General features: G+C 40.7%; 6 protein-coding genes across 10 annotated transcripts in view; 1 reads left to right on the forward strand and 5 right to left on the reverse strand.

Moving 5' to 3' along the window:
• foxd2 (forkhead box D2) overlaps positions 1-19,461 on the reverse strand; it is a 21,795-nt gene extending 2,334 nt beyond the window's left edge. The window contains exon 1 of one of the 2 annotated variants that reach the window (XR_005007685.1): positions 17,776-19,461. Coding sequence is in view for 1 of the 2 variants with exons in the window: in XM_036579543.1 (XP_036435436.1) it covers positions 17,855-19,015 (1,161 nt within the window). In the remaining variant the exon portion in view is untranslated. Of the gene's footprint in view, positions 1-15,959 lie in introns of those variants that run through there. The other variant, XM_036579543.1, reaches the window with a different exon arrangement.
• Positions 19,462-29,508: 10,047 nt separating this feature from the next.
• On the reverse strand, positions 29,509-30,741 carry foxe3 (forkhead box E3). Its single transcript, XM_036578087.1, has one exon. The coding sequence runs from the start codon at positions 30,739-30,741 to the stop codon at positions 29,509-29,511; it is 1,233 nt and encodes a 410-aa protein (XP_036433980.1).
• Positions 30,742-57,975: 27,234 nt separating this feature from the next.
• Positions 57,976-63,370, forward strand: fam78bb (family with sequence similarity 78 member Bb). Its single transcript, XM_036579544.1, has 2 exons — positions 57,976-58,266; positions 62,682-63,370. Exons 1-2 carry the CDS (start codon positions 58,004-58,006, stop codon positions 63,202-63,204), a joined length of 786 nt encoding a protein of 261 aa, XP_036435437.1. The 5' UTR covers positions 57,976-58,003; the 3' UTR covers positions 63,205-63,370.
• A 9,556-nt stretch (positions 63,371-72,926) lies between these two features.
• On the reverse strand, positions 72,927-94,052 carry slc35a3a (solute carrier family 35 member A3a). Of its 3 annotated transcripts, none has more exons than XM_036579545.1 (8): positions 93,629-94,052; positions 83,797-83,999; positions 83,358-83,512; positions 82,743-82,865; positions 82,195-82,369; positions 77,830-77,948; positions 76,837-76,970; positions 72,927-73,758 (listed from the first exon to the last, which is right to left on the reverse strand). In XM_036579545.1, the coding sequence occupies exons 2-8, from the start codon at positions 83,984-83,986 to the stop codon at positions 73,668-73,670; spliced, it is 987 nt and encodes a 328-aa protein (XP_036435438.1). In that variant the 5' UTR covers positions 83,987-83,999; positions 93,629-94,052; the 3' UTR covers positions 72,927-73,667. The 3 variants fall into 3 exon arrangements, with proteins under 3 accessions (XP_036435438.1, XP_036435440.1, XP_036435439.1); XM_036579547.1 differs by lacking the exon at positions 93,629-94,052 and adding an exon at positions 92,251-92,415; XM_036579546.1 differs by lacking the exon at positions 93,629-94,052 and adding an exon at positions 92,044-92,244.
• A 2,851-nt stretch (positions 94,053-96,903) lies between these two features.
• Positions 96,904-199,889, reverse strand: notch2 (notch receptor 2). The gene is made up of 34 exons (XM_036579548.1): positions 199,517-199,889; positions 172,705-172,786; positions 141,398-141,654; positions 140,445-140,786; positions 136,091-136,213; positions 132,894-133,127; positions 131,348-131,503; positions 129,499-129,684; positions 128,264-128,377; positions 127,455-127,568; positions 125,241-125,474; positions 123,407-123,517; positions 122,428-122,620; positions 122,093-122,238; positions 121,657-121,770; positions 121,064-121,183; positions 120,106-120,258; positions 118,975-119,203; positions 117,897-118,098; positions 117,607-117,760; positions 115,596-115,780; positions 115,075-115,207; positions 114,115-114,357; positions 112,104-112,216; positions 109,835-110,379; positions 108,146-108,496; positions 107,803-107,945; positions 106,655-106,859; positions 106,428-106,518; positions 105,266-105,419; positions 104,318-104,640; positions 103,194-103,341; positions 101,709-101,806; positions 96,904-101,404 (listed from the first exon to the last, which is right to left on the reverse strand). Exons 1-34 carry the CDS (start codon positions 199,587-199,589, stop codon positions 99,917-99,919), a joined length of 7,557 nt encoding a protein of 2,518 aa, XP_036435441.1. The 5' UTR covers positions 199,590-199,889; the 3' UTR covers positions 96,904-99,916.
• A 33,704-nt stretch (positions 199,890-233,593) lies between these two features.
• sec22bb (SEC22 homolog B, vesicle trafficking protein b) lies at positions 233,594-243,533 on the reverse strand. Of its 2 annotated transcripts, XM_036579550.1 has the most exons (6): positions 243,317-243,533; positions 240,308-240,319; positions 240,065-240,174; positions 238,328-238,488; positions 238,031-238,177; positions 233,594-234,640 (listed from the first exon to the last, which is right to left on the reverse strand). In XM_036579550.1, exons 1-6 carry the CDS (start codon positions 243,389-243,391, stop codon positions 234,486-234,488), a joined length of 660 nt encoding a protein of 219 aa, XP_036435443.1. In that variant the 5' UTR covers positions 243,392-243,533; the 3' UTR covers positions 233,594-234,485. The 2 variants fall into 2 exon arrangements, with proteins under 2 accessions (XP_036435443.1, XP_036435444.1); XM_036579551.1 differs by lacking the exon at positions 240,308-240,319 and having other exon boundaries at positions 243,317-243,531.
• Between the last annotated feature and the right edge of the window lie 1,467 nt (positions 243,534-245,000).

The following is a 245,000-nucleotide window of genomic DNA, read 5'->3' on the forward strand; positions in this document are numbered from 1 at the left end:
TCTATATTGTTCCATTGTACCATATACAACTCATTCTCCATCAGTCTGAGGAACTATTTCACCATGCAAAGAACACTAAGCACACAAATAGTTCCAAGAGTGTTCGTGGTTCTATGTAGAACCATTGGCTTTGCTAAAGAACGCTTGAAGAACCACCCTTTTAAGAGTGCAGCAAAAATCGTTCCTATATAGTTACAAGCCAAACAACTCTTTTTGGTACCATCTACGACATATTTACTATCAATCTGAAGAACCCTTTCACCATGCGAAGAACACTAAGCATGCAAAGGGTTCTTTGAGTAGAAGAACCCTTTCCAGTGCTACAGAGAACCATGTTCTACTAAATAGAACCATATACAATGCATTTGCTATCAGTCTGAAGAAGCATTTCACTGCTCAAAGAACACTCAGCATGCAAATGGTTCCTTGAGTGTACATGGTTCTATGTAGAACCATTGGCTTTGCTAAAGAACCCTTAAAGAACCATGTTGGGGGTTAAAAAAACAAGAATTACGTGTGTGAAACGTTAAAAAAGTGTGAAATATATATTTGTTTAGCTTTTTTTATTCTTATTCAGAAGTTCCCCCAGGGTGGGGGTGGTGTTGTGGGGTTGTCGGGGGTCCGGACAAGCAGCAGATCTGCTAAAGACATCGAGCTCGAGCCTGGCGGACAGACAGCGCGCTTCTCTAAATAAACATTAGTCTTAAAAAGTTTGGCCTCGCGACCTCCATCCCGCTCGCGTTTCACTCACCGGACGGTAAACGCCTCGTGTTTCTTCTGCTTCTGCTCTTCTCTATGGCGGGACTTTCCCCCTCATTCCTCTCCGAAAACAAACCGCGCTTTTATGAAGATATGAACCTCCTCCGCTCGGACCGAGTTTCCCTACCTGGCTCCGGGATAGACGCGCCTTTAACGGCTCACTGCTGCACTTTTTGCATCCCTTTTTTCTGTGGAAAGCAGGATCGTTAAACCTGACACGGGAATTACGTTTTAATTTGGAGATGAAAAGCGACTGTGGCTTCAACCAGACGCCCATAAGACGGTCATATTTTTGTTTAGACAGAGCTCTGATGGCTTTACTGAGGAATTTTCTGCTCTTGCATTTGAGAAGCAGCTCAGCACATCAGATACCTTCTCTGTAAACTCCTCACAGCTCTGTAATACCAAAATCACCACCTCTGTGCCACTCTGGTCGTTAAAATGTCTGACCTCTAGATTAGAAAATTACACTCCAGTGTGTTCAGAGCTGCTCTGTTTAAACACGTCTGTGTTAGATGTAAGTGACACGTTTGGAGGCCTGGCCTGGTTTATGATGGAGACATTTACATAATCATTGTGATTTTGTTGTCTAAGCCAAAACATATCCACTTTATTATGGTTCAAATGGAATTCCAGCATTAAAAAATGTGCGTAGTTCAATCTTTAGAGTGTAAACAGACTTTCTAGGGAAGCTCACCGAGCTACACTCTTCGCAAAAAGGACCCTGTATACAGTACAACCTTAAAAAAGAAGGTTCTCCGAGGGTTCTTTGCCATGAATGGATTCAAAAAGTACATTTAAAAACTATTGTGAAACAATATCTCAGGCAGCATATCGCCACCATCGGAACAAAACCTTGTATCTCCATTTCTGTCGTTTTTCAGTGTTTGACGTAATTTGAAAATGCCTGTTTCCCTTTACACTGTGTGTAAAGTTCATGGCGAATGGACCAACAGAAATGACCCAAAATGATCTGGAAAAAAATCTGGTTCCATTGACTTACATTAAAAGTAAAGTATGTTTTTTGCTTCTCCTGTAAAGTTACCATTATGGAGATACGAGGTTTTGTTCCGACAACAGTGACATGCACAACTGTTTCATCCAAGATCTTTCTGTGAGGGAGTTTTTAGAGGCTTACCTTATCAGACGTCTGGTTCCATTCACCACCACTGTGAACAGCAATTCTACACTCTTATAAAAGGTGGTTCTTCAAGGGTTCTTTAGTCAAGACAAGTTCTTTGAGTCATGAACACAGATTAAATGTTTCTTTGCATTGTGAAATGGTTCTTCAGATTGATGAAGAATGCGTTGTATATGGTTCTATGAAGAAGCTTTTTGAAAAGGGTTCTATATAGCACCAAAAAGGGTTCCACTATTGTTACAAGCCCTTTTTTTGGTACTATATAGAGCCTTTTTTGCTAAGAATATACCAAAAAGGGGTTCTTTGGCTTGTAACAACAGTGGAACCATTTTTAGTGCTACATAGAGCCATAAACAACAAATTCTCCATCAATCTGAAGAACGATTTTACAATTCAAAGAACACTTTAATCATGCAAAGGTTTCTTTGAGTGTTCATGGTTCTATATAGAACTATTTTTTTTTAATAAAGAATGCTTAAAAACCTTAAAATCTCTTAAAACAATCATTTTTAAGAGTGTAGAATTGTTGTTCACAGTGGTGGTGAACCAGACATCAGAAGAGTCTCATGCCTCTAAATGTTCCCTCACAGAAAGATCTCGGATGAAACAGTTGTGCATGTCACTGTTGTCGGAACAAAACCTCGTATCTCCATAATGGTAACTTTACAGGAGAAGCAAAAAACATACTTTACTTTTAATGTAAGTCAGTGGAACCAGAATTTTTTCCAGATCATTTTGGGCCATTTATTTTGGTCCATTTGTCATGAAATTTACACACAACGTAAAGGGAAACAGGTATTTTCAAATTATGTCAAACACTGAAAAACGACAAAAATGGAGATACAAGGTTTTGTTCCGATGATGGCGATATGCTGCCTGAGATATTGTTTTACAATTGTTTTTAAATGTACTTTTTGAATCCATTCATGGCAAAGAACCCTCGGAGAACCATCTTTTTTAAGATTGTACTGTATACAGGGTCCTTTTTCCTAAGAGTGTAGCTCAGAGCTTCCCTAGAAAAAAAGTCATTCCCTCACAGAAGGTTCTTGTATGAAAGTTATAAATATGCTGCTTAATGACTGAGATATTGTTTTACAGTTGTTTTTAGATCATGCGTTTGCCGAAAATGTGCTTTTTCAAATCTATTCATGGTTGAGAGGTACACAAATGGGAGGACATTTTAAGGCAAAATATGGCATGATTTACCACTACCTTGCCATTATAACCATCATATATAAAAGTCAGAAGAATGTGGCAAATTTTCAGCATTATTATTAAATTATTTAGATTGGTTTGATGTGAAATGCTCCATCAAAATTGTTCACAGTTAACAGTTAATGCCTCTAACAGCTCCCTGACAGAAATGTATTACATAAATCAGTTATAAGTAGAGGTCTGAGACAATGCTTTGATATAGCTATAAAATAATGTATTGGCCTAAAATGTACTTTTTAAAGTCCAGGTTGTTTGAGACAAAATAGTCCCCAAAGAAAACTCTTTTTACAGATTTATGACGATTATACCATGAATAACATTACATATAAAACCTCTGAAGACACGTGTAGGTTCACTGGGCATTCTGGACAGCAAATAAAATTGTGTTGTAGACACCATAACGCCTGGTTCCTATCACCACCACTTTTAAAAAATTGTCTTTACAATGAACCATTTCATATCAAACCACTGTGAATGAATCTACTCACATAGCCATTGAATTACACCAAATTTTAAAAATTGGTTGAGTTCCCCTTTAAATGTGATAAATAGGCGTACACCACCAAACGATGGTGTTGCGCATGCGCAGTGCAGTGTTTCTGGGGCCATGTGACTGATATCCTGCTAGTATAAAGCAAACTGTGTTTGTGGGCGAGCAGCAGCTGCCCCTCTCTGTCATGCCGCCGGTGTGAGGGTCACCAGTTAAAGCCCCTGGGCCTCTAATAAAACTCACCCTGAAGGGTCCCTGTAGGGTTCAGTTCAGCTGCAGACCGGGCGACACGCCGGAGGAGAGTTTGCACAGTGGTTGTGTGGGCAAAACCGAGGGCAGCTTACACTAACGAACCGTTTATCCCTTCAGAGGAGGAGGGGCCGCTTCTGCCAGGTCACCTAGCAAGCCCACCAAAAACAGCCACCACCCCAAAATGACTAGTGAGGGTCCATCTGTGTTTAATGCAAATGAGTAGAAAGCTAAATAGATCACATTCTGTATAAACTAGCTAATCTGTTCTCCGTGACTCCTTCTGTGTTGTCTTTTTTTTCAAATAGAGGAGTTTGAAGCAATTTGTAAACACTGTTAAAGTTTCAAACGGAACCATTCACCCCCCCCCCAGTCCAATTATGGCAACCAAGCTGCAAAAACATCCTGTTCTGAAGTGATTGTTTCTGTGATGTCACAAAAATAAGATATTTAAATATATATCCACCTATTCAGCCTACAGCAGTTCACACCGAAGTTCTAAGGAGGGTTTCAGCTTTGAATGCATTCTGAATGAGGCAATACAAGACTGCCAATCAGAACAGAGCTCATTTACATATCGCGGCTGTTGGAACAAAACCTCATATCTCCAATTTTTTCGCTTTTCAGTTTTTGACATAATTTGAAAATGCCTGTTGTCCTTTACATTGTGTGTAAATTTCACTTTCAAATTCAATTTCAAATTCTGGTTCCATTGACTTACATTAAAAGTATAGTACGTTTTTCCTTCTCCTGTAAAGTTACTATTTTGGAGATACAAGGTTTTGTATCAACAGCAGCAATATATCAGTCTGAAAAGCACACTAATGAAATAGTCTGTTTAATTCTAAGAGGTTTGAAAGGGTTGTGTAAAAATAATTGATGACTGTTTTTGAGGCGTAAAATAACAAAAATGTTATAAGTGGACCTCAAGAAAAGAACATAAAATACAATACAATATAGGATAAAGGGCTCTTTAACACAATGATGTTGCATGAAGTCAACCTGAAATCAAATCGGACCCTTTTTACCTTGTTAGTTTGTGCCCCTTTAAACCTGATTCTGTTTGTGGCCTTAGAAACAGAAAGAAAGAAAGAAAGAAAGAAAGAAAGAAAGAAGAGAAGAAAGAAGAAAGAAGAAGAAAGAAAGAAAGAAAGAAAGAAAGAAAGAAAGAAAGAAAGAAAGAAAAAAGAAAGAAGAAAGAAAGACAGAAAGAAAGAAAGAAAGACAAAAGAAAGAAAAAAGAAAGACAGAAAGAAAGACAAAAGAAAGAAAAAAGAAAGAAAGACAAAAGAAAGAAAGAAAGAAAGAAAGAAAGAAAGAAAAAAGACAGAAAGACAGAAAGAAAGAAAAAGACAGAAAGACAGAAAGAAAGAAAGAAAGAAAAAAGACAGAAAGACAGAAAGAAAGAAAGAAAGAAGAAAGAAAGAAAGAAAGAAAGAAAGAAAGAAAGAAAGAAAGAAAGAAAGAAAAAAGAAAGACAGAAAGAAAGAAAGAAAAAAGACAGAAAGTAAGAAAGACAGAAAGAAAGAAAAAAGACAGAAACACAGAAAGAAAGAAAGAAAGAAAGAAAGAAAGAAAGAAAGAAAGAAAGAAAGAAAAAGAAAAGGAAGAAAGAAAGAAAGAAAAGGAAGAAAGAAAAGCAAGAAAGAAGAAAGAAAGACAAAAAGAAAGAAAAGCAAGCAAGAAAGAAAGACAAAAAGAAATAAATAAAGAAAGAAAGAAGACAGAAAGAAAGAAAAAAGACAGAAAGAAAAAAGAAAGAAAAAAGGAAAGAAAGAAAGAAAGAAAAGAAAGACAGAAAGAAAGAAAGAAAGAAAGAAAGAAAGAAAGAAAAGCAAGCAAGAAAGAAAGAAAGACAAAAAGAAAGAAAAAAGAAAGAAAAAAAAGACAGAAAGTAAGAAAGAAATGACAAAAAGAAAGAAAGAAAGAAAGAAAGAAAGAAAGAAAGAAAGAAAGAAAGAAGAAAGACAGAAAGTAAGAAAGACAGAAAGAAAGAAAGAATGAAACGCATTGTTATATTAGACGTTGATTCGCTGAAGCAGACAGTTTTAGAGAACTGACTCACATCAACATAAGTGAATAACTGAATGAATAACCTGACTCAGTGACTCACTCGACTCAGTAACTGACTCAACTCAGTGGCTGACTGACGATTTTCTCTGGATGCCGTTGGACCCTTCCATCAACACTCTCCTGTAAATCACAGTTTAGATTCTGAACAGTAAGACATTCAAACATCCCTGAGCCGAAATGTAAGATTTGTGTATTTAACGAATCAGTGATATTTTCTGTGTGGTGCACTTCGTGTGTTACTAGAAATATACATTTTTGGTTAGTTTCCTAAAGTTTAAATCTGTCTGAGGTAGAATTCATTGGTTAGTTTACTCAGAAACAAAGTGCGGCAATTAGCCTCCCATCTTTACTTCAATGTGAATCCCACTGTTTTTTCTAAATCTCTGTGTAATTATGTTGTTCAGATGTAAATAAAGTCCTTCAGAGCGGTTTGGTGTGAAACGTTCCATTCTAGAGGAAATTACAGAGTCAGAATTGTTCACAGTGGTGGTGATAGGAACCAGACGTCCACCTCCAGAAGCTCTGTGAGGTAGGTTTGTGTTTCATGAATACGCTGCGTGACGCCCGGAACACTGTTTACAAAAGTTTTGAGGTTTTAGGTTTTGGCCTAAAACTTATTTCTCTAAATCCATTTCTGGCAGAGAGGTACCTCCAGAGCGCAGTTCAGCAAAATACACACTTACAAAGTTGGTTCTTCAAAGGTTCTTTATTTAAAAAAAAGGTTTTATTTAGAACCATGAGTTAGAATCATGTCATGCTTTCAGGGTTCTTCGCATGGTGAAATGGTTCTTCACATTGATGGAGAATGTGTTGCATGTGGTTCTATGTAGCACCAAAAAGAGTTCTATTGTTTTCAAGCTTGTAACAACAGGAGAATAGTATATATATAATATATTACTAGAACCAAGTTCCTTTTGTGTGTCAACACACTTGGCCATTACATTCTGGTTCTGATTCTAATACAACACATTCTCCATCAATCTGAAGAACCCTTTCATTATACAAAGAACCTTTTAAGCATGAAATGTTTCTAACTTTTGGTTCTAGATGGTTCTATGTAGCACCAATAAGCATTCTTTCATTGTTATAATGTCAAGCTTGTAACAATAGTTGAGCATTTTTTGTGAGAACCATTTTCCAAAAGCTTCTATATAGAACCACATATAACACATTCTCCATCAGTCTGATGAACCACTTTGCTATGCAAAGAACCATTTATGGTTATAGTGTTCATGATTTTATATAGAACCATTCCCTCATCTAAAGAACCCTTGCAGAACCATCTTTTTTAGTGTGTAGTACCCCCAAAAATCTTTTTTTGCTTTCACTACTATCAACATTACACATAAAAACTCAAAAGTCACGTTTGTGTTCACCGGTCATTTTCATGGTAAATAAAATGGCTCTGTTTGTAGAAATTGCCCCTCCTGGTTCCTATCAGCACCACTGTGGATGAATCTGAGTCAGTGAGTTTCTCTGCAAAGCATCAATTCACCTCAAGCCACTGGATTTGTTTACATCGCAGTGGCTGAATTATGCAGAAATTTTGAAAAGACGGTGGAGTTCCCCTTTAATTAAACCCAACGTTTACATTTCACAGTGTAATCATACATATTAAATGCTATTACCGGGTCACTGTCTGACCAAACCTCGCTGAGAGGCCTTTTTAGAAAGGCCTGCACTGCTGGACTCCTGAGTGGCCGTGTTTCTCAAAACACAGTGAAATATGAATATCTTAGCATTTCTGAAGCACGGAAAATCTGTAAAAACATGTTACTACAAAACAGTGAGCAGCTTTTGTGACTCCCTAGAAAACAACTGAGGCAAAGTTATGTCAGCACGGAGCCTGTATAAACACTAAAAATGCTCATGGAAAGGCCTTTTTTGCAGCGAGCTACATTTGTGGGTTAGTAAGCCAACCTTGCAGAAAATGAAGTTAGAGAAGGGCAATAGGTGCCGTTAAGCTACTTACATGGATGAACCACATCCAAGAATGAAGGTTTTGAGCCAGCAAGCTTAGTGCATAGGCACGTTTACAGCTCGCTGTGCGACCAGTAGGTCAGCTTGCAGGCTTTTTAAGCGGAAGTTCCACCGATTTGTCAAAATTTCTGGATAATTAAATAACTAAGATGTAAAGTCATTCACTGGCAACCTGTCCAGGGTGTATCCTGCCTTCCGCCTAATGATAGCTGGGATAGGCTCCAGCACCCCACCGTGACCCAGAGGGATAAGCGGTTTAGATGATGTGTATGTGTGTGTGTGTGTAAACTCATTCAGAGTGGTTTGGTATGAAATGCCCAGCTCTAGAGAAACTTACCCGGTCAGAATTGTTCACAGTGGTGGTGATAGGAACCAGACGTCCACCTCTAAAAGCTTTTTATGTTTTATGAAAAGATTTTCACTTAAAATGTATTTTAATCCATTTATTTTCATCCATTCATGGTGGAGGGATACATGCAGGGTGTTGTGAGGCAAAAACGTCCCCAAAGAAAACTTATTTTTTTAGATTTACCACTATTTTACCATAATCATGTCAGAATTGTTCACAGTGGTGGTGATAGGAACCAGACGTCATTCAATGCATCCCAGAGTTTTGAGATAAAGTTTTGAATTTAAACATACTTTAAGAATATTATTTTTTCCAGTTCACCACAATTGTACAATTATCAGCACTGCAACTCAGACGACACGTGTACACTCTTTAAAAAAAGGTTCTTCAAGGGTTCTCAGTAAAGACAACGGTTCTATATAGCATCATGAGCATGCAAAGGACCATTTGCATGATTAAATGGCTCTGTAAATCATGAAATCGTTCTTCAGATTGATGGGAAATGTGTTGTATATGGTTCTACGGTTCTATATAGACTCTTTTTGAAAAAGGTGCTATACAGCACCAAAAAGGGTTCTGCTGTAGTTACAATGTCAAGGTTGTAACAATGGAAGAACCATTTTTGGTGCTATATTGAACCATATACAACACATTCCACGTCCATATGAAGAACAATTTCACCATCCAAAGAACTATTTAAGCATGCAAATGGTTCTTTGAATGTTCACGGTTCTAGAGCCATTGTCTTTACTAAAGAACCTTTGAAGATGGTTCTTTAGTAAGCATTTTTGGCTTAAAACATACTTTAAAAAAAAACTTTTTTTTCAGATTCACCACTATTGCATCATTATCAGCACTACAACTCAGATGACACAAGTACCATTAAAAAAGGTTCTTCATGGGTTCTTAGCAAAGACAATAAATATATAGAATCATGCGCACCGAAAGAATAATTTGCATGCTTAAATGGTTCTGTGCATCATGAAATCGTTCTTCAGATTAATGGGGAATGTGTTGTATATGGTTCCATGGTTCTATATAGACCTTTTATGAAAAGGGATCTATACAGCACCAAAAAGGGTTCTGCTGTAGTTATGATGAAAAGATTGTAACAATAGAAGTACACTTTTTGGTGCTACATTTTCACCCATCATCAATAAGCTACACTCTTAAAAAGATGGTTCTTCAATGGTTCTTTAGTAAAGAACCCTTGAAAACACTCAAAGAGCCCTTGAATAAAGGGTTTTTTGCATTGTGAAAGGGTTCTTCAGATTGATGGAGAATGTGCTGTAGCTGGTCCTATATAGAACCCTTTTTGAAACAGGTTTTCTATAACACCAAAAAGGGTTCCACTATTGTTACAAGCCAAAGACCCCTTCTGGTACATTCTTAGCAAAAAGGGTTCTATATAGTACCAAAAAGCTTCAAACGTTATTCAGATTGGCTACAAAAGCTTCTATATAGAACCACATACAACAAATTCTCCATCCATATGAAGAACCATTTCACCATTCAAAGGACCCTTGACAGTACAGCCGGAGAACCCTTTTTGGTGCTACAGAGAACCACATACAACAAATTCTCCATCGGTCAGAAGAACCATTTCACCATGCAAAGAACCCTTTAAGCATGCAGATGGTTCTTTGAGTGTACATGGTTCTAGAGCCATTGTCTTCACTAAAGAACCCTTGAAGAGAACCATCTTTAATAGTGTAGGTTTACTGGTCGTTTTCGGAAAATGTAAATAAAAAGTCTATATCTGCGTTGTAGACGTCTGGTTCCTATCGCCACCACTGTAAAGAAATCCGAATGAGCATGTTTCTCAACAATGAACGTTGCAAACGTTTCAAACGTTTCACGTCAAACCGCCTTGACTGACATTGTTGACGTTTCAACTGAATTAAGAAGGAATTTTGAAAAACGGGTGGAGTTCCCCTTTAAGGGAGCACAGCTCTGCGAAGGCGCTTTACCCGCAGACGGCGCGTAGCTCGCTGTGTGTGTGGGATGGGAGCGCAGCAGCAGCAGGTGCCCTCGGCGCGCCTGAGCGTGTCGGAGTAGATGAGGCGAACACGTCCAAAGTTAATATTTTGTTTCCAGAGAAGAGGGGAGTCCTGTATCTGCGCTTTATTTACACACGCTAAATTAATTAAGCGGAGGATTCCTCAGCGCGCTGGAAAAACACGCAGGGAGGGCCTCATTTATTGTGGCCGTACATCTCCGCTCTCAGTGTCCGGCGTGTCAGGGGACCGCATTCCAGCACAATGAGCGCGAGAGCTCCACTCATCTGTTTATTTCACCACGGCGAGTGTGCGTGTAACGAAGAGAGAGAGAGAGAGAGAACGGGAGGGGGGGGGGCAATCACAGAGGGGTCCTATGCATATATAAGACATTATGCTTATATGCGGTTGTATGCAAAAGTTTGGGCACCCTGTTAATTTTCTAAGTGACAATAATAAGGCAAATAAAGTTGCACACTTTCTACTCATTTGCTGGGTTTAACATATTGGAAAACAATAAAACCTCAATTATAATATATATAATGCAAGACTGTAGCTCTGCATTGTCCCTGCGCGCGCAGCTTTTAACGCCTTCTGAGATACTGTGAGGAGGTTCGACCCATGAGCATCAAAACACAGGCAAATCTGTGGCTCCTACTGAGATGACCCCGTCCTCATCATCACACACCGACAGGCAGATTGGACATCAGGTGCGGTGGTGACGTCCGCGTTACCGACAGTCTAACTTTCTAAATACCTACCTTTAAAAAGAGTTTAAAAAAAATAGCGATGACCTTATGATAAGACCTTAAAGGGACGTTCCACCGATTTCTCAAAATGTCTGCGTGATTAAGTGGTTAAGATGTAAACAGAGTGATTCAGAGTGGTTTGGGGTGAAACGCTCTGTTCTAGAGAAACTTACCGAGTCTGAGGTGTTTACAGTGGTGGTGATAGGAACCAGACGTCTGAAGAGTTTAACGGCTTCATAGATATTCAAAACTAGTGGTTTAGGATAGTGAATAAAACGTTTATTTGCTTTGTGACCTCTGGTTCCCATCATCACCACTGTAAAGAAATCAGCCAGTACGTTTCACATCAAACCACTCTGAATGACTTTGTTTACATCTTTGTTTACAATTGGTGTAATTCTCCTTTAACTAGTATTACTAGAAAGGGTAATTACTATTAAGTGTAAGTATTATTATTATTATTATTATTATTATTATTATTATTGCTGATGTTGTTTGAAAACAACAGCAACAACACTACTCTTATTACTAGCAGTAATAATAATAATAATAATAATAATAATAATAATAACAGGAGGAGAATTATATAAAAATTATTCTGTAATAGAATTAATTACTCGCTGTTTAGCTTCACATTTGGGAAATAAACTGGATTAATAATCGATTTTAAACCGGTTCAAGTCCGGTTATAAATCTGTTATTTTCCTTTATGTACTTTAATACTGCCTGTTTAAAATCCTGTTAAAAATTGGTTTTGATTTTCTTATTAATTTTAGAAAGAAATATAATGCAACAATTGCTTCTAGTATTAATCCTAATAATAATAATAATGATGATGATGATGATGATGATGATGGTGGTGGTGGTGGTGGTGGTTAGGAAGAGCAAATAGAAAGAAGATGTGCGTAAGTAAATGTATAAATATTGTCCTATGGTCGGTGAACGTGGCGCTATTATTATTATTGTGATTATTATGAGGTTTGGGCCGGTCTGCCAGCATCACTTCCCAGATTTACATCTGTAATCCGGACGGATCCAGTGTGATAGATTAATCTCTCACCGCTCGTGCACTCACTAATTCAATATTTAATACGTTGTTTTGGGGTGAAACAACATTAGACTCGCCCACAGCGAGTGGCACTCCAAGACGGTCTCACTGAAACGGGGGGTTTCTGTCTCTCCTGAATCTACAGGAGTGTATCAGCTTCCCCAAATCTGAGCACGTGAAGCAGCTCGCGCTAATCTGCTAAAACTGTCTACAGCCATTATCCTAAAATTAGACGCTCCAAATAAACGCCTGTATGGAAAAAATACAAATAAGTAGGAGGCCAAACAGAGGCTGAAAGCACGCGCTCGGTGCAGCAGAGGTGAACAGAGAGGAAAGCACGCGGGAAAATATAAACGTGTGAGCAATTCAAGCAGAAGGAAGAGAAAACGCGACACTGCAGCGGGTTTAGGAGTCGCTCTTTAACATGCATTCGCTTTGAAACGACACAGCGCGAGAGCAGAAGTGGTGATGTGCCGTGGGCTACATGGGTGGTCCGGCACGGTGTAACCAACACACCACATGGGGCAGGAAAAAATGAAAGCTGAAAGCTGAGGGTAATTAGAGGGACTTAGGGCTGTTAGCCTTTGCCATGTAACCCATGATTTAACACTATCGATTCGATTAGAAGGCAGAGAGGAGGTTTCTCATGGAGAAGCAGACCCAGCGCCCCGGAGGAGAGAACCAGACTCCTCTTCTGCCGGAAAGCCGCCCAAACTAAAGCCAGCGGCGGCCTAACAGCAGAGAGGAGAGGCTGGAGGTGGTTCGAAGGCGTCGCTCAACCCTCACTCGACTTTTATCCCCAACCTGTAGCTCAGGTCCATCATCATATCATCATATAGACTGTATATGATATTTGATATATGATGTCAGTCTGAAATAACGGCTTTACCTTTTAGCTGCGTTTAAAGATCAAAATCACAGAGCGATTCTGCGTTGACCTCGCGCCACCTCCAGCCCGCACGAGCTTTCCTTTCACGCTTTCTGACTGACACACATGACCTCTGCTAAGAGGACTGGGGTCAAACTGAAACAACATTATAAAGACCACTTCATCCACAATAATAATAATAATAATAATAATAATAATAATAATATTCATAATAATAATAATAATAATAATAATAATAATAATAATAATAATAATAATTAGTAAGCATTGATAATATATACAACAATTAATTAAAGATCATTTTAACAGCTCCTAATATCTTAAGCAATTTTATACATTACAACTATGAGCAATATGGAACAAAATTAAACATGGCGACAACAACAACAGCAATAATAATAATAATAATAATAATAATAATAACACACTGTAAAAATAGCTCGTCAGATCAACCTAGAAAATTAATTATTGTGCTAAAAAAAGTAAATTAATTAGTTTTATTCAACCTAAATTAATACTTTGAATGAACGATTCTTTCAATAATTTCCAATTTTTTTTTTGTTGAATAAAATTAGTTTTAATTGCTTGTTACCATATTACATTTTTTTTAGGTTGATCTGACGAGCCGTTTTATACAGTGTAGTAATAATAATAATAATAATATCTGGTTTTCAACCTCGTTTCCCTTCTGCACGTATTGATGATGGTTTGTTAATAGAATAGAATAGAATAGAATAGAACAGAAAAATCTAATAAAAACATGAATAACAGTGCACAACACGTTATATACAGACATCCAGCTGGATACTGTAACTGATAAAAATAAGAAGAAGAAGATTTAAAAGAAAATTTGAAATGATCAATGATCTATAATCTAGATATTTTCAAAAATAAATAAATAATCGAACAATAAAAATCCGCTGCGAATCGTTCTAAATTCATAATAACATCCTGAAAGTTTTGTCCGCACATTTTTCCGAGTTATTTCCTTTTTCTGATGCTAATTCTGCCAATAAGCCTGTGAGCCAACAAACTCCATTAAGGTTCCCAACAAACCCGTGCGTGTTCGCTTCAGTGGCTCCGAGAGGGAGAGAAGGAGCTCGCGGGAGCGCGCGCAGCCCCCTCCTTTCACTCCTAATAATAAGCTGTCAAAAACACCCCGCCGAGCAAATTTAGCCGTTTAAGAAAGGCCTTCCACCCAACCGCGCGCTCGGGCGAGCCTCGAATGGACTCGCGCTTCTGCTGTTTTGCCTCTTTTTGCACATGTTCAGAAACACAACGCGCCGGAGAAGAAAGAGGAGCCGAGAGTCTTTTAAGAAGCATAGAAAGCGTGCATGTGTGTATACGTGCATGTGTGTGTGTGTGGCTCGCGCTCGCTGGGGGGGATCTGTCTGACTGTGCAGCTCATTCAGGCCCAAAGGGACAAAGTCTTCAGCAACAACATCAACAAACGGGCAGCCAGAAAAGAAAGCGGCGCATTATCGTGGATTAGATTCCAGATGAGAAAAAGAAAATAAAACTGCTACTACAAATTAGGATCCCCGAGAGATGGTGGGTAGCCATGTAGAAGCCTCACATTCAATTACAGGCTTTTCAGAAACCCCGATGTCCCCTTTCATTTGCGCTCTTTGTCATTTGCCAGAAACTACTCAATTATCGTGGCTCCCGATGCCACACAGGATCAGAGCCCGGCGAGGCTCGCGGCTCGCGAGAGCGCGGACAGGCCCGGTCTGCTGCTTATTTACTTCAGCACTGCTGTTTACATCCTAGCCTGAGCAACGACAGGCCTCCAGCAGACATCACTAAAATACGATTTTCTGTTCTGAAAAATAAGCAAACTGCGCTTTGATGTTGAACTCCGGCCGTGACCCATTAATCTGGTCTAAAACCTGATTGGGGAATCTAAGTTTAAAAAGGTCTATTTTATAGCGACGCTGATCGATACTCCCTCGGTTCTTCAAGGGTTCTTTGGTAATTTAAGGAAATCTTTAGAAAAGCAATATTTAACGATATTCTGTACCATTTAAATGCTTCTTTTCATGATTCATTGTGTACGGTTCTTCAGGGAACCTTTTAACAAATGGTTCCGCCTAGAACCCTTTTTGACACCACATAGAACCCTTTTGCTAAGAGATTAAGAATTAGAACACTTAGAAATACAGTATTATAATACAGAATAGTGTTAGTAGGAGTGTAAATCTCATATAGGATGAATTAATATTAATTGAATTAATCTTAATAAAATTTAATAGTAAGACCAATAGATGCAAAAAACGAGATGATTTGGGGATATATATATATATATAAATAAATACAAGTAAAGCATCGCAATTAGGCCTAACTGACTGTCCAAACTGTGAAGTCCAGTTTAGTTCACCGAAAGGCATTGTGGGGAAAGGACAGCCTTGGCTCCTTTGAGTCTCCATAGCTTGCTTTTTCTGTGTCTTCTGTGTTTATTGCCTCAGGTGTCATGGCTAAAACAGGTAAAGGCAGCTCGAGGCATAATTCACTTGAGTGTGTTTAGCTGTAAAAGGGGAATTTCGCCGAATTGTCAAAATTTATATAATCCAATAGACGTAAACAAACTCTATCTATAGAGTGGATCAGCTTCTCTACAATGCACTATTTCACATCAAAGCACCCTGAACGACTTTGTTTACAAAGACTGAATTAGGCTTAAATTTTGAAAAAAATTGGTGGAATTCCCCTTTAAGGGACAATGTTAACTTATATGAGTGCATTTAAAGTCAGTGCATTCAGAAATGAGGGAAATGACAGGATACGAGTCTGTTTATGGGGTCTCACATCAGTATTTAACGTGAAGCAAGTTCAGCACAGTGCACCTGAGACCCCCCCCGCCTCCACACCAGCATAGAAGCTCTGAAAACAGGTTGAGGTTAAAAAAAAGAGGCTGGATTGATGCAAAAAAAAACAAAAAAATCTGTAGATTAATATGCGGCCCTATTGTGTTCTATTTCATGTTCCTGGCGTAAAGAACGCACACCCCAAAAAAGAGTACCTTTAAAATTCACAAAACATTTATTTTCTTATCATTACAACAAAATGACCTATAGACATGACGAGCTTCATCCGTCTTTACACATAGAACAACATCCTCTTCACAGATTATTTTCATTGTAAATAATAATAATAATAATAAGACCTTATGCACAAGGGAAACAAAAACAAAAACAGAATGAGAGGTAATGCGATTTACACCAACGCCACATAATCGTCTACGGACGAAAATAATAATAATAAAATAAGATTTGAAAAATAACTCTAAGTTCACGACCACGACCACTTCGTTAGGGAGGGGAGTGGGAATTCAGCCTGTGTGATCTATTTACAACCCCACTGTCTCTCCAGCCATGTGCTTCTCCAAAGAAACGAGTTCGACCTGAGTTTTCGCTCTCGGTATTATTATTATTATTATTATTATTATTATTAACAGTGCTTTTCACAAATTCCCTCACCTACATACATACATACATACATACATACATATATATTTATAAACCATTAAAATAGCAAATGACAATCTTCATTGAAGCCCACGGACAGGGATTCGAGCACAACGAGCGAAATGAATGAACATTTTCATTTTCTACTCAAAAAGTAGATTTAGGAGGAAAAAAGGTGAAAAAGGGTGAAATCTCAACCTCTTAACCTCAAGCTGCTTTTTAAATGATCTTTCTGCCTTCACGATGCTTCTATTGTACATATTTACAGTTCATAAATAGAATTATTCCTGGGGTGGATTCAGATATAATACGGACATCAATTTTCAATCTCACATTGATTGCGAAATTCTTTCATTCAATTTCCCACAAAGAATCTGTTCAATTTACTGATAAAAATAACTGAATGCTGCTTTTTACAGGATTTCATTTGCTCGTGTAGATAAGTGTGAAGGTAACTCCACTTCCATTTTTTTTAATAGTTAAATAGTTCAGATGTAAACAGAGTCGTTCAGAGTGGTTTGGTGTGAAATGCTCTGTTCTAAAGAAACTTATCTGGAATGGTTCACAGCGGTGGTGATAGGAACCAGACGTCCACCTCTAGAAGATCCCTCACACAAAGTTGCTGTGTGAACTGATTTGTGACATGATTTTTTGGCCTGGAGTGTATTTTTAAAAAGGTGTAAGGATACATGCAGGGTGTTTTAAGGCAAAATAGTCCCCCTAAGAAAACCTTTCCCCCCTTTCACGACTATTTTACCATCATCAGTCTTCCATACAAACACTCAGAAGACACGTGCAGGTTCACTGGTGGGTTTGGATGGTAAATAAAATGGCTATATGACTTTGTGCTGTAGTCATGGTGACCCCTGCTTCCTATCACCACCACTGTAAAAGTCTGAGTCTGTAAGTTTCTCTATAATGAACCATTTCACATCAAAGCAGTCTGAATGAATGTTGGCATCTAATAATTGTACTGCGAGGAAATTTTGAAAAATGGGTGGAATTCCCCTGTGAAGTGTGTTTTTTTTTTCCCCTTTTTTTTTAAATCTCGAGTTTGCTGTAAAAATTCTTTTTACAATTAATTAGTTACAATTAGTTACAAATTATTTTTCGTTTGAAATGTAAATAAACCTAGCAGTGTTGATTCTATTAAAGTGACACGAACCCGGATTATACTGGATCCGATTTAAACTGAGGAATCTGAATGCATTTACCAAAAAGGGAAAAGTAAGAAAACAGAAATATTTTCACTGCATTATTTAATGTCCCATATTACCTGAATCCACCCTTACTGCGTGTCAAATTTACCCCCAAAAAACTTGAGTGAGACCTTTAGTTTCCCAAAATAAAAAGCACAAAATGTCAATCCTACCTTATGAAATGCGTTTTGCTTTTTTTCTAAAATAAAAAAACAAACAAACAAAAAACGGCTGGTTCAAGTTCAAGTCCAGTCAGAAGTGGCAGCCGTTCAGGTTCTTGCTGGAGAAAGTCTGAGCTCGCAGGGTTGACGGCGGCGGCGGAGGCGGCGGCGCGAGCGAGGGCGCGATCACGGCCAGCACGTGCGCCGCAGCGTTAGGGCTGTAGGCGGGCGCGGGCGCGGCGCCTATGATGTTGTCTATGGTGAAGGGTGAAGGGCGCCCGGGCGCGCTCCCGGTCCCGTTGGCGCTGGAGTTGGAGTTCATGTCCAGCTTGTGCGCTCGCGCCACCAGCCCCGTGTCCGGGTAGAAGGGCTTCCGCGGATCTGCCCCCAACAGGGACGACGAAGACGACGGAGGGGGCGGCGGCGGCGGCGGGAAAACGGAGGGCGGACTGGCGAGGGCGCACGGTGCGTTTTGGAACGGAAACGTTGCCCCAGTGTGGGCGGGATGGTACGGGTGGTGATGGTGATGGTGGTGGTGGTGGGGCACGTGCAGGGCTTGCAGCTGGAGGCCGTAGCCGTAGCCGTAGGGGGGGTAAAATCCCGGGAGGAAGCCTCCGGTGTCCCGCAGGATGTCGCCGCCCTGGTGGCGCTTGAAGCGCTTGCGCCGCCGCAGGAAGCTGCCGTTGTCGAACATGTCCGCGGACTCCGGGTCCAGCGTCCAGTAGTTGCCTTTGCCGGGGTTGCCCGGCTCGCGCGGGATCTTCACGAAGCAGTCGTTGAGGGAGAGGTTGTGGCGGATGGAGTTCTGCCACGCGGGGAACTTCTCGCGGTAGTACGGGAAGCGGCCGCTGATGAATTCGCAGATCTCGCTGAGCGTGAGCCGCTTCTTGGGGCTCTGCAGGATGGCCATGGTGATCAGCGCGATGTACGAGTACGGCGGCTTCACCAGCGCGTTCTTGGACGCCTTGTCGGTGGCGGCGGCGGCCACGGACTCGCCCGGACTTTCCGCGCCACCAACGACCACGACGCTCTCGCCGCTGCCGTCTTTGGCGGCCGCCGCGAGCCTGGACGCGTCGTCCGGGTCATCGTCGTCGTCGTCGTCGTCCACCTCCGAGTCCGTTCGGAAAGGCGCGAGGCGCGGCGCGTACCTCCCGTCCTGCGTCGTCGCCACGTCGCCGCCAACCACGTCGATGTCCTCCACGTCGTCCGCGGACGGCGCCGAGCCGTCGGACGCGTCCGTGCCCAGAGTCATCCTCGGACAGTCTCTTCTTCGCCCGCTCTCGCGCTCCGTGTCCAGCCTCTCTAGCGCGAGTGTAGGTTTTGGCCCCACTCCTTGCTACCCTCCCTCCCACCCCCCTACCCCAGCCACCCCCACCGCACTCACTCTCCCACTCGGCGACTTTCTTTCAACAGCTGCTGCTTTTCTCTCTCTGTAGTGCAAAACAAACAGACTAAAAACTAAATTTAAAACTTCATCCCAGAGACGCAGAGCTACGCAGCATTGCAGGAGAATGTAAATATAAACTTTTTAAAACTCGCACGCGACGTCCTCGTGCACCATAAACTCTTTATTTTGTTTTTTGGCCGGATTTTTACCTCGATTCAACCTTTGCTTTCATGTTTATTATCTTTTATTTATTTTATCTTGAGGATTTGTTAGCAGCGCGTGCAGCTGCCCCCAGACTATGTCCCCTCTATTTATCCTCACCGCCCCACGTCACATGACTGACCGCGTCAGTAACCAGTAATCGGGAGCGGCGGAAACTTTAGCAGGTTTTTGTTTTTTTCCCACCCGTTTTCCGGCTAAGCCCCGCCCTCCTGCACTCGGATTGGTTAATAGTTCGTACTCGCGGGCTTCCGCCATTCTGTAACGCACCACCGTATTATGAGCATGAGCTACTAGCCAATCCCAGTGTTGAGGGGCGGGGCTTTGGAGTTCTGTAACTGCGAACCTTGCTAGCCAATCCGAGCTCAGGAGGGCGGGGCTGACCCGAAAACGGGTCGTAAATAAATAACGCAGCGGCTGCGCTGATTTGTTTTCGTCTTCAAAAAGTTATTTTGAACATTTTAAACTTTTGATGGAAACTGATTCAACATTATTTTTACATGATTCCGATTTACATTACACCTGACATAATAATTCTAATAACGTTTTTTTATAACGTTATTAATATCACTCAATCTGTTTCATCAATACTGGTCCTTAAACATTTACTTGTTGGAAAACACTGAAAGACGCGTGCACTTCATCTCTTAAAGCTCATAATATTAAAGGCAAAGATAATCAGTTTGTTGATTTATTTGTTTGCGTGTTTATCTTAATTAATCACTAAAGGTGAATCACGATTTTAGACAGTATTGACTTTTAAAAATCAGTAATTAAAACGGTTCTTTCCGCTTTTGTAGAAGATTCCTCACTGCACATTTCAGGCAGAACGCACTAAAAAACGAAGCCCCTTAAAATAAAACCTTTCAGAGGAAGATGTCTGTTGACCCACATGTAAGACAAAACGTACAGCAAAGTAAATAATTATAAAATTGCTTAAAAAAAAAACAATCCTCCAGAAAACATGGGCTCTGGTCAAATTTCGTACATTGTTTGCGTTTTACAATCTACATTTTACTTTTTACGTTTTTTTGTTTTTTTTTACATTTGGAATATTTGATGTTTGTTTGTTTGTTAGATGCTCTCTGAATTAATATAAATAATACAAATATAAATACAATACAAATTTCAAAATATAGAAAAAAAACTAAGTATATATAAAATAGAATTTATAATGTAATTTAAAAATATATCAAATATACATAGAATATAGTTAGAGTTTAAAATGTATTTTGAATATGATTACACACACACACACACATATATATATATATATATATATATATATATATATATATATGTGTGTGTGTGTGTGTGTGTGTGTGTGTGTGTGTGTGTGTGTGTGTGTATACATGTGTGACTAGTCTAACAGATTATGTACAGGTTAATCATTCTGCTCCATAAGCTGCAGAAGCCACTGAGCTGTTAAACCTCCCTCACGGCGCCAAATCACTCTCACGGGTTTTACGTTTTATTTGACAAGAATTCAAAACACTCTCCATCTGCGTTATTCACATAGCTGACATACGTTCCCAACACACACACACACACATCTCACAACCTGCTCCAGTTCGTCACACACTGCCCGACTCAGAGCTCCTGAATGACTGAGAGGCTCCTGATCTTCTCCTTCACGTCTCTGACCCAGAACCAGAGCCGTGTTTATTTACATGGCTCGCCAGTCTGTATTACCTCCTCTTGTATGCAGCACGCTCAGCTTTATATACAGCACGCGCTCGTCCATTCAGTCCCTTTCACTGTCACTGTGAGCAGAGGTCAGGTCCAGTAAATTCAATCAACACTGGCCCTGTCTTTTTTAAAACACTCCCAGCAAAGGGAAAATAAATGAACACATCCTCTACAGGCAACAAATGGAAATACGGCATTTCTCTGCTGCTTTTGGTGCAAAATCAAACAATAAAGCACGTAATTGGACCAGAGGTGTCTGAATATTTGCATACGACCGTGTATATAATATTTATATCGGTAGGGAGTCTAAATAATATGTATTGATTTTATTGGTTCTGATTGTTTGACAGCTGTCTGCACAGTGCAGAACTCAGCACATCTAACATAGCTAAATAGATACACTCTTAAAAAAGATGGTTCTTCATGGGTTCCTTAGTAAAGACAACGGTCATATATAGGACCATCAACACACAAAGAATCATTTTCATCTTTAAATGGTTCCTTGCATGGTGGAGTGGATCTTCAGATTGATGGATAATGTGTTATAAATGGTTCTATATAAAACCCTTTTGAAAATGGTTCTATATAGCACCAAAAAGCCTTCTTATTTTATTGTTACAAGCTTGACATTGTAACAATAGAAGAACCCTTTGCAATATAGAACCATATACAACACATTCTCCATCAGAATGAAGAACCATTTCACCATGCACAGAACCATTTAAGTATGCAAATTCTTCTTTGAGTGTTCATGGTTCTACAGTGGTGCTTGAAAGTTTGTGAACCATTTAGAATTTTCTACATTTCTGCACAAATTTGACCTAAAACGTATGATTGCCATCCCATTAATTGAAACACCTGAGTCTCATTTAATCCTAAAGGGGTTCACATACTTTTGCCACTTACTGATATATAATATTGGACCATTTTCCTCAATAAATAAATCACCAAATCTAATATTTTTGGTCTCGTTTGTTTAATTTGGTTCTCTTTATCTACTTTTAGGACTGAAAATCTGATGAGGTTTTAGGTCAAATATATGCAGGATTTTTGAAAATTCTAAAGGGTTCACAAACTTTCAAGCACCACTGGATATACGACCCATATCTTTACTAAAGAACACTTGAAGAACCGTCTTTTAAAGAGTGTACAGTACGTCCAAGCAAGTCAGAGGTCAGAGCAGAAATGCTCAGAAAAGCGAGTTTCTTTTTCCTCAGTGTTTTTAACAGACTCCCATTTTTCCTCAGTATTGATGGGCTTTCACGGCTAAAAGACTAATTGAGTGAAAAACGGTCTTTTGAGGAGTCTTTGCAGGCGAGCAGCGCCACCCAGCGGCTTCTACTGTCCGCAAACATGGAGTTAATGGGCGTAAAATCATTAAGCATTAAGGCCCATTTCCTTAGAGATCCATCACCGGAGGAGCTGAACTCCAGTACAGACAGATGGAGGCAGTTCACTTCGACCACATGAAGCAAATCCTATCAAAAGTCTTATGATGTTATACAATGAGAAATATGCTCAGTTTATGTTTTTGTCCAAAAGACTCACCAGCAAGATCAAACATCTAGCAGTAGATCTTTTCTTTAGAGCTGAGATCTTGGTCTGCAAGATTAGAAGGAGCTTAAAGATTAAAATGAGTTTAAATTGAAGATTAGAAGGGGTTTAAAGATTGATTTGTAGTTTCATATGGAGAAATACATGTTTTTACGCAGAATAGGACTTATTTGCTTTGACCGCCATCTAGTGGACAGTAAACGATTTGCAGGCAGCAGATGTGGGGCTACACGAGGAACAACGTCACCATTGCTAACTTTTAAAACTCTTCATATATACTATATAAGGTGTAGTCGCACGCAAAAGTTTGAGCACTCCTGGTAGAATGACGGGTTGTTGATTTTCGCAGTGAAAATAAGTTATGAGCTTTGATTTTTGATGCATAATTACTGCTTATTTGCTGAACATAACACATGAAATGTGGACTGGCCAAACCTATGGCACATTTTATATTTTCTTTTTTATTTTTTCCACTATGGTGAACTTAGTAAATAAATAGAAACTGTGCAGAAAATGCCATATATCAGTTTGGGAGTGTTTAAACCTTTGCATATGACTGTAACACTAAACACATTTCAGACTTTAGACTAAAATCCCTTTGCTTTGAGTGACCACATAGCTTTTTTTTTTTTTCTATTAAATAAATGTTTGAACATTCCACTTGGTCACTACCAAAATAAGCAAATGCCAAATAAATATCATAAAATATATAATGAAAGTTGTCCCCAGGAGTCATGTCACTGGTGTTACTGTGTAACAAAAAATCTCTTATTTTGAAATAAAAATCAGACTGATGACATCACTTCACTTCCTTTTACCTATTACCTATAGAAGAGCACAAGGTGAATCCACTGTGTCTTTTCAGTTAATAGAGATTTTCTCATTTAGCTCATGATTTCATATGAGGCTTTTAGCTGAAGTCACTGGTGTGACCGACTTTATTCTTAGATAATTGTGGAAAAATAGAATACAAATGGGTTAAATTACATATTTTAGTGGATATTCCATGATTGACATGTAGTTTGATGTTCTGTAGCAGCCATTTTGTAAAATGCATTGTTCATTAAAAACGTCTCTGGTGTTCCTTTATTATGTGTAACACCAATGAGGATCGGTAACACCAGTGACTCCTATGGAGAGATAGAAAAGAATGACCCATATATATACATATATATATATATATATATATATACACACACACACACACACATGTATATATACGCCACCACTGGACTCTGGAGCAGTGGTGGCGTATTCTGTGGAGTGATGAATCAGCTTCTCTATCTGTCAGTCTGATGGACGAGTCTGTGTTTGGCGAGTGCCAGGAGAACGTTACCTACCTGACTGCACTGTGCCAACTGGCCAAGTTTGGTGGAGGAGGGATGATGATATGGGGTTGTTTTTCAGGGGTTGGTCTAGAACACTTAGGTCCAGTGACCAAGACACTTTGGACAATTGTACGCTTCCAACTTTGTGTGAACAGTTTGGGGAAGAACCTTTTCTGTTCCAGCATGACTGAACCCCAGTGCACAAAGCAGCTCCATAAAGGCTCGGCTGGGTCAGTTTGGTATGGAAGAACTTGACTGGCCCTCACAGTGAACACCTTTGGGATGAACTAGAACGGAGATTGTGAGCCAGGCCCTCTCGTCCAACATCAGTGTCTGACCTCACATATGCTCTTCTGAATGAATGGGCACAAATTCCGACGGACACATTCCAACATCTTGTAGAAAGCTTCCCAGAAGAGTGGACGCTGTTATAGCTACAAAGGGGGACCGACTCCATATTAATGCCTATGAATTTAGAACGGGATGTCAGGAAAGCTCCTGTGGGCGTAATGTGTATACATGCATATATTATGTATATATAATAGAGCATAATAATACACTGAGAACATTGTAATTGCTTAGTAGCCAATTCATTTCTTAAAATATTTGTATTAGACTGTAACAGTTCTGCAGTGCTTAAACTCCTTAGTACATTTCATGACTGCTATTTTTAAAGTGTCCACACGGTGTCGCACCGCCTTCAGTAAAATGATTATACTCACTTTAACTTTGGTAAAGTTTCCAAAAGCGGGTGCTTCTCTCCTTCACGCCTTCAGTGCTCTGTTATGATATAGAAAACAGGGGAGAGACAGAAACTGCAGTACTATACAGATCAATTCTCGATCTGCTGTTATTTTCAACCAAATCAGCGGAACAGAGTAACTGCATTGTTTAATAACTAAAGCTAAACGAAAACTTTAAATGAATATGTAGAATTTAGAGTGAAAAATACAGAAGTCTGGAGAGGCCATGAGCTGTTGCTATAATGTTCTGGATTGGTATCTTGAGACAACAAGATAAGTAACTTGTTATTTCAAGATAACAATTTTGTTACGTTGAGATAACAAGATAAATAACTCGTTATCTCAATATGACAACTTTTGTTATCTTGAGATAACAAGATAAGTAACTCATTTTTTCAAGATAACAATTTTGTTATCTTGAGATAACAAGATAAATAACTCATTTTTTCAGGATAACAATTTTGTTATGTTGAGATAACAAGACAAATAGCTTGTTATTTCAAGATAACAATTTTATGCTGAGATAACAAGATAAATAACTTATCTCAAGATGACAACTTTTATTATCTCAAGATAACAAGAGACTCATTATTTCAAGAAAACAATTTTGTTATGTTGAGATAACAAAATAACATTTAATAAGTATATTTCGATATAAAAATTTTGTTATCTTGAGATAACAGGACAAATAACTCGTTATCTTAAGATGACAACTTTTGTTATCTCGAGATAACAAGATCGCTATCTCAATATGACAACTTTTGTTATCTTGAGATAACAAGATAAGTAACTCATTTTTTCAAGATAACAATTTTGTTATCTTGAGATAACAAGATAAATAGCTCGTTATTATGTTATCTTGAGATAACAAGACAATTAATTCGGTATCTCAAACAATCCAGAAAATTATAACTACCTCATGGCCTCTCTGGACTTCCCTTAGCAAGGTCCGACAAAAATGGAAAAAGTCCCGTTTATTTTCTGGCGTCTTTTGGATTTTCATCATAACTGACGTCAACCTGTTACCAATCGATCCAGGCTGATTAGCATCCAGCTTGCCGTCACCACAAAACATAAACCAAAAAAATCTGGAATGTGGTGATAAATTAAGATTCATCACAATATTTATGAAAGCCTAACAGACACTGAGTGCACTGGCACATAAAACAATATCTGCAATTAAATTATTTAATTTAAGAAGAAGACGAAGAAGAAAACAAGGTTTTACACAAAACTGGTTTATTACTTTAAACATATTTACAGCTCAGGTTTAAGACTGAAAGATGGAAATGTATAGAAATGTATAGAAATGCATATAAACGCTACAGCACTGTTTCCTGACTACATTCAGAAACAAACCCAACAGGCCAGACTGGATAAATATATACAGCATCATCAGCACTGGCCAATCAGAGTTGCAGATATTTAACATATAAATTAACATGTGGAGAGAGGGATAACACTGTAGACCTCACTGTACATTTATACATTAATATTATGCCCATATACATGTGGACAGGATATTAATGCCACCACTGTAGTTATTGCTTATAGCTGCTGCTATAGTTCAGTAATTAAGGCAGTAATTAAGTTAAGACACTTCATATAAAATAAACTCCTGTACCGGCTGGAAGTGAAGGTTCTGTTTTAGACATGTTGAAATGTGAGTTTGAGCTGCTTCTGCTGAAGAAGGTCCAGTTCAGTCGGTACATTTACATTTATGACTGGAGGATCACTGTGTAAAGTATGTTACATCAATGATCTGCTGTCTTTTAGAAGGATCTATGTTGATGTAGCACATTTTATTCACGCAGAACAGACTGACACACTAAATTCATAGAGTAACTGCAGTACTTCAGCAACAAAATGCCAAATAAAACAGGAACAGAGAAAGAAAACGTTGCACATCATAAGATCTACAGTGTTAAATTAACATATCGCTGCTGTCTAAACAAAACCTCGTATCTCCAAAATGGTAACTTTACAGGAGAAGGAAAAAACCTACTTTCACTTTTAATGTAAGTCAATGGAACCAGACGTTTTTCCAAGTCATTTTGGGTCGTTTCTTTTCATCCATTCATTCTGAAATTTACATACAATGTAAAGAACATTAGGCATTTTCAAATTATGACAAAAACTGAAAAATGGAGATTCGAGGTTTTGTTCCGACAGCAGCGATATTTTTAATATTTCTCTATGTTGTAATGTGTAAGACTTTCAAAAAGATGCCACAATGGGTTCTTTGCATGATGTCATTAAAGAACCACTTTCGGTTCCCTAAAGAACCTTTTAAATGGATGGCTCTTTAGAGAACCACTTTCATAAATGAGATGTGCAAGTGAAGAACCTTTTAAAGTTTATACATTTTTTATATTATGTGAAATGTTCTTTAAACCTGTACAAGGTTGTTTATACTCACAAATCTCTTTTCAAACATGGTTCTTTAGGGAACCAAAAGTTGCTCTTCTATTGCATCACTCAAAGAACGCTCTCATGAATAAAGGGTTTTTTGAGGATTGCTATAGAAGAACCATTTTTGGTTCCTTAAAGAAACTATTAATGGATGGTTCTTTGGAGAACTGTTTTCGCAAATGAGTGTGAAGAACTGGATGTCTCTTTAGAGAACCACTTTTGCAAATGAGATGTGCAAGTGAAGAACCCTTTTAAAGTTTAAAGCAAATTGGTATAGAGCTTTTATATTATGTGAAATGTTCTTTAAACCTGTACAAGATTCCTCACTCACAACTGTCTTTCAAATATGGTTCTTTAAGGAACCAAAAGTTGCTCTTCTATCGCAACACTCAAAGAACGCTCTTAAAAATAAAGGGTTTTTTGAGCATTGCCATAGAAAAAACATTTTTGGTTCCCTAAAGAACCTCTTCATGGATGGTTCTTTGGGGAACTGTTTGTGCAAATGAGTCTGAAGAACCTTTTAAAAGTTTGAAGAATCGCCACAGAAAGTAAAGGTTCTAGAAAATCTGTGAATTTCATTACATCTTTAAAAGCTTCTCCACACTCAAAAATCTCTGGTTCTTTAGGGAATGAAAAGTGGTTCTGTGACATCACTCGAAGAACACTACTAAAATTAAAGGGGCCAGAAATGGTTATCTGAGTGATGTTATAGAAGAACCACTTTTGGTTCTCTAAATAACCTTTTCAATGAATGTTTTTTTTAGAACAATCTGTGTAAGAGTGTTAAACCTTTTTTTCACAGAACTTCCAAATAAAGCAAAGTTTCTAGGAAGAACTCAAATTAGTAAAGAACTGTTATACTCTCTCACAACTCATTTACAAAATAGGTTCCCTAAAGAAGCATCATTTGAAAGGTTCTTTAGGGAAACAAAATAGTTCTTCTATGAATTAAAGTAAAGAATCCTTTTGGCACCTTTATTTTTAAGAGTGTTTTTCGAGCGATGCCGTAGAACCACTTGCGGATCAACAAAGAACCACGTTTGAAAATGAGTAAAGAGATGTGTGAGGGTGTAGAACCTTCAAAGAACCTCCATGTGATGTAAAGGTTCAAGGAAGTCTGTGTCACTTCTTTAAATCTTCAAAAGGTTCTTCACCCTTACAAATCTCTTTTTCAGACATGGTTTTTCCACTGTTAGAAATAAAGGTTCTGTGCAGGTACATTTGTCCTTCATCACGGTACAAGTTGAGCTCCTATTGAGTACTTAAATATATGTTTTCCAGGGTAAAGATGCATATTTTAACTTTTTAGAACCCGAATGTTTTAAAACAGAACAATAAAATAAATTGGACTAAATAAAGAGTGCGTGGAGACTTGAAACTTAAAAAAAATATATGATTGCAAAGGATTATGGTTCAATTATGTTCCCTAAAGATACTAAAGACCTTTAGGAGGGGTACCACCCCAGTGACAGTTTAGTACCTTTCTCTGAGAGTCTAGAGAACCAAAAGTGGTTCTTCGGTGGCATCGCTCAAAGAACCCTAAGTGGTGACTTTTTTAAATAGTGAACCCAATGTGGCCTTTTAAAGAGTGAAGAAGTGAAAAGTGCTGCACTGAATTTACTCGATTCAAACCTGTACATACGGAGCCCTGCTGGTGACGCCCTGTATAAATAAAAGTAATGCGTGGCCACACCATATTAACATGTGGGAACAAGATCCTAATGCATGGCCATGACTTAGTAAAGCATGTGACCAAGATCTTGCCTTATTAAGCTGTGGTCAAAGCTTAATTAACCCATTTTCATGCTTTACTAAGTCGTGGCCAAACATCAGAATCTCATTCCCATGCCTTACTAAGTCATGGCCACAACTTAATAATCTCATTCCCAAACCAAAAGTCGTGCTCATCCATTATTTTTATTTATATGTAATGATCCCATATAAATAAAAATAATGTGTAGCCACGCCTTATTAATGCATGGGAACAAGATCCCAATGTGTGGCCATGACTTAGTAAGGTGTGGGAATGAGATCACAAGTCATGGCCACATGTTAAGATCTTGTTCCCATGCTTTACTAAGTCATGGCCACGCATTAAGATCTCATTCCTACGCCTTACTAAGTCGTGGCCACAACTTAGTAAGGCATGGGAATGAGATCATGCCTTACTAAATCATGGCCAAGCATTAAGATCTCGTTCCCACACCCTACTAAGTCATGACCACGACTTAATTATCTTGTTCCCATGTCTTACTAAGTCGTGGCCACGCATTATTTTTACTTAAACAGCGGGGCTCCGTATTAACATGATTTCCACCTTATTAAGACAGATTACATCATCACAGCTCTCACCCACAGTCAGTAAACAGCTGTTTGGTCCACAGTGACGCAGCTGGCAATGACTGCGTTAGTCTCACATGTACCGCTCGAGCCCGCTGCCGTAGTTCCCCTGCCGCGCGTACGCGCCTCCGTATGACGTCACGGCGGGCTCGGCGTGCTTGCCGCAGTAAAGCTGTGCCGCGGCGCCGCCTGCTGGTGGCGGAGAGAAGGCGGGCGGCTGCGGCGAGAGCTGCGACGCCGACACCGACACGGAGGAGACCACCGGCGCGCACGGGTACGAGAAACCGGGAGCGGAACTCCTGGCCAGCGGCGCGCTCGCGCTCGCGCTCACGCTCACCGCGTTCACGCTCTGAGGGGGCGGGAAGCTCGCGCTCTGCTGCTCAGCCGCGCTCGCGCTCAAGTCCCCGCCACCGAGTCCCAGGCCGAGGCAGTGCGAGTGCGTGTGATGCGCGTGCACGTTGATCTCCGGCATCTGCTGGCTGATGAGGTCGTCTATGCTGAACGTCCTGGGCTGATACTGGGTGTGAGGATGAGGATGGTGATGAAGCACCTGGGAGCCGTAGCTCGGGTACAGCGCGTGATGCGCGTGCACGGAATGATGATGATGGTGATGCGCGTGCACGGGGTGATGGTACGTGGCCGCGGCCGCGGCGGCTGCGGCGGCGGCGGCGGTGGCCGCGTACGACGCGCTCGCGTCCGCGCGCTTGAAGCGCTTGCGGCGCCGCAGGAAGCTGCCGTTGTCGAACATGTCCTCGGCCGCCGGGTCCAGCGTCCAGTAGTTCCCTTTGCCGGGCCTGCCGGGCTCGCGCGGGATCTTCACGAAGCAGTCGTTGAGCGTGAGGTTGTGGCGGATGGAGTTCTGCCACTTCTTGGAGTTCTCGCGGTAGAACGGGAACCTCTCGGTGATGAAGCGGTAGATGCCGCCCAGCGTGAGCCGGCGCTCGGGCGCGTGCGCGATGGCCATGGCGATCAGCGCGATATACGAGTACGGAGGTTTGCCGCGCTGCACGGGACGCTTGCGGCGGCGCCCCCCAGCGGTGGGCGCGAGAGAGACGCGGTCCTCCTCTGTGGTCTGCTGCTGGCCGTTCTGACCAGCCTGGCTCTCTCTCTGACCGTCCGGTTCTCCTTCCTCCGCGCCCGGGCTGACGGGCTTGACCCCCGGCTCCTCGTGCATGAGGATGAGGGAGGGCGGGGCTAGCGGAGAGCCCAATCCGGCGCTGGGACTCGCAGCCTCGGCCGGAGAGAGCTGCGCCTCCGCGGTCATGCTGCACGGTCCGGAGAAGAACGAGAAACTCGCCAGATTCATAAACAAAAGTGGATGTTTGAACTTTTATACGTACAAACGTTACGTATCAGCGAGACAGCACGTGAGCGAGGGAGATGGTGGATGCTCTTATGGATGTGTGTGTGTGTGTTGTGCATGTGTATGTGTGTGTTGTCTCGCCAGGTGTGTGTCTTTATAAGCTGGACAGAGTGACGACACGAGCTGTGACGATGGAGCTGGAGGGGTTATCTCCACTGATAACGTGAGTAGAGGAGGTGCCATGGAGGGGCGTTGCGGGGGGGCTAGAGTGGTAGAGAAGTGCAAAACTGCACTGAAGTAAAACTATGAAATAGTGCCACCAGTAGAACTGCAGTGCAACTCAACTTCTGTCTGCATCGAAAGTGAAGTTGAACTCTGTTCTTCTCTTTTTTTGGCATCAAATAAAGCCAAATCTCCAAAGTGAGAGGAGTGAGTAACAGCTAAGCTGAACAGGAGCTGAACCAACACAACAGAATGAAGTTAAACCCCAAAATATATGTAGGACTAGAACAGAACTGAGGGAAATGTAGATTATTTTACTCACAAGAAGTGAAACTAAACACAAATGTTTCCCTAGTTAAAGCCCCAGAAAGGGGAAGATCTATGTCCTATAAATGCAGTTCCATCATCTGTCATTAAGTAACATGAAAGTCATTTTATGTCATTAATAGTTGTTATTAATGACAGTTAATGGTCATTAATAATTACGCTGTAAAAAATGGTTCATTGATTCTCCCTAAAAAAAATTTACTTTAAGTACTAACAAGCAATTGAACTAGATTTATTCAACAATTTATTCAAAAATTACACTGATTGAAAGAATCGTTCATTCAAAATGTTTGTTTAGGTTGAATAAATCTAGTTAATTTACCTGTTACATGTAATTAATTTCACAAGTAATTGTTTTAGGTTGATCTGATGAGCCATTTTTTTACAGTGTACCAATATTTACGTTTGGTCAGTAACAAAATTTAGAAACAAAACTAGACAGTGTATTAATCTAGTATCAAATCTCAGACAGTCGTATACTATGATTTGAAGATTAGGCCTAGATTCAAGGCACAAATTTGCTTTTTACCAACACAATAATATAAATAACATTATCTAACATTAATCATTAGTATGAAGCAAGTTTTGTGTCCTTAATATTTGCTGATAATAAAGGCATTTTATCTATCATTATTAATCAGTGGTATAAATAAAATTCTGTTATCAATAGTTCTATGAATGAAGTTTTATCTGCCTTTAATGATTGTTATAATGATCATTAATAATCACCATTACTGAAATCTGGTCATTAACAACTGCTACAAATGACGTTTTTATCCGTCTTAAATATTAGTTGTTGATTGAATTTTCTCTATCTCTAATAATTGCTATTAATAAAGTTTGGTCATTAATAACTAGTATAAATGACATTTTGCCTGTTGTTAATAGTTAATATTAGGTTTGCTTTGCTTGTCCTCAAAAAGGACAAAAATGGTTGTACAATTGTAAAACTGTAATCAATGATTGTTATTAATGGTTTATCAGTGATTAATGACCACTAATGAAGTTTGGTCATTAATAACTAGTATAAATGACATTTTGTCAATCGTTAATAATTAGCATTAGCTGATTTTTGTTCGTCCTGAAAATTGTTCATGATTGTTATTAGTGGTTTATCAATGATTAATGATCACCACTAATAAAGTTTGGTCGATAATAACTATTCCAAATGACATTTTGTGTGTCAGTAATAATTAACATGAACTAAGTTTTATATGTCATCAATGATTAGAGTGAATAAAATTGTATCTTTTAGAATTTGTGTAATTGAAGGTATATGTGTTATTAATACTTCATATTCTAAATAAATACCTGTTTATTAGTAATTAGAATTCATTCTGCTCTGCTTGTCATTTGGGTCAACAGGCATCACTGATACTGATATAAACTTAATTAAGATCAGTTGATATTTTGTAATAAAGATGATCAGAGTTGTCAGCTGTGCATTAAACTTACAGACTTCACTGTGATTCTCTGCTTTTTGTGCAGAGCGAAGGTTTAAGCTTGTAGAATATACATCTTAAGTGAGATGTGAGCTTTAGATAAGCCTGAATGTCCAGAGCTCGGGGCCGTGAAGTCCACACCTCTGACCAAGAGTGGCCAAAATGGCAGGATTAAGAGGAGGAAGGGGACGGTGCTGCCGGCCAATCTACAGCACAAACTGGACAACATCTACAGAGACTGACTGAAAATGAACAGATAAGAAAACGAGTGCAGGTAAACAACCGTTAAAAGAAAATTTCGGCTTCAGAGAAGCAGATGGTGATTAAAGAAGGTGTGGAAGTGAAGAAACGGCAAACGTTCTCATAAACATACTCAGAAACAGCTTCCTTACGTTGTTGGTTATTCCGTCTTTCATCACGTTCCCTCTCTCCCCCTCTCGCCCTCTTGCTTTCTCTCGCAGTTTGCTCTGGCTGCAGCTGTGGATCTAGGCTAGAAACAACACCCAGAGAGGTTGTAACCGACTGTCAAACCCGACTTTCAATCCACCAATTGAAAAATAATAACAACCTTCTGAAAACAGCAATTGAGCTGTCAAAGCTTTACGAGCAGAAAAGTAAATAGTGCCAATTCATTCCTTTTTTTCCCTCTTTTTTTAGGGTGAAAGTTGGCAGAAGAGTTAGTGAGCAGGTCTACTACCATTTATCCTTTATATGTTCATTAACAGCATTAACAACAGTATTATACACTGTGTATAACATCTGGATTTGTGTTGTTAGGGTGTAATAAGTGTGTATAAGGCCAAAAAAAAAGAGAATATTGAATTAAATAAGTTTGCTGAGGTGAAAAAAACATCATTGCAACTTTTTGAAGTGTGAACAGTGACAGTAAACAAATATAGCCAGGCTGAGAGTTTTACAGTTGAATGCAAAAGTTTGGGCACCCCGATCTACGTGAAAATAAGGTAGCATCCTCTACAAAATACATCCACTTTCATGCATAGTTACTGTTCATTTTAGTGTAACATATTGGGGGAAAAAATAAAATATAAGAAGTGGCCTGTGCAAAAGTAATGGCACATTTTACATTCTATGTTTTATTTCTCTTTCAATACATTAATGCATTAAATGCTGTTTTTACTCATATTATTAAGTAAAACACAATGTGACAGGGTGTTCAAATGTTTGCATACATGCATAAGGAAATAAATATATTTTATGGGCAACTGTGAGCTGGCAGAAGAGATTGAGAAAGAGACAGAGAGACAGAGAGTGAGGGATGGGGGGGTGCAGACAGGCAGCGTTCAAAGCAAAGGTTAAACCAACAGGATTCAATGGCTTGCCTCTCTGACTGGCTGTTATGAAAGAAATGGTGCGATGAATCAAACTGAAGTCATAAACCATAACAGCCTCCACCCTCAGACCAGCCTGCCCTGCTCAAAGCCCCCCGGCGCCCCCCCCACTGCCCCCAGCCCAGACGCGTTAAATCCAGCTAGCCACTCACGGCGGCTGGCTAACAGTTTCAGACAGGCGTGGGATTGGGGGGGCATCCAAGCAGGATCTGCCCCGTGTGCTGCCAGGTCAGGCGGGACAAACAGAGGCTACAGCCAGGAAACAGCACCCCCCAAACCCCCCCCAGTCCACCAGCCCCAGGGCCTATGGACCCCTGGTAATCCCCGTAATATTACCCCCACCTCCCTCTAACACACACACACACACACACACACACACACACACGGATAAACTCTTGACTTCAGGACACTACAGTACACACCAGTGGCCAAAGTTTCAACAGGAACCTGTGTTATTGTCACAGTGGCTGCTGTATAGATGCCCACCTGTAGAGTTTATAGCTGTAACTGAAAAGTGTTTAAGATGAGTCTAAATTGTACCTGACAGGTTCTATTAAAAGAAAATATTTAAAAATTAAAGGGCACAGATTCTACATTTTATTTTTGCATTTGAAGGTCTGTGTATTACGTTTCTGTGGGTTTATATGCAAAAATGGTCACTATTCATTTTTGCATGGCCTTTTAGCCTTTACACTGTTGGAAATAAAGGTTCTGTTCAGGTACATTTTTTGTTCATCAAGGTACAAACAGTGTAAATGTTCCCTCAAAGGTACAACAGTGGTTTTAAGGTCTGATTGTGAACCTTAAATAAGTTTGTCCAGGTGAAAAGTTCGTATTTGTACCTTTTCATAACTGAATGATTTAAAACAGAACAGTAAAATAAAAGCCTGGAGGCGAGACGGGGTGTGTGGAGTCAGTACAGCTTAGAACATATCATTTCAGTGGATTATGGTTCAGTTATGTTCCCTGACTAAAGGTACTGAGATGAACCCTGAGGGTCCCACCCCAGGGACAAGAGGGGAACTGCCCCAGTGACGGTGTAGTACCTTTTTCTGAGAGTGTAGAATTAAACAGGTTGTCTTTGTGTTGATTGGCTGTACTGTACTCCTCTTCATTTGAAAAGCAGGCCTTGCTAAAACACTCCTTATAACTTGACTGGTCCAGTTTAACCTACTGTAGGCTCTATCAGTGGAGGTAATAATAAAATGCTTTTTATGTCATCACCAAAACAATACATTTAAATGGTTATTTTTGTAGCTTTGGACTGTATAGATTGACACTTTTTATGATCTGACAGTGTTTACATATGACATCAAACTGTATTATTTCAGAAAAGCCAGGAAAATCCAGTTTTCCATGATATAAGTACTTTAATCCTTAAAACGTCTTCATGTCAAACAACAATAAAATCCAAATTGACCTTGTTAATTCTAGTCCCTGGTCATATTAAGCAAAATTTTTCATATATCATTTAAAAAACAAAATTCTTTCATCAAAGTGTATGACTATTGCTCATGTGTAAAATGGCTTTTGATGTTTGATTACATCACTGTCATCCTACCTATCATCTACAGAAATGCTCAGCTAGCTCAGATACCCTCCCTGAAACTCTGTGTTTCCCATTGATGGTGACTTTAACCTATAGTTTGGCTTTAGAGCTTTTACAGCATAATGTATTGCTGATACTGGATGTTAAGTCTTATTAATGTCTCATTATTGTAAGATTGTAATATGATAATAACATTGTAATAACATTATAATAACAAGAGATTTTTTTTTAATCTGTGATATTGAAGCAATATTATTGACATTAATGAATCCACTCTTGGCCCTGACCCACCTTTTGAACAAATATGTTGCTGCTTTCTGAACAAAACCTTGTATGTGCCTTTTGTCTTTTTTCAGTGTTTGACATATTTTGAAAATACATGTTGTCCTTTACATTGTGTGTAAATTTTCGTGATGAATGGACCAAAAGAAATGAGCAAAAAGGACTTGGAAAAGAGTCTGGTTCCATTGACTTACATTAAAAGTAAAGTATGTTTTTTCCTTCTCCTGTGAAGTTATCAGTTTTGGTTCTGACAGCAGTGATATGGATAATAAAGCCATTAAAGCATGTTATATGATGCTGGGACAATACAGGGATCTTTCCAATCTTAGATTTTTTTTGTAAGTTTAATATAGGTAACTTAGCTGATGATGATTTTCAAATCCACAAAAAATGAATTTGCAATAAATGTCTTGTTATATTTGCAAAACATGGCCATTAAGGGAAAATTACACAAAATGTTTATATTCAAAATAATTGTAATTTAATTTCTAAGGTTAATTAAGGTCATTTTGGTTTTGTTCTTGTAAAACTAGTACTTCACAAATATGGATAACAAGAATTAAAGGGGTAACTTATTTTTATGTGTGAAGTATATACAGTCTGTAGAAAGTTTTAAAACCAATTGGATTGCAGATGAATATATACACATAAATGATTCTAATACTAATAACAATGTTAAACCTGCACAACTGCAACTCCACAAGTTTTCAAATAATTTGTAGGAAGAAAAAAAACAGTTGTGACCAGAATAATGGACAGAGCTGTAGATGATTCTAAAATGATGGAAAAACCTGCATGACATGAAGAATAAAGTTAAGTTATAATAAAATAAAAATACAAATAAATATCTAGAATTCTTCATACATTAAAAATAGTTATTCAGTTTTTTCTCATTGAATAACTTCTTGTTGAAAAAAATGAAAAAAAAATCTAAAATACTGTGTCTGTTTCAATATTTCAGTACATTGTTATACATTTCTATTTTTTATATAGAATAAAAAATAAAGAAATTTCAGTACTGTACATCAGCATTACAAACCAGCAGGATTTCCTTGTCCAGTTTTATGTCCTTTTCTATATTGGCCTTTCTCTATATCAGATATATGCAGATTGAAGAAAGAAAGAGAGAAAGAGGTGATGGTAAGGGCAAGAGAGAGAGAGAGTCACAGCAAGATAGAGAGAGAGAGAGAGAGAGAGAGAGAGAGAGTTGCTGAGCACACACTTGGTATCCACTCATTCGCACACTGGCTCCAGGCATGTTTTTTGGGGGGGTGCATGAGAAAAAGAGAGAGAGAATGAAAGAGTGAGAGAGAGAGTGAGAGAGGGCGAGCGAGATCGCTGCCCCTTTTCTTGCCCAAACTCATCAAGTACGGGCCAGGGACCCTGAAAACCGGGGGATTAGCGGCTAGTGGAGCTCAGATCAGCCCAGCGCTGTTCTGCCCCGCACGCTACACTGCCTCAATAAAGCAGCCCAACATGGTTCTCACACACACACACACACACACACACACACACAAAACCGTTTACCAGAACTCTCTTTCAAACACACTCACTCACACACACATTTACCAGAACCATTTCATAAGCAAACAAACTGCACCACAAAAGTCAGACACCACCCTTCATTTAAGCATGTTTCTGAGGACGTTAGATATTTTAAATTCAACGGTATGAGGAAGAATAAAGAAGCCTAAAACAGAAGTTTCTAAAACTGGAGTTCAAAAACTGATTAAAAGCTACAGAGAAAATGTGTCTCCTAACAACCACCTGGAAGACCTGATAGACACCAAAACTGCCCCCATCAGATAAACAGCACTGAAAGCTTTCATCTTTGAGAGAGAGGAGAAAATCAAGCTGCTTCAGATCTGAAAACATCCACAGGTGTTTCTGTCCATCCTTCCACTGTGAGAAGACGACTCAGCGCTGTGGGTCTGAAAGGATGTGTAGCTGTCAAGAAGAACCTCACTGAGAAAAGGAGACAGATACATCAAACAAAGAAGCTGAACAATGGACTGACCACCCCAGAGTCCAGACCTCAACACCACTGAATGTGTTTGATTACTTCAGAAAATGATCAACCAGCTTCTAAGACTGAACTTTGGAGGCGTGTCTGCAGATTCTTTGAGGAACTGAAAGTGAGTCTCCTGAAACAAATGGAAGCTGGAATAAAGGTAAAGAGTGACTCACTCAACACTCAAACATCTGAGATTATATTTAGTTGTTTAGGCTTCTGTGTAATTTTCTGATGTTATAATAAATGTATATTTATAAATACTAACAACATAATATATTCACTACTCATCATTTTAAAGCTTAATAAGTGGCCTAATATATCCACCCCATTTCTTTGTCAAGAATTATTTTGTAGTGAGAGTGTATCTCTAAGCTCCCAGTGATGGTCATGAGTAAATCAGCCTCGAGGCCTATGGTCACACACAATGACCCGACAACTGCAGACTACTCAAACATCAGCACTTTTCAGCCCTCTAGTCACCTTCTATTCTCTCAACAGTACCGTCCTTAACCCTCTGGGCTCTGAGGGCATTTTCTCGATTTGTGCATGTCTTCTTAGATTCTTCTTTAAAGGCTCTTCATATAACAATACCCACAATACCCACATGATTCATATCAAAATGCTCCGTTATCTTCATCACTACTTTTCCAAAACCGCTGCAGCAACTTCAGCAGCTGTGAACTCTCTGCATGCCATTTCACATGAGTCTCCGATGTGGACTGAATGAAGAATGCAGGGTTTCCAGCGTGATGGTCAGTCCTTAGTGATTTCCTGAGTGTCCATTGGTCAGTTTCACACAGAATATAGACAGACACATGAATCCACCAGTCTAACACAGTGAGAGGCAGATGATGTGTATCTCAGCCCCTCTTCATAGGCTCATAACTCCAGATGTGAGACACGTATGATCTTGTGATGAGATGGAATGGAAAGGGCGACTCTACAGATTCAGGAAACGTTTGTACTGCATTTCTGCACTGTAGTATCACAAATATATGAAAAATATAGGAACACCTAATTTGATGTGCAGGTGAGTTTGTCCACCCCATAGGCTCAATATCATAACAGTTACTACTATTATTACTGTTTTGACTATTCAACATACTTAGTCCGGGTTTCTAGATAACAATATATCATACCGTGTCAGAAACTACATAAGAAAGTCTATGAGAAACAACAGATTACTGAACAAGACATGGTTTGAGGCAAGTGTGTGACGATTCCATTACTTGTTAGCTACAATATCTTCACAGCTCCAGTACAAAACTAAAGAAGTGGATTTCAGGCACCAAACATATCTTGATCTACTTCATTTGGATTTAATAGGGAATTTGTGTAAATTTGATTATCAGTTGAATCATCACTTTAAGCATTATGAGTAGCAATGGCAGCTCTTATTTGAGCAGTGATTTTCAAATCTGCAGAGCTCATATTCTACACATAGTTGTCTCGTATCCAACCCAGAGAGTAAGTTGTCATTGTTACAATGTTGAACTGTGATCCAAAGGGTAGGTTCATGCTCAATGTTGAAACACCAACATTGCCAATATTGGTATTTTTTTTCAGCATTCAAAAGAGAAGTATCACTAAAGTTCAGGCTTTTCTCTCTCAGAGCGACACAAAGAAACTTGTTCATGCATTTGTTACAAGCAGAGTTGATCACTGTAATGATCTTCTTACTGGACTTCCTAAGAAAACAGTACATCCTTTACAACTCGTACAAAATGCAGCAGCACAGATCATAACAAAAACAACACAGAGATATCACATCATTTCCACTTTAAAAGAGCTGCACTGGCTGCCTGTATCATTCAGGATAGATGTTAAAGTTCTGCTACTAGTTTTTAAGGCTCTAAATAACCTTAAAGCTCTGCTTACATCACAGAGTGTCTGTCTGTTTATGATCTTAGATCTGCGGATAGTGACCTTCGGCAAAAACTGTAAAATACAGAAAACATGGAGAGACTATTTCGGTTATTCTGCTTCTAAACTGTGGAGCTCAGTTCACCTTTTATTAGACAGTCAAGCTCAGAACATCTAAAAACGCCTCTTTAACTTAGCATTTAGTTAAAACTCTACATCTCGTGGTTTTCATCTTTTAATTTGATCTGTAATTTTCTTATATGACTCAAAATTAATACCTATAATTTCTTGTATTACTGTTACAAGAAATTATGCTGTGAAGCACTTTGAGCTGCCACCAGCATGAAAAGTGCTATATAAATGAAAATTATTAGTAGTAGTAAAAGCGACCATTAAACATCACTGATTTAGTGTTGATATTTCAGAGTTGTTCAGTGTTGAAAAGATGTAGAATCAACATTGAAATCTAGCTAAAGGAAAATTAGAAACATATCGTTGCTGTTAGAACGAAACCTCATATCGTCAAAGTTGTACGCTCTCCACTCACTCTGTATATATGTGCACTATATTTATACTTGCATACCTACATTTTTTACCACTATAGCATCCTTCTGCACTTCTGCATGTAAATAATACTGTATTGTTCACTTGGCTCTGTACCTGAACTCTGCACATACAATAAAGTTGAATCTAATCTAAAAATCTAATCAAATTAACTTTACTGGGGAAGGAAAAAACATTTCCCAAAGTTATTTTAGACTATTTCTGTTGATACATTCATCATGAGATTTTAAGGCGAAACAAATGATAACTGGGAAAAAAAGTCAAAAATAGTGATGCAAAGTTTTAGGGGGTGGGGGGGGTGGGTGATGATATATATGAGATCAGACAGCTTACCAGCACAGTTTTGCAGGAGGGACAATACCTGTAACTGTTACTATACTTAAGTATTATTGTGTAAGATTTGTATTTCTATTAGGGTATTGTGGAACTTGAATACCTGTACTTTCACTCAATTACAGTTCTGAGAGAAAAAATACACTTTTTACTCCTTACTTTTTTCATTTAGACCTAGAAGTTCTTTACGTCTCTTGCAATCAGTTGAGTTCTTGAGAATTAGAATTTACTGTTGTTATTAAATTTACTGTTGTTATTAAATCTTATAATGAAACAAATATCTGTCATACTTTATTTAGATGGTCTCCTATAGATGCTCTACAGATACTTAAATCATTAACCAACTTTCTGGTGATATTCATGCAAAGGGTTCTTTAAGCGTCCATGATTCAACATAGGACTTTACTAAAGAACCCTTCAAGAACCATATTTTTTAAGAGTGTAGCTGTAAAGCATTCTGGGTATAAAAAGAGCTGGTGTCCGAGCTGCAGAGAGGGGTGTGAAGAGTGATCTTGATAATGAAAAATGCTTGTTAATGATTGTAAAAAACTGTAGGGGGGTATTTCTGGGCTGCGTTTCAGATCTCTACTGCACTGATGCTGTGGATGAATACATTAAAGGTGAGGCTTTTAGGTGTTCTAATCTCACTCATTTGGCATTTAGGAAGTGAGGGAGCAGGGGAGGAGTGCGGAGGAGCGTGTTCGTCCTCTAGGCTGTGGGACAGACCTGGACGTGTGCTTTGTTTGAGGAGATTCCTGCAGGGTTATGTGGCTCAGACGGCTGGCTGAGTAAGCGTGTGTGGCTGGACAGTATGTGCGGACAGTGAAGTGCTGGCCTAGAGGCTGTTAGAGGGCTAATAAAGCTCTTTAAGCAGGGCACTCAAATTTTAGGCCTGGGGGTGACCGTCTTCTCTGCTCTAGCACACTTGACTGATTGAGAAAGAGGTTTTCATTAGTTTCACAGCTCTAGTGCAACTAAAGAACTTCAGACACCAAACATTTGGGGTAGGGAGACGATTGTGTTCCTCTGAACTATCACTTCAAGCCAGGCTTAACCTGTTTCTGAGGGCATACTAGTGGCCATTTCACCAGCGGAATAGAAATCGACTTAAATGTTTTTAATTAATATAATCACATAAAATAATTTTCCCTGTAAATATATTATCAGACAAACTAGGACACTGTTGGCTTTCTTTGTGTGCAATGCTGTGACTCTGTGTTGAGCTGCTAGTGGGCAATGAGGGGGGAAGAGGGGGAGGTGAGAAGAACCATTCACACCTCTCTACAAAGATGGCCATGCCAAGATGATATGACAAAATGGACAGCACAACTGCAGCTTTCCTCATATCAAACAATCCTGTTATATCAAACATCTGACACAATAAAGACACTTTCATAAATGACCTGTGGTTGACTTGCTTGCTCACCTATAAACATGAAATTGCAATTCACTTGCAGTTTTGTTCATCAAATATATTTCCATTGAAATACATTCCTTTAACCATTCAACATTCCAGGCTTGTTAAATACTAAGGCTTATTATTCAGTAACTACAGGGACTTTAATGCAAATGGAGCTTTTCTTAGGTTTTAGAATGTGTAACAAAACTTTAGGCCTGCCATCGGGCCCATGACTTGGTAAGGGGCTAATGTTACTAAAGAAAAAGTATGTAGTGCAAAAACTGATGAACAAATTGCATTTTATGGCCACTGTGAAAATGGGTTAAACCAGAAAAGCATTTAATTCAAGTATTCAAAATTATGCAAGACCAGAAACCACAGAAATTTGCTTCCAAAAGTTGGAGCTCACGGTATGCATCCACTTACATTTTTTACTGCACTCCACTGTGTCGGATCTCTCTCTTTACAGCTTGTGGCCTTTTTTATGGAAATGAAGGAACCATATCAAACATACCTGGGGCAGTTTCTTGCTTGTTTTAATGTAACAGAAGTTTGAAAAGAGAATAAAATACAGATTTAAGCTTTTAACACTTCTACATATTTCAGAACGCCGCATCAGTCGTTAGTTAGAAAAAGTTGGCTCACTCAGGCTCACTAGCAAGCTTAGTAAGTGATCTCCATATGATTTACAGTTTTGTTCCCACTCAAACAATATAAATCGAATGTCCTCCCATCAAATCAGAAGCAGATATTTTCATTATCATATGAAATGGTCATATTTTATGTTATGTCATTACTAGGCTCTACCTAATAAGCAACATAAGTAGCTGCTAAGGGCCCCACAGGCCTCTTACTACATCTGGGTTATTACTATACCATCATGTTGACTACGATACTTGAGTGAAAGGAAAATAAGATCAAGCGAGGCGTCCAAGTGGTGCAGTAAGCCTCCAGGCCAAACGTCAGACTATACGAAACTGTCCACAATACACATTTAGTCAGTTAGAAATGTATATAATCCAGAGCTTGTGGTTGTCATTGTCATTAGTTTTTTAATTTTATTTTTTTTCTAATTTTACGGTGTGTCAACTAGCAAAATGGGGCCCTAACAAATCCTTCTTAGGGCCTCCAAAAGCCGACCCTGACCTTCGGAGAAAATTTTATGTTTTTGGTTTGCCATGTGCAGCTAAGACCTACTATGCTATTGCCTGATTTGCTCAACACATTGCAGCAGCCACACACATTTGCATAAAGTTCAAATTTGCTGAATCTTTTCATTGCAAGATTTCACCACATCACAACCCATCATACACCACGCAAAGTGGCAGAGCTCTCCGTTGAAATGAACAGGACATTGCAAGGTGAAATTGCAAGTGGACACATCCAATAAGGTCCACAAATATAGAGAGAAGTCTATATGACTCTAGTGCAGCGCTGCTCTCCTATCTGTCTCTGAAGCCCCCTCTTTTTCTTTCCTCTTAACTTTACCACCGATCAGATTTGTCCAGACCAAGCGAGGCGTCCGAGTGACGCAGGAAGCCTCCGGGTCAGACGTCAGAGTCTGGGCGGCTCAGAGAGGAGAGGAGCAAAAAACTGTGACCGTACACAAGGAGCTTCTTTCAGCTTTAGAGTTTGGCCTGTCAGCAGGTACTTCTGTCTGTCCGTTACTGTCATAAAACAGCTCCTCTGGTCTGCTTCCAACTCCATTAACAGGCTCTGTGATGAAGAGTCATTGGATCAAAAGGCTTTGATCAGTACAGTATAATGTATGTTTCATGCTTGACACAGTATCGCTGTGCATTCAAATCATTCCTTCCATATATTACATTTACAGAGTATCACACATCACACACAGCACATCACAAATGACTGTGAAAAGTGGAACTGGGAACAAGTTGGTTTTAAATGCCTTTAGGGTTTAAATTGATGTGATTTGTTCATTTAGCCCAGGGCTGCCCAAAGTGGCGTCCACGAGCTGCGGGACGTTTGATTCGGCCTAGCAGAATTTTTTTTAGCCTCTCAGCCAATGACAGAACATATTGTATACAACTTATATTTAAACTTTTTTATTCTTTTTTAAGTCCTGTTAATAACAAACATTGATAGTAAACCCTGATGGCATTTAGACAATTCTTTAGGATTTCTGTGAAATAAAAAAATACATGCTGGTAATGTTGAGTTCAATATTGTTTGATATAATCACAATGTTTGTTGTATTAAACTCTATTATGGTAATACTCATATGTCATTGTTAAGTGTTGGCTGAAAACAAAAGTGTTAAATTTTTGAAATGCTTAATAAATATTATTTAATCATGACTTTTTCTCTCTAGTATCTAGGTAGATGCAGCCAAGCTGGCTCTCCCACTGGTTAGGCCAGGGGTCGGCAAGCCAAATGCTGAGAATAGCCATTTTGTCCTTTCAACAATAATCAAACCACCTCAACAATAATCAAAGCCACAACATTTTATGTCCATTTTACCATCTTGGCTGTAAATGTCTCAGTATGTGCTGATGTACTAGAATAGGATAAAAATATAATACAAACAAAAACACAGACTTACTTTGCTCTGCTTTAAGCTTTAGCTCAGCTATAGCCCCTTTTCTCTGGGACTTTTCCTCAAAAATAGATCTGATCTTTTTCAGGCCTTAATTCACATTCTTTCTCATTGTGAACAATTAAGAAAATAAAAAATTTTCAAAATTTTTACTTTAGTTTTTCTGTGGGCCGCTATGCTTTACAGTTATAAACAGGTGGGTCTTGAGGTGGAAAAGGCTGAGAACGCCTGTGTTAGATTAACCAGCAACATAGGAGCTGAGAGTGGAATTGATCCAATTTTTTATTATTATTGTTATTTCACTATGATTATTACAATTATTGTATACTATAATTGTATAATTACTATTAACTCTTAAAAATATGTCCAGCTTTAAAGTTTATATGCTTTGGCAACACTGTACTTAAGATAGTCATGCCAATAAAGTTACTTTGAATTGAAAAAGTGGGTTGAGAGAGAGAGAGAGAAAGAGAGAGAGAGAGAGAGAGAGAGAGAGAGAGAATGGGGTAGAAGAGAAGAGAAGAGAAGAGAAGAGAAGAGAAGAGAAGAGAAGAGAAGAGAAGAAGATAGATTAACCAGCAACATAATTAGGAGCTGAAAGTGGAATCAATCACTCAAATTCACAGGGTGGGACTAGTTTTTTTTTTAGAAATAGCATCACTCTAGGCCTTTTGGAAGTTCTAGATACATCACTGACTGCAAGCACGAGCCAAAGCCTATTAAGGTGTCAGTCAGCTGTTGGAAGTGGAAAACAGCGGCAGCAGCTCTACACCGGAGCTCTTTACTGAAAGACTGAAAACAAAACGTACAAGTCAAAATACATGTTTATGTCTGTAACAACCTTCTAACAAAACATAGAATGTTTTTTAAAAGCTTAAAATGGCTCCATTTAATCTAGAACAGCCCCATAGTGGGCTTTGATAATGCACATTTCGCTAGCACCCCTATGGGATTGTAGTAGTATGTTCATGCTAAACTGTGTGTTCTAGATTAAATGCAGACATTTGAAGCTTTTAAAATACATTCCATATTTTATTAGAAGCTTGTTACAGACATTAACAAATATTTTGACTTGTATGTTTTATAGAGGTGACCGAGTTCAGACATGTATGGTCTGGTCTGGTCTGGTCTGAAGGCCTAGCTCTAAAAGTCACTGTTCACCACTGAAACAAATTTAGTGTATAAATAAAATAATAATTCACTGACTACAGCGCAAATGTTACCTAACATTTGAAAACAGCTGCTACAAGCTAATAGAGTATAACATCCAGTACCATAATGAATTTAGAGGAAAGACTGTGTTCCTTGTATGTAAGGAAACCACTGGCATATTTGAAGAACACAGTGTCTGTGTTTTTATTGTTGCCGTCAGAACAAAATCTTATATCTCCTTGTATCTGTATTGAATTTGCTTTGTTTGTTTCATGCAAAAGTATTTATGTGAGTTAAATAAAATGTAATTAAAAAAATAATAATATGTATTTATTAAACAAAGTGAGGTCAGGTAGAGTTCTAGTCAACAGGAGTCACAGAGTTTCAGCGCAGTTTAATGAGCCTGTAGACGCTGTAGCAGAGCATGTGATGTGTCTGATGTGGCCGAGCATTGCAGGGTGCTGAGAGACGCACAGACCATCATTCAGTTGTTTATTACAGAGAGAGAGACAGAGAGAGATAGAGAGAGGGAGGGAGGGAGGGAGAGAGAGACATAGAGAGAGAGTGAGAGAGAGATACAGAGAGATGTAGTGAGAGAGAGACAGAGAGAGATATACAAAGAGATAGAGGGAGAGAGATACAGAGAGAGGCATAGAGAGAGAGATATACAGAGAGGGAGAGAGACAAGGAGAGTGAGACAGAGAAAGAGAGAGACAGAGAGAGAGCAAGAGAGAGAAAGAGAGAGAGAGAGAGAGAGAGAGAGAGAGAGAGACAGAGAGAGAGAGAATGAGGAAAAAATCTTCACTGCGAAAAATTCTAAATTTCCCAAAAAATTCCCAAAATTTGAAATTCTAACACTGAAATCTGAAAAATGACCAGTTTTCCCTGGTGAAGGAAACACAGCATCTCCTGTCCCAAAATACATGACACAGCCTCAGTGACAGTGAGTAACAGGCTCCACCCCCACCACACTGACTCACTACCAAACACCTCACTGCATATAAGGAGTTAAAGATATACTGTCTATTATCATTATTATTATTCAGTACATGTTGTCTTATTTAATTTATTTACTTTGTGTATTTTTTTTATTATTGTTATTTCACTGTGATTATTAGCATTATTGCTATAATTCTATAATTGCTATTAATCCTCCAAAGTATGTGCAGCTTTAAAGTTTCTATGCATTGGCAACACTGTACTTAAGAAGAGAAGAGAAGAGAAGAGAAGAGAAGAGAAGAGAAGAGAAGAGAAAAATGAGAAAAGAAAAATGAGAAGAGAAGAGAAGAGAAGAGAAGAGAAGAGAAAAGAAGAGAAGAGAAGAGAAGAGAAAAATGAGAAAAGAAAAATGAGAAGAGAAGAGAAGAGAAGAGAAGAGAAGAGAAGAGAAGAGAAAAGAAGAGAAGAGAAAAATGAGAAGAGAGGAGGAGAGGAGAGTAGAGAAGAGAAGAGAAAAGAAGAGAAGAGAAGAGAAGAGAAGAGAAGAGAAGAGAAGAGAAGAGAAAAATGAGAAGAGAAGAGAAGAGAAGAGAAGAGAAGAGAAGAGAAGAGAAGAGAAGAGAAGAGAAGAGAAAATGGGAGACAGAATGTGAGAAAAGAGGACTCAAACAGAGTTTTTTTTTGTTCGCTCCAAAACTATAAAGCTTTCTTGGATTTATAAAAGGTGCTATTTGATTTAACTTTATATTATTATTATTATTATTATTATTATTACACAACACCTATCATATCTCACACACACACACAGAGCCCGGCTCCAGTTTTTATCTGGGTGAAATTTCATTAAAGCAGAAAAGGTCAGAGGGAACCGAGGTTGAGAAGAGCCACTCACACACTCCCTCCTCACCAACCACACACACCGTCCACACACTCCTGCTCACTTACACCAGCCGCTCGGCTACTTCACGTTAAGCCTCCGCTGCTTTGGAAACACCTAGAAAACAAACAGAGATTCCCACTGCTGTTACATCTCTGATCTTCTCCCAGCAGCTCTCAGCTCACTTTCCTGGAAAAAACAGATCACAACATCAGATCAGCTGCATCACGTAACAACAGGATCAGACCAACATGTGTGCTCTAGTCTTCTGTTACTGTCTCTTGTCAAATCCTTGAAAAATAAACATGTGGTATGTTAAAATATTCCACCAGGATTAATACACTTGACTTGTTTGTTACCAGTTTAAAGTGATAGTTCAGAGAAAAATCTAATTTAAGTCATTTTCCTTTTACCCAAAATGTAGCTGACCAGCCAATACATATTAGCCAGTAATGAAAGTAATAGAAGCTTTTACTTCACCAAACAGCATCCAACCAATTTCATCTGGCAGATACTCTTATCATAACGCAGTTTATACTTGAGTACCTGATTTGGCTTGATAATCATGCAACACCTGATTTGGTTAATCAATACTTCATTATGTTGAATCCGCTGTGCTGTTGATGGAATTTAACAAATCTATGAGGAGGCATTGAGGAGAAATCTGGAACCAAACTTTGTTCTTCAAACACGTTCACAAGATATCAACCTTTTCAAAATGCAAATTCATGTTACTTTTTACTGCATTTATGTTTATTTGCCTTTATTTGAATGATATTTAGTGTTTTTACTGGCAGAAACAGTCACTGCTGAGATAAATTGTATTCCAAATTAGTTGGCAACATGTGGCTCCAGAGCTGCATGCAGCTCTTTTACTGCCCTGTTGTGGCTCCACAGCAGAATCAGATTTGTAGGTAAAAATAAAATAATCCTCCTTTACAGTAAAATAAAGCTCTGCTGATCGTTCAACACAGTTTAACAATAAATGGTCTTAAACTCTGGAGTTAATGTAGAACTGCTAATTCACCCTTTAACTCTGAAGATCAGTGCAGACTGCTGGTCACCATAGCAACAAAGACAACAATCTCTAGCTAGTAGCTAACGAAACGGCAAAGAGAGAGATTTAAGATGGACATCGATAATTTGGAGACGAATGGACTTATTTGTGTTTATAATCACTCCAGCTGGTTTCCTGATTCATTTAATCTGCAACGACAAACTGACAAACGCTAAAAAGTCACGAAGCTGAAGTCAGTTTCTCATTCAAATTTTCCCGTTCTACCTTAAATGGTGCAGCAGTTACATTCTGGCACTTCAGGCACCATTTAAGGTGGAATGTGAAAGTTCGATTAAGAAGCTGTGAATGAGAAACGACTTCAGTCTTGTAAAAAATCAAACGTTGAGAGACATTTTATAAGAAACTGTTCCACTTTTGGAAAAGTTTCCTGCTGGAGACGCGAGAAAAGCGGCTATAGCTGAGCTAAAGCTTAAAGCAGAGCAAAGTAAGTCTAAGTTTTGTTTATATTATATTTTTAGCCTATACTAGGACATTAACACATACTGAGACATATTTACAGCCAAGATGATAAAATGGACATTAAATATTGTGGCTCCCAAGGTGGTTTGATTTTTGCTGAAAGGACAGAATGGCTCTTCTGAACATTTGGGTTGTGACCCCTGGGTTAGGACTTCAGGAGCTGAACTGAAGGCCTAACATGTCAGATTAGTCACTAACATAATCAGAAACTCACAGTACAATGCTGCAATGGCATTTTGATTTCCAGTGAGTGAGACAAGGTGAAAAACATCATTGATGTTCAAAGAAAAACATGCATCTTCATTTTTTCCAATTTTAACTTTTCTATTTTTATATTTTCAATTTTTCATTTCAGCATGACAGCTGTCCTTTATTTTGTGTGAAGATTTCATGATGAATGGACCACCAGAAAGGCTCCAAATTTGCTTAGAATAAAATCTCTTTATGTTAACTAAACTGCGAATAAATACAAGTTTTGCCCTCTCCCGTAAAGATACTTTTTTGTTTTTCCTCTGAATAGCAATTATTTGTTAATATCTATTACAAGCTTCAAATAAAACATGGAAAGTCTTTTCCAAGCTTCAAATGTTCAAGTTTAATAGCCACAAAAGGTTATTGTGACTTGTTGATAGCTTAGTGCTGAAATACTAGGATCAAATTAAGGTGCTAGAAGAAATTAGCATTATTGCTTTTCCTTGTCTCTTGATTTTAACACTGATCACCCAAACTGAAGGCCCAGCTCTAATAGTTACTCCACACTCTTACACATTTATATAGATCACCATCTCATACACGGTCACAGACCACATAAGCAAGCTGTTTGAACAGCTCAGCTCTCTACCAATGAGGGATCTCAGTGGATTAGCAGTTAGCATTACCTGTCCATTAGCAGGCAGACAGGCAGACTGCCTGAAAGAGCACTTACAACTCTCTCTCTCTCTCTCTCACCTGAAGATTCTTCACTCTAAGTCAAGCAATCAGAACACAGCAGCCGCACTAAGACCCAACCACCCCCACCCACCTCCACACCTCCCATTCTGTCTCTCTCACCATTGTTCTGATAAACCCTGTGTCCAGCGTGGACAGGTAGGATCAGCCGTCATTAAGTCTCCACAGGTTTTGACCACACAAATGGACAACAAGTTGTACGAGTTATGGTCAAAAGCCCACTAAACACACACACTAACTACAGCCCTGAGGACAAGCCAAACAGACTCTCTGCTCCTCCAGCACCTCACTGGTCAACACATAAAACGAAACACTTCCATGTCTTTTCTCTCTGAGAATGACTCCTAGATATTTACTAAACACCAGAGATTTTTACAGAGGTTGAGCCTAAATTCTCTCACATTGACTCACTCTGTTTTCATGTCCAACTTTAGTGCAGGTAAGACTGTGGACAAACTGCTCCCCCTGATGGCTTGGTGTGAAAAGTGCAGCCTTCAGAAATTAAAGGGCCCATGTCTTACATTTCACTTGTGCATTATTTTCAGAGGTGGGAACAAGTCACTAAGTTGCAAGTAACATGTAAGTCTCAAGTCTTGACACTCGCGTCCCGAGTCACGTCCCAAGTCAAGAGAGTCGAGTCTCAATTCAAGGCCCGAGTCAGTGAAGGTGAGTCTCAAGTCAGGCCCCAAATCAATAGTAATAATCAGTCGTCATTCTTCAGCTAATTTAATTCCATAACACTGAATAATGGTAACAGTACTGTAGCCTTTTAATGGCAGCACATTAGCAGTGTGTGGCTGTATATAAATTTTTTATTATTAATATTTATATATTTTTTTACTCTTCCAACTAAAACACAAAATCCATTATAGACAGATAACCACATTCTTAAAAAGGATGGTTCTTCAAGGGTTCTTTGCATCATGAAAGGACTCCTAAGAACGTGCTGTAGATGGTTCTATATAGAACTTTTTTGAAAATGGTTCTATATAGCACCAAAAAGAGTGTCATTTAAGGTGGAACAACAAATATAATACAAAGCTGGCAAACAATAAGTCAACTCGAGTCGGACTCGAGTCCAAGTGATATGACTCGAGTCCACACTTCTGGTTATTTTTTCCCTGTGAGGTAAACTGATTATTTAATATAAGTCATTTTTACATTACTGTCTTTATCTCTTTAATTAAACAGGCTGCTTTTGTTACTGTACCCATAAGACTGCTGTGTAACTGAGGTCTGTTCTGATGCAGGCATGTATTCAAAAAGCAGTCCAGGCTAGAACAACTGGAGCGAGGAGCGAGGCTGAACTGCTGTTGGATGAATAGGCAGATGATGTAATCCAAAAACAGTGGATTCAATACAGGCTGTTTTTGCTGTACTGTTTCCATACATGGGCTGTAAGGACTGAGGAGTGAACAGAATGTTCTGAAATATTCACAAGGTTTACACACTACATCAAAATGTTTTACTTAATAAAAAAAGGGAACTTTTTTAACATGATACGAGTCCTTTAATGTTAGGGACACATATTTAAGATAATAGAGCAGCAACATGCAGAGTTATTGATGACTAATAGTTATAGCTTTTTTTTGTTTGTTTGTTTGTTTTGCCAAATAGGTTTGCTTAGATCACAACAGGGTTTATTTTGTTTATTTATTTTGTTCATTTTAAGGATCCCCATTAGCTGTTATCACGATAGCTGCTATTCTTCCTGGGGTCCAGTAGGCATGCTGCACTTTACAAAATAGTGCAGTAACAATCAACGAAAGTCAAACAAACAAAAGAAAAACAAAAAAGAAAATGAGAGAAAACAAAAACACATGAAAAATGGAAAATAACATAGTAGAACAATTTAAAACATAAAATAAGAGTAGAAATATGGAAAACTGAACAATCAGACTGAAAGAAAAGGTCATTTGGTGTATCTCACAAAGACCTTAGCCGACTCTATTCTGGTAAGTATCTACATCCCTGGCCACCATGAAACTCCACCATAGTGTCGTTCCAACTGTCAATCTACCAAACAAGCAAGGGTTAATCCAGGCCAACTCACCCAGGGCACAACAAGCACTTCTATTTAATTCATTCAACACTGCACATTTTCAAAAGTGTGCTTTAAATAGTTCTTCCATTTTGTTTGATCAGCCCCAGTAGGTAATTAAATTCAGCCAAAATCTTAACTGGTTATTAATGCAACACTACGAATGTTTCATGTCACATGAAATACTTTCATATTAATAAATTCCTTCAGTGGGTGAATTTTAAAAAATGACAGATTTGAAAGATTTTATTTTAAAATTGAAACATTTCACCCTCTGATTATACTCTCTTTTTATTAAATTAGCCTGCTGGGGGAATTTGTGAACATGAAAGTAACTGATTTAAAATGAATTATGATTCATAATGTTGAATTTACAGTCATATGCAAAAGTTTAGGCACCCCTTGATACAGTACACATACAGACATCTGTACATTATAATAATTTAATGAATTAGGTGAAAAATAAAAATTAAATATCTACAAAAGTTATGGCAAATATAATATTCTATGTTTTTCTGCCATTATGTCAAACTTTAAGTAAATAAATAAAAAAATGTGCACAAAAAATTGCAGATAAATGCCATATGTAAACCTGTAAAGGATGAGTTGATTTATTTCCAAGTATAAATCAATAGTTCATGTGATTTACGCAAACTTTTACATACAACTGTACATCCAGTTAAATATTCAGTGAAGTCATTATCTAAGCAAATGAACTCAATATTTAAGATGTGATTGTTAAAATAACGATAAAAATAAGAACTAGAAAAACTATGTCAATTATTAAACTATTAAACTGTGCAGGTTTGCATGAATTTAGCTTGCATTTTGTCAAGCAAGCAAATCAATGATGTGACCAAACTGACCCTACGTGAGTTGCTATGGATTGAGCCTTTAGGCTTACAGGCTTATTTGACAGTCTATCCAATGTGGCATTTCCCTGTGTCCCCCTGTGTCCTCCTGTGTCCCCCCGTGTCCTCCTGTGTCCTCATATAAGCTGAAACTCTTAATTCTTACCCGTCAGCAAACGCCCCCCTCCTTACTAAAGCCATGTGTGACAGAGACTCTGACATCAGTTCCGATCTCCATAGTGACGGCCTGTCTCCTCGAGTTGTCATGGTTACGTGGAAAGGCATCAATTAAGCCGTGAAACTTCCGGCTCTCCTCCTCACAGACCTGTGTGCCAGAGAAAGCATCTGCATCTGAAACCTGCTGGAGCCCAGAGCCCACAGTAGCAGACTGTTTACATCAGACACCAGCAGACTGCAGGGAGAACATACCTGCCTTACTGTACTGCAGGCAGTCTACGCAGATTAGACTCTCTGGATAGACCAATCACCTATTAGCAGACTCCATCAGACTTCAGATTCATTCAGTAGGTCCAGCCACTGATGTGGAGGCATAATTTGATAACTAGAAGCAAATAAATGTTACATTGAGTGGGGTCCAAAAGTCTGAGTCCCCTCACCAAGAACCTTTCATCTGATCACTTATCACAATTATTTGTCCAAGTATATTTATAGGAATTCTCCTTCATTAATAGTTACTGATAAAAGTCACTGAAAGCCAAAATGACTAATGACACTCAGACACACTATTTACGTCACTATTGACATCAATTCTGCAAGTTTCAACCATAACAGTACCTAACCCTCTATTGCACGGTGTTGCCAAATGGCAACAATTACTTTAACTCAATTTACTAAAAGGCAGTAATAAAAAAATCTGTGTTTTGCTATTTAATTGTGGAAAAAGGGTCTTTTACTTTGAAAGGACAAATATTTTACAAATACTTTACATACTTTACAAATACATGACCAGGGAATCTTATTATAGTGTTATAATTACCATACATTCCAAATACCAATTGATTTTATTACTTTCCAATATTTGCAAATATTGGGTCAGTATAAGTTGGATTTGTTTAGTCTTGTTTTCAATAAAATGATGAAATGATTTTTTATAGATAAAATTAAAATTATAGATAAAATTAGATTTTATGGTGCTTTTATTTTTTAGATTTTATGGTGCTTTCCACAATTGCACATTGTTGCCATATGGCAACAATTTTCCAACTACACCCCTTTAGTAAATAATAATAATAATAATAATAATAATAATGTTTTTCAAAATATTTCCATTATTTAATCAATTTTAAATAACAAAAACACATCAAAACATTTTTATCATGTCTAAGTAATAATTCATGCAATAGAAGGTTAAATACTTCATAGTGGACTTTTACTAGCCACTTCTTGTATTTACACTCATTGTCCATTTTATCAGCTCCACTTACTATATAGGTGCACTTTGCAGTTCTACAATTACAGACTGTAGTCCATCTGATTCTCTGCATACTTTATTACCCTGTTCTATCATTGGTCAGGACCCCCACAGGACCCCCACAGAGCAGGGACTATTTGGGTGGTGGATCATTCTCAGCACTGCAGTAATACTGATGTGGTGGTGGTGTGTTAGTGTGTGTTGTGCTGGTCTGAGTGGATCAGACACAGCAGTGCTGCTGGAGTTTTTAAACACCTCAATGTTTCTGCTGGACTGAGAACCAAACACATCCAGCCAACAGCGTCCTGTGGGCAGCGTCCTGTGACCACTGATGAAGGACTAGAGGATGACCAACACAAAATGTGCAGCAGCAGATGAGCTATCGTCTCTGACTTTACATCTACAAGGTGGACTGATGAGGTAGGAGTGTCTAATAGAGTGGACAGTGAGTGGACACAGTGTTTAAAAACTCCAGCAGCACTGCTGTGTCTGATCCACTCAGACCAGCGCAACACACACTAACACACCACCACCACATCAGTGTTACTGCAGTACTGAGAATGATCCACCACTCAAATAATATCTGCTCTGTGGTGGTCCTGCGGGGGTCCTGACCTTCGAAGAACAGGCTAACAAAGTATGCAGAGAAACAGATGGGCTACAGTCTGTAACTGTAGAACTACAAAGTGCACCTATATAGTAAGTGGAGCTGATAAAATGGACAATGAGCGTAGAAACAAGGAGGTGGTTTTAACGAGCTGGACAAGTTGTCCTTTTTTCATCATCAGGAAAAAAAACAGAAAAACATTTAATTGAAAATTACACAGAAGGCACAGTTTCTCTAAGAAATCTGCAGACACACCTCCAAAGTTCAGTCTTAGAAGCTGGTTGATTATTTTCTGAAGTAATCAAACACATTCAGTGATGTTGAGGTCTGGACTCTGGGGTGGTCAGTCCATTGTTCAGCTTCTTTGTTTGGTGTGTCCGTCTCCTTTTCTCAGTGAGGTTCTTCTTGATCAGCTACACATCCTTTCAGACCCACAGCGCTGAGTCGTCTTCTCACAGTGGAAGGATGGACAGAAACACCTGTGGATGTTTTCAGATCTGAAGCAGCTTGATTTTCTCCTCTCTCTCAGAGATGAAAGCTTTAAGTGCTGTTTATCTGATGGGGGCAGTTTTGGGGTCTACCAGGTCTTCCAGGTGGTTGTTAGGAGCCCCATTTTCTCTGTAGCTTCCCTCCTTTCTTATGCAAGTGGACCTAATCTCAACCACATCTCCTAAAAAATGAATAATTCGTACTTAACAGCCGTTTTGGCTGGAAATTACGCAACTGAAGAGACCGGTGGTCTCTGACGTGCACAGATAAATGGAGGGATGGAGAGAGATGGAGGTATAGATGGAGAGCGCGAGACAGATACACTTGCATATATACACAAGTATAAATAGCCTATACACACATACACATACACATATATACGTAATCGCATCCAGCCTATAGAACGAGGAGGACTCGCGCGCTCACTCCTCCTCCTCTCAGTCTCCCTCTCCTGGTCGTTCAGCACCGCGCGCAGCTGAACAGCGGCATGGCGCCCAGCAGCAGGGCGGCGGAGGTGCGCGAGCGGCTTCGTTCCTGAAAAACACCGCGTTCTTCTCTCTCTTCTCTCCCCGGCAGGGTCTCATTAAAGTCCCCCGCGAGCTCCAGACCACCCTCGCCGCAGATCGGACCGGTGACAGCGTATCCTCCCTCTCCTCTTCCCCGCTCCTCTCCGCCGACCGCCGAATCGCTGAACGTGCTCCGGTCCGCCGGTGTTCGGCTCCGCTGCACCGCTGAAGACATGAATCTGTATTTGTTGTTGGAGCTTTTGTTGTCGCGAGAGGCGATCGCGAGGGCTTCGGAGATGTGAGGAAACACACGGAATTCCTTTCAAGCGTTTAAAGCACCGTGCACATCTGCTTCATGCACGTGAAGGTGGCGGCAGGCTGTGTGGCTACCTTTGGGTCACCTGTAGCTACTGACCCGTGCGCGCTCGCGCTTTGGGAGAACGGACAAAAAGCAACGTAGCAGTGACTCCGAGAAGCATTTATCCACAGTGACTCCCATTTCATTTATTTTATAAAAAAGCTCTCCCAAAGCAGCTGTCTAGAACCCCCTGTCCTGCCCCTTATTGAGCAAGCCGAGGTTGACAGTGGTTGGAAAAACTCCCCAAGTGCATGAGGAAGAACCACTGAAAGGAACCAAGAATCAGAAGGAGAAACTCCCTGAGAACATGAGGAAGAACCACTGAGGAACCAAGAATCAGAAGGAGAAACTCCCTGAGAACATGAGGAAGAACCACTGAGGAACCAAGACTCAGAAGGAGAGACTCCCTAAAAATGTGAAGAGGAACCACTGAGGAACCAAGACTCAGCAGGTGAAATTCCCTGAGGAAAAAACACTGAAAGGAACCAAGACTCAGAAGGAGAAAATCCCCAAAAGCATGAAGAAGAACCACTTAGAGGGAGCATAACTCAAATGGAGAAACTTCCTAAGAGGACGAGGAAGAACCTCTGAGGAACCAAGACTCAAAAAGAAAGGCTCTCAAAGAGGATGAGGAAGAACCTCTGAGGAACCAGGACTCCCTAAGACAATGAGGAAAAATTACTGAAAATGACCAACACGCAAAATGAGAAGAATCCCCAAAAGCATGAGAAAGAACCACTGACGAACTAAGATTCAGTAGGAAAAACTCCCTATACCCATGAGGAAGAACCACTAAAAAGAACCAACACCCAAAAAAAAATCCCCAAAAGCATGAGAAAGAACCACTGAGAGGGAACCAGACTCAAAAGGAGAAGCTCTCTGAGGACAAGACTTAGAAGGAGAACCTCCCTAAAAGCATGAGGAAGCACCAATGAGAGAAACCAAAGCTCAAAAAAAAAAACTCCGTAAGGTCATTAGGACAAAGCATTGAGAAGAACCAAGACTCAAAAGGAGAAACTTTCCAAGATCATGAGGAAGAACCACTGACAGGAACCATGACTCAAAAGGAAAAGCTCCTAAAGATCATGAGGAAGAGCCACTAAGAGGAACCAAGACTCAAAAGGAAAGGCTCTTGAAGAGCATGAGGAAGAGCCACTAAGAGGAACCAAGACTCAAAAGAAAAGGCTCTTGAAGAGCATGAGTAAGAATCACTGAGAGGAACCAAGGATCAAAAAAGGAATCAAGAGACGAAAACCTTGACGAACATGAGGAAGAACCACTGAGAAGAACCAAGCCTCAAAAAGAAAAACTCCCAAAGAACTTGAGAAAGAACCACTGAGAAGAACCTAGACCTACAAGAAAAACCTCCATGGGAGTTTGAAGAAGAACCACGGAGGAACCAAGACTGAAAAGGAAAGGCTCTTAGGGAGCATGAAGACGAATCACTAAGAGTAACCAAGAATCACAAGAGGCAAAACTCTCAAAGACCTTTAGGAAGAACCACTGAGAGGAACCTGGACTGAAAAAGGAGAACTCGTCCTCCTCAGATTGACTCCTCCTCAGAATGACATCAGGCTGATTCGGTTCCACTGGCCCATGTGAAAGCAATCCAAACCCCTTGTCCACCATGGGCTGCATCCACAGCATCGCGTGCAAGTCCCGCGTTAAGCGTGAAAACATCGTGGTGTATGATGTCACCGCCACCATTGACCGCGGCCCCACAGCCATCGAAGAAAACTCGCCCATAGTGCTGCGTTACAAGACGCCCTATTTCAAAGCCTCGGCCCGGGTGGTGATGCCCCCCATCCCACGGAACGAGACCTGGGTGGTGGGGTGGATACAGGCATGCACTCACATGCAGTTCCACAACACCTACGGAGCCATTGGAATGTGAGTTGGTCATTTAAGCCTGCATTAAAGTCAGTTTTTATAGAGGGTGGTATGTTGTACAGTATTAGAAACAGTATTATCACATATACAAGATTGCTTGAAGGGGAATTCCACCAATTTTTTCAAAATTCCTGCTGAAATGGTTAATTCATTCTCATTCAGAGTGGTTTGGTGTGAAATGTTCAGATCTAGAGAAACTTACTGAGTCTGAACTGCTCACAGTGTTGGTGATAGGAACCAGACGTCCGAAGTCTTTAATGACTCTAAAAGCTCCTTCACAGACAGCGGTCATTTGAAATGGTTATGAATATGCTGCTTGATTTCGGAGACGTTATTTTACGATAGTTAAAATATTACATAAACAAAAAAGAAACAAATAAATAATTGGCCACTTAAAACAGTCCAAAAAAAACACCCATCAGGATCAAAATCTGCCATGAAAATTGACGATTGGTACATCTGTGCTACAGAATCTTTCAGAGGATAGTTCTTTGAAGAACCATTCTTACAAACAATATGTATGTGTGAGGAACCTTTTTTTAAGGTTTAAAAGAACCTTCACATAATGTAATGATTCTATACTAATGTAATGTTTTTTCCTAGAACCGTACATCAAATTCTATACATCTGAGAACTGTTTATACTTTTATTTTGGAACTAAGATGAAGCTTCAATGTAATCCTCCAGGGTCTGACGCCTAAGAGCCTGTTTCACAAAATGTATGAGATGTGAGGTCTGACTGAGGTTGTAGGCGAGACTCGTGTTTTTTTTCTTATGAATGGGATCTTTCCTGCGTTTTTGCGTGCATGAAAGGCTCGGGTGCAATTGTGTGGGACGACAGTCCGTAATTATCAAGTACAGTACTTTGTATTCATTGTGCATGTCTATGTATCACTGTAGCACCTGGAGCTCTGTGCATCTGAGCCTTTGCTGGCCTGCGAGCCGTCCTGCTCTTCCATTTAGACACCCACACGAAAGCGAATGATTTCACACCCTTTGTCGCTGGATCAGGACAGAATAATAGTGCAAGCAAAGACTGAACGGCAGCTCTGAAGCTGAGGTGAGGGTGTGGAGCATAGGTGAGGCCAAGGGGAATGCAGTCAAACTCCTTCACAGATAGAGAAACAGATAGACAACCAGGGAAGAGATAGGCAGCGAGAGAGAGAGAGAGAGAGAGAGAGAGAGAGAGAGAGAGAGAGAGAGACAGAGAGAGAGAGAGAAAGAGAGAGATTCTCACACCCTCCCACAGTCCTACTGCCTGGTCGGGTTCCTGTGCCGCTCCCCGCAGGGTCTGTTCATGTGGAGGTGTGTGTGGACATGTGTGTGTTGGTGTGGAGGTGTGTGTGGACATGTGTGTGGGGGAGTGGAGTCCTGGTGCTCCTGGGGAGGTTGGGGGGGGGTGCATGTGGGTGGCAGATGGACCAGATTTGGTGAAGAGACGGCAGAATCGGGTCGCACCAACTGACACTTTCTGCAATAATAATGTTCCTCTCATAGTGAATCATTTAACACATGCAGCTGGGCTATTATAATGCATATATGCATTACGAGACGTTCCCATTATTACTCTGCCTGTTTAAATTACAAATGACTCGTAGATTCAGCATCACTGTGTCTCAGTCTGAGTACTCTGGTAGTGTCCCAGGCAAGCAGGCCTGCACAAAGACATGGCTGAGCCCCTGAAAAATTCTGTTGCCTACCTAAAGACATGAGGTCAGGATTTAGGGACTTTTTGTTTTCTTATAAATGTATGCTTGGACCAGCTGCCCCCATTTGTCAGTCTGTCTTTGAGAGACTGCTGGTATGCACAATATAGTTTATCCACTTTAGGTGATGGAATTGATTAACTGACTGATTGTTTCTCAACATTTATCTATAATACAATAGAATCTTTATTCTTATTATACTCAGGTACAATGAAATTTTGTGGGGTATCTCTCTTATAGAAACAGGAATAATAAATAATACAAAAAAAAAATACAAGGAGCAATAATAGCAGCAAATGCCTAAAGTGACACTGTGCAAAACTACAAAAAACAATTTACAAACACTATTAGGTAGTTAGCAAAGTTCTATTATGTGCCTTTGGGTACATTTGGCAATTTAATAAACATGGAACAAGACTACTGAACTGAACAAATGCTTGATTTAGTGTGTAAACTGACCAGAGGTGGCAAAAGTACATACGTTCCTTACTCAAACAAAATAATCTGGTAAAAAAAAACACTCTTAAGTTTTTTTACTGAAGTAAAATCATAGAAGTACATGATAGACGTGGTTAAAGCTGCACTATGTAAGATTTGGGGATTTGGTGACCTCTCTGGTGAAAATGTGTAATTGGGCGCAACATGCTAAAGAGTATTATGTAACATGAGTTGTGCTTTGGATCCCTTCGGATGAATCTAAAGTTTGTGAGTGGGTTAAAAGAGTTTTGAACTGGAACTCATTCAGGATTGGAGGATGCGAGTGAATTATCTATTATCATCTGTATAATGTTTTTCATAATTTTGCACCTAAACATCGAGCTGGACCTTTTTTTTGAGTCTGTTTACGTGTGACGTTAATATATTAAGTTGTATAACCTGGTTCAAATATTCCTATTATATTATTCCTGTTATTATTTGCCTGTTCTCCCCATGTCTGTGTGGGTTTCCTCCCACAATCCAAAGACATGCAGTCAGGCCAATTGGACGCCCTAGGTGTGTGTGAATGTGTATGTCTGCCCTGCGATGGACTGGCGACCTGTCCAGGGTGTATCCTGCCTTCCGCCCAATGACAGCTGGGATAGGCTCCAGCACCCCACCGCGACCCAGAAGGATAAGCGGTTTAGATGATGGATGGATGGATTCCTATTATATCTGGCCTGACATCTCTGACTTTAAATTATTTTAGGCTTTACAGCAGCACATGCTCAAATATCTTATACATAGTGCAGCTTTAAACTAGAAAAGTATTTATTTAAAAATCATTTCCAATTCAATTTTTGAAACAAGCATTTTTTTATTGAGTGTTAATTAGATGCATAAGGCAGGTCCATGGATTCATGTTGTTGGCATCAAAATCTGACCCTATTATCTATCATCAGGCCACGCTACACTTTTCCCATCTTCAAGGTTCGATGTGTGGTGCATTCTTAGATGCTTTTCTGCTCAGCACAATTGTACAGAGTGGTTATCTGAGTTATTGCAGCCTTTCTGTCAGCTCGAATTAGTCTGGCCATTCTCCATTGACTTCTCTCATCAAATCAATCCCATCCGTAGAACTGAAATGCCTTCTTGATTATTCAGTATTTATTTATTGCACCATTCTAAATAAACTCTACAGCTGTTGTGGGTGAAAATCCCAAGAGATCACCAGCAGAAATGCTCAAACCAGCCCATCTGGCACCACAATCAAGCCACAGTTAAAATCACTGAGATAACATTTTGGTCACACTTTATTTGGATGGTCCCCTATAGATGCTCTACAGAGACTTAAATCATTAACAAACTTCCTGGTGATGTTCAGTTGATTATCAACAACGTTATGGTTAGGGTTAGGGTCAGGAGTAGATGTAGGTTTTACCTTGAGGTTAAGGTGAGGGTTAGGTTTAGGGTTAGGTTTAGATTTGATATATTCTTTCACACTAAACTTGAAAAAGTTCAGTTGAATTTAATGGATATTTAGTTCAATGTTACTTAAAGGCCAATCAAACATTTACAAAGCACCTAGAGTGGACCGTCCAAGTAACACTTAACTTCACAGTCCGTTGGATTTAATGGCTATTTAGTTTAATGTTACTTAAAGATATACTGAACATTTACAAAGAATCTAAAGTGGACCATCCAAATAAAGTGTTACGGGTGTTACCAATAAAGTGCTTGGTGAGTGTATATACTCGCACACACATATATCACATATTAGAACCCACCTGGGACACCATAGCATGGCCTAACACCTTAGCAACCACCTGGGATACCACAGCAACATCCTAGCAACATCTTATCAACCACCTGGGATTCCATAGAAATGGCTTTGTCAAGCCAACTTTAACAAACTTTCCCCTTCTACTTCAATGTAAATGCATTAAAATAAATATGAATATTACATATGTACATACATATTGTCAGATACACATTATCTCCCTCTTTTTCTAAACTCACCTCACCAAAAAAAAATTGTTAATGCATATTTTCTGTACATAATGAACTACAAACAAGGAATGTCTATAAAAAAGCCATTTGTTGAGTTCCCCTTTAAAGTGTATCTATCAAGCATGTTTGAAACTTGCTGACTTTAAAATTTAAAGATTGCATTTTTACTGGGGACGTATTCTAAAAGCATTCTCCCAAAAATGTAAGAAAGTATCCGTATTTGAACTCATCAAAATGGCCAAAATGGCCAAAAATGATTTTGTCCTTTGTTGCCCCCCACAGGTCAAGCTGGGAGATCCCAGAGCTGAGGGACAATGTGGTGAGAGCCATCAGCGACTCAGATGGAGTGAGCTACCCATGGTACGGCAACACCACGGAAACGGTGACACTCTCGGGTCCGATGGCCAAACCGTCACGCTTCACCGTCAGCATGAATGACAACTTCTACCCGAGCGTGACGTGGGCGGTGCCAGTGAGCGAGAGCAACGCACCACGGCTCACATACATCACACGGGACCAGAGCTTCACCACGTGGCTAGTGGCGCTGAACGCGGCCACACGAGAGAAGATCCTCCTGCAGACAGTCAAGTGGAGGATGAGAGTGGAAATCGCCGTTGATCCCAACATGCCTCTGGGCTCCAGGGCCAGGTTGGTGGGACCGCCCCACCAGGACCAGCCCAAGGTTCTGACCCACATGGAGCCCATCCCTCCCAACGCCCTGGGAAAACCCAATGCCAACGATGCCCAGGTCCTCATGTGGCGGCCTAAAAGGGGGACTCCACTGGTCGTGATCCCCTCAAAGTAGAGAGGTCAGGGAAGACCAGATGTAGAAAGAGAGGTCCTTTTTCATTGGGGTTGTTTTTGACTTTACCCACAGTCCAAAGGAATGGGAGCAAGGAGTAAATTAGGACTGATGGTACATTCAGACGGTCCTTGTCGACTCATAAAGACGGAAAAAATGTCACATGATATAATGGCAACTACCAGCTGTTTGCGTTTGGGTGGTCAGCTGTGTTGCCATAGAATGAGAGGATGAGATGCCCAATAGTAATGAGCCATTTAAAGCCAATTTCTTAAACTCGGAATTTCACAAGTTTACAGTTTCATGAGGATTCTCCAAATGTACTACCTTGGGTGGAGAGAGGAGTCACTGGGTTGATTTTGACTCTTTCAGGAATACAAAACAGGCCATAAATATGGAAGCAAGCAGCGATTTTCCCTAAAGAAATCAGCTCGTTCCAAAACATCTGTTGCAAAGGACCACTTGCCTTAATTCCACACTACTGCCTTTGTTTGGATGGATGAGGGGTCAGCGTGGCACGGAGAATGCAACACATCTGCCTTAAAACCAGTTCTGGACTGGAGAACCAGAGACAAAGACCAAGAAAAAAATGAGATTCAACGTGAAGAATAATCAGTCTGAGTTTCGGCTCGTGCTGTGGCTACAACTCAGCATCTTCAGCAACTATGACTACGAGCTTTTTACGTGTTTTTATTTATGTATTTATTTTTTAAACTGATTGCTTTTAAAGAAAGGGATTTGTTTTGTATAGAAGTCACACGTCTGCAGGAAGGAAACCTGCTTTGAGAAGAGAGATGGGAAGCAGGACAGTGTTAGATACAGATGTCTTTATATACAGCAGTGAAATGAAGCCGAAGCTCTTACGACACAATCAGTGTGTTTTTTCATCCAGTCAGACTTTGATATGGTGTATGAGAGGGAGGAAGGACCTGCTGTTAGAGGGGAGACAGGTGTTTGTGTTCAGATCCACAAAACCCAAGCCGAAGCTTTAGACTCCAGGCAGAGCGATTATTCCTGAGAAGGAATTCTGCTGTCAGTGAGGGTAGAGAGAGCTGGAGAAGTGAGCAGCTTAAAAACTACTTTTTTTGTAATTAAGTCAGTTTAGACAATTTACCAACAACACAACCTGTTAGTTACAATTTAGTTTAACCAAAGCACTGTGTTCCAGAATATTTCAGGCCCTTTTCACAGGAAACGGAAGTGCATAAATGCTGGGTAAAACAAGTTCCGCTGTTGCCTTACAGGCAGTTATAAACCTCAGAAATACAGGCGTTCATATCACTTCAGCTCACCACAGAACGGTGTCTCACTTGGTCATAGTTGCCAAGATTGGAATTGGAGGATGTGTCCAGAATGGTTGGAGAACCAAACATACAACAATGTGGAAGTCCAGACTAAATAAAGGATGTAAATGCTTTGTGGAAAAATCCCTTCACAGCTATCAGAGCACAGTAAGGTCAGCGAACGTCTACAGAGTGATAAATCGATGGAGATATAACCAAAATAGATTGGCCATGTTAGCTGGGGGTGTTGAAACAGCTAACAATGAACTAGAAAGCGAAAAAGCTAAACACATACATTCTGGCAGAGGGGCGTGTCGGGTCATCATGGTCCGTAGCGCCACTGTAGACGTTGTACACAAACACAGGCCACAGTTAATTAACGTCTACTCCCCGCTGAGCACTCGCTCGCTCAGATACCGACAGCTTTTGAGGGAGAAAATAAAAACTGTTCCTCTGAAAGCGGCTGCAGCAGCAACTTTAAAGCTCGAACCGCACCTTAATGTTAGTCAGCAGCGGTGAAATGATGCTTATTTTCCTCTGTATGACAAAGTTTATTCCTTTATTAACTGCATAAACTTTTTCCTCTGCTAATCGTCAGCTGAGAAACCACTGAAACTGAGATGAGGCTGTTTTTGCTCCAAACTCAAACACTTGAGTGAGCTGTAAACACTCTACTCATCATTATTGTTACTGTTATTGGTTTTAGCAGAAGCAGCGTTACCCTGCAACGACTACTTCCTGCAGAAAAAAATGCGGAAATGTGAAAAGGGCCTAGTGATGTAGACCTTCTTTACTCTTTGTTGAGAACAGTCCCTTACATTGAGCAGTATTTAAGGGTAAATCCATCTTTTTTTTAAATTTCTGCATAATTAACTGGTTGAGATGTAAACAGAGCCATTCAGAGTGGTTTGGTGTGAAACGCTCTGTTCTAGAGAAACTTACACAGTCAGAATTGTTCACAGTGGTGGTGATAGGAAGTTAAATGCCTCTAAAAGCTCCCTCACACAAATATATTAAATTAAATGGTTATTAATACACTGCCTGATGTCTGAGTCACTGATTTAAAATAGTCATGAGATGAAGTTTTGGTGCAAAACATATTTTTATAAGCTGTTCATGATGAACAGGTGCATGTAAGTCATTGCAAGGTAAAACTATTTTTACAGTGATCAACATTACATATAAACACTCAGAAGACTCGCGCAGGGGCACTGGTGGTTTTGGACAGTAAATAAAATGGCTATATTTGTGTTGTTGACATCATGACTCCTGGTTCCCATCACCACCACTGTAAAGAAATTGGTAAGTTTCTTAACAATTAAATATTTGACATCAACCCACTCTGAATGACTTTGTTAACAACTGTTTAATTATGGAGACATTTTGAAAAAATAGAAAAAAAGTCATCCAGAGTGGTTTGATGTGAAACGGTTCATTGTAGAGAAACATGCTGGCTCAAATCTCTTTACAGTGGTGGTGATAGGAACCAGGGGTCGCAATATCTGCAACACATATATAGCCATTTTATCTACTATCTGACACGCCAGTGAACCTACATGTGAGTTTTTAGTATATTATTATATATGTAATATAATATAATATAACATAATATAATATAATATGTTATATTATGCAGATAAAGGTAAAATAGTGGTAAATCTGGAAAAAAAAACTCTATGAGGGAGCTTTTAGAGGTCGAATTCCCATCCCCACTGTGAACAATTCTGACTCGGTAAGTTTCTCTAGAACCAAGCATTTCACACCAAACCACTCTGAATAACTTTGTTTACATCTCAACCATTTAATTATGCAGATATTTTGAGGAATCTGTGGAATTCCTTTTCAACATTAGCCCTAAATTAGATGTTCATGTTTATTTAAGCTACTGTATCTTCAAAAAGTGTGATCTATAAAGCTCCATGCCATCCAAACTGAGTATTGAACTACGCTGAAGAAGATAGTTCAGTAAATAATTCAATCAGTTTAAATGAGCATTATCTTCTTAAAGCCAAGCACACACGGTCAGAGCGCCAGACGGGTTCGCCAGACAGCAGATGCTGGTCCTGCAGGTCAGATGCTGCCCGGAGAGATTTAGTAGATGAAAGTGCTTCTGAACTGAAGGAGGAAACTGTAGCTACTTCACAGACTGGGTGACGAGACACGGCAGAGGGAGATCATCAGAGTGTGGAAACAGAGAGGTGTGTTGAGCCGTTTTAAGACACTTCTTAAGTGTTTAAAAAATGGTAAGGCAGTTAAACATTCTTTTTTTGGAGCATATGGGTCATTCTACTGAAACGTCCACTTTTCTGTCATATCCATACGAGTCACTGGTGTTACTGGTTCTCATTGGTGTTACACATAAGAAAGGTAATACCAGAGACATTTTTAATGAACAATGCATTTTACAAAATGGCTGCTACAGAGCATCAAACCACATGTTGTCAATCATGGAACATCCACTAAAATATGTAATTTAATCCATTTCTATTCTATTTTTTCACAATTACCTCAGAATAAAGTCGGTCACACCAGTGACTTCAGCTAAAAGCTTCATATGAAATCATGAGCTAAATGAGAAAATCTCTGATAACTGAAAGACACAGTGGACTCACCATGTGCTTTTCTTCATAGATCCTCAGAAAACAGGTAAAAGGAAGTCAAGTGATGTCATCAGTGTGATTTTTATTTCAAAATAAGAGATTTTTTGCTACACAGTAACACCAGTGATACGACTCCTGGGGACAACTTTCATTATATATTTAATAATATATATTTGGCATTTGTTTTCTTTGTCATTTAAATCATATATTTCATAGTCACATATAGATTATTGTAGATACAATTGTAGAAAAACGTTTTTTTTTCCCTTCAAAATATGGCCTCACCCTTTACACATGACTGTGAGGACGAGCTCTTCCATGGTGCTTGGAATTGATTTAAAAACTAATATTGCTAAATTGAGGCTCAAGAAGGTGTAATTGTTAAAATAACTTTGCTTTATTTTAAAATATAAATAAATTGTAACCCTAAAGTTTTTCAAATGTAATATATCTGTAAACGCTAGGGACACAAAAATGGACGTTTCTGTAGAATGGCCCATATATACACCCTGCTGGTCCTGTGAAAATACAGCTGAACTACTTTATACAGCTGTTGTCATCACAGGTGGCCTTCAAAGACTTAAAGGAATTGACCCCTGGAGATATCAGTCTGTTGTCCACGTCATGAGCATCTCAGGAACTCTGGGTCTAAGCAGACGTGTCTATGAGAAAAATGAATGGCATTTTTCAAAAAATTGCAGCTGCCACATCCTGTGGTAAACGTAAATATTCCAAACCTGGCACATGTTGTTCTGTGTACATCCCCTCTCCCAACTCTGTGAGTGAACTACAATGTTGTTCAGTAGTGAAAATACAAATAGTGGTCACAAGCAAGCTCTCCTGCGCACTGAAATGACACTGTAAGAGTAAGTCTAGCATTAAACCAATCAGGCATAACATTATGACCACCTCCTTGTTTCTACGCTCATTGTCCATTTTATCAGCTCCACTTACTATATAGGTGCACTTTGTACTTCTACAGTTACAGACTGTAGTCCATCTGTTTCTCTGCATACTTTGTTAGCCCCCTTTTACCCTGTTCTTCAGTGGTCAGGACCCCCATAGAGCAGGTACTATTTGGGTGGTGGATCATTCTCAGTACTGCCGTAACACTGACATGGTGGTGGTGTGTTAGTGTGTTGTGCTGGTACGAGTGGATCAGACACAGCAGTGCTGCTGGAGTTTTTAAACACTGTGTCCACTCACTGTCCACTCTGTTAGACACTCCTACCTTGTCAGTCCACCTTGTAGATGTAATGTCAGAGACGATAGCTCATCTGCTGCTGCACAGTTTGTGTCGGTCATCCTCTAGTCCTTCATCAGTGGACACAGGACGCTGTTGGCTGGATATTTTTGGTTGGTGGACTGTTCTCAGTCCAGCAGTGACACTGAGGTGTTTAAAAACTCCAGCAGCACTGCTGTGTCTGATCCACTCAGACCAGCGCAACACACACTAACACACCCATTGATATTTGATTGTCCATAAGAGTTAATAAATGGATATTCAGATAACGGCAAAGAAGAAAAAAAAAAAATAATTAGTGCATGGCTGTAGGTTTAAACTTTAGACTATAGCACTGAAGGTTAAAACTTGAAAGCACATTTCATGGTTCAAAAACAGCCCATGGGAAATTAGTAGGTTTTCATGTTGGATTAGTGAGGCTGCCTCTTCGGATGGGCTAACAGAGCTAGTCAGTACAGTGCTGGACGTAGATTAGGACCCATCTTTTTCTATGTGATGTCTTTTCTCCTCAGTGAATGATAATCCAGCAGTTAGTTTGTCAGAGGAAACATATTTTCACTGTTCATAAAGCTGCTGGAGTAGTTAGCCTAGTTAGCGCCACACTCTCTTCCTTCTCAGTCACATCCCCACCCATGCATTCTCGGTACTTTGCCCACATTTGGGCGCTCATGCCTTTAAGTAGCAAAGTATAAAATACTTAATATTTAGAAAACTACATTTTCAGTCATATTAAAGCATAAAATCAGCATCCCCCTGAACTGTTAGCCTGTCCACCTTCTCTGTCCTCCAGTGAAAACATTCACTTGAATAGTAATACTTAACTGACTCTTAACTACCTGTGAATATCCTTTAGAATACGGAAATCTATCCATTATTTAAAAAAAAAATTATACATAATTGCATGGTTGAGATGTAAACAAAGTCATTAAGAGTGGTTTAGTGTAAAACACTCCACTCCAGAGAAACTTACAATCAGAACTGTTCATAGTGGTGGTGATGGGAACCAGACGTCTGAAGAGTTTTAGCCTCTGAATGCTCCCTCACAGAAAGCTATAAAATAAAATGGATAGATATACACGGCCTGATGTCTGACACATTGTTTTGTGATAGCTTTGTGATAAAGTTTTGGCTTAAAATGTATTTTAATCGTTTTATTTTATTCCGTCGATGGTGAAGAGATACATGCAGGGTGTTGTGAGGCAAAATAGTCCCCAGTGAAAACTTTTTTTTTTCAGATTTATGACAATTTTACATCATCAACATTATATATAAAAACTCAGAACACATGTAGGTTCACTGGCAGTTTTGGATGGTAAATGAAACGGCTATATTTGTACTGTGGTCATGGCGACCTCTGGCTCCTATCACCACCACTGTAAAGATATCAGAGTCTATAAGTTTCTCGTCAGTGCACCATTTCTCATTAAATCACTCTAAATGACTGATTACTTTGAGGACTGAAAACTTCAGAACATTTTAATTCTCCTTTAATACCAGCTACTCAAACTGTAGCCCACTAATATCAAAGCAACCAAACTACCATGTTTGACAATGCTTGCTGGTTTGTGTAGTTTGATGCGTCTTCAGGTTATGATGTCAGTTCAGTGCGCAGCAGCGTTAGCTTGCATGTAGCAACATTCTTACACTGATGTGCCAAAGGTCATGAGGCAGGAACATGCCGTCTGGATAGCCACCCACAGCTTTGTGGTGTTTGTAGGCGCAGGATCTCGGGTGTGAACGGACCTCTCCGCCACCTCCTGTAAACACTCAGTTGGGCTCATGTCGGCCAAAACAGCAGGCCACGCAGTTTGTCGGAACTCTCCAGAATGCTCCTCGAACCAATTATGGACAACTGGGGCTGGACGGCACAGTGCATTATCTTGCTGGAATATCCCATCATTGTGGGGGTACATGAAGTCCTTGAAGTGCTGCATATGGTCACCAGTCAATGATGTATTTAGGAGAACCAGTGGACCCAACCCATGCCATGAGAACACACCCCACACCAGTATGGAACCACCACCAGCCTGCACAGTGCCTTGATGACAACTGGGGTCCACGGCTTCATGGGGTCTGTGCCATAAACCCTACCATCAGCGCGAAATAACTGTTACTGTGACTCATCGGGCCACGCCACATGTTGCCAGTCCTCTAAGGTCCAGTAAGCAACCTCACAAGCCCAGGTGAGGCGCTGTGTCCAGTGTCGTGGTGTTAACAGAGACACTCTGGAGGGTCTTCTGCTCCCATATCCTATGAAAGCTTGTAATTGAGAGGATTCTGTGACACTTGGAGAGAACATGCAAATGTATCAACTTTGGGAACAGTTTTATCACACGGCAAAACAGAACCAATTTTTAAAAACACCATTTATTTTTCCCTACAGAGTAAATCTGCTTAGACCTGGAGTTCCTAATGAGGGCATGACTCTGCCTGCAGAATGATGACGACGTCAGAGGGCTATAGTTCAGCCAAACATTGCAGATCATCATGACTGACAGCTGGTGGAGACCAGTCAGCATGATGTCATTTACACTGTGCTTACTGGTCCCCGTGCGTTTTCAGCTGCCATCAGCAGTGACGGCACTGTGGTATGAACTACACCTTTAAATGTATGTGCAGTAAAACTTGTGCACAGGATGCACACAAAATTACCTTCTCCACTACAGGGGCAACATGAACGGTCACTTTTGTAAAGACTGTTTACAATGTTGGTGAACATTGTCATTTTCTCTGAGCTCTTGAAGCATCTTGGACAAATGTCTTCAGGAGTAAATGTTTAAAAGAAATAAAAACGAAGTTAAGGAAAGCTGCCTCCAGCGCCTCCTGCTGTGGACAACAGGTCGTTACTACATAATTAGTGACCACAATAATGAGGAGGTATGAACAGGTTGCTCATGAAAGGGCTTTAAGTCCTTGTCTTTTTCCTAGTCATGTTAGCCACGCTGGAAGGGGAATTCCACAGATTTTTCAAACTTTCTGCATAGTTCAATCACTGAGAAACAGTCAGTCAGAGTGGGTTGATGTGAAATGGTTCACTGTTGAGAAACCGATTGACTCAGACTTCTTTACAGTGGTGGTGATAGGAACCAGGGGTCACCATGTCTACAACACACATACAGCCATTTTATTTACTGTACAAAATGACCAGTGGACATACACCTGATGTCCGAGTTTTCATATGTAATGCTGATGATGGCAAAACAGTGGTAAACCTGAAAAAATGTTTTCTTTGGGGACTATTTTGCCTCATATCGCCCTGCATGTATCCCTCTGCCAGTAATTTATTTTAAAAATATACATTTTATACACTTAATCATACAACAGTTTCTTTAGGCTTTAGGCAGCATATTCATAACCATTTTATGTTCTGCGAGGGAGCTTTTAGAGGTATAAAACTCTTCAGACGTCTGGTTCCCATCACCACCACTGTAAACTATTCTGACTTAGTAAGTTTCTCTAGTGTGGAGCATTTCACACCAAACCACTCTGAATGACGTTATGATTAAATTAGGCTGAAATTCTGAAAGATTGGTGGAATTCCCCTTTAAGGGACTGCACTAGAAAGTGTTACCACAATGTGTTGAATCCTGGAACTGAGGTACATAATTACTACCACTACTTCTGTAAATAGGTGCTAGAAACTATTTCACTTAAAAATGACCTTTGAACAGGTTTCGGGCCTGCGGGTTCTGAGGTTCCACATGAAACGTTGTCTGTTCTCAGAAATTTAAAATTAGAATTTTAGTTGAGATAGAGGGGTGGGTTGAAGTGTTAGGGCTACATGGCCCTCCAAACAGAGGTTTTTCAGAGACTCCAAACAGAGAGTTATGAGAAAAAAGAGAAAAACCAGCAAGATGGCTGAACAAGAGACCAAAGAAACCCACAAATGTGAGAATTTTCTCTGTTAAAAATTACGATAATCACTGTATTATCTTAGTTTAATGTCGTTTCAGTGTATTATGGTCCTTTTCTTCATAACAAGCATGAAAAAAAACTAACAGTAGCTAATGTCTCAGTAATTAGCTAGCTAAATTTCCTGTTCCACCTTAAGTAGACCAGTACTGACACCTGAATTGCCAGAATGTAAATGCTGCACCATTTAAGATGGAACAGAGATGGATCACTGAAGAATTAGGGGTGGGCGTTAACAGGCAGTTGCCCCTGCCCCCTTTTAAAGCATATGATGCCCTAAATGTAACTAAAGCCCAGCAGTGAGGAGCTGAACTTTACCTTCCTCTGCTGTCACTGCAGACTGGCAGGGTCGCCTACAGAGCAGCGCTGGTAGCTGTTAATGAAGTAATGTTCTTTTTATTTGAGGGTCCCATTTTATAGGGAAGATTTCAACCACTACCACTTTAAACTCAGTACCAAGGGAGAAGGTGACACTCGAAAACAAGGGGTAGGGATACAAATAAGAAATGGGATTGGGCCATCGTTTCAAAGGTAGGACCTTGAGGCGTACTCTCGAACGTACCACTGATTTTTTTTTTATTTTTAAAACGGCTTCAGAATGTGTTTTAAAACAAAAATGAATTCCCAGAGTATGAATCAGATCTAAAATAAAATCACACTTACTAACAAAAATAAAAATCCCACTTCCATTTTTAAAAGGAATTTTACTGGCCTGACATTAGTCACACAGCTGGTCACATGATTGTCACGTGAACAGAACAGAAAGTGGCATGTCAATGAGGCCACCACGCAAACGCAAATGGCCACTTTCTTCCCGTCTACATAAACACCCCATACATCCTAATAAGATTTAATATTAATCTCTTATAATATTTCTTCAAGTTTTAGTAGAACATTCGACTCATTGTATCTTTAATGTCCAGGGTGCACAGGCTTTCTTCGAGGGTGAATAGCTCGTTGACACTTTTGAGAGATCACAACTGAGGACTGATATGGCTGGAGAACAGGTGACCTATTCAGAACCGAGGCAGTTAATCAGTGACAGAAGCCCAAAACAAGCCTCAGAGTTGAAAATGAACTCAACTGTCTCTGAGTGTTAGACCTCAGACAATGTATGCTGCTCCTGGCAGCTCATCTTGTTTGTGTCCATCAAGTATTTTGAATTCATATGACGTAAATACGCTTGTAATTCTGGCTCCTTTGGCTGACCAAAGTCCCTCTCTTTGCCCACAGTAGGGCCTACTAGTGTCTGTTTTCTCTCAAGCTAAATGAGCCATTTCATGGTAACACAGGGACCTGTTTATACACCTTCACTTCTCTCCCATCTCTCTCGCGCTCTTCCTCCTCATTCCATCATTCCTTCGACCTTTCCGTCTTCCTCTCGTTTACGTTCAGGTCCCTCCGCTCCTGGGTTTCCTGCTTTGTTAGTTATGCTCGGCTGGGGTTGGACGCTGGCTTGCTCTCGTAGCCATACAGAAACGTCGCAACTATGACCAAGATGGCTCCTAGGAAGAAGATGCTACAGAGAGAAATCGCAGGACAAGTCAGGTCACACTCTGTCAGCACAAAATCACTAGCTAGGTAGCATTAGCTACCAGGGAGCCTATACAAAATAATAAATACAAAATGCATGCAAATCAAGTTTTTTGTTGATGTTCTGAGTGAAAATAAGCTACACATCCTCAACAGAACTTAAATACAGCATTTTTCTGCATATTTATCTTGTGCACATAAAATGTGCCATTACTTTTGCACAGACCACATTTTATGTTATCTTTGTCCCCTGTATGTTAAATTCAGCTAACAGTTATTGTACATTAAAATGTGCAGGTCTGTGTTCTCTGTAGAGGATGTGTTCACTTACTTTCACTTTCATTGGTCCACTATAGGACCTTATATTATTTGGGTGGGGGATCACACTGTGTTGCCCTGGTACAAGCGTATCAGTCACAGCAGTTTATATCCAGCCGGCGGCCTCCTGTGACCAAAATCTGACCACTGATGAAAGACTAGAATGACTATCAAAGAACTAGAATGACTATCAAAAACTGTACAGCATCAGACGACCTACCGTCTCTGACTTTATATCTACTAAATCAGGGCTCATCAACATGCGGCTCTTCTACTGCCCTGTTGTGGCTCCACAGCAGAATCAGATTTGTGGGTAAAAATAAAATAATCCTCCTTTACAGTAAAATAAAGCTCTGCTGATCGTTCAACACAGTTTAACAATAAATGGTCTTAAACGCTGGAGTTAATGTAGAACTGCTAATTCACCCTTTAACCCTGAAGGTTGGCGCCCAGACTGCTGGTCACCATAGCAACGTAGACAATCTCGCCTAGCTAGTAGCTAATGAAACGGCAAAGAAAGAGATTTAAGATGAACATCAACAATTTGGAGACGAACTGACTTGCGTTTATAAATCACTCCAGCTGCTTTCCTGATACGTTTGATCCACAATGAGAAGCTGTCAAACACTAAAAAGTCACGAGGCTGAAGTGAGATTCTCATTTGCCACCTTTTTGTCCAAATTTTCCCGTTCCACCTTAAATGGTGCAACAGTTACACTCTGGCACCTCAGGCAGCCTAATTAGCACGGAAAAAATCTAAAGTTGAGAGACATTTTACAAGAAACTGTTCTACTTTTGCGTAAAAGTTTCCTGCCAGAGATGTGAGAAAAGCAGCTATAGCTGAGCTAAAGCTTAAAGCAGAGCAAAGTAAGTCTGTGTTTATATTGAATTTGTTAGCCTATATTAGTACATCAGCACATACTGAGACATGTTTACAGCCAAGATGGTAAAATGGACATAAAATGTTGTGGCTCCCAAGGTGGTCAGATTTTTTTGCTGCAAGGACAAAATGGCTCATCTTAACATTTGGGTTGCCGACCCCTGGACTAGGTGGACCAACAAGGTAGGTGTGTCAAATGGAGTGGATAGTAAGTGGACACTAGCTGCACTGATCCATTAGTGCCGGAGCAACACATACTAACACCACCACCATGTCAGTATCACTGCAGCACCGAGAACAATCCATCAGTGGTCCTGTGGTGTAAAGGTTGTGACAGTTTGTGTATCAACAGATTAGCGACAGTCCGTAACTGTAAGCCTACAAAATGCATCTATAATGGTTCACCTCATTAAATGGTCTAGGAGTAAAGAGTGTTTTCCATCTGAAGTGTCTGTTATATTAACTAGTTCTGTATATTTTCTCTACAAATGATCAAATTGTTACACTATGTGGTGAAACGTGGTTGGTGGTCAACAAGGTCAGAGTAAGGTTTTGGCTTAACGTTACAGTTAGGGTTAGAGTGAGTGTGAGCTTTAGGGTTTGGTCGAAGGTGAGTTGAATTCATGAGATTTTTCACTGAATGTCCATTAAAGTTAATGTGAACATCTACAGTAGAACATCAAAATGATGTGTTAACAACTGTTGAAGCAACCCATTGTACTGTAAGATACATATATCATCCTCTAAACTAGTGGTCAACAATCCATCCTCTGGAGATCTACTTTCCTTCCACATACCAACATCCCACCAATCAAGCACTTCTGCGGCCGTATCTTCTTAAGAACAATTCCAAGAACAAGTGGTATTCTTGAAAATATTGGGCCTCATTCTCCAGCAAGTTTTTTCTTAAATGTGTTCTTGAGAAAGGTGCCAAGAAAAAGTCTACGTCAGATTCAAGAGGTGATCTTAAACCACAGAACTGTTCACACCTTTGTGCTCTTGAGTGTGTGTAGATTCTGTTCTTACCTAAGAACAAATCCCAGATAAGAAAACACTGGAGAATGTCAATCTTTGTGAAAACTACATAAGTGGATTTTAAGAAGAAATTTCTTCTTAAAAACGATTGATGAATGAGGCCCATTGTTCTTAAATGTTTTCTTAATCTTGCAATGGCCTCAGTCTTGTCTTAGTCTGTAAGAGTTGACAAGGTCAGCATCTAAATTGATCACGGACGCTCCTCTGCTGCTCCGGCTCATCCTCGTCCGTCATCCGTCATTTTTCAATGAGGATTTTTTCTCCTATTTTCCTTCAACCATCACCTCTTATTGCTAAAACTGAATGCTTGGTTTGATGTTTTTCTGCCATTTTGCTCCTCTGAGCAGATTAAACTAAATAACAGAAAAAAACAGTTAATACTAATTCTACATGCATCTTGCATCGTTTATGGTAGGTGGTAAAATGCGAACATTAAAAACAAGGAAGATTTTCTTCAGAAATCTTAAGAAAATAATTAAGTCTCTCTTACAAGAATTTGAGAACTTTACATTTTTTTTCAAGAAATGAATTTAAGAACATTCTTATTAACTTCTTGGTGTCTGTCTTAGGAACGTTTGCAGGTTTTTTCTTAAGAAACCTCTGTAATTCCGGCCCCTGGAGACATGAATTAGACGCTGGGGCAGGCGAGGAAAAGTGGTTGAGACTAAACTCTACAAAAATATAGATTTCCAAGAACAGGGCTGTTGACCGCTGCTTTGCACCATGGGTGCCCAACCATGCTTTTGATGTTCCATCTCTAACTTAACCTGGACATACTGATTAGGTAAACCTGAACACTTTTATTATACTGGGGTTTATGTATGTTCGTACCTTGTAGGCTCAAAGTCCTGCAGCCAGAAGTAGGAAATGAGTGTGGACAGGATGATGGAAAGTGAGGTGGCGAAGCCTTTAAGAATATTGTCTGCATACTTTATAACAGCAGCTATGACCAGGCCTCCCAGAGCCTGCAGAGAAACACACACATTTAAGTCCTCAAAACAACAACCAACACTCTTCAAACACGTTAACATCACGGTTAGCTTGCTACATATTGGTCAGAAGAGCTGACAAGCAAGAGGAGCCAGTTCACTGTGTGTGTGTGAGCGTGAGGGCTGGATCATTTGGCCATAATTCTTACAATTATATATTTTTCCAAATTATTTCACATCAATAATTATGACACATTTATTGCAATATTAAAAGGGAATTCTGCTAATTTTTCAAAATTGGATTTTTTTTGTAATTTTCTTTTTATTGGGGAAAGTCAAGCAAAAGAGCAAAAAAAGAAAATACAAAATTCACATTATATCAAACAATTGTAACAGTACTTCAATTAGCACCACAATTATGACCATAATGACACTGATCTAATAACAATAATAAACATTTTAATAATACTGTCAATATCAATAACAATATATTATAAAGGGAGAAAAGGGGGGGCGGGGCATTACCAATTAAAAGCACTAAACTTTCCCTTAAAATTAGCTCCTTCAAAACTATTTACATTACAAAAGGGGGAGTGTATTCTTTGATAGAGAGGAGAGGAAACAAAAAGGTAGGTCATACAAAACCTACACAAGTTCTGGTTGCCGAGGTCTTATATACACGAGCCACTTAGACCAAATCTGACAGAATTTGTCTGAATTCTTAAGGAATAAGTCAGTTTTTCCATAATATAAATTTCATGAACAATGTCATACCAGCCAATTAAATGAGGGGTCTCAACAGCCCAAAATTGGAATAAAAAAATAAATAATAAAAAAAAGTAATAATTTTAGTTTTTTTAAATTGCCCAGTCCTGCTGGGTATATCCAGCCTCACCTGTAAGGAAACCACAGCCCAGGTGATGGAGTTGTAGCCCTGGAACATTCCGTGCTCTCGTACTCTCTCTCCATCATACAGCAGCATCCCAAACAGGCCAAAAACCAGACCGAACATACCTGTAGCACAAAGAGGAGACATGAGACTTCAGTGCCTCTCAGTATCTAGGAACCCTACACACTGCAGAGGTCAGAGCGACAGTTGGTTTATAAAATAACACAAAAAAAAACCAAAAAAAAAAAACAGAAAATGTCAAATCAAAACTGGGGAAAAAAAGCTTCAAGATGGCTACTAGTACTGATTTTATCCATTTTTATAGACAGCTAAATAAGCTACATCAGCCTCGTAGTCAAAGCAAAACTAAAGAAGCAAACTTCAAACTCCAAACACATCTTTTGTGCTTTTGCCAAAACATTAAAACATCACTGTAACTTTTTCTGGCTTCAACAGACCAGATTTAACTGAAGCTATTTGTTAAATACATTACATAATGAAGCAGAGGAAGGTACAAAGACACTGAGTGTCAGGTCAGTCATGAATTGGATGTGGTATCAATCACAAAAAGCCTGGAAAAGGCCAAAAAACATGCTGCTTACAGCCGATTACAATTCTGCTCCTCAAGAATTTGTCTGTTCATACTTCTCACTCAATTAATGAACTTATGAGCTGATTAAAATGTATTTAATTTACAAATTATATGTTGGCAGTATTCAAACTGAATTAGCTACTATTCCAAATATTATTATTATTATTATTATTATATTATTGATATGACATCAACGACCATTTTGATGATTTAACCACAAAGTGTTAAAACATTCTGCTCACATTTACGTGCACTGCAACCAGACGAAGAAGAGAAGGACATCTGTGACCATTTAACATGAGAAATGAAATTCTTACACAAATTCACCATGAAATGCAACCACATTGAGTGTTTCTACTGAGAACCTCCTTCATCTCCTTCTCTCTCTTATCTGTACTGAAATCACTGCTCAGGTTAGAGGCACAATTCACTCAAATCACAAACCATGAGGGCGTGCTTAGGAGACAACAAACACACCCGTACAGACGCATCTTCAAGCATTTTTGGATGACAATTAACTCATTCGTGTCGAGGCGTGGCTGTGAGATTTGAACATGTGTCAGACTTCAGTCCTCGCGGGCCAAAACACTGCAGACTTCATCACACTGCCTCATTAAACACACCTGATTCAGCTCATCAGCTCATTAGCAAGACCTTCATGAACTGAATTCAGAGCGTCAGATGAGGGTAAACGCTAAACTCCACAGCACTTTGGCCTGGAAGGTCCCCAGTTTGGCATGTCTGCATTAGAGTAATGACAGTTCAGCTGAGGAGAAAACGTGGTTGCTGAAACAATAAGTGTGTGTGTGTGTGTGTGCGTGTGCGTGTGTGTGTGTATTATTATGGACCGAGCCACAGCTAGACTTAATAAGGCGGAGAGGCTGCCACAATTCAGAACTGGTCAAACGCTATTGCTTCTGTCAAGGCCTCGTAGGGCCAGAGTGATTTTAATATTTCACTTAAATTTCATCGCTTCGATTGCTGGTCTACAGGTGTGATGCAGATACTATCATAACACACAAAAAAATTTGTGTTTTAATGTGTGACAGTCTAAACATGTCTGTGTGTTATCAAATCCAATAAATATTCATTAGCAAAATGTGTTTATTAGTTTATTTATTTATTTATTTATTTTTTAACAATGCTAGCATTGCTTTCCAACTTTTGGTCATTAGAGTAAACAGTCACATGCAAAAGTTTGGACATCCTCTGTTCAAATTATGTTTCACTGACAAAAACAAGTTAACAAATCCTATATACACTGCACATTTACTGCTGAATTTAGCATATTAAAAAAAATAATTTTATATTTTGTGTTTATTTCCAATATGTTAAATTCAGCAAATAAATAGAAATAGAGCAAAACTTATTCTCTCTCAAAAAGTGTAAATTTGACCAGAGGTGTTCAAACTTCAGCATACAACTGTATAACACTAAAGTTATTTATCCGATGCCCAACATGAACGTGAGGCCTACACCGTGCATCAGCATGCGTTTTCAGGTTCAGGTTAATCAGGTTACAGTCATATTTCACTTGACCACATTAAAAAGTCAGAGGTGTTCGGATTATGATCCGATCACTCAAACTTCATCTGGAGGTGGTCAGACAGATCTTGACCATAGTCGACACAAGAGTGAAAGGAAAGCGTTTTCTACAGTACTGTGTAGGCCTTTCAGAAATATTACAAAACAGACAAACAAAGTTCAGGACCTCTCCTCAACGCCTCAGCTGTCACACTGATTTGATAAGTTCCATCACCAGCACACCTGATTTAACATAAGTACTGATTAGCCAAACTAGGTACTGGATTATAACTGTAACTAATACTATATTATTATTACTTGTATTTATTCTGATAGTGTTTTTATGAGCAAATCATTTCTTACTGCCCGGTTAAGCTTCTTAAGGTGCCAAAAACTGCACCGGTACTGCACATCTGCATTCAACTGCACAAGCAGAAATGCATCAGCCACGCGTTGACAAGAATTTGAGAAGTTAAACGAAGGAAACGCAGGATGAAGGATAACCAAGGCTGGAGTTAAAGCTAAGTGCCTTCTTGCGCTCTGAGCTAAGAAAGCATTCAAGTCATGCTTGTTGAGTTGCAATAAAACGTGGGCAGCATACAAGGAAGTAAGAGAGAAACAACGCGTGTGGTGCATTATGTGGGAAAGTGAAATCCGATCTCGTCTGGTCGCCCTGGAGACGCACCGTGAAAAGTGTAAATGGAATCAAGCCAAAGCACATCCAGACACGACCCAGAAATGAAGCACACGTTAACGCAAAGTGCAAACAGGCTCATGATGCATGCTTGACTACTTCGGGACCAGAATACACTGATCCAAAAGCAACGCGTACACACTTGTCGTTCAAACGTGGACAACAGAGCCTTTGAATGATGGACATCATCTGAGCACGAGAGGGCATTAAGCGCACATGAAGAAGACTGAAAGAAGTCAACTGACTTTAGTGTCTTGCACCGAAGCAGATTACGCGCATCACACGCTAAGATTAACTGCAAGAAACACTGGAGGAGCCGTTAACAATCAGATCACACCATACAAGATAAAAATAGACCTAACAGGAATAACTGTGACAGTGAGCTGTGTTAATTTAGAGAAGCACAAAGTGGAAAGAATATATGCTTTTTTTATATATGTGTGTGTGTGTGTGTGTGTGTGTGTGTGTGTGTGTGTGTGTGTGTGTGTGTGTGTGTGTATAAATATTTATAAAAAAATTTCTTGACGAATGGACCAAAAGAAACAACACAGAATTACTTGGGAAAAAATTCTGGGTCCATTAACGTACATTAAAAAGCAAAGAAGTTTTTTTCCTTCTCCTGTAAAGTTACCATTTTGGAGACATGAGATTTTGTTGGTCCCATAACCTGGATTGGTCGTGGGGGCACTGTACTGATGAACGCGTCACCAACTCACTCCACTGTTGCTGGTCGAGCGATTAGACCTGCGTTGCTGCAATGCTCTTCCCTGTCCATTCAGTTATGTTGTCTGCCTATGTTTTCCTTTGTCTGCCTCGCCTCCTTTTCCCTGAAGGATGGTCTTCAAGATCCCCGCAGATCTTGTCACATGGCCATACGACCTCATTTTCCTTTTCTTCATTGTGGTGAGCAGGTCTTCGTATTGCCCAACATGTTGTCTGATGGTCTCCCTGATTGCTTCGTTTGGTATGCGGTCTTTATCAGAGATGCCAAGGATTCTTCTGAAATCTTATGTCGATTGCGTGGATTCTTCTCTGAAGGTCTGCTGTATGAGCCCATGATTCGCAAGCATACAGGAAAATTGATAGAACTAGTGCATGCAGCAGGTTTAACTTTTGAGGCTGATATTCCTGTCTCTCCTAATGGTCTTTAATCTGGACAGTGCTGTTGTAGTTTGTGCTGCTCTAGCCAGTATTTCCATCTTAGAACCTTCCTTACTGATATGGCACCAAGGTACTATATATATATATATATATATATATATATATATATATATATATATATATATATATATATATTATATATATATTATACCCAATATTTTCAAATCTACCACTATTTTACAATCATCATTACGTAAAACCTAGCCTATTTACCATAGTTCATACAACGGCTGTATACACACATGCACACGTACTCTTTTTTCGAGATTGACTGAGCTGATCTTCATCAAACAACAACAAATACTGTGCACTGCCGTTATAACAGCTACATAATCACAAAAAATGCTATTATTTAAGACCTTCAGCATCTTCCATCACAAGCACATGTGTGGCTACTGACCCAGCTGTATGTTCCTGACCCACACACTCTGCTTGGTCTCCTTCAGAATCTTCTCAAAGTAGACACCAGCGAAGCCGCTGGAGCAGCAGGCCACCAGCACGGCCACTAGCCCCACAAACGGTGAGCCGCCCGCAGGCTGCTCCTTCTCAGGGGTGCCTGGTGAGTCTGTGGGCCACTGCACAACACAAAGCAAACAGAAACTACTGTATTAAAACCACAACCAGGATTCTTTTTTTTTTTAATCTACATAATAAACACACTGTGAAAAGGTATATCTGAGAAAATGACACGTGAAGCTATTAATCTGTGCAAAACGTTGTATCAATCTGAGCAGATATATGTAAAGTCAGCATCACAAAAACAATGAATTCAAAACATGTCCATCTATGGACTGGACGCATTGAAACATTAACACTGTTTACGTTATTCATCACTATTATTCTAAATTAAGTGAGGGAAATTAGATTTTCCACAATATGGGTCTTTTAAAGAAACAACCAAATATAAAGGCCTGAATACACAGACATAGAAATGCATACAACACAAACCTGAACAAGCGCCACGCCAGCCATCAGGATGAGCAATGAGAGCCACTGGTACAGACCCAGCCTGCGACCCAGCATGGACACAGAGAAAAGTGCTGTGGTCAAGATCTTCAGCTGGTAGGTGACCTAAAAGAGAGGGATGAGCAAGTGAAAGTGAATCAAAGGAAAGAAGTACGGAGCAGTTCTTCTGAATGACAGTCCATCTGTTTTTCGATTATCTTATTACAAACATCGTTCTATTTGATTTGATATCTACTGGATTGAAAGAAACATGTTAGATGGGCAGGTGGATGTTTCTACAGACAGACAGACAGACAGACAGACAGACAGATGGATGGATGGATGAATGTACTTTCTGGTCCACCTTAAACTGCTGTGCCATTTAAGATGGAACAGAAATTCTGAATGAGACCCAAATAAGGAGGCAACTTTCGCATATCCAAGCAGGTTCAGGCTGGGTTTGGGTCACAAAGGTGGCAGAGCTTGGGCTTCAATTTCATGCCTGTGCAGGCACCTGTCAGCAATTAGTGAACCCTAAATTTCACTAAATAGGAGGGGCGTCTGAACACTTTTGGACAAGTAGTATAGCTGGAAGGAAAACCGCTTTCCTTTTCTTACCTGGTACGTAGCAGCGTCCAGGTTCGACAGTGCTACATACAGCAGGTTATTCTGCAGGGTGTAGATTCCTGAGGGAATGGCCAGTTTCAGCGTCTCTATGGGCTTGTGAAGGATCTCCTGCCTGAGGATGCTGCTAAGGGCACGGACGCTGTAACCTGATCAGGAAGGACAGGAACAGGACAGCACAACCAGTTAGATATAGAGTGTAAAAACACAGATTACAAACTTATACACCACTGATTCAAGGCTCTAGAAGACAACATGGAGAGACAACACAGTGACAAACAAGACCACTTGCTTCAACAACATTCCCCAAGATCTTTAGCAAGGACAACAGTGCATCACTGTGTACAAGAAGGCATCTCAAACGATGCATGGTGTAAATATTTGTGAAAGGGAAAGCGTCTGTGATAGTCATTCCCACGCTGGGTGAACTCACTGTGCTCTTTGCAGACGAGGCCAACGCAAGTGAGGATTTTCAGCAGCTCAGCCACCACCACGGCGGAGGAGGCCAGGTAGCGCGGCCCGTCGGACTGCAGGGTGCGCGAGTAGCGCATGGTCAGCACCAGAGAGGTGGTCTGGAACACCAGCACACCCAGAGACAGGTACTTCAGCCTGGCTGACGTCATGTCTGGAGCGAGGCTGTATGGATACAGGAAGAATAAGGGGATGTGAGAGGTGGTAGTAGAGATAATCAGGGCTGCATTTGATTGATTAGATTAATCATGCCTTCAGTGGCTCCTCTCCCTTAGCAATGATGCCACCAACATTCAAAGTGTCCTTATAACAAGTCATTTCTTATTTTATGGTGCAACGAAGCATCGTCCCTAAACGTTATTTTATCTACCAAGGTTTACACTTCGTTCATCTCACTTCAGACAAATCAACATTCAATATACACCGATCAGGCATAACATTATGACCTCCTTGTTTCTACGCTCATTGTCCATTTTATCAGCTCCACTTACTATATAGGTGCACTTTGTAGTTCTACAGTTACAGACTGTGGTCCATCTGTTTCTCTGCATACTTTGTTAGCCCTCTTTTACCCTGTTCTTCAGTGGTCAGGACCCCCATGGACCCTCACAGAGCAGGTACTGTTTGGGTGGTGGATCATTCTCAGCACTGCAGTGACACTGACGTGGTGGTGGTGTGCATGGGCAGAAGTGTATTCTCTGAATAGGATGTGATAACTTCTTTTCACTTATAAAATCTACAACATGTGTCATTTGATAAATGATGCCCAAACATTTACATAAGACTGTATATTATAGTGGCGATTCCAGTGTCTGTCTGGATGGGAATCACACCTCGCTCCCATGTGTGGAACATGTGTGTTATCCACTATGCTACCCACCTATTTCTGAACACTGAATCCACTGACCACCTTTAGTGTCAACAAAAATAATAATAAATGACGCCATCTTGTGGATGAACACAAATGGTTTCACCATTGGTAATCTATGAATCTGGCAATGCCTTTAAAGCTCCAAAGAACCTAAATCTGTGTTAAGTAGGTTCATCTTGCTCTTGTGGGCACAAAATATACACATACATAGTTCACTTCTCATTCTCCACTAAATAGCTGCTGTTTATGGCCACAATTCTCCTCTTTGGATGTGAACCAGGCAGTCACACGTATATAAGCAGCATCATCAGCATCATCAATTACAAGGCCGATGTGGTTTGTCATGCAAACTGTGTTACAGTCTCTTTGAGTTTGATCTGGAGAAAAACCCAGTGAAAAAGCTCTTGTGGGGTCAAAGTGCAATGTTTGTGGTGGGCCGAGGGCCAAAAAGATTAAACAATATACAAAGATATGTTTCAAATTGAGTTTTTATGAACCCAAACGTTAAGTAGAGCCATTCTGTCCTTTCAACAAACATAAAACCACCTTGGGAGCCACAATAATGTATGTCCATTTTACCATCTTGGCTAAAAACATGTGTCAGTATGTGCTAATGTGCTAGTATAGGCTAAATAATACAATATGAACAAAAACACAGACTTACTTTGCTCTGCTTTAAGCTTTAGCTCAGCTACAGCTGCTTTTCTCGCATCTCCAGCAGGAAACATTTCCAAAAGTAGAACAGTTTCTTGTAAAATGTCTCTTAATGTTTGATTTTTTACAAGGCTGAAGTCGCTTCTGATTCGCCAGCTTCTTATTTGAATGTTCCCATTCCACCTTAATAGGCGCCTGAGATGGCACACTGTAACTGCTCCACCATTTAAGGTGGAACGGGAAAATTAGAGAAAGAAACTGGTAAATGAGAAGCGACTTCAGCCTCACGACTTTTTATTGTTTGTCAGTTTCTCATTGCAGATTAAACATATCAGGAAACCAGCTGGAGTGATTATAAACACAAATAAGTCCATTCGTCTCCAAATTATCGATGTTCGTCTTAAATCTCTCTCTTTGCCGTTTCGTTAGCTACTAGCTAGGCGAAATTGTTGTCTGCGTCGCTATGGTGACCAGCAGTCTGCGCTGATCTTCAGGGTTAAAGGGTGAATTAGCAGTTCTACATTAACTCCAGAGTTTAAGACCATTTATTGTTAAACTGTGTTGAACGATCAGCAGAGCTTTATTTTACTGTAAAGGAGGATTATTTTATTTTTACCTACAAATCTGATTCTGCTGTGGAGCCACAACAGGGCAGTAAAAGAGCTGCATGTTGTCGACCGCTGCATCATTTTTATATCAAAATCAGTCTGAATGAGTGCTTTCAAATCACTAGAGCTGCAATATCGTACATTATTCAACATCGTTATTCCAGTTTTAAGTAGAGAAACCTAAAAACACAGAGCTCATAAATTGAAAGTCTGACAATAAAAGTACCATTCAAGCCTTAAGACCAAAATGTGGTTATCTTCATTAGACAAATAAAACTAAGTTGTATACTACATCTGGGAAGGCTTTACACTAGATGTTCGAACACTGCTGTGAGGATTTGACTGCATTCAGCCACAAGAGCATTACTGTGGTCAGGTACAAAGATACTGGACGGAGCTCCATCACTCCAGAGAATGCAGGACCACTGCTCCACAGCCCAAAGCTAGGGGGCTTTATATCCCTCTAGCCAAGGCTTGGGGTTGGACATGGTGACTTTACGCTCATATGTGGGTGGTCCAGAGTATCCCACTCTATTAGTAATGCTTTTCTATGGAGATTACACAAACTCTGAGTGTGCAGTTGAGCACCTGTGTCAGCACCTTAGAGTAACTGAATTCAGTTCTAATTAGAAGGGGTTTTTGGATACATTCGGATATACAGCTGTGGCTGATATTCTGGGCAGCCAGGAAAACTAGTAATCTGGACAGATTTGCCAAAACATATATAAACGTACACTGTTGTACTGCTGTAAATGCAAAAAAAAAAATAAAAACAAAATCCAGCAGTATTTCAAAGGATATTAATTTGCAAATAAATGCACTGCTTTATTTAACCACAAGTACACTCAACGTATATGCATCTGTGTGTTTCTCACAGTGAATTAATAAGGGGAGTCAGTGTAAAAAGCCAAAAATAATTTCCTCCGATTTCACAGTGTTGATAATGAGAACATTCTAGTCAGATCACTCAATGAGTCTGTCAGCACCTTTGTGGAACAAACTGGGGTCAACGCCTTTCAGCTGAGATAATAAAGTGAAATGAATCAGAGAATCTTCAGAGTGTTAACTCTTAAATAAAGTTCATGACTGTAGTCCAAAGTACATGAGAACAGCACTCCATTTACTTTGGGGATGCTGTTTCAGGCAAAAATGGGCCGAGAGTTAAAAAAGAGAGCTTTTTTTGTAATGAAACCTGCAGTTGGTCAGTGTTCAAGTATGACCGATACCCAGAAAAGCTTAGAAATGGGGGTGCAACAATTATTTGCCTTAGTCGAATAAAACTGATGACCAAATTAGTTGGCAACTAATTTAATAGTCAATTAGTTCACTATTGGAGAGTTGACAAAAGCATGATGGCAGCCTCAAGTAACTATTATTGTAACGAGTCTGTTCACTTTCCAAATGCGCTGTCTTAATGCCGAGGCCACAGGTGCGTTCAAATTTGGCGAACTTAGGCTACGTTCACCAGGTTGAAGTGGCACAAAATCTGATTTTTTGCCCTAATGTGACTCAGATCTGGTGTTTTTAGAGCTGTGTGGACACAAATCTGATCTTTTTAAATCCGACCTGATCCACTTTCATATGTGGTCCTAGATCGGATGCGTATCCGATTCGTGGCCATGAGACCTTAATGTGACGCTCAGATTGGAATTCATGTGCTTTTTCTCCACTGCGCGTGCACCATCATTCAGCGTTACCATGGCAGCAGCATCGAACAGACGTTAAAGCCTGTAAACGATGGAAAAGCAGCTCATCTCACCTTTTTCTCCTTCGTCTCGCTCTAATAATGAAGCTGAGAGCTGATCAGAGTTAATTATCTTCTCAGCGAAGCTCGTTCTGCTCGTTAGTTTGTGCTGATGATGAACGTGATTCATTCACGTGACGTTACTGAGTAGGATGAGCTCAAGAGGGTCATCGTTCACAATAATGACAGATTTGAATCACTTACCCAAACAAAGGTGAACCATCCTGTCAGAGATCGGATTTGAGCAATGAGGCTTGTAATGTGAACGTAGCCACAAACATTAATTTGCATTTATTTGCAAATTAAGATCCTTTGAAATGCTGCTGGATCTAGTTTTTATTTTTTTGCATCTACAGTACAACAGTGTGCATTTATACACCGATCAGGCATAACATTATGACCACCTCCTTGTTTCTACACTCATTGTTGAAAACAGTTTTCTGTTTTATGTGAGGGTTTGCCTCCACTAACAGTTTCAGGAGGTAGTTCTCAGACAGGGAAAAAGGACAGGGCAGCTGGACGAAGGGTTACCGTGAAATGAAATGTTTACCCAAAATCATTCAACTTTAACTGTTTGGAGAACAAGTTTGCCACTTTCCCATCCGCTCCATCAGAGCTCATCTTCTCTGCAGTGGGGAGTATCTGCTCTCGGAGGGGAGTGAGATGCTCACAAGAGCACACAGAGATGCTGACTTTCCTCCGTTTCAGTAAAGACCTGTGATTGTAGAATTTTGTTGCAAGAGTGTAGACAGTCAGCAGAACCCCAAAGCACAGACTGCACTGTTTAAATTTATTTATTTTTTTATTTACTCGATTAAAAACTAAAAAAAAACTAATTAGCTCTGTTATATTTTATTACTGTTACTCTGCACGTCCTTGATTTTAAATTTTGCATAAAACAACCTCAAGCTAAATTTAAAAGCTGATAGCTACATAACTCGGTAATTTAGTGATTCATAATCCGAATAATCAATTATTCGTTTCAATAATCAATGGATTATTCGACCATCAAATTAGTTGTTTGTTCCAGCCCTACTCAGAAAAGCACATTGTTTATCGCAGTAATAATATAAATCACCATAGCGATATAATTGTGTCACATATTGTAAAGTGCAAGAAGTATGTTGGAAACGGGCCCTTTACCCAGTCAAGGGTTCACCAGTGTGGTTTTAACTGCAAAGCACATGTTCACTGCAATGTAACTGTGGCATAATCACAACAAGCTATTCAGTCCATACTGTGCAGTGAGACGTGCTCGATAATCAAGTGTCAGCAATAAAAATATCAGGAGCCGTATTGCAGAAACTTCTTAAGTCTGAAATCCTCTCATCTGCTTAGTCACCATGACAACTTTAGTTAGGACTGAATTTAGGACAGAAGCCATTACAGAACAACTTAAGTTTATATTCTTATCATTAACTCTAGATAAGAAAACATCCTAACTAGACTAAACCTCCTAAATACTGTCTTAACTTTAAGATAAACCCCGGAGCGTCTTTACTTCTGTTTTAATCATCTGGTTGTATTGTTTTATATGGTGCTTTGACTTGTGAGGCTTTTTTTCTAACAACGTTTTAAAGCCCCAGACGCTGCAGACACGATCTCCACCGCCCCCTCTTATTACCTACATGTGTTTGTACTACACATATTATAGTATAATATGATCTCAGACTTAAATATGTGTAATATATAATATTACAGTGATTTTGGTGAATAATGAGGAGACAGAGCTGAATGTGTGTCTGTGTGTCTGGAGGAATAACGTTAGCGCGCTTTCTTTCTGAAGAATCTTATCTTGACCCGTCAGATCTTAAGGCAAAAAGACACCACGTTCTGTATTACAGAAATTTCTGAAGTCTGAGATCATATCTTACCTGCTTTGTTGTCATGGCAACTTCTCTATAATCGTATCTTATTTCCAGATAAGAAAACAGTATTACAGAAACATCTTAAGTTGCCAAGTTAAGATAAACCCCAGAGCATCTTAACTTCTGTTTTAACTGTCTGTTTTGAATGTTTTATGCAGTGATGGGCAGCACAGTTCACTATAACCAGCATAATGACGCTACATTCATCTACACTGAAAACGGTGCTTTGACAGCGTTTTTTTTAAGCACTCAGACGCTGCAGACATCTCCACCGTCAATCTTATTACCTTCAAGTGTTCATGTTGATGAAAACTTGTCAGATAAAATATTACAGTGATGGTGGTGAATAATGAGGAGGCAGAGCTTCCTATTAGGAGGAGTAACGTTAGCGCGCTCTGCTAAAGCGTTTGGGAAATGAAACTGAAACTGAGAGCGGCGACGCTCTGATAAACAGCACAAAGTTCTGAGACAATATTCTTAACTTTAGTCTTATTTGACCTTTTTAACTAACGTTAGCTGTCTGGCTAACTAACTTGATTACATGTTTACATTTCAACTGTGCACATATGGTCGGTTGCTAGGTAACAGAAAGTTAAGATTTCCTAACTTGAGATAAGAAAAGATGCTGTGAGATAAGATTCCTAAATCACGATAAGCTTCGCTTCTGTAATACAAATTTGTGAAAAATCTTATCTTGACCTCTCAGATCTTAAATCAAGACAAAAAGATAGGAGCCTTCTGTAATACAGCCCTGATGAAAGCTGTAGTACCTTTGCGAGAGGATTTTTTGCCAGCTGTTATTCTACTACAAGAAGAGTGTCTATGAAAACACTGCCTTCGCTCCAGCTTTGCGAACAGTCTCCACACTTAAAGGCGTTCACAGGCCCAAATGTACTCATTTGAACTCAATTTCACAACTGATGTTGAACTAGGAGGTGTAATTGCTTAAAGAGGCTGGAGAGGCTTTTAGTGTCACTTGCTTTAAAAGCATCCTCCAGGAATATATAACAAGTAGCCGACACAGTGCACTCAATACTGAGGCTGACAATTATAATAAGATGAAAGCTGAACGTCAACTTGAACTTTATACTGACTGTTTTCTTTCAAATTCGAACGTATTGCTCATTCACAGAGACATAACACAAACACTGGGTCTGAATTCACTGCGTAGACATCGCAAAAGCCACACAGGAAAATAGAGTGAAGCGCTTTTCCATCAACCTGGAAGACCAGCTGGTCGAAACACATTTTCTTTGTATGCTCTGTCTGGTAAAAGCCTTCAAAGTCTTCATTTTTTTACTGAAATACCTTTTAAAATTTATATAGTACCATTAACCACACAGCGCAAAAAAGTATATATACACACAGCAGGGGTCGGCAACCCGAATGTTAGGAAGAGTCGTTTTGTCCTTTCAACAAAAACCAAACCACCTCAGGAGCCTCAACATTTTATGTCCATTTCATTAAAGGTTTTACCATCTTGGCTGAAGATGTCTTAATATGTGCTAATGTCCTGGTATAGGATATATATAGGATTATAGGTAATATCAATAAAAACGCAGAATTTCTTTGCTCAGCTTTATGATTTCTTGTAAAATGTCTCTCTACGCTTTTTCCCCGAGGCTGAAGTCGCTTCTCATTCGCCAGCTTCTTGTTCTAATTCTCCCGTTCCAACTTAAATGAATGCAGCTGCTGCGTCATTTAAGGTGGAACGGGAGAATTCGAACAAGATATTAGCGAACGAGAAACTGACTTCAGCCTCACGACTTTTAGCGTTTGTCAGTTTCTCGTTGCAGATTAAACGTATCAGAAAAGCAGCTGGAGTGATTATAAACGCAAATAAGTCCATTCGTCTCCAAATAATCGATGTTCGTCTTAAATCTCTCTCTTTGTGCAAGATGTCTGCATTGCTGTGGTACCAGCAGTCTGTGCTGATCTTCAGGGTTAAAAAGGGTGAATTAGCAGTTCTACATTAACTCCAGTGTTTAAGACCATTTATTGTTAAACTGTGTTGAACGATCAGCAGAGCTTTATTTTACTGTAAAGGAGGATTATTTTATTTTTACCCACAAATCTGATTCTGCTGTGGAGCCACAACAGGGCAGTAAAAGAGCTGCATGCAGCCGACCCCTGACATACTGTGATGGGCAAAAGTTTGGATATGCTTTATTTCTGCAATTTCTAAAGCACAATTTCTAATGGTTTGCTGTATTTATTCAATATATTAGAAGCATAACATTAAAACGTGCCTTTTGTACATCTCTCCTTCTAAATATGTTAAATCCAGCAAATAAGCAGTAATTGTGCACAGCAATTTCACTTGAAATCAACATAACACTTGGCATCTGAACTTTAGCCTACAACTGTGTCTAACACTGCCAGGGAAAATGTGTAAAAAGCCCACTAAATAATACCGCTGGATTGTTATTGGACCCACCAACCAAGAAATGAAGAGCTCACTCACCTAAATGGAAATCAGAGCACATTAAAACCAGGCAGAACACACTGCTCAGCAAAGTAACGTAACCAGTTTAAAACAGCAAAACCTTGTAAACAGCTCAACCATCAGCTGCTAGTGAGACAGGCAGTTGAACTAGAGCTTTACTAGCAGCAACACGGAGAAGCAAATGAGGACAGAGAAGAAGGACCAGGATGTAAACCTCCCACTGACAGGAATATGACGACACTCCCAACGTTCCAGTAGCCCACAAAGAGAACTTTGAGCACTTATTACACAACACCTGCTGCGGTAGATCCTGTAAGCCAAGTCACAGACCTGTTACGCAGAGCAAAACCCTTTGTTTGAATGCCGGGAGGCCACGCCGGAATTGTGTCAAAGGCCATCCACACCCACTGTCAACTGGCCAAATCGCCAAATATTTTTTTCCATCATCTAGCATTGACACCAACATGCATGAATGTAAATGAAACATTTCTCAGTCTAATCAAGATAAAGTCAAAGCAATAGCTGGAACCAAAACAATCATCACTGAGAACAGCTTCAATTGTGAAATACACAACAACGACAGCAACCGGGCTGGATTAATTAATAACCATATTTTACAGACCTGGCGAGTGTGTACAGCAGGTTAAATGTCACTTGTGTTTATAAGCTCAGAGATGGTTTAATAAAGAGACCACCTCTGAAATGGTTCTCTAATACAGCTTGGAATAATGACTTTCATGTCCTGTTTGGTGCACTAAATGTCCACTATGAGGATCAATCTGCGACCTATAGACCCACATAGTGCACTACATTCCCAATGGGGAGACATTTGAGTTTCAATCGATGACCTATAGACCGAAATAGCGCACTACATTCCCAACAGGGAGATATTTGAGGTTCATTCTATGACCTATAGACCCAAAAATGCACTACATTCCCAAAGAGGAGATATTTGAGGTTTAATCTACAACCTATAGACCCAAATAGTACACTACATTCCCAATGGGGTGCAGTACATGTCCAACAGGGAGATATTTGAGGTTCAATCGACAACCTGTAGATCCAAACAGCGCACCACATTCCCAACAGGGAGATATTTGAGGTTCATTCTATGACTTATAGACCCAAAAAACGCACTACATTCCCAAAGAGGAGATATTTGAGGTTTAATCTACAACCTATAGACCGAAATAGCGCACTACATTCCCAACAGGGAGATATTTGAGGTTCATTCTATGACCTATAGACCCAAAAAAACACACTATATTCCCAAAGAGAAGATATCTGAGGTCTAATCTACGACCTATAGACCCAAATAGTACACTGCATTCCCAATAGGGTGCAGCACATGTCCAACAGGCAACCATTCAGGATTCACCATATGGCTCAGACACAATATACAGTACATTACATAGGGGGCAGTAGGGACTGACTCCTATATCCAAGTTAGTGCAGTAGGCAGCAAGTCTATGGCATCTAGACCTCAGTCAGTACCCAAAAAAGCAGGCAGTTGGGATTTGGGACACAGCCCATGGTTTATACACAAACAACAGTGCACTATATGACCAGTAAGGAGAGATTTGGGACTCAGTCTTCGACTCACCCTCAAAGGAGCGCAGAGATTTTGGGGAATCCGGAAGAAAGATGAGGATAAAAGAGACGCAGACGACAAAGGCGCCAAAAAGACGAATAAAAATAAATTAAACCGGAGAATACAGTAAAGTTCACGGCTGCAGGAGCTCAGCGCAGTGTAGCCTGTGGAGCTTCTCCGAGGCTGCAGGGCTGAGAGTGGATCTCCTGCTCCGGCTGCAGAGCTGAGCGACTGGAGAGGCTTTAAATATCACAATACACGCCTCCTTTCTCTTCCTCATTGCTCTCGCCTTCACGCTGATAACGTGCTGCATGAAACTGGCCGGTCTTTCTGGTCATTTTGCTCTGCTCACCATCTAAAAACCCGCAATTCTCAGCCTGGAGCTTTACCGTCTTGTGTGACTTCCTAGCTTTACTGTTTCCTCATTCAGGCTGGCTCACTGGCGCCAACTGCCGGCCTGGCGTGAGTACGACGTGTTTTTATAGTACAGTGAACTACACGTCAGTGTTTAACCCTTCTACAGTGACATCTTCTAAGCCGCTTATCCTTCTTGGTCGCAGGGGGAGCTGGAGCCTATCCCAGCAGTCATTGGGTGGAAGGCAGGACACACCCTGGACAGGTCACCAGTCCATCGCAGGGCCCCACTCATACAGACCTATGCAAAAGTTTTAGGCAGCCATGAAAATTGTTTTTTGCCAGTAAAAACACAATATAACACTAGTATAACGCTGCTGTCGGAACCTCATGTCTCCAAAATGGTAACTTTACAGGAGAAGGAAAAAACATGCTTTACTTTCAATGTAGGTCAATGGAACCAGACTTTTTTCAAGTCATTTTTGGGCCGTTTCTTTCAGTCCATCCAGTATGAAATTTAAACACAATGCAAAGGGCAACAAATTATGGCAAAAACTAAAAAATGTCAAAAAATATTGAGATACAAGGTTTTGTTCCGACAGCAGCGATAACTAGAAACAAGCATAAACGTTAATTTAGTAAAAAGTAACAAGGAATTTAGAAAGTTATTGATACACTATATGGCTAAAAGTATGTGGACACCTGACCATCACTGCTACATGAGCTTGCTGGACATCCCATTCCAAAACCATGGGCATTACTGTGGGGTTGAGTGGCGGCGTGCTTTACACCACTCCAGCCAACGCTTGGCATTGCACATAGTAATCTTGGGCTTGTGTGCAGCTGCTCGGCCACAGAAGCTCCTGACACACAGCTCGTGTTGATGTTGCTTCCAGTAGCAGTCCGGCACTCCAGAGTGCTGAGCTTTAGCACTTGGTGGTCCCACTCTGTGAGTTTGCGTGGTCTACCGCTTCGTGGCTTAGCCAGAGAACTTGCAGAGAGGAGAATTACCGCTCTGCAATGTCTTCCGGGTTTCTCAAACGCTAGAGGGCGCTCCCAGAGCGAGTCCAAAATGAATGGGTAAAGATGGAGCATTTGAGCAAAATCAAAGTTTCTAAATGTTTAAACATTTTTAACATAAAAGAATGCGATCATTTCCTGAACACTGAATATAATAAAAAATTTTAAAACCGCTGTTATATTTTTAAAAGCTTTTACACTCGAAATATAGGAGTTTAACCAATCCGATCCGATCGCCAGCCAATCAGCACTCACCAGCCGTAATGCTCACCTTCTGCTGCCCAAAACCTGTTTGCTGTAGAAAAACGGAAATATACAGGTGAGTTTTCTTTGCTTTTTTGGTGAAATCCATCCTTCTGCTTTCTAAAATTAAAGAAACGTTCTGGGAAAGTGATTAGAAACTATTTTAACTTTTTCGTTTTTAGCCGTTGAGCGCCATCTACTCCCATTCATTGAGGACTCCCTCTGGCGCCCTCTGCTGTTAGGCAGTCCTGTTTTTGATACAATGGGGGAAATAGGAAGTGGCCAGGCTCCTCATAAACTGGCTCTGGCTGAGCTGTTGTTGGTCCAAGATGCTTCCATGTTTGGCACTTACGGTTGACTGGGGCAGATCTAGCAGGGCAGAAATGTCTGACTGGCACACCATGGCAGTGCCACGTCACTGAGCTCTACAATTCATTCTACTGCCAATGTTTGTCTATGGAGATTTTATACACCTGTTAGAATTGGGTGTATTTCTGTAATCCTCCATCAAAATGTAATGACTGTGCACCTGTGGGTGGGGAAAGATAATATCAACCAATAATGATTCACCTCCCCTCCTAGAACCCCCACCTGTCATCAAGAGAAAACACTCAGATAGCTCAGAGACCCTCCTACAGAGCCCCGCTGGTGGCATCCTGCATAGATAAAAATAATGCATGGCCACAGCTTAGTAAGGCATGGGAACAGGACAATTAAGTTGTGGTTAGGACTTAGTAAAGCATGGGAACGAGATCCTAATGCATGGCCACGACTTAGTAAGGCATGATCTCATTACCTTGCCTTACTAAGTCGTGGCCACACTTTATTTTTATTTATATGGAATGTCACCAGCAGGGCTCTGGACTGTTCACTTGGAAAAAATGTGTTATGATTTCCAATCCATGTTGACTTTAGTGAAATATTAGCCAAACTATGTCATTAAATGCAAAGGAAATGCACATATTAAATGTTATTTATTAAATTAAATAAACCTATTTATGTTCAACAACTATATTTAATATCAAGAAACAGAACTAGTTCTGTCACTTTATGTAGTTCTACACTGGATAAACATCTAACAGTGAACATTTGAATTTATTTTTAATTATATATTCAAATGTTTACTGAAACTCACAATCAAATTTGCATGTTCTATTATTTTAATAAAACTGGTGGACCATGTGATCAGAAGACTGAATTTAATGATAAATTAACTCAGAAAAACTCACTTTTAAGCCACATGGTTTAATTTTTTGTCCGATTTGTTCTCAGGCTCAAAAAACATATGGGCATAGGGAAATTAATTGATATGAGGTATAAGTCGTTCACTGAAGCCCATACGCAAAACAGACATATCAAAGGAAATATATTTCCATATATTTTTCAGGTTTGTGAAATATTTCCATGTTTGACACCTGCAAATATTAAAAATGGTACAGTTAAATATATTTAGAGCATATACTTTAAAATATCAATAGTAAATACCGCTACGTTCTTCCTTGCATGTAGGAAAGTACTGAATATCTATAAAATTAAGCCCAAGAGTTACTGTCCAGATAATTCACTGCACATGCTCACTCCAATCCTTCATAAATACAATGTTTTATTATCATATTTAAAATAATAGGTTTGAATATGGTAAAGCATCATAAAAGCAGGACACAGTCTAATAGATCTGTAAAGCTTTGCCTTTATTGTGTACTTTTATCTCTAATGGCATTATGTGTATGTTTGGTTTGTTTCTGCTAGACACGTTTTTGTTCTTTATTCACAAAAAATCCTTCTACAGACAACATAAAAAGGCTACATACTTCATATAGCAACAACAGGGTGTATATTACGCGAACCGAGGAAAAGAAAGAACATGACGCATTAACAACCTATATACAGCACTTGTAAAAACAGCCTTGCATAACATTTAACACGGGGAAACATGCTGCTTTCCGAGCCTTGTTTTGACAGCACAAGGTCAGTTGACTTAGAAAAGAAAACAAAGAAAGAAATCATACCATAAAAGAACATATTAAGTGCCAAAAAGTAGGTACACATAAGAATGTGGCGTTCTGCATAAGTAAGGAGTTAGTGGATACTGCATATCGTCACCATAAACACAAGATCTTACATTATAAACACTGGGAAAGTGTGAGAACCTAATGTGAGATCTGAATAAAACCAGGGGGGGGAGAAATGTGCTATAAAGATTCTGATAGAAAAAAGAAACATTTGGTTACAAAAGTCAGTCATTTGGTGTTCAGGCATGTGTAAAAAGTGTAAAAAGTATCATGAGTGATTGTGATTGTACCAATCCGACTTATAAAGCTCTGCTTAAAAACAAAATAATAAAATAATAATATAATACAAAAAAACCTCAAGGCATAGTTTCTATATCACCAAGCATCTCAAACAGAAGCATGTAAAGGCTGATTGTAATCAAAAAAAAAAAAGAAATAATACATGATTTAAGATCATTTAAAACATGAAAAGATACAACTTCAGAGCCATACAGAAGAAGTATTAATATAAAACAACAGGAAAATATACGTATATGTATACTTATATATAATCAGCAATGGTTATAATAATCTGTAAAAAGGCACTGGGAACAAATCTTTACGGTGCCGACAGTCCAAGATTGCCAACATTCATTCGTTTACTAATCTGCTTCTGTAACATTTCAGCGGCAAACGGAATACTGTACTCCATAAATTAGCAGAAAGGCAGTGGAGGTCACTAAGCTAAAGACTGAATCCATTCCTCCACCCTGGATTGCTCTAAGCACCACAGATACACCTAATATAAGAGGCGTTTAAAAACAGATCTACTGAAATAGGTCTCAAAAAGTGCAAGCTACCTTAGTCGTCTCGTTTTGTAACAGGATCCTATGATGTTTCTGCCTTTCCTACAAGAACTACACGCATCCAATGCTGATCCTTACTCATCTTGCCCATTCGTTAAGATTTCAGCCTTGCTTTCAAGCCACAGTGTTGTCTGGACGTGATGCACCACTAAAGTGAAATCATATCTCATATGAAGACAGGAACAGCACATTTCAAACCCAAGGCAGTCGAGAACGTCAATGTGGATGATCGATTTTCTCCATTATGTACTACAGTGAAATTACCCCAGAGGCTTTGAAGCATCGAGGTAACCAGAATCATGCTCAGCACCGTAACTGTGAGAAGTCTAGTGCACAAGTTCAGGCACATAAGACGTCAGCAGTAACTAGGGCCCGACTGATAGGACAATTTTATGGCCAGTACTGATTTTAGGGGACCAGAAAGAGCAATGTGGAGGGTGTTGCTGTTTGTGCGCACCGCATGGCCAGTTGAGCACACGTCCATAAGGGTGTGGACATAACGTAAAAAGTAACACTACTACAGGGCAGTTGTAGCTCAGGGAAGACAGCTTGACCCACAGAAAAGGAATTAAATTAACAAGGGTTAGTAAGTACCTCCTTAGGATGTATGCTTTGGACACTTTGAAGAAATAAAAAAAAGTAATAAAAGAGAGGCTGCAGGTTAAGCCATCTCAAATTTCCTTCAAAGTTTAAGAGTAGGTTCAAAAATCTGAGTGAAATCTCCATCGTAGAGACAGACTCAAGTCCAGTTTCTTGTCTTTAATCATTGTCCACTGGTGATGCAGCCTCATGTGTCCCAGGCGGCTGAGTTGTTTTAGGATTTCCTCAACAGCTGGTCTGTCATTTGTGACCTGTAAATATTTTTAAAAAGGCAGTCTGAGTCTCAAATGTTGGTATTCCTAATTCTGACTGATATCAAGCACATTTCCGGGGTCACTGAGGGTCGATGATTTGACAAAGGGGTAGAGTATCCAGAGCTGGGAGCAGGGGAGGGGTACAGGTTGCATACAAACGCCACAGTCAACCGTGTGCATAGTGTAAAATGAACATAAAAGGCAGTAAAAGGCAGAGAGACAGAGAGGACTGCCATTAAGACCAAGTCACTCCTTTAGATACGACCCAATGACTGCATAGCTCAGTGGATTTCAGTCCTGGTCCTGGAGCACCGCTCTCCTTTTGGTGTTTACCCTGCTTTAAAATACCTCATTTGACTAATCAGCTCATTAACAACACCTTCCTGAGTGGAAGTGGGTCCACCACTCTCAACATGCCTAACCCAGCTCATTAAGAGCTTGACAATTAGCTGATGAACTGCATATGGTGTACTGGGTAAGGCTCTAGATATGGAGAAAATATCATATTGCAATTACATTGCTTAAGACTGTGATTGTGATATTTCTCGCAATATGCAGTACTGTGTAAAATTCTTAGGCATCTGAGAAAATCAGATTTAAAAAACTACTTATTTAAATGTTTTATGCTCTGAAAACACCAATTTTAAGAATACAAATAATTAATAATTAATACCGTAAGTAGTGGTTTTGTATGTTGATGGATGTCAAGGTGTTTCTCTAATCATTTCCAGACTGGTTTTAATGAATTAGCCTAGGTGCCTAAGATTTTTGCACAGTATCATATTAAGATATGTATATACTGTACTGTGCAGTTTCAGCAGAGGGGTAGGAAATACTTAAAACTGTGCTAAAGCAGGGAAAACAAAAAACGTGCAGGGCAGTGGTGCTCCAGGACCAGGGCTGGAGCCCACTTGGCGTATTTGATCCACCAGGCCGAGCCGAGCGGAAACAGGCAGACTGTGGTGAACAGTTCTACGCGTACACGCTGCTGCAGGACTGCGCCGGCTGCTGCTGCTGCTGCGCTGCCTGCGGTGCCGGTGCCTGCAGCAGTGGTGCTTGTTCAGGAATGTGTGTGCGGTGGGGGTGCGGCAGTGTGTGTGGGTTTGCGAGCGGAGTGGGGCTGGTGGTGACGTCGGACCAGTCCGAGTTGGAGTGAGGGGAGGAAGAGGACCACGGGTCCGGAGATTCGGGTGAAGGGGTGAGGTAGGGGTGCTCGTTGGCTGGCTGGGCAGGATGACCTGGCGTACCTTCAGAGCTTTGAGTGGCGTAGCTGTGCTGGGAGGGTGGCGTTGGGTATTTATCCACAGGGCTTTGCAGCTGCTGGTAGGGCGTCACCTGCTGCCGCACCTGGGCTTCTGCCAGGCTGTGAGCATGCGGGAGGGCGTGGCCATGAGCGTGGCTGTGGGCGTGGCCATGCCCATGGGGCAGTGAATGCTGCATGCTGTGCTGTAGACCCACCTCTGGCATGGGGTACATCATGCCCTGGCTGCAGAGCATGTGTGCGGCCTGCTGGCTATGACTCTGGCCCTGGCTTTGCCCCGGAGCCTGCAACTGTAGCGCCCCCTGCTGCTGGCCGGGCTTCAGGATGCCCGTCTGGCTTCCTCCGGCCGCCATCATCTGGAAGGTGACGATGGGTGGGAGCTGCTCTCGACTCATGGTGACGTTCATGGGCGTGAGCATGCTAGAGCCGTGGTGCTGCTGCAAGCCAGCATGCCCTGGCGCCATCTGGTGGGGGAGCATGTGACTGAACATGTGACCACTGTAGCTGTGCTTGGCCACGCCCACCCAGCCCTGTTGCTGCCCCAGCATGTGGCTAACAGGAGGCAACAGCGGGCGGGTTGAAGGGCTGGCCATCAGTGGGGGCGAATTAGCGGCGTTGGAACCCCCTGCAGCATCCACAGTGTACGAATGTGGGGACTCCAAGGAATCCACTGGAGACATCGTCACTGAACTCTCTGAAAGACCACTCGTGCCACCTGCTGCTTTGGTGCCATTAGTGCTAGCGGTTGCAGTGGCTGATGCTACAGTACCCCCAGCAGCGGCCATTCCAGGGGCTTCACCTCCTGCTGGTTTCTTCCTCCGCTTGGCCTTCATGTCTTTAAGGTCTTTGGCTCCGCCTCCACCACCAGCAGCCCCACCCATTTTGGCGCCACCACGACGGTTCTTCTTGCCTTGCGGTCCCGGTCGCATGCCAATAAACCCGGTTCCATTGCTGCCGCAAACCATGGAAGGGTGGCCTCCTCCGCCATTGCCCATGTGGTTGGGTCCAGAATGGGGGCTGTGTACCAGGTTATATTGGTCAAGCAGGCGGACGATGTCATGGTGCATGCGCTCCTGGGCTGTGTCTCGCGGTAGCCGGTCCAGGTGGTCAGTGATGTCTCGGTTAGAGTAGTGGTCCAGAAGGACCTGAGCTGCCTCGAAACTTCCTTCCCTTGCTGCCAGGAACAGCGGCGTCTCCTCCTGCAGAAGGAAATCAGATTAACCCCTTAAAATCCAGGCTTATTCTCCAGCGCATTACAGTGATTTACCACAGTTAAGCACAAGTGCCCAACAGTACCTTAACAGGAGAAAAATCACTGTAATGCACAACATCTTGTGGCTTACTGCTTTAATAAACCCCGACAAAATACAATATAATATGTAATACAATAAAATGATCAAAAAACTATTATTAACAGTAATCATAAACAATTCTTCCACCTAGCAATGTTCTTTATGTCAAAAACTATTAATATTTAATAGAAATAACAACCAGGCCGCTCACCTTGTTGTCTTGCATGTCTCGATTGGCTCCGTTCTTCAGCAACACTAACGTGGCCTCCACATTATTGACGGCAGCAGCCCAGTGTAAAGCAGATTTACCTGGATAGGTGGATAGAAGACAGAGTGAGAAACAGCAAAGGAAAGCAGAGTATGCACAACAGCAGCAGTATATCAGAGCAATATCACTGTACAGATGATTGTGAAAAATCGTATTTTATTACAGGTTTAGTCATGTCTATGGCTACGTTTACACAGCAGGTAAAAGTGGCCCAAATCCGATCTTTTTCCTCAGATGTGACACAGATGTGTGTCTGTGTGGCAGTGTGAACAGCAAAAAACGCACCGAATCTGACATTTTCAATTCCGATTTGAGACGCTTTCATATGTGGTACTGAAATCCGATACATATCCGATCTGCGGCAATGTGACTCAGTCTGAACAACCAGATCGGAATTCATGCGACTTTTACATCTGTACAACTCGACATTCGTCATAATTTCGCGCTGCTGAGACTCATAAACATTTAGTCTGATGTTTCTGTACCAAAACATCAGAAGAGACTCATGAAACCGCTCTGGGTTTGAAGAGGTTTCGAAAGAAACGGCCGAACGCGGCCGGAGGAGACCGAGGCTGCAGCGTCAGAGAACAGTTTAAAGAATACGAGGACTCGAACCAAAGAAGTGGCCGAATTACGAGCCCTTTTTACGGCAAACTCGAACACACTGTGGGTGATGAGTCCAGCTGTCAACCACTGGAACTTTATACTCGCTCCTGTGATGCTGGCGAAGACGAAACTGAAAGCTGCGGGAGCGACTGGTGTTCGCTGGCCGTCGTGACTGTTTACCTCTGGATGAGCCACGTGAAGCTCTGTTCTTTTGCGCATGCGGGTCGGTTTAGGAGCTGATCTGTTCAGACTGATGTCACATACAGATCACATTTAGAAGATACTGTGAACAGCCAAACCAAAAAATCAGATTTGGTGAGAAAATCAGATTTGGGCCACTTTTACCTGCTGTGTAAACGTAGCCTATGACTTGCGTGTCTCTAGGTTGAATATTAAATGACTAATTTTATACGACTGTTCCTTCACATGACAATCACCATCATCCATAAATCTAGGGCTTTTCTCACAGGTCATTATCTATAGAATGTGACAGTGAAATATGGCCAACATGAGTGAATCTACTCAAATCTACTCAAACTACTCTGTTACTATGAAACTACATACAAACTACATGCATAATCTACAACATACACTGAAATAATTATTAAATTAACAACCAGTCTACTGAATTAGTAAACAATGCAGTCCTACAGTAAAAAAGGTAACAAAAGAGGCATAATTAAGGTATAGCGTCATTCAAAGTTAAAAGATTTGAGTCAACAGTCCAAGTCAGGTAATAGTGTGAAATGTGTTGTCAACTCTGACATTGAACCAATATAGTAGAATGAGCCATACATAAGCATGCAATTTGACATGTCTCACCATGGTCATCCACAGCATTGACATCAGCATGACAGTGCACCAGCTCCTCCACCATGCCCTCCACAGCCAATCTGGCTGCCAGGATAAGGGGAGTGGTACCATCATTCATCCGGGCGTCCAGCTCTGTGGCCCGATTGCGGATCAGGATCTGACAGAAAAAAAAAGTGAGTCAAGCAAAACTGTACAGTGTGCATGGAGGCGAGGGTACTTACTAAGTGGCATCTAAGGACTATACAATAAGCAGAGACTAGCAAGACTAAACAAGAGAGATGAACACCACGTTTTCTTTTTGCCAGAAAAACAACAACAATGGTTTTGTGCACTGGTGTTAATTCTGCAAAAGGCAGTTGTTTTGTCTAAAATCAAGGGTATTAATGTCAGGGTTTCACACAAAAAAGTTAGCTTAAGGAGCCACTAGCTCCTAAAAAAAAAATCAGGTGGCAATAGTTTTTTGTTTTGAGTGCCAAATAATAACATGCAAGATAAATGAAGTTTTTCAACACACTTCAGATCAGCTCTCTGATTTATGTCTCTCTGCCTTCCACTGTGCCTCATTCGCGTCATACATATTATCATACGTCTTTGACACATCCAGTCCGCTTTTTTCATTAATAAGATTTGGGAGGTGAATTTGGTGAAGGGTAGTTCTCCACATGCTGTCATGTAGGCTGTGTTGAAATTAATTTTAAGCTCTCTGAATTCTTTGAATTTGAATTCTTTTCTCGGCTGTTTTTTCGCATGCATGAGACACTGCTTAACTGAGGTTCAGCAGATGACCTCTTAAGGTCCGACAGAGACGTAGACTGTATGAAAACATCTGATATCATTTGCTTCGCCATTTTCTACACCGATGTTCACTGCAAAAAGCTCAGTTCGGCTGACCCGGTGTCCTTTACATTGCATGTAAATTTCATGATGAACGTACCAACAGAAGTGACCCAAAATTACTTAGAAAAAAGTCTGGTTCCTTTGACTTACATTAAAAGTAGGGTGTGTTTTTTCCTTCCCCTGTAAAGTTCTCATTTTGGAGATACGAGGTTTTGTCCCGACAACAGCGATGTGTGTCCTGTATCTACAATATAGCTACAGCTGTTCAGTAGAGGAGCTCTCTATAGGTTTCTCACCTGAAACACTCCCTGTGCGTCTGCAGCCACCGCAGCGTGGAGAGGCGTGCGGCCCATGTTGTCATGAGCATTGGGGTCAGCCCCAGCGTCCAGCAGCCTCTTGGCAGCATCGGCACGGGCGTAGCGGGCAGCCAGATGGAGGGCGGTTTCACCCGTGCGGTCAGTCTGGGCATTAAGCGTGGCGCCCTGGGTGATGAGGTCAGTGATGATGTTGGTTCCAGGTTCATCCACGCCACTCTCCTCCTCATCATCGGCTAAAACACTGCTACATTCAGGACTTCCACCGTTCCGCAGGGAAGCCAGCATGAGTGGGGTGAAGCCGTCTGAGAGAGTGATAGAGAGAGAAATAAAGAGAGCCAGACACAAAGAAACAAAGACAGTGAGAAAGAAAGCATATTAATAACATCAGAACTGCTGAACAAACACGAGCAGCTCTTTGTAACGTTTTTAACATAGACCTTAGAGCTATTCTGTCTTGTATTTCAAATTTCATTTGTACTCAAGTGTTCTTTAGCACACAGTTCTCTAAATCAAAAGCTGAGTGGTATTTATTTGAATGCATGTGAATAATGGCGAAAAACAGCAAAAATATATCCTATATAGACATTAAAGAAGAATTACACTGATTTTTTCAAATTTTCCACATAATTTAATGGCTGAGATGTAAACAAAGTCACTCTTTTAGAGACATTAAACTCTTCAGATGTCTGGTTTCTATCACCACCTCTGTAAACACTTCTGATTCTTTCTCGAAAAATTGACTATTTTACATCAAGCCACTCTGAACAACTGTGTTATCACAATAACTTGATTACACAGGAATGTAAAAAACACAAATCAGTGGATTTCCCCTCCAGCACTGTCAAACGCTGGTAAATAAGAAAGCAGTTACATTTGGCACCTGATTAAGGCTTAAAGAAAGCGTTCATGTTGATGCAGTGTCATTACCTGGCCCTTTTACATTCACGTCCAGACAGTCCATGTCTACATCTGCTTGGGGCGGGGTCAGTGTGATGTCAGCAGCTTTACGGTGCTGCAGAGTCCATTCCCGACGATCCACTCCAGCATCCACTCCTACCGGCAACAAGGGCTTATCCTCCAGCTGAGAGCGAGAAGGAGAGAGGGAAGGAGGTTCACAACTAAGTATTACTACCATCACATTTTAAAATATTCATTATGACTGCATGTATTTCATCATCATTTGACGAAAATCTCAAAAACAGACTTTTCAAGAGAAAGAAAAGTCCTTTTTATAGTAAGTTTATGTAAATGTGTAATGTAACAACAAGTTTATGTAACTTCTACCTACATGTTTTATCCATTTTATCAGCTCCACTTACTATATAGGTGCACTTTGTAGTTCTACAGTTACAGACTGTAGTCCATCTGTTTCTCTGATACTTTGTTAGCCCCCTTTCACCCTGTTCTTTAATAGTCAGGACCCCCACAGAGCAGGTATTATTTGGGTGGTATACCATTCTCAGCAGTAACACTGACGTGGTGGAGGCGTGTTAGTGTGTGCTGTGCTGGTACGAGTGGATCAGACACAGCAGTGCTGCTGGAGTTTTTAAACACTGTGTCCACTCGCTGTCCACTCTATTAGACACTCCTACCTTGTCAGTCCACCTTGTAGATGTAAAGTCAGAGACGATAGCTCATCTGCTGCTGCACAGTTTGTGTTGGTCATCCTCTAGTCCAGTGGTAACAGAACAGTGCTCACAAGACACTGTTGTCTGGATGTTTTTGGTTCTCAGTCCAGCAGCGACACTGAGGTGTTTAAAAACTCCAGCAGCACTGCTGTGTCTGATCCACCTGCACCAGTGCAACACACACTAACACACCACCACCACCTCAGTGTTACTGCATTGCTGAGAATGATCCACCACCCAAATAATACCCACTCTGTGGGGGTCCTGACGACTGAACAGCAGGGTAAAAGGGGGCTCACAAAGTATACAGTGAAACAGATGAACTACAGTCTGTAACTGCAGATCTTCAAAGTTCTCCTATATGGTAAGTGGAGCTGATGAGTCTGGTAAAAATGTATATGTACCTGACCTAAAAGAAGCATGTGTGGGTGTGTGCAGGTGTAGATGTGTGCATCTCTCACCCTTGGCTTCTTGGGCATATGTTCTTCATCTGGCCAGTGATGACCAACGCTGCCATCCATCATCCCCCCATCCTGTGGTTTTTGCAAGTTTCTGAGAGTAAGTGCGTGAGTGAGAGAGAGAGATATGGATTGACATTGAGTCATCAAGTAAGATCTTTTCTGTTACTAATTTAAAGGACACATTAAAAGTTGTGGAATCTCCCAAAACGTTGCAGTCTCTGACTCACTTCAAGCCGAAGTCGTCCTGGCCAACCGGCTCACGCCGCTTACTGTCCTTCTTGGCCAGGAAGCCATCGGGCAGCCAGAGGATGCCATGCTTGCGTTTACGTTTGGCAACCAGAACACCCAACACTAAGATCAGCAGGATGATGGCTGCTGCCACAGCGACCAGATAGATAAGAGGCGGTTTGTGCGGAGGTTCGACTTGATCGCCTGGGAGAGATGGAAGAATAAATGACGATATTTTGATAAAAGAATAGAAAATACAAAGAGGGAGTGGCAAAACAGAAGATCGGAAGGAGGAGAAAGTTATTTTTGCCAGTTTAAACAGGAAGTGTTCTTCTAGGTCAGGGATTCTCAACCTTTACCACCTCAAGGCCCCTCGTTTGTCTCTAGTAAGCATGAAGGCCCACAGCAACAAAAACAGCTTTTTTTGCTTAAAAACTTCATTTTGGGGGAATTTTAATATACAACATCCATCAGTAAACATAAATTATAAACAGAATGGTAGAATTCAGTGGAATGTGTCTACAACACAATTTCCTTTCGCAGAGTTGCAGGTGGGCAGCCAAAACATCGGCGGGAGAATAAAAAAATTGGCTTCTGTCCTCTGTTTTCGCAGGCCTCGTATTAATGTTGTTTACCTTTTGGAAACATTTCATAGTTCATTTATACTGTTAAGCCAATTCTTTTTTATTTTTATGACAAAGTGCCATCGCAGGCCCAGTATGGACCACTGGCAACCCCTCAGTAGCGGCCTAAAGACCACCAGAGGGTGTTTCAAGGCCCTCTTGTGGTCCACGGCCCAGTGGTTGAGAAACCCTGTTTTGGGTTTTATAGTTCAGATTTGCTTTATGATAATTTCATATTGCTTTACTGGCACATTACTTTATGTTTACATATTTTACAAATATATACTGTGACTCTTTATTGTTTGCTCAAATAAAATATAAGCAATCATGTTATAGACATGTTATGGATGTCATCATTGTTTTTATTGATCACATTTTTAATTCCTTCTGCTGTTATTCTCTTCTGCTAGTTATTACCTGAATTTTAATGTGTGAAAGTTGCATTATAAATAAAGTTGTTATTAGGTAAATATAAAGAGTCAAAACTATAAACAGAGTGTGTGAGTGTTTTGTTTCCGACTTACTATCCACAATTAAGAGGGGATAGGGCAGCTCTTTTTTGAGATACTCTGCAGCGATGTATGAAGCGGCCTGGTCCGCACTGGACAAACAGTCACCAGAGCGCTGCGCACACTGTCGATTATCAATCACCAGATACACCTTCGACCTGGGAAAGAACACAAAACATGAGTCAGATTTATACAGCGTGACTCTGCAACCAAATCACAGCTGTAATGTTATTCCCTCGTTGCTTTTATACGTTTTAAAAAAAAATCCGGATACATTTAGACAAGGCCTGAGAGAAACATGGCCAGCATATGCAAGAGTGCCCTAAAATGCAGATAGGGATATATTTCGGTCACTTACCCAATGACCTCCTTCTCCAGCTCCCGCTTGCCCCGCCTCTTCATGGCGTCAGAGCCGGTGTTCGTGTCATCCTGCTCGGCACCGTAGTAAGGGTAGACCATCGGCTTCTGCTGTTCGTCAAGTTTGACCTGAAGGTTAGTGTGCAGGAGCATCCCCAGTGAGCGCAGGAAGCCCTTCAGATCCCCCAGCAGTTCACTGGGCTGCAGCAGCACCACGATGACCAGCGTCCCCTCGGCTAACTGTGGAGGAGTGTCCTTCGAACAGTCCAATCCGTCCCAGCCACATTCCTCTGTGTTACAGCCCTGGTTACAGTGGTTATTCTGAAAGTGATCCAGACAGTATCTATCATATCTGTGGGGAGAGAGAGAAAGAGGGAGAGAGAGAGAGAGAGAGTTAAATGTTGTGAATAAGCATCTTTATTGTTTACATTTTAAGACTTCCTAGCAGTCAAAATTAGACCATTTAATAAGATTATAACACAAAATAATGAAAAATTAAAAGCCAGTTAACAGCCATATGCAAAGGTTTGGGCACATCTGGTCATATGACATGTTTTGTTGATTATTTGCTGAAACTCTGCACTAAAATTTTCTAAAAAATGCTATATTTATTGGGCTCATTGTAAAGGGTTCAACTTATTTTCCTAGAAAATCAACAAAACATGTCATTTGACCAGGGTGCTCAAACATTTACATACAACTGTACACACTAAACTCTGCAAAGTGAAAATTGACCAATGCTGCTTCTTGATGACCTAAGTAGTTATTATCTAGACTGGGGTTCTACTGCTACACATTTTACACTTAACAGCAGGTCTCGCGAGACACAACCTATCACAATATTTTGTTTTTCTGAAGCTTGATTAGAACAGGTGCCACAAAAATAAAATACAAGCAAAAACTCACAAAAACATTTTATATACTGTAATATAAACCTAAATTAATATTAATGTTTTTCAAATGTGTTTTTTCATTTCTACTATATACAGTGAAGCGAATATTCCAGAGCAGCTTAAAAATGATTGCACAGCAAATTCATCCATCGTCACTCTTTAAATCCTCATGCTCCTACATTTCTCACTTGTAGAAGTCAATTTTCAAAAAGATTTAGGGAAACTAAAATATGGAATATGTTTTCCCATTTGGCAAATTTTGGCATTTTTTTAAATGTTACAAAAGATGTTTAAAAGACCATTTAATATCTGTATTGAATTTTTTTTCCTATGTACTGCTGTTTATATATATCCATGTGTTACATGTTTCACTTATTGTGATATACACACAGATTATATATATATATTATAATTACTATTACCCAGGAGTTAATATAAATGTGCATCATTTCACAAATGTGTGTATATATAAATACATAATTTAGTAATTTCATATATATATATATATATATATATATATATACACACACACACACACACACACAGACGCCCTTGTGCACATACACAATGCATACGTATGCTTACACATTTAATGCGTTATACTGATATTTAGGTAATTTGATGTTTGTCATTATTGTTCTGTATATTATTCTGTGTTTTCCATAATATTGTGCAATTTTTATATTATTTAGGTGGAGTCCTTATTTAAGCCTATTAGGCTTTTTGCCTCTCCCTGCACTGTATATTATCTTTGTTTATTTGTGTGTATATTAGAGGAGGGGTGCCCAGGTACGTACTTGCAGATGCTGGGCGTGGGCGAAGATCCTTTCTGGCACTCAAAGCTGTCGAAGAGACACCCTGGGTTATCACACTCCGGGTCACAGCGGCCATTATGGAAAAAGTCCCAGCAGGGCACTGAAGCCGTGCAGTTCTCCCAAGGCCGGCGCCAGTGCAGTGTACAGTCGCCCCCGTCCCACTCACACTCCGGAGTCTTACACTGGGGGTCACACACCCTGTCGCCTGCCCGCTCCACACACTCCACATACGGGCAGAGGGAGGTGGGTGTGACCATTCTCGGGACGTTTTGGCACTGCTCCCCGCTGTAGCCCGCAGGACAATGGCAGGCGAAGGCAGACGGCTTGTGGGGGTCTTTAATGCACATGCCTCCATTTTGGCACTGGCAGGACGGGTCTGTGAGGATTTCGCAGCGTGTGCCTTTAAAGCCCGGTGGACACTGGCACTGTGGGTGCCCAGATGACTCGTGGCACTGCCCGCCGTTCTGACAGCGCAGGATGGCACACGTGTAGCCCTCCATGTCGCCGCAGTTCAAGCCTGTGTAGCCCTGTGAGACAAACAGAGAACCTGTCAGACACTGTTACGCGGCACCTCCACGGAAATGGAGGCACGTTTAGCTAGGCTTGGACACTAAAGCAATAAGAATTCCCAAAATAAAACATTTTTTGACAGTGATAATACACATTTGAGATATTTTAGATAAAAAGACAATCAAAAAAATGCTTTTTCTAGGTAGGGCCTTCAGATGACACCTATTCAAACTCTCTCAAGCATGCTTATATTCCATTTTGGCTATGGAGCAGCATGACTAGATAGCACTCCTCTAACCTGTGCAATGCGCTTTGCAAATGAAAGATGCCCTCTCTCACTAAAAACTCTAGTTCTGGCTATTTTTGAACACCCAGACTTACACAACACTCCACATAAAGATTACCACAATCTAAACTTGAAAAAAGTTTTTATTTATTATCATATGTATCAATTTCAAAATATTTATTCAACATTTCGGTCGTTTGCATTCTTTCAGATCACTGTTTCATGTTTACCTACTCGTCAATCAAGTGTGCTAATCCGCCACTATACGACTCCGTTACACTATACGACTTTTACCCCGATTTTAGCCCCGATTCTCAGTCTGTTTGAGTCTGTGCTGGTCGGCTCTAGTCTGCTGATTTTTGGGGTCAGTCGGAGTCGACAGTTGGAGAGAGAGTCAAGTAGTGTGTGAGGAGCGCAGACTCAGATTTTTGGCCTCCCATGAACGTAATCTAGTGTAAACTCATCAACGACTTAATCTGAACGGACTACTGCAACAGCCAATGAAAACTGAGAGCGTGAAAGAAGAAAATACAGCAAGTAAACAAAGAAAAATGGCGAAAAGTCTCTCACGTGTGGAGCGAAGCTTTTTTATGAGTTTAAGGCACAAGCACAACAGAGCTTATGTACATTTAAAACTCTAAAAAATACCAAAATGATCACATTTTTAAATCCACAAGCCTCACTTCAACTTTTATTTTTTTATTATTTAGAGTTCTCGTGAGTTTAGTCAGTTCCGTTCGGTTCAGCGACAGCTTAAAAGTTAAGTAGTATGTGTTCCCTAATAGTTTAGTGTGTGATTCCCAGTATTACAGTCACCCAAAAAATCTGGAAAAACCAGTCATATAGTGTGACACCCCCAGTCTTTTCATAATCTCTTACGACTGCAAAAAGTTGTGTGGTGAACCCAAGACTTAACACAGCACACTTGCTGAGTGTTTGTGGGTGTTGGTATTTGTTGATGTCAGCGTGGTGGAATTATAAAATGTAGCTGTTTAACAGGAGAATCACCTCACTCCATCACACAGCAGCACAACAGTTGGGAGTGTGAGGGTTTGAACTTGGATATAAAGCTCTTTAAAAAACAAAACAAAACAAAAAAAAAAACGCATACCTGAGCTGGCCCTCTCCTTTTAGCGCAGGCGTGAAGAAATGGAGAGAATACGCAGCGGTTAGAGAAGCAGCTGTTTTAACCATGCAGAGACACTTAGGCATGCTTTCATTATAGAGCACAAAGAGAAGCAGGGAAAAAAGAACTTGTTCTCCTCCTACGCTGACAGAAAAATGTGAGTTTCACTTGCAAATGTTAAATAGGCATAACATTGAACTGAGCCTTGTTTAGTCCCAGAGCAGATGTCAATTGCACAGCAGTTAAAAAAGACAAAGGAACATGAAAAAAAAAGAAGCACACAATAAAAAGAAAGGAGAAATAGTACACGCAAGCTGCAGCGGACTTACAGGGGGACAGGTGCAGCTGTATCCGTGGACTGAGCTCATGTTCATGGAGCATTTCCCTCCGTGGTGGCAGGGCTTCGACTGACACAGGTCCACCATCGACTCACAGTGATGACCTGCACACAACATCAGAACACAGACAGTTAACACAGCACATACTACCATCTAACACATACAGACAATACTGTTATCACATGTACGGCAGTTCAGAATACATCTGTAACACAGTATTCATTTAACTACCACAGGCCCATTAGTGAAAATGCTGTATTTAAGTTCTCATTAATAGATATTGTTTGGTGAAATAGGAATTTTCTCCTTAATCCAAATGTACTCAACCAGCCAAGACACCTGAAGTTCGATTCTTTTGTGTCAGAGCCACACGACAGGCAGGAATCATGCTGCATTTTCCTGTCATATCATTACATTGTATCAGAGAGAGTTTCTGAGCTAGCTAAGCATTTTCTCTCTATGTTAAATGGGGTAGTGAAACATGATTTTACAGGCTTATATTATTTTCCCTGCCCACTGGTGCTTGGTGATGTAATCGAAGTTCAGAGGGCGGTTTATAGGTGGGGCAAAAGTCATTACATTTTGATGGAAAATTATAGAAGAATAAGAACATAGAGTATTAAATGAAATATGATCAGTCGTGCTTAATGCGACCAAGGACATTAAAGGGGAACACCACCCATTTTTCAAAATTACTTACTCATTGAACTGTTTAGATGTGAACAAAATCGTTCAGAGTGGTTCAGTGTAAAATGCGTCTTTCCAAAGACATTTAGAGTCAACATTGTTCACCATTGTAGTACTAGGAACCAGACATCTGTATGTCTGCACTACAAATATCACCATGTTATCTGGTATCCAAAAAGACCAGTGTAGACTGACTGAACCCGCCGGCACCAACGCAGAACAACCCAGAGCGAATGGAAATCGGGGGTGTCAACAACAAACTACTTGCTACTCTGCTTACCTGTTTATGAGGCAGGATAGCGAGGTAGGCCTACCTCAGACAGTCTGTAAGCTGACGGCTAACAGTGATATATGCACAGTGGGTATCGAGGACTAATTTATGTCACTCACAAACGTTTTATCTTGATTCCAGTTTCTGTGGTGGAAAATACAACAGCAGATTTCTTTAGCAGCCGCATCTGAAGAAATACTTGAGTAACGTTAGTCTTCGTCTGTGAAGCTGTTCGACTTTGGTATTTTTCTTGTAGCTTCAAAACAGTTAGCCACAACTTCAACGGCAACCCGAAAAAAAAAACACCCTGTACTGTATTTTCACAATCTATTTTTACATCCTGGTACAGCGCAGTTCACCACCACTCTGACCAATTTACTAGCAAAGCCTATCTGTGATCTATGGCAGCTCCCCTGATGAATAATGTTACCCGAATAAGCTCTAAGTTTTGCCAACCGTGCAACAAAACGCCGCCAACTCAAACAAAATGAACTGTGGGCAGGGCGGAGAGGTACATGCAGGGCGTTGTAAGGAAGAAGTAGTATCCAAAAACATATTTATTTTCTAATTTAGCACTATTTTATCATTATCAGCGTTAAATGTAAAATGGTGATATTTGCAGTGTCGACATATGGATGTCTGGTTCCTAGTACTACAATGGTGAAATATTTTGACACTAAATTTCTCTATAAAGGCACATTTCACACCAAACCACTCTGAATGATTTTGTCTACATCTAAACCGTTGAATGACAGTCAATTTGTTCCTATCCAGCTAAATGTCATCCAGTTTGATTTCAGCTTAAACTGAAAGCAGCATCAGACTGAGACTGTCATTCTAACAGATGAAAATCTTATTACATATGCGCATAACTACTAAAAGGTATCGGAATCATTTTGTTGCACTAAGCCAGGAAGAGAGACAAAGGATAAAAGACAATTTAGAAAATAATAGTAATAAAATGATTTGGTTCAGTGTTTAATCACTGCTGCGATGCTGTAGAGGTAAAGCTCTGTTTACGCAAGCAAATGAAACAAAGCTCACCTGTGTAACCAAGGCGACAGCGGCACTGATAGTTATTCGCCAGCTGGACGCAGTCGATGCTGCCGAGAGCATTGCAGGGTGCAGAGAGACATTCGTTGATGTCACCCTCACAGTGATCACCGGTGAATCCAGGTGGACACACGCAAGTGTAACGGCCAATACCGTCCACACAGCGTCCACCATTCAGACAGCGCGGGCCGAACTCGGGAGAGCACTCATCCACGTTCACCTCACACTGAAGGCCTGGGCGGAAACAGAGAAGGAGTAACATAGTTTTAAAAACAGTTTTAAAATGCAGCTCATTCATGAGCTGTTTTTCACTTTTGACTGTGGTTTTAAAAAGATTTCAGTACCTCACTATGCCGAGTTTCTGCCGTGCACAGTATTGCACAGGGAATTTTCAATGTCCATGTGTTGCATCTCTGATTGCTAACTAAACGCTAACTTGATTTATGGCCAACTATTAGTCGCAGCCCTAATTAGCAGAAATCTCTAGAAACATAAACTCTAAAAAGATGTATTAACATCTAGAATGCTTCATTTCTGAAAAGCTGTGATCAAATCTTAAAGCAGATAGCACGAGAAGAAATCATTTAATAACACTGGGCCTCATTCTCCAGTATCCTCCTAAGTTTTTCTTAAATTTGTTCTTGAGAAAGGCCCTAAGAAAAAGTCTCATGACATGTTCTTGAATCGCAGAGCTGTTCACACCTTTGTGCTCTTGAGTGTGTGTAGATTCTGTTCTTACCTAAGAACAAATCCCACATAAGAAAACATCTTGGTAAAAGCTTAAGTGGGTATTTAAGAACCAATTTCTTCTTAAGAATGGTTGGTGAACGGGGCCCATAATTCTCAACCCCCACCCCCTCCACAACTTATTACTGAAAAAAATAACATCTAACAAGATGACAGCATCTTCAGACTTTTCTATAATAGAATCACGTCCCCTGGTGGTCTCACCTTTGGTGCCAGGAGGGCAGGAGCAGGAGAAGCGGTTGACCAGATTGATGCAGGTGCCTCCATGTCGACAGGGGTTAGACTGACACTCATTGACATCATACTCACAGTTCACTCCCTGATAACCTGCCTTACACTGAGTGGAAAAAGGAGAAAGAGAAGAAAAGACAGAGACGATGAGAGACATCCACAGATAATACAGTAATACAGAGATAAAACTGTACTTTATTGATATTGGGTTTCTAATTTTCATATATTTCCTACCTGTTGCTAGAAATTTACATACTAAATACCATGTCCATACAACCATACAGAACCTCTGTCATTCAGATCTAAGATGTATTTATGTGTGCTTTTCTTTATCTGCTCCGTCTTATGGAAACAGTATTTTAAAGTTCCACTGTACTGTATTTCTTATCTCATTAAAGCTGTATACTGACAATAAATGAGTACTACACTGTCGTATGGGGGTTTTTATATCTCCCAGGGTTTGCTAATATTAACCAGCTATAAAGAGCTCTCACCCGGCAGCCGTAGCCACCCTGGTAGTCTATGCAGGTTCCTCCGTTTCTGCAGGGACTTGACAAGCACTCATCGATTTCCTTTTCACAGTAGCTGCCCCACCAGCCCGGCTGACACATACACTTGTGTGCGTTGTCTTCATTTGTACAGAGGCCGCCGTTTTGACACACTCGCTCCACTGGCACACCTGAAACACACAAAAAAAACACAGATATATTAAAGATACATGTGTGCAAACATGTATTCAAACAAGTATTTTATACATGTGCATGTGATTTTTTTATAGAGCGAGAGAGATCAGAACGTGGGTCCTTGCTGAATGGTGAAGTTCACTGGAGAATAACAAGGTATGGAAAAGAATGATGGGGTTTGTTGGAAAGTAAGAAGTTCTTGTGAAAAATAAGGATGTCTGGAAAAGTAAGGCGATTAAGGAGGTTTGGTGGAGAGTAATAAGGTCTGGAGGAGGATGGTGAATCTCATTAGAAAGTAATGGTGGGGTTTGTTGGAGAGTAATGGGGTTTGTTGGTGAACAGGGGGGTTTACTGCTGTAGAATAATGGTGTTTGGGGGAGTAGGTTTGTTGGTCAGTAACAGGGTTTGAATGAGAAGGTATGTTGGAAAGTAATACGGTTTGCTGGAGAGATATGGGATTTGTTTGTGAATGATGAGGTTTGTTGGAAAGTAACGGGGTTTTGAGGAGAATGATGGAGAGTACAAGACATTGTTTGTGAACACTGGGGTTTGCTGGAGAACTGTGGGGCTTTCTTCAGAACAACGAAGTTTGCTGAAGTATAGTGAGATTTGTTGGAGAACGGTGTGATTTGCTGGTGGGTTTGTTAGGGAGTAATCGGCTTTGTTGGATAGTAAGGGTGGGAGCCGTTGGTGAACGGTAGGGTGTGTTGGAAAACAAAAGAGTTTGCTGAAGCACAATGGGACTTGATGAAGTGTAATACGGTTTGTTGTAGAGCAGTGTGGTTTGTAAAGAAGTCTGTTGGAACATAATGGGGTTTGTTGGAGAGTAATAGGGTTTGTTGGTGAATAGTAATGTTTGTTGTACAGTATAGGGTTTTTTTCTGAATGGTAGGATTTGATGAAGTGCAAAGGGACTTGCTGAAAGGTAATGGGGTTTGCTGAAGAGTTATGGAATTTGTTGGAGAATATTGTAGGTTGTTGGAGAGTAATAGGGTGTGCTGGTGAATATTGAGGCTTGTTTCGTTGGAGTGTAAAGATGTTTGGACGAGAAGGTACGTTGGAAAGTAAAGGGGTTTGGAGAAGAAGGTATGTTGGAAAGTAAAGGCGCTTGCTGGAGAGTAAGGGGATTTGTGAATGATAGGTTTTGCTGCATAGTAATGGTGTTTCGAGGAGAATGATGGGGTACAGTGGAGACTACAAGGCTTTCTTAGTGAACACTGGGGTTTGTTGGAAATGGTGTGGTTTGTTTGGAGTGTAATGGAGTTTGTTGGTGAACTGAGGGATTTGAGGGAGAACAGTGGGGTTTTCTGCAGAACAATGAAGTTTGTTGAAGTACAACGAGATTTGATGCAGAATAATGAGTTTTGCTGTGAGTTTTTGAACTGTGAGGTTTGTTGGAGAACTGTGTGATTTGCTGGTGGGTTTGTAAGGGAGTAATCGGCTCTGTTGGAGAGTAAGGGTGGGGGTCGTTGGTGAATGGTAGGGTGTGTTGAAGAACAATGGAGTTTGCCTAAGTGTAATGGGATTTGTTGAAGTGTAGTATGGTTTGTTGGAGAGTAATGTGGTTTGTTCAAGTGTAAAGAAGCTTGTTGGAACATTTTTTTGGAGGGTAATGGGGTTAGTTTGTGAATAGTGCTGTTTGTTAGTAGGGATTGCTGAAGTGTAATGGGGTTTCCTGAAGTGTTATGGAATTTGTTGGAGAGTAATGTTGTTTGTAATGGGGTTTGTGGAAGTGTCATGGCATCTGCTGAGTGGGATTTTGTCAGAGAATTGTGGGATGTCTTGGAAAGTAATGTGGTTTTTATTGAAGCACCTCGCTCACCTTTTCTGGTGGCAGCACTCAGGCAGGATATTTTGGGAATATCACAGTAGAGTCCGGTCCAGTCCTGGGGGCATTTGCAATTCCATGTGATCTCCTCCTGGACACACGTACCCCCATTCTTGCACTGGATGTTTTTGCAGAGATCCGTCAGAGACTACAACATACAAAAACATCAAATCAGCTCTTTAGCGAAAACACATTACCTCTAACTGCAGAAACAGATCACGCTGACAATGTCAGATGTCAATCAGAACTCTCAGATCACTCTAAAACTGCAGTAGTGTGTGTACCTGACAGTTGTAGCCGGTGTACTCCATGGGGCAGGTGCAGTGGTAGGTGCCTAAGCCATCTGTGCAGGTGCCTCCATTCTTGCAGGGCTGTGATTCACACTCATTAATCTCATACTGACAGAATTGGCCGGTGAAACCGGGTTGGCAACGACATGAAAAGTGGTTAACGCCATCCACACAGGTCCCATTATTTAGACAGGAGCTGCACAGAGAGAGAGAGAGAGTAAGAAAGAAAGATCAATGGCTGTAATCAACAGTGGCTGTCAGTTTTAAGTTGTGATCATGTAATACATTTCTTCCAAACCTTCTAATTAGGCCTAATAATTAGATAAAATGCTAATAATAAATTAATTATTGCACAGATTTACTAACGTGCAAAATCTAAATAGTATTTGAATCGTGGAGAAAACAACGGACTTATTCTGGTGTAATATACCAAACTGTTTATCATCAATATAAAATACTAAATAATTAAGTACAGAGTACAAAAAAATGTAACTAAATGTCGCCACAAACAGCTTTTTTGGCTCTTGTTCTACAACATTTTCCTCAAGCTCAAGGCTTTTTTATTCTCCATAATTGCAACAAGCAAAATTAGTGATAACTTTAATGATAATTAATATTTAACTAACTGTCCTACTGGTTTGTGCTGTTGTGAGTAAATGGCTAGACTTCTTCTCCCTTCCCCTCTAGTTAAGGTTCACAGCACCACCCAGTGTACTTAAGTAGCAACTGCTACTACCAGACTAAGGAACAGAACAGAATAACACATTCATCAAAAATAACTAAACTGATTTTGATAATCCTTATCAGTTGATCATCCAAATCTGCTTCTAGTTTGTCGCTGTTATTAAGCATTTTACGTCTGTCTTAGAATCGGTCCTTTAATAATTTGTACCTTTAAAGCTGTGACAATACAACACAAAAGGGGCTGATGACACGTAACGTCTGATGCTTGGTAATACAATAAAGGACTTAAAACCTTCCTAACACAAAGATCGGTTAAAGGAGTAGCTTTCAACTAAAGTGCTACAACAAATTCACTATTAAGCAAAGAGATCACAACAGAGGTGCTTACGTCTCTGTGCATTCAGGAATGTTGCGTTCACAGTGGATGCCATTGAAGCCGGGCGGACACCGGCAGGTGTAGCTGTTGACGTAATCAGTGCAGGTTCCTCCGTGCCTGCAGGGGGAGCTTTCGCATTCGTTCACCTCCTGCTCACATCGCTCTCCATAAAAACCCGGCCTGCAATCGCAGGAAAACCGGCCCACCTTATCTAAGCACGAACCACCGTTTATGCAGGGATCTGAAAATACAGATAGGAAAATATATTAATCTAAATGCATAAATACATCACAGAACACTGCTAATGTCCCTACAGTGAGGAATAAAAGCGGCTTACCTTTTTCTGCATTATGTCAACCAATTCATGTTAGTTTTAAAAGTTTGTATTGTTGGTTTAAGTTTCCTTTGCACTGTTACATCTACATATATCTACTGCCATATGAACTAAAGATGGCACCGATCTGATAAATGGTATCTGTATCGGGTGGATATCTGCAGACTGGATATCGGATGAAAAAAAAGAACATCTCCAATCCAGTCCTGTAACAAATCTATCCTAAAATAGGACTTACTCTCACTGTGTCATGTCGTTACGACTAGGAGTCAGACATTACCGTATGACAGTGTTCATAAAGCTACATGACACCTACATAAGCCCTTCATGATCATAATGTAGACCTACATAAACATTTGTAAACACTAATTCCAACAGGTGCTATTTGTCAGAGAGGATGCATTTGCCAGCTTTTACGTCAAGTTGACTTAACATCTATGTTGTCTCATGGCACTTTCTGGGGTGAAAGGACATAGACTTTGTAGCTAAGTGTATGTCACAGTGACATAACGCTGATGCCAAAGCTTGACATTGCTTGTTGGTTAAACAAAAGTGAGCATATTTTGAGGCCCTTGAGCAAACTGAGTTTTGTTTTACCATGTATAAGATGAAGCTATGTCAGAAAAAGTCTCTGACCTGACACAGATGTTATGTCAACTTGGCATTAGAGTTGACAAAAGCAACCTTAATGATTGACCACGCCTATTAGAAAAAGGCTTTACAAGTGCTTACGCAGGTTTAAGTCACTGAGTGAAGTCACTGATCACTATTCTGTGTGTTTGCGTGTTACAGAGGGTGGGTGAACTCACTGGAGCTGCAGTCGTCGATGTTGGTTTGGCAGTTCTTTCCGCTGTACCCAGCCTGGCACACGCACTCATAGCTGCCCTGCTTGTTCACACAACGAGCTCCGTTCTGACACGGACTCTTCCGGCATTCATCCACATCCTCTGTACACTGGGCGCCTGCATGAATTACATACGCAAAATGTAAAAACGTCTGAGCACCTCCAGTCACAATGTGCAGAAGTGTGTTCTCTGTACAGGATGTAGTAACTTATGTTCACTTAGAAAATAAACAAAACACGTCATTTGACCAAGGCCTCTCTTTTGCATATAACTGTGAGTGTGTGTGTGTGTGTGTGTGTATGTGTATATATATATCTCCATTTTTATCATTATTTTTCAGTTTTTTGACGTAATTTCAAAATGCCTTTTGCCCTTTACATTGTGTATGAATTTCATGATGAATGGACCAAAAGAAACGGCCCAAAATTACTTGTACAAAACCCTGGTTCCATTGACTTACATTAAAAGTGGAGTAGGATTTTTCCCTCTCCTGTGAAGTTATCATTTTGGAGATACGAGGTTTCGTTCTGACAGCAGTGATATACATACATACCTCCAAAATAGTAAGTTCACGAGAGCGTGCAAAAATGTTCTTTATTTTTAATGTAAGTCGATGGAAAGAGATTTTGGTGCATTTCTATTGGTCCATTTATCATGAATCATTTCACACAATGTAAAGAACAGCTGCTTTACTCAAATGATGTAGATGTACATGTCTTTCTTTGGACAGCGATATATATCTATGTATATCTACATATATCTATATATCTATATATCTAAATATATATATATATAAATATACACACACACACACGCACACATGGGATACACTATTACATATAGGTACATATATATATATAAAAATACATCTGGGATAGAAGCTGGAGGAGCATGATTTAATATTCTAATCCAATAGACTCACCCTGCCAGCCAATGGGACACCTGCAGGTGTAGGAGGTGTAATCGAGTGATGGCTGACAAACACCTCCTCTCTTACACGGCTGAGACGCACACGGGACCAACTCTTCCTCACAGTACCTCCCTGTATATGCGTGTTGGAAAAGGGAGTGTGTGAGTGAGCGAGACAGGAGCACTACAGCTCTAAAGATACAGCATCAAAACATTTGTAACAATGAACGGTTAATACGTCCTTCTGTTTCTTCCCACTTTTAGTGATCAAAACTAGACATCTGGGTGCATTCCATCAAAGTAATGTGGGCGGGGCTTCTGTTATTCATGCACACTCAAATGACTGGGTTTTTTTTTACTGAAGAGCTTTTAAATTCTAGGGAGTTGTGATTTTGGTGTTTAGAGGGCACGGCAGGCACTAAAAAAGCTGCAGTACAGTACACTGTACAGTGCTACTTCAGTATGTGCAAATAATTTGTCTCCAGAATTTTCTTAGTAACATATTTTAAGCTTAAAGTCGGATTTCTGAATATTAACCTGTTCACCACGCACAGTTAAACCTTTTAAACCTCTCAGGAAGAGAGAGAGAAAGCATGTGTGATTTACCTGTGTAAGGTAAAGTGCAGTGGCAGGTGTAGCCATTGACTTCATCAGAGCAGGTGCCTTGATTTAAACAGGGGTTTGAGGCACACTCATCAATATTTCTCTCACAGTTCTTACCTAAAAAAGAGAGAGAGAAGCTGATTAGTTGAAGGAACTGTACTGGAATTTTTGTAGTCACTCACTCACAGATACACAGTGCCCCATATGTATTATGTGCGCATATATACATATATATATATTTTTGTATGTTCCCCCCAAATATGTTAAATTAAAAAATAAGACCCTAACTTCAACCACAGGAACAAAAAAGTTTCTTTTTATAAAGAAAGTAAAAGTTTGGTAAAAGTCAGGAGCATTTTGTTGATCCTGATTTTACTACTAAGTCAGGACATCCTTGTCCTGAAAATGTAGAAACACATAAACACAAACACACACTCACCATCAAATCCTCGTACGCAACTGCAGGTGTAGCTGTTCAGGCCATCCTTGCAGGCTCCTCCATGCTGGCAGGGGTTGGACTCGCACTCATTCTTCTCCAGCTCACAGTTCTGACCCTCAAATCCAGCTTTACACTCACAGCGGTACCTGTTCAGTGGAAAGTATGAGGGTATGAAGCAACAGAAAACTTTTTTATCAGAGCTTTTTAACCAGTTTTATCATATTTTCGCAGTACCGCACTAACAATAAACAACATTATTTATTTTGAGCATTGATATCATTGCAGAATGAGTTCATACTGTCCCATCACTATTTACAGTATAAATATCTACGTACCCATCCTGCTCCTCCACACACTCTCCGTGTCTGCAGGGCTGGGAGGCACAGTGGTCCACCCCGGAGTGGCACAACAGTCCGTGAGTGCCCACTGGACACTGGCACTGAAACCCATTCAGCTTATCCACACACGTCCCACCACTGAGACACGGGTTAGAGTCACATTCATTTATCTCCACACTGCAGCGGTCACCTGACAGAGAGACAGACAGGTGGAGAGGGGAAGAGAGGGAGGGAGGGAGAGGGAGGAGGGAGAGAGTGAGGGAAAGAGGGAGAGGGAGGAGAGAGAAAGAGAGAGAGAGATAGGAAGCAAGAAAGAGAGGAAAGAGAGAGAGAGAGGGAGGGAGAGATTGAGGGAGGGAGGGAGGGAGGGAGGGAGGGAGACATGGGAGGGAGAGAGAGGGAAACATGGGAGAGCGAGGGAGGAGAGAGAGAGAGGTGGAGAGGGGAAGAGAGGGAGGGAGGGAGAAAGACAGAGAAAGAGGGAGAGATGAGATAGAGGGAGGAAGAGAGAGTGAGGAAGGGATGGAGAGGGGACAGGGAGGGAGAAAGACCGAGAGAGGGAGAAGAGAGAGAGAGTGAAAGAGAGGGAGAGAGGAAGCAAGGAAGGGAGGGAGGGAGGGAGAGGGAGGAGAGAGAGAGCGAGGGAAAGAGGGAGAGGGAGGAGAGAGAAAGAGAAAGAGAGAGAGAGACAGGCAGCGAGGAAGGGAGAGGGGACAGGGAGGGAGACATAGGAGAGAGAGAGAGAGAGAGAGAGAATGAAAAAGAGAATGAAATGAAAAAAGAATGAAAGAGCGAGAAAAAGAAAAAGGGAGGGAGGGTAAGAGCAAAAGAGGGTATTTAAGAAGACAGAGAGAGAAATTCATTAGATTGTTCACACATTAGTTCACCAAGACTATGAATGGAATGAACGGAATACATGCTATGAATAAAATGTGAAAAATATATGCACTCCTTGTGTATGTATGTGTGTACATACCTGTGTAGCCAGGCTCACACGCACACTTGTACTCATTAATGCCGTCCTCACATGAGCCATGCAGACAGGGGCTACTGGCACAGTCATCGTAGTTGATCTCACAGTTCACACCTAGAAAAAGGCGAGAAGGCGTAAATCCCCTCGAGCACTCAGGCAAGCAGAGAGACCTGAACAGCCTGTTTCAGGCTTTACACTCATAGGAGGTTGTTTCATCAGGCTGTCACAGCATCATAACTCATTTGTTTTATTTTTATTTATATTTTTTTTAACACAATTTCTTCTTCTTTCATCGTGAGAACGTTTCATGAATAGATTACATATTATATTAAAACAGAAGAACATTTCTAGGAAAGTTATAGCACAATAGTGAGTAACTACAATGATTATTTAGGCTTACTCATAGCAAAGCCCATCAGTCTGTTTAATCCGCTGCAGATTGTTTCAAATGAATCATCTACACTTATGATTATACTATATCTGCACAAGTATGTTTTTTGGCACTAATTTAGTTTAGCTAATTGGTTTTAAACTACAAGTTTAAGATTATTCTGGGTATTTAGTGGCTAAAATAAATACCCAGAATAATCTTGAACTTGCAGTTTAAAACCACACATTATATCGCTGTTGTCGGAAGAAAACCTCGTATCTCCAAAATGGTAACTTTACAGGAGAAGGAAAAAACTTACTTTACTTTTAATGTAAGTCAATGGAACCAGACATTTTCCCAAGTCATTTTGGGCCGTTTCTTTAGGTCCATTTATCATGGCATTTACACGCAATGTAAAGACCAACAGGCACTTTCAAAATATGTCAAAAACTGAAAAATGATAAAAATTAAGATATGAGGTTTGTCGTCCAACAGCAGTGATATGCTTATACTAATACTAATACTGAAAATGTTTAAGGAGGTTCATTCTATTCAATGCGCTCAATGTCCACCAGAGGGTGTAGTACACTTTGCTGGGTGCTGGTGGAGAGTGAGAGACTGACTGCCAGTAACTGAACTCCCTAACTCTCTCTTTCTACCTCTATCTTCAGGCTGCTTTCACGTCTCAGTGATACAAATCAAACTGAGCACAGACACTTAAAGCAGTAGTTTGGCCCAAACTGAAATGAAAGCTGTTTCCTCCCAGCCTCAAATGTCACGGCTGGGGTCCAAAGTTTGCTTCTAAGGCCCAATCCCATTTCTTCTTTTTACCCCTACCCCTTGTTTTTGAGTTACAATTTGCCCCTTGGAACTGAGTTAGAAGGGGTAGTGGTTGAAATCTTCCCTATGAAATGAGACCCTCAAACAAAAAGAGCATTACTTCATTAACAGCTACCAGCGCTGCTCTGTAGGCGACCCTGCCAGTCTGCAGTGACAGCAGAGGAGGGTAAAGTTCAGCTCCTCACTGCTGGGCTTTAGTTACATTTAGGGAATCATATAGTTGGTTACCACATCATGTGAAATGTTCTAAGTGCCAACTGTCAATATTTCTTACTGCTATTTTGCTAAGCAAAGTTCATGATAAGCTTTATTGTGACATATCTTAGTCATGACACAGGCTATATGTAGTGCTGCAAGTTAGTCAGTGACCCGGTTATCTTTTGTCAGAGTAACCCACAGAGTCAGCCGCTGTTCCACACTGTTCCGCTTTAGCCAAAAGGTGTTTTTTTTTTTTTAATAAATTTAGAATTAGAGATGTGGCTTCACCAGACAACTTCAAGACATCAACAAGTCTTGGCTAGTTAAGGTGGAAATTACGTACATTTGATTTCTGGCCAAACTACCACTTTACAGAGACAAGCTTCCAAAGCAGCGTGTGTTTATGTAAATGTGTATCCCATGACTTACCGGCTGTGCCGGGCAGGCAGTTGCACTGGTATTCATTAACAAGGTCAATGCACCGTCCTCCATTCTGGCAGGGGTCACTGTGGCACTCCTTAATCTGCTCGCTGCAGATACGACCCATATACCCTGAGTAACAGTCGCACGTGAATGTGGCGATTCCGTCTTTGCACGTACCGTGATGGCAGGGCTTCGGGTGACAGTCATCGATGTTCTCATTACACAGAGTGCCTGTAAAACCTGGAGGGAGGGAGGACGGGGGGATGAAGGGATGTGAGAGAAAGAGAACATATACACTGTCTACTTCAAAACAAAGAATGATCATTTTTAATGATGTTGGCTGAAGATCAGATCTACTCTGTCTATATAACCTTATTTGTTTAGACATAAAAGACAAACTGAGCCTAGATCAGTACGTTTACTCTGACAGGTTAGATAAACATACATCTTCAATAAGCACGGAGACTTGTGCAGCATGTGACAAAGGATTAAAATGTGGTTTGTACCATTCTAGAACAGTTCAATATAGTGCTTCGTGTGGTTCTAGAACTGTACTGTACTGCGGTTTGTATGCTTCTAGGGTCAGTGGTGGGTTATGATTCTAAAATAATTCTGTACAGCAGTCTGCATAATTATAGAACAGTTCTGTATAGTGGTTTGTACGATTCTAGAACAGTTCTATATAGTGCTTTGTACGGTTCTAGAACTGTACTGCACTGCGGTTTGTATGCTTCTAGGGACAGTGGTTGGCAACGATTCTAGAATAACTCTGTACAGCAATTCGTATAATTATAGAACAGTTCTGTCAGTGGTTTGGAATATTCTAGAACAGTTCTCAGCTCTCATGCTTCTAGAGACAGGGGTTCATATAATTCCAGAACATCTCTGTATAGTGGACTGTATGATTCCAGAATGACTCTGTATAGTGCTTTGTATTGTTCTAGAATAGTTCTACATCGTGGTTTGTATGGTTCTCACATATTTCTGCACAGAAGTTCGTATAATTACAAAACAGTTCTGTACAGTGGTTTGGAGGATTCTAGAAGAGTTCCACACAGCGCTTTGTAGGATTTTAGAACTGTATTGGATTTTGCATGCTTCTAGAGGCAGGGGTTTGTATAATTCTAGAACATCTCTGTATAGTGGACTGTATCATTCCAGAATGACTCGGTGTGGTGCTTTTTATTGTTCTAGAAAAGTTCTACATAGTGGTTTGTATGGTTCTCACATATTTCTGTACAGAGTATAGTACAGAGTATGTTCGTATAACTACGAAACAGTTCTGTACAGTGGTTTGTATATCTATAGAACAGTGCTGCACAGTGGTTTGGAGGATTCTAGAACAGTTCTATACAGCGCTTTGTAGGATTTTAGAACTGTATTGGATTTTGCATGCTTCTAGAGGCAGGGGTTTGTTTAATTCTAGAACAATTCTATATAGTGGACTGTATGATTCCAGAATGGTTCTACACAGTGCATTGTATTATTCTAGAACAGTTCTATATAGTGCTTTGTATGGTTCTAGAACTAAACTGCACAGCAGTTTGTATGCTTCTACGGACAGCGGTTGGTTATGATTCTAGACTAATTCTGTCCAGTGATCTGTATGATTGTCACATGTTTCTGTACAGTGATTTGTATATTTCTAGAACAGTTCTGTACAGTGGTTCGGAGGATTCTAGTACAGCTGTTTGTACAATTCGGGAACAGTTCTATAAGCACTTTGTAAGATGCTGTAACTGCATTTCGCATGCTTCGAGAGACAGGGGTCTGTATGCTTCTAAAACAATTCTGTATAGCAGATTCCATGATTCCAGAAAGGTTCTATATAGTGCTTTGTACTATTATAGAACAGTTATATATAGTGGCTTGCATGAACCTAGAAAGGTTCTATAAAGTGATTCATATGGTTCTAGAACTGTATTGCATTGCAGTCGGCATGCTTCTAGAGACAGTGGTTTGTGTCTTCCTAGAACAGTTCTACATAGTAGTTGAATGATTCTAGAACAGAAGTGATTTTAGAACTGTATGGTACCATGCTGTGTTTCTGTATGCAGAGACAGAGTGGTTTATATGATTCTGGAACATTTCTGTACAGCAGTTTGTATAATTCTGTTTTATATATGTGTGTTTACATATAAAACATTCTGTATGTAATTCTAGAACAGTTCTGTACAGTTTCGCACAGTCGTGTGTGTGTGTAGTTCTGGAGATCTGTACCTTCTGCACATTCGCACTCGTAGCCGTTGGGCCGGTCAATACATTTGGCCCCATTCTGACACGGAGTGCTGGCACATTCATCAACATCCACCTGACACGTCTCTCCGCTGAAGCCTAATAAACATACACACAAATGCATGCACGTGTGAAAAAAGCGCAGTATGAACATGAATAAAGGCGTGTCAGTCTGCTGAGAGAACAACAGCAGCCATACTTTTTCTGGACAGTCTGCTGTAGATAGTCTATGGAGCATGTTAGCAACATCAGCCATCCATCCAAGAGATATATAAGCTCATAAATAAACAAATAAATAAGGCTCATTTTTGCGTGTTCCTACATTCTTTGTGCCTCATAGCAAAATTAAGCAAAACAGCAACAGGTGTGGTGGTATGCAGCCATGTAAATGTTGCCATGGTGACAGTATAACTGGCATATCAGTGGCGTTCCTGCCTACATGCAGGGCAGTGGTGTTATCCACTATGTAGTAATATGCTATAAATGCATTAACACATGGATGTTTTTCAAACATCTTTAATTTTGTACATGAATAGTTTATTGTTAACTTTATATCAAGGTTTATATCAAGATAATGGTTCAGGATAAAACATGGTGATTTATTAATTAGCTGATCACCAGCTAACATCTCCAAGTGATCTGCAGGGGACTATAAAACACCACAAAAAAGGAAGGTTAAGTACACATGATCTGCTTTGCTCTACTGCACCGCAATCATAAAGCTGGTGTTTTTAACTTCAGTGACAGATTAAAAAAAGAAGTGTGGTACAGAGACGTGTGCAAACGTTGCTCACCATGAGGGCATTCGCAGACGAAGCGGCTGACCTGGTCTATGCACTTGCCGTTGTTGAGGCATGGTGAACTGGCACATTCATTGACATCAGTCTCACAGTGGGAACCCTCAAAGCCTGGGGAAACAACAGGGTTGGGTGGTTAATGTGGATGTGAAACTGATATGAAATAATTTTCATAAGTGCATTAATTCCATCAGATTTTAATGTGCTCTATACACACGCAAGCGGTCATTATGTGCATCACAAGAAAAAAACGTTTATTGCAGAGACAGAACTTTGCACACTGTCAGCGTCCACTGGAGTTAAACTCAAGCAGACATGAAAACTCATGCAAAAAAAAAAAAAAACCTTTACTACTATATTACATATATACATGTATTACATATATACAGTGTGCCCATCAAGACGAGTTGTTGGGAACCAAAGATTGCGATGTAATTTTTAGGTCATCTCCATTTTTATATATGTCTCCATTTTTGTCATTTTTCAGATTTTGGCATAATTTAAAAGTACCTGCTGCTCTTTACATTGTGTGTAAATTTCATGATAAATGGACCAAAAGAAACGGCCCAAAATGACTTGGAAACAAGTCTGGTTCCATTGACTTACATTAAAAGTAAAGTACGTTTTTTCCTTCTCTTGTAAAGTTATTATTTTGGAGATACGAGGTTCCGACAGCAGCGATATATTTCAGAGGAAAACTAAAATGTGGCTGATTGCAATCAACACAAACCTTTTTTTCACCCACTACTTAAAAGCCATCAAAGAAAGAATTCTAAATATGAGAAAACGAAACCAAGTTCTCCACATGGCGGTAACACTTTACTGTAGGGTGCTGTTCATAAGGCTACATGACACCTACATAAGTACCACACAGAAATACTATAAATAAATGTTTATTCCAACAAGTGTCATTTGCTATAAAGGTTACATTTGCCAGTTCCAATCAAAGTTAGCTAAAGTAGCCTTTATGACAAATGACATCTACTGGAATAAGCATTTATAAACATTTGTGTAAGGTTTTGTCAGTGGTCATGGAAAGCTTAGGCAGGTGTCATGTAGCCTTATGAACAGTACCCTAGAGTAAAGTGTTACCAATATAGCTCTCTTCTCTTGTGTATCTCTGGTCTGATTGGCTGATTATTGAAAAAGAGCAATCATTAGCTGCAGCCCTAATATCCTCATTTATGTGAGTATAATATTATGATGGAAAATAATATGATGTGTGTGATTACCTGGCATGCAGATGCAGGTGTAGTCTCCTATCTGGTCCAGGCAGGTCGCGTCGTTCTGACAGGGGTTTGATCCACATTCGTTCACGTCCTGCTCGCACCGTGGGCCGGTGTACCCGCGCACACACTGACAGGTGAACGAGCCCTCCGTGTTCACACACAGACCGCCGTGCTCACACGGGTTCGGCCCTGACAAACACAAGAGAAAGTTAATCTCTAATGACGGCACTATTAATTTTATTATTATTTAAGGTATTATTTTTATTACATATATTAATTAAATGATAAATACAATACAATTGTTTTTTTATTTATAGTAAATTCTTGTCAACTTATTTACTTATTTTATTGGGAACGCAACAATATTGTAATTTTTCACGTATGTATCGGTCAATGCAGATACTGATGCATTTATATTTACATTTATGGCGTTTGGCAGACGCTCTTATCCAGAGCGACTTACACTTTGATCATTTTATACAGGTAGGTGAAGGTAGTGTTTGGAGTCTAGCCCAAGGACTCTTATTGGTATAGTGTAGGGTGCTTGCCCAGGTGGGGACTGAACCCCAGTCTACAGCATGGAAGGCAGAGGTGGCACTTCTACAGGGTTGTAAATGCAGTGAAATAAATAAAATAAAATAAAATAAATTAAATAAAATAAGTCAAATCCAGACATTTTAGTTCAGTAACCCAGTGAACATTCTGCTCTTTAAGAGTACAATAAATACACCTTCAAATATCAGCCTGAAATATCAGTCAAACCAATCGGTCTGATGCCAATATTTTTTTTTTATTGTAAATATTTGCAGATCGATGCCGATATGACTGCGATATTACCATGTATCCCTGCTATATACATTAACTCACAATGTTAAACAGCTTTTCTTACTCAGCTACAGTTCTTCATCATTCTGAACATTTGTGAAAGTTCTAATATAATTATCTGAAACCTGTGCAGTTGCAAGTGGCTTGGGATATTATTACTATACTTTTTTCTGCAACAAAACTGGTTATTTATCATTAAAAACTGTGAATCGAAGCGACTAAGCGGTCATTTTTGAACAGTAGTGTGGAAATATACTCCAGCAGCTCAGAGATAACGATGACTGCTGAGTGAGGTCTGTTTGCGTGATTGATTAGTGATTATGTGGAGATTATCATGGAAATCCCCAGCGGAGGAAGTCCGTCTCTCTGAATCTCTCACCTTCATCTCTGACTGAGAGTTTAACAGGAAGGACACAGATACCTCACAGTGCACAGAGCTTCAGATAAATACAGAGAAGAGGGAGGAGGGAGGGAGAGAGAGAGAGAGGGAAGGAGAGAGAGAGAGAGAGAGAGAGAGAAGGAGAGAGAGAGAGAGAGAGAAACAAGGAGAAAAGTGGAGAAAGTGAGACAATGAGAGAGAGAGAGAGACAAACAGCAGGAAAGGGAGAGAGTGAGAGAGGGAGGGAGAGGGGACAGGGAGGGAGGGAGGGAGGGAGGGAGACGAGAGAAAGAGAGAGAGGAGAGAGCAGGAGAGAGGGAGGAAGAACAGGAGAGAGGGAGGGAAGGAGAAAGCAGGAGAGAGGGAGGGAGGGAGAGAGCAGGAAAGAGGGAGGGAAGGAGGGAGGGAGGGAGAGAGGTGGAAAAGAGAGAGAAAAGAAGAGCGTGGAGAGAGGATGGAGAGGAAAGAACAAAGGAGAGCGAGAGAGAAAATAATAGCGAAAGAGAGAGATTGCTAATTTTATAATGCTTTGGAAAGTCTGTAACTAAATGTGACCAGACAAATAAAGCTTTTCAAATTTAGTTAAAGGAGAGAGAAAGAAAGGGAGAGAAAGAAAGGAAGAAAGAGAGACGGAGACTCTGCTCTCACCAATTGTGCACTCGTTGATGTCATCATTGCAGGTGGGGCCTTTGTAGCCGGAGGCACAGTTGCAGTTGAATTTGCCGTTGACGGGATTGGTGTCGCACTGCGATCCGGCCCTGCAGGGGTTACTAATGCACGCATCCTCAATGTGACACAGCAAACCTGCATCAGGAAAACACACACAAGACACTGAGTCACTCAGGGTCACAGTACAGTCTGAGATCACAGTCTCGGCTCTTTCGCATCCGGGGAAACATTAACGGAGAAAAAATAACCACTTAGTTAGATTTTAAACAGCCTGGAACACTAAAATGACTTAAGCTGTCGTAGGTAAGAAGCCTGTCTGGAATTCTAGCCAGTAAAACCAAGAACAGCCACTGGAACAGCGAGGGTATTAAAGGGGCATTCCACCTTAATTTCTAAATTTCTATGTAATTACATCATTAAGATGTGCCCAAAGCAATTTAGAGCAGTTTGATGTGAAACGCTCTGATCCAGGGACTCTTGTCAAGCCAGAACTGGTGAGAGGAACCAGACCATCTCTAAGTTTAATGACTCCAAAAGCTCCCTCACCGACAAGAAATGGTTACAAAAGCAATGCCCGATTCCTGAAACACTGGCTGTGTTTACATGTGAAGATTTTTGCCAATCCGATTAAATACATTCTGATTATAGATTAAGACTGAGGTGTTTATTCTCACTCTACTCAACAATCTGATGGAAAGTCTCCGTTTACATCCACACTACAAGTAACCTGATCCGAAATGACACGCATGCGTAGAGAACCACTTAGCATAGATGTTACTATGACAACGAGAGTCCAGTCAAAGTGAGACGAGCTTTCAGCTGGCGTGCTTGTGTTTTTAATTAAAAATCAAAATTATGGCAGAAATATGTACTTCTTAGGTACTTATTAAAGAAGGCTGAGAGGAAGACGTCGTGTTCCGAGACACATAAGCTGGACGTCCGTCCCACCGCCGTCTTTTAAAGATCAGAGCATAAACTTCGTCTCCTCTGCAGACTTTTTCTGCTCCGCCATGTTGAGCATTATAAACTTTCACTATGACGTGACAAACATGATCAGAACGTACTCAAACTTTTCGATAGGGAATGTAATCAGATACAGACGTTTACACGGATATTATTCTTCTATTTAACGGCGTATTTACAGGATTACCCACCTCGTTCAATTAGGTATTCCGAATGGCCTCAATCGGACTAGTCTATTCCGACTGAGGTGTGTACACGGACGTATTCTATTCAGAATAAGCTATTAGTCAGATTATTAAGAGGTTATTAGGCTGCATGTAAACGTGGCTACTGTTTTACAACAGTTTTGAGATAAAGCTTTGGCTTAAAATGTATTTTGGCAACGGATACACGCAGTAAAGTGCATTCAGGATGTTCTAAAGCACAACAGTGTTTAGAGAAAATGCATCATTATTGACATTTTACTAATAGGTCTGAGACAAGTTACTGGACTAAAATTTCTTTTTTAATTAATATTTTTTTTAAATACATTTTTTTTTAATTCAGTGGAATGCTCACTCACCAGTTTTCCCGAAAGGGCAGCTGCAAAAGAAGGAGGCGACGCGGTCCACACAGGTCGACCCAGCGGTGCAGGGTTTAGCTGCGCAGTCGTCAATGTTCTCGGAGCAGTCCAGCCCGCTCCAGCCATTCACGCATACACAAGTGTAGCTGCCATGCAGGTTACTGCAGGTTCCCCCGTTCTGACAGGTGTTTGGCTGCAGGCGACACTCGTCCACATCATCTGTGCAATACTGACCTGAGGGGAGCACAGGTGGGATGGAGGTTTAAAAACTGAGGGTCTTCTACGATGTGCTGACTTCACCATGATTTGGTGTGATTATTTTGGTATGAATCTGAATTATATTTATATATAATAATGCAATGAACACATAAAATAGACTAGAGGAACCAGGGGTGTCTGCTCCAAATGAACTGCCCTCCGGGGATTATATTTATAACTGAATCTGAACTTCAACTTGATCTTATCTGGAAAGGATCAATGTGGTTGCACCCATGATCAACTGTTTTAAGACTGAACTGATAAGAAAAGTGCAATCAGGTGTGATTCAGCTCGTCTGGAAAGAAAACATGCAGCCACACCAGCCTTTTGCGGATAAGACTGATCCCAGTAACAGAACATCAAAAACCAACAAAACAAAAAATACATTTAATAATAATAATAATAATAAAAATAACAACACATTTTTAATTTTACTTTATTATTATTATTTTTTTTTTATTTTATTGAAGATTTTTACAATTTAGTGCACACGTGTCAGGCTCCAGTCCGCGTGGGCCGTAACACTGCAGACTTCAGCACATTGCCTCATTAAACACACCTGATTCAGCTCATCAGCTCATTGGCAAAGTCTTTATGAACTGAATTCAGAGCGTTAGATGAGGGTAAACGTAAACATCCGCAGCACTTTGACCCGGTTGGTCCCCAGATTGACATGCCTGATCTAGTGGTTCCCAACTCTCCCCCTGGGGATCGACCTTCCTGCACGTTTTACGTCTAACCCGAAACTAACACACTTCCTACAGCTAATCAAGGATTTCTGAAGGCAAAAGTCAGATTCTGACTATGAGTCTGCAGGAAGTTAGATCTCCAGCAGTGGCCGGAGGTCATTTATTTTCAAGAAGTGTTAGTAATTTCCAGCGACAGGAGGCAGCGCGAACGTTGCTGACGCAAAGTGGGCGGAGTCAGCGACGCAACCAAGTTGATGGTTGATGAACGTTCAGACGAGCGCAGAGCAGGCTATAGTAAAACGTTTTTAATGTAGGGAGAATCCGTAATCGAAGTACAAGCAGTCGAGGGTCGGTACACACGAAATCAAAACAGAGTCCAAAAGGGTAAGGCGAAAGTCATAAACACAAAAACAGGCAGAATATCAAAAACCGGAAAGTCAATACACAAAAACAAGGCACAGGTAATGCACAGGGATGTAACAATACTTCGCAAAGACAAAACATGGTAGACAAACATTTATAGTCCTTGAAACAGATGTAAACAATCAATATTCAGGTGAGCGTGAACGTTGGTAGGCGGATGGCTGAGAGTTCCTGATCATGTGACCTCACAGTGAATTCTGGGAGTTGCAGTGAGGGATGTCGGTCTCTGCTACAGAAGGCATGACATTATGCAAATAAGGAGCGAAGCGTTGTGGTGATTACCAATAGGAATTGAACGCTGAGCAGCGTAGTACGCGCTTTATCTCTGTGAAACAGTAGGCTCTGTTTCGATTCCTAGCTAACTGTTCCTACTACAGGTGGAATAATGGCGGCAGTGCCTTCATCGCAAATAGACAATAATCGCAAAGACCAAATACTGTTTTCCTCACAAACTGACTGCACAGACACAGGGATTAAATAAAAATAAGCACACAAGCGATTTCTCACCAGGATTTTTAATTTTAGCAGGAACGCATCTGATTTGCGCTTAGCGTCAGTGAAGCCATGGCAACCAACGGTCAGTCTGAGTTCGCCCAAAGGCGATGAGCGATCAACGGCAGGGTAATTCTAACCTTCCAGCATTGACGCAGTTAAGGTGCCTCATTCAGATCAATATGACACAGTGCATCTATTCACTCCCCTCCTTCACTAAGACGCACACTGTTACAGTTTTACTGAAGGAGTATCGAACTGCAGCACTGTGGTTTTCATGGCTTACTTAGTCTGTTACTTTGAAAGTAGCCTAAGTTAACTGGCCCAGGAAAGAGCTAAAGCTCAAGCCCATGTGAGATTAAGGAAACATAAACGTGGTTGATGGGCTGGAAATTATGCACAGGCATGCTCAAGAAACAATGTTTACCAGAGTCATCTAGGCTAAGAGAAACTGGCTGCGGTCCTGAAGAGCCACAGAGCAGGGTTAGTATTGCCCCTGCTCAAACACGCTGGATTTAACTTATCTGCAAATAACCAAGCCCGTTATGACGAGCCGTACGAGGTGTGGAACAAGGGGAGCGCTGAACTAAACTGTGCAGTGGAGGGGGATAAACTCTGTTTTGCAGACATGAGCAAGTGAAAAGAACTATATGTGAAAACACCCTAAAATTGCCCATTTGCTTGAACTGGACACCTGGCATCTTTTTTTGTTTTGTTTTTGTGGCGCAGTCCCATAGATCACTGTTGGGGAGGAGGTGGGAGCACACATTATGTTGCAGTGCATGTTGGGTACTGTAGTGCAGTTCAAGCTGAAATGGGGTAATATTAATAGAAAATTACAATAATTTTGTTGGCCGAATAGGACTGTGGGCCTTGTGTTTCACACCTGTGTTTTACACTATAACATCCAGGAAGCAGTGACTTGTGAGCTGTGACATCCTCACTGAGTCATTTCAGGGGTACGGCAGAGAAAAAAGCCCCTCTAGCTCATGTTAAACACTGGAAACATTTCAGTACAGCATCAAAAGACAAAAATATCAAAATTAAATCAAAAAAACAAAACGTCAGCAGCAGATTAAAGAGACATGAAATATAAAAACAACGGAAATTCTTTAGCTCAGAATAAAGAAATAAACCTGAAAGCGTGTCGTTACACCTGTGCTGGTCATGAGCAACAGATAAACAACGCAGCCGATTTCAAGGTAACAAAATAAGCTGCAACAGCCCACTGTTTATACTCGGCTTTGTATTTAAAAGTAAGTATCTGATGAGAACAAATTCAGTTTTATTTCAGACAGGAAACCTTCACTGTACCTGCACACTGTAGGAGCTTACCTGTCCACTCAGGAGGACACTGGCAGTTATACGTGTTCACGCCATCCATACACGTTCCTCCATTCTGACAATTATGAACCAGACAGTCATCAATATTCACCTCGCAGTTAGTGCCATTAAAACCTGAGAGAGGGAGAGAGAGAGAGAGAGAGAGAGAGAGAGAGAGAGAGAGAGAGAAGAGAGAGAGCATGTGAGAGTGAGAGAGAGAGACAGAGAGAAAGTGAGCAAGAATGAGAGACAGGGTGAGAGGGAGAGAGAAGACACAGGGACAAAGGGAAAGAGAAAGAAGAGAGTGAATGAGAAAGAACAAGACAGCAAGAATGAAGAGAGTGTGAGAAAGAGGGAGCGAAAGAGAAGGGACACAGAGAGAGTGAGAAAGAAAGACATGAGAGTGAGAGAGAAAAAAGAGACAGGGTGAGAGAGGGAGAGTAAGAGGGAGAGAGAGAGTGAGAGAGGGAGAGAAAGAGAAGAGACACAAAGAGAGTGAGAGAAAGATGAGAGAGAGAGCATATGAGAGTGAGAGAGAGAGACAAAGGGAAAGTGAGCAAGAAAGAGAGACAGGGTGAGAGAGGGAGAGAAAGAGGGAGACAGAAGATACAGAGACAAAGGGAGAGAGAAAGAAGAGAGCGAATGAGAAAGAACAAGACAGCAAGAAAGAAGAGGGAGTGAGAAAGCGGGACAGAAAGAGAAGAGACACAAAGAGAGTGAGAGAAAGAAAGAAGAGAGAGCATATGAGATTGAGAGAGAGACAGAGAGAGAGACAGGGTAGAGAGGGAGAGAGAAGAAGACAGATAAAGAAAGTGGGAGAGAAAGAAGAGAGTGCATGAGGAAGAAAAAGACAGAGCAAGGAAGAGAGTGCAAGAGAGAGAAAGAAGAGAGAGAGCATATGAATGTGAGAGAGACAGAAAGCGAGAAAGAAAGAGAAACAGAATGAGAAGAAGACACATACAAACAAAGTGTGAGAGAAAGAAGAGAGTGAATGAGAACGAAAGAGACCAAGAAAGAAGAGAGTGAGAGAAAGAGGGAGAGACAAAGAGAGTGAGAGAGAGAGAGACAGACAGAAAGTGAGAAAAAAGAGAGATAGGGCGAGAGAGGAAGAAAGAAGAGAGTGAGACAAAGAGAGAGAAGGAACAGATCAATTACTATTCATTCATTAAAAATTACCATAAACAATAATAATTAATATAACTTGTTGTTTTGTTGTTGTTGTTCTGTTATTACTGTAATTATTAGAAAGAAATATTTATTTTATTATTTACTTAAACACAAATCCCTTAATCAGCTCCTGCTTTTCCACAACTCTATCCTTTCCTCTCTCCAACACAGAGACTGTAATGTGCAGCGTATCACGTTATTAAAAAGTAATCAGTGTCGTTTTTAATCACTGCAGCGCTCTGCTTTCCCACGGATCGTATTCTGGCCTCCGGGGCAGACGCTGGTCACGGCTTGCTGCGGTGCCGTGCCAACACACGCCCCTTTGAAGACGAAACTCAGAAGAGGAATTTCAACAGTTCCTGTATTTTAGCTCCAAAACGTAAAAAGTGACCCAGTCAGCACGAGAGCGGGAGATACAGGAGTGACGTCACGCGGCCACTTACAGAATCTGGGCAATGCTGGGATTTCTCGCTGTTCCTGACAGCGGTGCCAATCGTAACCTTTACACGGGGGTTTCAGAGTGACGGGATGCGTTTCCCTGATCTACTAACGCTGGGAGGTTCAGCACAGACAGGCCTGAACACAAGAAAGAACAATAAGTTTTCTCTGTTTTACTCATATTGGTTTCATTTCTGCAATTTCAAAACAAGCTTAAAGTTTAAGACTGAAGCAGACTCTTCCAGTCAATCATACTCGAACAGATTGAGCTTCACTGTTCACAAACATCCACAGTAAAAGCCCTTATATAATCACATAAACAACTGACACTCACGTTCAGTTCACTCTGGGCCTCTTCCCAGATCCACATTAAGCTTAAGTCTGGACTGAAAAGGCTTTCCCGACACTGAATCACACTTAGTATTATAATTTAGTCCAAGATTAGGTTTAATCTATATCCAGGACACTGGCTCTTTGTGCGTTTAATCCTCAACTGACATTAATCCCAGCAAAAATCCCCTTTTATGAGTTGGTTCCAAATAGATTATAAATACAATAACAATTCAAATGACACGATTACACTTTATCTAAACTCTCTTTCTTCTTTTAATATATATATGATGTCATTTTGGGCTGTTTTATTTAGTCCATTCTTCATGAAATTACACATATATATATATATATATATATATATATAATTTTACTCTTTTTTTTAGTTCTTTTTGCACTTAACATTTAGAATCTAGTTGGCAAAATATCAAGTCTCACTGCATTTACTAAAGGATGTTTAGTCTAAATTACCGGTTCCGACTACCCAAATCACTCCAGTTCAAATTATGGCTGCCCAGACTAAAAAACTCTTTAGTCCAAATTACAGCTGTCCCAACTAAACAAAATCTAGTTTTCACTCCAAATTATAACTGTCTAAACTAAAAAAAACACTCTTTAGTCCAAATAATAGTGGTCCCAACCACAAAAATCACTCTTTAGTCCAAATTATTGCTACCATGACTACAAAAATCACTGTGTAGTCCACGTTACTGTGTATTCTCAAGTAAAAAAAAAACAACTACACCAAATTATACATGCCCAAACTAAAAAAACCCTCTTTAGTCCAAGTCATGTTCCAACCACAAGTCACTCTTTAGGCCAAATTACTGCTGTCTTGACAACAAAAATCACTCTTTAATCCAGGGTATAGCTGTCCCAACCATAAAAGTCACTCTTTAGGCCAAATTATTGCTGTCTTGACTACAAAAACCACAAAAAAGTTAGAACTGTCCCAACTGTAAAAAAATACTCCTTACTCCAAATTACAGCTGTCCAAACTACAAAAAAGCACTCTTTTACTCCAAATTATAGCTGTCCCAACTACAAATCACTCTTTAGTCCAAGTTATAGCTGTCCCAACCACAAAAGTCAGTCTTTAGTCCAAATAATTGCTGTCTTGACTACAAAAATCACTCTTTAGTCCAAATTACACCTGGCCCAACTACAAAAAAGTTTGACGACATTGCCTAGCCCTTCCTACCCTCACCTCTCTACCTCATTTCCCTTCTTTTCTCACTAGCCTCCAACTTCCCTCCCTTCCTCTGTCTCAGGGATGTCCCCTGATGTGTGGTTCTGAACAGGAACTGGTTATAAATGAGTAGAAACCAGAGTACTAATAAGGCTGAAGTAAGGGGAGGGGGCTCAGTCTGAGTTTCTTTTTACGCTAAACAGGAAGATGAACTAATACTGCTGGAATAATTAGTGTGCCTCAAAGTACTTATGAGATGAAAAGTGCCTGATCAGCACGCAGTGTTTCCATCTGTAGCCTGAAAGCTATTCTAACGTTAGCTCAGCGAGGGGCTGCAGACCTACAATGGCTGTGTTTACATGCAAAGATGTTTGCCAATCTGATTAAACATATTCTGGTTGTAGATTAAGACTGAGGTGTTTATATGCTCACTCTACTCAACAATCTGATGAAAATCTCCATTTGCATCCAAGTAATCCGAGAGTCCAGTCAGAGTGAGACGAGCAGCAGTGAGCAGCGCTTGTGTTTTGAATTGCTTTAAAATGATGTCAGACTCAGGAAAACGTCCTTCACATGTCCTTATTAAAGAAGGCCGAGAGGAAGACGTCATGTTCTGAGACACATAAGCTGGACGTCCGTCCCACCGCCGTCTTTTAAAGATCAGAGCATAAACTTCGTCTCCTCTGCAGACCAGTTTCCGCTCCGCCATGCTGAACGGTATAAACTTTCACTATGACGTGACGAACATGATCAGAACGGACTTAAACTTTCCGATAGGGAACGTAATCAGATACAGGCGTTTACACGGATATTATTCTTCTATTTAACAGATTATTTACAGGATTAACCACCTCGTTCAATTGGACAGAAATGGTATTCTGAATGGCCTCAATCATACTAGTCTATTCCGAATGAGGTGTACACACATTGGACGCATCCTATTCCGATTAAGCTATTAGTCGGATTACTAACGGATTATTAAGATGCATGTAAACGTGGCTGGTGCCACACACACCACAACTTACCGGTACTCAAATGTAGATCATAAAAACTTTTATTTGACATTCATCATTTTGAAATACTGTCATAATTCTGAAATACGGCAGTATATCTGTGGTATCATGGCATCACACCACCTGCAGCAATAACCGATACGCAGATGATAGCCAATAAGAGTGGTAGTCTCATTTTAATCCTATTGACACCTATCTCTCACTTCTCCTCTCCACAGACAGAGCTCACCTGGTAGGCAGTGGCACCAGTATGTGGTGTCTGAGGTCTGTCTGCAGGTTCCTCCATTCATGCAGGGTGATGGAGAGCAGGGCACGTATGGGCTCTCGCAGTTTCGCCCCGTAAAGCCCGGCGCGCAGCTGCACTGGTATGACCCCGGCACGTTCACGCACTGCCCGTCGTTCCGGCAAATCGTCGGGTTCTCCTCACATTCGTCTGTGTCGTTAAGGCAGCGGTCTCCATGGTAACCTGGTGGACAGGAGCAGGAGAACTTTCCAGCAGGGAGTGCGGTGCAGGTGCCTCTGTTAGCACACGGAGAGGATACACAACTGTCCTCATTCTCACATCGTGAACCTAAGAGAGAGAGAGTAAGAGAGAGAGAGTTAGAGAGAGAGTAAGAGAGAGAGAGAGAGAGAGAGAGACAAAGAGAGAGAGAGAGATGCTAATTATTTCATGTGGAAACACAACACAGTATCGTGCAAAGGTCTTGGACACCTACGCAGACTGTTCAAGACCATTTATCTGGGTAATAAATGGGATATTTGCCAGTAAACACATAACACTAAAATGCAAAAGTTATTTTCATAAAAGTAAACTTGATGATGTTCTCCTTGATGTCGAGAGAGAGGGAAGGAAGAGAGAGAGAAAGAAAGGGAGAAAGAGAGGGGACGAGAGAGAGGGAGAGTGAGGGAGGGAGAAAGAGAGGGAACGACAGATACTGAAGGAGGGAGAAGCAAGAGAGGGGGAGGAAGAGAGGGAAAGGAATAGAGGGAGAGAGAGAGAGAGAGACAGAGACAGAGAGAGAGGGAAGAAGGGGGATAGAAGGAGGGAGGGGGTTAGAAGGAGGGAGGGAGGGATGGGGATAGAATGAGGAAGGTTTAGAGGGGTGGCAGGAGGGAGGGAGGGGATAGAGAGAGAGAGAGAGAGAGAGAGAGAGAGAGAGAGAGAGGTGGGGGCTATAGTACCTGTCCAGCCGGGGGCGCAGCGGCAGGCGTATCGGTCGCGCGGCAGGACAGTGCAGGTGCCTCCGTTGGTGCAGGGGTTGTTGGGGTAGCAGGTGGAGTTTATCTGGGTTCCACAGCGCAGCCCGTTAAAGCCCAGAGGACACACACAGCTCGCTCGCTCCTGCCCCTCGATCCTGTTCACTGTGCAGTTCCCTCCGTTCAGACAGTGATGCGGCCCACACAGGTGACAGTATTCACCCAGGTAACCTGGAGCACACCTGTACACACAAACACACACATAATCTGAGTCTGCGCTCCTCACACACGACTCGATTCTCTCTCTAACTGTCGACTCAGACTGACCCAAAACTCTGCAGACTACAGCCGACCAGCTCAGACTCGGCCAGTCTGAGAATCTGGGCTAAAATCAGGGTAAAAGTCATGTAGTGTTATCCCGGCTTAAGCAGCTGCTTGGCCGTTGCTATGGAATCCCGGGTGGTTGCTAAGGTGTTGCCTGGCTGTTGCTATGGAATCCCAGGTGGTTGCTAAGGTGTTGCCTGGCTGTTATGGAATCCCAGGTGGTTGCTGAAGAGCTGCTTTAAAAGAATAATATTTGATCGAACGCTGTGATCAGAACATGTGATCAGTCCTGAAAACACAAGCATACTACTCCCATATAAGCTCTACTATTCCTGGATAGTTTTGTGGTTCTAGCTTGAAAATTGCGAGCTGTGAAAACGAAAAAACAAAGGAAAAAAGTGGAACAACGAGGAACAGTAACTTGGCTTTTGCCTTCTAATTTATTTCCTTATACTGTGTTACAGTCTGAAAACATCAAATTGAATCGTGTCAATATCGTCCAGCACTAAGAAGCGCATACTTCACAAGGGTAAAGCTGGGTTCTGCAACTGGGACATAGGTTTGAATCCTAGCGATGCCACAGCTGCACATGAGCAGAATCAAAGGAGAACTGCCCTCAACTAGTTCCCTTCTGCCTTTGACACAGTGATGCTGGCCAAAATGAAAGTAACGCCTAGGTCACAAAAGGAGAACTGAAAGTTAGCATCCAGGCCCTATCAGCTGTGCTTTGGTGCTGCATCGGCTTTCATGTTGGTAGCTACTATGCACGAACAAAGTGTTACAAATTTAACTACACAGCGCATCTCTGAGGCTTCGACCACATAACCAGGCAAAAGGGATGCAAATTTGATATATATATTTGCCTTAATGTGACACAGATCTGATGTTTCCAGAGACACAAATCTGACCTTTTCAAACGAGATCTAAGGCATTTTCATATGTGGTCCTGGATCGGATGTGTATTCGTGACCAGCTCACTTGGGGTAGCCTAGTGGTAGGAGAAGTGAGCCATTAACCGGAAGGCTGTGGGTTCAAATCTCGTGACTAGCTAGGTATACCTGGTTGGGCCCTTGTGCAAGGCACTCAACCCCCCACTGCCCCAGTGCGTGTGCCATCATTCAGCGTTAACGTGGCAGCAGCGCCAAACCTGAAGCCAGTAAACGGCGGAAAAGCACCATAACTGACCCTTTTTACCTTCGTCTAGCTCTGATAATGAACAGCTGCAAGGTTTTTAGAGCTAATAATCTTTACAGTGAAGGCTTGTTCTGCTGGTTAGTTTGTCTGCTGATCATGATGCACATGACTCATTCACGTGAGACTACTTATTAGGATGTGGATCATTTCAGGACGCAGGTTAATTCAGGTAAAAATAAAATAATCCTCCTTTACAGTAAAATAAAGCTCTGCTGATCGTTCAACACAGTTTAACAGTAAATGGTCTTAAATGCTGGAGTTAATGTAGAACTGCTAATTCACCCTTTAACCTTGAAGATCAGCGCAGACTGATGGTCACCATAGCAATGCAGACAACAATCCTGCCTAGCTAGTAGCTAACGAAACGGCAAAGAGAAAGATTTAAGATGAACATCGATAATTTGGAGATGAATGGACTTATTTGTGTTTATAATCACTCCAGCTGGTTTCCTGATACGTTTAATCTGCAACGTGAAACTGAAAAATACTAAAAAGTCACGAAGCTGAATTCGCTTCTCATTCGCCAGCTTCTTGTTCAAATTTTCCCGTTCCACCTTAAATGGTAGAGCAGTTACATTCTTCATTTAAGGTGGAACAAGAAAATTCGAACGAGAAGCTGGCGAATGAGAAGCGAATTCAGCCTCGTAAAATATCAAACGTTGACACATTTTACAAGAAACTGCTCTACTTTTGAAAAAGTTTCCTGCCGGAGATGCGAGAAAAGCAGCTATAGCTGAGCTAAAGCTTAAAGCAGAGCAAAGTAAGTGTTTTTTGTTTATAATTTTTAGTCTATACTAGTACATCAGCATATACTGAGACATGTTTACAGCCAAGATGGTAAAATGGACATAAAATGCTGTGGCTCCCAAGGTGGTTTGATTTTTGCGGTAAACACAAAACGGCTCTTCTTAACATGTGGGTTGTGACCCCTAACCTACACTAATGTGAATCACCATGTTAAGAAGATCAAACACAGCCTGATATACCTTGTACTAAAGTAAAAGCGCACTGGTGAACCAATAAAAGGGGATGATGAAAGGATGGTCTACAGATATGACCAATATCACTTACTTTTATTGGTCAGGATGCTTACAGCACACAGAATAACACTGACTGACAGCTCAGTCGCCTACTGCAGCCTTCTTCGACACCACAATAAGTGGAGCACAAATCACTTCCACTTTATCTGGTTTTAAATCTCTAAATGGCTTTAAAGCACCTGAGTCCCTTCACTGACTGTTTGCCTATATGTTCCAACACATGATTTCAGATCTGCAGATTCTAAGCAAATTACAGAAAATGTGGATGTTTGCATAGAAGTGCTTGGATGATGACGGTGCTTTGTGCTCCTTCTTGCATAATAATGGTTGAAAACACAATAAAGCACTTCTACATTGGTATCTTGTCTTGAGCCGCAGTTTCATGTTGATATGTAGGTCTACATCGTAGTGCATCAAATGCACAAATGCATAAAATGGCAAAGAATTAAATGATTATTTGCTATTTATAGATTTAGCAACTGTCTCAGTAGAAACTGGTGATGAAAATCTGAGACAGAGTTCATCTTATTTTCATGTTCAATCTTTGGAAACCTGATACAAGTTAAGGTTCATGAGAACTTTGGCACTGAGAATAATATTAGTAAATTACTGTGAGTATTAAATACACCGATCAGGCATAACATTATGACCACCTCCTCGTTTCAACGCTCACTGTCCATTTTATCAGCTCCACTTACTATATAGGTGCACTTTGTAGTTCTACAGTTACAGACTGTAGTCCATCTGTTTCTCTGCATACTTTGTTAGCCCCCTTTTACCCTCTTCTTCAGTGGTCAGGACCCCCATGGACCCTCACAGAGCAGGTACTATTTGGGTGGTGGATCATTCTCAGCACTGCAGTAACACTGACGTGGTGGTGGTGTGTTAGTGTGTGTTGCGCTGGACTGAGTGGATCAGACACAGCAGTGCTGCTGGAGTTTTTAAACACTGTGTCCACTCACTGTCCACTCTATTAGACACACCTGCGTTGTTGGTCCACCCTGTAGATGTAAAGCCAGAGATGATAGCTCATGCTTGCTGTACAGTATGAGCTAATTATCCTCTAGTCCATAATTGGTGGTCACAGGACGCTGTTGGCTGGATATTTTTGGTTGGTGGACTATTCTCAGTCCAGCAGTGACACTGAGGTGTATAAAAGCTCCAGCAGCACTGCTGTGTCTGATTGGTGTATACTGTCCACTCGTACCAATGCAGCAAAACGTATTAATTTTTAAATGGAAAAATAAATCTTTATTTAGGGTCAAATGCGATTAATCATGATTACTTACACAATTAAGCAAAATTAATACTTTTAATTGTTGTCAGTCCTAAGTCACTTTCATTATTATCATTAATATAGCATTAATAAACTGCACTGCTTTATAAATGAAGCAATACTAAGATTAATCCTGATTAACTACACAGTATGTGATTAATCACAATTAATAATTTTACTGTTTGATAGCACTAATTAATTGTCATTCATGTAAATATACATTTTTATGATCAATCGTTAACCACATTGTCAGAATGGCGGCAGATCTAAAGAGAAGTGTGCAGCGTCTGGAGCAGCACAGGAAGAGCTGGGAGGGTGGAAAGTGTTTCGGAGGTCAATAAAGCAGAAGGAAGCTCAATGTGTGTGTGTGTGTTTGCATACACATGTTTGTGTGTGTGAGTGTGCTGTTGTATTTGTGTGAAAACGTATATGTGCTTATGAATTTGCATACGGCTCATTTCTGTTTACGCACTTCTGTCACATGTTCATATGCGTGTTTGCATGTATGTGTAAATGAGTTTGTTTTCAAACATTTTAAGTACAAAAATGTTCTGACTTTCAGAAAAACAGTTCTTACACAATAGATAAGGCCACACAATGGTCAGCATAAAATGACAGACAATTCAATAATTAATTGCCATTAACAACAATATAAACAGCAATAAGAGCAATTTGCTATTAGGCTTAAGGTTGCTTAGGTTTAGAACGTTCTTGCTACATACAGACACTTACATATACACAGCCGCATGAAAGAAAGTGTGCCCTTGGTTAAATGACATGTTTTGCTGAATTTCCAAGTGAACGTAAGTTAACACATCCTCTACAGTGAACACACTTCTGCATTGTTATTGTTATTGTTTATTTGCTGGCTTTAACATACTGGAAAAAACTAATAAAATGTAAAAAGTGTCCGTGCAAAAGCTGTGACTCATTTTGTATTTGATGTTTTTTTTTTTTCCTCAATTTGTTAAAATTAAAAATAATGATGAGTGCTTTCCTCCGAGCGCGTTCGGCTGTCCAGTGACGTTGCGTGAGCGGCAGTTCAAAAAGACGCGGTGGCGCTTCACAGGTCTCGGAGGAAGCCTGTGTTAGCCTTCACCCTCCTAGCGCTGATAGCATCGTGTGACTGGGGGAGACCTAACTAGCGGGTGGAACTGGAGACGACTAAATTGGGGGGGAAATAAATAAATAAATAAATAAATAAATAAATAAGAATGGGAAAGTAGGATATATTGTTAGATGTAGATACTAGGGATGGCTATTGCAGTCAAATTTAATATAGAATTAGTAAGACATTATCTGAAAAATAATAATAGAAAAACATGAATCTTAAGGCTACAGGCTACACAGCCACTCAGCATCTTACATTTACTTATACTACACTACATTAGACCCAGAGCACAAATCAATGAGAAATTATATGTACATGTAAGCATCTATCTATGGGATGTATGCATGTATTACTATCTATATGCAATGTTTTATATACACATATATATATATATATATATACATGTATATATATATATATATATATGTGTGTGTGTGTGTGTATATACATACATACACACACACACAGTGTATATACACACTGAAGAATTCTTTGAGTGTTCACGGTTGTATATAGAACTATTTTCCTTACTGTATACATGTATATATGGGTCATGTTACATACAGGCATTTCAATACATCACCGACCACTTCATTATGACCACCTCCTTGTTTCTACACTCATTGTCCATTTAATCAGCTCCACTTACTATATAGGTGCACTTTGTAGTTCTACAATTACAGACTGTAGTGACTCCACGTCCTACTTTAGTATAAAAACAGTGTTCTCTGTGTGTGTGTGTGTGTGTGTGGTGTGTGTGTGTGTGTGTGTGTGTGTGTGTGTGTGTGGTGTGTGTGTGGTGTGTGTGTGTGTGTGTGTGTGTGTGTGTGTAAGGTCACAGCAGGACTCATTTCTGCATTGCGTTTTTTTCGCTGCAGGCCTTCCAGCACATGACACACGCAGAATGAGGAAATTACTGAATTGCAAAACAGCACAGAGTCTGCAGCTCTGCTCTCTCTCGGTCTCTCTGTGTGTGTGTCTCTCTCTCTCCATCTGTCTGTGTCTCTCTCTACCCCGTCTGTCTGGGTCTCTCATTCTTTGTCTGGCTGTTTTCCTTCTCTCTCTCTCTCTCTGTCTCTCTCTCTCTCTATATGTTGAATTTTAAATCTTTGTGGTGAGACGTGAAGTCACGAAAGAATCACCCACTGTGACAGAAAAAAAAACAAAAAGTGGCAGAAATCGTTTCAAATTCCTCTTTTTTTTCAAGAAAGCTGAAAAGGTGCTGTGGTTGTCAGAGGAGTGGACACAGGGCGTTTCTGCGTGTGGAGTGTTTTCTCTCCAGCTGTGTTTATTTCAGAATCCAGTCAGCTATTTTTTCAGCTCTGTGTTTTTAAATACTAGACTCTAATTACACTTAATCACATTCACTAATCAGCTGCTTCTGTCCGAGCAATAAACAATAACAAACAGCCTGAACAGTTAAAACAAGAGAGAGGAGAGAGAGAGAGAGGGAGGTGGCAGAAGAGAGAAGACAGAAAGACAAGTGTAAGAAAGAGAGTGTAAGGGAGAGAAAGGAAGACAGAGAGTGACAAAAGAATGAGCTTTAGATATAAACACTGAATAACACAGAAAAAAAGAGGGGGGGCAAGAGAGACGACAAAAGATTATGAGGGACAGAATCGAAGACTGAGAGAAAGAGAGAGAGAGAGAGAGAGAAAGAAAAGAGAAAGACGAAAGAGTATGAAGCAGAGAAAGGAAGACAGAGCGAGAAAACAACGAGCTTTTAACATAAACACTGAACAATAAAGGAGAGAGAGAAGAGAGAGAGAGAGAGAGAGAGAGAGAGAGAGAGACAAAAGAGTGTGAGGGTCAGAAAGGAAGACAGAGAGCAAGTAAAGAAAGAGCGCAAAAAAGCAAAAAGGGAAGACAGAGAGCGAGAAAAGAATGAGTTTTAGATATAAACCCTGAATAATACAGAAAAGAGATAGAGAGAGATAGAGAGAGAGTGTGAGAGAGAGAGAGAGAGAGAGAGAGAGAGAGAAGAAGCGAGGGGGCAAGTGAGTGCCCACTGGGTCCCGCTCAGCAAACTACAGATAAAAAAAAATCAGGTCATTTAAACCGGGCTGAGCCGCTGAGACGAGGTCATCACTTCAGCACAGCGTGGATGTTTGCGGTGTGGTGCCGTGCAGGTGCAGGTGTCCCAGCGGCCTCTCAGATAACACGAGACGGTCACAAGAAGGGCATTACTCTCTCTCGCTCTCTCGCTCTCTCTCTCTCTCTCTCGCTCTCTCTCTCTCTCTCTCTCTCGCTCTCTCTCTCTCTCTCGCTCTGTATGTTACCAGGACCTGATCAATATAAATGTTGTGATACCAAAACTGAAGATACTACAGGACCTAAACAGCGTTTCACTCACTGAAACCCAGTCCAATCCAGTCAAGTGTGAATCATCAAAAGGGAAGTCATTTCTTTTAGTCCATTCATCATGAAATGTACACACAATGTAAAGGAAAGTTTATATTACACTACATACATATACACACTCACAGAAACATACTACAAATGCTTAGATCTGGCTGATGTGATCTGCTTATGCTGATTCTTCAAACTGATATTTGTTTACATATAAACAATTCATACTACACTACACACACACACACACACACACACACACATATATGTGTGTGTGTGTGTGTGTGTGTGTGTGTGTGTGTGTAGTATAAAGTATATTTTTATCACAATACCAAAATGTACCGCGATGACGATAAAATATTCTCATATTGCCCAACTCAACTCCATCTAATTAAAAATAAATAAATAAATAAAAATCAATGCTACTTATCACTTCGCTGTGAATGGGCGGAGCTAAACCACTGTAGGCTGAATAGGCAAATACACATAAATTTGCTGTTTTTTTGCGACATCACAAACTACGAGACTATTTCTGCAGTTTAGTTTTCACACGTGGACTGTATGGAACAGTGTTTACATACTACACCAAACTCTTATCTAAAAAGCAATGTGGGGAAGTTTTCCTTGATATATTCTACAGCAGAGGTCACTAATAGGCGGACCGCGGCCCTGGACGCTGTCCTATGCAGACCTGGACCTATAACCGATAAACTATGGAGAATGATTTAATTTCGACGGGGTGGTCCTGTTTTAATCGGCATAACTTTTCTAGCCTTTACTGTACGGCTTTAGCGGCCCGGGAGACTCACAGACCAATCGCACGCGTTGTAAATGTCACATGACGCTGCTCAGCGAATCAGATCTGTGCATTATGATGAGCACTGAGACTCGAGTGAGTGATGCGCACACAGGGGAGGGACGAGGTGAGAAACAGCAGTCAGAGAAGAAAGTGAGTCAGAGGGAAGTTACTTCACACGTCGTGCTCTAAAAAGAGAAAACTGACAATAAATATTGTTGAAATGTTACTGAACTGCACTTTATTTGATTTGATATTCAGTTGTCGACTACATAAGATGTTGATATAACTACTAGGCTACTTCAGTAAACAGTATATGGCTCTGAATCATAATGCAAGTTAGACATTATGATGTTCTGGACCTTTGCATGAGGAAATTTTCTCTAACAGGACCTTATTGAATTTTAATTAAAGACCCCTGCTCTACAGTATTGTGTACAAGTGTTAAGCAGCAACAAAAAATAAGTGTGTCATTTTATTATCATCAACATTGCATATTAAAACTCATAAGGCACGCGTAGGTTCACTGGTGGTTCTGGATAGTAAATAAAATGGCTATATTTATGTTGTAGACATTGTGGTTCCTATCAGCACCACTGTAAAGACATCTGAGTTGGTATGTTTCTCTACAATGAACCATTTCATATCAAATTATTCTGAATGACTGTTTACCTCTCAACAATTTCTGAACAATGCAGACATAAAAAATGGTGGAATTCCCCTTTAATATCAGCCAAACCATTTATAAGCAAGCTAACAGACTCATATTGTTCAGAATATGTATATTATTCCCAAATTAAATAAAATAAACAGAAACAAATGTTCAGTTAGTGAACATTTAGTACACAAAGCTATAAACGTATCATAACATAGTATTAAGATGTTAAAACACCTGGATGTACATGTGATTCTGTGTTACTTGAGAGGATGTTAGGTCCTTCAGGTTTACTCAGAAATTAGCTTTAGCCACTTAGCATCTCTTTCTGCAGAAACAGGACTCAAAAGTCCAGCAAAAGTCTAAGAGTGACGAATAATCTTCCCCTCAAAGTTAAACATTATCCAAAAGCAGAGCCCCTCAGTGCGAGTGTGTGGGGCCTCTGCACTGCCCACTGAGCTTCCTCTGGACTACTGTGAGCTAAACGCTAATAATGACCATTTCGGGAGCTGAGGCAGGATGAATAAACTGTCCTGTCCTGGGGTCATTCGAATTCCTCCTCACGGTCTGGACGGCTGTATGTGTGTTTGTGTAAGTGACTAAACGTGCGCTGAGCTCCACCCAAAGCCAGGCTGAAGATGTTAGAAGAGCCAAAGCAAAACCAAGATTTACAATAACATCTCCCTTAAAATGCCCATTAGAACTGCGGTCTGGACCGGATCGTCCAAACATATGACCAAAGATCTATTCTCTCTTCTTTCATCACATGTGAAGCGCTGACTCACTCAGGCTCACAGACAAACTAGAGGCGGAGGACTGTTAAAATGTTCTGATATCAATGTTAATACCAGGACTTCAAAACTGATTTAATGATTCCTCAGTGATATTATTTTTTTTAATATCATTTCTTTCTGATATTAACTCACACACACACACACACACACACATACACACACACACACACACACAAATATATATACACACACATACACTCATATCGCTGCTGTCGGAACAACACCTCATATCTTCATTTTTGTCATTTTCCAGTTTTTGACATAATTTGAAAAAGCCTGTCTTCCTTTACATTGCGTACAAATTTCATGCTGAATGGACCAACAGAAATGACCCCAAATTACTAGGAAAAAATTCTGGTTCCATTGACTTACATTAAAAGTACAGCATGTTTTTCCTTCTCCTGCAAAGTTACTATTTTCGGAGATACAAGATTTTGTTACTACTGCAGCGATATGCAGCCATAACACACACATAAACAAGCAGATTCCCTCCAAAAATCATAAGACAGAACAAAAATCTCAACAACATGACGTCCCTGTTTAAGATTGGTCAACCTACCCAGGCATGACTGGTCTTGTCTAGCTGTGTGTGTGTAGTGGCGTCCTGCTCCAGGGCACAAACCCTCCCCTGGTGACCCCGAGGTCGGGAGATCAGAGCTGTGCTGTCAGCATTGCCCTCCTAGGGCTCCTTTTGTTGTCCTTTTGCAGCTAACTTACTTTAACAGGCTGCGTTAAGGCCCACATTGGCTACAGCTCATTAAAGACGCAGGAGGGAGAATTTTTACGTCCAAAAGGCATTACAGGGTCGTAACAGCTCTGCTGGAGTCATCAGACTCTCACTGACTGACATTTGTCACCGTAGCCTTTGGTGTTGTTTCTAAAAACACCTCTTCACAAATGCCAGGCTTTGTGAAACAGACACAAATGGTACAAAAACAGAATAAAATCCTGGGTTAATACTTAAATAACACATACGCACTGTTTGGCTGATTCTCATTGACTCCACATCTTCAAATAACTTCAAAAAATGCACAGTCGTGCAAAAGTTTGGGCTTCCATGTTCAAATTACACGTTTTGTTGGTTTTCTGAGTGAAAACAAGTTAATTACTGTTTTTTTTTTTGTTTTAAATTAAAATATTGGAACCAAAACAAAACATTAAATATGCAAAATAAGCTTAAAAGTTATGGTACACTTTACATTTGATGTTTTATTTTTTTTCCAATATGTTAAACTCAAACTAAATAGAAAATTAGCAGTAAAAGGTGTTTTCCCCTTTTGAGGTTGTGTTGACTTATTTTGGAAATCAACACATCATTTTAAAAAGGGAGCCCAAAACTTTGCATACAACCGTATAAATATTATAATTTTCATGATTGTTTATTATGTCAGTTAAAAAGGGGAGCCTGAAACTTTGCATACAACCATAAAAATATAAATATTAATATTTTCATGATTGTTTGTGTCATTGAAACAAATTTTGCATACAACCACATAAGTATTACAATTTTCATGATTGTTTATTATGTCATGTAAAAGAGGGAGCCCGAACTTTTGCATACAACCCTATAAACATTACAATTTTCATGACTGTTTATTATGCTAAGCGTTTATTGTGCTCCAATAACATCATCTGAATGGCTTTTTTCTGCTTTTATTGTGTCTTTCTTCCTCTTTCTGTTCTTTCTGTCTCGTTTTGATTGCTTGTCATTTAACTAATGACATAATTTCACGAAATGACCGTCACATAAAAAGGTGAAACCCAGAGCAATAACCACTACTCTAAAAAGCAGGACTTAGAGTTGCAAGCAACTTAACTTCAGTTTAAAGTCTTTTTTTTTCTCCCAAACATTCCTTTATTTCTAGGATTTTGGCCGCATTTTAAATAAATTAGTTTTTTCTTTACTCTTCCCTTAAAAAACAAAAACGTTAAAGCTACACTGGGTTTAACTCCAGTCCGCCTTAAACTGAACCAGCAGACCGGCTGACTAACACACAGTCGAGCAGCTCGGCCACCTGATCAAACATACGGCGTATACCACAAACACGTGTGTGTGCACAAACCCAAGTCAGGTTCCAGAATAGATCTGCAGAAACTTAAGGTCAGATTTCATCCTGAGTGGAGGCCTTTTTACGAGCCTTACTCTTAATATGCTCATAAAGGACCTTAAACCCTTCCTTAAGCACAGGGTCTTTAGCTCAGCCCAAATAAACAACAAAAAGTCCAACTCCGGGGTGGTACGAACTGCCTGTGTGTGGCTTTTCAGAGGCTCTAGAACGTCCTCCCCAGTTTAGACCGGTTCATTCTGCTTTTTAGGCTCTTTTTTGTTTTAACTTCTTGAACTCGAGGCTTATCGTTTAGTTCTTAAAGGGCCCATATCCTGATTTCTGTGAGTTCAGGCACCAGAAACTAACTCATAATTCATTTATACTCATGTTTGTATGTCCATTTGTCACATGTCCACTTAGGTATGTGAATAAACTCCTAAACTTCTTAAATATTTCAGAACTTCAGCCGAAGTCAGTGGAGCCAAACTTCTGAAGGCTGAATAGGCTGCGTAAACGAGCTGCTTCTTGTGACAAAACAGGCTGTTTTTTGCAGCTCAGTTTCCGTTAATGTGCTGCACGGCTCAGGTAGTCACTGCTTATAAATATACCGTTGACTATGTTACACACAGTCTTACTTTTAAAACAGCAATTAAAGGAGTTGTTCGTTATATAAGCCCTTTAAGACTCATTATTCAGTAACTAATGTGCAAATGATGCAGTTGTAAGAGTGAGGAGTGAGTGCATGTGGAGCCAAATAAGAGTTTAAAGTGTTAACACTGAAAATCCAGATGCTGGCGTTAGTATGATATTGTGTTTTGTGCCCAATATTGAAAACATAATATCACCCAATACTGAAAACACACATACACACACATACACACACACACACGCGCAAAAAAACAAGTATCTCCAAAATTACAGCAACTTTACAGGAGAGACAAAAACATTCTTAACTTTTAATGCAAGTTAATGTAAAGAGGTTTATTTTCAAGTAATTCTGGAGCTTTTCTGCTGATCCGTTCCTCATGAAATCCTATATACGCAATATAACGGACAGCCATTTTTGTCGTTTTTCAGTTTTTGATGTAATTTGAAAATTGAACCTGTTGATTTTTACACTGTGTGTAAACATCATGAAGAATGGACCAACAGGAACAGCCAAGTCAAGAAAAAATTCTGGTTCCATTGACTTACATTAAAAGTAAAGCACGTTTTTTTCCTTCTCCTGTAAAGTTACCAAAATTTGTGGAGATATGTTTTAATTTTTGCATGTATATATGTATGTGTATGTATATATATATATATATATGGTATTTCGACTATTTAGCATTGATTGGTTGGCATTACTGCTACTGAGCGCTGTATATATGTACACATACATACATATATATGCAAAAATTTAACCATATGATCACAAATGATCACATGCCACAGAAGTGCTTGAAGAACATTTGAATTGAATGCAGTGAAATGTTGAATAAAAATCACTGTATTTGTAGTTTTTGATAGATTTTTTAAATGTGGCGCTATTAGAGCTTTACTGTCTGACCCAAATTACGAAATCTTAAGAAAAACGAATCACTGTAATACTTCGTGTGCACAAACCTGTATTGTGAAAACGTCTACTGTGACGTTACGCTTCTGTCATATCACCACTCCGCTCTCACTCTGTGCTTTTCAGAGAGCAAAACCACTGAATAGCTTTTATGTGTGCAAGTTTTCATTCTCTATACGCACCAGTAAATCTCAACACCAATATCAGCAAAGATTAGACGTGAAAGTCAGTGAGACTGCAGTGTGGAGCACATGTTCTAAAGACAGAACCCTCTTGAACTGGTTTTCCACACAAACACACGCCGGCACAGGCAGAGCTGACGCTTATTAACCGAAAGCAAACCAGCTTAGATGCACAGCAGTTAAACTCATCTATGGGTTTCTTTGTTATCCTTCATACATTTCTCTCTCTCTCTCTCTCTCTCTCAAGGTGTCAGATTTCTACAGATGGTTCTCATTAGTTCCCTCCTCCACTCGCCCCCCCTCTATTTCTCTCCTTTTCTCACTCACTCTGTTCCTTCTTCTCTCTCTCTCTCTCTCTCCTCCCCGAGTCCGATCCACAGGGGCGTAGGGTGTGTGGGTGGAGGAACCTCATTCTCGCTCTCTCCGTCTTCGTCTCGTTTTTTTCTCTATTTCATGCTCTTTCTTACTTCCTCACTACTTCTCTTTTTTCCCCCTATCACTCGCTCTCTTTCTCTCTCTTTCTTCCCTTCCCTCTTTCCGCAACTCTCTTTATCTTTCTTTCTCTTTCTCTTTCTCTCTCAGCGCTGCCAGGTTATCTAATCACATCCATCTGAAAGTCAAACAGCACTTAAAACGTTTCTGTGAGCGTTTGAAAGTTTCACGCTGAGCCGAGAGAAAAACAGACCAACACGCAGCACAGAAAACACCACGTTTAACTTCTCTTTTACGTCTCCTCTGTTTAATAAAGCTGAATTAAAAGTCTTCTGATAGTCCAAGTCTTTCTCGCTCACTCCCTCCTTCTCCACAAGGCTGGTTTTATTTTTAGACATGCCCTCCATCTCTCCCTCCCTCCCTCCCTCCCTCCTTCCCTCCCTCCTTCCCTCCCTTCCTCTCTCCTCCGTACTCAGCTTTCTGTAATTTTCAGTGTGGAAGAAAAAAACCACGGCGAGGGAAAGTCAGCGCCAGGAGAAAAAACAGAGAGCGATGGGGGGAGGAGAAGCAGGGGAAAGAAATTAATAAAGCCAGCCAAGGAGGGGCGAAAGAACGAGAGAGAGGAAAAGGAAATAATGAGAGTGGAAAAGAATTCAAAAAAGAGGGGAAAAGTCAAAAAGAGAAAAACAGAGGGAAAGAGTAAATGAGAGGGTCGGAGAGAGAGAGAGAGAGAGAGCGCTGATGAGTGGGCTGCTCTGCGGTCAGTCTGAGTCCAGGTGTGGCATAAATTCTGATCTGAGAACAGTTTAAGCCGCTTTACAGTGAGAGAGCTTTTCATACTCTCTCTCTCTCTCTCTCTCTCTCTCTCTCTCGTTTCATCTGCCTGCCGAACTCGTGGTTTCCACAAAGCTCCTCTGAAACCCTCCATTGTGTGAGGCCAGTGCTGCTGCTGGACGTTTTGAACACCGAGCAAGTTCTAGAACACTGGGTTAGTTCTGAAGGGCCGACCCAATTCTAGAACACTGGGTTAGTTCTGAAGGGCCGACCCAATTCTAGAACACTGGGTTAGTTCTAAAGTGCCAACCAAATTCTAGAACACAAAGTACTAGAACATCGGCAAAGCTCTAGAATGTCAGCCAAGCTCCAGAACGCTGGACAAGCCATGCAGTGTGTCCCAATTCAGGGGCTGCAGCCTTAGACCGCGTCCTTCGAAGGCTGCTTAGATCCACGAAGGCTGAACTGTAATGAGACGGTCTGCTCTACGGCGGTTTGTCTGTCCGGGTCACAGCACCGCTGTTCGCTTCAGTCTAGTTCTTTTAAAGTTCTTTAAAGATAGAACCAGAAACCTGTTTTTTTTTTTTTTACATTTCTATCTTTAGCTATTCACTAGTTCAGTTGACGCTGCCATGTTCTCGAATCCTCGCCGGCACGCAATGAACCTCGGGATATGTTGGCTGGCGAAGGATCCACCCGTTGGACCCTTCGTTGCCATGGAAAAGAAGAACACATTTCTCGGCCTCATATGAAGGAGCCTTTGAAATGGGACGGCCTAGTCGCGCCGCTGTGACGCAATCGGCCTTCAAACGCAGCCTCCGAAGGACACAGCCCCTGGATTGGGACGCAGCTACAGACTGTTTATGGGGAGGCTGGTCACTTCCTATTTCTCCTATTATAGCGAAAACACGACTGCGAAACATTGAGTCCTCAACGAATGGAAGTGAATAAAGCTAAACGGATAAAAATACAAAACCTGTTTATAGCCGTTTATCTGGGAACTTCCCTTAATTCTAGAAAGAAGAAGAATGTATTGGGTTAAAAAAAGCAATGAAAACTTACCCTTCATCTTCCTGTCTTTCTAAGTTTTTGGCAGTAGAAAGCTAGCAGCACTACTACTGAGAGCTGATTGGCATTACTGGTACTGAGTGCTGACTGGTCGGCATTACGGCTACTGAGTGCTGATTGGTCGGCATTACAGCTACTGAACGCTGATTGGTCAGTATTATGGCTACTGAGGGCTGATTGGTCAGCATTACGGCTACTGAGTGCTAACTGGACGGCATTAAGGCTACTGAGTGCTGATTGGTCAGCATTATGGCTATTGAGTGCTGACTGGTCGGTATTACAGCTACTGAGCACTGATTGGTTGCCATTACAGATATTGTGCGCTGTTTGGTTGGCACCACACCTACTGGGCGCTGATAGGTTGGCATTACTGGTACTGAGCTCTGATCGGTCGCCATTACGGCTACTGAGCGCTGATTGGTTGCCATTACAGATATTGTGCGCTGTTTGGTTGGCACCACACCTACTGGGCGCTGATAGGTTGGCATTACTGGTACTGAGCTCTGATTGGTCGCCATTACTGGTACTGAGCGCTGATTGGTCGCCATTACGGCTACTGAGCGCTGATTGGTTGGCATTACTGCTACCGAGTGCTGATTGGTTGGTGTTACTACTACTACTTCAAGCTTCAGAATTCCAGTCAAGTTACAGAATGACAAAACAGCTCTAAAACACAGGTCAATGTCTGGAACACCAGTCAAGATACAGAACACCAATAAAGTTCTAGAACACCAGCCAACTTCTTGTAGACCAGTCAACATCTAGTACAATAGTTCAGCTCTGGGATACCAGGCAATTTTCAGATCGTCAGCCAAATCCCAGAATCAAACAGGCAAATGTTCCAATACTCAGGCTGAATCTAGAACCTGTTACTGGTTGACTGGTGTATTTGGTAGCCCATTAACCACACCTGAAGCACCTCTTTCTGGGGTAATGAACACAAAAACTTACCATGCAATGATATGGGAACTGCTGGCCGACATTTTTCATGCACGTTTGAGGATGACATACTGTTCTGGAGTACAATTAATACATCATGAAATGTCTTTCAAATGTCAGTCAAATCTAAACAATCTGCCCGATGCCAATCAATTTTTAAGCTACTATCGGCCAATACTGATGTGATTATGACATCACTGTGTATCTCTAATAAAAACATTAGATTTTTGTAGTTCATCTTTTTCCCTGATGTCCTTTGATAATGTTTATGTGGTTTTATGTATTGAAATCAATGTATCATTTATATTTACAAGCTTCTGCCTTGGAGCTCATCGGGCTGCTTTTTGTTACCGTGCCTTTAAAACTGAAATATGTAAATGAGCTCTGTTCTTATTGGCTGATTCGTATCATGCCTTGTTCCAGGCTGAAACATCTCGTAACTTCTCGTAACAGGGCTTAACTGCCATAAGCTTCGACGTCTAGTACACCAGTCAACCTCAAGTGCACTAGTCAAGTTCTAGGGCGTAAATGAACTGGTTTCTGTGACATTTTATTCAAAAAAAATTGGAGGAAGGTTCATTTTTTCAGGATAAGGGCCCTTTAAAACTATTACACATGCTACTACATTACATACAGAATGCGGTATATCTTCACGAACCACAGCTTAAAAATGGAGCTCAACGAAACACCAAACATCATTAATCACATAAACACCACGCGAGTGCGTGTAACACCTCTTCGTGTTCTCGTGATCAGGCAAGCTGTGACACTGAGATTGACTATTTGGCACGGTGCTTTGTGGCTTTAGAGTCTGGTTGCTACATTCTCCACAGCTCTGTAAGGCTTCCGCCTGTGTGTAGGTGTGCGCATGTGTCTCTGTCGAGGTGTGTGGATTTTTAGTACCTTTAACAGGGGGCTGCCCCCTCTGACAGTAGGCAACAATGAGTAACTTTCTCTCACCCCCCCATCACACACCTTCCACATCACACACACACTCCCTCTCACATACACACGCGCGCACAACCAGACACACTCAGTGAAAAAATATGACATCTCGGAAACCGAAAACTTCCAAAATCTAGTCAATATACAGTCATATGCAAATGTTCAGGCGCCTCTGGTCAAATGACGTCTTAACACCCTTTACAGGGAACCCAGTTCCGCACATTTTAATACATGATTAGTGTTTATTTACAGAATTTAACATACTTAAACAATAAAAACAAAACGTGCTGTATTTAATATTTTACGCCTTCTTTTTTGCGTTATGTTAAACTCAGCAAATGAACATCAACTGTGCACAAAATTTAAAAACGCTAAATTTATTTTCCCTTAGAAAATCAATAAAACGTCATCCAACCTTGCAAACAACTGTATGTAATATTAATGTAACGGTTAAAAAACAGCGGCGTTCATAAACACTTTCCCAGAGGACTAACGACAGTCTGTTAACGCTCAAAAGAATTTGCCTCCCTTTATAAAACTGTTGTAGGAATATTATAAGCCTATTAAACCCAAATTTTTTTCCTCAAAAGTAAAATAGTTTCTTGTAAAATGTCTCTCAAAGTTTGACTTTTTAACAAGGCTGAAGTCGCCTCTCATACGCCAGGTTCTTGTTTGAATTTTGCAGCAGGGACTATTTAAGGTGGAACGGGAAAATTCAAACGAGAAGCTGGTGAACGAGAATCTGACTTCAGCTTAGTTTTTTTAGTGTTTGTCAGTTTCTCGTTGCAGATTAAACGTATCAGGAAACCAGCTGGAGTGATTATAAACACAAATAAGTCCATTCGTCTCCAAATTATCGATGTTCATCTTAAATCTCTCTTTGCCGTTTCGTTAGCTACTAGCTAGGCGAGACTGTTGTCTGCGTTGCTATGGTGACCAGCAGTCTGCACTGATCTTCAGGGTTAAAGGGTGAATTAGCAGTTCTACATGAACTCCAGAGTTTAAGACCATTTATTGTTAAACTGTGTTGAACGATCAGCAGAGCTTTATTTTACTGTAAAGGAGGATTATTTTATTTTTAATTCTGGTGTGGAGTCGAAACGAGGCAGTGAAAGAGCCGCATGCAGCTCTGGACTAGAGAAAGAGAGAGAGAGACATAAAGAGACAGAGAGAGAGAGAGAGTGAGAAAGAGAGAGAGAGTGATTATGGACTCTGTGCTCTAAATCTCGGTCTCTGGTCGCCACTCTTTACACCAAACTGCACTTTTGACTTTAGCATTAGCTTTAGCGACAAGCTACTCAGCCAAAAACCCTCCCTCCCTCTATCATAAATTCATTTTCTTTTTTTTTTCTTTTTCATCCTCCAAATTCCTGTCCTGAAGTCACAGAAGGGGGAGGGAAGACAAGAGAGAGAAAAGGAGAGGAAGGCTGATGGCAGGAGCACTAACGACAAACCCTCCTCTAAAGAAAGAAAGAACAGAAGGGGAGGGAGAGAAAAAGAGAGAGAAATGAGGAAGGAGAGAGAGAAAAATCAGACAGCTAAAAGAAAACAGAGAGAAAAGAGAAACGAGAGAAAAGAGAAACGAGAGCAAGAAATAGAAAAGAGAAAAAAAGAGAGTGTGTGTAAAGACACTGAGAGAGAGAGAAAACAAAGAGAGAGAGAGATGATTGACAGAATGATGAGGGGAAAGGCAGTGACAGGGTAATCTCTGGCTCCCCTCCTAAAAACCCTCCGTCTCCATCAACAGCGGCCCGTCACGTCTCAAATTACGACCCATCAGCGCTAAAAGAACCTCCTCACGACTTCTCTCGCTCAGATTCCCTCCATCTCTCCCTCCCTACAGGCAAATTCTGCATGTCAGATCAAACAAAAAACTTCACTCACTCCTTTGCCTCTCTTCCGGCAGAGAGAGGGGGGACGGGGGGGTGTGGAAGAGGGGGGCAATAAAGAGGGGCAGAATTAATAAGTTTGCATGGCTGGTTGAGGCGAAAACAAAGGCATTCTGTTCAGGGTTCAGCCCAGAAATGCACACGTATGTCTCACTTCTCCCAGTGGCTGCTCACTGAGAGGCTGTTTACACCTTGAATTAACATGCGTTTTGTGTCCGGATTGTATCTGGAGAAACTCTGGTTAATAATTTTCACTAAAATGCATCCCCAGTGTGACCAGATGAAACACAACACCGCAAAAAATTGGTCTCATCAAGTGAAATTTTATTAAATCGAGTCGATCCATCTAATATTCCCATTTTGAGATGGCCGTGCGCTCATTATAAGATCATTTACCCTATTTTTAGACATTGTTTACTTGTTTTAGGTGATTTTATTTTATTAAATAAAATTATCTCACTACACTGGCAGATAATTTTGCTGGTTTCAAGCACATTTCTTAAAACAAGCACAACTATCTGCCCATATAGTGAGATAATTGTACTTAAAACAAGTAAAATATGTCTAGAAACCAAGAAAATAACCTTAAATTGAGCTTACAACAATCTCAGGATAAATACTAGATTTATTAACTATATTTTAGATCATTTTACTTGAATATTTACAATATTTACAATGGATCCAGTACTTTTCCTGTGTAAAAGCTTGTCAACACACACATCTTTTCTGTTTTATTTTTGTTTACTCTTTTCCCTTCACAGTCTGAGTGTACAAGCTTGGCCTTGAGGCTCTCAGTCTGAAGCATCTCCACTCACAGAATTGTACGCGATCATAAAAATGCATTTCAGCTGTCACTCGTGCTAAATGTGGTCAAGATCCATCTCTGACCACCTCTGAATGTGGTACGAGTGATTTGAGTAACGCGCACAAAACGCGTCCTGGGGGTGTTTACACCAGCCTTTTCTTTGAAGTGACATCCGAAAGTGGCCCAAATCACCAACAACGGATGCTGATGCAAGGTGTAAACAGAGCCTTTGAATCAGTACTTAGACATTACAGATCTTCTACCAACCTCTAGAACCAAGAACATGTTCCAGAGTTTTAATTCTGGGCATTTTAACATTTTTTTATTTGAGCGCAGGCCTGGGCATCATTTAAAAAGGACTTGCACAATATTTTCTAGTTAAAAAAACAAAATTATCAATTATACTTCCTTTTTTTAAGCAACATCAACAGGTTACTTGTCAGTCATTGAGTGCGTTTACACGCACTTAATAATCTGATAACTGCAGAAAATCAGGTTTTGTCTGTAATCCGATCAACACGTTTACATGCACTTGAGTAATCAGATAATGGGGAAACTCCAGGTCTGCATGAGTCAGACAGTAATCAGATTTCTGCTTTGCAGCCGGCCAATAAACTCACGGAAGACGACGTGACGCGCAAACCGTAAAATGCCACAGCTTTTTTAACGTTGAGTCACTTCACCTGAAAATATGAACATAGATCATATAAAAGATTCAAAAATATTAAAATCCCTCATTTAATCAAACATGTAGCTTGTTTCAGCAAACTGTCTCACAGTAATGCTCGCTTATTTCCAGTACCGCCGTCTGTTTTCGCACATGCTCGGACTGAGAAATCCGAAAGAAATCAGAGTAAGAGTTCACATGCACTGAGAAATCTGATTACTGAGCTAAAATCCAGCCTCTTTATCAGATTTCTTAATCCGATTTCTAGACCTCATTCCAATCTGAGAAATCAGTGTGTGCTGTTTACATGGCTGTTTGAATAATCAGATAACTTCAGAAATCCAATTATCAGATTATTGAGTGCATGTAATCGCCCTTTTGCCCAGGTCTATTTGAATGTCCACACAAACAGCATTCGAATACAGTCGCATGCTGAAGTTTAAACACCCTTCAAATTATGTTTTGTTGATTTCCTAAGTGAAAATGAGTGAACACATCCTCTACAGAGAACTCGCTTAAAAAGAGTTCATTTTCTGCCAATTTTAGGGCAGATATTTTTCACAGTTTAACTTATTATCCATTTAACATCTAATACGAGTTTAACAACATTGAGCATTACAGATGGTATCATTAACAGAATGTGTATTGTCTATGAAGCAGTTTTACACTGTGGTATCGCAATGTCAGTATCTGTCACTATAACACGGTTTAACTAAAGCTGCTGGAGTACAAAATATAAATATAAAATTATACCAGTCGACATCAGTTATCTGCATTTTCAGCCCCCTAAAATCAGTACTGACCACAAAATTGTCCATACATTACACCGTACAAATCCGTCATGTTGACATTCTGAATGGAAAGTGAACTGCATCGTAAGCAGCGGTGCAGCAACACAAACGTTTTCAGGTTTTGATATTATTTTCGATTCCGAAGTCAAAACTCAAGCTGACTTTTAGTCATTTCTGTGTTAATGTGTCACAACACAATGGAAACTATTTGAGCTCAGAATAAACATAAGATACAATGATCACATATTAAATAATAAATTACTGAGTAATTCAACATCTTTTGAAAACTACTGTAACAGTAATAGTTCCAGTGCAAATGTATTCGCTCATTCTAGACATACAGACACTTATTTCTGATGAATTAACAGTGGTTTCCACAAAATTAGGCAAATGAGAAATGCTCCGAAAAGAGCAAGGGACATATTGGTGATGCTTTCCATACACTGTGGCACTGAAATCGTTAAACCCTTAACCGTGTCTAGCTGAGTCGAAAAATCAGGCCTGCTGGCCGACCGAAAAGAATCAGACAGTCTGCTGATGAATAGCTGCACTGTAACACTCACAGGCCCTCTGACGTAGTCGTCCTTCTCGCTGTACACGCCTGAGATTTTGCAACATTCTGCAGAAACCCCGTATGTAATCTCATCAGCTCTCAGGAACACACATGCATGTCATGCACACACACACACACACACACACAGATACACACACACACACAACACAGATACACACCACACAGTACACCACAGATACACACACACACACACACACACACACACGCACACACAGATACACACACACACACAGATACACACACACACACACACACAGATACACACACACACACACACACACAGATACACACACAGATACACACACAGATACACACACACACACACACACACGCACACACACACACACAGATACACACACACACACACACACACACACAGATACACACACACACACACACTCTCTTTTGGCTCTCACACCCTGGCTGGAGGCTTGCAGTCGCACCGGTTCTGCTGCTCGCGCACACACACACACACACACAGTGCTCTCAGTGGCAGCGCAGAATGACTTGTTGACTTTGCTTCTCGAGTGTCACCTCACCTACACAGAAAAAAAAGAAAGAGAGAGAGAGGCATCCGTCTTGATCTCTTCCAGTAACTACTCACCCTTTACTCCGGCTGCCGTTTCACACCTGCTCTACTCCTCCACACATATAAACACATCATGCGTCTACACCAGACATCCTGCCCAATTTGGCTCAGTTTTTCTACCAGCTTACTGATTTTTCTGCACTGCATTCGGGCTGCCAGATGGGTCATAAATCAAATTCAAATTTTCCATTTTTCTATATTGTGTTTGCCAAACATTCGAATATATTCCAATTTGAAATAAAAGCTCATTATTTTGCAAAGAAAATAAGTAGAATGCATAACTGAAGTAAAACACAAGATTTCCAAGACTTCCATTCAATGCTATGTCTCCTACATCCACCAGGGTGCGCTGACTATAAATTATTAAGCGGTCTCAAAACCACCTGGGGGTCAAGAATAGGCTTGAGCCAAGTGATGACGAAGTGAGTATCAAACTGCCAACAGCTTCCATCTATCACGATTTTTAATCAAGCTGGATTACACGCCATCCGTAGCTCTGAGATGCACAAAAGTAACAAAATTTGTCTCGATCATTTTTTGTAACGTCCTAAATCAGCCCTGACGTGTTGTCAGAACATTCTGGAAGAGCTTTGGGCTCACAGCAGGTAAAAGTGGCCCAAATCTGATCTTTTTCTTCACATGCAAGTCAGTGTGAACAGCAAAAAAAACACACTGAATCTGACATTTTCAATTCCAATTTGAGACGCTTTCATATGTGGTACTGAGATCCGATACGTATCCGACATGCGGTGATGTGACTCAGTCTGAACAGCCAGATCAGAATTCTTGTAACTTTTTACGTCAATCCAACTCGACATTTGTCATAAATTCGCACTGTTGAGACTCAAACATTTAGGCTGATGTTTCCGCATCAGAAAGTTAGAAGAGACTCATCACAACCTCCGTGTTCGAAGAGATTTCCAAAGAAATGGGCGAACGCGGCCGCAGGAGAACGAGGCTGCAGCGTCAAAGAACAGTTTAAAGTCTGAAAGCATCGTTTAAAGAATCCGAGGACGCGAAACAAAGAAGTGACCGCGCCCTTTTTACGGCTCGAACACATTCTGGGTGATGAGCCCAGCTGTCAGTCAGTGAAGCTTCATGATGGCTCCTGTGATGCTGGTGAAGATGAAGCTGATCCTCCGGGAGTGACTGGCGTTCGTTGGCGGTCGTGATTGTTTACCTGTTCTTTAGTGCATGTGGGTCAGTTTAGGAGCTGATATGTTCAGACTGATGTCGCATACAGATCACACTTAGAAGATACTGTGAACAGCCAAACAAAAAGATCAGATTTGATGAGAAAATCAGATTTGGTCCACTTTTACCTGCTGTGTGAACGCAGCCTAATAAAGCCGTGCTGCAGCCGTCTACATACAGAATGGCTTCCCTCACAAAAAACATGAACAGGCGCTAAAAATGTTTTTAAACTGTGATTACATCATTTATGAATAACCAAAAACACAGCACATAGCTACGGCAACAGCAAGTCACGCGGTTAAGCTTCAGTCGTTTAATTATTTTAACAAGAGGCGATTAACAGGCTGAAAACACAACTTAATAAACCTACAGCTATAACTGTAACCTACAGAGAAGATAACTGTAAGTTCACGACCACAAAGCATGTTTATCTTCTCTGGTTTGAGTCGGATCCTCAGTCTATCAGCGTAAATGGCTCTTTTACGTATTTATTTCTTTCAAAGTGGCCTGCAAACAACACTAATATGAAGAAAAATGATGACTACAATCATGTTTTGGCAAAGCTTGCTAACATCATTAGAGCTGGAAGGCAGGAGGAGTGCTGGAGTGAGCTGTTTACTGCTGCTGACTGCTTTAGTGCTCTAAAAATGCAACTGCATTAGAGCGTAACTAACAGAATGTGCATCTCCACGATGCCTAATTTCAAATCGTTTGCATTGCAATGTCACAATCACAATGTCCCAGTGCACTACGTCCTCTAGGGTTTACTAACAGAGAGCATGAAAAACATACTGAGACAATGTTCAGTGCATAAGATGCTCTGTCCACAGCATGTTGCTGCCACCACCATACTTCTCTTCCCACTCAGTGGTTTTATATACTGTCAAAGCCGTCAATCTGTTAAATTAATCTGTTAATAAATCCATATTAAACCGAAGACCAGCTGCAGTGTGTTTAAGGCTGCTATGATAAAACCCACAACTGAAGCCTTATCATTCAAACAAAGCTTTTACAATGATAACTTCAGCAGATTACACTGGACGGTTCTTGCAAGAGAGCTACAGATAATGATAATGAGCACCAAACTAACAAACGCTGAGTTTCAGTTCCCCTTGAGAGCCTCCACTGTAACAAGAACCCACAAGCTGTATGAACGAGAATAAGAGGTTCTCAGTTGAGCATATGATATACACACTCACTTACTGGAACATGCAGCCGCTGTTGCTCTCACTGGACGAAAACTGAACTGCCTTCAGTCTGTGGACCTTGAGGTTTTCCTTTTTGTCTCGTTGCCCCTTAGAACTGAGTTACAAGCTGTAGTGGTTGAAATCTTCCCTATGAAATGGGACCCTCAAAATAAAAAGATTATTATTTTGTTAACAGCTACTAGCGCTGCTCTGTAGGCGACCCTGCCAGTCTGCAGTGACAGCAGAGGAGGGTAAAGTTCAGCTCCTCACTGCTGGGCTTTAGTTACATTTAGGGCATCATATGCTTTTAAAGTGCAACAATTATTTATTATATTATTACACTTCTAATTCTTCAGTGATATGAAGCTGAAGTCAGATATTCACCAGCTTCTTGTTCGAATTTTCCCGTTCCACCTTAAATGGAGCAGCAGTTACATTCTGGCACTTCAGTCGTCAGAACTGCTGGACTATTTAAGGTGGAATAAGAAATTTAGCTAGTTAGCAACCGAGACATTAGCATATTACTAGAGATTTTTATGCTTGTTATGAAGAAAACAACCATAATACATTGAAACGACATTAAACTAAGATAATAGAATGGTTATCATAATTTTTAATGGAGAAAATTCTCACATTGTGGGTTTCTTTGGTCTCTTGTTCAGCCATCTTGCCGGTTTTTCTCTTTTTTTCTCATAACACTCTGTTTGTGCCTCTGACAAACCTCAGTTTGGGGGGCCATGTAGCCCTAACACTTCACCCTACCCCTCTATCTCAACAAGAATCGGGACACCCTACCCCTAGACGTGAACATGCAAAACGGAGAGCTAAGGGCCAAGTGGAAGGGCCGAAGGGTGAAATGGGATTGGGTCTTTAACTGCATGCACTGTTGTTTTTTCTGATGGAAAATATCCTTCTTTACTGTCAAATTTTGGTAAGTTAGGCAAATACAATAAATTGTGACTCACTCTCACTTTCACAACAGATCATCATTAGCAGCTTTATTAATCAGCCACCATGTCTCAGACAGAATGAGAAATTAAGAATCTAACACAGAGCCAACAAGGTTCAGTCTAATGACTGAAAGGCTTCCTCAAAGCTTTCTCAGTATGCACCAATAACAGAAACCAGGGAGTGACTCACCAGCCTTTCTAGTAATATTCGCAAAAATTACCGGTTTAGTTGACAACTAGCGACCCGACGGTTGTAAAGGTTATGGTCAAAACACAGGCTGTCAGGAAAAAAAAAGAAAAACCCATTAACGTAAGTTCAGAATGAGGAATTTTCAGAGTTTCTCCTTTTTTACTCCACAAGTTTCACTTTTAAGGGAGCAGACTGAAGCGCCTCGCTTTGAACCCACGCCTTTCCTCCCAGCTTTTGAGTTCGTGGACTTGCAAATGTGCTAGCAGTTTACTGAAAGATCACCTTGCACTGGGGGCAACGGCCTGCCCTGCTAATTTTACTGTGCTCTAAAGCTCACTGCTTTGCATGAACTAATTATTTACATAAATATGAAGTAATAGTTATAATTAGTAGCAGGGATTAAAGACCATGTAAAGTGCAACTGCAGAACACCTACGCAATATTTACACGATGAATACATCAGCCCTTAGAAGTAGTTATTAATGTCTTATTATATAAAAGTAAAACAAAAATAGCACTGTATTATTATTATTATTATTATTATTATTAGTATTATTATTGCTTACACTACGTAATTATTTGAATGTAATTACATAATCAGATAATTTATTGCACAGTTTATTGCACAGATCCTTTAGAAGGATAAAAATATGATTTTGTTTCTATACCTTTAAGATTGATGCATGTAAACGAGCTCTGTTCTGATTGGCTGTCCTGAATTGCCTCTGACAAAACTGAGCTGAAACATTCTATATAGCTTCAGCGTGAATGGGCGGGGCTACGCTGCTGTTGGCTGAAGAGGAGGACGCAAGTAAATGACTTTCATGACATCACAGAAACATTGCAGTCAAAAAAGGCTATTTTTAAAGTAAAACTTCCATTTGTGCATCATGTTTTAAAACAGTGTTAACATACTACTTTATTCAAACACTTTTATTCATAAATAAATAAATTTATGAATAAATAAATAAATAAAAAAAACTAGGAGAAACTGATTATCCATGATATGGGCGCTTTAAACAACGACTGAAACGAGGCAAAAATGTACACAAAATGAAACCTGCTAGACTGACAGAATTTCTGGACGAGTTATTAAGAGCGACAAATGCAAAATAATAAACAAATTATAGCACGCTTACCTTTTAGGGGTTAAGCTTTTCACAACATGCGTATTACTTATTTATTCTTTATTAATTATTTTGATTTTGGATCTGTGTTGCCATTTTATGAGGGAAATAACGTCACCTACCGGAATGTCGTGGCATAATTGTGTATAAAACTTTGTGCTGAACAGCCAGTTGCATCATTTTAATCATCTTATTATTTAAATATGCAAGTGACCGTCCACTGTAAACTGGAAATAATGTTATTTAAATTGTTACTTAGGCTAAAGTGCACGTACTGGACACATGCTAGAATATCCAATGTGTTCATTTAGCTCACACAGGCCACACGGGAAAAAACACTAATAAAAATCAGCCAATATGGATAGAAAGGAAGACAAAATCAGAATCAAAAAAATCCATGACTGATGCATCCCTACTGCACAGGAACTTTAGATAATAGTCAAAACAATCAGTTCCACTCCAAGATTTAATGAACTTAATTAAGATTTAGTGAATTTAATTAAATAAATGAATTAAATAATTGTACCAGCACATTGACCACATCCACTGACATTTAACTTAAGGGCCATCTGATCCCAGCTTAATGCACATTTTTTGTTCCAGTTATATAGAATATTTTCATATTCATAGATCCACATACATAAATACGAGCTTTACTGCTTTGTACTTGTTCGTAGTGAGAATAAATATATATATATATATATATATATATATATATATATATATATATACATATATATATATATATATATATATATATATATATATATATATATATATACTTTGGTTACACAATTATTAAAAACAATAAAAAGATTTGCCAAAAAAACACTCAAAATACTCTGCAGTTCCGAATGTAAATTTGGACGAAATCTCTCTCCGATTCGAAATCGATCTCCACGGAGAAGTGGCACCGAGTCAGTGGCGAAGCGAGGAACGATGGGAACACAGCCGTTCCCTCTTTCACAACCCATTAAAAGGCAACATGATAGGTTGCGCTGGTGAGGGTATTTATTTTGGGCCACGCATTTGGGAGTGTCGAACAATTTTAAAGCTTTAAAGCATAATTACATACAGAGTCGCGCTGCTGTCAGAAATATATACATCACTCAGGACACAAATAGCAGACGGAGAGCGCGCAGCGCTGCTGGCTTTTACAGGGAGGAAATCCAGTGCGTGCAAAACCGTCGAAACACAAGAACTCTGACATTTAATCCTCTTCCTGCTGAGATAGTCACCTCACTTTTTTCTTTTTTTAAAATTCACTTTGCAGTTTTGCCTACATTCAAATAGCGTTTAAATGTGAGTAACATTCACAACGGAGGGGCAAAAGCACACTTATAAAGCCGTATGGCAGGCAAATGTTGGACATTTGCCTTTCAAAAATGCACATTCTGCTGTTTCTATGCCAACTCCCACCAATTCCCACACCATAAAGAAGCAGCCGCTGGCATGGCTGAGCCTGTGTGCCAAGTAGAATTCATTATTTCACCCACAGTGCAAAATTTTGTAATGCTGCCGAATACAACACGGCACAGTCCACCCACCCCCCCCACCCCACCTCAACCCCCAGCCCTTCAACACCTCCCATGCTGCGCTGAACTAAATCCAATTGGTCCAATTACATCCTCCTTGTAGTGAAACATGTAGTCGGTCGGTTCTTTAAGTATGGACAATATCCACAATGGGGTGGGCAATATGGCAGATATACAATATAAAGACACTTAATGTCATTTTCATGATACACGATATTTATTGTTATATTAACCCCACATTCACCAGTAGTGCCACATTTAAAATATATATATATATATATATACATATATATATATATATATATATATATATATATATATCAAAAACTATGAATACAGTCATTTCACTTCAATATTTCTATACTGTGCTGACTAAATCCAATTAAACTGGACTAACTGCATTCTCTTTATAGTGAAGCATACAGCTGGCCGATGTTCTTTAAGTACAGACGAACACCCACAACAGGAGGCGCATATACAATAGCGTGACACTTGTATTTATCACAATATTAGTGCCACAATAGTGGTACACTGACCCATTTGTGCCATATTGTCATGCAATTTGTCCTAAAACAATAAAATATTGTTACACTGTCCGTCCCTAATGTTATGCTAAATCACAGGTTTATTTTGTCTATCTGCCCATTTGGACACCTTACTGTACATATTGCACTTCTGCACACCTTATCGCACACCTTGCACATCTGGACACTTTATTTCAGTACCAGTATATGCACATATTTATTCAGTATTGTCATTATATGCTATTACCTGCGCCTCCTTGCACATTCATTATTCCTCTGCCTTTTTGATCTCAGGAAAGATCTTATTGTATATTTTTGTATATTTCTAGTGGTATATCAGCCTGTAGATGGGTTTTTTGTATATATTCTTTTTATATTGTATCAGCCTTATTGTTATAACTGCGCTGTGTTGTGTGACTCTTACTGGCTAATAAAGTAAGAGAATAAAATAAAAGTAAATAAAACAAAGTATCTATCTATCTGTCTATCTATCTACCTACCCAAATACCCACCTACCTACCTCTCTCTCTCTCTCTCTTTCTCTCTCTCTATCAAATCTACAATACCACTCAGAAAAGTGTATGCAACACACTTCATGATGATACCAATAATAAAATTTAATGAAAATGCAACAAAAATTACTCACCCTTACCAACAAAAAGTTTGGGCTTCTAAGGGAAAATAACACATCCTCCACAGAGAACACACTTCTGCACATTTTAGTGCACGATTACTGTTTATTAGCTGAATTTCACATACGGGAAAACAAATAAAACAAACTGCAGCCTGTACAAAAGTTATATTTTATAACAAATGTTTTTTTTTTCATTAAAATAGAAATTCTGCACTAAAAATTGCAGAAAAATGCCTTGTATTTCAGTTCCTTGTGGAGGGTGTGTTAACTTATTTTCCTTACAAAATGAAAAAATCACCTGTAATCTGACCGGTGGGTGTTCAGACTTTTGCATACAACTGTATAAATCAATAAAACTGCATTGATTTGAATAGAACTGTAGGCTGCCCCACAAGGGAAATGAACTATACTCGTGTGCCAGAGCGAATGCGTTACTGTGTGTGCACTCCTGCCTCTCTGTTCAACTGATAAACAGGTAACACCTCATCTGAAGATGTGTTCAGGTGTTAAAAGCTGCAGTTTTCTCACATTTCCCAAAATGGACCTGAGCACTGCATGTCAGGGCTCGACGATATGGACAAAAATGCTAGTACTGTGGTTAAACTGGTGCATATTGTGACTCCAAAGTAACAATAAATAACTAAGATCGCTCTGATGCATCCAAACACCCACAGAGACGTATCTAAAGCTTTGACTGGTCAGGAAAAACAGTAAATAACATTATGACTGGTTAAAGGGTTCATTTGCGATACTAGCCTTTGCAGCCCGATATCAGTACTACAAAGGCTGATATTGCGATAATGGTTAAAAACCATGTGTTGTGCACTTGATTCAGGTGTTTGGCTGCTGAAGGATTTTAGCCATCTGGGATTTGTGCATAATTCCATCGCTGAAAGTCATTCAGAGGGCAAAAAAGGCCATAAAAGACCCCTGATTCCTATCACCACCACTGTAAAGAAATCTGATTCTTAAAATCAGTGGAATTCCTCTTTAAAACCCCACTGAAGGCCTCCAGGACTTCAGGACTCTGAGAACTGTGCTGTAAACCGCACCGTGGTGAAAATGTCAGGCCGGTGAGGGGGTCGTAACATTAGCAGCGACAGGAAGCTGAAAGTACACAGGCTGAACTGCACCAGTCTGGAACATTCTCTTACCTGCAGTATCCTGTTCCATTGGCAAAGGCGACGCAGCTACCACCGGACACACACGGCGTCACAGGGCCCTGACACTGAAGAGCTGAAACAGGCAGAGACAAGTGATTAATATCACACTCACTCAACAGCAATTATACAGCAAAGAAAAGCAGGAAGGAACCAGAGACTTTACCATTCGTTCCAAACTATTTGATTGTGATTGATACTTCCTGAGCTTAAAGAACCGGACCCTCATTATCAAAAGCTACAACGCAGATGTTCCAGCCAATTTTCCTCAATTACCGTTTGGCTCGAGTTATGATTCAGTATTAAATGTAAGCCGTCATCAGGGCTTGTTTAAAACGCTCGATCGATACCAAAACAATATTCTTGTCAATATTATCTTTAAAATTAAAAGAAAAATATGATGTTAACAAATACGTCATCACGCACGCAAAAATATACACATATTTATACACACACAAATGTAGTCGGAAGAAAACTTCATATCTCCATATTTAATGCTTTTCAGTTTTTGACATAATTTGAAAATAACTGTTACGCTTTACATCGTATGTAAATTTCATGATGAATGGACCAAAAGAAACAACCTAAAATGACTTTTTTTCAATACATATATATATATATATATATATACACACAAACATACACACACAAACATACACACACACACATGTCCAAAATGGTAACTTTACAGGAGAAGGAAAAAACACACTTCACTTCTAATGTAAGTCAATGGAACCAGACTTTTTTCCCCCAAGTAATTTTGGGTCGTTTCTTCTGGTCCATTCATCATGAAATCTACACACAACGTAAAGGGTGACAGGTATTTTTCACGTTATGTCAAAAACTGAAAAACAGCAAAAACGGAGATACGAGGTTTTGTTGCGACAGCATTGATATTATATGTGTATGCATATATATATTTTTTTATTTATTTATTTTTTTTTACAAACATTTCATTCATCATGACATGTATGTCACATGTCACAATGTAAATAATATATATATATATATATATATATATATATATATAAAAAATACATATACAAATTCATATATAAAAAAAATTGTTGTGCTGTTGGAACAAAACCTTTCATCTCAATTTTTGCCACTTTGTACTTTTTATTTTTTATTTATTTTTTTTTACAGAATTTGAAAATGCCAGCTGAACTTAACAACTTGCCAAAATTTATGTACTGAACAACAGAAATGTTCCAAAAGTGTTTGAAAAAAAATTTTGTTCCATTTATTTCTATGCAAAAGTCAGAATGTTCATTTCATTTCTTGTAAAATTACCATTTTCGAGATAGAAGGTTTTGTTCCGACACCACTGACACATTCTTATTTCTCTAATAAAAGTTAATCTATTTGTGTATTGATTAAGTTAAATGTATTAACAGCACTTATATGTTGTTTGTGTAAAGCCCAGCCCCAACAACATATATCCAGTCTCAGCTGATGTGTAACACGAGTAACAGCTGATGTGCAAAGGAAACACATTTTTATTTATCTAAAAGGTGTGACCATAATACAGCTTTGATACTTGTACACAAACTGAAAGTGGGTGTGGCTTAAACCAGAAATGAGTGTGAGGCGCTGGAAGTGGGTGCATTTACTGACCGCAACAAACTACAGTAACCAAAGGAGGACCGAGCAGAATTCAAGAAGTGCTGATATTAATAACACGCTTACGGAAGGTAATTTAGACAGCCAGCCAGCCAATCACCAGGCTAGATGTTGGCAAACTGATGCTGATAAGATCAACTATCGGAAATTGGTGTTGAATTGCCATCGAACTTGCCAATAAAAGTGGTAGAACTGAAGTAATTCATTCAGTCCCATAAACACACTGCATTTCCAGCCCTGGCGGCCATTACTGTCGTAAGCAAATCTGCACTGTCATCAAGTGAACAAGTGAAAAAGTTCATATAAAATTGGCTGAAAAGACGTAGAAATACTGCACAATGTTCCTTTTAGCGGCTCCAGGCAACCAGGTGGAGCTGCAAACTCACCTTTCCCCAAATCAAAACATTTAGCACTCAGTACTTTCAACTCGAAAGCATTTAAAGAGTAATTACCACAGAGAAAGAGAAGGAGAGAGAGCGAGAGAGGTCAGAGGAACACAAAGACAAACACTAAGACGGTTTTAACCCTTTGCTGAGACCACAAACCCTTTATGAATCAGCAGCCACCATGTCTATTCATACACACAGTGTCTCAAAGCAAAAATACTGATCCTGATTCAGCTCTCAGTAACCAAACTGCATCTGTTAGGGCCAGAAATGAGTATTTTAACTATTTCTGATGCTTAAATATGCACATTTTTACACAGTATTCAAACGTTTCAACAAGAAAATGGTGTATATAGTTGTGAACAGAAAAGGTCTAACACCGAATTAATGTGTGCACCTAGTTTAAGAGCTAATCTGTACCTAACCATCTAGTTGAGCGGTCGGCAACATGCGGCTCTTCTACTGTCCTGTTGTGGCTCCACAGCAGAATCAGATTTGTAGGTAAAAATAAAATAATCCTCCTTTACAGTAAAATAAAGCTCTGCTGATCGTTCAACACAGTTTAACAATAAATGGTCTTAAACTCTGGAGTTAATGTAGAACTGCTAATTCACCCTTTAACCCTGAAGATTGGTGTACAGACTGATGGTCACCATAGCAACGCAGACAACAATCTGGCCTAGTTAGTCGCTAACGAATCGGCAAAGATTTAAGATGAACATCGATAATTTGGAGATTAATGGACTTATTTGTGTTTATAGTCACTCCAGCTGGTTTCCTGATACGTTTAATCTGCAATGAGAAACTGTCAAACGCTAAAAAGTCGCAAAGCTGAATCAGTTTCTCGTTCAAATTCTCCCGTTCCACCTTAAGTGTTTTGCCAAGTTCTCCCCAAATCGTTCAGCCCTACCTATACTGTCTGTTAGACCACTGAAACTGGACGACTTAAACCCCTGAGGCTGTCGCAAAAAAGTGGCTACGTCTGCTGTTTAACGTTAATCTGTTAAGCACCTGATTTCAGTGCTACGGTTAAGCGGTACGACAGTAATAAGGTTAACCACAGTATTTAAAAAATAGTTATGAAAGAAGTTTTTCCAAATTATGGTGTCGAATTTATTATTCCACATCTGAAGGGCTAAATAAAGACATTTCACTCAGGTATATTTTAGAGGTGTCGCTGATTGGTGGTGTGGGAGCTCAATGGTAGACGGCACTGATAGAAATTAGGGGAAAAAAACAGAGGCAGGAAAAGTTTTCATTGGCTGCTGGAGGAATCTGTTCAGGTTGAGTCGTTGAGCTGTTTACACTACTAGATTACGCTGAGAGTCGGGTTGAAAAAATCAAACGTTTGATAAACTCTGAGTGGTCTGAAATGTGATCACGAGGCCAAAAATCTGAGTCTGCTCCTCACCCACGACTCGATTCGATTCTCTCTCCAACTGAGCCAAAAAATCTCCAGACTAGAGCCGACCAGCTCAGACTCGGCCCGACTGAGAATCGGGGCTAAAATCAGGGTGAAGGTCTGTAGTGTGACCCCGGCTTTGGCCAAAACGCTACAGTCCCAAACTCCACAGAACAGGTTTGACTTCGGCTTTCTGTCACTCCGACACCAGACACTCGACTTTTGCTCCCTCAGACATGAGAGTTTATCATCTGAACGTGGTTCGGCAGAGAAGCAGTGAGTCAGAATGAAACCGGTACTGTCGTCTGCTGTTCGGATTTGCTCGCTAAGCTGTTCTTAATTCTGTCTCTCTGTCCCTTCAGTGCCAATCGCTCCACTTCACTCCCTCAGATTTAAATCTTTCTCATCTAAACTTGTGTCGGTGCTCTAATGAGCCAGAATCGAACACGTTCTGTGGTGAGCAGAGCCGTTTTCAAGGTAGCTAAGCTAATGTTAACCAGCTCCTCTCTCCTAGTTAGCAGCACTATTTAACATTCAGCCACTGACGTTTACTAAATATTTTTGAAATAACACGGAACGAGGCTTAGACCTGGTGACGTACAGTAAGAGCCGCTGTACGCCAATCGTTGAAATCAACAGAAATCGTTTTTGGCAAGCTCCACATCCACTTACTTGAACACTCTTATTCCAACAGTAGCCACGTTTACATGCAGCCTGATAATCCATTAGTACTCCAACTAACTGCTCATTCGGAATAGACTAGTCCAATTGAGGCCAGAATATAATTTCTATCCCACTGATCGAGGTGGGTTAATCCTGTAAATAATCTGTTAAACAGAAGAATAATATCCGTGTAAACGCCTGTATCCGATTACGTTCCCTATCGGAAAGTTTAAGTCCGTTCTGATCATGTTCGTCGCGTCATAGTGAAAGTTTATACCGTTCAACATGGCGGAGCAGAAACTGGTCTGCAGAGGAGACGAAGTTTATGCTCTGGTCTTTAAAAGACGGCGGTGGGACGGACGTCCAGCTTATGTGTCTCAGAACACGACGTCTTCCTCTCGGCCTTCTTTAATAAGGACATGTGAAGGACGTTTTCCTGAGTCTGACATCATTTTAAAGTAATTAAAAACACAAGCGCTGCTCACTGCTGCTTCCCTCACTCTGACTGGACTGGACGTGATTCTCGTTGTCATGGTAACGTCCACACTAAGTGGTTTCGATCTGATTACTTGTAGTGAGCATGTAAACAGAGATTTTCCATCAGATTGTTGAGCAGAGTGAGCATAAACACCTCAGTCTTAATATATAATCGGGAAGGTATTTAATCGGATCGGCAAAAATCTTCGCATGTAAACACAGCCAGTGTTCACGTCCCCAAAAAGGCGACATTTAGGCAATTATTTCTTGTCTGGACAGCATTTGTCCATCATTTTGGACCTGCAGCTGAACAATATGAGAACTGCTATTTAAGTTGAGTTTATTTCTGTCTCGTTTATTATTATTATCGTCCAGGTCTATTAGTTCTTTTTATGATTCGCGGCTTCTGTCTGACAACTTCTAGCCCGCACTTCCCCCTGAGACATTCAGGATGGCAGGTCATATGATTTCAAAGCACTGCTGACACTTGAGGACACACTACATCTCAACACAGGAAGTGCATTCAGCGCTAATACTGACTTCCTGCACTTTGACCAACGTGCAGCAAATGCTCAAAATAATCGACTTGTGCTCGCGCTCGGAGACAAAGGGCCCATGCTGGGTCCAGACTGGGCGCTGAGCCAACGGCAAACAATTGGGTCTTAGATATTGAGGCGAGCGCAATAATAGCAGATTCATACCATCCTTTTTTCTTTTTTCTTCACAGAAAACGCAGAGCTTTCAGGTTAAAATGTGACTCAAAGCAGAGTTCAAAAGGGAAACGTGGAGAGGAAAAAAAGAAGAAAGCACACCAAGGGAAGTGTTCTTCTGAACAAACCTCGCTGAGCTACAGAACGAGGAGGTTTCGGGACGGCTGTTGGGTTTTGCCTGATAGACGAAAACACAGATGTGACCAAAACAAACCGTACACAACCAGCAACGACAACGTTACGAGCTTTTCGTCAGTTTGCCTGACGATCCACTTACGGTAAACCTGCCTGCTGAAAAGCACTTTGAACACCTACCACAACAAAGCAGCTACGCAGGCACACAGACAACGTCCTGTCAAACATGCTCTGTGCAACAAACCGGTGTGAAATAAAGGCTGGGCGTAGCAACGTTGGCGGGAGCTCATTTTTGGCAGCGGTTCTGGTGGGAAAAGTTTGCGAGAACCGGTTAAGCCGTGTGAGAAATGCAGCACACGCTGAGATTCGAGGGCGGAACAGAGAGAGAGACAGAAAGAGAGGGCTTGAGATGGAAGAGGAGAAAATAAGGCACTAGAGCAAGAGTCAAGAGCACTCAAGAGGTAAAAGCAAGCAGAATGGGGAAGAGGAGGAGAAAGAGAGAGAGAGAGAGAGAGAGAAAGGCACAAAGCAGAAAGAGCAAGCGAGGGCAATTCATACAAAGCAGAAATTATTACAGAGAGAGAGAGAAAGGGAGCGAGCGAGAGAGCATCCTGGGGCTCGACTGGTCTGACGAGCTCTCCGCAAAGTGTCTCCCTTGCCAAAGGAGATGATGTCAGAGGATTTGGGACAGGCCACCACTAATTACTACATTTCCATTTCAATCCAACGACTGTTTATCCCTCAGCCTCGAAGAACAAAAGTCATACGGAACGTTCTAAGCAAAGCCGCCCAACCCAGTTCCTGGAGAACTACTGCCCTACTGCCTTTTGTACGTCTACTGCCTAACGAAGCGTAGCTCCAACCCTGTCTCTACATCCACGGCCCTGTAGTTTAGATCCAACCACATTCCCGGACATCCATGACGTTTACCTCCAATTCCATTCGTGGGGAAACTAACAAGAGCTCTATTTAAGTTTAGGTCCAATCCCATTTGTGGTAAACTAACAAGATTAGACCCACCCATGTTCCTGAAAATCCATGACCCTGTGAAGTTCAGTCCCAACCCAGTTCCTGGAGATCCACTGCCCTACTGAATTTAGCTTTAGCCCTGTTCCTGGAGATCGATTGCTCTATGAAGTTCAGCTCCAAACCTGCTTTCGTACATCCACTGCCCTGTGGACATTAGACCCCACCCTGCTACTGGAGATCTACTGCCTTATGGAGCTCAGCTCCAACCCTGCTACTGGACAACTCTGTGGAGATGAGCTTCAAACCTCTTCCTGGACATTTACTGCCCTTTAGAGCTGAGTTCAAACCCTGTTCCTGGAGATCTCCTGCCCCTATGGAGTTTAGGTTCAAATCTGCTACTGGACATCTCCTTCCCTACAGACAGTAGATCCAATCTTGCTTTTGGAGATCTACTGCCTTATGAAGCTCAGCTCCAACCCTCTTCCTGAAGATCTACTACCACATAATGTTTAGACTCAACCATGTTCCTGGGCTTCTACTGCCATATGGAGCTCAGCTCCAACCTCTTCCTGAAGATCTACTACCACATAACGTTTAGACTCAACCATGTTCCTGGGCTTCTACTGCCATATGGAGCTCAGCTCCAACCCTCTTCCTGGAGGTCCCACTGTATAAGACACCACTTCAGTCAACAACACAAGCTCAAACTAGACCAAAATGCAGGGGATGGAACCAATACACATCAGCTATGATGTACTTTCACATGGCGTTTCTCAATGCTGTATTCTCAACGACATAGTTATGCTGAAAATATGTGAAATTTTATAAACATTTATTTAAAATAAGCCTAAAAAGTGAATACGGCCTTCAGACGATCGTCTTGTCTTAGTGAAACAGTAATCGCACTAAAAATATGACACAAATAGACAAGAGACAACAGAATGCACCACCATCTTTTACCACATGGCTGCTCATGGCCATCACCAGTATTGCAGTAATGTGATTACAATAACATATTTGAATAACAAAGGCTGCCATCACGCCCACAATGAGCTTTTGCCAGTTCTGGGGCCACATGCAGTCTGGGTGTAAGCAAACCCATAACAAAACAAACAACAACCGACATATCTTCTTCACCATCAACGCCGCTGACCTGCAGGGGACGCAAAAATTACCGAGGCTTATATTGTTTTTCGTTTCCACATAAACGAGACCCAAAAGCCAACCGAACTCCATCGGGAGACGCTTAACTCTGGATGAGCCTTTTGCCCCAGTGCCTTCATATTCATGAGTCTCCAGCACCAACTCAACCTGCAGCATGGGGGGGACATAAGGGTTATCTAAACCTGTGGGCGGGGGTGCGTCAGTAAAGGCATCAAGAGGGGTATTTAACACTCAGGTGACACAAACAAACATATCACCCCCCCTTTAACCCTTAAGCCTAGAGTTACTGTTGTTTTTTCTATAGCCCCATGTGTCAAACTGAAGGCCTGCAGGTGAAATAATGTTTTCTATTACTATCAGCCCTTTTCACCCTGAACTACACTACAGTCCCCAGCATGCACTGCAACATAATGTGCATTCTTACCCCCTTTCTCTCACAATAATCTCTGGGACAGCGGTTACACAAAAAGAAGAGAGGCCTGGTGTCTAATTAAAGAAAATAGGCAGTTTTAAAAAAGCCATCCTCCTGGGGACTTTTAAAGAGGTTTAGCAGTTAGCCGCAGATAATGTAGTCTGTTGTTTTATATAAAACTATTTATTTTTGTTTAAAATTATGGTTGAATAGTTCAAGTATTCAGTGCCTATTTTGCCATTTTAGTTTTGCAATATTTTGAATAAACAATGGCCATTTCTGGCAAAATGTTCAGTAAAAATAAAATAAAACCAGAACTGGATCTTCTGAGATGTTTTAATACGGCCATTTTAATGGTTGAGCTTAACACCCCGATTCTATACCAGGCATACATATAATTCACATCACATTTTAAATATAATTCCATAATTACCTTAAGTTTAAAATGAATTACTGTTCCAGTGAGTTTATATTTTGTAGGGACTGGTTCGAATCTGAACATTTCTGCATATTTTCCATTTGTTCTCATTTACAGTGACGACTAAAGAAAGACAAAAATGCTGAACGTTTTTCTTTCTTTCTGCAAAACAAGATCGTGTGCGCATCAGCACCTTTTAAACAATGAGATTTTCTTTTCCACTTCACACAAGCATGGTATGAATTCTAAGTTTAGAATCAGCACTTTCCACAGAATTTCCCCTGCTCGTTTCAGTGAGCTACAAGCTGCAGATAAAATTTCAACATGCTTTTATTATGGCCATCTAAAGGAGAACCAAGTACAGCCTGCCCAAATATACTCCACTGCTATTCCGAGTTCATCTCGGAAGGCCACTTTTGTTACAGATTCCAGAGCAGCTTTCTCCCCAGAGGCCAAAACAAAAGAGAAAAAAGAGAGAAAGACCATGAAGTAGTGAAAAAACGCTGAGTGAGGGAAAAGAGGGATAGAGAGAAACAGAGGAGAAGAATGGGAGGATGGAGAGATTGTGGGTGTTGTGGTGTTGTGGGATAAAGCTCTGATTCCTGAGGAGTTCTAATGTAAAACAGAGGCTCTGAGGAGCAGCGAACCAAAAGCACTCCAGATACATCGACATTTAACTCGACTCTCCGAACTACAGCTCGACCGATACATCGGCTGACTGATAAAATCGGCCAATGTTACAGTAGACGTGTAAATTTTAGAACTTACGAATATTCATGAAAGTCAAAAAACAGTAAATCTTTAGTAAATCTGATACTACTGCTTTCGTAGATCCTTCAACTAAGCAAGTATCCATCCTTCTAAAGTTACACGCTTTGATCAGAGGTTTGTTTAGACCAGCAACCCAAACATTAAGAAGAGCCATTTTGTCCTTTCAACAAAAATGACAACCACTTTAAATCCGTTTTACCACCTTGGCTGTGCTGATGTACTAATATAGGCTAACAAATATAATATAAACGAAAACACAGACTTACTTTGCTCTGCTTTAAGCTTTGGCTCAGCTATAGCTGCTTTTCTCGCATCTCTGGCAGGAAACATTTCCAATAAAGTAGAATAACGTTAGTTTCTTCTAAAACATCTCTAAACGTTCGACTTTTTACGAGGCTGAAGTCGCTTCTCATTCACCAGCTTCTTATTCGAATTTTCACGTTCCACCTTAAATGGTGTCTGAGGCGCCAGAATGTAACTGCTGCACCGTTTAAGGTGGAACGGGAACATTCAAACAACTGACTTCAGCTTCGCGACTTTTTAGTGTTTGACAGTTTCTCGTTGCAGATTAAACGTATCAGGAAACCAGCTGGAGTGACTATAAACACAAATGAGTCCATTCATCTCCAAATTATCGATGTTCGTCTGAAATCTCTCTCTTTGCCGTTTCGTTAGCTACTAGCTAGGCAAGACTGTTGACTACGTCGCTATGGTGACCAGCAGTCTGCATGCCAACCTTCAGAGTTAAAGGGTGAATTAGCAGTTCTACATTAACTCCAGTGTTTAAGACCATTTACTGTTAAACTGTGTTGAACGATCAGCAGAGCTTTATTTTACTGTAAAGGAGGATTATTTTATTATTACCTACTAATCTGATTCTGCTGTGGAGCCACAGGAGGGCAGTAGAAGAGCCGCATGTTGCCGACCGCTGGTTTAGACCAAACAAGAAACTGAAAAACTACTGTAGCAGTCTAAAAGCTACCGCACATAAAAAAGTAGTGCAAAGGAAAGCGATACAACACATGAAGCATCGCAGAAACACACCAATAAACCGCAAATTCATTTTATTCATACAGATTTAAACGAATTCAAATCCACAGAAATGTTGAAATTTATCACATTTTTACAAATTTGCTGTTTTCCAGCTAAAAGACGAGGTGAAAGAAGTTATAGTGAGACCAGGCCAACATCCTCAGCCCTGCTGCATTTATATTATTTATATTATTGAATCATTTATATTATTTTGTGAGTTTTTGCTGTTCAATTAAGTTCAAGAGATTTTGCTGTTGAGAATTTACAACCATATCAGTTAGTAAAGCACAGTCTAACTAAAACTACCAGCACCTGCTTCATCATTTCTATACCGACACAGTCCGATACTAGTTATTGGAATTTTCAGCACCTTAAAATTGATCTGTTCACAAAATTTCAAATGTAATTAGCTTTTTTCTATCGGACAAGCTTGGGAAACCTGGGAAATCCAGTTAGCCAGATAACTTCAGCCAAAAGTCCAACAGAAAAGAGTGAAGTCACATTCCTGTTGGATATTTGAGAACCCATTGCTTTTTATTTACTTCAGAATTTCTTTGTATTTTTTCTTTATCCACATCTGTCTTTCTCATTTCACTCTCTCTATCGCCCCCCCTCTGCGTGGGAATGTGACTTTGAGGTTTAGCAGTGAGGTGGTCAGATGTGAAATGGTGCACATGCACATGTGTCCCTTAACGTCCCTTACAAATCAGTTAGGGAACATCCGGAAAACTCATTTACCTCATAACTGTGTTGGCGCAGGACGTCTGGGAGTGTGAACCAAACAGGGCTGAACGATTCGGGGAAAATATATAACTGTGGTTTTTCTGAGGAACGCTGTGAAGAGATTTATATGGTATAAAACATCCTAAGTGAACTTTGGCCCTTAAGGGCCCAAGTCCATATTTTTAATTAATTCCATTGATTTTTACATGATCATTTCCATTAAACAGGCTGTTTATGTTTCTGTGCCTTTCAGATTAATATATCGCCTTCGTCGGAAAGCAAAACCTCCAAAATAGTAACTTGACAGAAGAAGGAAAAAACCTACTCCACTTTTAATGTAAGTCAAAGGGACTTTTTTCCCCAAGTTATTTTGGGTCGTTTTTTTATTTGGTCCATTCGTCACAAAATTTACACACAATGTAAAGAGAAACAGGCATTTTTCAAATTATGTCAAAAAAACGGACAAAAATGGAAATACGAGGTTTTGTTCTGACCACAGCGACACGTAAATGACCTGTTCTGTTTTGATTGGCCGTCCTGTATCATTAAACAGCACTCAGAGTTAAAACATCCTAAGAATGTCAGCGTGGGTGGGCGGGGCTAATCTGCCACAGGCTGGATATGCGAATATATGCAAATAAGCTGGTTCACATCACATCACAGAAACAATGAACTTAAATGGGCTGTTTGCAGCACAGTTTCCATATATGGACTGTTTTTATATCACGTCAAACTGCTGTTTCCAAAAAAGGAAAGGGAAATTTGGTTTTTTGGTGATGGACCCTTTTACCTTAAGTGAGCATAAAATCTCTTCTGAGAAACGTTAAAGTGAAAAATGAAGGAAATCCATGACTGTAAATTGAGTTTCAGCAACTGTTTCTGAAAGCTACACATTAAATTTGAATTATATACATTTAAACCTGCAACTAGACTATAATTAAAACTGCAGCTCTTCCAGTTTGAAATGTGCGCTTTAAATTATGATTTTAATACAAAAACTTAATTTCGAAACTTTCACTGATAATCTTTAAACCTTCTCTGACCGTCACGTCTGCTTCTGGAAAACTGAAAGAGAGAAAGGGAACAGTCTGCCTTTCACTGCTTTTTTGACTCAGATTTTAAAAGGTTGTGTTTCTAACGAACGCTGTTTTAAATTAGGCCCCTTCAGTGATGAGAGGGTCTAACGCTGGAGTGTGAATTCCCCCGATTGCGCACACATACACACACACACACACACACACACACACACACACACACACACACACACACACTCTCTCTCTCTCAAAGCAGCTGGTATCCAGCTGCAGGTCTCGCCGTCAGCCTGAAACCGCCGCCTCGTCCTCGACGCCAAACGCAATATCCAGAATACCCAAGGGAGGCAACTGTTCACCCGAATCTCTCTCTCCCTCTCTCTCTCTTTCTTTTTCTCCTCTCTCTCTCTCTCTTCCGCCCTCTCTTTCTCCTCTCTTTCTTTTTCTCCTCTCCTCCTCTTTCTTTCTTCACTCTCTCTTTCCCTCCCTCTCTCTCTTCTCCTTTCTTTTTCTCCTTTCTCTTTCCTTCCCTTTTCCTTTTTCCTCTTTCCTTCCCTCCCTCCCTATCTCTTCTCTCTCTTCTCCTCTCTTCTTTTTCTCCTCTCTCTCTCTCCTCCTCTCTTTCTTCTCTCTCTTTCCCTCCCCCTCTCTCATCTCCTTTCATTTTCTCCTTTCTCTTTCCTTCCCTCTCTTTCCCCCTCTCTTCTTCTCTTTCTTTTTTCTCTTTTCTCTCTTCTCCTCTTTCTTTTTCTCCTCTCTCTCTTTCTTCCCCCTCTCTCTCTCTTCTCCTTTCTTTTTCTTCTCTCTCTTTCCTTCCCCCTCTCCTCTCCTCTCTCTCTCTTCTCCTCCCCTCTCTTTCCCCCTCTTCTTCTTTCTTTTTTCTCTTTTCTCTCTCTCTCTACCCCTCTTTCTTTTTCTCCTCTCTCTCTCTTTCTTTCCCCCTCTCTCTCTTCTTCTATCTCTCTCTCCTCCTCTCTCCCTCCTTCTTTCCTCTTTCTCTATCTCTTCTCCTCTCTTTCTTTTCTCTCTCTTTCCCTCTCCCTCTCTCCAAATATGAGCTGTAAAATGCATTGATAAATTACAGCACATCGATCTGAAGGTCTCGAATTAACCGACTGCATCAGTTTCCCAATGTCAGAATTGATGCTATAATAATATTCAGTAAAGCTGACATGGATGTGAGATTATTCAGATCTCTGGTATTTTTCATGTATATGTCTGCAGACACACTACATACTTCATACATTACGTTTACATATTATAAATGTTAATATATTAAATATTCATTGCACATCATACAGAAATACAGCCTTTCCTTCTGTAGGGTCACAAACACAGTAACATCAATAACAAGCAGGCATCATTTCACCACAGCAGCCCAGCATAACAAACGTTCTGATCTCCTGGCGTTTAATAAATCAAATATCGCTTTTAAATGTCAGTCAAAGCTATGCGTTGACCTGATGCCAACAATTTTTAAAGCAAATATAACACACTAAAACGAAGGCTTGATTTACTGTCGTTATTGTTATATTCCACTATAGTGTAAATACTCCAGTTACGTTTGAGTATTCGGTGCATTATTCCACCGATTTTTACAGAATTCAGTCACTAAGATGTAAACAATACCATTCAGAGCAGATTTCTCTATAGTGACAGGAACCAGGTTTCACAGAGTCATTTGATTTACTATCCAAAATGACCAATGAACCAATATGTGTCTGAGTTTTTTATGTTTATGTTAAAGAAAAAGGTTTCCAATTGCACCGTAAGGCTGACCTTAGCTGGCATGCTAGCGCATCCGCCACGCTGGAGCATCTGAAGAGGAAACATGTCGGCTCACCGGATGAAGAAGATTCATCTTGGTAAGACAGCTGTGCTAGCTAACACTAACGTCAAAAGCCGTCCTACTTCATGCTCTGAGCTGTGACATCTACGTCTAAAAGCATGTTCTCTGGAACCGTTAGCGGAGTTGGAACGGAGAAGCAGGCACCTGTTATTCACACCGACCCTGTTCACCTTCCAAACAACGTTCACAGTTTTAAACACAGCATATTTTCGCTCGTTTTGCTCTTTACTGTACTTGGTGCTGCTTTAATCGATGACTTTCCTTCTGGGATTAATGAAGTGATCTACCTGTCTATGTATCTCTGACTATAAACTCGATTTCATCAGATCAGGGCTTGTTTTCATGAAGGAGGAGTGCTGAGCCAGATGTTAGTAAGGTCACAGCAAATAAAACGAATCTTAGATCAGCACTCAGGAGCTTCACGAATGCAGGCCCCGGTATTAGAAACTGTAAAACAACATTTCATTAATATTTTCTCTGCATTTCTTTTTGTTTGTCCGTCTGATTGCATGCGGCCGACTGGCTGCGTGAGCACTAAGAGCCGCTGAGTTGGAGAAAAAGCCCAGTAATTACAGGAGCCCAGCGGAGCGGAGGCCGTGGTGGGGGTGGTGGTGGGAGGGTGTAGTGTGGTGGGTTGCTGGCTTGAGTCCACGCCGGACAGGAGAAGGGAAGTTATTCGTGCTCAGCCAGGAAGTAACCCCATTTCCTGAAATCGCTGTACTGCAGCAAGCGCCCTACATTCTGTAAACTCTTAACTTAAGCACCCCCCCCCACTCACCCACCCACCCAAATACCCACCCCACCCCACCACCCAATCCCTCCTCGCCCTCTTCAACAAGACACGGCCCGTAATTACACACCGAAGTGCCGAATATGTTTACAGACAAAAAAAATTGCACAAACAGGCTAGAAAATATGGCTGGTTAATGACAGACTCTGTCTAATTAGGGAGGAATCCTTGCTAATTTGCTGAAATCTCGGGCTTAACAGCATTCCAGAGAGGTTTTCACTGACGAGACTCAAAAAAGCTGCACAGATCTTTTCAGACGGACCACTTTCACTTGCCTCATCTGGTGAACGCCACTTCCGCCTTCAACGTCAAAGGGAGGCATTAATAGAGCACAAAGAACGCAAATGGCACAAGTCCTGACGCACAAACGGCAGGTGAATTTACACTTTCATCACATCATTCAGCAGCTGCGTTAGGCTCTACGAACACCTGAACGCCAAAACAATGCACAAAATCAACGCCAACCAAGGGCCAATGTCCTTTACTAACCAGAGTTAATGCTCTCCACCAGCCAAACGCCACGTTTTCCACTAAATAAGGGCCAATGTTCTCTACCAACCAATGCCAAAACTCTCCAAACATCAAGGTTGTCCACCAAGCAAACTTGAACATTGTTCAACATTCTTCACTGAACAAACATCCAATTTCTTTACCGTCTTTAATGTCAGTTATTCTCAAGCCAAAGACCACATTCTCCACCAACCAAACAGCAAGGTTCTCCTTTTACGCTTTCATCACATCATTTAATAGCTGTGTTAAGCTCTCCGCAACACCGCAACACTAATACACCACATAAAATAAACACCAACCAAGGCCCAATGCTCTCCACCGACCAAACGCCAGGTCCTTTACCAAATAAGGGCCAAATGTTCTCTACCAGCCAATATTCTTAGCCAACCAAACGCCAGCGTTCTCCAAACGAACATCAAGGTTGTCCACCAAGCAAACTTGAACACTGTTCACCAAATAAACGCCAACGTTCTGCAAGAAGAAAACATGTTATCCGCCAAGCAAACGCCAACATTCCCTGCTAAACAAACATCAGGTTTCTTTACCAAATGTCAAAGTTCTCCTCGAGTCAAACACCACATTCTCCCTTAACCAAATAGCAAGGTTCTCCATCTATTAAACGCCAATGTTCTCCAAGAAGAAAATACACTCTCCACCAAACAGCAAGGTTCTCCATCTGTTAGAAGCCAATGTTCTCCAAGAGGAAAATACACTCTCCACCAAACAGCAAGGTTCTCCATCTGTTAGAAGCCAATGTTCTCCAAGAGGAAAATACACTCTCCACCAAACAGCAAAGTTCTCCATCTATTAATGTTCTCCAAGAAGAAAATACATTCTCCCTTAACCAAACAGCAAGGTTCTCCATCTATCAATGTTCTCCAAGAAGAAAATACACTCTCCACCAAACAGCAAGGTTCTCCATCTGTTAGAAGCCAATGTTCTCCATGAAGAAAATACACTCTCCACCAAACAGCAAAGTTCTCCATCTATTAATGTTCTCCAAGAGGAAAATACACTCTCCACCAAACAGCAAGGTTCTCCATCTATCAATGTTCTCCAAGAAGAAAATACACTCTCCACCAAACAGCAAGGTTCTCCATCTATCAAACACCAACGTTCTCTAAGAGGAAAATACACTCTCCACTAATCAAACATCAGCCTTCTCCACCAAACCAACGTTCTCCACCAATGAAGTGCCAACGTTCTCCACCAGCCGCCTTAATTCTCAAACCAACTGACAAGCCAAATGAATTAGTGTGAAAGGGGGGGTGGGGGGGTTGGGATTATAGACAGTCCCTACAATCAAACCTATTTAAAGAACAACACAACATTCAGGTTTGCTGGAGAACGTTGGGTCTTTATGAAACGGGTCTTTCAGAACAGGCAGCACAGCGGATCGGATCGGATCGGATCGCCTGGGGTACAACTCTGTAATCTCCACACTGGCGGGTTTAAGCCTGGCCTGAGACAATCACTGTGTTAATGAAGATCCTCCACTGAAAACCGCCCCCACGAGGCCGTTTCCACCGCGGCTGGGGATTACCACACTGCTCTGCAGCAGGAATGCAGGACATTTTAATTCCCTGTTAATTTGCTAACCTGCTCAGCAGGGCAGACACAAGGCTCCTAATCCTCAGATTTAACAGGCCCCAACAGCTCTCGCTCTCGCTCTCTCACCCCCTCTCTCTCTCCCTCTCTCTCTCCCTCTCTCTCCAATCTCACAGCTCCCACCGCGCCGGTGCACGCCTTAACCCGACACCACTCCAGGCATTGTTCTGCGGCCTGAGGGCTTTTAGCCTCGATTTCCAGATGACAGCGCTGCCTTGAGAAACTGAAGCATGCCAATGGAAGCCCTCCCATTTGGGGAAGTACAGCATGTTTCAACACCGTTTTCTGTAGCACATCAAACAACCACAAGGCACAATCTTTCACCATTTGGCTCACACACTGAAACAATACTGACTCCAGACATCGTTGCTGAACTCAGGATGGATGGGACTAGAGAGCACTGTGGTTTCCCACTTGTCTAGGGCCCAATCACATTTCTCATTTTTACCCCTACCCCTTGTTTACGAGTGTCGTCTTGGAACTGAGTCTCAAGGGGTAGTGGTTGAAATCTTCCTCTATGAAATGAGACCCTCAAATAAAAAGAGCATGACATTAACAGCTACCAGCGCTGCTCTGTAGGCGACCCTGCCAGTCTGCAGTGACAGCAGAGGAGGGTAAAGTTCAGCTCCTCACTGCTGGCTTTAGTTACATTTAGGGCATCATTCGCTTTCAAAGAGAGGGGGCCATTATTTATTATCACCCACCCCTAATTCTTCAGTGATATGAAGCTGAAGTCGGATATTCACCAGCTTCTTGTTGGAATTTTCCCGTTCCACCTTAAATGGTGCAGCAGTTACATTCTGGCACTTCAGTCGTCAGAACTGCTGGACTATTTAAGGTGGAACGGGAAAGTTAGCTCGCTAGCTACCAAGACGTTAGCATGCTATTAGCGTTTTTTTATGCTTGTTGTGAAGAAAACGACCATAATACACTGAAACGACATTAAACTAAGATAATTCAGTGGTTATCGTAATTTTTAACTGAGAAAATTCTCACATTTGTGGGTTTCTTTGGTCTCTTGTTCTCCATCTTGCCAGTTTTTCTTTTTTTCTCATATCTCTCTGTTTGGAGTCTCTGAAAAACCTCTGTTTGGAGGGTCATGTAGCTCTAACACTTCGCCCTCCCCCTCTATCTCAACAAGAATCGGGACACCCTACACCTAGACGTGAACGCACAAAACAGAGGGCTAAGGGCTCAGTGGTAGGGACGTGGGGTGAAATGGGACTGGGCCTGAATCTACCCTAAGTAAAGAGTGAGCTGATGTTCATACAAGCCAGCTTTTCTCTGCACTGCTGAAATGGAAACTATATACAATAATAAACAATATAATATACCTCTGCACTCTTTAAAAGATGGTGCTTCAAGCGTTCTTTAGTGGTGAAAATGGTTCTATAGAACCATGAACACTCAACGAACCCTTTGATGATTAAAGGGTTCTTTGCATCATCAAAGCGTTCTTCAAACTGACGGAGAACGTGCTGTAGATGGTTCTATATAGCACCCAAAAGGGTTTTTCTAATATTATGGTATAAAGCTTGTAACAACAGAAGAACTGGGTGCCATATATTCGGTGCTTTTTCCATATAGACCCGCCTATAGCACATTTTCCATCAATCCAAAGAACCCTATAATCATGCAAGGGGTTCTTCCGAGTGTTCAGGGTTCTATATATAACCATTTTCTTTACTAAAGAACCCTTGAAGCACCAGCTTTTTCAAGAGTTTTGGGTCTACAAGAGGAGAAAGACTGAAACTCTTCAGGCAGTGTTCAACAATATGCACTAATGTGCCTCACTGCGGAAGCACTGCGGAGTTTGATTCTATCTTTTCTCTGACGCTTTAGATAAACAGATGAGTAGGTAGATGTTTTATATCGCTTTTTAGTGCCCCAATCTAACGCGACAGCCACAATCTAACCATAATAAAACAATACAAAGGGATAATTTACAGTATACTACAATAAAGTGCAACATGCAGCACCGTTTCAACCCCACAGACAGGAAGAAAAGAGAGATATACGACGGTACCTATCGACCATTAACACGCCAATTATTGGCATTGTTTTTGCACCGTCACCGCCAGGATTCGAACTCATGATCTGATGATGGGGCAAAAAAGTAGACTCAGCATTACATTTAACACGCCAGCAATACAGGCTGAATAACACTATGGTATGTAATACATATTTAATGTAACCAAAACCTCCTCTTTCTTGCAACCAAAGGTGTGTTATCCCAGATGGTTGCTAAGGTGTTGCTAAGGCACTGCGAAGGTACCCCAGGTGGTTGCTAAGGTGTTTCTGGGCCATTACTATGGTATCCCAGGTGGTTGCTATTTGCTACAGCACCCCAAGCGACTGCTAAGGTGTAGCTAGATATTTGCTGTTATCCCAGACGATTGCTAAGTTGTTGCTAAGGCACTGATATGGTATCCCAGGTGGTTGCTAAGGTGTTTCCAGTCCATTACTATGGTATCCCAGGTGGTTGCTACTTGCTATGGTATCCCAAGTGACTGCTAAGGTGTTGCTTGGTGTTTGCTGTTATCCTAGACGGTTGCTAAGCTGTTGCTCGGGCACTGATAAGGCATTCCAGGTGGTTGCTAAGGTGTCGCTTGGCATTTGCTGTTATCCTAGATGGTTGCTAAGCTGTTGCTTGGGCACTTGCTATGGTATCCCAGGTGGTTGCTAAGGTGTTTCCGGGCCATTATTATGGTATCCCAGGTGGTTGCAACTTGCCACAGTATCCCAAGTGACTTCTAAGGTGTTGCTTGCTATTTGCAATTATCACAGATGGTTGCTAAGGTATTGCTTGAGCACTGCTAAGTTATCCCAAGTGGTTGCTAAGGTGTTTCCGGGCCATTACTATGGTATCCCAGGTGCTTACTAATTGCTACGGTAGCCCAAGTGACTTCAAAGGTGTTGCTTGGAATTTGCTGTTATCCCAGATGGTTGCTAAGGCGTTGCTAGGGCACTGCTAAGGTATTCCAGGTGGTCGCTAAGGTGTTTCTATGGTATCCCAGGTGGTTTTTAATTGCTACGGTACCCCAAGTGACTTCTAAGGTGTTGCTTGGTGTTTGCTGTTATCCCAGATGGTTGCTAAGGCATATCTAGGGTACCACTAAGGTATCCCAGGTGGGTACTAAGGTGTTTTAGGCCATTACTATATAAGAACAATAAGTAAAACAACTGCATTCTCACTCCGCCTGCTGCGCTGTCTGTCTGTCTGTCTGACTGAATGGAGCTGCTTCTGTTTGTGTTCTGAAGCAACACTTCCACTGGAGAACCATAAGCCACCTTCTAATACCGTTACACCACGATGAAAACCCAAAAGGCAAAAACAACTCAAACAGCTTCTTCCACTTCCAACTGCTGATGAGTCTTCTGAAACGTAATTACACAAAGTGCTTCTAACTGCATCACAGGCGATTTTACTGCATAACCACGTAAAACAATTAGACATTTTATGTCAAAGGTAAAAAAACCTGCTTATTATTCTGCTTATAATCCGCTTATAATCCTGTTTACATAATTATATCGGCCGATACACAGTGGGGTGCAAAGTCTAAGAGCACTGATGAAAATGGTTTAGCACTCTTTTTTCATTTTAATGGAATTTTTAAAATTATTACAAATTATATTATCAGCATAACAAATTGAGTGAAAAATACAATCCTTGAAATATTTACATAAATTTACATAAAGTTTCACAGTATTTGAAACATCGTTCGCTTTAACGACAGTGTGCACTCAAGCTGACTCCAAAAGCCACCGATGACCAGCTCAAATCCACGTACTTTTTCTGGCTTGAGGCTTTAACACTATATGTGCTGTGTCAGACTGCCAGTCTTCAGTGGCTGTGATGTCACAACATATGGCTGTTTGACTGCTTTTGACTGGAGTCCTCTCCAGGCAGCGCACACACTCCAAGTTACTGGGTTAAATGTTTCCACTAAAACCTTAAGACAACTATAATTATATATTATAATCACAGTCTATAATTAGCTATGATAATAGGCTATAATTGAAATTGCAGCTCTTGCAACTTGAAAATTGCACTCTTTCAAATTGTGATCTGATATAAAAATGATTCATATTCATCTCTACATAGAAACTGTGCACAATCATGAATATTTACGAACATTTATTCAACTCTAAAACGTTCAGTTGTTTATTTTGAGGCTTAAATGTTAAGAATGATTTACAATGTTGTCTCAAACTGTATAATTTTGAGCCCCTTAAAGGGGAACACCATTATTTTTTTTTTCATTTCTGTATAATTCCACTGCTGAGATGTAAACAAAGTCATTCAGAGTGGTTTTATGTGAAGCGGTGCTGCAGAGAAAGTTACAAACTAGATTTCTGTGCACTGGTGGCGATAGGAACCGGGGATCATGATGTCCACAACACAATATACAGCCATTTCTTACTATCCAGAAGGACCAGCTGCAATGATTATCGTAAAATAGTAGTAAATCTAAAACAAATGTGTTACTGAAGGGACTATTTAGTCTTATAACACCCTGTTTGTACCTCTGAGGGGATTATGAAATGTGAAATTTGATCTCAAAACTATTATTGAACAATGTCTCAGGCATCAAACAGCATAGTCATAGTTGTTGATAGTAATCACTTTCTGCAATGGAGCTTTCAGAGGCATTAAACCCCTCAGACATCTGGTTCCCATGACCAACACTGAACAACTCTGAGTCAGTAAGAATGACTTATCAACTTAACTATGCAGACATTTTGAAAAATCAGTGGAATTCCCCCTTAAAACTGGTCTCGGCTGTAAAACTGTCATATCGGTCCGTCCCTGGTTTGCAGTGCTGGAACACTTTCCAGTCCAAGAGCACAAGCAGAGCTAGCAGTGCTCCAGTGGCTGAACCCGCGGCCGCCAGTGGGTGGAAGCACGGGTCAGTAATGCTGCAGCGTAGGACGTCCCACAAGCAGCCCGTTGTGCTCGGTGCAGTGGGAGTCCGCTGTGGAGAACTCGCCTTTCACACCAGAGAGAGCGGCGCTTCGGCGGGGAGGACAATGAGCCGAGTTTTCCCTGCACACGCAGAGCCGTCCGACCAGAGTAAATACATGCAACCGGTAACGACCCACGCGGAGGGGTCAGCTGAGTGTGGTCGTGTGCCGCAGAAAAGAGAGAAAGAGATAAAGGGATGGAGAAAAGGTGCATTGAGTTAAACACCTCTGGGAACGATATTCAATACGGCGCAGAAAGAAACAACATTGTCTGAGCAGCACAATGGCCGGGGCGCAGTGTGTGTGTGTGTGTGTGTGTGTGTGTGTGTGTGTGTGTGTGTGTGTGTGTGCAGGAGAGGAATGCGAAACACCAACAGCAGCATTCCAGCCGCTTCTTGCCGAGCCTCCAGTCACTGCCTCGTTTTTCTTCTGTGAAAACTCTTCTGTGCCTCAGTCACCAGGCCTGCCTAATGCATGTGGAACATAAGTCACATGCAAACATCGCTATGGCAACAAACAAGTACTTCCGAATGAAAAGGCCTGCATAAAGTGGACGAAATGCGATAACTGCATCAGTGCTGCCACATACCGTGACTGGGATACGCCTCGCAATAGTAAAAATGCACTGATCTATAATGAGTCAGGGTTAAAGGGCCCATTTCCTGCTGTTTTTCTTACTGTTTTTTTGTGACATCACAATTCAAAATGGCCCGTTTCTTGCAGATGAGTTTCCATATAGACTGTATGTTTACATATGACATCAAGGTAACTTAGAGAAAAGAAAAAAGGAAGGAAAAGTCAGTTTCCGATTATATTTGCCCTTTAAAAACCGCACTGGTCAATAATGTGTCATGATTAAAGGGCCTTTCCTACATAATTCTTGCTGTTTTCGGTGACATCACAACTCAGAATGTCCCGTTTCTTGCAGCTGAGTTTCCACATAAACTGCATGCGTACATATGACATCAAAAAAATGGTAAGAATGAAATTTGCCCTTTAAAAACGCGCTGATCAATAAAGTTGTGATTAAAGGGCACATTTTCCATTTCCTACATGTTTCCTGCTGTGTTTTTTTGACATCACAATTCAAAACAGCCTGTTTTGTGCTAATTAGTTTCCATATGGACTGTATGGACTGGCCAGCACTTTAACAGTACTTTAACAACGTTTACATACAACATCAAACTTAGAGTAAGGGTCAGTTTTACAAGACATGGGCCCTTTAAAATTATGTTTAAAGGCTTAAACATTAGAAAGAGTGCAATTTTCAATTCGCAAGAGCTGCAATTTTTATTATGGCCTTACAGTCTATTATCAACAACTTTGATAGGATGTGAGTTTTAAGTAACATGGAGCTTAAGAACTGCTGTGACATCACAACCACAAATAACTGGCAGGCTGGCGCACTGCGTTGACAGTTCAAGTCTCAGGCCAGAAAACATAAACGCTATTATTACATCGCACTTTATTTCAAGATCATAAGAAAAATACGGGTTTGTATAATATGAGCCTTTTAAACATTTTTTGTCGTTATTTTCTCTGAGGTCCACTTATGACCTCACTGTGTGGGCTGATGGACCAAAAATAATAATTTATTTGAACAGGCGGATATTTATGATCGTGTGACATCACAAAAACAATTTAAAACAGGACCTTTTCGCGGTTAGCCTCCATACAGACTGTGTGGACAGGGGAACAATCGGGATTTTTAAAAGGTGTTACCACACCACATCAAAAAATGTGCGTGTGTGTATACTAACACACACACACACACACACACACACACACATATATATATATATATATCGCTGCTGACGGAACAAAACCTCATATCTCCAAATTTGTCATTTTTCAGTTTTTGACATAATTTTAAAACGCCTGTTGTTCTTTACATTGCATGTAAATTTCATGATGAATGGACCAAAAGAAACGGCCCAGAATGACTTGAAAAAAAGTCTGGTTCCATTGACTTACATTAAAAGTAAAGTAGGTTTTTTGCTTGTCCTGTAAATTTACCATTCTGGAGATACGAGGTTTTGTTCCGACAGCAGCGATACATACATACATACACACATACACACCCATGTGTGTGTATATATATATGTATATATATGTGTGTGTGTGTGTGTGTGTGTGTGTGTATACACACATGTATATGGCTCTTGTTCGAACAAAACCTCGTATCTCCAAAACGATAACTTTACAGGAGAAGCAAAAAACCTACTTTACTTTTAATGTTTAATGTTATTGTTTATTCCAGTGAAAAAGTTTGGTTTTCGGCGACACTGGTCCTGTTAAGACTTGCCTACACTACTTTAACCAAAACAACCCACTTTTGCTGGATTAAATAAATAACTAAACACTCCACTGGAGCTGTGATTGGTCAGGACGCTCACTGCATGCCTGTGACCAGTAAGACAGCTCATTTGCATATTGTATATTGCACATACTGCAAAAGCCCATATCACGATAACGATTAACAAACAATAAGTTGCAGCCCTTCTCAAAAATCTGGGTTAACCCGGCCACATCAGCGTCACGATTGGCAGCTTATAACGCCGCTCATGTTCGAGGACCAGCTGAGCCGAGATGAAGAACACAATTAAAGCAGCAGGGAAGTGGAAACTCTGCAGGCAAAACAAACAGAAAGAACACAGCTCGTCTGAGAAAACCTATTTCCCAGCATTCGGGGTTAATCAGAGTAAAGAAAAAGGCTCCATCAGAGTATTTATTGTGACTGAAAGCCAGGGAACATTTGCATAGCACAACACTAACAGGAAAAAAAGAACATTTTTCTGTTCCTGAGCAGGAAGCTAAAGCAGAATTAAAATCCGATTCTCGTTTTCACTTCTGAGATTGAGGGGAAAAAAAGGCTTTTCACTCTTGCTCACTTCAAAACTCGCCAAACTTTTTCCTCTACACACAGAATCTGATCTGAATTTAACCCTTCAGCACAACATCTAGACTCCCTGTATGGAGACAGCCTGGAGAAGAAGTCCAACCAGACAACACTGAGGGTTCTGGAAAGCACAATGAAAGGATCATGATATGTACAAAGACATTTTGCAGAGATCTGGAAAGGAACAACCCTCTAAAACGCACCTGCGGCCATTTGAAAGGTCTTGGAAAGGTCTGAACACCACTTGGTCTGACATTTTGTCTCATATCGCAATAAGCTAATACATACAGTATGGCATGAGTGTCCAAATACTTTTGGAGACACTATATTCCTAACACACACAGAGGATCTGTTTCCCCAACAGCGATTAAACCACTAATTTATAAGTGTCTACCCTCAGTGAGGCAGGCTTTAGAGACATTAAAGGGCCCATATGCAAAATTCTTACATTGTATATTTTCCCCCGAGACCCTTTCATGACATTTGTGTGGATTTATGTACCACAAAAACAGTCATAATTCAGTTTTATCATGTTCCAACTTCTCTAAATCTCTTAATTCTACAGGATGGTTTCCTTTACTGTGCCTTTAAAACTGATGTATGTAAATGAGCTCTGTTCTAATTGGCTGCCCTGGCTGGAGCACTCTTTATAACATCAGGATGGGTGGAGCCAACCGGCTGCAGGCTAAATAGACAGATAAACAGTCATATGCCAACATTTTGGCTGGTCAAATTATTTTTCTCTAACTTAAAACTAGTGAATGCATCCTCTACGGAGGACACACTTCGGCACATTTTAATGCACAGTTACTGTTTATTTGACGAATTTAACATAAAGGGAAAAACTAAATAAAACATACATCGTGGCCTGTGCAAAAGTTATGCCACGTTATTTATTTATGCTTTATTTTTTCCCAAAATATAGAAATTGTGCACTAAAATGGAAAAAAATGCCACATTTAGGTTTATTAGAAAATAAACAAAACATGTAATTTGACCGGGGGTCTTTAAATGTTTGCACACAACTGTATTTAAATGCAGTGATTTTACATAACATTAACAAAACAATGGGTTTCAAATGGCTGTTACAGCCTTAAGAGGGAGCATTTTAACTGTGTTTACAAACCACATCAAAATCTTTTACTTTGAAAAGTGAGGGAAAATTCTGTTCATGATATGGGCCCTTTAAAAGCTTCAGATGTCTGGTTCCTATCACCACCACTGTGCCCAATTCTGACTCGGAAGTTTCTCTAAAATGGAGCATTCCACACCAAACCACTCTGAACGACTGCTTGAATCTTAGCCATGTTTTGAAAATTTGGTGGAGCTGCCCTTTGAACCTAGCCCTGCATTATATTTTCCTTTCTATGCAGACTTTCCATTAAGAATGCTATGCATTTGAACCCACACACACACATGTAACACCCCCACAACACACACGCCCCCCAATACACAAACACACACATCAAACACACGCGCGCGCGCACACACGCACACGCACACAAGCGCCAGCCATGCTTACGGCCTGCTCTGGCCAACATCTGGGCAGCGGTGCGAAACTCCTGAACCGCTGAACTCAGAACTCTTCAAAACACACGGATAAAAGCGAATCAGTACTAGATCTGTTCTTACACGCTTCAAGAAGATGGTTCTTCAAGGGTTCTCTAGTAAACGGAATGGTTCTACTTAGAACCATGAGTTCTACACAGAAGCACTTGCATGCTTAAACGGTTCTTTGCATGGCGGAATGGTTCCTCAGACTGATGGAGAACGTGTTGTATATGGTTCTACACAGCACCAAACAGGGTTCTTCTGATGTTACAAGCTTAGCATCGTGTCAACAGAACCCTTTTCGGTGCCGTTTCGAAAAAGGTTCCATGTACAACACGTTTTCAATCAAATCTGAAGAACCTTTTCAGCATGTAAATAGCTCTGTAAGCATGAAACGGTTCTATACAGAACTAGAACCACTGCTTTTACTAAAGAACCATCTTTTTAAGTGTGCACCTATTTGACCTCTTAAGGTTCTGCACAGCAGCGCTGCTGACCTGGACAAGGTGGTTTATGCTGGACCATAAAGTCGATAAAGAAGCAATGCAGCAAATGCAACGAGGGGCTGAGGTTCCACAGATTGCAAGGTTAGTGTGTTAACTACATCAGCGCGGCTGCTGCACCGACCAGGCTGAAAAAGGTGAGGATGCTTCGCGCGAGCCTAACGTTAAGACCTTTAACCGGAAAATTACACACGGTGCCTCACTGAACCACTCACCGTATGACAGCTGGACCCAGCAGAGAGCGAGGAAAGCGACTTTGCCCGAAGAGAAACGGGGAAATTCACCCATATTTTCTGTAAAATCCACATATAAGTCAGAGTCGCGAGCGCACGTCTGCGTGCTGCCTTCTCTCAGCGAGGTTCCCTCAACTCAATCTCGAGAGCGGCCGGAGCGAAAAAACACACTCGAAAAACAAAACCGACGCTCTCAAAAGTCTCAAACAGTCGGCGGCGAGCACATAAATCCATATAACTCGAGAAAATCTGAACTTTTCCCCTCCTTTTCCTCCTCGAGTCGTGTTGAGGTGTGACTCGTCGCTACTCGCTCGCTCAGCTCCTCTCTCGCTCTCTCGCTCTCTCTCTTCCCCACCACGGCCGCCGCAGCACCGCTGTCGCAGGCGAAAGGTGTTCCTCCGCACAAGTTGCTGGCGAGTGAAATAGTCCGAGATGCTTTCGGCGAAAAAAGTCTCTTCGTGCTTTACGCGGAACGGAAATCGCGACTCGCTCTGACTCAACAGCCACACCAAACATTTATCGCGAGGTTTAATCTCACCTCGGTGCTGAGATTTCACCATCCGAGCCGGGGTATGTTTTTTCATACCGCTGCGGAGGAATTTTCACTTATTTTCGAGCTTCGTATGACTCAAATTTAACCCCTAACTTTTTTTTCTGTCTTTTTTTTTCTTTCCCCTGTTGACGTTATTCCGTAAACCTCCCACCCTTTCTCCGAAGTTTGGATTTATTTGTTCTCCCAGCTTCTTCTTTTCGTCACTAATCTGAACGCTGTGTTTTGTTTTCGGATCTGAACCGAAAGAAAGGGAAGATGATGTTAGCAAACAGATAAAGGTTGACGTCAAAACGCACAGCATCGAAAACGTGTGGGCTTTTTTATAACTGGCCTCCCTGAAAAGAGGAGCGCGCGCTAATTTGGGACGATTTACGCTTGAATTTGGAGAAAAAAGTACTGAGTGACTGTGCACTGTAGGGTTCAAAAGTTTGGGGTCAACAATCTAGAACCAAAGTGACTGTAGAGAAATGTACAAGGGTGCTTTAGTCGAGGGAATGGTTCTATTTGGAAACGTGAGTGCTACATAGAACCGAATCCTTGCACATCTCTCTGTAACCTGTTTTGGTTCTGCTACTGTTATGATGTCAAGCGTGCAACGGTAGAAGAACCCCTTTTGGTGCTATATAGAACCGTTTTCAAAAAGCTGTAGAGAACCGCCCACAGCACGTTCTCCATCAATCTGAAGAGCTGCTTCACCATGCAGAGAACCATTTAAGCATGCAAATGGGTCTTTGAGAATTCATGGTTCTATATAGATCCATTGTCTTTATTAAAGAACCCTTGAAGAACCATCTTTTTTACGAGTGTAAAAATGTGCTGGATTTATACATTTATTATATAAGAAAAATATACACATTGATGCTAATATACTAATCCTGTACAAGGTTTCTAATAGGCTGATCAGTAAGGCACTAGAAAGCTGTAAATAAATATGAAGGAATGTTAGATTAGATTGGATTAGATTAGATTAGATTAGATTAGATTAGACTGTTGTCTTTGTGCAGAGTGCAGGTTGTAGAAGCTGTAGAAGATTTAAAAATGACTGCGAAAGTTAAACAACAATTATTGAGAAGTTATGTCCAGATCCTGATAGCAAGAAGATAGTGGACCACTGTCGGCCCGCTGATGGAATAGCTGGCGGTCCAGTGGTGTTTTGCTGGCGGCCCACCGGTGGTTAAGCAGAGCAATAGGCAAAATTCCACTCACAGTCCAATTTACTTTTTTTTCCAACCCTCCTTTCTTCAGTTATACTTTGTAAATTAGTTTAGTAAATGTCGGGGTCAGACACTTCTTCGGGGGCAGTCGTGGGCTGGAGGTTAGGGAACCAGCCCTGTGACCGGAAGGCCGTCGGTTTGATTCCCTGAGCTGACAGTACATGACCAAAGTGCCCGTGAGCAAGGCATCCAACCCCCAACTGCTCCCCGGATGCTGTGGATAGGGCCGCCCACCACTCCGGGCAAGTGTGCTCACCGCCCCCTAGTGTGTGTGTTCACCAGTGTGTATGTGGTGTTTCACTGCACTGATGGGTTAAATGTGGAGGTGAAATTTCCCCTTTGTGGGACTAATAAGAGTCTCTTAATCTTAAACTATTCTAATCTCGTCAACAAGATTTTCTATAAAATCATTTTATATTAGGCCTGTCGCCTCACAGCAAGAACGGCCTGGGTTCGATTCCCCGGTCAGGGGTGAACGGGGTTCTCTCTGTGTGGAGTTTGCATGTTCTCCCCGTGTCTGTGTGGGTTTCCTCTGAGTGCTCTGGTTTCCTCCCACAGTCCAAAGACATGCTGTTAGGCCGATTGGAGACTCTACATTGGCCCTAGGTGTGAATGTGTGAATGTGTATGTCAGTCTGTCTGCCCTGGGATGGACTGGCGGCCTGTTCAGGGTGTTTTCTGCTTTCTGCCCAGTGAGTGCTGGGATAGGCTCCAGCACCCTCCATAACCCAGGAGGATCAGCGGCTTAGATGATGAATGAATGAATAATTGGAGCATACTATTAATAATCTTATTCACTTCTTGTTCACAGAATTCTGAAAATATTGGATAAAAACAAAAATGCTTAGGCCAATAGTTAATAAAGCATGTATACTATTATATAGCCAGCCTGATAGCGAGCACATCACTGCTGTCTTATCTCCTTTTTTTTTTTTCTTTTCATTTTTAGGTTTTAACATAATTTGAAAACACTTGTTGCCTTTTTTACATTGTGTGCAAATTTGATGAATGCACCAAAAGAAACGGCACAAAATCACCTGGAAAAAAGTCTGATTCCACTGACTTACATTAAAAGTAAAGTATGTTTTTTCCTTCTCCTGTAAAGTTACCATTTTGGAGATTGGAGGTTTTGTTCCAGCAGTTATATATCAGTCCGCTGGCTTGATTAGGTTGGCACCCAGCTGACTTTATGCTAGTACACTGCAAAAAATGGTATCTTGTCAAGTAAAATCATCGTAAATATAGTCAAGAAATCTTATATTTCTCCTGTTGGGATTGTTGTGAGTTTAATTTAAGATTATTTAACTTATTTCTAGACATCTTTTATTTGTTTTAAGTAATTTTATCTCTCTACACTGGCAGATCATTTCGCTTGTTTTAAGAAACCAGCAACATTATCTGCCAGTATAGTGAGATTATTTTACTTAATAAAAATTACATAAAACAAGCGAAAGATTTCTGGAAGTTTGCTAGATAGTCTTATAATAAGTGCACAACCATCTCAAAATGGGAAATGTTAGATATATCAACTAGATTTAAGATCATTTCACTTGACAAGATACCATTTTTCCAGTGTACTGGTCCACCCACGGACCACCCAGACTACTGTTCTACATGCAAGGTGTAACTACTTTTTTAATCTCTTTAAATAGATTTTAAATGCACAGCATTTTACTGTGGAAAAAAAACGAAGATGAATACTACAAACTGTATGTATGTATGTGTGTAGGTTGTTGCTGACACTGTGTTAGTTTGGTTGCAGTTGTATAACCGGCTTTATTCACAATATCACTGTTAAAATTATTTGCTAATTTGCTAACTAATTTAAAAGGATTATGAAAAAAGGGAGAAAATAGTAAATTGGACTATGAGTGCAAAGTGAGCGATGACAAATGGCATTTTGTCTCTTCTCTGCTTAACTACCAGTGAGCTGCCCTCAAAATGCTGAGCAAAAGGCCAGTGGGCTGCCAACTTTGCTATCAGTGGGCCGACTGTGTCCCACTATCCTCTTACTATCTGGGCTGTATTACAATAGTTACACTACAATCTTAGAGCAGCTTTAAACTGCTGTATTACAGCAACGACCAATTCGAGCAGAACATAAGAGGGAATCTCACAACAAATGACACCAAATTACATTATTAGAGTGGGACGGATTGTTGTGTGTCTTTAGAGTTAATTCAGTCCACCTTGCAGTGTCAGTGACGTCACTGTCAAATCAGAATGTGAAAATACTTTCATCATAAACGCTGGGAGTGCTTCTGAAAATGACTCAAGCCTTTCAAACCGAGCTGCTTTCACTAGAACAGTGCTTAACCGTAACTGGTTTGTCTGGATTCTAACCGCAGCGGCTGGTAGCAAATTAAATGTGATCAAAAAGCTAATGGAGACAATGAACAAACGGGTTAACTGAGTTAAAACAGACATAACAGATCAGTTTTGCGGCTCAAGAAAGTTTAACCCCTTAAAATCTCAGGCTCATTACATACTAAGGCTTATTATCCAGTAACTACAGGGACTTCAATGCAAACTGGCTGAGCTATTCTTAGGCTATAGAAGTGTGTAATAAAACTGGCCATTTCAGGGGTTAAAATAGAAACTGGCTGCGATCTCCGTGTAAAAGCCAATGTGGTAAAAGCCACTTTCAGTGAGTCCACCAATGTTTCAGAATTTCTGCATAATTGAATGGTTCAGATGTGAGCAGAGTCACTCAGAGTGGTTTGGTGTGAAACGCTCTGTCGTAGAGAAACTCATCGGTCAGAAATGTTCATAGTGGTGGTGATACAAACCAGACGTCTAAAGCATTTCATGCCTATAAAAACCTCCAGAAACTTCTCATGTGTAAAAGTGTATTTATGAATTTGAAAATGTATAAAACTTCATATTGCTTCAGATTTACTACAATTTTACCATCATCAATATTACATATAAAAGCATAGTCACTGAAATGGCTATATTTGTGGTGTAGATATCGTTGACCTTTGGTTCCTATCACCACCACTGTAAAGAAATCTGAGACAGTAAGTTTATCTAGAGCAGAGCATTTCACGTCAAATCACTCTGAATGACTTTGTTTACACTGCAACCGTTGAATTATGCGGGATTTAAAAAAAAATAGCCATTTTTTATGTTTGTGTGTCAGAAAGCCTAAAAAGTAGCCTAAACCTGTGATAGGCCCAAGGTGAATGACCTCTATAACAGAATAAACATCACAAGTTTTGATCAAGTGCTCTGCAGCAAGTTGCATCCTCTGAATAGCAGCACATACACACATGTGGGAGAGATGATGCATGCTTTTAAAACAGTTCGGCCTGACTGTCTGCTCTGTGGTTATCATGGCTGGGTGAAAAAAAAAACACATTAATCTTCCCTTTGCTTCACCACTTCCATGATCTCTGATAAAAGCATAATATAATTTAAATATATGCATTTTTCAGTATTTAGTGCGTCCACACTCTTTTTATTCCAGCTTCCATTCTTTTCAGGAGACTCACTTTCAGTTCCTCAAAGAATCTGCAGACTCACCTCCAAAGTTCAGTCTTAGAAGCTGGTTGATCATTTTCTGAAGTAATCAAACACATTCAGTGATGTTGAGGTCTGGACTCTGGGGTGGTCAGTCCATTGTTCAGCTTCTTTGTTTGATGTGTCCGTCTCCTTTTCTCAGTGAGGTTCTTCTTGATCAGCTACACATCCTTTCAGACCCATAGCGCTGAGTCGTCTTCTCACAGTGGAAGGATGGACAGAAACACCTGTGGATGTTTTCAGATCTTAAGCAGCTTGATTTTCTCCTCTCTCTCAGAGATGAGAGCTTTAAGTATTACCTTATAATACAAACAAATAACTTGCATTGAATGACCGGAAATTAAACAAATAGATGTTGGTCTCTGACGTCGGCACAGTACTGTATTATCACATCCTTTACATAGTTGTGCCAGATTGGTAGTTTTCTATACAAGCGACCTACTCATCTCTTTTACACATGAAAATGTAAACAAAGTTTTCACCCCCCTGCGTTTGTGACCAGTTTGGTCAAAAATGGAGTAAGTGCAAATGTTACAGCCTACCCCGCCACAGGCAGGGTTAATTGTAACAGGTCAGCTGGCTGATGGTCTAGTCTTGAAAAACATCTGGGTTTGTTCTGTATCTTGCATAATGATAAGTTCTTTATAAGAGCAGGACATTAAAGTGATTTATTATCTATTAAATAAATAAACCCAATGCTTAAGTCAATGCAAATGTCAACCCACTTAAACTGCATTGCCTTTGGGGCATCACTACATATCCAGTCTTTCATGAGAAGCTGTACTTGCTGTGTTTGAATGGAAGTATTTTGAAATTCACGCACACACATATATATATATATATATATATATATATATATGTATATATATATATATATATATATATATATATATATATACATTCTGTACACAACACTGGTACCAAAAAAGTACAATACAATTTGCTAGTAACTATATACTCTCATAAATAAAGGTACTGAACTGTCTCTGGGGCAGTGCCCCTCTTGTCACTGGGGTGGAACCCTCAAGGGTCCATCTCAGTACCTTTAGTCAGGGAACATAACTGAACCATAATCCACTGAAATGATATTTTCTAAGCTGTACTGACTCCACACACCCCGTCTCGTCTCCAGGCTTTTATTTTACTGTTCTATTTTAAAATATTAAGTTATGAAAAAGTTCAAATACGAACTTTTCATCTGGAAAAACTAATTTAAGGTTCACAATCAGACCTTAAAACCACTGTTGTACCTTTGAGGGAACATTTACACTGTTTGTACTTTGACGAATGAAAAATGTACCTGAACAGAACCTTTATTTCTAACAGTGTCAGGTGAATCTTCACATTTGCTGCACTTTTGTTCTGTGGTGGTGTTCACTAGTGAGCTTCATGCTAGCTGTAAATGTCACCTGTAGTTTTGTACAGTAAAGTACTGACAACTGAACCGACTTTCAAAGCAGTTACTATAACTTACTGTAATGTTGGTTGTAGTGTTATCTTAACCATTTCCAAAGCTCTCCTCGAGGAAGTCCAGGCTGGTGAGCAGTGGGCACCCGATCAAGGCAGATGAAGCAACAGCATCAGAGTCTAAAGGATGGGCAGTTATTCAGCTCGACAAAGAAACACACAGGCAGTTAGTTCTGTTAAGTTCTGGAGCGCAGAGAGAACTCAGGGGCCGAGCTTGTGTTCATCTAACTGTATTCTCCCAAACTTTCCAAAAAACAAAAAAGTATTGTTACATTGAATTCAATGTATTTATGTTTATTGTAATGGTACAGAGTGTTTCTACTGGCAAAAACACATTTACCGCCAAGATAATGAGTTATACCAAGATTATATATTATATTATACAGGGAGATTCACTCGAAAGAGGCCCCGAATATTCTGTAATAACTCTCTCTAGTATGGAGCAATCTGAACGAAACAACATACAATGAGCTCCTCAGTATATGGAGATTCGAACAAGCCAGGATGCCCCTGCGTCGGAGTGATGTGGTAGGTGCCGGACTGCAGTTGTGATGTTTAACCTCCGTTTGCAACTCCTGGGTGCATACCCCGTACCCCTTCATGTGTCTGGCAGAAAACGGAGAACACTTCCAGCATTGTATGTAATGCAATCAGTTACACATACGTAAAGGTATGTAATGTATTTGTTTGGTTCAGATTGCTTCATCCTAACGGGAGTTACAACTGAGCATTTAGGGCCTCTTTCAAGTGAATCTCCCTGTATTATATTATATTATATTACATTATATAATATTATTTTTTTAAGAATTTAAGTAACTAAGAATCTACATAGAAAGGTTCCCCCTGAATTTAAATGACTCTCTATGTGCAACAAGTGCATTAAAGTTCTTACTCCTTATATAGTTTCACTCTGTATGAAGTTGTGTGCAGAAGTTTGGGCACCCCTGGTCAAATGACATGTTTAGTTGATTTTCTAAGTGTAAATAAGTGAACACATCCTCCACAGTGAACACACTCCTGCACATTTTAAAACACAATTTTAATACACAAACAGGAAAAATGCCGCCTTTGCCAAAATTACAGCGCATTTAATATTTAATAGTATGTAAATAAATAGAAGTTGTTCACTAAAATTTGCAAAAAAATTAGTTCTCTGTAGAGGATGTGTTAACAAAACATGTCATATGACTGGGGTGCCCAAGCTTTTGCATATGACTGTACAGAGGGAGAGAGAGAGAGAGAGAGAGAGAGAGGGAGAGAGGAATTGGTATTAAGTGAAAGTGCTTGTTGATGCAGTAAAAACCTGATCACGGCTTTAATTTGAGACTTGCTGAGGTGGTCAGTGAGGGCAGTCTGGGAAAGGCCGTGTAACTGCATCTAGCCGTGACACAGCGAGTGCTGTAAACGGGCTGCAGTGACAAGGTCAGAGCGAGCTGTCCGCCTGCCCGCTTGGAGATTTATCCCACATGTCACTGGTGTCACAGGCCAGATAAAGCCGTGATATACTGAGGCTGGACGGCATCGAGGAGTGCCACCCCCCTCCGCACCCTGTAGCATCACTTACCCAGCATCCATCGCTCCACAGCGTGGGAACCCGCACTAACCAACCTTTACGAGGAGGAAGTTAGCAGGGAGGGGGGTTGAGGTATATGCGTACATAGATAACTTTATGCCAGATGCAGTCAAGGCCCTGATGCTGTACGTTTCATAAACTGAGGTTTTTTCACCTTATCAGTGTTTTGATGTCTTGTTGAGTGCAAAGAGTTTATATACTGTCGTTGTCATAAAAAAACTCCAAAATGGTAATTTGTCAGGTAGGACTTTTCAATCCTTCTTAATACTTTTACTACACAGCTGTAAATTTTAAACACCTCCAGTCAATTTACGTGTTTTGGCAGTTTTCTTAGTGAAAATAAATGAGCACATCTTCCACAGAGGACACACGTAAACGTGACATTTTTCTGTCAATTTTAGTGCACAATTTTGATTTATTTGCTCAGTTTGATATATTGGAAAATATAAAATAAAATAAAATAAAATAAAATGTAAAATGTGCCATAATTTGTGCACATGCCACACTTTTTTTCCACCCAACATGTTAATTTCAGCAAATAAACAGAAAGTGTGTATTAAAATGTATATTATAAAAAACAAAAAAGAACGAGGGCACCCAAACTTTGGCATACGACTAACACCAGGTAATTTCTACTAGTCAGTTTGTCATGAAATGTTCACACAGGGCAGCTGCCATTTCAAATTACATAGAAATAAAAAGGGTGGAGCTGATAGATCAGCAGTAAGTGTGCAATGCCAGTGATTTATATAGTACTGTGCAAAGTCTTAGGCATCCAAGCACATTGTTTACAACATTCATCCTGGCTATTAGAGCGATTGAGCCTGTAACATTACCACATCGTTATTAGAATAAATGCGAAAATACATGCAATAAAAAAGTAACAAGAATTTCTTGTTTTAAAATATTAGCTGAGAGCCTTGGAGCTAGTTTGAAGACTGAGCTCCAGCCATTGTATGGATTTGCTAAACTCCATCAGCAGCACATCTGATTTAATATGAAAAAGAACAGATTAGTCAAAGTAGTGTTGGATGACACTACAAATCACACCGGGCTTCGTCGAGGAGAGGTTTAATAATGAGCACTGTGACATACATAAAATCGCTCCTTATTAAAGTAATGTTGGTATTATTATTATTATTATTATGACAGATAGATAAATAGATGGATGGACGGATGGACAGATGGACGGATGGACAGATAGATAGATAGATAGATAGATAGATAGATAGATAGATAGATAGATACATACATACATACATACATACATTCATATATAGATACATACATAGATAGATAGACAGATGGATGGACGGGCGAACAGATAGATATACAGACACATAGATAGACTGACGTACAGATAGACAGATAGACTGACATACAGACAGAAAGATAGATAGACAGACAGACAGACAGACAGATAGATAGATAGATAGATAGATAGATAGATAGATAGATAGATAGATAGATAGACAGACGGATGGACGGGCAGACGGATAGATAGACAGACACATAGATAGACTGACATACAGATAGACAGATAGACTGACATACAGACAGACAAATAGATAGATAGATAGATAGATAGATAGATAGATAGATAGACAGACGGATGGACGGGCGGACGGATAGATAGACAGACACATAGATAGACTGACATACAGATAGACTGACAGACAGACAGACAGACAAATAGATAGATAGATAGATAGATAGATAGATAGACAGATAGATGTGATTTCATACAAAAATATACATCATAAATTCAAATCTGTTTACTCCCATCTATTTGTTCTTGTTATTCATGTTTTTCTGTATTTTTAACCCAATGACCTTGAGAATCATTACCGATAATAATTTTAGGCTTGGCTGTCACTGCTTGCGGAGGGTGCTGCGTATATTTATATTTATATATATATGGGGTGTATATTTACTGTGAGAAGCTGCTGAGTCCACAGGGACAGCTGGTGCCCTGGGGGTCCTTTGCCACCTTCTCGGGGCCCGCAGCAGTGACACACTCACTCAGGCAGCCGGAAACATCGGCTGATGGTTGCCACTGTAAAGTGTAAGAGGAGAGGGGGATACAGGAAGAGAGAGGTATATTTAGGACAGATTATCTCTCCCTCCATATGACCTCCTAATGCTTCCGAGGGAAATGCGCACCTCCTTATACGAACTGGAGAGGGCTGGGAAAAAAGCGCTGAAGCGCAGAGGTGCAGAAATAACAGTGGAGGCCTTCATTAACCTGCACATACTGCAGCTCATGGAACTGACTACATTCAGGTGATTAGTGTTCAAAAAGAGAGGAAAAAAGTTTACATCTTTATATAGATGTAGATTATATAGATGAATTCATATAGCTCTAGTCCAAGATGCCCAGACTTTTTGCCTATGTGGCCAAAGTTCAATGTTTGGTGAGCTGAGGGCCAAAATACAGAAACAGTACACAGGTAAATGTAGGTAGGGTTAAAAGTTCTGTTTTTAAAAATAATTTTACAACTTTATGATATATTTAGTGTAATTGATTAAATAGATTAGTATGATTTTAAAGGAAACGTAAGTATTCAAGAGGATACATATAGTACAAAAAGGCAGCCCTGCTCTAGTCTGTTTTTCAGGCAAAAAAAAACCCTCAAAACACTGATAAATGCAGATGACGATTTGTCTTGACAGTAGTGGTGAGATGTGCACTGCATGCTGGTCATGAGGACGCTGAAGTGGACGAGACTGTGGTCTGTCATGCTGAAATTGGGGGCAAAAAAAAAAAATCCCCAGATGACACATTGGTTTCATTAGTATCATGCGTTTGAATGTTTATTCTGTCTGTAGTGATTTCACAACGTGGACTTTAGTTTTACACTCACTGGCCACTTTATTAGAAACACCTACCTTATACTTCCACTCACTGGCCACTTTATTAGAAACACCTACCTTATACTTCCACTCACTGGCCACTTTATTAGAAACACCTACCTCATACTTCCACTAACCAGCCACTTTATTAGAAACAATTACCTTGTACTTCCACTCACTGGCCACTTTATTAGAAACACCTACATTGTGCTTCCACTCACTGGCCACTTTATTAGAAACACCTACTTTGTACTTCCACGTACTGGCCACTTTATTAGAAACACCTACTTTGTACTTCCACGTACTGGCCACTTTATTAGAAACATCTACCTTAAACTTCAACTAACTGGCCACCTTATTAGAAACACCTACTTTGCACTTCCACTCACTGGTCACTTTATTAGAAACAACTACCTTGCACTTCCACTAACTGGCCACTTTATCAGAAACACCTACTTTGCACTTCCACTAACCAGCCACTTTATTAGAAACACCTACCTTGTTCTTCCATTCACTGGCCACTTTATTAGAAACATTTACATTTTATGTCTGCTGATTGGCCACTTTATTAGAAACAACTACCTTGTACTTCCACTAACTGGCCACTTTATTAGAAACACTTACCTTGTACTTTCAGTAACTGGCCACTTTATTAGAAACACCTATTTTGCATTTTCACTCACTGGCCACTTTATTAGAAACACTTACCTTGCACTTTCACTCACTGGCCACTTTATTAGAAACACCTACCTTATACCTCATTGGAAACATCTACCTCATAGGTACATATATAATGATAGGTGTACACTTTGCAAAGATTGCAGACTATTTGTTGCTGTGCAATTTATCAGCCATTCATTGTTGCTGAGTTTCTGACCTCAGGACCGCTGTGAGACAGTATTTGGGTAGTGGTTCATTCTCAGCACAGCAGTGACACTGACGTGCTAGTGTGTGCGGTGCTGGTATGAGAGTATCAGACGCAGCGCTGTTGCTGTGGTTTTTATATACGTCAGCGTTACTGCTAGGTTGAGAGTGGACCTCCACCCAAGAGCAGCTGCGGTAAACTGTGGTTTTGGTCATTTGTTTCAACATAACACATAGAAAGACTAGGTGATAAGAACCAGAGGTCACCATGCCTACAACACAAATATAGCCATTGTATCTACTATCCAAAATGACCAGTTATCTTACACAGGCCAAAATCTTAGCTCAAAACTATCGTAAACAATGCAACAGGCATATATGGCAACGTATTCCACCCTCATGTGTGCAGACGATACAGGAACAGCTGACATGTGCAGCCAAAATAAGAAACAAATAACAACAACCTGCGCCACTAGCAGATGACACAGTGTAAATGTCAGGGGAGAGGGCAAGACGGGCACGGGCGAGACTCCGTCTGGATCAGGGGTGTCAAACTGCACTGCTGGAAAGGCACGGCGTGACCTGCAAACCGCAGCATTTTCCCAGCTATAGTGCAACAACTGATCAGTGAACTAACTGGCTGAAGATCCTCTTCAGCTAAAGTATAAGTAAGTCAGCTCAGTGCTGCTGTATCTTAACCTGGACATACAGTCAGCTTCCTGATTCAACAGGACTCTGGTTCAGCTTATCTGCTAATAAAGTGTAAAAATACGCGTATGCATTATTTTGTAGTGTTGTAGTGCTCGAGCCTAGTCTCGGTCTCGAGACCATGAATTAACAGTTTGGGCCTTGTCTCAGTCTCAACATCTTTGGGACTCGGTCTTATCTCAGTCGCTAAATCATTTGGACTCAGTCTTGTCATTTGGACTCAGTCTTGTCTCGGGACAGACATCATTTGGACTCGGTCTTCTTTACTGTCTCAACATCGTTCGGACTTGGTCTTTTCCCTCCCTCAACATCATTTGGAGTCGGTATTGTGTCTCCCTCGACTTCATTTGGACTCTGTCTTGTCTCTGTCTCAACTTCATTTGGACTCAGTCTTGACTCAGTCTGGATATCATTTGTTCTCGGTTTTGTCACAGTCTCGACTTCATTTGGACACAGTTTTTTCTCTGCCTCAACATCATTTGGACTCGTTCTTGTCTTTGCCTTGACATAAATTGGACACTTTCTTGACTTGGTCTTGATTCATTCTGGATATCATTTGGACTAAGTCTTGACTCAGTCTCCATATCATTTGGACTCTTTCTTAACTTAGTCTTGACTCAGTCTGGATATCATTTGGTCTCGGTTTTGTCACAGTCTCGATTTCATTTGGACACAGTTTTGTCTCTGCCTCAACTTCATTTTGACTCAGTCTTGACTCTGCCTCAACATCATTTGGACTCAATTTTGTCTCTCCCTCAACATCATTTGGACTCGTTCTTGTCTTTGCCTTGACCTAATTTGGACTCTTTCTTGACTTGGTCTCATTTGGACTAAGTCTTGCCTTGGTCTCGACTTCATTGGACTTGGTCTTGTCTCTGCCTCAACCTCATTTGGACTCAGTCATGTCGCTGCCTTGATCTCATTTCACCTCAAGTCATGTTTCAGACTTGACATCATTTGGACTCAGAAATTGTCCACTGTTTTAAAATAAAATCATATATCTATACACACACTATATGGCCAAAAGTATGTGGACATGATAGTTGCCTGCACAGATCCCTGACCTCAACCCCATTGAACACCTTTGGGATGAATTGGAGCGTCAATTGTGTCTTAGGCCTCAGTGCCTGGCCTCTCTTTTGGCTGAATGGACACAAATTCCCACAGACACAGCACAGAATCATGTGGTTTTGGTGCAAACGGGGGGCAATTCAATATATAAATGCCTACTGGTTAGGAATGGGATGTACAACAAGCTTATATGGGATTATTAGTCAGGTGTCCACAAACATTTGGCCATATAATTGATCTACATCTATAAATTAGTTCTATCTCTGAGCTGTTTCTTTAAGGATATAGTTTGGGGTGTAGGGAGCTGATCCTGGATCAGGGTACAAGCACACTATTAACTTGCGCTGACGTGTTTTGAAAGAGGAGAAGAGGCCTAGAGCAGAGCGAGCACATGCAGAGGGGATTGGATATCTGTACTAACACAACAAAGCAGAAATACAGAGTGAAGTCTTTTCATTTCACTTTGCACAGTGCACAGCTCACACCTGTCTAAATAAATAAATTAGATTTAATGAAGGTTCTGAGTCTCTGTGCATTCACTGTGTGTGTGTATGGCCTCCTACACAAGCATGAGCACCATGCCTGGCCTCAGCAGAGGTCAAGAGACCACTAAGGAGGTTCTGTGCGTGTGTGTGTTAGAAGGTGTGAAGCCCGGTGCTAGCATGAGCTGCTGTGTGCTCTGTAAGCGGACCGGGTGTTTGGCAGGGGGGGCAGGTTGATGGAATTTGCTGCTGGGTGTGGGATCTTGTCCATCCACGCACACAGGCTGAGATGGTTATTTATACCGTGTGGTGGGAAAAGAGCAGGATGAGCACAGAGCAGAGATCCAGAGCCGTTCTCCTCCTCAGTTTTTAGCTGTGTAATTTTTATTCTTTTCCGTCGAGGCAGTCACTAACAATAGCCTGCTCCGGGGGTGCCAATACTTTTAGTCTCAGGGGGGCCAAAGTGCAATGCTTATGATGGGCCAAGAGCCAAAAAGACAAAATAATAAGCAAATAAAGAGGGAATGTAGGTTTCGAGTTTAATCGGCCCCTAGAAACTATAATTTGTCGCCACCACTGTCACTGTACATGCTTACCCTGGAGTGAATTTACATTCAGTGCAATATCTGCACTGTAAAACTTTCACTGTAAAACTTACAGGCTACTAGCCACACTGTAAAAAATTGGCATAAAATTATAGCAAAAATTCTGTAATCTGAGTGTTCACATTAAAGTTGCGTGGCCACGAATCAGATACGTATCCGATCTAGGACCACATATGAAAAGTTACGTTCACATTACCAGGTTGGAATGGTACAAATCCGATGCCCTAATGTGACTCAGATCTGATGTTTTCAAGGCTATGTGGACACGCAAATCTGATCTGTTCAAATCCAACCAGAGCCACTTTCATATGTGGTCCTGGATCAGATACGTATCTGATTCATGGCCATGCGACCTTAATGTGACGCTCAGATCGAAATTCATGTGCTTTTCTCCACTGCGCGTGCGCCATTATTCAGTGTTACCATGGCAGCAGCGTCGAACAGACGTTAAAGCCTGTAAACGGTGGAAAAGCAGCTCATCTCACCTTTTTCTCCTTCGTCTCACTCTAATAATGAAGCTGAGAGCTGATCAGAGTTAATTATCTTCTCAGCGAAGCTCGTTCTGCTCGTTTGTGCTGATGATGAACGTGATTCATTCACGTGACGTTACTGAGTAGGATGAGCTCATGAGGGTCATTTCAGGACGCCAGTTCGTCACATTAATGACGGATTTGAATCACTTACCTAAACGAGTGTGAACCATCCTGTCAGAGAGATCAGATTTGAGCACAAAATCGGATTTGAGCAATGAGGCTTGTAATGTGAACGTAGCTAAAGTGACTTGGGTCAGATTTGAAAAGATCAGATTTGTGTCCACACAGCCCTGAAAACATCAAATCTGAGTCACATTAGGGCAAAAACTCGGATTTATGCCACTTCAACCTGGTAAAGTGAACGTAGCCTTAAGCAGCCGGTCTTGGAATATAGTAGTGATGGGGGCGGAGCTTCCCAGCATTTCCGTTTTTATGACTGATTCTTGTCAATTTCCTTTTATATTTTTTTTCTACAGTTCATTTCACATGAGCTTCATGAGTTATTCTGACCATAAAGAGATGTTTGAATTTATTATTCATGTATTGCTACACTAATCATGCTGGTGTTTTGTGTTTCAGTAAATTAGTTCATCCTGTTATGTTGTAATTAATAGATAATATGTTGTCTCTGTAGTCTTGATGACTGCTGTAACTGCTGCACTGCAAAAAATGGTCTCTTGTCAAGTGAAATGATCTTAAATCTAGTCAATTTATCTAACATTTACCATTTTGAGATGGTTGTGCACTTATTATAAGATTATCCAGCTTGTTTCTAGACATTTTTACTTGTTTTATGTCAGAATCAACTGGCAGCCAGTGTTTTTACTGGATGATGAGTTTAGGCTACTCAGCTCAGTGTGTGTGTGTGTGTGTGTGTGTGTGCTGGGTCATTCATGATGAAACTAAGAAAGGGCAGTAAAGCTGGTTTATAATGTGTGTATAATGTGATGTTAGGTCAGTGTCAGGGGTCCTATGATGGACCACTGGAGTCAGAGGCATGTGTGTGAAAGAGAGAGAGTGTTTGTGTGTGTGTGTGTGTGTGTGTGTGTGTGTGTGTGTCTTGAGGTCATGCGGTATGGTATATCATTTAGGAGTTGAAGTTCAGCCTTCCCGAGCCCCCTCCTCACACACACTCTCAGACCCTCGGTCCCTCTGGCACAGCAGAACATAGAGGTCAAAGTAATCTGGCACGGTCTAAATCCTCTAACACTGTCCAGAAAGGGGGGGAGAAGGAGTGGTAGAGAGAGGGGGGGGTAAAGAGAGAGGGAGAGAGAGAGAGAGAGAGAGAGAGAGAGAGAGAGAGAGAGAGCGAGAGAGAAAGAAAGAAAGAAGTGAAACACATTAGAAAGAAAGAAAGAAAGAAAGAAAGAGAGAATGAAAGAAAGAAAGAAAGAAAGAAGTGAAACACATTAGAAAGAAAGAAAGAAAGAAAGAAAGAAAGAAAGAGAGAGAGAGAAAGAAAGAAGTGAAACACATTAGAAAGAAAGAACGAAAGAAAGAAAGAAAGAAAGAAAGAAAGAAAGAAAGAAGTGAAACACATTAGAAAGAAGAAAGAAAGAAAGAAAGAAAGAAAGAAAAAAGAACAAATGAAAAAAGAAAGCATGAAGGAGTCAGAGAAAGGGAGGGAAAGAGAGAGTAGAAAAAGAGTAAAAAGCAAGAGAGAGAAAGAGAGCGAGAGAGAGAGAGTGAGCGAGAAAGAGAGAGAGAGAGAAAGAGAGAGAGAGCACACAGTGTACATGCTCACTGTGCTAATCTGTGTTTACTCCTATCACGTTTCTTATCAAACATAACAGCATAAGTGTGTGTGTTTCATGTGTGACTCTCCACATGTGTACAAACAAACCACAGAGAGAGAGAGAGGGAGGGAGAGAGAGAGAGAGGGAGAGAGAGAGAGAGAGATAGAGAGAAATGCAAACCAAGTGAGGCTGCTGGGGCTTATTTGTGTTATAAATCTGCTGCCAGACGATCGCTATGCCTGGCATTCACACCTCAGCCTGCTCTCTCTCTCTCTCAGAACAGCTAACACATGCACACATATCACAATCTCAATACTATAAATACACCCCCAGCGCTGTTAGCAGAACGCTGTTGACGCTCCAGCAGATAAAACATCGTCTCATTGCAGTCTGCTCACGACTGCCTATAAAAAGCACAGCGTTTTTATGTCTGACAGAACACGAACCACCGTATTTATGATGATTTGCAAACCGTGCGCCACATGCTTGCTGTTAAACCCCTAAAATCCCAGCCTCATCACGTCCTACACAACACACGGCTCCAGAGCTGCATGCATACTGCCCTGTTGTGGCTCCACAGCAGAGTCAGATTTGTAGGTAAAAATAAAATAATCCTCCTTTACAGTAAAATAAAGCTCTGCTGATCGTTCAACACAGTTTAACAATAAATGGTCTTAAACTCTGGAGTTCATGTAGAACTGCTAATTCACCCTTTAACCCTGAAGATCAGCACAGACTGCTGGTCACCATGGCAACAAAGACAACAATCTTGCCTAGCTAGTAGCTAACGAAACGGCAAAGAAAGGCTGAAGACGAACTTTGATAATTTGGAGATGAATGAACTGATTTGCATTTATAGTCACTCCAGCTGGTTTCCTGATATGTTTAATCTGCAACGAGAAACTGTCAAACACCAAAAAGTCACGAGACTGAAGTCACTTCTAATTCGCCAGCTTCTTGTTTAAATTTTCCCGTTCCACCTTAAATGGTGCCACAGTTACATTCTGGCACCTCAGGCACCATTTAAGGTGTAACAGGAAAATTTAAACAAGAAGCTGGCGAATGAGAAGCGACTTCAGCCTCGTAAAAAATCAAACGTTGACAGACGTTTTCCAAGAAACTGTTCTACTTTTGCTGAAAGGTTTCCTGCCGGAGATGTGAGAAAAGCTGTAGCTGAGCTAAAGATTAAAGCAGAACAAAGTAAGTCTGCGTTTTTGTTTATATTATATTTGTTAGCCTATACTAGTACTTCATCACATACTGAGACATATTTACAGCCAAGATGGTAAAACATCAGTAAAATGGACATAAAATGTTGTGGCCCCCAAGGTGGTTTGATTTTTGTTGAAACTTGACAAAATGGCTCTTTTGGGTTGCCGACCCTGTCCTGCACTATCCTGTTCATGTTAATGGAGAGCTCTACCTGATTATTGCAGTGCAGTGCAAATCTGCCTCAGAGAGAGGCAACAAGGGCTGTTTTTCTCTGAAGCATTTCACTTGAACCCTTTTACTCGACATAGCCATGTCATAAACATGTCGAGGCAGATGTCATATGCTCTCATGATAGATTATGTTCAGTAATAGCGTCAGGTTGCCATTACGGCTAATTCTCACGACATTTGTCATAATCAGTGGCGGCATTCGGGGACGGTGCAGCCTGGCCCCACCAGATGTCGCTGTGGAGCAGAGCACGACATGATCTATAATTCTGTATAACAACTAATATATATATTTTTTTATTCATAACTAACATTATTGCGCATTTATTACATATGACTATGGTATGACTGTCCGATACAGTCCAATACATGTACCTGTTGTGTAAATGCCAGTAGGCTACCTAATTCTCCTAGCAGTCTTAGTCTGGTGAGCGCGGGGCCCGTTAGCGCTCGTCTAATTAAGTGAGCAGTTAAAAACACTCTGCGCATGTTCAACACGCTTTCAATAACCAGCGGTGGGCACTATCACATTGGCCCCATGCTGAGGGCAGCCAGTAAAAATAAAAAAATTACATACGTCCAGATGTTTAGTAAACATTGTTTACTGTGTGGCTGTTGCTACGCAGCTAGTCATAGTTCCTCATCAGCTGTGGTGGCCACTCATAATAGCAAGGCAATATAATTAGTCAAATCAACTCATTATACAATAAAAGAAGCAGAAATAGAGCAGAAATTAGACATTAAATGTTTGGGACACCAGCCAGAGAATTTCAACATCATTCAGTCTGGAAAGGACAAAAACTGCTCCTTCAATCCAGAGAGGTTCAAGAGAAAAACATGGCTAACTGTGAGTGCAGCTAAAAACACTCTCCTGCTTTCCTTGCCTGCCCTTGCTCTGCTATCAGTGGAGTTCATTCACGTATTGATGGACTTTGAGAGAAAAGTTTTTGACAAGTTTGCCCAGATGAAAGATCGTTCTGCATCTGATCTGACATGTTGTTTGGATGTGTATTTGTAGACCATAATGATCATAAACTGCTTGATCACTTTAGATTTGTAATTTTAGACTGTAAAACAAGGTTTTGTGAGATCTAATGTCGTTATCATATCACTCATATTCCTGTCTCCACTTCCTCTAACTCCTGCACCGCGTTGCATTAATTTGTGACTTTGTGATTTCATTAATGGAGCGCGTTTGTGTTTGGATCAGGCTTGTGCGTAGTTTCATAGATGAGTCGCTGCTGCTCCTAAGGTTTATTGTGCCCCACCAGGCTTTCTGTGGCAGAGACGCCACTGGTCATAATGTTTGATGTCATGACGGCTAACTGGAGTACACTTAGCAGAACGTATGCATGTGACACAAGCTATCATCATAGAACTTGTAGAGAGTGTAGAGAGAATATCTTTAAAAGACGGCGGTGGGACGGACGTCCAGCTTATGTGTCTCAGAACACGACGTCTTCCTCTCTGCCTTCTTTAATAAGGACATGTGAAGGACGTTTTCCTGAGTCTGACATCATTTTAAAGCAATTAAAAACACAAGCACTGCTCACTGCTGCTCATCTCACTCTGACTGGACTCACGTGATGCTGGTCGTCATGGTGACGTCTACACTAAGTGGTTCTCTACCCGTGCGCATCATTTTGGATCTGATTACTGTAGTGTGGATGTAAACAGAGATTTCCATCAGATTGTTGATTAGAGTGAGAATAAACACCTCAGTCTTCATCTATAATTGGAGTGTATAACATATTTGCATGTAAATACAGCCACTGCTGTTTTTTCCTGACACTGTAAAGTGAATAACTTGTACCAAGTAGCAGTTATTGATGTTGAAATGGGCCCCTTACATCAGCACGCGAATATATATATATATTTATATATTTAGTTAGTAGACAAATGTCTGCCGTATGTGTGCATGTGAGGTGGACGTGGGGCAGATGACTGAGAGCGGGGGCAGTTCCCAGGCCCTGTGCGTGCGCTGGGGGTAATAACTCACACACTCCCTCTGAACTTCCTCTTTCGCCCATCACTTTTATGACCATGTCCACAGCATCACAGCTGGGATGGAGAGATGGAGCGTGAGAGAGAGAGAGGGGGGAGAGAGAGAAGTGTCAATATCATCAGCAGGGTCAAAGAGGAACCCGTATCTGTGTGGTCTGATTTTGGGAAAAACAAATAAAGACTAGAACATCAGGTGTCGAATATGTGCCGATGTCCATGAGAGCAGGGAATTACGCAGTGTGAGTCGTGTCTCGGCCAGTTTTTTACTATTTTCACTAATTTTAATAGTTCTGCGTTCTCAGAAACAGACATAGAGAAACTCATAATGAGATCGAATGCCTTAGTGTTCATTATTTCCCCTGACTGTCCCTGATTGAGTTATATTAAAGCAATAAGCTACTTGAGGCTGTGCTTTACTGCATTTTATCACAGGCAGTGTGTCTGAAGTGCCTAAAACTCCCTGCCCTGTGATAAAATCGCAGTAACACACAGCCTTGAGTGGCTTATTGCTTTTCTAAAATGGCGGCCAACATAAAATATGATAAAATACACAATTTTTCAGAAGATAAATTAAGTTATTATTAATAATAATCTACATAAACAAGTTTTCCGCCAAGAAATGTTGCTCCTTTACAGTACGGTACAGTATCGTTGCTAAGCAACCACGGCCCGGGGAATGAGGACAACGTTCGGTCGCTCATCGTTGAATTTTGAAGTCATTTCACGATTTTTTAAATGTTTTATTGTATAACAATAAACATATGATAACACAGCACTGTTTAGTGCAAAAACTTCCATTTTATAAGTACTTTTTGGTCACCAAATTACCACCACGAGTCTTATTTAGCACCAATCCAGCAGCGCCCCTCTTCTCACACTAGGTCTCAGTCTTAAATATCTCCCTGCTCCCTACATAGCGCACTACGTAGGGATTTAAATACTGGATCCTGCAGCCCAACAGAGCAAAATACAGCTAAGAAACAGTCATTTGGGACTCAGACACATCCACACTCGATACATGATGCACTGTTTGGCTGTAGAGGTTTGAATTGCTAAACTTTCATAGCTAGAACACTAATTAGGGAGTATGGAGTCGTTTGGGATTCAGCCTGGGTTTGATGGGTTCTGACTGAAACAAGCACATTTGAAGCGTGTCAGACAGTCAAGTGACATTTTTTAGACTCTTATACTGCCGTTTAAAGTGAATCATATTGTAAGTGCTTTAATTAAAGCCTGTGATGTTAATGATGGAGATGTTTAGGCTGTTGGCCCTGTTAGCTAGCTGACCAGCCCAGTTCTAGTTAAGAACATAAGTCACCCCTCAATTTAAACCAAAAACAGGTTCTTACAAAGTCATTCCAAGTGGTTTGATGTGAAAAGCTTCACTGTGGAGAAACTTAGTGACTCAGGTTTCTTTACAGTGGTGGTGATAGGAACCAGGTATCCTAATGTATAATGGATAACACTGACGAAAAACCCTTCTGCTGTTAATGGATTAATCTTTGACTCTAATGCTGCTCGCAAGGAGAACCGAGTGTTCTGATGAAGTAAGAACCCGCTTTTTGTTCAAACCGAGGGGCTGAAAACTTATTTCCGTTAATATCACAGGCTTGAATTAAATTACTGACGATACGATTCACTGAAAAACGGCGATATAAAAGTCTAAAGAATGTCACCTGAATGGCTTACACGCTTCAAACGTCCGGGTTTCAGTCAGAAGTAGCATCGAACCCGGGCTGAATCCCAAACAGCTCCGTTCTCCCTAGCGCTAGCTAAATAGTGAGCTGTGTAACATTGAGTTTAGAAATTCTAGCTTCTGCTGTCAGATAGTGACTGCTTGTCAATCATTGGGGTGCCGGAGTCAGTATTTAAATTCCTACGTAGCTAACTTGGTGCACTATGTAGGGAGCAGGGAGCTGTTTGAGATTCAGCCTCAGTGTGAGAAAAGTGGCGTCGTCAGACTGGCAGAAGACTTGCGGTGGTAATTTGGTGACCAAAAAGTACTAATAAACTTAAAGTATTTGCATTAAACAGTGCTGTGTTATCATATGTTCACTGTTATACGAAAAACGTTTTAAAAACTCGTGAAATGTCTCCAGTTTAGGTGGCACGGTGGCGCAGTGGGTAGCCCTGTCGCCTCACAGCAAGAATGGCCTGGGTTCGATTCCCAGCCGGGCAACCAGGGTCATTTCTGTGTGGAGTTTGCATGTTCTCCCCGTGTCTGCGTGGGTTTCCTCCGGGTACTCCGGTTTCCTCCCACGGTCCAAAAACATGCAGTCAGGCCAACTGGACATGCTGAATTGCCCCTAGGTGTGTGTGATTGTGTATGTCTGTCTGTCTGTCTGCCCTGCGATGGACTGGCGACCTGTCCAGGGTGTATCCTGCCTTCTGCCCAATGACAGCTGGGATAGGCTCCAGCAACCCACCGCGACCCAGAAGGATAAGCGGCTTAGATGGTGTGTGTGTGTCTCCAGTTTACCAGTGGGTGACCGACATACTTCTCCTCATTCAGCGGTCAATGGTTGCCTAGCAACGATACCGTACTCTAAAGGAACTACATTTCTTGGCGGAAAACTTGTTTTTGTTGATTAGTATTAATAATAACTTAAATAATTATCTAAAAAATTGTGCATTTTAATATATTTTGAGTGGCTTATTGCTTTAATATAACAATTTCTGATGGTAGATGATTCTATACTAAAGGTCATTCTATGTGCTGGTGTTCTGCAGATGCTGTTCGCTGCTCCTCTAGCTCTGTTGTGGCTCTGTTGTTCTTCAGCGTATCACTGGGGCAAGTCTAGTTCAGTTTTGTACTGAATTATATACTGGTAGTATTTTAAAAACGGGAACATGTAATGATCGTAAAGGTGTGAGACACAAGCAAACGTGCCAGCCAGCGTCAAATGCCAAATCAAGCATGTGTTTCTAACAGTGCAGTCAGTGCTGGTTAAAGCAGAGCGTGTCTATAAGCGCCTGGCGCTCTGATGCTGTATTAATGGCCATTCTGTGGTTGTGGGTGAGAGATGACCACACGGGAACAGGGTGGTCCACACCAGCAGATTTAGCAACAACAGTACTGCGTCTTTGTTCCTGGCACATTTTGCACCTCTCTCTCTCTCTCACTCTCTCTCTCTCTCTCTCACTCTCTCTCCTCTTTCTCTCTCTCTCTCTCTCTCTCTCTCTCTCTCTCTGACTCTCTCTCTCTCCCTCTCTCTCTCTCTCTCTCTCTCTCTCCCCCTCCTCTTTCTCTCTCTGTCTCTCTCTCTCTCCCCCTCCTCTTTCTCTCTCTCTTTTCTCCTCTTTCTCTCTCTCTCTTTCTCCCTCCCTCTCTCCCCCTTTCTTTTTCTCCTCTCTCAGTGCCTCTCCCTCTCTCTCCCTCTCTCTCTCTCTGTCTGTCTCTCTCCCTCTCTCTCTCTACCTCTCTCCTCTTTTTCTCTCTCTCTCTCTCTCTCGCTCTCTTTCTCCTCTCTCTCCTTTTTCTCTCCACCTCTCTCTCTCTCTTTCGACCCCCCCTCTCTAGGAAGAAATATAATCATGACTTTATAGTAATATTTAATACAAACCGGATTCCAAAAAAGTTGGGACACTAAACAAATTGTGAATAAAAACTGAATGCAATGATGTGGAGGTGCCAACATCTAATATTTTATTCAGAATAGAACACAAATCACAGATCAAAAGTTTAAACTGAGAGAATGTATCATTTTAAGGGAAAAATATGTCGTTTCAAAATTTCATGGCGTCAACAAATCCCAAAAAAGTTGGGACAAGTAGCAATAAGTGGCTGGAAAAAGGAAATTCAGCATATAACGAACAGCTGGAAGACCAATTAACACTAATTAGGTCAATTGACAACATGATTGGGTATAAAAAGAGCTTCTCAGAGTGTCAGTGTCTCTCTGAAGCCAAGATGGTAAGAGGATCACCAATTCCACCATTGTTGCGCAGAAAGATAGTGCAGCAATACCAGAATGGTGTTACCCGGCGTAAAATAGCAAAGACTTTTAAGTTATCATCATCAACCGTGCATAACATCATCAAAAGATTCAAAGAATCTGGAACAATCGCTGTGCGTAAGGGTCAAGGCCGTAAAACTCTACTGGATGCTCGTGATCTCCGGGCCCTTAAACGTCACTGCACCTCAAACAGGAATGCCACTGTCAAGGAAATAACAGAATGGGCTCAGGAATACTTCCAGAAAGCATTGTCAGTGAACACAATCCACCGTGCCATCCGCTGTTGCCAGCTGAAACTCTACAGTGCAAAGAGGAAGCCATTTCTAAGCAAGCTCCACAAGCTCAGACGTTTGCACTGGGCCAGGGGTCTTTTAAAATGGAGTGTGGCAAAATGGAAGACTGTTCTGTGGTCAGATGAGTCACGATTTGAAGTTCTTTATGGAACACTGGGACGCCATGTCATCCGGACCAGAGAGGACAAGGATAACCCAAGTTGTTATCAACGCTCCGTTCAGAAGCCTGCATCACTGATGGTATGGGGTTGCATGAGTGCTTGTGGCATGGGCAGCTTGCATGTCTGGAAAGGCACCATTAATGCAGAGAACTATGTTCAGGTTCTAGAACAACATATGCTCCCATCTAGACGTCATCTCTTTCAGGGAAGACCCTGCATTTTTCAACAAGATAATGCCAGACCACATTCTGCAGCAATCACAACATCATGGCTACGTAGGAGAAGGATCCCGGTACTGAAATGGCCAGCCTGCAGTCCAGATCTTTCACCTATAGAGAACATTTGGCGCATCATAAAGAGGAAGGTGCGACAAAGAAGGCCCAAGACGATTGAACAGTTAGAGGCCTGTATTAGACATGAATGGGAGAGCATTCCTATTTCTAAACTTGAGAAACTGGTCTCCTCTGTCCCCAGACGTCTGTTGAGTGTTGTAAGAAGAAGGGGGGATGCCACACAGTGGTAAAAATGGCCTTGTCCCAACTTTTTTGGGATTTGTTGACGCCATGAAATTTTGAAACGACATATTTTTCCCTTAAAATGATACATTCTCTCAGTTTAAACTTTTGATCTGTGATTTGTGTTCTATTCTGAATAAAATATTAGATGTTGGCACCTCCACATCATTGCATTCAGTTTTTATTCACAATTTGTTTAGTGTCCCAACTTTTTTGGAATCCGGTTTGTAGTAATATAGGAAGATTAGTAATGTTACTGAATTATGACTATTACAGTATCTCTCTCTCTCTCTGTCTCTCTCACTCTCTCTCCCTCTCTCTCTCTGTCTGTCTCTCTCCCTCTGTGTAATTACAGTTAAACTCACTCTTGTCTTATTCTGCTCTGAACTGAGCTTAAGAAAGCTGAAACACTTCAGATGAAGGCTCTGACTCTGACTCTGACTCTGATTCTGAGTCTGTACGTCACTTTTCTTTCATGCATCCTGTACGCATAGAAGTGTGTGTATGTGTGTGTGTGTGTGTGTGTGTGTGTGTGTGTGTGTGTGTGTGACCCATGATCATACAAAGTATTTTAATCCAATCAGCTTCGTTTTCACATGACTGTCATGCACTCTCTGCTGTCATGGAAACAGAGAGAGAGAGAGAGAGAGAGAGAGAGAGAGAGCAAAAGACAGAGAGAATGCAAAAAGGGCAAGAAAAAATGTGAGGAGTGACCAGTTCATTTGATAAATCTCTCTTTCCCTCTCCTTAACTCTCTCTCTCTCTTTCTCTCTCTCTCCTTTCTCTCTCTCTCTCTCTCTCTCTCTACTGCTACTACTTCATTCATTCATGACCAAAGCAAACTAAGTATAACATACGAATGAAACTAAAAATAAAAAATAAATATAAAGCAACATAAAAGAAAAATAGAACAACAGGGAGAAAAGTTACTCTGATGATTATGAATCATCAACAAAGAAAAAAAGTTTTGGGAATGTTTTTGTCTTTTTTCAGTCTCTCTTCTTCACACACAGTCCTACGTTAACAGAGGTAGCTGGCACTCTGCTTCCTTTTTTCTTCTATCTATTTTTGAGTCATCTGTACCTGAAACAGTGTGGTTGCTTAGCAACCTGCTGGTGCACGTGAGCACTGTCACTTTCACCATTCTGACTGATCGGAGGCCGAGGGGGCAAACCTTCAGACCACACGAAACGAGAGAGAGAGAGAGAGAGAGAGAGAGAGGGAGAGAGAGAGAGAGAGAGAGAGAGAGAGAGCATGTATGTAAATTGTACTTCATGACTGGGCTCCTATACCAGGGATCGGCAACATGCGGCTCTGGAGCTGCATGCAGCTCTTTTACTGTCCTGTTGTGGCTCCACAGCAGAATCAGATTTGTAGGTAAAAATAAAATAATCCTCCTTTACAGTAAAATAAAGCTCTGCTGATCGTTCAACACAGTTTAACAATAAATGGTCTTAAATGCTGGAGTTAATGTAGAACTGCTAATTCACCCTTTAACCCTGAAGATCAGCGCAGACTGCTGGTCACCACAGCAATGCAGACAACAATCGCCTAGCTAGTAGCTAAAGAAACGGCAAAGAGAGAGATTTAAGATGAACTTCGATAATTTGGAGACGAATGGACTTATTTGCATTTATAATCACTCCAGCTGGTTTCCTGATACGTTTAATCTGCAACGAGAAACTGTCAAACACTAAAAAGTCACTAAGCTGTAGTCAGCATCTCATTTGCCAGCGTCTTGTTCAAATTTTCCGGTTCCACCTTAAACGGTGCGGCAGTTACGTTCTGGTGACTCAGGCACCATTTAAGGTGGAACGGGAAAATCTGAACAAGAAGCTGGAGAATGAGAAGCGACCATTAAAATCAAACATTAAGAGACATTTTACAAGAAGCTTTTCTACTTTATTGGAAAGTTTCCTGCCGGAGATGTGAGAAAAGCAGCTATAGCTGAGCAAAAGCTTAAAGCAGAGCAAAGAAAGTCTGCATTTTGTTTATGTTTTTAGTCTATACTGGTACATCAGCACACACTGAGACATATTTACAGCCAAGATGGTAAAATGCACATAAAATGTTGTGGCTCCTAAGGTGGTTTGATTTTTATTGAAAGGACAAAATGGCTCTTCTTAACATTTGGTCTTGACGACAATGGCACTTAATATTGACCAGGGCAGCTCTAGCAGGGCAGAAAGGTGGCACCATATAACACAAAGAGCTCTTCAGTGTGAAACACTCTACTGCCACTGTTTGTGTTTGGAGGTTGCAGGACTGCATGCCTGATTTTATGCGCCTGTTAGCAATGGGTGTGGCTGCAATAGCTGAAACCGCTAATTAGAAGTGTCCACATACTTTTGGCCATGTAACGTAAAGTGAGGACAGTGAACTGAAAAGAGAAAGGGAGGGTGTGTGTGTGTGAGAGAGAGAGAGAGAGAGAGACAGAGAGAGAGAGAGAGAGACAGAGAGACTGATGTGGTGCCTTTTTGCACAGATAAGCGGCACATCCTGTACATTTCTATGAGACACTGAAACAAGCCGTTTTTGACTGTTCTGTTTTCAGTCATGAAGCCACAAACTTACAGGATTCACTCAAAACTCAAAACAACAAATTACTCAGATTTACAACGGCAAGCTTCCCTTATGAAATTTGTTTATATTAAGTATTAGTCATCTGTGTTTAGATCAAAGAGTGTTTTTTAACAGCTTTTAACAGGCCTGTGTTACCCTTTCGACAGAAGTAAGAACATCATCTGTCCCAAAATAACTTGAGAACATCCAGAAAACTTGCAGACAGGCTCAGAAACTCAGCAGCACATTTGAAACATTTTTCACTCAAAAATAAACTGGCTGTGAAAGATGTTCAGTGCAGATGTACATGTTTTTAAAAACCAACAAAATATGCACGAAGGCCAATTTAAAGAGAACTAAAAATGGATTCTGGAAACCATGTTAGGAAATGAGCCACTCCATGCTAAAGTGGGCAGGTATTCATGTCCAATAAGGAGGTTTTAGCCCTTCATCCCTTCAGATGAGCTAATGCTAAGGCTAGCTTTGCACAATGAACTATCACAACTGTACACAACACATTTGATTAGTCCACTAGATTAGCCAAATTAGCAGCTCATAATTTTTTACATACCGTATCATTCTCACTATATAAAATCACCCATTTGCTGTAATTTACAAGATAAAGAAGCATAAATGGTGGAGCAACATGCAAATGTTTAAACAGCTGTTAGCGCTACCTTGACCAGCATACCAGCATCCAAAACACAACATATGCTAGTTTTCTTGCTGACCAGCCAACACATTTGTTATATTGGCACAGGAAACTGACTAAATGCAAAACTACTAACCTCTTTAGTCCTTTAACATTAAAGTGGGCAGGTTTTCATGTCTAAGGAGGAGGGAGCCCCGCAGATGAGCTAATGCTAAGGCTGGCTTTACACGATGAACAATCACAACTGCACACAACACATCTGAATACTCCACTAGATAGCTGTATTTTTGGTACACTGTATCATTCTCACTGTATAAAGTCATCCATGAGGTGTAATTTACAGGATGAAGAGGAATAAATGGTGGCACAAACGAATGTTTAAACAGCTGTTAGCATTAGCTGGCTAGATAGCCCTGTTGAAAACAACAGCAGAGACCAACATGCATTTCATGCTGGTCTAATGCTGGTCTGGTGCTTGTTTCGCTGGTCACCCAGCATGGTCATGCTGGTTGACCAGCATATCAGCATCCACAACACAACATATGCTACTTTTCTGGGTGACCAGCCATGCTGGTCTATGCTAGTTTTTCTAGCAGGGAACGCAGCTGATTATAGAAACATTCATGAAACTCACATTTGCTGTATTGGCACAGGAAACTGACCAAATGCAAAACTGCTAACCTCTCTAGTCATTTAACACCAAAGTGGCAGGTTTTCATGTCTAAGGAGGAGGTTTTAGCCCTTCATCCCTTCAGATGAGCTAATGCTAAGGCTGGCTTTACACGATGAACAATCACAACTGTACACAACACATTTGATTAGTCCACCAAATTAGCAGCTCATAATTTTTGGTACACTGTATCATTCTCACTGTATAAAGTCATCCATGAGGTGTAATTTACAGGATAAAGAGGAATAAACAGTGGCACAAGCGAAGAGACCAACATGCATTTCATGCTGGCCTAGTGCTGCTCTGGTGCTTGCTTAGCTGGTCACCCAGCATGGTCATGTTGGTTGACCAGCATACCAGCATCCAAAACACAACATATGCTAGTTTTCTTGCTGACCAGCCAACACATTTGTTGTATTGGCACAGGAAACTGACTAAATGCAAAACTACTAACCTCTTTAGTCTTTTAACATTAAAGTGGGCAGGTTTTCATGTCTAAGGAGGAGGGAGCCCCGCAGATGAGCTAACGCTAAGGCTGGCTTTACACGATGAACAATCACAACTGCACACAACACATCTGAATACTCCACTAGATAGCTGTATTTTTGGTGCACTGTATCATTCTCGCTGTATAAAGTCATCCATGAGGTGTAATTTACAGGATGAAGAGGAATAAATGGTGGCACAAGCAATGGTCATGCTGGTTGACCAACATATCAGCATCCAAAACACAACATATCGCTGTTGTCGGAAGAAAACCTTGTAACTCCATAATGATAACTTTACAGGAGAAGGAAAAAACATACTTTACTTTTAATGTAAGTCAATGGAACCAGACTTTTTTCCAAGAGATTTTGGGCCGTTTATTTTGGTCCATTCATCATGAAATTCACATACAGTGTAAAGGTCAACATGCATTTTCAAATTATATCAAGGACTGAAAACGACAAGCAGCGATATGCTAGTTTTCTGGGTGACCAGCCATTCTGGTCTATGCTAGTTTTTCCTAGCAGAGAACGCAGCTGAATACAGAAACGTGTGTGTAAAGACACACATTCGCTGTATTGGCACAGGAAACTGACTAAATTCAAAACTACTAACCTCTTTAGTCATTTCACATTAAAGTGGCAGGTTTTAAATGTCCAAGGAGGAGGTTTTAGCCTCAGAGGCAGCCCCCTCAGATGAGCTAACGCTAAAGCTAACACTGGAGCTAAACAGCACAATGTTAAATGCTGAGGAGAACTCAGGCTTATTTACACAAAGTCTTTCAGCAAACATTAATACGACAACACAAAAAGTGACCTGTACTTTTACACTGAATGTTCTTAATTGCAAATGTGAGCATTTTACAGTCAGCAGCTTAAAGTTAAGAAACGGATCTTAATTTTCTATCCTGTCATTGTGTTGCTATTAAAATGTCAAAAAAATCTAAAAATGATTTTTAGTAAATACAACATCCCGGATAAGGTTTAGCTTACTTTAGTTTAGAGCCTGTTCATAGTTTTGTGAGCAGGTACTGTTTGGGTGGTGGATCATTCTCAGCACTGCAGTAACACTGACGTGGTGGTGGTGTGTTAGTGTCTGTTGTGCTGGAACGAGTGGATCAGACACAGCAGTGCTGCTGGAGTTTTAAACACTGTGTCCACTCACTGTCCACTCTATTAGACACTCCTACCTTGTCAGTCCACCTTGTAGATGTAAAGTCAGAGACGATAGCTCATCTGCTGCTGCACAGTTTGTGTTGGTCATCCTCTAGTCCTTCATCAGTGGTCACAGCGACGCTGCTGGGTGGATATTTTTTTTGGTTCTCAGTCCAGCAGTGACACTAAGGTGTTTGAAAAAACTCCAGCAGCACTGCTGTGTCTGATCCACTCGCACCAGCACCACACACACTAACACAGTGCTGAGAATGACCCACCACCCAAATAATACCTGCCCTGTGGGGGTCCTGACCATTGAAGAACAGGGTAACAAAGTATGCAGAGGAACAGATGGACAGTCTGTAACTGTAGAACCACAAAGTGCTCCTATACGGTCAGTGGAGCTGATAAAATGGACAATAAGTGTAAAAAGGAGGTGGTTTTAATGAAGTGGCCGGTCAGTGTATAGTGAATGTGATTAATGGCCTTATTTTGGCATTATAACCTATAATGCATTCATACTGGCAGAAGCTGAAAAATTCTGTGAATCATATTTAAAACAAAACTACCCAAGAGGCTGTGTGGTAAATTATGACACACCATCACGTTTTTACCCATAAGTAGGGGATTGACACACTGTAGTTATGCAGAAAAGGGAACAAGCATCACACACACTCAAGCAAACTTGTATTCCTATCTTTGTGGGGCCTCTTTTACTTACACATTTTTCTAAAATAAAAATAAAAAAAGGTTTTTAAGAGGGGAAACGCTTTTAAGAAGGTTTAGTTAGCTTCTTACTCGAATTTTCCGTTCCACCTTAAATGCCACAGCAGCTCTCACTCAGGCCTACTGGCGCCACAGCGGAGGCGCTGCACCGTTTAAGGTGGAACGGAAAGTTAAAGCATAAAGCAGGTGGATGACAAGCCAACTTCGGTCTAGCAGCAGTTTATTGGCAGCCAAATCTCTCCAAACCCACTAAATGTTCACGTTTTCAAAGTCCTGAAAGCACAAACGGGTGGTAAATGATTCCGCTGTGTGGAGACAGAAAGCTGAAGTTGTCAGTGCCAGGCTGAACTTCTGCAGAAGCCGAAGGGTGAAAAGTTTAGCCTGTGCCCTGCGGTTTCGCTCTGCTCGTCTGCTTCTCTATGTTTTTTTTTTTTGCCCACTTCCTGCGCTCACACAGCAAGAAGAGCTGAAGAGCTTCCTCTGTAATTAATCACAAGCAGCCATGGACGCAACACTCTCTTCTTCCGTCCTCTTTCTTAGCTCTGCGTCGAGTTCAGTCAACATTTTTTTTTTAAATACCTCATGAGCGCAATTGTTGGCATGTGGCGACTACTAGTGGTTGACTGTGGCATTGCAGGTTTAAAGGGGAACTTCATCGATTTTTCAAAAATCCTACATAATAATTAAATGGTTAAGACGTAAACAAACTCTTTCAGAGTGGTTTTCTATGAAATGTTCCATTTTACAGAAACTTGCCGAGTCAGAATTGTTCACAGTGGTGGTGATAGGAACCAGATGTCTGAAGAGTTTAATGCATCTAAAAGAGGGGAACTCCACCAATTTTTAAAAATCCTACATAATTAAAAAGGATGAGATGTAAACAGGGTCATTCAGAGTGGTTTGATGTGAAAGGCTCCATTTTAGATAAACTTGCCGAGTCAGAATTGTTCACAGTGGTGGTGATAGGAACCAGACGTCTAAGAAGAGTTTAATGCCTCCAAAAGAGGGGGAACTCCACCAATTTTTCAAAAATCCTACATAATTAAATGGTTAAGATGTAAACAAACTCAGAGTGGTTTGATGTGAAAGGCTCCATTTTAGATAAACTTGCCGAGTCAGAATTGTTCACAGTGGTATTGATAGGAACCAGACGTCTGAAGAGTTTAACCTTTAATGCCTCTAAAAGAGGGGAACTCTACCGATTTTTCAAAAATCCTTCATAATAATTAAGTGGCTAAGATGCAAACAAACTCATTCAGAGTGGTTTGATGTGAAAGGCTCCATTTTAGATAAACTTGCCGAGTCAGAATTGTTCACAGTGGTATTGATAGGAACCAGACGTCTGAAGAGTTTAACCTTTAATGCCTCTAAAAGAGGGGAACTCCACCGATTTTTCAAAAATCCTTCATAATAATTAAGTCGTTAAGATGCAAACAAACTCATTCAGAGTGGTTTGATGTGAAAGGCTCAATTTTAGAGAAACTGGCAGAATTGTTCACAGTGGTGGTGACAGACTTTGTGGTCCAAAGACTTTAAAGCCTCTAAAAGCTCCTTCACAGAAAGTTACTACATGAAACAGCGATACGTATACTGCTGGATGACTAAGACACTGATTTATGATAGTTTTGAGAAAGATTCTGGACAAAAACATACTTTCCTTAAATCCATTTGTGGTGAAGGAGTATGTGCAAGGTGATGTAATGCAAAATACACCCCCAAAGAAAACTGAGATCTATCACTATTTTACCAATACTAGCATTGCATACAAAACTCACAAGATGCGTCGTTTCACTTTTCTCGCTACATTTGTGTTGTACGCATGTGACCTCTGGTACCCATCAACACCACTGTAAAGAAATCTGAGTCTGTAAGTTTCTCTACTATCAACAGTTTCACACCACTAAAAGATTTAGTTTACATCTCACTGATTGATCTGTACAAGAATTAAGAAAAAAATCATGGAATCATGGAATTCCCTTTTAACTCCACCAAAGGGCTAAGTTGTAACATTTGCACTGTGTTTGTTCATAAAAGAGCTGAAAACAAAGTTTACGTTTTCATTTGTCTGAGATCTGCAAGCTGCTTGTATAAAATAAATAAAAATCAAAATGTGTTTTTTGCTCCTGGCTTCCTCTATTCGGTTTCTTGTGCATCTGTGCATTTGATCAGTTACCATGGTAACATGTTGATGTATTTCAAAATTTACGTCAACAGAGACGCCTTATTTTCAAGTCGTTATTCAAATGAAAGCCAAACAGCCATCAAACTTTGAACCGCTTTATTGTCACCGAGGGCAACAGTAAGCCAAGAGTTCTCGCTATTTTTTTCCTTTTAGACCTCACCTTGATGTCACATGAACCTATGGGCATGTCTGAACGTTATCTGCCGAACAGACGGCCAGACAGACGTGAACTTGGAGCGGTAAAACTGCAAACACTCCCGTCAGAGGCCCAGTGAGTGAGTGAGGGAGGGAGTGAGGGAGTGAGTGAGTGAGTAAATGAGTGAACGAGTGAATGAGTTGTCAAATGTGTGACTCACTCTGTACAAAAATCCAGAGAGAGTCACAAATTTTGTTGATGAAACCACCCAGTGACTTCATCGCCCTTCGGCTCCTCTGAGACGGATTGTGAAACACGGTGAAATATGTCAGTGAGTGATTTCATTTGTCCACTAGAGGGGGCTCTACTGAATGCAAGGTTCAGGTCACAATGACTGGGCGGATTCCTCGAACGAGTTTGTGAATACATAGGAGCAAATTTCTCTCTTTCTCTCTCACTCACTCACTCACTCAAAGAAAACACAAACAGCAGTTGTTAATAAAACATAGAACATTAATAAATCATATAGGGCCAGTTTCCCAGACCACAGTTAACCCTAAACCTAGACTAAACAGGATTTTCAAAGGTGAATCACCACTCACATTACAACTGAGCCCAAGTCTGGGCTCAACACATGTCCAGGAAACTGGCCCATAATCTCGTAGTTTAACCTACGGGCTGCGGGGAGAGAAAGTGCCGGATTGAACAGTCTTTGAAGGAAGGGAGGAGCGTTTCCATGCAGACTAAGACTAAGACTGGGTCCACTTTCCTCCTGAACGCCCGCTGCGTCCTCAGAGTCTGCCACACCTCCCCTCTTCCTCCCTCCTCCTCTTCCTCACAGCCACCAGAAGCGTATGTAGACGATGAGCATGATGAAGAAGACGCCGCCAGCTGCCAGCTTGGCGTAGGTGGAGCGTGTGTTCAGGTATTTGGCGTCGCTGCGGTACTTCTTGGACAGGCTGGACAGGTTGCTGGCCTTCGAGTCCAAAGCTGAAGGTGCAGAGAGGGAGAGGGACGAGTGAGAGACCAAACGTTTACATAGGCTGGCATCAACTGCATATTCATATATTCATAATCAAATGTTTTAAAACAGAACAGTAAAATAAAAGCCTGGAGACGAGACGGGGTGTGTGGAGTCAGTACAGCTTGGAGAATATAATTTCAGTGGATTATGGTTCAGTTATGTTCCCTGACTAAAGGTACCGAGATGGACCCTTGAGGGTTCCACCCCAGAGACAAGAGGAACTGACCCAGTGACTGTTTACTACCTTTATTTATAAGTGTTTCTTCACTTGCTATTATTATTATTATTATTATTGTTATTGTTATTATTATTAATAACAGAATTATAGTATTATTAGTATTATTGTATTTAGCAGCAGTAAAATCATTGGTAGGCTAACAGGATAGCAAAGCCCTTTATTAGTCCATTAGACAGCGCTAGGCACTTGTGAGGCCAAGGCTTCCCTCGACATTCCAAAATTGGGAATGTTCCTTGGATTTAAGGAAAGTATGTTTTTGCTTAACATTATGGTTTCCTTCAACTTAACAAAATACTGAAATGAGAGTATAAACAACAGTCCACACTTATCGAACCTCTCACAGTAAGAATGCTGATCTGGGGTCAGCTTACAGCTTTCATAGCCGAGGGTTTCAGTCACGTGATTTTTCTGTTGTGGCCGCTATATTTGGGACCGAATTGCTGGCTTTGCTGCTCCGCACGAACGTAACTAGAGGTGAAAGATGCTAAAACTACTCTCCTTACTTTGGAAGAGAAAAAACGTTACCTTGACAAAGTGGATAAAATAGGCTGTGATCCTTAAACAGTTTCACCTGAACTCCTGGTCCCACTTAAACTGGCGGAAAAGCTACCAAATTGTGTTTCCTGACATTTATATTTATCTTATGCACAACTCCTCTCCCTATTCTGGAGAGTCTCTCAAAGCATTTAAAAGCACAGAAGCCCACCGGCTCTTCACATCAGGGTGGGTAAAGGATCCCATTGTGTTGCATAAAGAGGAGAGAAAACTCTGATCATAGGAGGGTAACGACATCAGCTAATGAACACAGATGTGATCAATGCTGGCCTTTAGATAACTTTAGCTGATGTTAACAGCCGAGAAATGAACATTCTGTAAGTTTCCTAGTGCAGTTAGTTCAGAGTTCAGCTCCAGTCCTGAAACCCCTGCACTGCATAACTGTGGTTTCCTGGTTAGAAGACCTTATACTACCAGCTAATTAATCCCTTCTTGAGCTGAACGAGGTGAACAGCAGAGAGGAACACTAAACTATACAGTGCAGCGGCTCCAAGCCTGGAGTATGAAACACTGAATTAAAGGTCTGTGTGTCTCTCGTCGTTCTCGGCGTCTGTCGCAAATTAAAGGCATTATGGGCCATTATCTGCAGTCAAAAGTAATACATAAAAATTAACCACAAAATGTGATCTCAATCCTTATTGCCAATCATTGCACAGCGTAAAAGAACTGCATCATGGCTCAAGTATCATGATTATCATATTGAGGGGCCTCTAGTGATTCCCTTCCCCATTATAAACTACATATTTGCATGTTTAACCTGCACAAATGCACCCAAGTTCAGCTCATCACCTAATCATCAAGCTTTCCTGAGTTGGATGGGCTGCAACAGAGGAGGGAAATCACCCAAATGTGCTGAGGATCAAGACAGGGAACCACGTATATAGAACTTGGCTGTGTCCAAAACCGCATTCTATCATAGGGAAAATAGCAGAGCACCACTGGAAGGGCATTCATTAGTGTAGCATGCAGGGTATGTTAATGTGTGGTTGTCTTTCTTCTGTGTCTCATTATGAGGACAGGTTTACATTTAAATCCCCAGTCAGCGTTCACTGTAACTGGTAAGCTACATTTCTGGTACTACAGAAGCTACCAAAACCAAAATCTGTACCATTTGCTCTGGGTTGTCATTACTGACAGTGTTTCAAAGTACACAAATCAAATGCTTTTTGATTAAAACAGCATAATTTAATAGGCCCTTTTCACATTTCCGCATTTTTTCTGCAGGAAGTAGTCGTCGCAGGGTAACGCTGCTTCCGCTAAAGCAATTACAACAGCAGCGATGACGAGTAGAGCGTGTAGAGCTCACTCAAGCATTAGAGCTAGAAGCAAAAACAGCCTTATCTCAGTTTCAGTGGTTTGTCAGCTGACGATGAGCAGAGGAAAACGAGTTTGTGCTGTTGATAAAGGAATAAACTTTGTCATACGGAGTAAAAGTGTCTGCATTTCACCGCTGCGGACTAACTACACTGAATGCAGTTTGAGCTTTAAAGCTGCTGCTACGGCCACTTTCAGAGGAACAGTTTTCATTTTCTCACTCAAAAATGATCAACAGCTGAGAGAGCGAGTGCTCAGCGGAGAGATATTCGTTCACTGGTGCCCGTGGTTCCACCTTAAATGGTGCCTGAGATGCCAGTATGTAACTGCTGCACCATTTAAGGTGGAACGGGAACATTAGAATGAGAAGCTGGCAAACGAGAAACTGACTTCAGCTTTGTGACTTCAGTGTTTGACGGTTTCTCTTTGCAGATTAAACGTATCAGGAAACCGGCTGGAGTGATTATAAACGCGAATAAAAAAAAAACGTCTACAGTGTCGCTACGGACCCTGACGACCCGGCAAGCCCCCCTGCCGGGTTGTGCGCTTGTTTAGCTTTTTGCTGCTTTAGCGTTTAGTGTATTGTTAGCGAGCTGTTTCAGCATCTCCAGCTAACGTGGCTAATCTAGCATTTTTTTTATAGTTATTTTCACCTCTCCTTTGATTTATCACTCTGTAGACGTCAGCTGACCTTACTGTGCTCTGATAGCTGTGAAGGAGGTTTTCAACGAATCATTTACATCCTTTATTTAGTCTGGACTCCCACATTGTTGTATGTTTGGTTCTCCAACAGCTCTGGACACATCCTCCTATTTCAATCTTGGAAACCATGACAAAGATGAAATGACACACTCTTCTGTGATGAGCTGAAGTGATATGAACGCCTGTATTTCTGAGGTTTATAACTGCCCATAAGGCAACAGCGGAACTTGTTTCACTCAGCGGTTACAAACATCCGTTTCTTCTAAAAAGGGTCTATTATATCTGGAGTACTACACAAAAAACTTGAGAGAATAAGGAATAAATGAATGTGATATACAATAATTTAGCATCTTTAAAATGGAAGTCTATGCATTTCACTTTATTCAAGCTGTTAAATAACTTAAAAAATTAAATAGCTTGATAAACAAGGAAAAAAACTGAAAAAGTAAGTATCATCCTGTGTATAAGTAAGCATCCTGTGAGCGACTGGCCACTGTTTTAACTGCCCTGTTAAAACTACAGCACTGAGCGCATGAGCAGTGTTTACCGGATAAAGCCTCTCCTCTCTGCAGAACCTCCTCGATGTTGGCCACCATGATCCTCTGCACGTCCTGCAGCTCCGTGTTGATGTTGCTGAGGTTCCTGCGCGCTCTGCTGTCGATGTAAGACTTCTTCGTTTTCTGAATGTACGTGTCTGTGGGTAGAAAAGTAGATGTACTCATTTCTTAAGCTTGCTAAGGAATCAGGGTAGATTCACAGGCATTACAGGCAATTTGAGTTTATTACTTATTGCATATCTTAGAACTGTTCAGGTGAATAATTATGATGATCAATAAAGTCTTACCAAACTCGATGAAGGAATATGGTCTGGACACAGTGGGCACTTTCTTCCCGTGCTGTTCGTGAAATTCTGCTTGTAGGTCTTCTAAGTAAGCGAAGGCCAGCTTTTTGGGGAATCCCGCTTCACACAGCACCAGGTAGCACACCCCTTTCTCTATGACGTAGCTTTGGAAACACATACAGATGTCAGTGCTTAGCAGCTCATGCTGAGGTGCATTTGATGAAGCTTGATTCTTCAATTATTATTATTATTATTATTAATAATAATAATCATCATCTTTATTTATATAGTACTTTTCATGCCAGTGGCAGCTCAATGCTTCACAGACAGGTGATAAAGTTTAACAGTAATACAAGAAATTATGAGTATTAATTTAAAATCACTAAGAAAAAGACACAGACCAAATTAAAAGAAACGCCACGAGATGTTGACTTTTAATTAAACGCTGAGTTAAAGAGCTGCGTTTTTAGCTGCTTCTTAAAAGTGAGCACTGAGCTTGACTGCCTAATAAAAGGTGAACTGAGCTCCACAGTTTAGAAGCAGAATAACTGAACGAGTCTCTCCATGTTTTCTATATTTTACAGAGGGTGTTTGCAGAAGGTCAGTATCTGCAGATCTAGGATCACATGCTGGAACATAAACAGACAGACACTCTGTGATGTAAGCGGTGCTTTAAGGACATTCAGAGTCTAAAAAACTAGTAGCAAAACTTTCACCTTTTCAACTCCTTGGGACCACCGGTGGTTGCAAAACGCACTTCGTCATATTCTTCATAACGTTCATATTTCATAAGACACATTTAAAAGGTGGGGGTCATATGAGAGCTGTAACTGTCTTCTTTCCAGTCAAACAGATGGGTGATGTAATTTTAAACCCTTATAATAAAAGAAGCTGAACCCACAATTTTTTTTCTACTGAAAGTCGACCCATTTTTCCACAAATCTGGGCTATAAACTATAAAAAGACGGCGTCTCTTCAGTGATCTGCTCTGTAAAAATTATTTTTATAAAATAATACAAAGAGCATCTAAGATTTTTGGCTTTCAGCAGTAAATTGTAAACATAAAGCAATATGTGTGATCATAAAACACATTTTCTGTTAATTTGAGAGGAGCTTTTACAAAAAATAAAATAAATAAATATATATATATATATATATATATAAGAAAAATTTACATTTATTTCATGCAGTTACTGAATAATTTGCTTTACGATTTGGTCATGTGAATTCAGATAAAAATACCAAAATATACCTTAGTATAAGTGGTATATAAGTGGGTAAAATCTGTTCTGAATGATACAGGTAGCCAGTGCCGTTCTTTTAAAGCGGAAGTTATGTGATCTCTCTGTTTTGTGTTTTGATTCGTGCTGCTGCATTTTGTGTGTGTTGTACAGTTTTCTTAGGAAGTTCAGTAAGAAGATCATTACAGTGATCAACTCGGCATGAACAAATTTCTTTGTGTCGCTCTGAGAGAGAAAAGGCAGAACTTTAACAACATTTTTCAAATGATAAAAGCTACTTTAGTGACTGTGTTTACATGCAGGACAAAACAGAGCTCAAAGTCCAAGATCACACCCAGGTTTCGCACTTCAGGTTTGGTATATGAAGCTAAAGAACCAAGTTTCTCATAAAGCATCTAAGCCGGATAAATTAAGCTAAAATGCAAGACTATTCAACAGGACAGTCAAGTGTTCAGTTTATTGTACTGAATTTACACTGTGTAGAAACAGGAATACTCACTGGAAGGCCATAGTTCCAGCCTCCAAGGTGCAGCGGGTGGGACTCTGTTCATTAAGCTTCCGGAACAGCTGTTTGGCCTGGCTTTGATACTGCTGCAGGTCCCGCCCCATCTGAACACAAACCAGAGCACGGTTAGACACACAAACCCAGAGAAAGGCTGCTATCTGCATGCTCTTCATTATATACTTATGTACTGTAAACAGGTGATGTTTTCAAGCATAGCTGACAAAACTGTGAACAAACCTTTTCATTTCCCTTCATGGCCGCAAGAGAAGAAAACAGAAGGGAAAGGAAAGATATTAGAACTAATTTCAGGCTCTTAACTGTTAGTACAAAAGCTTTCACCACTGCTGTTGAAGAGGCTTGATCAGGGCCTGTGCAAAGACATTATTATTTGGGGACAGGGGTTCACTAGGAGACCCATCTACACATCCCGGGGAAGGCTGACGTAGTGTTAGGAGTCTTGCCCAAGGACTCCTTGGCTACGTTCACATTACCAGGTTGAAGTGGCACAAATCTGATTTTTTGCCCTAATGTGACTCAGATCTGATGTGCGGACACAAATCTGATCTTTTCAAATCCGAGCCACTTTCATATGTGGTCCTAGATCAGATGCGTATCCGATTCGTGGCCATGTGACCTTAATGTGACGCTCAGATCGGAATTCATGTGCTTTTTTTCCACTGCGCCATCATTCAGTGTTACCATGGCAGCAGCGTCGAACAGAAGTTAAAGCCTGTAAACGGTGGAAAAGCAGCACATCTCACCTTTTTCTCCTTCGTCTCGCTCTAATAATGAAGCTGAGAGCTGATCAGAGTTAATTATCTTGTCAGCGAAGCTCGTTCTGCTCGTTAGTTTGTGCTGATGATGAACGTGATTCATTCACGTGACGTTACTGAGTAGGATGAGCTCATGAGGGTCATTTCAGGACGCTGGTTCGTTCACATTAATGACAGATTTGAATCACTTACCTAAACGAGTGTGAACCATCATGTCAGAGAGATCGGATTTGAGCAAAAAATCGGATGTGAGCAATGAGGCTTGTAATGTGAATGTAGCCTTTTAGGAAGCCTAAAATAAGGATGCTCTAGCCAGAGATTTGAACCCTAATACTCCAGTGTGAGGGCTGGTGGTGTTATCCATTACTCTATCCACCCACTATGAGCAAAGTTAAACCTCTGTTTAAGCAGGAGATGCCAAAGGGCACGCGGCACAGGAGTAAAGCAAAATGCCACAGGACTATTTTGTGCATGCATCCCCTCTGTCGCCACTTTGCATGGCACTCTTGCTGCATTTGGTGGTGCAGTGCAGAACCTTCACGATTACAGCTTCGGATGTAAACTGAGCCTCACTTAGCTTAATTGTGCCTTACTTAACTGTCCTAATGGAATTTCTAATTTGATTTTTAATTTCATGATTTTGTCTGTTGAATGTATTGTTTCAATCATGTTTTTTTTAAAACATTATTTTTTATTTGTGGGTCTATGCAGATACAGGATTACAGACACTTGTATGAATTCCACATTTTGTATCATAACATGAACTAAAACAATATTGGGGGGAAAAACAACAAGGAAAAAACAAACACAAACAAACAAAAACACATATACATACATACATATACATATATATATATATATATATATATATATATATATATATATATATACATACACACACACACACACGCTCGCACGCACACACACACACATACATACATACATACATATATATATATATATTCACACAGTAATAATTAGGTCAGGAACTACTAGTATCTTGTACATTATTTGACTCATTAGGTTAGGAAGAAAACAAACAAATACAGAATACAAACAGGGTCATCTCAGTATGCACACAGATATTGGGATTGTAGTTATTTAAGCTAAAGAGTAACATTTACACAGAAGAGGAGAGAGTTATTCATGTGTTAATGATGTTTTTAATGTTGTTTTTGATTGTTCTTCTATTCATGTTTACTTTACTTTTTTAAACAACCCTGTATTTTCTGACTCTGTATTTTCTGAATGACCGCAGTGTATGAAAGGTGCTACGTAAATAAACTTGACTTGCATCTCATTGAAAAAATGCCCAATTATGACGATGATGTGCCACCGTGGTTGGCATGCTACCATCACGGTTGCTGCAGTGATGCAATGCTTTTCTCAAACTGAATCGCACTGAGTTGCCCTGGGTTTAATACGATTTGTTGTGCAGCCCTACAAACGTGAAATCCATTTCTTGTAAGGTTACCTGGTGCCGAGTCATCTGAAGCAAGATACAGTAGCAGGGTTGAAAAGAGTGCATAAAAGTTCATGGCATCTTTAAAAGTTAATGAAATGTTTTCTTTCAAGCATTTAGAAGCCAGAGCGCAAGATATCCTCCTATGGTTGCCGGCGTGTATCAGTTTATTGTCTTACAGCTGCGCTTCTGCTGTTGTCCCATTTTGAACAGCAGCGGTCAGTCTGGATGCCTCTCAAATGGCCCTTCCCTGCCAAAGCAGACCTCGTTAAGCAACAAAATGCACCAGACTCGCCCACCATAGGCAGACGCCTGCTTTGCGACACTGACCAGGGGCACAGTGATGCATTCTGAGTGCAAAAAAGGGACTCAGGCCTCCTCTGGACTCCATCTATGCACATGTGAACAGCATTCAGGGGCTATTTGAAGTAAGGGTGGATTACACGGAAGGAAGAACTGTCCCTAAAAAAGGGACCAGGGGTAAAAGGTTGATACGCATCACACCTGAGTAACGTGGCTCGAAATGACATCATGCACAGGCCATAATCACCATATGACGTCACGACGAGCACCGTAAAAGTGGCACTAACATTACCTGACAGTCAGAATGACTCAGTTTAATAAAGGCGAGCTCTTTTATAGACAGATAGGATTACAACTCATCAAACTGACATGTCTATGTCATATATATGATATGTCTAACCTAAACAGCACCCACTGTCCACACTTTCATTCCAAATAATATCCCATTCGCCAGCTTCTTGTTCCAATTATCCCGTTCCACCTTAAATGCTCCAGCACCTACATGTAACTGCAGCACTACTGAAGGTGGAACGGGAAAATCCGACTGAGAAGCTGGCTTCAGCTTCGTTGTCAGCGCGGAATATCAGACTTTACTGAAGGATGAAAACATTTAAAGGCTGTTATTGTTTTTACTGCTCGGTCTAAAGCGGAGTGACGGCTTCAGCTCAGCTCCGCCACAAAAAGGCCCCAAAACACGAAAAACCCCACCTGTTCGTCTTCTTGCATGGACGCAGCGAGCGGCAACCCATCCGCCAACCGAGCGATCATAGTCAGCAGCACCATGTTTGCGGCGTTTCTCTGTTCAGTCGCTGTTTCTGCGGCGTTTCTCTCAGATTTCTGCGCGTTTCAGCGACCCAAACGCGCTGAGCTGGCCGGATATACGCGAGCAGGCTGTGCTTCTCTGTTATTGCTCCGGAGGAAGATTCGAGAGCGTCTTTAGTTCCGGTTACTTTCAAAGCGGCTACGTCATTTTTTTACACGCAGGCAGAGTCCAAAACCGCGCGCTGGCAAACTGAAGAGCGTCTCCAGCAAACGGCCTATCACCTTCACACGAATTATTATTATTATAATAATATTATTATGATATTATTATATTTAGGGCCATAATTAATGAAAATAAGAATAGTAGACTTCGAGAAAAAAAGTCGTACTATTTTGAGAAAAAAGTCGTACTATTTAGAGAATAAAAGTCGTACTATTTCGAGAATAAAAGTCGTACTATTTCGAGAAAAAAGTCATACTATTTTGAGAATAAAAATCGTACTATTTCGAGAATAAAGTTGTACTATTTTGAGAATAAAAGTAATACTATTTCGAGAATAAAGTCGTACTATTTTGAGAAAAAAGTCGTACTATTTTGAGAAAAAAATACTATTTTGAGAATAAAAGTCATACTATTTCGAGAATAAAGTCATACTATTTTGAGAATACATACATACATCATCTAAACTGCTTATCCTCCTGGGTCACGGTGGGGTGCTGGAGCCTATCCCAGCTGTCATTGGGCGGAAGGCAGGATACACCCTGGACAGGTCGCCAGTTCATCGCAGGGCAGACAGACATACACAGTCACACACACATTCACACCTAGGGGCAATTTAGCATCTCCAATTGGCCTGACTGCATGTTTTTGGACTGTGGGAGGAAACCGGAGTACCCGGAGGAAACCCACGCAGACACGGGGAGAACATACAAACTCCACACAGAAACGACCCTGGTCACCCAACCAGGAATCGAACCCAGGCCATTCTTGCTGTGAGGCGACAGGGCTACCCACTGCGCCACCGTGCCACCCATTTCAAGAATAAAGTCGTACTATTTTGAGAAAAAAGTTGTACTATTTCGAGAACAAAGTCGTACTATTTTGAAAAAAAGTCGTACTATTTTGAGAATAAAATTGTAATATTTTAAGATAAAAGTCGGAATATTTCGAGAAAAACATCGTACTATTTCAAGAATAAAAGTCGTACTATTTCAAGAAAAGCGTCATACTATTTCGAGAATAAAGTCGGAATATTTTGAGAAAAAAGTCGTACTATTTCGAGAAAAAAGTTGTACTATTTCAAGAATAAAAGTCGTACTATTTTGAGAAAAAAGTCGGAATATTTAGAGAAAAAAGTTATAATATTTCGATAAAAAGTCGTAATATTTCGAAAAAAAAGTTGTAATATTTCGAGAAAAAGGCGTAGAATTACGACATTAAAGTGGCATTAATACCAGCAAAGGTCAATATTGTGGCCAAAGGCTTTGCGAAGGGAAGGCAGCACCTCCTTGTGTTAAATGAGGGGCGGTGAGTTGTTTTTTATTATTTTCAAATACTAAGTCAAGATTTTGACCTAATGCTGCCAGAAACAGAAAAGGAGCCAGGAAGAAAATTGTTGTATTTTTTGTC

Source organism: Colossoma macropomum, unplaced genomic scaffold (assembly GCF_904425465.1).
Source record: "Colossoma macropomum unplaced genomic scaffold, Colossoma_macropomum, whole genome shotgun sequence".
Taxonomy (NCBI): domain Eukaryota; kingdom Metazoa; phylum Chordata; class Actinopteri; order Characiformes; family Serrasalmidae; genus Colossoma; species Colossoma macropomum.

Excerpts from the sequence above, each read along its gene's own strand:
- foxe3 (XM_036578087.1), bottom strand. The coding sequence starts at position 30,741 with ATGAATCTGGCGAGTTTCTCGTTCTTCTCCGGACCGTGCAGCATGACC.
- fam78bb (XM_036579544.1), top strand. The coding sequence starts at position 58,004 with ATGGGCTGCATCCACAGCATCGCGTGCAAGTCCCGCGTTAAGCGTGAA. Across the intron at positions 58,267-62,681 it reads ACCTACGGAGCCATTGGAAT|GTCAAGCTGGGAGATCCCAG; the intron begins GTGAGTTGGTCA and ends TGCCCCCCACAG.
- slc35a3a (XM_036579545.1), bottom strand. The coding sequence starts at position 83,986 with ATGACGTCAGCCAGGCTGAAGTACCTGTCTCTGGGTGTGCTGGTGTTC. Across the intron at positions 82,866-83,357 it reads TGGACGCTGCTACGTACCAG|GTCACCTACCAGCTGAAGAT; the intron begins GTAAGAAAAGGA and ends CCTCTCTTTTAG. Across the intron at positions 76,971-77,829 it reads GGGCTGTGGTTTCCTTACAG|GCTCTGGGAGGCCTGGTCAT; the intron begins GTGAGGCTGGAT and ends GTTTCTCTGCAG.
- notch2 (XM_036579548.1), bottom strand. The coding sequence starts at position 199,589 with ATGGGTGAATTTCCCCGTTTCTCTTCGGGCAAAGTCGCTTTCCTCGCT. Across the intron at positions 115,208-115,595 it reads AGGGTGGCTACGGCTGCCGG|TGTAAGGCAGGTTATCAGGG; the intron begins GTGAGAGCTCTT and ends TTTTCCACTCAG. Across the intron at positions 110,380-112,103 it reads ACAGCTGCACCTGTCCCCCT|GGCTACACAGGCTTGAACTG; the intron begins GTAAGTCCGCTG and ends TTTGTCTCACAG.
- sec22bb (XM_036579550.1), bottom strand. The coding sequence starts at position 243,391 with ATGGTGCTGCTGACTATGATCGCTCGGTTGGCGGATGGGTTGCCGCTC. Across the intron at positions 238,489-240,064 it reads GCTGGAACTATGGCCTTCCA|CTACGTCATAGAGAAAGGGG; the intron begins GTGAGTATTCCT and ends GTGTTTCCAAAG. Across the intron at positions 238,178-238,327 it reads ATATTCCTTCATCGAGTTTG|ACACGTACATTCAGAAAACG; the intron begins GTAAGACTTTAT and ends TTCTACCCACAG.